Consider the following 288,358-nt stretch of genomic DNA (forward strand, 5'->3'; position numbering starts at 1 on the left):
GTGACGCAGCTAGTTATTATTATTCTTAGTTAAGTTTCATAATTTTTGAATAATTGAATTTCAAATTTCGAATAAAAAGTCGAATTCGCTTCAAACAAACTTTGTTCGAAAAAGTTCTTGATGAAGAACATTGTAAAGAAAATATCTTTTTGATTTGAATAATGTTTTGTTCCATTTTGAACGGTTTAAAAACATGCGTAGAAAAGGTGTTTTGGGGGGCTATTTTAAGGGTGAACAAAGAATTTGCAATTTTTTAACATTAAGCCAGTGGAGTCGCTATGGGGGGCGGACCGCCCCGGGTGTCACCCGTCTGGGAAGTGACATCGTAAGTGGAATTGCAAATTTTCGAAAAATATGAAGCTAGAATTCATTTTTAAAACTTCAAATTTGAAAATTTTGCGGGAGGGGGGCACCCCCGGAATTCTTCTACCAACCCCACACTATGGAGTAAATACTATACAGAGTCAAGCCCGCTTATTAGAATATCGGTTTAAAGAATATCGTGCTTAATGTTATATACAGTGGCTCCCAAAAGTGTTCGTATACCTACGACTTTCAATGAAATTGGCCCCTATGCATTGGTTAGAATTAATGTTTCGGAATAGGTATTTAAGTATAAGACTTTTGATCTATTTTTAACAAAATTACACGAGCATTTTTAATAAAACATTAAAACTTAATTTTTTAAAAATCAAAAACCAAAAAGTGCCGGAAATATTATCTCACAAAAGTCTTCGTACACTTTGAAAAAATGTCAAAAAATTAGTAAATAATCTAACTTTTTACAAAATTATTATTTAGTAGAATATCATGCAGTATCAACAACAGCTTTTAAACGTCTGGGAATAGATTTCATTGTTTTTTCTTTCTTTTTTATGCAATTTCTCAGTAAGTGTTCAGCCGCACTTCGAGTCTTACTGTTTCCAGTTCGCATTTCGTTTCAATGGTGTATTTTCGTAATCTAGCCACCAGATATCTCCAAATATGTGCCATTAAGTTTAAATCTGGAGATTGAGAAGATATTTCTCAGTTTAAGGACAATTTTTGCGGCACCAAATGCCAACGTGTACTTCTTATTGTTATTTTGATAAAAAACAAAGTTGTTTCCGATTGCCAAATTTTGGGCTACTAGTTTAAAATTGTTGTTTGAAATATTTAAATGAACAGCATGATTCATTATTTCATCAAAAACTTCCAAATTTCCAAGTCCTGGTGCTGTAATGCACCCTCACACAAGAACACCTTCACCGTCCTGATTAACTGATCCAGCTAAGTTCTTAAGATTAAATTCCTCATTTTTTCTTCTATTGACAATTATACAACAATTAAACCCAAAATATTAAATTTATTTTCATCTATAAGTAAGACGTTATTCCAAAACTTTTAGAGCTCATGTATCATTGATTTTACGACGGAAAGCGTACTGTTTTTCGCACGAACAAGAAAATTTCTGCGGGAGGAGGTCCCCTTTAATCCTGCTAATCAGAGAATTTGGCGAACAATTTTAGGTGAAAATTAAACGTAAAATGTTTCATTCAATTCTGCAGAAACTTTTTCAGCCCTCAAATGTGTATTTTTCATAATTTTTTTTAACTGTAAACCTCCGATCATGCTTTGTTAACTTTGCCAGTTGACCTTTTCTTACCTTGTTTTCGATCCGATTCCTGTCTTTAAAGCATTTTATCAAGCACTTCACTATAGAATCGTATAAATTAACTAATTTAGAGACATTTCAAACCAATTTATGGCTACAGTGAGGGAAAAAAATCAAATTTCGAATCGTGTTTGTTGTTTTCTATGCATACCTGCCATTTTAAAATAATAAGCAGAATATTAGGGGATAAAAAAACAAAAAATTAAAGGTAAATGACTTTACAGTGTCATTACAATGCAAAAATAATAAGAAAACCACATATGATAATTTTAATCATGAATTAATTCGAAAATATTTCAGTGTACGATGACTTTTGTGGCGTATTTTTTCTGTCTCATCGTTTTTTGACAAATTTCAAAAATAAAATCTGGCAATATTTTGAAAAAAACTATTGGGGTTTTTTTCGGAATAGCATAGAATTGGTGTGAAAAAAAATTATTTTTCATATTCGAATTCAGTTTTGCGTTATTGTAGTTTTACTACAAAATTTCAAGGTGTACGAACACTTTTGGGAGCCACTGTATTTTCTAAGCGCCAAACCATTGTGATTTGTTATTTTAATCCCGGATAATGGAATATACCTCTTATTAGAATATTTTTTCGTGTTAAATTGGCTATTCCATTAAGTGGCCTTGACTGCACTCAGGATTGGTCATATTGTCAATACTTAGACTTAGTAGTGACTTCCTCTTGTACCGAAAAACTGAACCCCATAATCTTTCCCTATGTTTGAGATACGCTAGAAATAGTTAAGGAGCCATCAATTTCATACACCCCTTACTTTTTTTAACCTCTTGAGGGCCTGCACATTGTCTAGGGCCAGGGCCGACTCTAGTAGTTCTGCCGCCCTAGGCTATATTGACAAGTGCCGCCCTCCTCCCATTGAATAATAATAATAATAATAATAATAATAATAATAATAATAATAATAATATAAAATAATAATATATTAATAAAATAAAAATAATTGTTAAGTGCTTAAAATTAAAGTGAGTTTTTAGTTAAATTCCAAATTAGGTTTTACATATCCAAGCACTGATACACACTACATTTATCGTTTTTAATATTAAAGTAAAGTAGTGCAACTTATGGCACTGAAACATATATTTAATATTTTTGAAAGATTTTTAAATCACGCAATTTGCCGCCTCTAAAATTAAATTGAATTTCTTGTTAAATTCCGAATTATGGTTAGCATATCCAAGCAGTGGTACACACTCTAAATTATTATTATTATTATTATCTTTTTTTTTTTTTTTTTTTTTTTTTTTTTTAAAGCATTGAAGCAGTGAATTTTATGACTGAAACAGATATTCATGCATTTAAAAAACATGTTTCAATTTCGAAATTTGCCGCCCTAGGCGACCGCCTAGTCTAGGGCAAGTTGAATCGTTTAGAGTTGTTCATTTGTCTTTTGTACCTTAGCCCACTTAAAATTTTGTTATAAAACATATAAAATTGTTCTCAGAAAATTGTATGAATTTCATGTTTACATAGAATATTAAACCTCACCCCCCCCCCCCCCCCCGCCTGCTTTTCCCTTTTTTTTTTTTTTTTTTGCGCTTGTAAGGTGTGTGATACCACAAATTACTGTCCCGGGTGTCACCCATTGTAGGGACGCCACTGCATTAAGCATAACACGTGAAATTATTTTTTTGGCACCAAAAAATTGAAAAAATGTGCAACATCTGAATACATTCTCAATTTGTGGTTCCAAGAAATACTATATATATAAAATATATATATATATATATATATATATATATATATATATATATATATATATATATATATATATATATATATATATATATATATATATATATATATATATATATATATATATATATATATATATATATATATATATATATATATATATAAAATAAAGATTGAAATACCATATTGCTTTGACTTAACATTGACGCAAGTCAGAGATAAATATGATTGAATCAAATTGAAATGCATTTTTCCCCCCATTAGGCTGCGGAATCGGAGGCAAAATGACTAACTTCCGACTCTGACAAATTTATGGCCGTTGACTCCGACTTCTCTACGCAAAATCAGTTTGACTCCGACTCCGTAGATTTGGCTGAAATGCAGACTCGAGAGAAAAGGACCGACTCCTTTATCTCAAAATTAGTCCGATTCCCACTGTGCAGCCCTGATTTTTACTAGGACAGCGGAGTCGAAGGGAAAATGACCGACTCCGACTTTGACTACGACTCCAGGAATTTCTGAACTTACGATTCCGACTCCGCAAGTACTGGCAAAGTTGCAGACTTCGAGAGAAAACGATTGACTCCAACTCCTTTATCCCTAAATTAGTCTGACTCCGACTCCGCAGCCCTGATTTTAACTCTGAATTAACGATTGTTGATGTGATTTGTTTTTCTTTTCTTCTTCTTCTTCTTCTTTTTTGTTTTTTGAGCAATCACGATTGCTTATTGCTTTCATTTCACCGTCTTGATGTTGTGGTTCCTTTTTCAGCTTGGACCAGGGACACCAGCACCATCGCTCACCGGCCTCTGCCGGCGAGGCTCCGAGCACTGGCTCCTGGAATCCGATTCTCCTGGTCGATGGCGTCCATGTCCTACACACACGCGCGATCATACACACACACACACACACACACACACATACACACACACGCTCATACACACAAGCCTTTACACACACACACGCTCATACACACAAGCCTTTACACACACACACGCTCATACACACAAGCCTTTACACACATACACACACGCCTACGTGCATACACACAGGTCTACGCACACACACAAGCCTACACATGCACGCACGCGCTCCTCCACATAAACACACACCCCTACACACACACACACACACAACTATACACACGTAACCGCCCAGGAGGAGGGGTAGGCTTGGGGGGAGCTGTTTCTAGAAATAATAGCCCCGTGATTGCGAAAAACATAATTTAAATTCAAAATTTCAAAATCCAAGTTAATTTTTTTAAATTCTATATTTTCAACGGGAAATAAAGGGAAATTCGGAGTCATTTATGTTTTAACAGAAAGAGCAGTGCAGACGATTTTTTTAAGTGGCTATTTTATTATGATTTATTTAATTTCAAAAGTGTATTTTCATTTATATTTTTTTTATTTAATTTTTGGCAGCGGGGGGAAAATAAATCCGAGACACTTTATTTATACCCGAAAGAAAGAACTAAACAAAACTTTTTTTTTTTTTGATAAAAATATTAATTTTGATCAGTTTTTTTTTTTTTAATTTTAATTATTTATTTTTCTTTTTTAAAGCGATTAAAAGTTTTTTTTTATATCAAAAAATATATTAGTTGCATTGTTTAGATCGTGCTACTACTTTACATGTTCGTTTATTTATTTTTTACGTATCTGTTTCATCAGATGAGCGGGACAGATTTAATTTCTAGAAGTCAGCTTAAAATGTTTGAATAGTATGCTTGGTGTAGATTGATGTCTATTTGCTGTCTTCTTTATCTTTACTCTTTATTATTGTTATTATTACTAATAATAAGGCTGTAAGTCTCTCTGTCTGTCAGGATCTCTGTCGGGATCTCTCTGTCAGGATCTCTGTGACGCGCATAGCGGCTAGACCGTTCGGCCGATTTTCATGGAATTTGGCACAAAGTTAGTTTTTAGTTTGTAGCTTTGGGGTGTGCACCTCGAAGCGATTTTTCGAAAATTCAATGTGGTTCTTTTTCTACTCCAATTTCAAGAACAAAATTATTATAAGATGGACGAGTAAATTACGAAATTATCATAACGTGGAACCGTAACATGAGCACAAGTCAATTGGCGAGAAAATTCACCATACATTATTTGTAAACATACAGGCGAACCAAAAGACCTTTTAATTTTTCTATTACGGGCAAAGCCGTGCGGGTACCACTAGTAGCTAATAAAAAGAATATTGATTAGTTACTAGAAGTCGGAGTTGATACACGGGAAAGTAGTCGCGTTTAGATCTGGACGGAACATTTTGTTAGACCTATGTTTGTCTGGCGAGCTACAGAATTGTAACCATGCTGCAAATATTTATAGCAGTATCCCTGTATTTCCATAAGCATGATTTAATGTCTGCCTTATTATTTACTATTGTAATATAGCTGAAATTTTGAATTCTTATTCGTTTAATTCGTAATTGTATATTTACTACTTGGTACTGACCCTGCGGATGATTTATGCTAATCCGCATTATCATGTTCAGTGGCGTATATAGAACCCCTGCAACCCCCGCGGTGCGGGGGGGGGGACACAAGCGGTATGAAGACGCACGCTCTAAAGTAATAACAATATATTACATTTAAAAAAAATCTTGTGGTGAGAGCAGTTAAAAATCTTGTGAGGGGAGGAGGGGGGAGAGCGCCCCGAAGTCTTTGTGCGCTACTGAACATGTAGTGACAGTAAATACATAGTCATAAATCTGTATCTCAGAGCCAGAGGAACTAAGTCACATTATGATAATTTTACAGTAGAGAGGGGAAAAAAATTCATGCAAAGGATGAGACGCGCGCTCTTTTAAAAAATTGAAAGGAATGGGGTCGTTTCCAAAATTTTAAAAATATTTTTTTCTGAAAGAGCATGGTTAAAAACATAGGATCTGACCATTTTTTAAATAATTTATTTAAGTTTAATATTTTTAAAAAATTACTTAAATCGGTGCGCTTTTATTGTTCACACTTCTATCGTGTGACATCACAAATGATGAAATGCCGTTCAGTGTTGCCATTCACAGAACAAAATATTTAATTCGCATCTTTGCTCACGTGTATTGGCAACGATAGGGTTGATAGCAAGCGTAGAGAGCAATTTTAATTTGTTGCTTGATTATCATAACGTGGAAACGTAGTAGAAAGATGCGGCGCAAAGTGCATCATTTGTGACGTCATCAAGACCAAGCCTTGTTTGAAAAATCGGACTTTTTGAAAAATTAATTTAAAAAAAAACTGTTGGGAAAATGAAAGTATTTTCTGGGTCCATGTTTTTTGAGCAATCACGATTGCTTATTGCTTTCATTTGACTGTTTTTGATGTGCTATCATTTTATTTTCTCACCGCCACCCTCCGCACCATCGCCGTCGACCGGCTCCTCACGATGCTGCTCCTCTAGCGAAAGCCGTCTCCAGGTTGCATCCATGTCCTATACACACGCGCATTCATACACAACTACACACACACACGCACACACACACACACAAGCACATACACACACATACACCTACACACATACACAAACACATACACACACGCCTACATGCACACACTCGTGATTGCGAAAAACATAATTTGAATTCAAGATGTCAAAATTCAAATTATATTTTTTTTTTTGCTCATTCTATCCATTTCAATGACTAAAAGTAGTACTTTTGACTGAAGGAAACCACCCCATTGCTTTTGTTTTTTTTTTTTAGAATTACGTTCACATGGCTCGATGCGGAATAGACTTCTACATACAATGCACTAATAAACTGAAAATTGCAATTTTTGGACTTAACGTCCTTCTGACTCTGGAGGTACAGAAATTAGGAGAGAACAGCATTAGAAAGCAAATAAGTTTCAAAGAACCGCTTCTCAAAATTAAAAATCTATTCTCATCAGTTTGTTTCTGCGTAGGGGGGCTTGCTTTTAGAATGTGCCATACAGTAGCACAAAGAGTTCTTGATAATTCATTTAGATATTCAATAGTTTTATAATTTTGAGATGTTCTTTTTCCCCCTTTAATCTTTAGATTTTAAACCTAATGTAGAGCATACAATATATTTGATATTGCTGTATAAACAAACATCATATAAAGTTGCATGAAATGCAAAAGCTAATATTTTTAGCTAGAATTTAATAAGGCGAAACATTTCTCCCTCTCCCCTCATTATAGGTATCCGGATGTGGCATTTCTAAATTGTGGTAACCCTAGGTAAGCAAGAGGATGGCTAAATTGGGCAGAATCGTACCAGCTGCCTAGTAAAAACGTATTCCTTCTCTTAAACTTATATTTCTATGCTGAACTTTGCCAGGGTGCAGAAGAAAAGAGTACTGTTTACGTTTCGATATCCGTTTTACGTAAATGTAGGTTAACATAGTGAAAAATCATATTATTTTTGGAGCTTCTCGGAAACAGTTTGGCATTTCCAAAAATAATGCGAAGTCTTCGTCTTTCGGAAGTTCCATTCAAAAATTTCATTCCGTAGTTCGAAGTTCAGTTTCCTAAAAGTATTCCACGATTCTCGTTACAGCTTCGATGGCTCCGCGATTACAAATTAACGTTCGAAGTGTCTACTTGTTAGGACGTTCGGAAAGTAATGTCGTTCTTCCAAAACCTAAATTTTAACATTTTTTTATTTTAATTGAGGGTGTAATTACTCTCATTATCAAGAACCTTTTGCCACCTAGTAAGCAAATTAAAAATCTTGAATAGATAAAAATCAATTGGTCTTGAATCAAAATATCTGGAGATGGAATTTTGGATATCAACCAACTTTTCAAGTTTCTTTGTCGAATTCGGATGGTGCAATGTCGGGCGAGTATTCCAGTGATTGTCATAAGAAAAAGCGTGATTCTGATACTTTACTATACAAGACTACACTACCCAAACCTAGGGGAAAAAATGAATTGTGGCGAATTGCCTTGCTTTCCAACAGGGCCACAGAGTTGTGGGAGCCTGATGGTCTTCAAAACCTGCTTCAATTTGTAAATAGCCTGAACTCCTCTGATTATGAGAAAATTCCCACAGAATTGAAAAGAAGTTGAGCTCCCGTGGGCTCTCATGCAAATTCAGCTTTTTCCACCATAGTCACCTAACATTGCACCACCTAATTTCCCTTTATTCCGATCGCTATGAGACATAGAACTGGAAAAAATGGCTGATATCTAAATGGCGACTTCCAATTCTCCAAGCAATTTGCTCCAAAACCAACTGATTTTCACCGACCCGGGAATGAAAATTTGCATATTCGACGGCAATTAGTTGTTTAATAACTATGAGTAAAAACTAAAACTTATCGATTAAAAGTTAAAACTTGTTAAAATTTTAGGCTTTATAAAGAAGACATTACGCATCGGTCCCCCCAAGAAAAACATACATGAAAGGCACTAATATTAGTTGAGTAGTCAACTAATGAAATACTGTATAGAGAAGGATGAATATGAAAGTCGACTGCTCTTAAAGTAATCAGGGTTAAAATTCAGCCATCGACAGTTTATACGAAACATTATTAAGACACCTTGATGACACCTGGATTACGAAGTAGGGGTTTTTTGAACTAATTTTATGCCAACATGCTAAATTTAAAATCTGATGTGGACACATCATACCTTGTTTATACGCCTATTCAATAATCTATATTTTTTCAATAAAAACAAATATATGCACCGTATTTTTAAACGAATTTTCGGCGTTTTATCAAAATTCAAATTTAGTCTCCATGTGTTAACGCATTTCAAGATCAAAAATGTAAAAATCTCCCGAATAATCTTGAAGAAATTCTAGCATACGACATTTTTTCTGTATTTCACCCTTAAATGCAGCGATGCGTTCAAGTATGCATATAAACTAAGGAAGTTCTTCAACCGTTCTAATTTTGTAAAAAATCAAGGCTCTGAAGAATTCTTTTTCATGGTATAAAAGCTCTGAGAATCTGGATTAGCGTCAAAACTTTCTCAGTATCCATTGGTAGATAGGATCTCTTTCAGTATGAATCGTGTAAGTAAACTTTTTACTTCCTTTTACAAAAAGGAAGTATTGTATTCACGAAAAAAATTTCACTCAAAAAGCGACCTTAATTTCCATTTTTCTCACCCCCGAATGAATGTTGAGTTTTTTTTCGACTCAACCACACGTGGATAAGTGCCTAAAAATGTATAGACAGGCGAGATATCCATTTTAACGATTCCGGAGTTAATTACAACAAGTTTTCTCGTGACGTCTGTATGTACGTAAGTGCGGATGTGCGTATGTGCGTATGTATGTCGCATAACTTAAGAACGGTATGTCCTAGAAAGTTGAAATTTGGTACGTAGACTCCTAGTGGGATTTAGTGTGCACCTCTCCTTTTGGTTGCATTCGGGTGTTTCTAAAGGGGTCTTTTGGCCCTTTTTGGGGGGAAATCATTGTTAATTTCGATGTAAACTCAAGTGGTGTTATAATTTGGCGGACACTTGGCGATATATCGTCATTATTTTGGTCGACAAGTTTTATAGCCAACTTGGCGACAAATTTGGCGATTTTTTAAAAATCTGGTTTCAATTTGGCCACTGTTGATGATTTTTAGAGAGTAAATTATTGAATCACATTAAAATTGCCAATAATGGGAAAATGACTTTAAATTGGAGTAAAACGAAGTCATGTGATACACACATCAGCTCGTTAAGTTATGCTGTGCAGTATATTGTCGTACAAAAACTTCTCTCTACTAAAGATTATTGTCAATATGCGGAGTTGAAATTGAATGGAGAAAAAAAATAACTGGTTTAAGAGCTTTTATTATAAAAAAAATTTAAAAAATTAATTTGAATTCTTAAATTTTGAATTCAAATTATGTTTTTCGCAATCACGAGTTGCGACAGAACCCTACTCATTGTTTACTACTCTACGTAATTGTTTCTAGACACGGCTCTTGTCCCTCCAAGTCTGCCCTCCTGTTGAACGGAGACGTGTGTATTAGTTGTGTATGTGTAGACCTGTGTGCATGTACGTTGGCGTGTGTGCATGTGTGTGAGTGCGTATGTGTATTGAGCGTGCGTGTGTCTAGGACATGGACGCCACCGACCAGGAGCGGCTACCGGAGGACGGAGCCGCGCCTGCAGGTGGCGGTGGTGGTTGAAAAAGGCACGGAACATCAAAGACGGTCAAATGAGAACAATGAGCAATCGTGATTGCTCAAAAAATAATAATAATTTGAATTTTTGGCATCTTGAATTCAAATTATGTTTTTCGCAATCACGAGCGTGTGTTTGTGTAGGCGCATGTGTGTGGGTGCGTAAGTGTATGTGTGCATGTGTGTGAGTGAGTGTTGTGTACGTGCGTGTGCGTGTAGGTGTTCGTGTGTGTGTGTGTAGGCGTTCGTGTGTGTGTCTGTGTAGGCGTTCGTGTGTGTGTGTAGGCGTTCGTGTGTGTGTGTGTAGGCGTTCGTGTGTGTGTGTGTAGGCGTTCGTGTGTGTGTGTGTAGGCGTTCGTGTGTGTGTGTAGGCGTTCGTGTGTGTGTGTGTAGGCGTTCGTGTGTGTGTGTGTAGGCGTTCGTGTGTGTGGGACATGGACGCCACCGCCCAGCAAAAGTGGATTTCGGGGGACAGTGGTCAGGACCAGCCGCGCCGCCGCCGGTGGACGGTGGTGCTGCAGCCCTGGTCCAAGCTGAAAAAGGCACGGACGCCAAAAACGGTCAAGTGAGAACAATAAGCAATCGTGATTGCTCAAAAAAAAAAAAAAAAAAAAAAAAAAAAAAAACGGAACAACTAGAGTATTGATATAGCTTTTAAAAATCATAATAGAAATCGAAAGTTATACTTCTTGCAATGATATTATTGTAATTTCTACAAAAAATGGTGTATTGACAGGGCCTGAACACCAGGGCTTAGGAGTTGGAGGAAAAATGAACCGACTCAGACTCCACTCCTATACCCCAAAGTTAGTCCGACTCCTACTCCAACTCCGACTCCGCAAGCACCTGCAGAGTTGCAGACTTAAAGGGAAAATGGCTGATTCCGATTCCGATTCTTAAAATTTTCTACCTTCGACTTCCGACTCCGACACCCCAAAATCAGTCCGACACCGACTTCGCAGACCGTACTGATTACTGAATAGGCTAACTAGGCAGTGGCAGTGACCTAGAACCCCCAATTTCTAGAGGCCCCCAAATGGCTGAAATTGTTTCAACCAAGGTTAAAATTGTGGGGTTTGACTAAAATGGGCCCCGAAAAAGTGTTTGGCCTGGGGTTTCCCCAATATCTTAATCGAACCCTGTGTATTGTTCTATTTTAAAATTGCGTTATAATGATCTTAAAAATGAAAAGTATATTACAATGGAAAAATTATAAATGGTTTAAGCGTTTGTAATATTCCCTAAAGCGATGACGATTTAATTGTAGCAGCGTAAAACTTTTAAATATTTGTGCAATTCTTAGAACAAAAATGCTTCCTGCAGTATTTGTTCATGCTATTCCGCTTCCATTATAATTTTCCAAAGGATTCATTGGGAACAAAGCTAATGTACAAGAAATCCCCCTACACGAAATTGTCAATTTAAATATTTCTTGAAAACCGGAAAAATAGAGAACTCCGTTATTTGTAAACGTTTGTAATGTAATTAGTTCGATCATTAACTGTATTTAAAGTGAAGAGCAGTAGAATATTAAAGCACTATGTAATCCTTCATTCATTGCTTTCGGCATAAGATTTGAAATAGCTTGTTTTTTAAATTATAAGCTTTTCATACAGTCACTTTTTACGCAAAGTGACTGCTTGATATCTCTTGTTACTTGCACTCAGGGCCCGATTTTGACTATTTGGGGGCACAGGGCAAAGAAAACATGGGGGTCTATATGACATTTTCCTCATAATATTGCTTTCTTTCCCTCATCACGACATTTTTACATTGCAAAAGAAAAAAAAAAAAAGGATGTTTTTACGCGTTATAAATAAAAATTAGTTGCTTTGCACTCAAACTGAAACCAAGTGCACAACACATTCGAGATACCAATTTGAAATCTTTTAACTCCTTCTAAAAGTTTTTTTTGCAGTACTGATGCATATACAACAGAATTCCAATAATCCGATCTCCGACTATCCGAATCGCTGATTTTCCCAATCACGTTAAGGATTTAAAAAAAATAATAATTAAGATGGAAACGTTCTGTGGTTCACAGCACGAACATTATTGGAATAACGAGCCACTGTCTCATAAGTGCAGATGTATGTAAATGCGTATTTTGGCTTTTAATGTACAGCCTTTGTAAGTAGTACGCTTAACATGTAAAAGTGTTGCTTTTTAATTTAACTAAAAGCTTTTTTTCTTTGAAAATAGTTTTTTTCCCCCCTCCAATTTTCAACATATAAACGGTAATCAATTAAAATGGACCCTTTTTTCGAAACAATCCCATTATCCGAATTTTGGATTATCCGAACGGGGCTTGGGCTTAATTGATTCGGATAATGGAAATTCTACTGTATCATTCAAACACTACTTCTAAATGCTTTACACTTTGAATTCAACTTTTCCATTCCACAAGTTACTGACCGGCATGTTCAATGCGATGTGTTATCAAAGCATTTTGTTTTTGACTTCACATACACACACATGCATGAAATTTATAAAGCTTAACTCCGCTCTAAAGCATCACATAAATGAAAGACTTCCTATTATTGTAAGAGCAGAAGACTTCTTTCTGCCGCGGGATAACCACTTATTTGGATCATCGTAATGGGGTCGTTTCCGAAATTTTAAAATTATTTTTTTATGAAAGAGCATGCTTAAAAGCATAGAGGTTGACCATTTTTAAAATAATTTGACAAAGATTAGTATATTTTAACAATTATTTTAATCGGTGCGCAGATTCAATGTCATTTTTACTCTTCTGCGCATGACATCACAAGTGATGAAATGCCATTAGCGCAGAGAGCGCTATGTTTAATTCACTTCTTTACTCGTATGTAGTGGTAACGATAATGTTGATTACAAGCGTAGAGCTCAATATTTAATTCGCTTCTGAATTATTATAACCTGGAAACGCGGTAGATGGCAAGCGTAAACATTCAGCGTGCCAGAGGAGTGCGCGCCAAAGTTCGTAACTTGTGACGTCATAAAGAGCACGCCCTTTTTGAAAAATCGGACATTTATAAAATAAAATAAAGAATAAACGTTTTGAAATTAAAAGTTTTTCCTCGCTCCATGTTATAATAATAATTATTTTTTATTTATTTATTTATTTATTTATTTATTTGCTCATTCTATCATCTTTAGTGACTAAAAGTAGTACTTTTGACTGATGGAAACAATCCCATTGTTACCATCATTTGATACTTTTTACACTGTATATACTCAGTAAGGTAACGAGAGCAAAACTTATGAAAACGTTTTTTTTCTTCTGAATTTCAGGTTATCTTCGCATTTTGCTTGGTTTTGTTTTTGAAAGGAATCATTTGCCAAGATATGCTCGACAATACATACCGAAAGTACAGATTCACATTCAACACCGGCGATGAAGGAGGCCTTTTTCGTAGAGAAGAATCCGATGCAGAAGGTCATGTCACGGGAATGTACCAATATGTCGACCCAAATGGTAATCTAAGAATCGTTCGTTACAAATCTGAGCCAGAAGTTGGTTACCAAGCGTTTGGCGATGTTGGTGTGTATCCCAAATCTCATCTGGCAAAATGTTCAGCATTAGGAAGCAAGTTTAACATGTACTACCTACGACCTTCTGCCTGGAAGTCCAAAACAAAAGAAGCAATTATGAAACAGAAGACTGATGACGTCAAAGAATTCGAAAAATTAGCTGAAGAAAAACAGAAGTACGCAGTTCTTTCGAAAGAAGAACATGGTAATCATCTCCCCGAAGAGATTTTTCCAACTCAGTCCAGCATCGTAAGTACTCTTGCTGTTGAACATGCATTGCCTACGACCGAGGATAGCTTACCAGTAGCTGTTACTAATTTGCCAGAAGAATCAACGATGACAGCAGCAGCAACTCAGATAACTACCATTCCGCCATTTGATGAAACAGGTGAATCAAGCAACAAAGTAGAAAACATTGCTCAGATTCAAGCTCAAAATTCTGTTGAAGTGCATGGAATTAAGGTGAGGGTGGACGTTGAAAATCACCAAAAAATGATTTTTATTCATTTTTTTTTTTTAATTTTATAATATTGCTAGATCCCTTCCCTACACAAAGCCAAAAGAATTTTCCAATAAAATCAACATTTTAAAAAGTTATACATAAATTAATTATCATTAGAACCAAATATGGCTGCCATTTCGTGGTTCAAAATGGCCGCCGGAGACATTTAAATGCCCTTTAAACTGTTTGTTTACATATAGAGTCCCTATATGAAAACGTAGTTTTCAGAGTTGCGACAACGCGGTATCATTTTCCTATTGGTCGAAGACCGCCTGAGGCAAGGTTTCTTCTTCTCCCGTAGGATTAACATGGAGCGTATGACAGTGCTGTGGAAAAACCCAGAATCTGAAAAATTAAAGGTGAGTCCAGGATTTTAATGCCCATATTACTGTTCTATAATGTTCAAATTATACGTGTGTAGCTTTACTTGAGTGAGTCCATTCCTATTTCTTTAACTATCGCGTAATTATATCAAGAACATGTGTTCCGGTGTGCTAAAATTCCATCCTGACACTTTATTTGGGTCTTTTATAGTTATTTTTTCTGTTAAATCGATGATTCCAATCACAACGTTATTGAAAAACAACACTTTAAGACAAGGCAAATGTTTAAATTGTGTAAATTAAATTTTTTTAACGATAGATCTCTGTATTCGGTTTGGCGCGATCAATTTCGTGCTTGGCGACGAGTGAAAGTAAACAAAACATACACTTGTGATGTGAAGAGATCTTAACTTGCGATTTGTATTATAAATGCTTTATGCTGCGGAAATTTTTATTTTAAATGAATGTGACTTGATATTAAAACCCATTTTAACTTATGTTTTAATGTTAAGGTTTTTATTTTTTCTGATCGTTTCTTAGACAAAAATTGACTAATGTATCGTTTTTCATGTTCCTTCAAGCAATCTTCACTTTATGCAACGTAAGTATTTACAGTGTCAAATTTTTGTTTTTTGAAAGGAGATGCAGAGGAAATAAAATACTTATAAATTATAGGATTTTCAGTGCTTGCTGGCAGTATCTTTTAATAACATTTTGATTTATGGAAACGTTTTGTTATGATATTCTGCTAAATGTTTATTAGTTAAAATTTGTTTAAAAAAATGTCGGTTCGATTATGAAATTAATGTGACCACATGAAATTTGCCAAAGCGTTTGAGGTGGAAATGAAGTACAACACTTGCTTGACACACAGTACAGTTTTTATCGATTTTTTAGGTTGAGCAAGCCAATTTAAAATGCATTATTTTATTAAAAATTTAATGAATTGTAGGTAGTTTTCGTTATTTTGGTAATTTACTCTTTTTTATTCAACAAGCATGCCAGTCGCTGTGTGTTCCATCATAAACAGAAAACTGAGGTGTTCTAAGTTCGGTTCAAATAGTGTGTTGGTACATTTTATTATGCTCTAATTAGGGTTTACTAATTTTTAGGTTGCCTTGTTATTTCCTTTACCTGCTATTTCTTTATCACCTGAAGAATCAAGTGCATGCTATCACTCCACTTCAGGTTCGTAAAAATTTCTATTTTTATTGAGAAAATGATTTTTAAATAATTATGCCATGATTGATACATAGTTAAGTTTTAACAAGTTTTGAATTACCTTTGAGGTAAGGACTTATCATGGGTTTTTGAGATTGTAAAAGTCCTCCCAGCCACAAAGCTCTTGTTTGTCAGAAATTAGGTACATTTAAAGTTTCGCGGGTTGAAATATCAATACTTTTATGATAAAATGCTGAATCAAAGATTTTTTAAGTGAAACTTTTTATGCAAGGGCTTTGAAGTTATATCCAACCTTTTTGTATGATGAAAAGTGGTGGGGATAAGCAATGTCAGTTAGAAGGAAAATATTGGCTTGCTTGCCTTCAGATATTGGAGGAAAGTGAGACCTTGCGCTCTTCTCGCTTTCTTTCTCATTTTGTATGGTTGCATGTACTACGTTTAGGCAGCGCGGAGATCAATATGTACATTTGTAATTACTTACTTTAGTTATCGTAAACAGATCATTTCTCTTCTTAAGAAGGAAGAAGATGATCATTATAAGTGGACACATGCATATAATTTTATGTAAGAAAATGAATAAGAAATACAATCTATTCAAAAGTGTTTGATGAACAATTAACATGTTTCACGTCTATCGTGTGTCATTATGACACAACCCGTTTCTTGGAATCAAACTTTAGAAGAATTCTACTCTTCTAGATCAGCAGAAAAATAAAGTACATAAAGCTCTCATCCCACATCAATTTCGTAAAAATTTCGATATTTGGTGGAAAAATGATTTTTAAATAATCCTATCTCGATTAATGTGGAGTTAAATTTTAACTAGTGTGGCATTTTAAAATAAAGGCTGTCATAATAGGTTTTTGAGATTTATCTGTAAAAATCAGGGTTCGAAAATATCCGATATTTTGATATATATTGGATATTTTGATATTTATCCGATGTTTTCAATCAATGCAAAATAAAGTCTTTAGTAACTGCTTCCTTAAATCAGAGTTGTTTATTTCTCTTATATTATTATTATTATTATGCATCCACTTTAAAAGTAATGTTTCTTTCATTATTTATATTCATTTATTACATGTTCGTGATTTTGCGTCACCCACTCAAAAGGTAATTCAATTGCATCTGAGTTCATTTCAACCACTCATAAAAATAAATGTATAAATAAACAAATATTCAATTTATCAGAGATTATCTTAATTTGTTAAAGGCTTTAGAAAGTCAATACTTTTGTCAGGAAATAGAACATTGAAATAAAGGGGAATTCAAATGCTCTAAGACAATGGTGCCCAACATACGGCTTTCAAAACTGATTCATATGGCCAGCTGAAATATCTGGTATAGATAAATGAATTTACTGAAAAATGTGACTTTATTTTAAAGAATCTAAATTTAAGCATCAGTTTTATTGCATTCTCTATATTTTTACTACACTTAAATTTATATGTTAAAGCCAAACAAGAACAGTTTATAAATAGTTTCTACAGTATGCACTCACATTTTTTCAATCACAAGCACAAGTAAGCTCTTTGATGAGGTAGTAGCATTCACGTAAAAGTTTAAGGCAGGAGTTTAATTTTTTTTCTCCTCAATCTTGACTAAAACCATTTAAAAAATTAATTTATAGTTTTCTGAAAAATACTCAGGACTGCTGAAATAACACTTTCTGGATAAAAATTTGTTCAATATAACTGTGCCATGTGATTTCGTGATAGGATTTGTAGGACCATAGGAGCTATTTGTTGGTCAGAAAATAAAATAAAAAATATTAATATTATTAAAATAATTGGGACTTGAACAACGTGCCCCACTGTCCAACATACCCCACCTACCCCTACAATTTTGCTGTGGATATTCCTAAGTGAAATGCAGAAAAAACAAGCAAGTTTTCTCCCGGTTCCTATAAAATTTGGAATCACGAACAATCATTACTTATTTTAGTCATCATAAACTGATGATTTCTCTTCTTAAGAGCAAAGATGATGCACACTAAAAAATATATACATATTATTATGTACATAAATGAATGAAAAACACAATCTATGCTAGTCAAAAGAGATTGATGAATTAAAATATTCCCTGTAATATGTGTTTTACTTTTTCATGTGTTTTTAGAACACCCTGTTATTTGAAATTAAACTTTACAACACACTTAATGCAAAGTAGTTGAAATACAGCTCTATTTCAATTAAAGTGTGTTTATTTATTTTCCATTTATAATTTTATGAACTACTTTAAAAAACATTCCTGCAAATTCAAAACATCAGCTGTATTGATGATTTAGCACATTTGAAGAGTTTTACTTCAGCTTTTAAATTTATTTGCCCTTAATGTTTTTTAAGTTTCTTCCAGATATTCTGCAACTTAAAGAAAGCTCAACTACTAATTGAATTGTAGCATTGATGCAGATGTTCTAGAAAACTCATGATAATATTGTACTGTTTACTTAAAAAATTGTGTAATAGAATGATCTCCAGTCAGGCCCGTGTCCAGGTTTTCATAAAGGGAGGGGTTTTAAAGCGGGGTGGGGGGAGTAAGAGTTCAATTCACTACCAACTTTGGTTTTATGTTAAATTACTAATCCCAGCATGGCATTTATAGACCTGTAAGGACTACTGTACCATCCCCCACCCCCGCCTCAGAAGAATATTTTTGGCTGCGCAAATAGCAGCAGTATTCCTTCATTTTACATCTTCTTTTCAATCAAACCTTGTTTGTTTCTTTTTAAATCAAACCTATTTATGTTTATTACGCAGTATATTGCAATTAGTATTAAAAACTGCCCACAGATTTTTTATAATGTAGCACATACATTAGGTTTCATATTCTGGAATAATGCTTAATAAACTAAACAAGAAAGAGCTTATGGTAGATGCAAATTACATTACTAAATACAATCAATGCATCTTTATAGCTGCAACATATACCGCATTCATCATAACCTTTTAAAGCAATATTAACGCTGTTAATGCTTTGTGTTGACAAATCATTCAGTGGTTTAGCCATAATAGTTTTTCCAAAATGTTATTTCATCTGGTAAAGCTCTAACATTCTTAAATTACAGAAAAACTACAGAGAGAAAGGGTTTTTTGAAGCGTTGCACACAAACTTTCACATTAAAGCTATAAAAGTCAGTTATAAATTTTCTTTTGGTTGATTTTTTTTCCCCAATGGGAGGGGTTTAACCCCTAAAACCCTCCCCTTGGACACGGCTATGTCTCCAGTATTAAGTTTACAAGGATGTCCAGAAATCATTTTCGAAGTTTTCTTAGCTTGACAGCTTTATCAAAACTAATTTTAATGAAGTTGTTTAAAAAATAATAATAAATTTCCATGTATAATATGCCATTCATGTTTGTTATGTTGAAAACTTCAGGAAATTTGCTGCCGAAATGGTCTTTGGACTTTCAACAACGACACACAAACCAACGAAAATTTTGTGTTCAAATGCTAAATAGTGTAATTAAATGAAATTTTGATCTTCTTCATACAGACAATGCTGTATTTCTGATTTGTTACGCTTATTATCAAATTTGTTATCATTCATTTGTATAATAATATTGAAATGTAAAGAGGTTAAACAAACAATACTTTTGCAACAGAAATTTTGAAATAGTAGCTGGAATTCTGTTTTGATTCTCTAAATTTAGAGTTTTGAATTTGTTTTGTAAATCAAGTGCTTTCTTTAGGTTTATGCTTGTTTGTCATGTAAAAATATTGTTTTCAATTCAGATTTATAATAAATTTTTTGGTATTTAAGGCAAGGCTAAAAAATTTAGGTATACATAAAATTATGAAAGATGTATTTAGGTTTGTTTATTGTTATACCTTATTTCAGCATTAAATGAACAGTTCATTTCTGCTTATTCTGTTCCTGTAATTATCCAGAACCACCCCCTCTCAAAAAGAGATTTTTCTCCCCACTTAAACTACAGGACAGAATTTGAATAACTGCAAATAGCTCCAATTTTGGAAGGGATTGGTAGCAACTGTTATCTTAGTCCACTTCTGACTGTCAGTGCACCTGTTCTGTTTCTGACTGAGTTCTGGAAGCATTTTTCAAGATATTAGAACATACGTCGTGTTCATCCATCCATGATATGGGGTAATGAATGGAATAACAATCTAGATGAAAAAATCTGAACAAAAAATTCAATTTATTTCAATCAAGGGATTTTTTTTTCATAAAAATTCACTTCCCGAATAGCATAAGAGAAAATAAATTACAAGCATCAGTATATTTTGCCCTGTCTAATCGAAACTCCCTGATTGAGTACATGGGAATAAAGCCTATAACAAAATTTATTTTCTTTATGTTTATAAGTGACTGAAAATATTGATTAAACTAATGTTTTGTCCATAATTATTAATTTTAGGAAATGATACTTTGGAGTAAGGAATTTTTAAAAATTTGGTAATAATCACTACAATTTGAACATCTAAATATTTTGACGTTACATTGCATTTCAGAAAACACAAAGATTAATCTTTGCCTATTTTGTTACTTAAGCAGTTATTGATAATAATAGTTTGTCCCAAAATCTATAAAAACTACAAATTCTGTTTCAGTACCCTCAATTTGAGTTTGATTGCCTAGTTGAGAAAAATGTCTTTGTTTCCTCTTTATTTCCTCATGTAAAAATGTTGGAAATTCTGTGTTTGAAATAAAGTTTACAGATGTAACAACACCAAAAAATAAATTGAACATGAGAGACTTTGGTTGTAATTTTTATGTGGTAATGACCTGAAGACTTAGTATGGAATTAATGAGTTTTCTTCATGCTAAGTTGTATTTAAAATATATGTCAAAATTAAATGTAAACATTGCTTTTCCACGAAAATTGAAAATAAGTACAAGTCCTCTACTGGTGCTGTGAATGATTTTTTCTTTGTAATATTGTTTTGATGTGAAAATATTGTTCAAAACTTAAGTAATAGATGTATGATGCAGAAAAATAAATAAATAACAATAGATACATTTGTTTCTTATTCATATGAGTTGAAAATAAGTAATGTTTAAAATTACACCCCCTTAACTCCTCAATTTATTTCTGAATATTTCTATCTACATCAAATTAAAGTAATAATTTTAAATTTTATTCAAATTAATATTTTAATTATGATAACCTACTGAACCACTAAAATATTTAGAAGTTCTTTGTATTTTTTCTTTCTTTTTTTGGGGGGGGGGGGTTACCTCGTTTTAACCGTCTACCTATTTCTAGTATTAAGCTTTCAAATTTTCCTTTGCATATTTACCTTTCAAATTTTTAATTTAATGTTTAACTTAATCACATTTAAATCAGAAAATTTGTCAGGGTAAACTTAAACATGCAATTTTTTTTAATACCAAACCATTTTTATTAGTAATATTGCTTTTTAGATGGTTACGGGAAATATTTTTAGATTTAAAACTCTTTATAACGCTTGCCTTTCCGAAACAAAAACAAGCAATTTCTAATGTGCATTATCTGTTGTTCATTTATTTATTTTTATTTTCTTACCTTTTTTTTATCACTTCATTTATTTTGAATTAATTAAATTCTAATACATGGAGGTAAGAATTCACATGCTGCGAACTCCCAAAAATAAATAAATAAAAATTATTACAAAAAAAAAAAAAAAAAAAAAACTGTCGGCAGATTTAAATGGATATATTTTTGCAGAAATTAAAAAATAATAAACTATTCCTTAGTTTTAACTGTAAAAGGCATGTGACAGCAAAGTTGCACTTTTTGAAGATTAGCCCATTAGTGACTGAAGTTTTTAATTAAACTAATGTTTTCTTTTTCGGATGAAAATGCTGGAAATTTTGTGTTTAAATAAAGTTTATAGATACAATAACACCAAAAAATAAATTGAACAACAGAGATCTATGTTGTTTACAACAACAACAAGATTACAACTATAAGATCATGCTATTGATCTGAAAACTTAGCATGAAATAAATGAGTTTAACTCATGCTAAATTGTTTTTAATTTTTAGTTTTTGTTTTCTCATAAAAATTCAAAATAAGTACAAGTCCTTTTTTGGTGCTCTGAATTGTTTTAATTTTGTTTCATTAAAAAAATGTCTACTACCTAACTACCTTTCATTCTAGTATTGTTTTGGTATATAAAAATATTGTTGAAAATTTTAAATAATAGATAGTGTACTTTCAAGAAATAAATGTAAAACAATGGAGACATCTGTTTCTTATGCATATACGAATGTGAAAAAAATATAAGTCAAAATACACGCCCCCCCCCTTAACTTCCCAATTCATTTCTGAATATTTCTATCTGCATCTAGTTTCAAATAAAAATGACCTCTGATTAATATAATTTCGTTTTCAACTAAATACAAATTAATCTATTAACTAGGTGTGCCCTCTAAACCATTGAAATATTCAGAGGTTCTTAATTTTTTTTTTGGAGTGGGGGGGGGGGAGCGAGATAGGATCCCCGCTGTGTGGGGTGTCCCAGGTCTTAAGGGGTCCAACGGCCTATGAAATTGAAGAAAAAAAATTGAAAAAAAAACCTAGCACTAAGAATTTTTTAATGTTACAAATATACACTGATGGCCTCTGGGAAGGGGCTATAGAGATTTTGTTGCAGGGAGGCCCAAAATGTATAGATCCGGGCCTGGATAGGATACCTTGTTTTAAGCTTCTGCATATTTCTAGTATTACTCTTTCAAACTTTCCTTTGCATATACATGGGTGCCACCCCCCCCCCCCCCGTAGGTGGATATCCCAGGCATATATTTCCTTTCGGAATTTTTAAGCTAATGCTAAACTTTTCCATTTAAATCAGAAAATTGTATTTTTTTTCCTTTTATAGAAAAAAAATAAATAAGTAATGCTTTTGATATAAATTCAAGAAATATTTCTATGTTCAAAAATCTTTATAAAACTTAATTAACGTAGCAAAAACAAGCAATTTTTTATGTTCGTTATTTGTTGCTTATTTATTTATTTTCATTTTCTTAATCAGTTTTTATTCCTTCATTCATTTTGAATCAATTCAAACTATAATATAATTTTCGTTGTCTCAGAATCTTTTGATTAATTTAAAATTAATCGTATTAAAGAGAATAAGGTTAAAGAAAAAAATCTGCTTTTAATTCTGCTAACACAGGGCCATTTTGTCTTTTTCTAATGTTTGAATCAAAATCGAGCGTTTCATTTATTGACAGCATGCATTTTCGAATCCGCGTGCTTACATCCTTCTGAACCCGTTTCAGCCACTCTTCCCGCTCCCGCTTGTGACTATTTTTTTTAATGAAACTCGAAAGCGAACAAGGAGCCAATCTTGCAGCTCGGCGGCAACCCTATCTTTCTCCTGTAACCGGTTGCGCTTTCCGAGCGTAGCTGTTGTCGCAACTCTGAAAACTACGTTTTCATATAGGGACTCTATTTACATATTACTACTTGTTTTTTCATCACTTTATATGATAAGCCACACTAAATAATATTATTCCAAGAAGATGCACTTCTACAGTTGCTTTAACTGTAACCGTATCTCTGACACAATCGACATTTGTTTACATTTAGCGACTGCGAGTTATAATTATTTTTCGAATCAACTTTTGTTGTTATTTCTTGTTGGTATCCGTTTTTTTTGTTGTGATTTGTTGATTTTATTGTTATTATCTGTTACGTTGTTCTATATTAGTGATTGTTTTTGCATAGTTTAAATTTTTATTCAACATTTACGGTGAAATGGACTTGATTAGTTCACGCTACCGGAAACCTAAAGGTCGCCCTTCTAAGCGGCGAGCTGCTTGTGCTGCAAATGCTGCAAAACGTAAAAATGCAAGCACAAATCAAAATAACATTTTGTCGTCACCTGTGGATCAACCTAATTCTTCTAAATGTGCTGATATAAAGTCGCCTAGCAGCAGTATGCCCGAGAACATTACTATGATGTCGAAAGAAATGTGGAGCTCACTGTTGTGTGAATTGCCCTGCACTGAATGTGGGAGTAAATCATTAGATGTTTGTGCTAGCAACAAGTTTGGGTATGCATGTAAGATGGCAATTTTTTGCAAGGACTGTAACCATTGCTACTCTTCGGCCTTCAACACTCCACGAGAAAGTACATCAAAGAAGTTTCAACTGAACAAAAAACTCGTGGAATCATTTTTGGCAATTGGCAGAGGCTATGCTGCTTTGCAAACTTTTTCGATGGTCTTGGGAATACCAAATATGGATAAAAAGACCTTTGCTGCTTACGTAGAAACCCTTTCAAGTGAATCAAGTGAGACAAAAAAGAAGATTTTAAATGCCTCGAGGGATTACATTCGTAAAATAAATCTTGAGAATGGAGCAGTTGAAAATGATGGAGTCCTCGATATTTCAGTCTCATATGACGGTACGTGGCAAAAGCGAGGCCATACGTCGTTAAACGGGATTGGCATCGTTATCGACATGTTGACCGGTTTAGTCATAGACTACGAAGTTCTCAGCAAGTACTGCCCGGAATGCGTTTCTGCAGAAAGAGATTTGGGGAAGGAAAGCTGCGAATTCTATGTGTGGTTTGAGGGTCACAAAGGGACCGGCTGCCAGAAAAATTTCTTTGGCACCTCAAACAGCATGGAAATGCATGCTGCTGAGACCTTGTTTAGAAGAGCAACGGAACTCAACTTCAGATACGTTTCTCTTCTATCTGATGGTGATGCAAAAACTTTCACCCATTTGACTGAGCAAAACATCTACGATGATTTTGTGATAACGAAAGAGGAATGCATTAATCACGTGGCCAAGAGGCTACGAACTGGCCTGGAAAATAAAGTTAAAGAGTGGCGGGTGAAAGGCGTGACACTTGGAGGCAAGAAGTCTGGGAATTTAACTCAAGCCACAATTCAACGCCTCCAAAGTTACTACCGCAAAGCCATAAAAGACAATGCGCCGAACATTAAAAATATGAAAACTGCCATTTTAGCATCGTTGTATCACTGTGTCTCGACCGACAGCAAGCCTCAACACAGTAAGTGTCCGCAAGGAAAATCATCTTGGTGCTTCTATCAGAGAGCTTTGTCAAATCGCATGAAACCTCAAAGTCATAAGCATATGAAGACAAAGCTCTCTGAGGATGTTCTTGTAAAGATCCTGCCCGTTTATCAACGGTTAATAAATGATGAACTACTGTTACGTTGTACAGCTGCTAAAACGCAAAACCGCAATGAAAGCCTCCACAGCTGTATTTGGCAAAAGTGCCCAAAAGAAATATTCGTCACCAAAAAGAGGCTTGAATTGGCAGTTTTAGCTGCAGTGAGTGAATTTAATTTAGGGTGCACGGAAACTTTAACTCTAACATCTGACTGTAATTTGGCAGATGCATCTCTGGTTATTGCTCATCAAAAGGACAAAAGGCGTGAAACACAAAAAAAACTGCGTTCAACTGCAGAAAGTAAACAGAAGCGTAATTTTAAAAAATATGCCAAAGTTTGTGCCAACAACCAGTTGAAAAAAAAAGAAGGTGTCACTTATTCAGCTGGTGCGTTTTAATTTGTGCTAAAAAATAAGAAACCAAAAAAGTTGCACCCATGCCTTAACTTACATTGGTTATGACCCTTACATGCGAAATGTAAACATCTTGTATAATAATATAGTAAAAGCTCTCAAACCTGAATTTAATTTCGCTTTGTCCATCTACTCCCTCAAATATTTTGTTCTACTCTAACGACAATTTCTGTCCCAAGTACTTACATTATTTCAAGTGTGTAAGATGAAGTGCTTCATTTAAGTTTCATTGTGAATAGCTGTATAATTGAAATCATTTACATCTGGTATAAGTTTTAATTGCCTGACATATGCTTTGTAAGCTGCAATACTTGATTTGATTATGAATAAAACTACTTTTGTGTACAACGGGCCTGTTTATACTAGAACATTTGTGTAAACTGTAAATAAATATCACATACATGCCTAACTTAAATTTGAATTCTAATACAAAAGTCATTGAAAACAAAAACTCGTACATTTTATTGTTACTTTTAAAATATAATGCATGAATATATGCAATTATAATAGTATTTTTCTACCATTTGGGTCTCCGATGAATACGCTGTGCAATGTTTTTTAGGATGAAACAACAATTTTTCTCTTTTTAATAAAAAATATATTTTTATGGAACCACATTTACTCAAGGTAAGTAATGTGTGCAAATATTTGGAATCTTTAACTTGAATTTATATTATACATGCACTGTAAAGTAATAAATTGTCGTTTTCTCACAATGTAGATTTTACACGACGCTTGATTTTCTAAATGTTCCCTGCGCAAAGTTATTTATTCAATATTCTTGCAATTTGGCTCAAATGAGATCAATAATGTTAGAAACAAATCTTGCTTATATTAAAGGTTCTATATGTATTATATTATGAGTTCTCAGAGCCATTTACAAGGGTCTCCGATGAAAAAACAACAAAAGCTTTTTTTCTTTTCGAAACCTATACTGCTAAATTTCATTGGTTGAAAATACAATTTTTTTTTTAAAAATGTAAAATGCATTTTTATGGAACCACATTTTCTCAAGGTAAGTAATGTGTCAAGATATTTGCAGTTTTGACTTGAATTTGTATTACCCATGCACCATAAAGTAATAAATTGTCGTTTTCTCACAAAATAGATTTCGCACAACGCGCAATTTTCAAAATGTTCCATGCGCAAAACTTTTTTTTCAATATTTTTGCAATTTGGCTCTAATGAGATCAAAAATGTAAGGAACAAATCTTGCTTACATTAAAGGCTCTATCTGCATTATATTATGAGTTCTCAGGGTCATTTACTACGAAAAGTCAATATTTTCCGTAAAAAATCAAGTAAAATTTGATGTAAAATTTTTTATGAACAAACTATTGTTAAAAATTTATGTTGAAGAAGCAACTTTTGTTTTATTAGATGTAAACTATGGTTTAAAAAAAGAAAAATGAAATTTAATTAAATTTTGCGACGCAGGGAGCAAATTTTAGATTTGGTTTAAAAAAGTTTAAAATTTAATAAATATTTAAAATTTTTGATATTTTTGAAAAAAAAAAGTGAGATGTCTTTATTCATTTAGAAATACATCAGGGTACAAAATTTTAAGTATGTCACTTAAAAAATAATTTTTTTCATTTTCAACATCCACCCTCCCCTTAATAGCACGCAAGTAAACAAAGCATTTTATAAATTGTTAACCGAAAAAAATTCCCTTACTGACTTTAAATTCTCTTCTGATCGTAGATTACCATTTATTTTCTCTTTGAATCTTAAATCAGGGCTCCAGTTTCTTCCTTACTTTTACGCTTATCTTAACGCCTTGACTTATAGTGGAATACCTCATTCGTACCCATTATTATTGTAATAATTATTGTTTGAAAAAATACTGTCAAAAAAAAAATAATAAATAAATGCAATCAACTGATTTACAATTTGTGCCTTCAATTATTATTGATGTTTCCGTTATTTTATTCACCTACGACTCAGAGATTCATTTTTACCAAAAAACTGCATGAGCCCTAAATTTTTCCGAACATATATTCATAAGTAAAATTAGACTGAATTCCGAAAAAAAAAAATCATTCTGATTTGGAGGAAAGAAAAAAAAAATTCTCTCACTTAATTTCAGTTTTGTCAACTAAAATCATGACACTTTTAAAATACAAGTAGGGGAACTAGAGAGACTTGACCCAAATTTTTGGTTTTCACTTCTTTTTTTTTTTTTTTTCCTTGTTCGAATAGTTTGAACGAAATAAAAAGAATATATGAATAGTTTGTTATTTTGCACATTATTATGGTTAAAAATAATAACATAAGTCTACGTAGAAATGGCTCGAAAAAAATTAATAATCCTCAATTCTACATATCAGTCAAGTGTCCTTAGATCTAGGGAGACTTGACCCAACACTTAGTGAGGCATGATACCCTTCATGAACGTAAAAAGACTCATAGATATTGGAATCAAAAACGCAGGTTTGATCAGTTTTTTTTTTGTCTGAATAAGTGATACTTGAAGTGAATTGTACAAAATTTCCACTCTTTAGGTGAAGTGTTAGGTACTTTTTTTTAAAAAATTAATCTTACGCCACATCAGCAGAAAGCAGAAGTTGAATTCAAAAATTTATCATCTCAGACCTAATATTTAAGTTATTTTATTAAGTAACAAGTCATTGTGCTTAAAGATTATTAGTATTTCAGTTATTAGTCGAATTAAAACAATTTATTAGTATAAAATGTTATACGTTTTAGTTATTCAATTAAGTAAAAAAAAGAAAAGAAAATGAGACCTTCATATTCACAATATTAGGATTGCTTTTAAAAAAATAACCATTAGGCCTAAATCTCAATATTTTAGCTATTCATAAATAAAAATTCATTGAAAAAACATCGCTGATTTGAACATCGTTGGAAAAAGTGTATAGACCTGAAAAGGAATTATGCTTGGGGGGGGGGGACCACAATTTTTCGGTTATCTTTGTTAGATTGGGGGTACTTCTGGGACCACCCTCGTACCTTTTGAAAAGGGGAGGAAGTAAAATGTAGGGGGGAAGAAATTTTAAATGTCGGCGGAACTGGGGATAAACCGACGGAGAATAACGAAGAAAGACACAGAATCTCCTCGGTTTTCTTTGGAGGTCAAAGATGGGAATTAAAAGCTGAGCAAATATTTAACCAATTAGAATGCGCATAGTTGTTTGCATAGCAGCGAATAGAAGCAGAAAGAAAAACAACTTCAGCAGCGATTTCAGAGCAAATACGTAATCATCGGGGGGGGGGGGGGATTAGCCAATGGGGGGTTAAAATTTATTACAAATAATTCTTTTATGCGTGAGGGAGCTTGGGGAGGTAATCGAAATAATAATTTAAAAAAAACACTGGATAACGACGGAAGACAGATTCTAGATTTGTGGACTGCACGTGACTAGTGTTTCCAATCCCGATCCCATATCCCGCATGATATTCAGTGGAATTAAACTCGCGGCATTGAGAGCAAAATCCCGCAAGATCTCCAATCCCGCAAAGATTTAACATGCAAACGTTTTACAACTTTTGCCGCTCATAAAACGAATCTTTTCACAAGCATCTTGAAGTTTGAATCACCTTCCTCGTATTTCTGCATGAAGAGCAAGAAAAACTTTGTGTCTCATATGATGAACGGTTGATTTACGATTCTTATTCGAGTTTTTTGTTTTCATGGGTCAGCAATTCAGAAATTGTGTAAAAATTATAAACCATCGCTAAACTTTAAACCCAGAAAATTAAAGGAAATATTGAGACAGAGGCGTAGGAACTTTGTAGAAGTAGGGGGAGCTGGGACACATTATGAGAAGTGTCTGGTATGTAAGGGGCAGAAGCAGTGGCCCCTTAAAATAATTGGTGGGGGGGGGGGGACTTTAATTTTTTTTTCTACATATGAAATTAGCTTCGAAGCTTCCATCTCTTTTTTATCTTGTATCAATTGTTTGTGGAGAGAATGAGGTGATAAAACTTCTAGTTTTGAAAGAAGGTCAGTCAGTACTCGATGATGAGCACGTAGAAATAGAGGAGTTTCGGGGATCCTCCCCCGGAAATTTTTCAGAATTCTTGTTCTAAAAACGAATTTTTAGGCGATCTTTGGTAATGTTAAGGGGAGAAAAGTTTTGAATACCTTCCCTGAAAATTTTTCGAAATTAATGTCTTAAAAAGGCGATTGTATACCATATTTGTTGACTTAAGTGAAAATATGACTCGAAGGATTGTCCTCGATCGATTTTTCGAAAAAAGACTGCACTAGGGCTCTACTGTGGAAACTTTTAAACTTACCTACTAGAGAGCGTTTTTCAATGGTGTTATCAGAAAAAGTTCAGAGGTTCCTTCTCGTTAATTTTTTCGAAATTGTAATTGCTAAAACACGCGACTGTGGATCATATTTGTTGGCGTTAGGGGCCCAGCAATTTTTTTTTAATTGAAGTCCCAAAAACGGAACATTACATAATCTCCCATGTTGTTGGATGGCAAGATATCCAGGGACTCTCTTCCGGTAATTTTGAGGGAATCGGAGCCTTGAAAACAAAATTTGAGGTGCTCTGTAATAATTTTGGAGGAAAGGGGAGGCTTCGACAGCGTAGCATTTAGAAGAATTTCTTATTTTCTGAGAACTAGAAAAAGGCGAATAGGTGAAACAGGAGGGAAGAGAAACAGAACGTTGGAAATGTGTCAAAATGAAGTTTTCGTTATATATTATATTGTTCAGATAAGTTTTTGTAAAAGTCTTTGATAGAAACTATAAAATATTAATATAATAATATTGTTGGGGTTTTTTTCTGCAATAGTAGATGAAAAGTAACAATTTTGTCATGAAAATATATCTGTAAGTGACGAAAAAAACCATAATTTAGAAAGCAAAAAAACAAGAATAATTGTAACTTCGTAAAGTATAATCTGAGGGGTCAGATAACTTAAAATGAGAAGTTTTTGGAAAGTTGAAATTATTTGAACAAGTACAAACAACCTTAGCAATCTTTTTTAGTTATGTCTGAAGGAGAACCCATGCTATTCATATTTAAATGCCAAACTGACTCATCACCCCCAGCTTGCTAGACACTTAATCTTTTGTTCCAGAATTATAAAGAAATTAGCCCAAAATTCAAAAATAGGATGTTTTTTCTAATTTGTGTGGTCTTAAAAGTGTATTCTAGATGATCTTTGTTAATGCTAGGGTGGAAAAGTGGCCTGGGAGCGTTTTCCTCGGCATTTTTCGAAATTGAAACTTGAAAAATTTTATATTTTTTCTCTAATTACGCTAAGGAGGTTGGTGTTTTAGGGTTCCTCCTGGAAATTTTTCAAAATTGTTCTTTTGAAAACGCAGTTTTAGACATTATTCGGAGATGTTAATTAGAGGAGAAATCCGGCCCCCCCCCCTCCCAGAAATTTGTCGAAAATGAACAATCTAAGAAACGCAGCTGTGTGCCATCTTTGTTATTGTTATGAAGACTGGAAATTTTTCCAAATTGGAGCTCCAGAAACAATTTTATTTGACTTTTAATGATGTTAGGGGTGAGTTTTTGGGTGCTTTACCCCAGTAATTATTTCAAAGGTAAGACCTTAAACGAAATTTAAGATTATTTTAAATTATATTGGCGGAGGTGGAGGGGCTGAAGCTCATTAATAAAATTTTCGAAGTTAATTGTCAAAACGCAGTTTTAGATGATAGTTGGCTATGTTATTGGGAGGAGAGGTTCGGGATCCGTCTTCAGCAATTTTCCGATAGTGAAATTGCTGAAACGCAATTTTAGATGACTAGTTGACCCACGCGAAGCATTCGAGTTCAAAGGAAGAATTTTCTGATTTCAATGCAACCTCGAGATGCTATAGATCAAAGCAATGCGTAGTAAAGCAGCAAAATAAATTGAAATTTATCCTTCTGCAAAGTCAAACTTCGATTTACCCTCTTAAAATCAATGTTTTGTTTCCTGATTTTAACAACAACAGATATACAGCTTAGAATTTTGCATATTAGTCTAAACTTGGATTAAAATTCTGCTGAAAAACAAAAACCCATTAAAACGATATTCTTCGGCCCAGATTTGAACTCTCACCCTTTCCCTCATTAGCACACTGCTTTATCCAACCAAGCCAATGTGTCTTCGCTCTCAGGTGCTATTCAGTTCCAAAATTATTTGAGTGGTTTGGTTTTTCCATAATGAAATTTTCAATTTCTAGCCTTATATTTTTATTTGTTTGAAATACAAGCGTTTGCGGTCCCCGTCAATAAAAAAAAAAAACATTTTGAATTTTTTGGTAGCTCAGACAGTTTTTACACTTTCTTTTGTTTTAGATGTCATGTCTCCAGAACATCGCGATAAAATTTTCGTTTAATTTCGCCTTTTGTATTTAAACACTTAGAACTAGCACACTAGCATTGACTAGCACACTGACATTTTTGAATCTCGCCTTACTCTGTTTCAACTTTTTCTCTAATTTAACTGTATTTTTGTGGCACATATATTTTTCTCTACTTAATTGTTGAGAGCTCAGAAATGAGTAGTGGACTGTATTATGAAATTTTTAAGTATTTTATTAATGCCAAGGGGGCATTGAATTGATAATGGTTCCTTACATAGGCCAAGGGGCCATTACATATATGTGCAGGGCACAGCTGAAATAGTTCTTCGCATAGGCCAAGGGGCCGTTACATATATGTGCAGGGCACAGCTGAGGATTACTTCCTCATTCGTTGAGCATCCAATTGCTTCTGCTAGCTTACTCTTACTCGCCGTAGGTGGCGCTGCTATAGGGCGTGACAGGGCACACCGAACATTCCGCCCGGCGTTGAAATGTTGATTTCAACAAATTAATATAACAAATATTAAAAAAGACAATTATATAAAATGACTAAAGAAATACAGAACATTCACATACAATTCAAAATTACACACAATATAAAATTCTACAGGTAAATCTCTATACATTCGCAATAGGCAAAACTGCAATTTTTGTAATTGGTCTTTTGTATATACCATTTTTAGTCTGAACTGTAACAACTCTTACATGGTTGTCTTTTCCGTAGAATATCTCATTAATTCTTCCCAATAACCATTTACAGGTAGGAAGGTTTTCTTCTTTTACAATTACCATATCTCCAATTTTTACATTTTGTTTAGCAAACAACCATTTATTTCTCTGGATTAATGTGCTCAAATAGTTATTTGACCAATTCTTCCAGATATTTTGAACCATTTTAGTTGTTTTTTGCCATAAATTAAGTCTGTTATTATTTAACTCAGTTAAGTTAGGTTCAGCGATAGTATTAATTGGTCTACCTATGAGAAAATGTCCAGGAGTTAGAACATCTAAATCATCAATATTTGATGTTAAAGGAGTTAGAGGGCGCGAGTTCAAAATTCCCTCTACTTGAATAACAATAGTTAAAAACTCTTCATAGGTTAATATTGTATCTCCTACAGTTCGTTTGAAGTAATACTTAAAAGACTTGACTCCTGCTTCTGCAAGACCATTAAAATTTGGTGCTCTCGGAGGTATAAATTTCCATTTTATATTTTCCTCAGTTAAAAAATTGTACAAAGAATCATTTTGTTTATTGAAAAGATCCCTCAATTTTTTAATTTCTGAATTTGCACCCTCGAAATTCTTTGCATTGTCACTAAATATTTTTTCTGGTTTACCTCGTCGGGCAAAAAACCGCTTTAAGCAAGCAATACATGCTTCGGCAGTTAAGTCAATTACGATCTCTAAGTGGATTGCTTTTGTTGCCATGCAAACAAAAATACAAACGTATATCTTGTGATAGTTACCTTTCCGTTGGCCCTTATACTTAATCAGAAATGGGCCACAATAATCAATAGCACAAGAATTAAACGTAAAATTAACATTGATCCTTTCTGAAGGTAATTCTCCCATTATTTGTTGAGAAGTGGTAGGTTTTGCCTTTGTACGAATAACACATTGGTGAACAATCTGTCTAGCAATGTTCCTGCCATTAAGTGGTCAATACAATTGCCTAACCGAATTTAACAAAGCTTGTGGGCCATTGTGAAAGTTTTTAGCATGAAAATAAAGAAAAATAAGTTTGGTTATCTTATGCTCAGACGGCAATATAATGGGATGCCTTTGATTATAGCTTAAATTTGCATTGTTTATCCTACCACTTACTCTAATCAAACCATTTTTATCAAGAAATGGATCAAAATATTTTAACTTACTCCTTGAAGAGAGTGGCAAACCTTTTTTCGAAGCCAAAATTTCTTCAAAAAAGTACTTACTTTGTACAAGTTGAAGAAGAAAAATTTTAGATTTTTCCATTTCATCCGAACTGATGGGGCCTGTTAGTTTACTACCTGGTTTTCTGCAGTTATTGTGAAACCTAAAAAGTAAACTAATCACACGAATTAATTTCAAGAAACTCTTAGTAATACTAAAGAGGTCCTCAAAAAATAAGTTGTCATCTGCAAGGAACTCAGGGCCATCCCACCAAAGCTTGTTGGTAGAGAGCGAAATGGCGTCTTGTCCCCGGGACAATGGGTCTGATGGGTTCAACTCGGAAATCACGTGTTTCCAGTCAAAATTTTTAGAAAGTTCCTGAATCAATGATACTCGATTGCTGACGAATGTCTTGAGAAGGTGTGGTGAGGTGGAGATCCAGGCGAGAGCAGTAGTCGAATCTGACCACAATGTCACCTTATCTATTTTAAGCTTGAGAGCGGTCATCACTCTGTGAACCAGTTGGTCCGTGCGACCCTGAGCTCCAGTAAAATGACAACACTTGTTGGATTAAACCGTCAACGAGGAGCGCTAAAAGTCAAGGTAGAGAAATTGTGTAAGTTCGCATCTTTATTTATCCTGGATATTGAAGATGTGACAGAAACAGAAATTCTACTAAAAAGCAAAATGAAAGCTGTTCTCGAACTGAAATCAGCACTTGAAGAGATGCTCTTGTCCTATACAAGACTCCCGGATGAAATCGATCTAAAGGACGCTCTATCCCTGACAATGGAGCTTCAAGACGAACTGGATCAAGCAGAGGTAAAAATTAATATTTTCCTCTCGAAATTAAGCAGCAATTCTGCTAACGAAGAAACTGTTAAAAATGTAAACAAATTTAAAATTCCCGACTTACCCTTACCCTCATTTTCGGGAAGGTATGAAGATTTCCAGAACTTTAAAGTTCAGTTTATGTCAATAATCGGGAATAATCCTGAACTAACCCCCACGCAACAATTATGTTATTTAAAAAGTTGCTTAAGGGGAGAAGCTAAAAGACTTGAATCGTCTCAAGATACATATGACTCTCTTTGGTCATCTTTAGAAGACAGATATGAAAATAAACGCGCAGTAATAGAACATTATGTGCTTAAAATATTAACTATGTCAAAGATTCAAGACTCTCCCAATCAGTTAATGCAATTGATAGATGATACAAAATGTCAAATCCGCGCATTAGATTTACTTGGATTGAAATCTAATGAACTGTCAGACACATTAATTCTGCACATCTTGTTTCAAAAATTAGATCCAGATGTCAGGAAGAGTTTCGAAATGACACTAAACAAAAATGTCATTCCGAAACTGAACGATTTCTTAAGCTTTTTAGAAGAGCGTTCGAGAATAATTCAAGCGTCTACTTCTCAAACGCAGAAAAAGAAGTTCCAAGTTAATATGAAACTTGGCACCCATACAAATAGTGAAAACCACTCTCTTCTTCTGAAGAATAATAATAAAACTAAGCAATGTGTGATTTTCAATTGCAATGAAACGCACCCCTTATACCGGTGTGAGAAATTTAAACAAATGAATTTAAACAATCACTATTTTCATGATGATATTTTTACAATAAAAAAGAAAAGAAAAAGAAAAAAAGAAATTTAAAAATGCCGGCAGCCCCTAGGAAGTTTATTTACGTATGCATTTTTTACTTGACTGACTCTTGTCATAGATTTGTACTAAACACTGAATACTTTCTTTTCGTTAAAAAATGTTCGAAACGTTCGTTTCAGCGCTCCTCAGAGGTAAATCATAATGCATAACCTTGCTTGGATGTTCCTAAATAATATTCAGAGATTGCATTTGCTTTCAAATTTTGCAGAGAAAACTCTTTTCGACACTTTTATTCTATTTGTTCACTTATCATTTCTATTACATGTTCTTAAAATCGTAAAGGTTTCCTTTCTGCTTTTTTTTTTTTTTCATTACTAATATGAAATTGATGACGCCATTTCTGGAAAACTGGGCGGGGGGGGGGGGTAGAAAAATCCTTCTTGGTGATGGCTCTGGTTCCCCCCCCCCCCCCTTCCCAAAAAAAATGTTTGGTTATGCTACGCCTCTGACTGGTACTGATTTTCGCAGGCCGCGGAGTAGAGTCCACTTTCCCGCATTTCGGCAATCAAGAGTGTTTAAACAGTTTTTGTTTGACACTCTTCTTTTGTTGAAGGTGAATTCAAGTGCACTGACCACTCCGTCTGCTCACTGCTTTTGTTGCTCATTGGGTAGAAATTCCGAAATTCCCAAAAAAGGCAGATCACATTTTTGAAATCAGGTTTGAATTAAACAATGTACGGCAAAAAGCAGCAGTGCAAGAATTTTCCGGGGGAGCTAAGCCGGTCTGAAATATTCCAGGGGGAGCTCAAGCTCCCTCTGCTCCCCCCGTTCCGACGCCTATGTATTGAGAAAGTGCATCATTACAGATTGCAAAATCCGGCGGAGTCGACCGGTAGTGGATTTTAGGAGGGGGGGGGGGCTCCCAAAGGGATAAATTAATTAACCTATTTCTTTTATTATTTCTTAAATTAACTTCTCTATAACATTTTTTTTTTCTTTTTCAGTTATTTAAAGAGAACATAAAACACACAAAGCATATTTGAATTAAAGCATTTTTCTTTGCTAAAGAGGTAATACTGGAGTCAGTGGTCAGAATGGCAGAATACATTTAAGTCACTGGTTTCAAATTCAAGGGAACGTAATACCGCGATTCGTCCATTAATTCTTCGTTTATGGAATCAATAATTAACATTTAAAAATAATCATTAAAAGAGTCATATCGATCCAGGAATCTATTTTTGCGAAATAATAGAATTCTTTTTCAGCTTATAAAAAATGCAAAATGAAAGAAATCACGTAGTAGTTTCTTGAAAAAACCAAAATATTAATGGAAACGGCATGTATTATCAAAATGTTATCTCAACTGTATCATGGCGTTAAAAACAAATCAGCAACTACTTTAAAATTCGAAAGAAATAGTTTTTGAGTTCTCTTCGATGAAACTTATACATTATGAAGCTATGATTTTCTTAATTACGTGTTATTTTATAGTTAAAATATAAATTAATTCATAAAAACTCAAGTATGGATTTGTTTAAAATAATCTTGTCCTGGTGTTATAACCATTATTACAATGTTCCTAATTAAAACCGATCATTTTATAGCATCTCGGTGAAATTATATAGAGCTTAGTAACTGGCTTGAAATGTTAAAAATATTTTATGTCCACATTTAAAGTATATTAGTGCAAAATAGTTATGTACTCAAAAGTAGTTTAATTGGCTTTAAGAGATCCTAAAAAACATTTAAAAATGAAATCATGAACACTTTTATGAAACATTGCATGGGGGGGGGACGCTTTTTAATTTCCTGGGCTCCCTCCAAAAATTATTTCTGTCCCTGGAGTAGTCTGAATACAATGTTGGAACGCTTCAGTAAGGGGCCGTCCATTAATCACGGGAGGCTCGAAAGGGGGGGGGAGGATCCAGAAAAATCACGAAACATCACTTCTCGGAAGGCTTTAAAGCTCAGTGGTTGGCAATTTTTGCTAACGTTTGGGAAAAAAATAGTGCCCAGGGATTCTTTCCAGCAATTTTTCGAAATAGAGTTCCAAAAGCGCATTTTAGGAGATCTTCTACGATGTTAGGAGGTTAGGGGTTCTCCTCTGGAATTTTTTCCTCAAACTAGCTCTACAAATGCAATTCTGGACGATTTTTGGTGATGTTAGGGGAAGGAGTTTCATGGACTGTCCCCTCGGAAATTTTTCGAAATTAAAACCTCCAAAGCACGATTGTAAACTTTTTGGAACTGAAATGGAAAATGATTGTGTTTATTGCCTCCCCAGCAATTTTTTGAAACACAATTTCCAAAAGTTCAATTTCCAATGATCATAGAGATGATGTAATGGGAAAAGGGTGCGTGGATTATCCTCAGAAAATATTCAAAATTAGCTCTGAAACGCAGTTCTGGATGGTTTGATGATGGGGAGATGGGAGCAGGACTGTCATTTCAAACCTTTGCTGGAGGGGGGGGGGGAGAGCAAAGAGTATGTACTCAATGAATTTTATAGGAAAAAAGCATCAAAATGTATGTACGTTGCTTAATCACCATACGTTTTTAAATTAAAGAACGGGGGTGTCAATCGATCCCTATGATGGGTTTAGAGGGGAGTTTCAAGGGCCTCTCAGTGGAAATTTTTCTAAATTGAAGTCTTTAAAACGTGTCTGTCGGCAATATTTGGTAACATTACAGAATGAGATGGTGTGTTCAGAGACTTTCCGGATTTTTTTGACATTTATGTCCTAAAACAATATTTAGGCGATCTATGATAATGCTGTTGGTGGTTGGGGGGGGGGGGGGATCAAAGGGACTTTTTAAACATATTGTTCAGAGGAAAATCGTTTTTTTTTCTTTCAGAGAAAAAAGTTTTGCGATTTTTTTCTCCTGTGCAATTTTTGCTCGGACATGCGGTTATGGGGGAGGGGGGTTGTCCCCAACTCCCCTACAGTTACGCCACGGTAGATAGATAATAAAATATAGAACAACATTTGATATCTGTACACTTAATTTTTCTTTGGATTTATTATTATTAGAATCCATGAAATCAAAAATTCAAAAAACTAAAAACAATTTCAGTTATCTAGGTGGGGATTGACATGTGTAACCAGTCATGTTCTCGGCATCAATGGGAAAGGCTCCCAAGGTTTGTCCTTGACAAATTTTTGAATATTGGGTTGTTACTGCGACAAAATGAACTCAGATCACTTTCAATATCCACAGCCTTGTACAATAATTTGACTTTATGTATGCTATTGATTTGCAGCAATAAGTGGGGTGAAAACTGAAAACCTCAAAAACAGGCGATTATGTCGAAAATATTTACACGTTATCCCAATATTGAGTTCAGTTACGTTTAGGTTTTCTCATGAAAGAGTCGTCTTTCTCTTTTTCTTTCGTCTTTATATTTTTTACTATATTTTTTATGCATTCGTGATTCGTGCCCCTTTGGAATTCTCCCACACCTCTCTAGGGTTCGTGGCTTAATGAGGGTATATTAGTATATCGCCCAGCTCTACTTCTTACTAAACGAACTATCAAAATACTACTAGATATTAAAGCAAAATTTCAACATTTACTGGCAGCTCTTTGGTGTTAAAAAACCATATCAAAGTAAAGGGTGAAAAACTTTAGTGATTTCTATAAATTGAAAAGACATCACGTATAAAAAGTTGTCGTGAATTTGGATGCAGAAAGATTTTAAATTTGAGTACATAACGAATTGATAAACAAGAAAAATTTCATTTGGTCATTACAAAGAATAAAGTTCGGGATTCTAAGTTAATTCTCTTAATAGTAAGTGCTTTTCAAATGTGCAAATGTGTATTAATAATTCAAAGGGCAATATTAACAACTATCCACTTGCGCAGCCAGAACTCCTTCAAAGGAAGGGGGTCATAAATGCTCTTTTGTATATAAAATACCGTATTAGGATTGTCTATGTGGCTTAAAATCTAGGAGCAGGGACAGATACTGAAAATTTTTGGAGGAAGCACCGATGAATAAAAAATCTCAAGAACCCATTTTCTCTCTTGTATTTACTGTCGAGTTTTGACCATGGTCGTGACAGTCGTGACTAAAGCGAGGGATGCGCAAGATCCCTCACGTAAGTCGAAATTTCTTCTTGTGGAAAAGAGTATGTATTCGAATTTCTTGTAAATCCCTAGTTATTTTAGGCATTTGTAAACACCTCTCAAACTGTTTTATTCTTAACTGCATAAAAGGGACATAAAATAAAACAGTATGTACGTATAGATGTAGTAATAATAAAACTCAGCACTATAATAGCACTGTACGATAGATTTCATAACTTGAAATATAGACGTTACAATAATTTGACATTTTTAGTAACTTATTCATTAATGGCTGGAGAAGAAATGTTTTTTTCATTTTTGCAAAGAAAAAGGTACTAAAAGCAAGGAAGTTCTAATTTCTAGGTAGGGCTTGAGTCCCCACTTACCCCCCCCCCCATATGGGCGCCTATGATTTATGCAGATTTATGATTGTAGGAATAATACTGAGAAAAGTGTTAAATGAAAATGAAATGAGAGTTTTCAGTGGTTTCTCAACAACCTTAATGTACCGAAAGAACGATTAAAAATACATAATTTCTTTCCCAATGAGTGGTTATTTTTTCCTTAACAACTTTCCTGGGATCAAAAATTCAAAAGACGTCTTTAGCTAAACTAGCTAAACTGAAAGAAGAGAATATTGTATAAATCGCAAAAAGACATATATGGAGGCCGAAGTTCCGTTCACCGCATGACCAGCAGTGACGTCATATGCCAGCAGCATCGTCACGTGAATGCAAAAAAAAAAAAAAAAACTTCGAACAAGTCATAAGAATGGTTTATTTCAATTAAAATTATCATTAAACTTTTAAATATCCTTTTCGTGTTTTTTATTACGGGTATAAGGAAATATCTAGGTTCTTTTGCCGAAGGAAACGTAAAAAAACATAAAAACGTGTTGGCGCTTCCAATGTTTTGGATTTCAGTTTACTCTAATAAAAGTATTTTGATTAAGTAATGTGTTTATCTATGAAAAGAAACTCATTAAAATTTTATTTTAAGGGTTTTGAAACCAAAAAAGGGAAACGAGATTAAAAAAAAAAACTTGTTATCCGTTTTCAATTTTGCGAAGTTTTGATCATTTAGGCAACAGATTGTATTGTTATGGCAGATAATAATGGTCGGTGATTTGTGTGGCGACACAACGGTTTCTTTGCAAAATCTTTCCATCCTGTACAGTGTCATGTTCATTATTGCAAATCAGGCTTGAAAAAATAATCAGATTAATGTTATTCAGCTAAATTTTTCTCTGGGATGTTGCGAATGACTCTCATGACAATCTGAATAAAGTTCAACAAGTTGATCCTATTTCCGGATGCCTTTATTAATGTAAGTAAGTTTGTCTTGTTTATTTATCACTTTCATGATCTGAAAAGCATATTTGAATGCTGTTGAATAGGAAATAAAATTTCCAAGCTAATACAGAGTATTAATGGAAAAGTTAATTTTATTTTACTACATTACCTATGTTTGTTTATTTACGAAGTACTAGAATTTTTAATGTTAAGTCTCGAGTTTAAAGAGCAAGCACTTATTTCTTTATGTGTGGCGGAATTCAAATAAGTATTTTCCTGTTTTTGCACTGCAAATTAGCTCTTCTTTAAAAACAAAAAACTTATGTACGTAAAATCATTTTAATAGATCTTGAATTATTTTATATTCCCCGTAAAATACATGCAAATCTGTAGAAGGAGTCGAGACACGTTGGTCCGCAGGTTCATAGACCTGGGCACCACAATTTTAGGGGCATCAAAATGATGTAAATTTCTTACCTTTTTTGAAAATTTACCTACGAAAAATGCAGATTTCCTTGTGAGACGGGCACCAAAATTTGCTAGGACCTAGGTCATCACTTTGGGTTGATCGGGTCCTGATGAGTAGTTTAATTTTCTGCTGTCAGTTTTATCAAATATTCGTCATCATCCCAGATTTTTTTAATGTTCAATTAACTCTCTGACGCTCCTGGATCATGAGTAAGATTCGTGAAATTCTTCCAAATGAAAATTTTATTTTAAGTAATTTGCCATGCAAATCAAGTGCCTAGTACCTTCTATCAATAGCCTAGCTATCATCCTGCACCTTGAACCGTTTGACAATGAGCATTTAGCATTGGAAAAATAAGTGTAAAATGCTTTTAAATCATGCTCAGTAGGGCGTGATAAGACGTTCAAAGCCATCAGAGAGTTAATGAACTTTTGTTAGGTTAGGGTTTTAACTGAACATTTTAAAGTTGGACCAGCATGCCCCATGCCTGGGGTACTTTGGTCCACGCTACACGAACAACGTCTGTTACAAGTCTAATGATAAATGTTATCCAATATTTTGTTACTATCTTATTTTCTGTTGTTTTTAGAAAGAAAAACATAAACTTTGAACATCAATATTGCATATTAAATGTAACTAAATATTAAATAGACCAATGTTTACTTCATCACTATTTGTGCAAGAATCAGCACAACTTGAGTCTTCATCCACTTACTATTATTAGATTTTTTCCTAATTCTTCTAAAACATTTCCGCTTTTGTGGTTATTTAAATGTGGCCCAAGGTATCCCAGGTTCTTGGTCTGATAAAATCATATCATAATTTTTACTTTATGACAAGAAATAAAGAAACTAAACATATAATTGGAAACTGAAAGAACTTCATTTAGCAGAGGAATTCAATTTGTTGCTCCTATCTTGATGAAAACTGTTAAGAACAATCAAGTTGCAGATTTCTGAAAATTACTCAACATGTTATAAACACTTTTTGATATATAATTTGTTCAATTGAACCATATGATTTTGTTATAAGATTTGTAAGACTAAGTGGCAATTTTTTGGTTATAAATTAAAATAAAAAGTATTAATAGTAGGGTGGTCAATTGTAACTTTTTTTAAAAGTCGAAATTATCTGTGGTGGGAAAAAAGTTGTGTCATCAAATGCTCGTGTAAAATTTTGAAATTTTGAATCTAGTTTTGTCAGCCACTTGGTGAAGATTTCACTGTTCATCCAAGCTTTTTTACTGTAAGCATATTCTAACTTCTAAACAGTACTTTCTTGAAGCAACGTGGTTTTCCCGATTTTCCTACACAATGAGAAATTTACTCGCTGCCATCCATGTCACTTGCGTTCAAGTGCAGATATTTCGACTTTCAAGAGTATTTTCACGTAAAAGTATGGGGATTTTCTTTTTTCTTTTACCTTTTTTCTTCAAGACCATATAATTTTCTTCGTCTTATGTGGGATTTCGTCTAAATCCTCTTCGTGTTAAGCGACGAATTTAACACTAATTTGTAGCTTTATCTGACAGGGAATGGCATTTATGTCGCGCTAAACGTGATTTCGCTTTGAGCGAGTTCGCATTACCAGGTTTTGACTATAGTTTGAAAAAACCCTTTTAGAATGAGAAAAAAATTTCAAAATAACATCAACATTTTTTCTTTTAATTACCTTCACCATCAGAAATGGGAAAAAAGCTTCAAAAAAATCTTCCCTTTAATAAGTTCTCTGAAAGTCTTCATTAAAATAATGACATCAGTACCTCATAATCCATATCAGCATCAATATTTCTAAAACAAAGTTAATGGTAAATCTACAAGTTCCAATTAGAACAAAGAAAAAAGTAAAAGTTTTCATTTTTAGAGCTACTGAAATCTTTGATTATTATCTTCTACCGGCAGCACAAACAATATTTATAAATCATGGAAAAATAACCAAAAGAGGATAAATTTTTTAATTTCCCAATCACAGCAAAAGCCTCAAAACAAAAGCAAGAATTTTATTTGTGGACTCTAGAAAAAATTGCCAACAGTTTTTTGTTCTTAATGATTTTATTCACGCTAATAAAAACCGAGTTTGCCGCAAGTCTGTGACTAGAAACAGCAGACAGACAATACTTTAAAAATGAAGATAAGCCTCATTTTAGAAAAGGAAATTAACTTAAAATGAAAAATTAGGTATTGTACTAATCCCTCAAACTTCGTGTAAAGTTCATTGTGCAGAATTTTATGGGCTTTAACATGCTGCAAAAACCAAACAAATATAACCTCTTTTCGACAAGGGTGCCTACCTACCTACGGGGTGTGCTGGCGCACACTGCACCATTGAAATTTTTAGGGGGGGTTGTTTGAAAAGTATTTTTCTCATGGGGGGGGGGCTGTACGCCCCTTTCTTGTAGGGAGGGGCACCCCTGTTTTCGATGAGATACTTTCAAATTTATGATTTTCTTTAAAATTGGGACAAAAATCATGCAGTATTTTTTTCCTAAACAAAAGGTATACCCTATGTTCACCCCAGACAACATGTATACAAAATTACATGATGATCAGTGGAGTAGTTAAGGCGTGAAAGAATTACAAACTATACAAGTCACTTTCGCATTTATAATACAGTGAAGCACCGTTTATACGTTTCTCTTTTATACATTTTTATCAATTACACGTTTTTTAAAATTGGTCCCTGCAGAGTCTAATACACATTAACGTAGACCTATTATACGTTTTTTTTCATTTATACGCTTTTTCATACGGTCCCTTCAAAACCGTATAAACGGTGCTTCACTGTATTAGTAGGTAAGCATTTTTAAAAATTTCTTACACATTTTTTTTTATTGTCTGTGGTTAAATGCTTGCCTAATAAGATTCTTTGATGAATGAATCATGAAAAAAAATCGCTGTTCTTTCTGCTCATTGGGGGAAAAATATATATATATTCTGATGTCTTACGTTATTTAAGCCCCCTACTCAACCGGTGAAATTTGGAATATTGTAGAGTTTTATTATTTTATCATTTCATCATTCACTTATCATTTTAGCAGAAGTTTTATTAAACACTTTGAAAAAAAAATTAAAGCCATTTTTATATTTTCTTTTCCTACTCTACGCTACATAATTCTTTCGATTTAAAACTTAAGTTTAAAAGATGAAGGCACCAGAGGACCGTTAATGCGCCACCTACGGGCCTGTTTGTTGCTGTTTTACAGGAGCTCTTCTCTTATTTTTCCCAAATTAGGAGATAATAACATGGAATTCTCCTGCTATCAAACTTCTGCATTCAAACTCCACCATAGCGCACTCCCAAATTTATGCACAGTAGTTTTCTCTTTATAATAAATAAAAGTAAGGTTTGAAAGAAATTCTGAAAGGAAGTCTGAGGCGGGCCTGTGTCCAGGAGACCCTATAGCACCTACAGCCTTGAAATTTTGTTGAAAATTACTTGGAGCCCCGGTGGTTTGCACTTGGGGTTTTGGTTTTTTGAATTCCAATTAGCTTTTTTGTAATTAATTTTTTTTAAGTTCAGATTTTGTGTAAACTGCCTATTATTACCTATTACAGGGGTGAAAAATTACATGCACATATTAATGTTGTATATGGTTGGAAAGGGTAGAATTTTCCATGTTCTATGCAATGTGTTTCAATGCTCTCGGTGGGAGTTTTTTGCGTTTTTCGCTCACACTTTTTTTAGGCTTAGCTAAAATCTAGGCACTATTTTCTTCATTAAATCTATCAGTAAAAAGCGAAGGAATTGTCCAACAGTTTTCTTTTTGACACCACTGCAAAGAGCGGATTTTTTTACTCTAGACCTAAATCGACCTATTGTTGAATAACTAAGCTTCTATCTCCAAAGAGAAAAAAAAGGTACAAGCCGTTGAAAACCAAGTTTGAATAATTTCATCGCCATTAAAATTATTCTGCCGTGCTAAGCACAAAAGTGGTATCTACACTTTTTGTCAAAATTGAGTTATTGTCATGATGTGGTTCTTTATAACATGTTTTACCCCTATGCAATGTTTTATTGTCATTTGTGAACTGGAACTATTTTTTAAAAAAATCTAAAAAAGTGAAATCTGGATCAAATACATGGAGGCGTAAAACTTTAAATAGTAGTTTTTCGGTTTGACCTCAGCTGCAGATACGACTTTTGCGCTTAGCACGGCAGTATTGATGTTTTATTTGGCATTGCCATAGTTACATCTTTCGATTCTCATTTCTTCTTTCTTTTCCACAATTTTTAAGGGTTTCGATTTTAAACGAAAATCTTAGGCTCAACTCAATCCAAGCCCTGAGCTAAAGAGCAAAATATTATTACTAGAGACCACGAGTATGAAAGCGACTTTTCAAACGTACAAAACTGCAGTTCTGCGATGCGCAGGAGCCCCTTAGACCTTACAGCTCTGCAAGTTGGTACAAAATATTTTTGAACCCAGGGAAGGGGTGCTTTTTGATCCAAAAGGGAGCTCATAATCCGTTTTTAATCTGTTTCCTGACGATTTAAATCTTTGGCGAATCAAATAAGATAGCCAAGCAATCTTCTGGGATCGGTGAGCTTTAGGGAGCAGGGGACAGAGCCCCCTAGTTTTTTTTTTTAACAATATAGAGATATTACACTTATACTGCTTTGCTTTGTTTTCAAATTTTGCCATTAATTTTCGAGAGGCCAATGATGTGTGTATGAAGCCATCGTGACTTGTTGCTTCACAAACACATGAAGATGTGTCAGCCCTTTATCTAAGTACTCTTTTGACTTCTTGTGTAAATTCCAATACTCACTTTCAACCAGGGGCGGTACAGGATTTCATGTTAGGGGGTCACAGCCAGGGGTGATAGTGGACTCAAGTAACATTTTCTGAAGACAGTCTGAAATTTTCAGAAACTCAACACCCTCCAACCCCTGTAAAAAAAACTAAAATTTGCATTAAAACATCATTGAAAGAACCAGTTTTAAAGTTTTTTTTAAAAATAATTTTTCAGTTTTGGACTGTGTTGTCAGCCTTAAATTTTTGGAAATAAAAAACCTAAGATTTTCAAAAAAATTCGAATCACAAACACCCTTTGATCATGCTTAAGAATGTAGCCTCACATACAGCAATTTTCTTGAACTTTGGTTAAAGTTAGTTAAACTACAGTAAGAATTTAAATAAATCACTTGGTTTGACCTATGGGATTCATCTTGTAGAAGCCTTGAAGGAATAGTATGATATTTCCTGTTCAAATTTACATCGCGACTTTGAATGTAATGGGCATTTCAGATACGAGTTGGTAAAACACATCTAGGGCTTGTTGATATTTGTAGTGGAATTTGTAGTGGATCTGGGCCTGAAGTGAAGGATCATTTATCATAAAGGTTGTGATTAAACATTTTGATTTAGCTAAGAAGTTATTGCATATTTATTACAATGAAATAAACTTTATTATAATAGCTTCTTATGATGGTCACTGCTCTTTTTTATATTTTATGTACTGACGTAAAGAAGGTTCATTTCATTCGTATATCTGATTTTGACGCATTCATTTTGTACCTGAGCAGCAATATACTATTAAAATTTCACTTAAAAATGCAGCGAAAATCTAATTGAAAAATAAATATTATATGAATGTAATTCAGACATTGATAAATACTCACGGACTGATACTTTTTAGTTGTAGAAAAATCGGAGGTGGACGAGGACAGTCTCAGAGTCTGATACAGGTTCTCGGGATACGTTTCCACCCAATTTGGGTTATAATTTTTTTTTAAAACTTAGCAAAAATAGAACCGTGTTTTGTCACCCAAAAGCTTCATTGTTTATGTTAATAAGTACTCCTTTTTTAACAAAACACGACTTTTTTCAGTACAGTTTCCATCTAATAGGAAGGGCTTATTTACAAGAACCCTCATATATCGAGGTTTCATGCTAACACAAAACTAAAATTTTACATTTCTTGCATGATACAAAGTTTAAAACACTGATTTATACTAATTAACTGTACATTTACAAATAAAGTCAGCACGAACAAAAACGAAACTGTCCAAAAGTCGCAACAGAAAGGAATAATGATTTACAGAGACTTTACACAAAAAATATTTGCACACTCAAATGTTTTATCAATTGAAGCGATGCCTACAGCTCTGGGGGTAGTTTTACAACAACTGTCTTTGATAAAATTTGTTGCAAAAAAACGATTGGGCGGGACACTTCTTTGTTATAAAAAAGAATTCAAAAATTATTTACTTTTTCTTATTTGTTTTATTCAGGTTTTCTTTCTTTTGTCGAGCATTCATTTTCACTACTCAAGTGAAATGAACCTTATAACGATTACAAAGTATTGTCACAGATTAAAGGGGGGAGGGCGCATCTCTCATGACCCCCTCTTTACATCCACCCTTTCCTGTAATGCCCAAAAAAAACTTACTTTTTCTTATGGTTTTGATCAAGTTTTTCATTTTTTCAAGCAAACATTCAAGTACCCCCATGCCTCCCCGCCTGTACTATAGGGTGGTTCAAAAAAGGTTTTTTCAGCTAGAGAGCTAGAGCCCAGGTCCAGAACACCTTCTAATTTTTTATAAATTTACTAATGCTGTAAAAGTTTCAGCTTCTTACTCAAATTTTAAGAGGGTGCTCAATGACCCCTCAATTTAACATTAGCCGTAGCGTAAAAACTGCCACAAATTTAAAAATACTTAATTTTCCCAGCTTTTTTTTTTATAAATAATTATTTTATTGCAATGTATATTAGGGTGGGCGGAAAAAACTTTTTTTGGAAATTTGTTTTTGGATAGTGTGGAAAAATTGCTATATGTGCTATATAGGCCTGTTATCTCCCTCAAACAATTTCGCTAAATTTGCTAAAAATTTAGCCGGCCCTATTTGGCCTTGAAAATTGAAAAAAAGTGCAAAAATGTGTACTTTAAAAAATAAAAGAAACTGCGGGTTCCAAAAAATAAATTAATTTGAAAGTAATTCCAGCAAACAGTAGAAGTATCGACCAGTGAATCAGTTGTAGCACTCAAAAGATGTTTATACATTTCCTAGAATACTTAGCTGTATCCATTTAAGACTGAAACATGGAGAAAATGAAAAAAAGAAAATTAATTTGAATTTTGACAACTTGAATTCAAATTATGTTTTTCGCAATCACGAGTGTGTGTGTGTATGTAGGAGCATGTTTATGTGTGTGTGTGGGGTTTGTGTGTAGGGGGTATGTGTAATGGTCTGTATGTATGTGTGTGTAGGTGTATGTGTTTGTGTATGTGTGTGTAGGTGTATGTATGTGTGTGTAAGTGCATGTATGTATGCGTGTAAGTGTAGGATACGGACGCAACCTAGAGACGGTTTTTGCTAGACGAGCAGCAAAGTGAGGCGGCCGGTCAACAGTGGTGCTGCAGAGGGTGCTGGTGGAAAATAAAATCATAGCACATCAAAACAGTCAAATGAAAGCAATAAGCAATTGTGATTGCTCAAAAATTAACAGCAGTAGTTTAAAAAGTAGTTTTGAAATAAGCACTAATACTAAAATGTTACATAAATGTTGCATTACTAAGAATAAACATTGAAAATTGAATCAATTTTATGTTACATTTGTTTTTTCAATTTTAAAAAATGCACATGCTCAAATATATACAAGATGCTAATTCTCTAATCTGCGGTTCCAATTTTTTCTCCTGGTTAATAAACGGCTCCCAACTGCTTTCATTATTCCTAAGATTATTTTACTACTATTTTAGATATATATCACTAACAGCTGGTGAAATGGCAAAAGAAATTTCGCAAGGTATCATAGGCTTTGCGAGAAAGTGAAAGTATGAGGTTGATCAACTTATCGGTTATTGGATGCGACGGAACCACTTTTATACAGATGGAAAGTTGAAGTAATTTGTTTACTTGAGACATAAAAGACTTTTACTGTGGAAAATGTCTGCTGCATACTTATGAGTTGCCTCTGAGGCATCTTATTCTGGAAATGGACGGTTGCACTAAGGACAACATTCATATTCTAGGACTATCGGACAGCTACTCAGAGATTGTAAAAAAAATCCAGTGGTCAAATTTGATAAAATTGATTGTAATCTTCTGGTTTGGATATGGAAGATATGCAAAATTTAAGTAAAGAACAACAGTATTTGCATCAAATCTGTCTTGCCGAAAAAGATGGTAGTTGCCCTTCTGGTGTGGCTGACAAAAGCCCATGCAAACTCAGCCATGCACGATGGCTGACAACTGCAAACCATTTGTTGTGCTTGTATATAGGCACTCCAAGTCCATCAGAAAATCTTACACTGTGTGTAAAGTGTGCAATTCTAGTTTATGCTCCAATGTGGTTTGAAATAAAAATGAAACCGATCTGCCAGTATGGTGCTCAAAATTTTTGTGAAATGATTTCTCTTGCAATCAGTTTCCAGACAAAGTTAAGCAGATAATTTTCAAAGTTTTCTCAAATAAAGCATATTTCACTGATCCCGAACAGGTACCGTTGATGATGTTTGACTCTAGAAAATACATTCTGGAACTAGCAGTTAGGTACGTTCTGAACTCTTGAAATAAGAAGACGAAGAGCTTGGATGGTGTATGATTTTTTTAAGTTTCCTAAACTCAATTTTGATGCCGTTGATTTAAATGATTGGGCAAACTGTGTTGTAAGAAAGACACCTCTTACAATGCATCTAAAAGACCAAGACTTGAAAGAAATGTGTTACGAATAGCCAATAGAGTTAACTTACGAGAAATTTCCCTGTCACATGCAGGCTAAGGAGCATTGTGTGAAACTAATAACCGAGGCTGCAATTAGAGTTTGAGGCGAAACTGCTCGAGATGGATGTATTCCAAACTTAAAGCTAGGAAAGAACTTCCATCATTTGATAGCAAGGGACAATATCATTCAAAAAGATAATATTCATTTTGCGTGAGGTGTTATAAACCAAATTTGTAGATTTGTTTTCAACATTTTATTCTTTCTGTATTTAATTCTAGAAAATTTGTGATACTATTGCGTGATAATAATTACTGTGATTCAGGGTTGAGAAAAACCCGGGTTATTTTTAAAAAAGCCCATGGACCCAGGGTTTTTTGGGTTTTTTAAATAAAAACCAAAAAAAAAAAAAAAACAATTAAATCTGGGTTTTTTAAAAGAAATGTGGGCTTTTTGTCTTTTTTTAGGGAAAATGTGGGGTATTTGTAGCATATTGCAGCCTAAGTATATGGACAAAGCACAAAAAATGTCTTGGGGTAAAAAAAAGCTGGAAAATTCGGTGTTTTCTGAAGAAAAGTATAAAAGACGATGAAACCCAAGAATGGTGAAGTTTCAGATTTTTAGTTTCCATGACTATCAGCAGTTAAGGCAAAGTTACTTCTTGAGTGATAAAATCTATTGTTCGTTTTTAATTACTACAATTTCTTTTTTGCATTTTACCTTATTGTATTTCATTTTGTTATGTAAAACTACTGTAGAACCTCAAGTAAGTTAAATCCCTTTTTACTGAATTCCAACTTAAGACATTTCTTTGAATTTTATGTTGCCTGTTTTTTCTATTTCTGTGTACAGAGTAAGAAATATTAAACTTTTTTGTATGATAATGAAAAGACTATACATCCTATTCTGTTTTCTGTCCGATGGTTTGTAAAACCTGTTAATTTCTAAAAAATATACCTTGTTTATTTGAGATTTGTGACGTGTTGGTTTGCAGAAAATATTTCACATGAAAGCCTTTTAGCTAGAGTAGTTTCCTCTGCACAATCTACAAATATTGAGAAAATCAGACGTGACAGGACTTAGTCAAGACAATTTGAGTTATTTATTGACCAGTTAAAGAAAAAAGTTAAATATATTTATTTAAAATCTTTGAAGTATTTTTTTAATGCCGTTAAGAGGTATGAAATACTATTAAAGTTCAAAATTCATTTTTTATGGCCATTGTCTGTGGTGAGGAACAAATAAAAAAAATTTTAAATTGTGAAAGTATTTAAATTAATTATTTTTTTAAAAAACTTCTCAGAAAATTTTAAAAAACCCAAAAGTGGGCTAAATAATGGGTTTTTTTTAAATGGGCTTTTTCAAAAAAAAAAAAAACCATTGGGTCCAACTGAATTGGGTCAATCTGGCCAACCCTGCTGTGATTAGTAGTGCTATTTAATTAATCACTCTGTGAATAAATTTTGAAAAATAATTTTCATATTGGTTTTTTGAAAAAATCCCATATTTTTTCATTTTTCTATAATTTTTGATGTCAGAAAGGTGTGATTAAATATTCATTAAAATTAATGAAACATTTTATGGGTTCGAACTGGCTCAATATATAACATTTTCGTTGCATTCTAGCAAAATATTTGGAATTTATTTATTATTTTTTTAAATTTGAGCAAAGTTCATTTTTCTCTTTTTTTTTTTTTTTTTGCTTTTTCAGTGTAAAATAGGGCTGGCTAGATATTTTTTAATATCCAAGAAATTTTTTTGTTAGTGGTAACTAGCTCACTACGCAACTTTTGTGCTCTATCCAAAAATGGATTTCGAAAAAAAAACAAACAAACTTTGGCCTTTTCGGCCCACCCTAATGTATATGCATATTTCTAGTGCATATTATAATCAGGGTTGGTATAAAAAACATTTTTTTTGAACCCCCCCCGAAAACCCCCAGTTTTTTAGGTTTAAACCGGGTGTATTTGGTTTTTATTACTACTTGTAAGAAAAAAAAAATATTTTAGGAAAATCATGAAGATTTTATGAGTTAATTGTTAAGGAATGTTTAATGTTTTTATCTGTACCTAATTAATTAATTAAGAGTAAAATCTCGTAATTTCATCTCCTCATACTTAGAGATTTCTATAGGGAAATATTGTTTGAAAATCTCTAACTATTAAAAAAAATACAATACCTAAATGGGTCTTGGTATTAATAATCAAAAAAATAATTTACTGTGATATTTCAGACATTATTAATTACAAATAACCAAGAATAATTTCTTGCAAATTAATTTTTTTAACCCCCCTCCCCATGCTTATGAAGTTGAGAGGAGGGGGTTGAGCATCCCCTTTCAGTTGAAATAGGAAGCTAAAATTCTTCCAATACATTACTATCCACAGGTCTAAAAATATTGAGGGGTGTCCTGTTATCCAAGAAAAACTTTTTTTTAAACATGTATTTTTTAATCCACCCTACTGTACCCGCCACTGCTTTCAATAATGCTGCTCGTTTTATCCATCCCGGGTTCGTACGCTCCTTCAAAACTCCTCAAATACTCCTTCAGTTGGGAAATTGTTTTTAAGGGTCCTCAAACTCCTTCATTTTGGTTTTAACTCCTTCTTTTTTAGATCAAAACTACATAATCTTCCTCTATGACAGTAATTTGAAATACTTTGATTGACAACTCAACTTTGTCACCAGGGTGAAGGTATAAGGGCAACTTTAATGTAGTTTGTTATATTTATTTATTTTCATGAAGATGTGATTTATAAATTGGTTATAGAAGTCATAATAGTTGAACGTGAAAATGACATGTGAGAGGAAAGGAGTGTGATGAAGGAGGAAAGGGGTCAGATATGTTGAAAAAAAAAAAAAAAAAAAGTGACAGCATTTAAGGATAGCCCAAAAGTACTCCTTCAAAACTTCTCCAAAACTCCTTCATTTTATTTCTGAAATTGAGTACGAACCCTGTCCATTTTCTCAAGTTCCGCATCGCATTAGGTATCTGTTTGGACAGTGGAGGGTCTGTAATCTAAGTACACAATTTTGCTAATTTTTCAATGCTGTGTAGTTTTTTGCTTGAAAATTGAGTAAGAGAGGTGAAATGGAAAAATCACTAACAGTTTCATTAGTAAAAGTTTGGGTATTTAGGATTGTTCTGCGACCTATTTTCTTCAGAAAATAGTGTTGTTGCACCATAAACAGGATCAACTTCTAATTTCAGATCATTGCCGAGATATCTTCAATTGTGGAACAACTTCCCAAAGATGCTGTGCTCTTTGGTGACTCAGTTAAGTGAGAAACCAAACTTTTGCATACAGTTTTACAATGTATTCTTCAATAGTCATTAGTCTAGTCTCTATTTCATGATGGCTCTTTTATACCAATATATAAATGAAGCACTCTGTTTGCTGTTGTAAGCCACCTTGAATGAGATAGCTTACCTGGTGGTTTGGTGGACAATGGTTTTAGACAATTTCCAGAACATATCGCTTGAATCCAAGACATACCGATTTCTATACATTTCATATTTGCTACGATAAATGCCAAGAACAGGCCGATGAGTGGGTGATAGAAATAATTAATTCACAGAATTAAAATAAAAAAAAAACAAATATATTTTGCGCAATCACACCATCTGTCACCAACAGTCATAACTCCATACGGGGCGGCTAAAGTTCTGTATTATAGCTTATTACAATATTTTACAAAGCAAGGCATTAATTTAAGGGAAAAAAATTAATCAAAGCAAAAAATGTAAAAAAAAAAGAGCAAAAAGAAAAATTATGTGGTAGCAAACGCAAAAATTATTTTTGTTTTAATTTGGTTTTTGTTTTGGCATGGGCGGCAGGCTAATGATTACTTCTTTGCTCATTGACTGTTGGAAATACACTTCTGCGCATGCGCCGGCAATCGCAATGAAAACGATTTTTATACTTTGATCGGCGACATTTTGTAAAGTTTAATACTTTGATACGATTGAATTTTTCAGATTTTTCATGAAGAAACGTTCTACGTCGGTAAGCACCCCTTAAAAATGCAACCCTGACCAGAACTACAAAGCAACATCAAATGGATAGTTAGGCAAACGTACTAAAAATCCAGAAAAATGCATACTTTGAAGAGGCAGCCAAATTCTGAAAAGATATAAAATGGGGAGAGAATGAAATGAAAAAAAAAAAAAAAAAAAAAACCAGCATGTTAATTTTTTTTTATTTTATTTAAATCAACGTAGTAACCCTGGATTAAAATTAAAAAGAATGGTAGCATAGAAGCATTTTTTTTTTTGCTACTTTTTTTTTTATGGAATTCAATTTTATCGCTGCATGACAAGTGATTTTCACATCTTTTTTGAAAAATCTCTAAAATACACACGTGTTTAAAATTACTCATGCTTGTGACAGCTCTGTTGTTGAATTCCAATTCTAATAGAAAAGTCTACATATCTCTTCTCTTTTTTTATTGATGGGTGTGGTACGCTTAGGAATCAATCTACTCTTAATTTGGAACCAAAGCGTTTTTTAAGGCTCTGTATATTTAGACAACCTCATGCTGTTTACCTAAGGGATCAATAGTAGTATTTTGCGAAATCATCTTTTATATGTATTGTTTGCTCTGCTCATAACTTTGTTTGATACACGCCATACTTCTAGAACAGCTGTTACTTACCCATTGTAAAAAACGCCGCCTTCTCATTTCCTGTTTTGTGGATGGAGTTATTTTTGATGTCGTCTGCCAATTTTCTTTTGTGTATGTGTGATGTTTAGAAAAGGAGTTATATCGATTCTTATATAGAGCTTGTGTCCGTCCTTTAGTGGCGCAGCGAGAAATTTTTCATGGAAGTGATTTTTATTTTCTTTTCATTCGCGTAGATCGATAGACTGATAGACACAGTTAGACATATAAAATTAAAAAGATAGAGAGATACATATCGATAGATATAGACAGATACAAATAAGTGTATAGATTTGTGTTTATAGATAGATAAATTAGTGAAAATAGATAGATGTAAATAGATACATAGATAAAAATGGAAGAATATATTTATTTATATAGATTAAAAAAAATAAAGAGATAGGTAAATAGATATGTATGATTAAAGTAAAAAAACCAAAAGCATACAAAGTAAATTTTGAAGAAAATACGGCATATAGCTATTTCAAGGCTACAATGGAGCCTCTTATCAGTGCAAAAAGCTCATCACCACAGTAAGGCCCCTATATATACGTATAAGGCCCCTATATAGCGGCTCTACACCACAGTGGAAAGTCGCGAGAGAACTGCTGTGGCATCACCACACTAGATGACTACTAGATATGACTCTAGTGCGGTGATGGCTGTGGTGGTGAACTGTGTTGGTGAGCTTTTTGCACTGATGAAGAGGCTCAATCGTAGCCTTGAAATAGCTATATGCTGTATTTTCTTCAAAATTTGCGCTTTATTTACGTTGGTTTTTCACTTTTATCATATTGTAGCACAAAGCTAAAATGATAATTTTTCATTTAAATAGATATGTAGGTAGAGCAGTAGACACATAGTGAAAGTCTGACTGGCCCTGTAATGTTATAAATTTTGTTTCTTCATGGGGGGGGGGGGATTATAACCTTCTATACATATGTATATATCTCCCCCCTCCCTTTCTTTCCCTATGCTACCCATTGGATTTGAACTAAGCATTTCTTCTCAGTTTCCATAAGACCTTCTCCTGATTAATTCACCAGAATATTTCTGCAACCTTAGAATGCAATTTTATATTATTTATTATTTTTAAAAATATCATGATATTGTTTTACTATTATAAAATTCATTGTGTCTAGTTTTAGTTTAGAAGAAAAACAAGAAAAAAGAAAAAGATTTGAACCTTAACGTATCAGGTATCACAGTGCTGAATACACTTAACAATGGTTCTCAACCTTTCTCATTCGGCGCCTCTCTTTTGAACATTTATGTCAGGTCACGCCCCCTTCCCCTCCCACACACGCATCGTATGAAGCAGTGAGAAACAAAAAGGGATGTGTAAAGTGGACTTTTAATAATTTCGAGTAAAATGCGTTTAAAGTTGCGGTCCTAGGTAGGATTTCATTGGAATTTTTTTTCTAAATCATGCTATACAGCAGTACCCAACCAACCTGAGCTAATAGTACCATCTCTTGCCCTAAAACAGTGGGGAGGCTGTCCTACTATTAGGACTGATAACTCCAAATTTTTAATTTTAGCACTTACATCCCTTTGCTTCTCACTGACTCATATGCCGTTAATACAAGAAGTACAATCAGAAAAAGGAATTTTGAAACTGAAACTGGTTATGTTTTTAAATGAAAATACGGACAAGTTATAAAAAATTTAGTTTTTCTACTTATATTTATTTTGAACATATTATTTGAGCTCGTGAGACTAGAGAGTTCAATACAAATCCTTTTGAGATAATCTAGGATCTAGGTGGTTTTAGCATACCAGTCACTTTTACAACAATGGGAGGACTTACTGCTTTTTATTGATAAGTTTTTAGGTTGTAAATTTGACAAATCGACCTCTGGCTGGTTACTTTCAATGTCTTTTTCGTTGTTTTGCCATTATGTATGACAATGCTGAACATCTAAATTCACAGAGCTGTGTAAATGAAAACTGCGCTAAAACCTGTAAAAAAAGAGAGAAAAAAGTCGATATCGTCGAATATAGTTACATATGGTCTTGGTCACGAAATTGCGGAATTTTTAGTTTTTTTTTTATTTTACTTTTTAAAAGCATTCGCACTTTCCCTGAATTTTTCCTACGCTCCTCTTAATCGAAAATCAAATTATTGAATTATGTATGTTGGGGGGGGGGGGGGGGGAGAATGAAGTTAAAAACGTCAAAACTGAAGAAACATTTTTTTTCCCTTTCGGTCTATTAGTTGCTTTCGCGTTAAGCGTTTGAATGGGGGAGGGGGGGGGGGGGGATGATGCAATCAAAATTTTAGGCAAGCATTCTGTTTTATTTAAAACAAAATGGTTGTTTCAAGAATTAAAAAAAAAATCTATTTTTGAAATTTTATAAAAAAATTTTTAGAACCGAAAACTATATATGTATACATAAAAAAAAGATGCTAGGTGCATCGTCCGAATTTAAACTACCTTCGTATCGAATATTAAGTCTGTAAGTGCTATAGACATCCGACACAAACGCAGAAAGACAGACACACAGACATTGCAATTTATACAAAGGCGACTCGTGCCTTGAAAAAGTTAGGGGGCCAGATTCATGGGTGCACTCGGATCCCCCCCCCCCGGGTTTCGAAAAATAAAAAATAATTTTAAATTTTTTTTAAATATTTGAACTTGCTTCAAATAATTATTTGTCTTAAATAGATAAAATTAAATTCATTTTAAACATAGGACAAGCTACAAAATACTTCAACTACTAAATAAATCACGAAAGGTATTAATCTCATATTTATGTCCATGATTGCCGGCAGGGTGGTGCACTCACCCCCCTCCCCACTCCCGTGACTTTCAAAAATAAAGTTTAATTAAGTAAATAGGGAAATGCTAAGAAATGCATCACGAAAATTATTAATCTCGCGTTTATATCCAGTACGCTTTCTTTGCAGGTAAGGGGCTGCAAGGGAGGGACTTTCACCGCAGCTCATTAATTTTACTTTTCTAACGGATAAACCGCGGATTGTACGCACGAAATACGGTACAATTCATTTTTTATTTCAAGCAGGTACGCACAAAGGGGGGGGGGGGGATAAATGAAAAGTTATAAATTGTCTGAAAAAGTGAGGGGGCCCGGGCTCCCTCCGGCCCCTCCCACGAACCGCCACTGGATTTATATGTTTTTTAAAATTCAGCCTTGATTGAATTGAATTTGCGTTTGTTTAAGACTTGAGGAAAAGTTTATGACCAAGCAAAAGATAGAAATAAATCAAATCCAGATAACGATAGCAGTGAGCATTTTTACTTGCCGAGGTTTGATTTTGCTTGTAAATTGTCCTATAATGAATTCATATTATTGCGAAGTATGAATTCGTTTAAAAGCAAAATCTAGATGTTCTTTCTCGGGCTATTTCAACCTGTCAATGTGTCTGCGTTTTTATTCCTCGTCTGTCGCTATTCCAGCCACATCATAATTAGTACAGTAAAAATAGGGGTCGGACCCAAACATCCAAAAAAAAAAAAGCTAAACCTGGTGCAAATTGTTTATTACCCTCCCAATAAGAACAGGTAAAAAGTCCCACCCCATTGTGCGTCGGGTTTTGGAATGGGGGGCATCTAAAAATTGCAGTTTTGAGTATTTTTTCAGAATTTTTAGAATAAATTTAAAGTGAGAATATTACGTTATACTAAATTTAAAAGCATAAAATTAAAGGTGTTTGACCCCCAAGAGGGATGACAAAACCCACAAATGCTACAGAGCCCTCCTATCCCCGTAAAGCGAAGCAGTACCCCCGAACCCCCCTCCATACATTTCATATGGAAACATTATTTTATGCTAAGAAAATTGTTAGAAATCAAGTGTGCCCATTTTCCAAGAGCGATGGTGCACCTCCTCTCAAAGCTACAACACCCACCCCTCTGCCAAATAAAATAAATCCTCACCCCCCCCCCCCCCCCCTTTTTATTTCAAGTAGAAGTATTATTTCATGCAAATCTAAAATGCATAAATCAGGACTGTCCACCCCATAAGAACAGTAGCTCACGTCCCAAAACGAAATTATGTACTAAAATATTATCCTCCCCCCCCACCCCTTCTGATGGTGCACATTTGATTAAATGGCCAGAAAAATAACGCTGAACTGCTTTTTGCTTTCAAATGATTTCTCCTAAGCTTGTAACAAAAAGTCTTCGTTATCAAGATGTTTTTTGGAATCTAAATCCTTAGCAAAATCGTTATTGTTGCAGCTATGTCTAACACAGTTTGTGCATATAATTGAGCACTTCAGTCTACTTTCAGACTTTTCAAACATTCACTATATCCAATGAACCCCTCAGAGCAAGCACAAGATTTGAGACGCAGAAAGCTGCTAGAAGCCAAGCCTTCTAGAGCAGAAGGCTTGGCTGTTGTAATAGGACTTCATTTATATTTCTGTGGTGCTTTCTTTACACCCATCAAAAATGACACTAGCTTTCCATACTTACAAGTGACCTACACGCTGCATTGCTGGCATATTTCCTTGAAACTTACATATCATTACCAAAAATATGTTCAAGCGGGTATCTTCCTTCTATTACATATGAGGCAGTGAGAAGCAAAGGGCAAAATTAAAAATTTGGTGATAACCAGTACAAATGGTTGGTGAACCTCTCCTATATCTTGGGGCAAGAAATGGTCCTAGTAGACATGGTAGTTGCTTCTATACAGCATGATTTAGAAAAAAAAAAAATCAATGAAAGTCTACCTAGGATCTTATCTTTAAACGCGTTTTATTCAAAACTTGAAAATGTCCACTTACATCCCTTTGCTTCTCACTGCCTCATATATGACACCAGCTGTTCGTTCTGTGATTTTGGATGAACCTTTTGCTTCAGATAATAGTACTTTAACGATACAGGATTTCTTTCCTTCTGAAACCAGATTCATCGAATACTGATGGAGGATCAGCGCATAACTCGTACCAGAAGTTTTTAGCAATTTGTTATTCCATCTTTACTGTTCATACCATTCGGTGTAAAAGATGGTTTGGGCTTACACAGCTTTACAGATAGTAACTACTCTCGTAACAGAAGCTAAAGACATAACTGCTTACCTCCTTTACAAAGAAATGCCACAAAATTGTTTGACTTCGATATGATTTGATGTTATTACCCGAACGTTAAAGGTCTTATTGCAACACACCTTATCATCAGCGAGCAATACCCATACCAACTTGAGAGGGAAGAAACTTCTGGGGCTTTAGAAACGGATTGAGATTTCCAAACTGGGAGACAAAAAGGTGTAAATATTTAGCATTCTATTGATGTATTGCTCATTGCTCTCATCAAGACTTGTTCTATCGTTGAATCACTACAGGTTCTAGACCACCTGAATTTGTCACTGCGTTAGATCGATGGATAGCTGATGTTTGATGTGATCAAATTTTTTTTTATCGCATAATGTACTCAAAAGTTTCAGATAGAGTTGCAAGTATATGTCCGCATATTAAGCATAATTCATATAACCAGCTGCGTAAAAGAGAGGTAGCTTGGTGTTTGCAAATGAGAACCCCACCGACTTAGAGGGGTGCAGAATTGCAGCATTGCCCGTCTCACTATTGGCAATTCCGGTTTGTCCCACCCTTACGGTGATGGCAAAAGATTGTGGAAAAGTTGAAGTAAGTTAATCAAGAAGAAGTAGGGAAACTTTGGTCAATTTGGACTTTTTTTATGCTGCACAGGAATTTTTTTTTCCAGCGCTCTAAACAGTTTAATAACTCTAGTCACAAATAATTTGGTTACTGAGCTCGCTTAGATCTTTTAGAATTATCATTCTGACATTACCATATCATTGTGAGGCATTTTGTACTTCGGAAAAGTTTAAGTCAGGGAAATTTTTTCGTGAACTTCACTGCAAATGTGCACTCACTGTGATTTTGGAATGTAAATTCAGGGGTCCCCCCCCCCCCTCAAAGCGATGGCGCACCCCTTAAGTGTGACGGAGTACCCATCAAGAATAAAAGTCCTCAATAAAGAAAGAAATACCCCTTGAAAAAAACTGCCTTAAAAATTCCAATGACGCAAAGCTGCTCCATGGACACCCCCCCCCCCATTCCCCCCCCCCCGCCTGTACACCCCGGTTAATTGGAATTTTTTTATGTGAGAGTTTATTGTTTTACTATTATAGAGTGGTTTTCTGCTAGGTTTCAGAATTTTTTTTAAGTAATAGAAATTATTTTTATTTAAATAGAGGATTATTTCGTCTCCCCCCCCTTCCCCCCAAAACCCGACGCGCAAAGTGCTGGGACTTTTTACCCCTTCTTGCTGGAAGGGTGAGAAGTAATTTGCAACAGGTTTCACTTTTTTTTTTTGGATGTTTGGGTTTGGCCATTTTTTGGCCTAATTTTACTGTACTAAATCTAGAAGCCATTCATTTCCGAAGCTCTAGCAGTTTTGATATTCCCTGCGCGACAATAAGAAAGGATATGGAATCCTCTCCCCCTCCCCTTCTGTCTTGAAGGATTTCATAATTGTGATTTAAAACATGATTACCGAGAGCTGCTAAGCCTAAATCGTATTTAACCGTGATGAAGACACAGCAGATAAAGGCTCGACACGTTCTACGATAAGTCCATCGCATGGTAAAAGATGGCTATAAACAAGATAAAGAGCCCTTGAAATACTATTTGGATTTTCGCAATGTAGTTGATGGGAAACTCGCGTGAAGGAACTGTATTTGAACACTTCAATTATATCCCCCTTCACTGTCTAATACCATTCAACGGTGTATGGGTTTCACCATGTTATTTCATGTTCGTCTCTTGTTTGATTATTAGTTTGGAAGGTAAAAGTATTTGGCTGAGAGGCATAAAATATCAGTTAATGGAAGGACTGGATGTTGAGACATCTTATTTCAGAGAACGGTAATTGAATACAGACCGTAAATGAAGAGATTAACTTTCCTCCCCTTTCTTTTTACTTATTTATGTGTTTGTTTTCTGGATGGATTGTAAAGGAATTTTCTCAATTGATCAACAAGAATTCTTGCGCATTGACACACAAGAAACAATGGATCCGACCGTTTTGCAGTTATTATGACAGTGATATATCTGTATCTGAGAGGTAAAGAGCTGCATGTCCATTTTTTTCCGTTAAAGATGGATTTTTGCTCAATATTTCTCAATTTTATACTCTATTCAGAGGTACAAAGGTACATGTGTACATGTGGCAACTATTTATTTACATTTACTACAAAAGTGATACATGTTTCAAGTTTAGTCCTTCAATATAGTCGACCAGCATTGGGTACGATCCGTTTCCAACGATGTGAAAGTAGCAGGATACTTGTAGTGTAGTACAGTGGTCGCCGGTTAAATGAATCAGTGGTTTATTGAATCAACAGCTTTAATGAATGAATCAAATCGTCAAAAACAGAACACAATCCAGCTTTATATTGAACTAGCCGCTTTATTGAATCAGCCTCTTTATGGAATCAAAATTGTTTAGAACGAGCGTGATTTATATAAGCGGCGGTCACTGTATCTCCTCTTCTGTTAATAACACTGCGGAAAAAAATGCCTTCAAAATGCTTCTGATATAATTCTTCCTGATTCTTATGTAAACTGACCCCCCTGAATCCTAATATTACCACCATTTTCCGCATACAAGTTCCACCTTTTAGGAATACCCCCCCCCCCCCATTGTTTTTCATTTTTCGACTGTTTCATAGCCATTATTTTTATTTGGATGGGGGAAGGAAGCTTTATAGTAGCCATTTACACACTTTTGAGGGACTAGAGAGGTGCAAAGTTCAAAAGCATTAACATTTGGAGCATGTTGGGAGGCTCATAGGAGTATTCCTCCTTTAAATATTAAAAAAAAATCCCAACTCTACTGTTTTTAACGGAAGACTTCCGTTTTTTTGCTTCCTACTCCCGATTTCCCGTTTTTTTACGATTTTCTCCCGTTTTTGCAGTTTTTTCAATCAATCATCAAAAAGTTTCACTTTCTTCTCAACAGATGGCGCACCTTTTTAACCATCTACCAATGTCAGGAAATAACACTTTTTCCAATTAATAACTCATTTAGTAGAAATTTATTTTTTTGGAAGCTTTCTACATTACACGTTCAACGAGTTTGAAGAAAATTACAGCAGATATTACTCTTTTTGCATCCTGAAAATATTTCAATTATTTTGAAAGTTTGAAGTTGTTTTAGCATGTGCTACCCTATACCTACTTATTTTATATTTTATTTTCATTATATATTGATTTCTTTTTTTTTTGGATTTTAGTAAATAAATTTTTATTGCTTCCTTTTTTTGGTTGTGACCGGAAATGTACGAAACTTTAAGCAAATTCTCATTATTTGGTGTTTTTTTTTGCAGTATATTTTCTTGCTGTACTACCAATTAGCTTACATCTGCAAAAAATCTTATTTCATTTTATTTTTAGCATTTATGTTATTTAAAAGCATATTTTAACAATTCTGTTGTAAAGATATATCACTGGTGAATCATGAATCTATATGCCTCTAGTGGAATCTTCTGGTTTTTTTTTTTCTTCGAAGGTGGGCAAGTATGATATAAAAACATATCTACTAAAAAGTTGCTGTTCAACCTCACATTTTATTTACAATTTCCAGGATCTATATTAGGGTGGAGTGAAAAAAATCAAAATCTGATTAAACGCTAAGTAAATAATCCGGAAAAGTTGCCTTTCGTAGATATATTTGGTCATGCAAAAGGATTTTGACAGCAAAAAATATCTTGAGGGGTCGCTCGCGCCTTGAACTTGACCATTATTGCATAAAAGCTGGAGATAATTACAATAATTTCATCAAAACTATAAATTTTATAATTTTGATGTAATATCGTTTAAAAGTTGGCTTTTTGTGTAGATTACACAACATAAGATGTTTTTAGTAATAAATTATAAAGTTCCATACCTGCTTTGAATTTGATCAATATAGTGTCAATATTGAATAACATCGCGATGCTCCGTACTTTGAGGAAAAATATTAGAAGTTATTATTTGTAAAAGTTTGCTTTCGTATTTAATTAGTTCTCACATAGATACGGAAAAATAGGTAATAAAAGCATTTCTTATCTAATAAAAAAACGTTAATTCTCCCCGCTAAGCCCATAACTCCGGCTCAAAATGGAAAATTTACCTATGATAGAGAACAAAGGTTAAGTATCATTTTTTTAAAATATAAATGTAACTTGCAGCAGTTCATATAAGTTACACCTCGAAACAAAAGAAGTTGCCAACCCCTTGTCATATACTGAGAACAACTGATGAGTATTTCTGATGATCCGAACATCATCAGAGAACTTGGTATCCGTTGGAGTACGATGGCAAGTTTGAAGAATTCAATTGGATAACGAAAATTTACAATTCCAGCTTTTAATTTCGATGCTAAGAGACTACCATGAGTTCTTTGATAGGCGAAAGTGGAAAAACTCGGATCCTCCACTTAAAAAAGGAGTTGCAGACAAAATTTTTAAAGAAATTGTGCTTGATGGCATACCAACTGAGTTACACGATTTCCAAAACCTCACGTTATACTAAAGCAGTCAGACGATGCGCCAAATTAGACAAAGAAGCGTCAACTACAGTTTTTTGTCTAACCAAGGGAGATAGATTTCTTAGAGCCAAATTATGATCCAGAAATCTTACCCCGCAATGTATCACTAAGGCCAAACATTGTCAAGAGTCAAGATAATAGTGCGACTTGCCACAGCCAAACTAAGTTTTATTGGATGAAATGTGGTTACAGTTTGAGCGCTTAAAAACCATTAAAATTTACATAGTAACTTCTTTTGTTTCGAGGTGTGACTTATGTGGGCTGTTGCAAGCTACTTATTTATTTTAAAACTTTTATACGTTACGTGCGTTCCGTATCACGCGTAAATTTTACATTTTGCACCTAAGTTTTACGCTAAGTGGGAAATTAACTTTTTCTTTTCCTATGCAAAAAATGCTTTTATTGCTTATTTTTTCGGTACCTGTGGAAGAATTTATTAATCAGGGACCAATCCAGGATTTTTTTCGCGCTACCTATTTTTGTGAGAGTATTGCATCATTCTATTTTTGTGAAAGTTTTTTTGTTTTTTTTTTATCAACATTGTTTTTGTGAAATTTTAGAGGCATCCTAATTTTTGTAAAAGAGAAGTAGAACAAGTGAAATTTTAATTCGAAAAGTGTAAATGTCATCAAGTATTATTTTTAACAAGTTTCGTTTTTGGGGGAGGTGTGGGGTGGGGGCAGCTAAAAACCTAAGAAGTACGAAAAATACCATCGTAATTTCAGCTTAATGGGCTATGTACTGTGTACAATATAGGAAATTATGAGAAAAACGGTTTCCCAAAACATATGTTGAAAGATTGCGATAATATTGCATAAATACACTTTGGCGAGAAACAGCTAAAAATTAGTTAAAATACTACAAAAAGGTTTCTATTTAAGCGATTGTTCATATAAACCTGCTTCGAATTTTATGTTATGAGTAAATTTTGTTTTAAACAGAGAAACAAATTTTATATTTTAAAATGCGAATTTTTGTGAAATTTTCGATGTTTTTTTTTGAAGCTACTGATTTTATCACTTGATTTTTGTGAAAGTACCGATTTCAAAACAAGATTTTTGTGAAGGTACCGAAAAACGGTAGCAAAATCAGCCTGTATTGGGCCCTGAATCTGAGAGCAAAATTTTACAAATAATAACTTCTGATATTTTTTATCAAAGTACGGAGTCTTACGATGTTAGATGACGCTATATTGGTCAAACGACTGGTTATTTTGCCTTAGCTACAATTTTTCTCCGAGAAAGAACAATACTTCTGTGTTAAAAAAAAAAAAAATGTTTCGGATTTCCCCTGTGGTAGCAGCTATAAAATTCGCTCAACTAATTTCCATCTCCTCAAGAAGCTTCCCTTTCCGGACAATTCATTTCTTATGTTTATAGCATGGAACAAATCATTCTTAAACAGTGTCGTTTTATTGCAGTCGTAAATATGTGGCCACACTGTTTGCCCCTGAAGGTCCCATTAAACTGAGCGATTTTATGCAAACTGTGATACCGTATCGCATTTGCTTTAAATCAACCGACTTTTACCGTTTACTTTTGTCGCTTTTAAATTCCGGCAATGTTTTCCAGTTGACATCCTGGAAAAGATTCGGAAAAATGGCGTGGAAATTGAAGTTCATTCCTGGCTGAATTTTTCTGAGTTGTAGAAAATGCACTGGTATTTTGAATAGGGAAGCTGGAACAAGAATAATTATTATACAAATAATTAAGTTTTTAATTTTGCAAAAGTTGTACCTGCTATTTATATTTTGGCATTGTTTATCTTTTTTACAACAGTTAACAAAGTGCACAAATCTTAAGTCTTAAAACTAATACTGACAAATATCGTAATCTGTTGTTCCCATAGACTAATAATAAGAGTAGACCGAGCTATGGCAACCCTTTTGCTGCTCATAAACCAAACCATGTGACTGGTGGATATCCTAGCAACAGCGGGCGTTAATCGTAGCAGACGATCAACGCCAGCGCGAAATAAAATAAATAGAATTTATGGAACACGGAAGAATGATCTTTTATGGAGTCCTATTTGTAAATTTGTTATTCTAAGTTGTAAATATTTTGTTAATATAGTGAGTTTTTCGTTTAGATAGTATTGTGCATTTTCTTTAGTCAATTTCAATAACTCTCTAAGCAATAAAAGATGCAAGCGACCAAGAAGAATCAGCAAACGGTAAGATTTTTACCTACAGTTTCAATTTAAGATACCGATTAGTACATTTTTGCGTTAACGCAAAACGTTTACGCCATTTCGTTCACGCCAACGCTGACAGCTCCAAATGAAATAAAAGTTACCGAAAACTGATCAAAAACTATTACTAATGTCAAAATAATGCATAACTAAAAGAAAAATAGTTCAATCTCTGCACCTGGAAGTTTTTTTTAATGAAAACACATTGTCATAAAATACATGTCGAGTGCCAAACTGTAGATAATGCTGCCATCTAGCAACCATGCTGCCAAAGTCTTCGCCAAGCCCTTCCACAAGTCACATGATACATCTATGAACCAATTTTCTTCATCAGCAAGAATGAGATAGCTCGGTCTACTCTTATTATTAGTCTATGGTTGTTCCATACAACTAGTTGGAACTGGATCCATGTAAATCAGGCCACTTACCAAGAAAGATTATTTTTAAAATCTCAAGATAAACAGGATAAAAATCACTTAGGTCGAAAAATAAACCATAAAGGCTTTGTAAAGCACAAAATAAAATTCCAGAATAAAAATTAAAAATTCTAAAAATTAAATTTTTTTCAAATATAGATAGATAGATAGATATATTTTAGAATATTGGAATTTCATCAATAAATATTTGATCACCGTAACTTTAGATGTAAAATTTTCTAAAATGTTGAGGCGGTGTTCATTCTTCATTTCAGCTATGAACAATTGATTGCCGTGAAAATAGAATAGCCGATTAAAATGAAACATCATGTCTGGAATTTTTCTTCACAAATTTGAAGAACTTCCTTTCAAACTTAATTATCCAGGGTGCTGGAATACGCAGAAATATGAAGCTTACTTTTTTCCATTGAATCACAATAGTATTTTAACCTGATTTTTTAAGCATGGATTTAAATCAACTTGATTTAAATCATGTTTAAAATCATGATTTAAATCAAGTGATTTTTTTTAACAAAATCATTTATTAAAATCAGTTGATTTTATTTTTATAAACTAATTTTGCATTTTTAAGAATGTATTGCTCTAATTTTAACTATACTACATTATACTATCGTAACTTCAACAGACAAAACTACATAGGTCCCTCTCTCCGTGTTTGTAACGGGTTTTTACTCTTGCAATATTGCTTTTACTCCAAAATTACAGTTCAGAACAGAACGAAAATTTGCAGTTTTGTGTTATACACCGTGACTAATATAGTTAAGAAAAGTAATTGTTCAACATATTATTTTACACTAAAAACGTACATTATGATGGAAACCTCATCTTTAAGCAAAGCATAAAACAATCACATCTTATCTAAACATTATAACGCATTCATAATTTTTTAAAAATGAATTGAATAGTTTGAGAACTTATCTTAATTTTAAAAGTAAGCTAAATGGATTCATCTGTTGTATGAAATATATTATGTTTATAAATGTAAAGTTATTAATGTCTACAAATTTTTGAAGATTAAAAAAAATCAACAAAAACCCGCTTTAAATTTAAAAAAAATCGATTTTAATAAAACAAATCCGACTTTTGCGATTTGAAAAAAGAATCAAATAAATCACGAACCCTGACTTGAACTGACATTTTACTTTTCTTCATCCAAAAATATGGCTGTAAGGGACCATTCATTAATTACGTGAGGATGATTTTGGCAATTTTTGACACCCCTCCCCCATGTAAGGGTACGTAAAATTTTTCACCCTCCCTGTCTTACGTAAGATTCCCTTTTGTTTTTCAAAATAATAAAATAACGAATTTTACATCACTGGAATAGTTATTAAATTCACTACTAAAATTTAAACCTTTTTGGGTAAAGAAATATTTACTAAAAAGTTGGAATCTAGACTGAATATTTTTTTGACATTTTTTTTTTTTTTTTTTTGTACATGATACGATACCAATTAAAAATAAAACATGCCATACTTAGTGCGATTCTTTTAGTACATTTTACACTTTTAGTCTTGGTAAAACAAGTGAAAAACAGCTCTTCCAAATACGTTTCTTACTTTCCAGACGCAAATTAAATATAATCGCTGCCAAACCACTTGATAGCGCTATTTCTAATATAAAATATCGACTCAAAAGATATTACGTAAGAATGTGTTTGACCCTCCCCCCAAAAGTAAGGTTATGTAGAGATTTGTCCAGCCCTCCCTCCCCCTCGAGACCCTTACGTAATTAATGAATGGCCCCTAAGTACAGTCAATTTTGTAACTGTTTGAAGCTTATTTTTTTTCCTCTCTCTCTTTTTCAGAGACATGACATCGACACCAACCATAGTGCCTCTCAATACGTAAACGTTCCGGAGAAAAGGACTTCATGAAGAAATCCGAATGTAAGCTCATTCTATCTTCATTTTTTTCGTGCAATTTTAAATTAATGGCAAAAGCTGAGGGAATGTTTGTAGCATTAACATGTAGAATTAATATCAGATTAGCTTGTAAAGATTTTTTACAAGATTTAAAAAAAAAAAAAAAGAAAAAAAAGAGAAAAAAATCTATATGAAAAGTACATGTAAATGTTGTTCGAATTTCTTTCCATTCTCCAATTCTGGATATCCCAGTGCTGGCTAGAGACGTTGGTTGGCGTTAGATAAATATGGGCTTGTGCTTAAAGTATTGTTACAAATTCTGTAAATAGTAAATATTGTAGCAACGTAACCTGTAAATAGTTTCTTGTAATGTATATACAGCCCCCGTACATTCGGCTGAAGTATACGATCTCCCTATTTTTTTTTTTCATTGATAAAATTTGTGAATGAAATAAGAAAGTGTAGAACGGTGTAGCATTTTCTGGAATAGTTGAGAGGTCTCTTTCGGTGTGTATAAAAAGTCGTTACGCATGATGAAGAGAGAGTTTTCGATTGAGAATTTGTACTCTGAGAGTGTATTTATTAGTTCTGTTCATTGCGAGGCATTTCGCTGTGTTGTTTTTCATATTTGGAAGTAAACACGTGTGTAACCGTTGAGTTTACGGTGTTGTGTGATATTTGCTTAATTGCTGATGATTAATTAAGCAGTTGTTGACGATCTTTCCTGTACATTGTGTAAATAAATTTCCGGTGTTTTTAATCAAGAACTGTGTCGTCCTTTCAAGAAAGTTGGAAGTCGCACCGGATCCGTTACAGTATTCATTTATTGAATTTCAAAAGAACGATGTAATCTGCCTGATTTCGAAACACATTCGTTTGCCGAGTTTGATTAAACACTTTAAAACGGCCTTTTTGCCACCAACAAACGAGTATGATATTTTTTCGGGGTTGAGCTATAGAACGTTTTTCGTCGTCAATTGTGCCTGCTGTATCTCAAGAAATAATGAACGGAATGAAAGAAAAATTTATCGGCAAGTACCCCTTAGTGGGTATAAGAGCTGATTTTATTTTGGTGTCAACAGCTAAAAAGGGGTTAGCGCAATCGCCCGTTCTTTTTTTCCATTGTGAGTGCCCTATCTCAAGAAGTAATGCTACGTTCTGGTTGAAATTTGGAATATATGTGAATCTATATGTAAACAGGCTTTGGTTCAACTTTGGCGCCAATCGCTCCAAGAGGTGCTGATTTATTTTTATTATCATTATTTTTTAGCGAATAAAAATAGTTTTATTAATGCAACAATAAGAAAGATAAATCGTAATAGATTGTCGTCTGCGTATTTCTCGTGATTTTAATTGTATGGAAATGATCAGAAATATTATCTCGATGATTTACAATTTTTAACTGTTGCCATCTTATGTTTGTTAACAAATAAAATATTTGTAATTAATTCAAGCAAGGCTTTTAAAATAACTTTCAATTTTCGCTCTTTGCTTTGCTTTTGCAATAATTCAGACATTGGGATGGTCGTCAAGTTTTTGCATGTGTAATTTCGTTTTTGTTGGGAATATTGCTTCCTCGTCAAGCATGGGGAGGGATCAGAAAAAAAAAAAAGAAAAATATAGAAGAAAGTTTCGTGATGGCCACAACATACTAGTTGGAAAATGTCTGCGTGTCTGTGTGTGTGTAACATATGTGTGACCAGTTTTTTTTTTTTTTTTTTTTTTGTGGCCGCTCTACAGCAAAAACTACCGCATGAAATCGAGCGAAATTTGGTACACATATGTGCCCCTATGTGAACTTGTGCCCATTTGTTTTTGGCGCGAATTCCTTCAAGGGGGGGGGGGGGGCAATGGGGCGTTTTTTGAGTTATGCTTGCCTGCTATTCCCCCGGAAGTAACTGGCGGAATCAAACAAAATTTGGTCCATATGTTGCCTCTAACAGTTACAGGTGCTGATTCAATTTTGGTGTTAATAGCTCAAACGAGAGTTGAGCTATAAAACGTTTTTTTGTCGTCAATTGTGACTGCTGTATCTCAAAAAATAATGAATGGAATGAAGCAAAAATTTATCGAGAAGTAGCCCTTAGAGGGTATAAGAGCTGATTCTATTTTGGCGTCAATAGCTGATCATAATTATTATAATTATACGAAAGATATAGAAGAAAGTTTCGTGATGGCTACAACAGTGAAACCTGTGTAAGTTGACCACTCGCGGTGCACTACTTTAGTGGTCAACTGAAACAGGTGGTCAACTTACAGAGGTTGATTTATATGGTAATGGCTAATTCCGTGCCTGATAAATGTGGTCAACTTAGACAGGTGGTCAACTTACAAGGATGGTCAACTTCACAGGTTTTACTTAGTTTTTTTAATGCAGAAGCTTCCAACTGCTGGACGCTATTATTAACACAACTCGAAAATGTGACTTTGGCTACTTTTTTTTTTTTGCTTTCACCTTGCAGTGCGCCGTTGTATAACAGCTGAATAGTTTCATCGAACGGAGGATAATGCAGGAAAATGCTTTTGCTTACGGAGAACAAAAACAGACTCGAATACACTGGAATGCGACACGAAGTGGCGTTATTCAATGCCTCTTTCACAGAGTTGCCGGTCATTGTCTTTGGTTTGTAGTTTCAGTTCCGCGGAACCTCCATTCGGAGCTCTGTCGGTCAATGTAACGTTGATTTTTTTTGCTCTGTTTAATTTCCTGTGATCGCTTGAAATCATAAACCTATTCTCATCACTCATCAGAACTAAAGGAACCTCGTTTTGTGGTGAAATGAAACCTGTGTAAGTTTACCACTTTCGGTGCAGTGCTTTTAGCAATGAAGAGGTTGATTTATAAGGGGCGTTCGAAAAGTAAGTTATACTCGAACAATTTAAGTTAAAAAACACTTTATTAAGAAGAGTGCTACAATACAATGTAACACAGATACATCACTCTATTTTAATACAAAATCTCCCAGTCGCTGCAGACATTCGTCGGACTGTAGCAGTAATCGTTCGATGCCCTGATAGAAATCCGCTCCCTGGTCTTTGCGCCAGCTTAGAACAGCAGTCTGAACCTGGTGACCGCTGGTAAATTCTCTTCCACCTAAATGTTCTCTCAGTTTGCCTAACACGTGGAAGTCACAGGACGCCAGATCGGGACCAGAGTAAGGAACCCGTCGTGAATACAATTTGCGATAATTCAGTTGGTGACGTACAATGGAATGAGTACTGCCAACAGATATTCCCAACTCCTATGCAATGTGTGCGATGCTCATTCTGCGATTGCTGAGTATAAAGCCTTCCACCCGCTGCACCATGTCAGATGTGCTCACCGCTGTTGGCCTTCCTTGCCTTTCCTCATCGGTTAGTCTGTGCGACCATCTTCAAACTGCTGGCACGATTTCACAATGGCTGGACGTGACATCGCACGTGGCCCATGCACTGCCGATATTTCACGATGAATCTCTGTACTTGTTAAACGTTTTGCCCTTAAAAAACGTGCTGTTCCGCGGATTTCAACGTTGGAGTACGTTTCCAGTTGCCGCGCGATTTTTTTTCTCGTCCTACGCAGCAACGATTCAAACTATCCGAATGAAATTGCTGCAGTTGGAAGCTGTGGAACTAAAGTATCGTCTGCGCACGTTTCCTTCTTGTTACAGGATACTGCCATCTATGGGGAAACAAGTGTAACTTACGTTTTGAATGCCCTTTATATCTTCGACTTAGAACAACATAAGACATTTAAGCCTCAGAATAACAGTAAGATATCCTATTGCTGTGAGGCGACGATATATGACACAGGACTTAATCAAGGGCGGATACAGGCTACCATTTTAGAGGGGGAGGTTCATGCTGAAGAATGACCCCATCCCCATTAACAAACCTTCGGTTTGGGTACGAAGGATTTCTGAAACTGCTTCCGTGTCAATAAAAAGCACCAGGGTTGTTTGGTTTAAACCACGTTGGTTTAAACCATGGTTTTAACCATGGTTTAAACCAATTGGTTTTTAAAAAAAAAACCATGCGGTTTTTTTAAAAAATGGTTTTTTTTTAAAAAGAAAGCCAGAAAAAGAATCCATTTTACAGGTTTACATTGATTTCCCCACACATATTGAAAAATGTAAAATTCCATTTATGCTAAGGTCCTAGCTAAGTTGTGTGTGTGCAGAGATAGTTCCTAGCAGTTCCTAGCTAAAATTGCAAAGTTGCTTCTTCAAAATGTATTACAAGCTTCAATCGAAAAAAAATATTAATATATTTTTTATTTCATATATGTGCCATAAAGCAGATTTCAGTCAACTTCCATCATTATGCTTAATTTGCATGATTAGTTAAGATTTACTAAGGATTGAATCTTTTATTGTAGATGCAATCCATTATATTGCTCACTTCTGTTGCAGGGGTGCGACATTTTTGCCCATTTATTTGCACTTTCCTGGAATTTTAACTTTGACTTGTAAGGTAATCAACAGTCTAACTTAATTGTTCACACCTAAAAATTAAGATTTGTTCTGCAGGTGAACACAAATATTTTTTGAATCAAATTAAAAAAAAAAATTATACTTCATATTATGATACATAATAGTTCCTTATATTATAATGTAGGAAGATTAAAAGACAAATTTTTAAATTCCCAGAACAAAATGCAAATGTATGTGTAAAAACTGATTGAGAAATATATAAATCTTCACATATAAACTACACTCTCCATTGGTGTTTTTTTTTTTTTTGGATTCTGTGTGCTCAAAAGATTTTGATTGGCTATACACCTATGCCGCTTTATGACTATTGGGTGCAGATAATTTTTAGTTTTTTTCCCCCTTTTTGTTCATTGGAATTGGGATTTTGGTATATGCTTTGCCTTAGCTAACCTGCGCAGTTTACAGAAGTTACTTACTCATATTGTTTTAAAAAGAATGTCTAATTCTGGTAGAAAAAAAGACCTAATCTGGCTTTCATTTGATGAAATCAAAAATGAAGCCAGTATTTCGAATCATAAAGGGTCTATATATACATGCATACTAATATGTTAATCAATTCAAACATTTCAATCAATATTTCCCCGCAGAAAGCTATTTTAATTATTTAATTTAGTTACAAGGTTTTGTTCTTATCTCTTTAATTAATCAAGAAATTAGGTATAATGTGACTATTGAATAACTGTTAATTACATGGAACCTTAATTACCTTCCGAAAATTAATTGTTTTTCTCGCAAATAGTATTTAAACCAAAAAAAACCCGGTTTAAACAAAAAAAAAACCTGGTTTGAACCAAAAAACCGGTTTTTTGGTTTTTTTTTTGAAAAAAAAAACGGTTTTTTTTGAAAAAAAAAAACGTTTTTTTTGAAAAAAAAAACGTTTTTTTTTTTATCAACCCTTAAAAGCACCAAATCGACCTGGAGTAAAGGCCCTTTTTTGAGCGTAAACGTTGCAAATTAATTTCGTAAGCAATGAACAGAAGTACTATATACAGTACATTTCAAATATTAAGTTTCAAAAAAAATTAATGAATTGAAAAAAAAACCCTGAAGTTATTTACATTTCATTCATAAAGTGTTTGAACACCTTGTGGACGGATTCTATTACCAAAGGTTTAAGGGAGGGGGGAGAGGAGGAGCAGGGGTCATGGCCCTCCCCTTGTGTTTCCCCCTGAACTTATTATCTGTACCTGACAATTGCACTGTACTGTATCAAGCTGTAGTGTATCATTCTGTAAAATTATGCGTTGCTAAATTTTTGCTAGGACCTACTCTGATTCGGCAGGGGAGTGCTCCATTGAATATACGCCGCCACTAACACAGGTAGAATTAATTAACCTTCTTCACATGACAGTCATTTATGTGATGGGTATTTGTATAAATTACCATTAATAGGAACAAATTCTGCCTACTCTAGTGATATGGGATATACAGCTGTAAAAGCCACTCGGGTAAGGTCGAGTTTGTTTAGTAGTTTTTCTCCTCTTAAAGATGCTTAGTGAGAGGGTTGCATTGCCCCCCCCCCCCCCCTGAATCCTTGATTTTAACACAGATTGCTAAATTTAACATATAAGAACCTATGTAACGTATAGCTCTGGATGTGCTAGTACATTATACAAAGAAGATTTTTACAAAAACTTAGAGAGGTTGAAAGGAATGGAACTAGAACTCGAGGTTTTCTCTGTTAGAATCAGATTTCGACTTGTTTTTCGACATCATATGTGTTGAGTGTTAAACCCTTTGCCCTGCCTCCTCGAAAATTTTAAAATGACGCTGTTAGTGCCACGTATTCAGCAAGAATTTACTGCATTTCATATTGATGAAAGGAATTTAATCCGTGTTATAATTCTCACGTATCTAGCGTGCCTCTTATACTCTCTGGGTTAAAATTTCCAGTTTTTGTTTCCTTGAAAAACTTGAATATTAATCTTATCGGTCTAATCTTTTTGTTTTTGTTTGAACCAGGGTTCGAAAATATCATGATACTTTCGAAAATATCCAATATTTTGATATATATCGGATATTTTGATATCTATACGATATTTTCAATCAGAATAAACTGAAATCTTCAAAATAGTAAATGATCTTCAAATCACTATTTTCTTACATTGTGATTACAATATGTTGACTTAAAATTAACGCTTCTTTCATTATTTATATCTAATATTTCATTTAAATGTTTTATCAATTTTAATGGAGTTCATTTAGTGTTAGCTGTTTTACTCATTTTTCTTCTGTTTGCCACTTTTACACAGTTATATGATTCAGAAATAAAAAATATGCTTTTATTCGGTGCACAGTCATAAAACATTTTCATTTTTTCCGACCAATGTTTAATATTTAATTAGGTACTTTTAATGTGAATTAAAATTGTTACTTTACTAATAATTTTATGAATATAAAATAAAAAAGGAATATTATATTACTTTGTAACATCAATGATGTATAAATATATCACAAAATATAGTACATAACGTTTTGATTGTTTTTAATAATAAATGAACAATATTACAATGATTAATATATTTTTTGTATCGAAAATACTGTAGTTGAAAAAATAAATATCGGATATATATCATGATATATATCGGCGAACCCTGGTTTGTACCTTCAGATCCCGGTGGCAAATCTGTCGCTTTTGCTTTATATTTCTTTTAAGATCCATCTTAAGGAAGAAAAATTGTAAATATAACAGAGGAGATTTAAAAATTGAATTACTAACGGGGGCTTAGTGTGTCTTAAAAAAGGTAATGATTTATAAGATTTATTTAGCACACACACAGTATTTAATATCAATGTCTTAGTTAATAAGGCTTATTAATTTGCCTTAGGGGCTTCTTAAGACATGAGAACCTTTCAAGATATTAATAATTTTTTTCGTTTTATCTTGCGTTGGAAATTTTAGAACCTTTTATTTAGTTAAAACCTCGCATTTTTCGACGCTTGCGAGATTTTTATTCCTTGGTATTCTGTGGTTTTTAAAGTAATTTTATTGAAAAAAAAAAAAAAAACCTAATTGCGCTCGCACATTAAATTTTCTTCAAAAAAAAAAAAAAAAGTTTACTGGTGAGATAAATTTATTATTACTTAAATGGTGAGCTGAGGCACATATATAACCTCAACATCATACTCCATGTGCAATATACAAAATTTAGCAAATTCAAGTGGGATAAAAATATTAGTTATTTTTACAGTGGAAGCCTCCCTACTCGCTACCGCTTAGCAACACCCGAAAGTAGTTCGCAATCTTATTCCGTTCTGCGGGATTTAAATTGTCTTTCGAAGAGTTTGATTAATACTCACGTGACGGTTTGAACAAAATGAAAATTCCGCTTCCCATGAAGTGAAAAGCATAATTTAATTTTTAGCTCTCATTATGTTTAGAACGATATAAAAAATCTTGCTCGAAAAAAAAAAAAAAAAAAGAGTTTTATTAAAATAGGAGTAACAAAATTAAGAATTAAATAAATGAAAATGAATAAAAGCTCTCCTTCAAACTGATTTTGCACCAAATTTCACAGCTAGGTTTGCAAAGGCATATCAAAGCTGCCGTTTTGTACACACTGAAAAGTGATTTCCCAATTCGCAACTCCAGAGCTCGAATACCCTAGAAAAAGGTAAAACATTCCGTTCCACGTGTTTTCTTTGGGGAAAGTTACAATCGTATCTTCAGACAGTTTGTGGTGTAATGGAATTTCAGAGGAATAGAAAAGAAAGTTTCCCACAAACAAGATGAAAAATTACTGTCATTCATTAAGCTTCAAAGCAATTTATAAGTTACGGCATCTGTTTATTTTACCTTTTTCATCCGCCATTACACAGTTGCTGCAGCGCCACCTATAGTTTATTGGAGTTGCGAATTCATGGTTTCCAGTGATTATCGTTCAGAAACCCTAATATCTCCTGTTGTAATTAATTAATTGAGTAAATTGGAAGAAAATTCGTGTTGCGCACAAAACAAAAGCTCTTAGTATGTTAAGGGATGTAGGAATTCTTTTACCTCCTTATTAAGCAATGTACGTGGAGTTTTAGCTAAAAAAAAATAACGAAAAAATAGAGTTTTTTAATGATTTCGCTGAAAATACTAACTTATGATTTCTTAATGTATTTTTTTAAATGTTTAATTTTTACGATTTTATTTTGGCAACGACTAAAACGTTAAAGTTTTTTCATAGAATTCGTTAGGTTAGGGTTAGAAAATTGATTGTTGCTGAGCACAAGCAAATTATACTTTTGTTTATTGCATGGGAAGTGAGTGTTATAAAACGCAGTAGATGAAGAAGCCTGCTGATGTTTGAAAATGAATTACAATGCCATAAACTGTATGTAAGAGATTCCTCTTTTATTATTTCCCACACTTTATGTCGTTTCCTGACAGACAACAGCCTTCAAAACAGGCATTTAATTTATGGGCGATGACGTTGCCACCCAATGATTGTGCAAATACCAACAAATAAAAGTGGGATGGAAATCAATCTTGAAAAAGGATCTTTAGAACAATGAAAAGCATCGAATAGTTTTCGTAAAATGTGAGGTAAACAGTTTTTTTTTCAAAGGATGAGTTTTGAGTATTTGTAAGCTTCATCAGGATTTTTTAATGTGCACCGACGTACATGTAAATATAAGGGCAATTCCAAGGTAACGTAACGGAGTATAAGTCGCCAAAAATAGACGCCATGTCTCATTTTTAGCTTTGGTTTTATGTGGCATCTTGATCTTATTAATGCACTTAATGTGGTGTAATTTTATCTCACTAGCGAACAACGATGTTGTATTGCTGTTGATTATTTTTAGCTATTTTATCCTTGCAGTAATTACTCGATCGATGCAAATCGCTTCGCATGCAGAAAATTATGAGGGCCATTCCACGGAAGAACGCACATTTTGTCCCACACGTGACAGCGCAGTTATTTAAGTAAAAAACTAGCGGTTCCCATACGGCTTTGCCCGTAGTAGAATATCAAAAGGTTATTTGGTTCGATTGTATATTTACAAATAATGGATGATGAATTTCTCGCCAATATGGCTCTGTTAATTTGCTCCTACATGTCATGGTAATTCTCTCGGTAAAATGGGCTTAAAATTGGAATGGAAAAAGAACAAAACCGAATTTTCGGAAAATCGTTTGTATGTGCTCACTCCTATGCTACAAACTAATGCTGTGCCAATTTTCATGAAAATCGGCCGAACGGTCTAGGCGCTATGCGCGTAAACGGCATTCAGATATCCAGACATGCAGACTTCCACCTTCATTATTAGTAAAGAATAAAATTCAAAAAGGAATTTTTCAAAATTTTGTTGCATATTAAGTCACAAACGAATGTGATTTCTTAGCAAAAAATTTTGTTAATTCCCTTTAAAGATCATAATTTTTAATGCTGTCACGTACGAAACAAAATGACGGCTTTTTCGTGGAATAGCCCACAAGAAACAATTCCGATAATGGGGTAGTTTCCTAAATTTTAAAAGTAGTTTTTTTTTTTTTTTTTGAAAGAGCATGCTTAAAAACATAGGATTGGATCATTTTTTAAATAATTTGGCTAAATTTTGTATTAAAAAAAATTACTTTAATCGTTGCGCTTTCATTGTTTACTACTTCTGCCGATGACGTCACAAATGATGAAATGCCATTCACTGATGTTATTCACGGATCATAATATTTAATTCGCATCTTTACTCATATGTAGTGGCAACGATATGGTTGTTAGCAAGCGTAGAACGTAATATTTAATTCACTTCTTGATTATCATGACGTGGAACCGCCAGTGGAGATGCGCAGAAGTACATCATTTGTGACGTCATAAAGATCGCGCCTTGTTTTCAAAATCGGATACTTTAAAAAATTAATTAAAAATCGAGCGTTGGGAAAATGAAAGTTGTTTCTCTCGCTCCATGTTATATTTTTTGCTTATTCTATCAATTTCAGTGACTAAAAGTAGTACTTTTTGACTGAAGGAAACAACCTCATTGTGTAAAAAATTAGCTTAAACCAAAATGATAATTCTAAACATTTGAGCTAAAGAAATTGCTTCTTTCGTGACAATGACGGTATGCAACTTCAAACTTAATTTTTGGGTCGCTACTTAATTATGAATGAAGGATATGGTCATTATATTTACGAACTGCAAATACTTGGAGCTACTTGTCGCCAACAGACCCATGGTTTGATTTAGGGACACAACTAGCAATTTAAACAAAGCCGAACGAATTTATTCAGCGAAGATAAATAGCTGCTAGCGACAGACGGTGGAGGAAGTAATTTGCAATCAATCTCGAATATCTAAATCATTTTTCATATTTGCTGCAAGGAACTGCTCGAAAAGTAATCTGGACAAGATTTTTCCAGAGAGGTTCAGTTAATGAACTTCTGGCATATATGAAGCAAGAATGAAATTGATCACCAACATCGATTCTTCATCTATCCAACCTGAGATTTTTTATGTATTAGATCAGGTATCGGATACCTTATTATTTGATGCAAAATCGGGATAGTTTTTAATGCAGTAACGCATCTTGATTACATCGTGCGTAGGTTCATTACTCCAAAAATCCTAGAAAAAATCGTATGCAAAGATGTTTAAATATGATACTTGGTGTAAGAATTTATATAATATAGGAGAATCAAATTAACACATTATCAACATATTGAAACAAGCAAATTACAGAGTCTGTACGCAAGAGATTGTCTGAAAATGAAGTGATCGAACTAAAATACAAGCAGCACAAAAGTATTTTCATTATATGTTCTCGGAATAAAATACTCTATTATAATGTTGTCGTCAAGTCAACAAAAAAGATAAGAACATTAATGTTACTTGCAGTCGTCGGAAGAAAATAGCAGGGCTACGGAGTCGGGAGGAAAATGATTCCTACTCCGACTTCTGGAACTTTAGAGCCTCCGACTTCGGAAACTCAAAATAAGTCCGACTCCGACGCTTACTCCGAAAACTGTGGGGGAAAATAATCGATTCCGACTCTTAGAATTTTAAAACCTTCGACTCCAACTCCATTACCTCAAAACCAGCTCGACTCCGTAGCATAGAAAACAAAACATACTGCAGTAAATCGTGACTTTGAATAACAGATATTAAATGAAACGTGTCCTTCTTCCGGTACGGATCAAAAATTTGCACTTTTAACTTGAATATCCTAAAATTTTACAAAAGTTCGGTATAAACCAGGATTAGAACTCGTATTCGTTTACAAAATCTGGACTTATAAGAATCAGGACAATTTTCTGATTATCAAGACAGTCCTAATAAAATCAGGATATCTGTCCAATGGGCGCCCTAGTAGTTGAGAGATCTCGGTAAGTGAAACATCGAGCTCTGTTTTTCTGTACATACGAGTACAGTGGATGCCGGTTTATTGAATCAGTGGTTAATTGAATCAACCGCTTCAATGAATCAAATCGTCAAAAACCGAACAAAATCCAGCTCTATTGAATTTGTCTCTTTATAGAATCAGCTGCTTCATAGAATCAAAACTGTTTAGAACAGCGGTTCTCTACCTTTTTAGTTGTGTGGCCCACCGATTTCGTAGAAAACACCATTGAGGCCCACTAAGTACTGTATATTACTTGCGCAGCCATAATTTACCTTCTGAGGGGGGGGGGAGGGCATCTGCTCATAACTGTCGTGAAGTGTAAATAATATACCGTATTAGTATTAAAAGTGAGTTAAAAAGAAGAGTTCTGGAGGTTAATCCTCTTCTCCCCTTATGCTGCGCCACTGATATAGATACAGTAAAACCTGTGAAGTTGACCACCTGTCTAAGTTGACCGCTTTTTTCAGGCACGGAATCAACCCTTAACATATAAATCAACCTTTGTAAGTTGACTACTAAAGTAGTGCACCGCAAGTGGTCAACTTACGCAGGTTTCACTGTATACTGTAAAGAACAATTTTTCAAAATATTTTTTAAGAAAGAAAATAACTTTTTAGCATTCACTTAGTTGGCATAGCTGTAAGAAAACTCAAAAACAAATCATCAAAGTTATAGCTCCATCGAATTTTTGACGCTGCTTTTCCTCCACGAGAGAGTTGATATCTGGTTTGAAGATGGATAGTTTTAATCTCAAACAACTCGTAACATTCAATGCATTTCTATATGATTTTCCTTTTTAGCCTACTTTCCCAGTAAAAGTCAGAAAAAGAAGAAAAAAGCATGAGAAAAGGCGTAATTCATCTTAAAAATATCGCGAAAAACAAAGAAAAAAGTCAAAAATAAATAAAATAATTAAATAAATATCGAAAAATTAAAAATTGGAAAGTAGGGTATTGAGATGAGGAAAAATGTCCGTCGGTCTGTCTGTCTGTCCCCTCCTAATAAATTTTGAATGAATAGTCCGATTCGAACAAACTTTTTTTTGTTTGAAAGATCTCGGCGAGGACACCTCATTCCCATATTTCAGTTTTTGATTTGAACTATTTTTTGTTCAATTTTGAACAGTTCAAAAAAACTTAACATTAGCGCCTACGGGGAAATTGAAGGCAATTCCGAACTGTGAGGCGAATTTGCTTCAAATAAACTTTGTGGGAAAAAGCTTTTGATAAAAAAAACTTGTATATAAAATATCCTTTTGATTTGAACAATTTTTCGTTCAATTTTGAACAGTTCAAATCTCTTAACATTAGCGCCTACGGGGAAACTGAAAGTCAATGTAGATTCCGTACTTGAAGGCGGATTTACTTCAAGTTACACCTGTTGGTCCGGGCCCAAGCCTGAAGGGGGCCCAGAATTTTTAAAAAGAGGATCAAGTTTTCGTAGGAACATAGTGGTAAACCATATGGAAGGGAGCCCGTAAAAGTTATGTGTGACGGGCCCCAAAATTTCTGTGCACGCCCGGGGATGAGGGTGGGGGAGGGAGGTTCATGCTATTGTTTCTCATTCAGTTGTGCTCTCCAAAATTGATGTCACATTTATTTTCAACAAATTTTACTCGCCCTCCCCCCTCTGTCACCAAGTGTCACACTTCAGCTTACCTTCTCCCCTCCCTTTGTCACATATCACGTTGGGTTTTATATTCTTTTCGTTTAAAAATGTCGTCTGGCTTCTTGTTAACCCATCTCCCCCCCTTGTCAGAAACTGTCATAATTTCGTGAATCCCTCGCCAGCCTCAAAGCGCGGCATCATTTGTGGACGACCCCTATGTTATGATCGTGATGAATTTTCGCTGTAGAATATTGTTGGTTGACGAGAGCCACGCCGATCACTGGCATGCGATTTTATTCCGAACTTTTTAGACGTAAAATTGCTCGCTGTTTTTCCCAGTTTGAATAAGCGCAAAAAAACGAAAGAAAAGGAACAAAGCTAAACCTTCCTAAAATGTAAACATTTTTTTCCTATCCAGGTTCCATTGAAATCGAATTTGAACAACAGCGCAGTACCAAATCGCGTGAAGGCGCGTGGTTTCCGTAAACTAATAAAACAAACATTATCTGGTTTTGGAATTAATGCACATCATGGTACTATTCCTTTTTTTTAAACCTCATTATTGTTATACTGCAATTTGTTTTCTATTTCCTTGTTTTTAAATTCTCCGTCCCGATTTTGCATTTTATATTTGGCAGTTGCAAATTGACGATTTATAATTTTTGTTAAGTGTGTGTTATCTTTGGTTGATTACGTCTGCTGTACTATAAAAGTTCGATGACTGGGTTTTGGATATTTCGGTCACGCAACTTATTTATTTATTCATTTATTTTTCTTGTGGCGAAGCATTGGATTTCTCATTCTAATAAAATATATTTACTTTTGCCTCCTTAACTTTTCTTTCTTAGTTATAAGCTCAATGACTCAATACGTGTCATAAAAAGTTGTAAATCACAAACAGGGGCGATGCAGAAAACCATTTTAGATAGGGGGGAGAGTAATACTGAAGAATGACCTCCTTCTCATGAAACCCCCTTCCCCTAAAACCGAAACCCTTTTGGTACGAAACATTTCTAAAACTTCTTGGAGGTCCATAAAAGGCACCTAATCGGTCAGGAATAGGCACCTTATTGGAATAAACGTTGCGCATTAATTTCATATCATAAGCAATGAAACGAAGTAGTAGTTCAAATATTTACTTTCAAAATTAATTAAGATAATGTAATCGTTTCATGGTATACATAAAAGTGTTTGAACACAATGTGAATGGATAATGTTGTTGACGGTTTAGGGTCAAAAAGGTCATGACCCCTGTGACCCTCCCCTTGCATCCGCCCAGGGTTGCTGAGGGGGGGGGGGGTCATGGTACATACTGCGCCATTGAAATATTTATTTGGGTTGTTTTGAGTGGCATTTTTCTCTTTTTTAAGGGGGGGGGGGTCTTCGCGATTTTAGGGGGGTGCGCCCTGTATCCGCCACTGATCACAAACACACATACATAAATGCCACCGTCTTCCAAACATTTTAGTTCGGGGAGCTCTGGGTGCTGTTACAGTTCTTTACGAGATAAGTCATTGCGTAGAATAGTCGATGTTGAAGGTCGTAGAAAAAACATTTCCAGAAGTTAAAAACTAATTTTGAGCAACAAAACTTTTATAAGCAAAACCTTTCGATAAGCGAGACACCTTCACTGATTTGAACATCTTATTTGGCGAGAAACCGTAAGTACGCACACGTTTTTCGGCAACCCTTCTCCGAATCCCCACCATCCTAGCTTTTAGCGGTACGTAATTGTGACTCAACAGCGCCGGCTGCGCTGTCGGTTTTTTCGTGAATTCAATTATAGCTATGTTTTCCCCTGGCATTCCTCTAGGTATCTGTGGATTAATTTAATTTCTCTTCCACAGTTGTTGAGAAATTTGTAGTTGGATTCTGAATTTTTTTCGCGATTTCTGTCGTGATGAAACAGAGACCATGGATGATGGTGCGGAAGAAAGCGGAGGATTCTACGGTAAAAGGTAAAAATAAAATAACTTTCTTCACGCTTGAGGGGGGGGGGGACTAATAAATATTGTATTTCTGTACCTTTGTTGTAGTTGGCTTTTGATGACACGCAATGTGACTCAATAAATTTTTATATGATGCTTGAACAATAAGTAAGATATTTAAGACTTCAAAGTTTAAAAAAGAAATATCTTTAAGAGAAAAGCGAAGTGATGAGGAAGAGCTATGTTGAAATAAAAGATATTGTCCTTTTTTCATTGTTTATATTTAACCATCGCGGATTCGAAGTTAATTATATGCACACATATAATTTCGAAACCCTCACTTTGACTCCCCACTTGCTTTACTTTCTCGTGACGGAGAGTATGGGTTGCCTTTTACAGTTTCAAAATATTTCACGCTTTTGGAAATGAGTATTTGTGAACAAGTTTTATTTGCAGAGGAAATTTTCTTTAAAATTCCGAGAATTTAGTGCGAAATATATGAAACCCACCGGATGTGTTAGGCAGTGATGTTCCCATCAATTTTTCTCTGGGTATACTTCCAGCAAACCATTAAGCACAATTTGAGTTTGTGATCATATACATAGTATGTCATAATATGAAAATTTATGAAGCTCGAGGGTATACGCTATATGTCTAAAAAATGTTTGAGAGTATACAGCTTATATGGAGCTATACCCTATGGGAATATCACAGCTGCATCACAGTCACAGTTGAGAAGGCGCTGAGGATAAAAAATTTCTTTCCTCCATATGAATGCCTTTTTGATCGACCCATTTTACCAAACTAAATTTTTTCTTTCTGTTTTTAAATATTGCATTACATCTACGTATATATTCGTGTGGTTTGCTCAAGTGAAAAGTGAATATTTCATGTTTTAGCAATTAAAGCCGATAAACTAAGTGATTGATAGATGCGAGGCTCACTAGGCTGCCACTGTGTGTAAAAATTGAATAAAAAAAAAAATAAATAAATGAGTGCAAAATTTGAAAATGCATTCATAAGTTGAAATCGCATTGCTCTTCTGTCTAAGTTTCTAACTTGCCAGTTTGTGATTGGCCATTGGTGATGATCTGTCAATCTTTTTAGTTCACCGTTGGTGGTTTCAGCAACAAAATTATCAACGCAGCTTCTACTATCTGACCACGGATTGTATGGAAAGACAAGCATCCGTTTTACAGCCGGAAATGGACGAATGTATTATTTTCTGCCTATGTCAGCTTTTGCAGAAGCAGAGTCTCATTCAAATGAGCGGAATGCGCGCATCAAATTTTTACTTTTCCCCCTTATTCACATAGATTCGTCTTACCTGGACGTTTGAAAATTCCATGCAATCCGTGGTTGGACAGTAAAATAAAATATTTTCTTTACCACTTACTTCATTGTCATCATTGTTGAAGCGACTTCACAGCCCAAATGAAGAATATCATTATTTCTGATTTGTGGTGAGTTTCAACTCAAACCTGTCGCTCAAACGTTTCGAAGTTAATTCTTTTCATACAGATACGTTAGAGAAAAAACGTGGATTTTCGTATCTTAACAGAACAACAGCTTTTAATGTTTTTTTTTCCTTGATGCATTTCTACTCATTTATATTCTTGATTATTACAGAACTCCACACTTCCCTTAACACAGGTGCACCGTTTGATAAAAGTGCAATTATGTTGAATTGGATTTTGATTAAACAGTTAATGATTAAACAGTTAAGGATGGATGTCTTAAGGTTTAGTTCAAAAAGTACGGAGTTAACGTAGCCGTGCAGTTTATGTAATCTTCTATACATATAATAAAATAAGATGTTTGTGTGTGTGTGTGTGTGTGTGTGTTTGTGGCGCGCATCCCAGGAAAACGGTAAGGCCTAGAAACATGAAATTTGGTATACAGGTGCAGTTTTTGCTGAAAAAGTGCACCTCGGGCTTCGATTTTTTATATTTTTATTAGAAAAAAAGTTATTTAATGTTTTATGCGTTTTTTTGCACTTTTTAGTACTTTTTACCTCACAGACCCCGAACCAATCGCACCACACAAATATTTTTTGTACTATAATGTAGGAAATTTAGTTTTGAATATGGTGATTGAAAAAATTTTGAAGATAGAGCAATTTTTGTATTTTTTATTGATTTTTGAAAAAACCTTTATTTTACATTTTTTTCTGGGTTTAGTTTTTTTCGAAACCCATCCTGCGACAAGTATTGAACCCTCAATTCTAAAATTTTAGTTGGTAATAGTAAAAATATTCCGCCCTCTTCAGAAGAAAAAAGTTTTGAAAAATACGCAATAGTTTTTTTTTTACAATTTTTTTAATGGCAGAACACAACGCGCGCTGTTCGCTTGCCGGCTGAGTTCCGAGTTTACCTCATCACGTGATCCAACTGAAATCGTTTGCCTTCTCTTCACCTTTCTTTTTTTTTTTTTTTTGCAAGCGCTACTTTTTGAACACTACGGGGAACAAAGAGCTTTTATTTTTGAGGGCTATTTTGATTAAATAAATAAAGTCCGCGATTTTTTGCATGATTTTCGTTTCTGTTACGAATTGGCGGTTAGGTTAGGTAGATACAGAGATAGATAGAGGTTGAGTGGACAAAAAATGTTTTTGTTTTCGAATTAATACTTATATAAATAAAAAAAGATTGTACTGTCAGGAGGTAGATATGCGCAGATCGTATAGATTGATAGATAGACAAATATAGAGTTCGATATAGCAGATGGACAGCAAGAAAGAGGCATGTCCGTCATTTAAGGAATTTCAACGGGGTGTTAGTGCCCCCCTCCCCACACACACCATGACTTTGAAAAAACAATGCTTTCACATAAAAGTGGAAGTGCTTTTTGTTATTTTTCGACAAAATTTGCATGAAGAGTACGTCGTACCCCCTCCTTTAAAAATACGACGGAACTGGAGATAGATCTAGAAAATATTTTATTCAAACCACTAATGATATACATAGATATAGATTGATTGATACCGCCACGAAATTTGTTTAAGCAGCCGCCGAAGGCGGCAACATTGGTGTAAAAAGGCGAATGATAATATTGAGAAAAAAGAGAAAAACATTGATTAATACCGTCGCTAAATTGTCTAAGCAGCCGCCGAAGGCGGCAACTCTGGCGCAAAAAGGCAAATGGCGTAAAAAGGCGGACCAGCTGGTCGCCGCAGGCGGCTAGTTCATAATAAAAGTGCTCTTTTGCTCCGAGATTCCTGGAGAAAAAAAAAATGTTTTGCATTTTTGTTTATACGTAATCTGTTTTTTTTTCATAATTTTTCTTTTTTCAAAATCAATTTATTATATATTTTTTCTCCTAGTGATCTTAATAATACTAGATTTCTCAATTTGCTTTAGATATTGAAATCCAGTTTGCTCTTTTTTCTCAGTATTTTCTTTTTTTTTTTTTCTTTCTTCATCATTTTTTTCTCTCTCCTTTTTGCGGAAATGAAGTTTCCGGAAACTTAGTTTAGCTGAAGAACGTGATTCATCAGTAAAGAATGAGTAAAAAAGAAGTGAAGTCTAGTGATACTTCACCAATGTTCTCGTCTAAATAAATAAGAAAACAATTTGTTAAAAATACCATTAAGAATATGGACAATAGTCTTTAAAAATCGCCAAATAGGATGAAATCTCCCAAAATCCCTGCTAAATCAAGTACAACAGGGCCTGAAATTCATCATTTCTTAAAGATCAACAGTTCCTCAATTAAGTCTACAGAACAATATATAGCTTCACAGTTGGGAATTTCATCAGTTTTTTTTTTTTAGTTACATTCATTTATATTTGAGATTATATGTATAGATACATTTGGAAAATCTAGTGTTTTAAAAATTCAGAGTAATTTTTGAATTGTAAAATATTTATTTCAAAAAAGAGCAAAAACGAGGACTAATTACATTTCAGGTAATGTTTACAAACTTTAGTTAGAAGTGAAAAAGTACACGAAATGGTTCTTGTCCTGCCGCCCTGCGTAGATGTAACTTCTACGCTTTTTAGTGCGGTTCTCTTCAAAAAATCCTCATCCAGTGAATTTTGTCTGACGATTCGACGCAATTTGAGACATTGTACAAAATTGCATTTTTTTTAATGCCTAACGTCACTTTTTATTAATTTCTGAACATGCTCAATTTCATCACTTCGGTAAAATTCGGGGATTTATTCCGAAAATGTAGAATTCCCCCTCCCGAAAATTTACGTTTGGAGAACCCTTGCTCATAGGTTATAGATTAATTGATCTGAAGGCGATAAGATTAATTCTTGTGTTGGAAAAAGCCTTGATACATGCACTCTTAAACAGAACGTTCGCCGTTCGCGTTTTCAGAATTCTTCAACTGTAAAAGACAAATTTCGTCTTTTACGACGACATGGGCGCCCATATGCAAAATTGTAAGGGGGGGGGGGCTCAGAAATTTTAACCATAGTTTAGCAGGATATTTTCCCCATTGGAGGCAGATTTCAGGACAGATTACAGTCATTAAAATTTTACATTTTAAATTATTTATTCATTAATGGCTGGAGAAGAAGTATTTTTATATTTTTGCAAAGAAAAAAGTACTAAAAGCAAGGAAGTTCTAATTTCCAAGGGGGGGGGGGGGCGGGGGGCTCGAACTCCCCCTAGCCCCCCTGTATGGGCGCCCTTGTACGACGATTCTTTTCTCTCTAGGTCAGAAACTCAATGCTCAAATGTCACAAAAGTTTTTGTTCTGGACGTTTAAAAAAAAAAAAAAATGCTAATGATTTATTGCTTGCAGTTTTACTTTAATTTTTCTTTCTAAAAATTTCGCGAAAATTTAACCATGAAGCGCGAAACATTCTCGAAAAGTATTTTAGCTCCGAACAGAGTTATTTTTACCACTGCGTATGAAAAAAAAAAAAAAAACTGTTCTTTAGAAAGTACCTTATCTGAAAATACATTAAGTACTTTATGTATTGATTGTTTTCATAAATAAGGATTACCTAATTGCAGCAAAAAGCATAACAAATTCTTGTAACTTTTATGAAAAATGTTTGGAATTTTACAATACGATAAGATGTCAGCCAAGGCAGTGAAAAGAAGTTCTCTAGAAGTTTCTTTACGCACTTATTATCGATTTAAATCTGATTTCTTTGCGGTAAATATATATCAAAAATCTATAAACAATACCAAATCCGAACTCTAATCCCTTAAAAACTAATGCACCAAGTCGCGTGAGTAAAGTTGACTAACTTCTGTCGTTATCTCTTCTGAGAGTTGAAGTCATTGTTTCTGTACACAAACGATTTTTTAAAAATACACATTTTCACCGCGCGGCGCGGCGAGTATTCTCCGTCCGCCCAAGATGCGAAGCTCCTCGTAATTAGGGTCATGTAGCAAATAGGCTATAGGGTCATGGCCACTCGAAACAAGCTGAGACAGCGGAAATTGTAGAAAGCGTGGGTCTTCCCCGAATATCCCCGAGGACACTTTTGTTGGCGATATTCTTTTTTTAATTCTCTCTCTCTCATTTTAAAGCGATCAAGGATCCAGCAGACTGTTTATTAGACTCGTTATATGGCTGTTCCCCATGGTTGCATTTTCAAGAAGAAGGCATTCAATTAAGAAGAGTTTTCAACATCACTTTGGCAGGGCTTGAAGGCCTTTTTAAATTGTGTAGGCTCCTTAATTTGTGGGCAAATGGCGAATGAGCCATATCAGGGGATGGGGGAGGGGGATCTCCCCCGGAGCTCTAGGTTTTAATGCATGTTGGCAATCGTTACGTTCGTTTAACTAGTTATACGGCTCTCCCCCCACCGGTCTCTTTTACTAAGGCATTTTTTGAGAACAGTTTACAAGCAATAATTTCCTGGGATTGAAGAGCCTTTTTAAATTATGTAGGTTCCTGGCAATTGGCGAATTTAATGAGGCAGGGTCCCCCCTCCCCCGGGGTTCTTGATTTTAACGCATAATGCGAATCCGAATATGGCATGTAGTTTGACCCCCCACCCCTTCCTGTTCCACAAATCAAGATTGGAGCATGTTTTTGATCGCCTCTCTAATATTGTTCTAGTCGCCGCTTTTTTTTTGGGGGGGGGGGAGGGGGAGAGCTAAACTGAACAACAAATTTCTTAAATTGCGACCACAGCAAAAGCCACCAGTTTGAATAAAGGTTAAATGAAACTATTTTTATCATAAATAGAAATTACTAATACAGTGGGGTATTGGAGACCGGGTGTCGAATGATACTAATCTTTTAAGTTGCTATTTCTTAAATTTATTCTTCAAATGGCGACCGCTTAAATTCAGCTCAACCTCCCCCCCCCCCCACCCCCGGAGATCAACTGTGGCTACGCTGGTGGGTCTGTTTCTCTCCTAATCTGTGAGAGGTTATTAGTCGTAAAAAGAGGAATTGAAAGTTTTTTTTAAGAGTATTTTTTAAAAATCGTACCAGAGTTTTTCTCTTAGTATTGCTCCCATTTTTTAAAACACATTTTCAAAAGAATGTTGGAGATGTTTTGTTTTATTTCAGTATAGTTAATTTAGTTATAAGTTTTTAATATTTCGTAAAGCGAAAAAAATGTTCAATTTTTTTTTTTTTTTTTTTTTTTTCCGAAATTCGTTTTTTGAAGATGCTTTGACAATCCGGTATTGGTGTTTCAAATTAAATGATTAACTTAATTAAATAAATAACTAATGCATAAAAATGAAAATTGACAAAATAAAGTAGAAAATAAAATATTTAAAAAAAAATACATGAATACATTAAAAATAATAACATCATAGCAGCAGACATAGCTTGAAAATAATTTGAATTGGAACATTTTAAATGGACTTACTAAAACCTGGGTTCAACAATATTTGAATCGAACTCTTCGAGGCTGACTAAGGCTCCCCTTTGAACCAGGGTTATCCGGATTGGACCCAATTGGGTTAGACCCAATGTTTTTTTTTTTTTTTGAAAAAACACTTTAGCCCACTTTTGTTTTTGTTTTTTTAAATTTTCTGAGAAGTTTTTTAAAAAATTGATTAATCTAAATACTTTCACAATTTAAACTTATTTTTTATTTGTTCTTTACCACAGATAATGGACATAAAAAATGAATTTTGAACTTTAATAGTATTTCTTAACTCTTGAAGACATTAAAAAAATACTTTAATTAAAAAATTTAAAGATTTTAAATAAATATATTTAACTTTTTTCTTTAACTGGTCAATAAATAACTCAAATTGTCTTGACTAAGTCCTGTCACATCTGATTTTCTCAATATTTGTAGATTGTACAGAGGAAACTACTCTAGCTAAAAGGCTTTCATGTGAATTATTTTCTGTAAACCAACACGTCACAAATCTCAAATAAACAAGGTATATTTTTTAGAAATTAACAGGTTTCTCAAACGGTCAGACAGAAAACAGAATAGGATGTACAGTATTTTCCTTATCTTACGAAAAAGTTTAATATTTCTTACTCTGTACACAGAAATAGAAAAACAGGCAACAAAGTTCAAAGAAATGTCTTGATTAAGCTGGAATTCAGTAAAAAGGGATTTAAACTACTTGAGGTTCTACAGTAGTTTTGCATAACAAAATGAAATACAATAAAGTAAAATAAAAAAAAAATGTAATAATTAAAAACGAACAATAGATTTTATCGCTCGAGAAGTAACTTTGCCTTAACTGTTGGTAATCATGGAAACTAAAAAATCTGAAACTTCACCATTCTTGGGTTTTGTCGTCTTTTATACTTTTCTTCAGAAAACACTGAATTTTAACTAGATTTCCAGCTTTTTTTTACCCCAAAACAATTTTTGCGCTTTGTCCATACACTTATGCTACAAGTACCCCACATTTTCCCTAAAAAAAGACAAAAAAAACCCACATCTCTTTAAAAAAACCCAGCTTGAGTTGGGATTTTTTGGGTTTTATTTAAAAAAACCCAAAAAACCCTGGGTCCATGGGCTTTTTTAAAAAATCCCGGGTTTTTGCCAACCCAGCTTTGAACCTCAAAACTCCTAAAAGCCCTAACAGGTTTATTCAGCAACAAAAAGCTGCTATTTCATTTGGTATCAATTTAAAGGAAAGAAAATAAAAAAGTTTCGTTTGTTTGTGTGTAAAAGTAAAATTGGTTTAGAGAGGATTTTAATTGCTCTTAGGGGCTGTCTATATATATATAGATGATGTCGCAATTTTTTTAAACATTTTTGACTCCCCCCCCTTTTGTCACTCGTCACGTTATTTTTGATTAACATGTACAGTTAAAAAAGTGATGTTACACTTTTTGTAATTTCCTCCCTCCCCCTTGTCACTCTCTCCACCCTCTTAAATGCGAGACATAATTTGTGGACATCCCCTTGTTCAATTGATTAAACTATAGCTTGACCACGAAAAGAAGTCGGATGACCTTAAAGCACAAACATCATTTGTATCATTTGTATTAGATTGTTTGTTATTATTTTGGAATAGATAGGATTAGCAAGACTATGCCTCTTACTATTCGGTGCTTTCTGGCAGATTCTACCTATTACAAATGATACAAATGAGGTTTCGCTTCAAGGTCATCTGCCTTCTGTTCGTGGTCAAACTTGACCAAGTGAGTTTTGGGAGCACCGTCCACCTATCTGTCCCCCGCCCCCCTCCCTCCTTTGACCCCCAACTTTTCTTGCGCACTAGCCACCTGTGATGCCATACTTCTTTTACTCAAGATTAATTTTTAATTGAAAGTATGCAATGTCACAAACCATCCGAATATTTCTGAGTTGAATAAAAAATTAATCAAATTTGGAAAACAGTTGGAGCTTTGCATCTCTCATATGGACCACAGGGACACGTGTCTCGTCCATTTTTACCCAAAATTCTACTAAACCAATTTTTACAAAAACTTGACATACATGTTACTTCCGTCGCCATTAAACAACAATTTCTACTTTGTCACAAAGCTTGGAGTCTTTACTGGGGGCGGAGGGGGGGGGGGGGGGGGTTAACCGCACCACTCTCTATTTCTCTACTCTCCAGGGGTGCCCATCCCCGCCAAGTTCAATGGCGCGAACACCCCCTCTCCACCCCCCAAAAAATTCTCAACCCTCTTCCCATTTTTTATTTTTTAACTCTCTTATTTTATAGTATTTTTTAAATATTTTTATTTATTTATTTTTAATAATAATAATAATTATTTTTTTTATTAGATAATGTCTGTGATACGCCAATGAGATAAACACACACACACACAAACTAAATAAATAAATTAAATAAAATATAAACACAATAAAATAAAATGAATAATAAATCAATGAATAAAGTTATATAAATAAATAAAAAATTAAAAAATCTCCCCCACCCCAAATTTGATGGAGCAACTTGCTGAATAATTCCCCCCTCCCCCCGTGGGTACCCCCTGCTACTCTCTTTTTACGAAAGTATGAATAGTATTTCATTGTGAAAAGGAAAACTAATATCAACGTTTTCCATCACACCTTTACCTAAAACTAATTTGGGTTAATAAGTCGGATTCTCTTGCGATAAATGACTTCATCATATAGAACGAACCGCCACAAAAGTGTCGCAATTAACGACGGGATGTTGTGGCTGGTTGGAAAAAGTGACTGGACTGACAACTAGCAACTGACGGCACCAAGGGCAGACGCCCGGTCAGCTCCATTCTTGCCAGGAGAATAGAGGTATCGCATGGAACTAGAAAGACAAAAGAATAAAAAAAATCCCAATGAAATAGAAACAATGCGCAGTGATTTATCTATTAAGGCCACACGGCATTGGACCGACCTTGAAATTCTAAAATTAAGAAGAGAATCGCAGAAATGTTGGATCTTGAAATATGTCTGTTTCTACACATGAAGTGGTAACGATTTAAAAGTTAGTGGAATCAGTCTTTTAAAATTTTTTACAAAAAAAAAAAGTGAAATGTTAATGTAACCAGGGTTGGCAAAAACCCGGGTTTTTTAAAAAAAGCTCATGAACCCAGGGTATTTTGGGTTTTTTTAAATAAAACCCCCCAAAAAAACCAACTAAAGCTGATTTTTTAAAAAAGAAATGTGTTTTTTTTTGTGTTTTTTTAGGGAAAATGTGGGGTACTTGTATCATATTGTAGCGTAAGTATATGGACAAAGCACAAAAAATGTCTTGGGGTAAAAAAAGCTGGAAAATTCAGTGTTTTCTGAAGAAAAGTATAAAAGATGACAAAACCCAAGAATGGTGAAGTTTCAGAATTTTTTAGTTTCCATGATTACCTACAGTTAAGACGAAGTTACTTCTCGAATGATGAAATCTATTGTTCGTTTTTAATTACTACTTTTTTTTTTTGCATTTTACTTTATTGTATTTCGTTTTGTTACGCAAAACTACTGTAGAACCTCAAGTAGTTTAAATCCCTTTTTACTGAATTCCACCTCAATCAAGACATGTCTTTGAATTTTATGTTGCCTGTTTTTCTATTTCTGTGTACACAAAGAAATATTAAACTTTTTCGTAAGATAATGAAAATGCTGTACATCCTATTCTGTTTTTTTGTCCGAATGTTTGTAAAACCTGTTACTGTTAATTTCTAAAAAATATACCTTGTTTATTCGAGATTTGTGCCGTGTTGGTTTGCAGAAAATAATTCACAGGAAAACCTTTTAGCTAGAGCAGTTTCCTCTGTACAAACTTAGTACGATAATTCGAGTTATTTATTGATCAGTTAGATTAAAAAGTTAAATACATTTATTTAAAAACCTTTGCAGTATTTTTTTTAACTGCCATTAAGAGTTAAGAAATACTATTTAAGTTCAAAATTCAGTTTTTATGTTCATTGTTTGTGGTGAAGAACAAATAAAAAAGAAGTTTAAATTGTGAAAGTATTTAAATTAATTTTTTTACAAACTACTCAGAAAATTTAAAAAACCCCAAAAGTGGGCTAAAAAATGAGTTTTTTTAAATGGGTTTTTGCGAAAACACCCATTGGATCCAACCCAATTGGTTCCAACTCGGCCAACCCTGAAAATGTAACACAAATCTGCAGGCGTTCTATGATTAACTTTGGTTTAATTGTGCAATTGAAATTTAACGTCAGTATTTGAATAAATGAAATTCTTAAAAAAAAAAAAAAATCGGGACAGATGACCCCAGTTGAATCCTTCCCTCCCTCCTTCCCAGACAAAGCTCCATTTTAATTTTTATGAAATATCGTGAAAACAATATAAAACACCACCCTTATTAAGTCCATTTTTCTCTCTTTAAACACGTGAATCGATCAATATTATCATGTTTTGATCGATCACTAATTTTGACCTTAAAAATTGGACGGACAAAAGCCCTGTTGCTTTTGAAAGTAAGGGGGTGGTTGCCCCCCTTCTCCCCGTTCGATCCGCTTGTATATGATATATTTTTTAAAGTATACATCTTTTTCTGCTAATAAAAAGATTCCGATGTTTTAGTAAAGTGGGGAAAAATAATTTTTTAAATTATTTGTATTTGATATTTTAACTTGGGGGGACAATTGTCCTTCAAGAATTAACGTCACATAGCATGAAGAAAAGTAGCAATTTTAATGCGTCACTTGTTTTAAATAGGTGTTTCGCATACCACGATTTTCTGCGCGTTGCTAGGTTATAGCCCTTAGTGACCAACGTTTTCTTTACAGTTCGGAGCAGTGTTTTCATATTCATACCCGTCCTCTAATCGTCGTATCGTGCAGACGACGTAATTTTGTTTCTTTTTTATTTGAATTGAAATATTCTTTTGGCGTATGGAAACAACGCGCGGGGGTACATGACCTGCCAGGTATATATTGTACGATCGCAAAAGCTGGTTGTCTCCAGCTGTCAGAAGTAAACACGATTTTCAAATAACATTCTGAGAATTATAGTTTTTGTTGGCGTCATTGGGTTCTTGCGGGCTAAAGCGTGGTGATTAAGTTTGCGTTATTAAACTTTTTAATATTCTTCTGGCTTGGTGGTTATTGATCGGTGCGTTTAAAGCTCTAGATTAGCGGTTGCCAGTAGCCAACGGGTGACCATTTCATTGAAAATGGCTATTAAAGAATCAAATCCCAGTCGTCAAAAGTGACGATCATGTGCTTCCAAGGGCGGATCCATGAATTATCTATGGGAGGGGCGAAATTGCGTTTTTTGAACTTCAATTTTGGAAAAATTACATAGTCTTCGAACCCTCTCCCCTTAATATAATCGAATATCGTTTAAAATTGCATTTCTATAACTGCAGTTTCCAAAAAGTAGCAGTGGAAAGTGCTTGAATTTCATTTCTTCCTCTAAAGATGGTTTAAAATGCGTTTTCGAAACTTCAAAAGTTTGAAAAATTCCGAAACGTTTCTGGTAGAGAGAACCACTAAATTAATCACAATTGTCTAAAAAATACTTTTAGAACTTCAATGTTAAAAATTACTGGTAGAACCCCTCAAGGGAAGGGCGATAGCCCCATCTCCCTACCCTTTTGTATTTGTTCATGTGTGCTCCTTTTAGTTAAAATAATATCGCCTATTTGAGCCCTCTCTCAAGTCTAGTAAGCGTTTTTTTTTTTTTAATCTTAATTTTGTACAAATAAATTATTTTTCACCGTTTCTGACCAAAAAAATTCAATTTAAGTGACAAAATCAATGATACTGTCCAACCACGGATTGCATGGAATTTTGAAACATCCAGATAAGACGAATCTATGTGATTAAAGGGGAAAAGTAAAAATTTGATGCGCGTATTCCGCTCATTTGAACGAGACTGCTTCTGCAAAAGTTGACATCGGTACAAAATCACAAATTCTTCCATTTCCGGCTGTAAAACGGATGCTTGTCTTTCCATACAATCCGTGGTCAGACAGTACTGACGTTTTTACACCTACTTGTATTCAAAAACGATCGGCTTATACGATCGCGTTTTTTTTTTTTTTTTTTTTTTTTTTGAAAAATAGTTCAATTTTGCATTTACGACCTTGAACAATTCCGTATTCCCTGGAAAAAATCGTGTCAGGTGACAGAAATTTTCTAATTTAATGAACCAAAACCTGTACGAATTCTCACATCTGCTTTCATTTAGTTATAATTGGCTACATTTTTATTACATTTAAAAACTTGTAAACTATTTCCTTTTGTTGTATGCTTATTGTTAAAAAAAAAATTATCCTGTGTTTTTTTTTTTTTTTGAGAGAGAGTAACATAATCTTTTAACTTGTTGTTATTATTACTAATAGAGAATAGGATTCTATTTTTTCGCTGCGTGCATACTTTAAGAAAAATGGCTACCATTTTTTGTGACTTTGTTAGCCAGTGGGTATTTCTCAGAATTCCTAAACCAGAGCTTTAGGTGCGTACAAATTTCAAACTAGCAAGATTATTTTCATCGGCTGTATTGTTCCTATTGAACTTCAAGTTAGCTTTGAAAACCGGACCTGTGCTTCTTGCTTCCTTGCACTAAAGAAAGAATTGGATTCATTCGAACACATGAATCGAGTTTTCATCGCCAATTTGAGGTGTACCGATCCCCATTTGTTTTAGTTGTTAGATACTTCTATAGTTGCGCCACGGGGAGACAGCAGATGAAACAGAGAAATAAACAACGAGACAAATAAGAAACAGAACGCTTTACTTCGTAATAGGTAGTAGGATTAGCAAGAACGCGCAAGCAGTCGAAGTTTTTAACTGCGATCGACAATCACACAGCACAGCCATTTGAGGATTTTTAATTACATTGAATTTAAAAACACCTAATCACATTCTAATTATTTTTTTTTTTTGAGCAATCACGATTGCTTATAGCTTTCATTTGACTGTTTTGATGTCCTATGATTTTATTTTCCCCCCGCCACCCTCTGCAGCATCACCGTCGACCGGCTCCTCACGATGCTGCTCCTATAGCGAAAACCGTCTCCAGGTTGCATCCATATCCTACACACACGCGCATACATACACATACCTACACACACACGTACACACAAACACATACACACACCGATACATGCAGACACCTACACATACACACAAACACATACACACAACTACCCACACATTCATGCCTGCACACAGAGACAAACACATATGCCTACATACACATACCCCGCCCCCACGCACACAAACACTCATACACACAACTACCCACACACTCATGCCTGCACACAGACACAAACACACATGCCTACACACATACACATGCCCCCTACACACAAACACACATGCCCCCATACACAAACACACACGCCTACATACACATACACACACTCGTGATTGCGAAAAACATAATTTGAATTCAAGAGGTCAAAATTCAAATTAATTTTTCTTCTTTTTTTTAATTTTTCATAACTTTTCTTGTATAACTGTGCTGGAGCTAGTTCTTGTTTGCAGCAAGTTCTTCTTCTAAAAAAAAAAAAAGATGCACGATCTTCTGAATTTTATGAGCTCAATCTTGGCTTTGCAAAAAAAAAATCCCTATGTGGGAACCTTGATTCTGGTGTTATGACAACTACCACGTTTGAAACCAAAATGGCGGATGAGACAACTCCCCTAATAGAGTGGCATTACGTAAGGTGGTTTTCAACCAATTGTGTTTTTCCTTGAAAATTTAGTTAATCTGGTTCTTTAATTTCACAGCAATGGCGATAAAGACGCCAAAATGTCTCCAACCTGTCTCATTTTTTGACCATCGTGTCCGCTTTCTTATTCCTGATAGTGAGTTTCTATCAAACGTTTAATGGATGGTGTCTACTTTAAATTATTTGTTTGTGGATATAGCAATTACCTTTGCCGAAAAACTTTAAATTGCACCAAACCTCATTTGCAGCGCTGGACACCAAAACCTAATAAGCAGTAGTTCCCGTCGAAGTCCATCTGTGTTCCGAATTTCGATCGAGTCCTTTCATTACGTTTTGTGTTAAAGCACCCAGAAAAAATGTGCACCCGCAAAGACTTTCCAATTTCCAAAAATTATCAAAATGCATTCAGCACCCTGTAAAACATCCGGGGATGCCCACAAGGGGGGGGGGGGGTATGGCGCAAGTTGCGCCGTCAAAATTTGGAGTGAATTTTTTAATTTGTCTATTGAAATTTTTTTGATTGATTTCTTTTTTATTTTATTTATTATTTTATTCTGTTTACATTTCATTTCTTTATTTTAGTTTGTGTGTGCGTGTATGTGTGTGTGTGTCACTGGCGTAGCACAGAACTTTTCTAATAAAATAATAATAATGCTTACAATAATTAAAAATAAATAAATAAACAAAAAGTAAGAGGAATTAAAAAACATAAATAAATAAAACGCATTAAAAATAAGTAAAATAAAAAAGAGACCTGTAAAATAAAAAACATACAAGGGAAGGAAAGTTGAAAAATTTTTTGGAGTTGAATTAGCGCCATTGAACTTGGGGTGATGGGCACCCCTTGAAAACGTGTAAATTCGTAAAAACTGGAATTATTTCAAGTCGATATTCTCTTCCATTTACTTCGGACGTAAAAGATAGTAAAAAATTACTTGTTTATAAAAAAAAAGTCTTTCTTCAAATAAATACATGCGAGAGGGCTCTTTCCTTACGATTTCCCGAAAGAATTTTTTTAATTTATTCTTTCTTTAAAGTAAAAAATTAAACAAGTTAAGATAAGTCTTGTAGTGTTCAATAGTTAGAATGTAATTTAACTTTTTCCCAGTTGTAAATATTTATTGTTTGTATCAATTAGAAAAAAAGGAATGAGTATTTTTTCTCTCATTTGTTACGTAAAATTTTGAGTTACTAGAATGAGAAAAGTTTGATGTTTCTAGTGATAAAATTAATCCAAATTCACAACGATTCTGTTGCATATCGTATTTATTTCTCAGACGATTCTTTCCTGAAATTTTGAAACACTGAACAATGTTTTTTTTTTAATATTCTTTTAATTTTAGAGATGAAATTTCATTTTCATATATGACCGTTGTTTCGGATTTTTCCAGGGGGGGGGGGTTGGGGTGGTGCATACTCAATGTAAATTTTAACGGAAAACAACAAAAACCACGCCCAATAATTTGGAAAAACGTGAATTTTTCAAAGGCAGGGGGGGGGGGGGTTCAAAGCTCAATAGACGGGCCTGTTGAAATACAACTATTTTTGTTTCACTTTAATGAAGAGCAATTATTTTGCACAAACAAAATTCGCAATCGAAAAAAAAAATCTTATATTTCAAAAATCTGATGTATGAATTGATATTACGTCTTTCTGCTATTGGCGACAATTGGCGAACGTTTTGTCCAGTGAAGCGAATGGCTGTCAGTTGCAACCCTGTGATTATCTTTCCCACTGGACAGCGGAGTTTTTGATTCACTCAGCGCTCGTGATCCGCGGGAAGGCTGTCACGCGACGGCGGGTTAATCTTCAATGACTTGATAAAAAGTAAATACCAACGTACCATTCGTCGTTCTAAACTTGGTGTGAATATTATCCATCATTGAAAAATATAAATTGATTGTAGAAGTGGGGTTAGCCGTTTCTCTTTTTACTCGTCGTGCTTGTATGTGACGTCACCGCTTTGAACAGAATGCACTTGCAGACCTACCTTGAGTGTAAACAGAAAATGTGCTGGTTGCGAAGGTCTGTATGGAAACAGAGTGTTGTCGGAAGTTTACACCTGCAGACTATTATTCGAAATTAAATTTTGGAAAGACGGTGGAAACTATTTGTGTTGTAAATGTGTCAGTTGTCTGGTTTGGATAACGACGGCCTCGTCGAATAACGACGAGTTGCTAATTTTGTGCCGGATTTAATACTGTGTTATCAAAAATCGTGCAGCAACATCAACATGCTTCTGGAAGAGGGTAACAGTGTCACCTTATCTTCAACTTCAGACGAAAAGCTTGCTGTAGTTCCAGCTGTTCCCGTTCGGAATTACTTCGTCACTAATCTCTTTTCTTGTCGTAAGTTAAATTTTTTTTTCTCAAGTTTTGAGTATTTGTTTAATTTTTGAGGAAATCCAATTTTAAGCGAAAAATTTAAAAATAAGTTTGAATAGCAGTAAAGTCTCAAAATGGAAAAAGTTAATAAAAATAAGTGGAGCACTGGAAAGCAAAGAGGTGTAAGGGCCGAAATTAAAAATTTGGAAATAACTGGTTCAAATTTGAAAGGAAAAACTCTCTTCTGTGCACACTTGTTGCAAGACATGGTACTAGCAACCCCAGTAGGTTCTGCTATCCAGCGTGATTAAAAAACACTCAGTGAAAGCGTACCCACGGTTTGAACTTAGCACGTGTTTCCAGGGCTCAAATTTGCACGGGAGCTGAGCTCCTGTACTTTTCAATTTCTCTTGAATTCTAATCTATTAGTGATGAAATTCATTCTTTTTTACGCACGAAAATGGGTTCTGAGGACTACAGAAGTTCCTGCACTTTTGTTAGAAACTAAACCCTGTGTGTCTCATTCAAAACTTTAAAAGTCCCTTTGCTTGTAACTGCCTCTAATTACTAAAGAATAAAGTGAAAAACATTTTAAATGCTAAAGGACTTGAACAGAAATAGTTCAATTTTTTAAAATATTTTTAATATCTTTTATTGAAAGTGCTAAAATATCGTTAGAAAGGGAACTGTTTTTAATTCAAACTTGCAGGACTGCAATTTTCTATATTTATTGCCCTTGGTTAGTGGTGTAGTTAAGGGGCACATCACATTTTTTTTAACTGGAAGCGTCACCTCTATTTTTAAATCAAAGTTTTAAATTTCAATGAGCTTTGTGTTGGAATCTGCAAGCCCCCCTCCCCCGCATTTTCCCCACGCTTTTACACTACTGTACGTTGTTGTTGATGATTTTATCTTTAAAATCATTCTATATTGAAGTGTTGTGAATTACAAAATAATGAAGTACAATCAGTGGTGAATTTACCATGTTGCAATTGGAGAAGCCCCTAATACAAAAGAGCGAAAAGGGATTAAAAAACTGCACTTAAAAAGAAAGTCTACGTTCGAGGAGGGGACCCACGAAAATGCTTTACGACGAGCCCCCAAGCGTGTTAATTCGCTACTGAGAACAAAAACATTTTGGTCGATTAAAAGAGCTGTGTTTCATATGCCAGCTAAATGTAAAAATTGCGTCTTGTCTCCTGTTTTAAAGCCTATTCAAAAACATTATGTTTATTATCTTTTCCAATTGCCATTCTTATCTTCCGCTTTTCCCGTGGAAACACCATATCTTATCAAGTGTGAGTTCATCGGGTCAGTCGAAGATGCTTAGCATTTTTTTCTTCGAGATAACTAGAATTTTCTTAATGTTTTCACAATGGAGGCATTCTTCGGACGCGCCAAAAGCCTTGATCTAGCAGGTAATAACTTTGAATTTATACAAATCCCCGTTTTGTAGTTCGAATTGAATGTCTGATAATCATATTAAATATGACCTCCTTCCCCTAATATGGGTCGAAACGAGCCATCGATTGCTGCTTACTTGTCGGAACTTCTTGCGACAAACTGAATCCTTTTGCCGATAAACCTGTCAACAGTTTCGTAAAAGGTTTAAAGTGTTTTTATTTCTTCCTAGGAGACGCGTTTCAATCCTTTTGGTGTCAATCCGGGGGTTCTCGACTTGAACCCACCGAACTTTAGTGAAGTTGGCCATCAAAAACGTCAAGAAACTTAATATAAGCTATGAAAAAACGTATTTTTGTGAGATATTGAAAAAGCAGTTTTTCGGAAAAAACTTTCTGCAAGCAAATGCGCTATATTTTCCCTAAGAAGACCGTATCTGTGTTGAATTTTAAGTGACATTGTCGAAAAAGCAGTTACTTTCATTTTTTTGCATAAATTGTCATGTGTATCGATCTGAAAAAAAAGGAGGGGGATGTAAAACCCAGTTTCGCCGACCTTTAACCCCCCCCCCCCTTTTCATGTATCAAATCTTTGTTTGAAACGGAAAAACAGGGAAGCAGGGGGGAGGGGTTTGTGTCGGCGAAACTGGGGGAGGGGGACACTTTGTAATTCAGTGGCGGCGCTCGCCCATGGGGGCAGTGTGTATTTGGAATTTGTAGGGCCCTTGTATACAGCGCCGTCGACAGCCTTGCGTTTTTAGAATGTGCTAAAGGGTCCTGTGTGGTTTCAGTTCGCTCGAATGATATTTTAAAGCAGTTTCAAATCTCCTGTCTTGATATCATTCCCCTTTAATTACGCGATACTATCTGCATTAGGAAACACTGAAATAAACTTGGAATTTCAATCTGCGCGGTAGCCATTTTGTTAAGTCAGGTAAGTTCAAAAGCTTAAAACATCAATATTCTACTGAACCAATTCGTTCGTTTCTATTCGAGATGAATACGATCCTTAAGTGATCATGATCATTTGGATAAGATTTTAGGCAATTAGAAATCCTAGTTTTTTCAAATTACATAAAAGTCGCTAATTTTACTGACGTCACGGGAAAACTTGTAATAATTAACTCGGAGATTATCAAAATGGATATTTCGGTTGTGCTTTAAGTCGTAGATGTCCGTGTGCGGGGCTGAAAAAGCAGCTCAACAGTCATTAGGAGAGAGTGAAATGGAATTATAGGCTGAAAATTTTTGTTGCTCGAATACATTCTAACTTTTTACTACGAAGTGAAAAGGGGGGGGAGACGTTGCTAATCTATTACATGATGAATATTTTCATTTCCTTTTTTAGTAGGAAAAATAAAAACCTATTGATACTCATACGTTTCTTTTCAATAAGTTGCCTTTCAAATGTTATTAAAAGCACGCGACTGTGCTATGTACAATTCCAATTTTTCCTAATAATAAGTTAAATCGGATAAAGAGTAAAGCAAAAGTTGCCGTGGGCAATAATGGGATTGTTTCCTTCAGTCAAAAGTACTACTTTTAGTCACTAAAATTGATAGAATAAGCAAAAAAAAAAAAAAAAAACCATGGACCCAGAACATTCTTTCATTTTCCCTATAGTTATTTTTTAATTTTTTAAAATGTCCGATTTTGCAAACAAGGCGTGGTCTTGATGACGTCACAATGATGCTCTTTGGCGCATCTTTCCGCTTTTCCACGTTATGATAATCAAGAAGCGAACTCGTCTACAAGGCGGGAACTACACCTCAACTTAAGTCATCTAATATATGCACTATAACATTTAACATATAGGGTAAAAATTGCACCGCAGATAACCATTTTTAATTTTTTTCAAAACGTAATGATAACTGTATACATATTTGACTCTTTAAAAACAAATAATTTACACATCAGAAAAAGAAATGGCTATTAATCGCATAAAGGTTACCGACCCTTGGTTTAGTCAACCATTTACCTACAAAAACAGTATCAGCTTTTTTTTAAAGTGAAATTATATTAATATCAGTGATTCTGTAAGAGTGGAAAAATATTGCTTTTTTATTCAACTCTGGATTTGTGACTGATTTTGATTGATTGGTTTTGCTGGGTTAAATAACGCGATTAAATTGTGCAACAGTCTCAGCGGGAAAACTTGGTTCTTGGTAATACTTTTTAGTTTGCTGTGCCTGGAATAATGCGGAATTAAGTTTTCAACAATTAGTTAATATATTTTGAATGATGACCTCGAACTAAAGAGACTAGAACGCCACTCCTTGCCTAGTCTCGTTTTTTCCTGACCCTTCCCAAATGAGTCAAGGCTTTTTGCTTTCTAAACTCGTGTGATGTCAGCTCTTGAAACAAAACCATTATTAAATCATTAAAATGGTTTGAGAAGATTTCTTTTTCTGCTGCATAATTATTTTTCTGTCAATATCTGGATACACAAATATAATGCGAGTTTTCTGTATTTTAGTTTTCAGGCTTTCAACCCTGAGTGTACACTGACGTGGGCAGGTAAAGGACAGTAACTGCGAATTTTTCATTTTATTGCATTTTTGTCATCTATTGTACGTTAGCTTTTTTGGTTTCCGCTAAAAAAAAACCTTCAATTCCAACATTTCCCCATTGTTAGTATTGAATCCACCACACATTTCTTCAAATATCTCGAAAACTCATTTCTGCAGATACTACCGTTCACCTGCACACGACAAATGTAGTTCGAACAATTAATTCTCGTGTGATCATACGTCTTACCCATTCTTTAGAAGACGCAACTTTAGGTCATTTTGCCACGTTTTTCTAAGGAGCAATCATTGGATGCATGGAAAAAAAAAAAAAAAATCGAGAAAGGGGTGCAGTGTTTATTTATGGTGTGTATTTTTTTTGCGATCAATTAATTACAAAAAATCCCTTTTGAATTACAATGACAGTGGGTGCTTTTATATTTAGTGTTTTGTTTGACATTTCTTAAAATCTATTTAATTTCCTATTTGTGTTGAAACAGCTCAGTAGTTGGGTGGAAAAATATTTAGAACTCACCTTGGGGGGAGATCAGCAATAGAAAAGTGGTTGAAAAACCAATTCACATAATATTTGCATTATTTTCCCTAGAAAACCAAATATCTTGGACTGTCTCCCCCCCCCCTCCCCGCAACTACAGTATTAGACTGAAAATATGGGCTTCAATTTTTTTTTTTTTTTTTTAAACCTTGGGCGCTGTTTTGGAGGGACATGCAAATGATTCGTAGTGGTTTTTCTTTTTACTTTCTTCTATATCTAATATATAGAAGAAAGTATTGGATTCGTGCAAATTTTCGAATTTCGAATTTTGACGGATTCGAACTTTTTGAGGTGTGCTGAGTTCATTTCGACTATTTTTGGAAAATGTCTGTCTGTCTGTGTGTGTGTGTGTGTGTGTATGTATGTATGTATGTATGTGTGTCACGTCTGTGTGTGACCAGTTTTTTGTGGCCGCTCTACAGCAAAAACTACCGCATGAAATCGAACGAAATTTGGTACACATATGTGCCCGTATGTGAACTTGTGCCCATTAGTTTTTGGCGCGAATTCCTCCAAGGGGGGTGGAGCAATGGGACGTTTTTTGAGTTACGCGTGCTTGCTATTCCTCAGGAAGTAACTGGCGGAATCAAACAAAATTTGGTCCATATGTTGCCATTAACAGGAGCAGGTGCTGATTCAATTTTGGTGTCAATAACTCAAAGGGGGGTTGAGCTATAGAACGTTTTTTGTCGTCAATTGTGACTGCTGTATCTCAAGAAATAACGAACGGAATCAAACAAAAATTTTTTGACAAGTAGCCCTTAGTGGGTATAAGAGCTGATTTTATTTTGGTGTCAACAGCTAAAAAGGGGGTAGCGCAATCGCCCGTTCTTTTTTTCCATTGTGAGTGCCCTATCTCAAGAAGTAATGCTACGTTCTGGTTGAAATTTGGAATATATGTGAATCCATATAGTACAGTAAAATTAGGCCAAAAAATGGCCAAACCCAAACATCCAAAAAAAAAAAGGTGAAACCTGTTGCAAATTACTTCTTACCCTTCCAGCAAGAAGGGGTAAAAAGTCCCAGCACTTTGCGCGTCGGGTTTTGGGGGGAAGGGGGGGGGGGACGAAATAATCCTCTATTTAAATAAAAATAATTTCCATTGCTTAAAAAAAATTCTCAAACCTCGCAGAAGCCACTCTAAAATAGTAAAATAATAAACTCTCACAGAAAAAAATTCTAATTAACAGGGGTGCACCTGCGGGGGAAGGGTGAATGGGGGGGGGGTTATGGAGCAGCTTTGCGTCATTGGAATTTTTAAGGCAGTTTTTTCAAGGGGTATTTCTTTCTTTTTTGAGGGCTTTTATTCTGGATGGATAGTCCGTCACACTTAAGGGGTGCGCCATCGCTTTTTTTTGGGGGGGGGGACCCTGAATTTACATTCTAAAATCAACTATTGCAGTGAAATTCACGAAAAAATTTCCCTGATTTAAACTTTTCCGAAGCACAAAATACCACACAATGATATGGTAATGTAAGAATGATAATTCTAAAAGATCTAAGCGAGCTCAGTAACCAAATTATTTGCGACTGGAGTTATTAAACTGTTTAGAGCGCTGGAAAACAAAATTCCTGTTCTGCATAAAAAAAGTCCAAATTGACCAAAGTTTCCCTTCTTCTTCTCGATTAACAAACTTCAACTATTCTACAATCTTTTGCCATCACCGTAAGGGGGGACAAACCGAAATTGCCAATAGTGAGACGGGCAATATTGCAATTCTGCACTCTCTAAGTCGGTGGGGGTTCTCATTTGCAAACACCGAGCTACCTCTCTTTTACGCAGCTGGTTATGTGAATTATGCTAAACATGCGGACATATAGTTGCAACACTATCTCAAACTTTTGAGTACATTATGCGATACAAAAATTTTTGATCACATCAAACATCAGCTAAAACATCAGCTATCCAACGATCTAACGCAGTGACAAATTCAGGTGGTCTAGAACCTGTAGTGATTCAACGATAGAACAAGTCTTGATGAGAGCAATGAGCAATACAACAGTAGAATGCTAAATATTTACACCTTTTTGTTTCCCAGTTAGGAAATCACAATCCGTTTCTAAAGCCCCCAGAAGTTTCTTTCCTTTTAAGTTGGTAGTGGTATTGCTAGCTGACGATAAGGTGAGTTGCGATGAGACCTTTAACGTTCGGGTAGTAACATCAAAGGATATTGAAGTCAAACAATTTTGAGGCATTTCTTTGTAAAGGAGGTAAACAGTTATGTCTTTAGCTTCTGTTACGAGAGTAGTTACTATCTGTAAAGATGTGTAAGCCCAAACCATCTTTTACACCGAATGATATGACCATTAAAGATGGAATAACAAAATGTTAAAAACTTCTGGTACGAGTTATGCGCTGATCCTCCATCAGTATTCGATGAATCTGGTTTCAGAAGGAAAGAAATCTTGTATCGTTAAAGTGCTATTATCTGAAGCAAAAGGTTCATCCACCATCACAGAACGAACAGCTGGTGTCATATATGAGGCAGTGAGAAGCAAAGGGATGTAAGTGGACATTTTCAAGTTTAGAATAAAACGCGTTTAAAGATAAGATCCTAGGTAGGCTTTCATTGATTTTCTTTTCTAAATCATGCTGTATAGAAGCAACTACCAGGTCTACTAGTACCATCTCTTGCCTCAAGATAGAGGAGAGGTTCACCAACCATTTGTACTGGTTATCTTCAAATTTTTAATTTTGCCACTTGCATCCCTTTGCTTCCAACTGCCTCATATGTAATAGATGGAAGATACCTGCTTGATGATGTTTTTGGTAATGATCTGTGAGCTTCAAGGAAATATGACAGCAATGCAGTGTATAGGTAATTTGTAAGTATGGGAAAGCTAGTGTCATTTTTGATGGGTGCAAAGAAAGCACCACAGAAATATAATCTGCGTCCTATTACAACAGCCTAGCCTTCTGCTCTAGAAGACTTTCTGCGTCTCAAATCTTGTGGTTGCTCTGAGGAGTTCATTGGATATAGTGAATGTTTGAAAAGTCTGAAAGTGCTGAAGTGCTCAATTATATGCACAAACTGTGTGAGACATAGCTGCAACAATAACGATTTTGCTGAGGATCTAGATTCCAAAAAACATCTTGATAACGAAGACTTTTTGTTACAAGCTTAGGAGAAATCATTTGAATGAAAAAAACAGTTCAGCGTAATTTTTCTGGCCATTTAATCAAATGTGCACCATTAGATGGGGTTGGGGGGGGGGGAAGGATAATATTTTAGAAAAAAAAATCGTTTTGGGAGGTGAGCTACTGTTCTTATGGGGTGGACAGTCCTGATTTAATGCATTTTTGATTTGCATGAAATACTTCTACTTGAAAGAAAAGGGGGGGGGGGGCGGGGGTGAGGATGTATTTTATTTGGTGGAGGGGGGTGCTGTAGCTTTGAGATGAGGTGCACCATCGATCTTGGAAGATGGACACATTCGATTTCTAACTTTAACTTAGCATAAAATAATGTTTCCATATGAAATGTATGGAGGGGGATTCGGGGGTACTGTTTCGTTTTACGGGGATAGGGGGGCTTTGTAGCATTGGTGGGTTATGTCATCTCTCTTGGGGGTCAAACACCTTTAATGTCATGCTTTTATAAATTCAGTAAAACATAATATTCTCACTTTAAATTTACTCTAAAAATTCTGGAAAAATACCCAAAACAGCAATTTTTAGATGCCCCCCATTCCAAAACCCGACGCACAATGGGGTGGGACTTTTTACCTGTTCTTATTGGGAGGGTAATAAACAATTTGCATCAGGTTTAGCTTTTTTTTTTTGGATGTTTGGGTCCGACCCCTATTTTTACTGTACTAATACGTAAACAGGCTTTGGTTCAATTTTGACTCCAATCGCTCCAAGAGGTGTTGATTTTTTTTTTTTTTTTTGCGAATAAAAATAGTTTTATTAATGCAACAATAAGAAAGATAAATCGTAATAGATTGTCGTCTGCGTATTTCTCGTGATTTTAATTGTATGGAAATGATCGGAAATATTATCTCAATGATTTAAAATTTTTAACTGTTGCCACTAATGTTTGTTAATAAATAAAATATTTGTAATTAATTCAAGCAAGGCTTTTAAAATAACTTTCAATTTTCGCTCTTTGCTTTGCTTTTACAATAATTCAGACAGTGGGATGGTCGTCAAGTTTTTGCATGTGTAATTTTGTTTTTGTTAGGAATATTGCTTCCTCGTCAAGCATGGGGAGGGATCAGAAAAGGAAAAATATAGAAGAAAGTTTCGTGATGGCCACAACATACTAGTTTTTTTAATGTAGCAGATAAAATTATATTTAAGAAAAACAGCTCCAGTGCTCTACAATACGCAATTTTTCTTTTATATTTAGTGTGTGCTGCTTTGTGTTGGTTTTTCTTAAAATTTGACTCTTATTTGGGCTGAAATGTAAAGTTCTAAAAACAGTGGTGGCGCTAGGAAATCCCCGACAGGGTGGCAAACTTGCCCGACAGGGGGGCATAGCCAAATTTTACTTTGCAAGATCCCCCCCCCCAGAGCCTGATCATCCTGACATTGGACATGGGGCACATTTCTATTTCAGGAAATTCATTTTGTGCCTCCCCCCCCATTCCAGCTTTTTTTTATATGTTGAAGCAATAAAATATTTCGATACTTGTGTTTTTACACAACCGTACTAAATTTGGTGGTACCTCATATCACATACAATGTAATATATACATTTAAAAAGTAGAAGAGATATAGTAGTATACGATAAATATATAAATGTGGTTAATCTTTGCAGTAAACCGTAAATACCAAAATGATCTATCATATAACTTTTAATAGTAAATACAGACTAAATTTGGAGTGGTTTTCTGATTTGCAAACAGATCACACTTTTAAGGCGAATTTTTAACAACAAATAGATTTTTTCCTTGTTTTGGCATTTGCAAAACTATCAATGATATCATTGTACTCTAGATTCTGAGTGAAATCATTATTTATTTTTAATTAACATGATAAATTAAGGGGATTTTGCCCCCCCCCTGAAATCTAAGAGGAAGGGCCTGTGCCCCACATGCCCCTGAGGTAATCAGGCTCTGCCCCCTCCAATTAAAGTGATAAAGAAACTAATCATTCTTTGCGTCTAAAAGTACGAATTCCCTATAAAAATTAAAAGCAAAAAATAAAAAAAATTAAAATAGATAAAATGAAATATGTATGGAAAAAAATCAAATTTAAAATGAAAAACATGAAACTAGGCTTTTGTGAGCAGGGTCATCGCGAGATCAATAAACTAGAACTGTCTGAGAATCAGATATTGACGAAAAGTCTGACTATGATAATTTTAAGAAATTGAAGTCCAATAAACGAACTTTTAGTCGATCTGTAATGGTATTTTATAGGGAGTGAGAGCCGAGGTGCATCCTGAAAAAGTTTTAAAATTAAAGTATCGAAAACGCAATTGTAGGTCATGTTTGGTAACGTTAGGGTGATGGGGTTAGTGACCGATTAAGGTACTGAGGGTTCCCCCCCCCCTCCTTCCGTAATCAAACCTTATAAACACACAAATTTACGGAGGGAAACTCCAGGGCTCAAGGTTATAGCAGTGCTCATCCACTAGCTCAAAATATTTATTGGGGAGCAGAGAAACCCACATCTTAAGTAAACAAAAGAAGAGCAACTAATATTAAGTTAAAAATTCAAAAGAAACTTGAGTCCGATGCCTAGCTTTATATTAAGATGAACCTCGCGAGTCAGAACACGTATAAAATTAAATTTATTTATATTTTCTTTCATTATATTATTTTTCCGGGATAACTTGGGAAAGCATGGAAAAGGGAAAACGATTACAACTATCAAGTTTTGCTAGCGCAAAAGCAGAATCAAGAGAAAAAATTGAAAATATTTTGAAGAGCCTAGTTTGCTAAAACCCATTACAAGTATTTTATTTGATAACATATAGAAACTGGAAACGGGTAAAAATTTTGCGCTAAAAAAATTAGAAAAGGTGCAAATTTTTACGATTTTTTAATTAATTTGTATGGTAATAAAAGGTCTACATCGATTAGGCCTAGCTGGTGGTGGGTGGAGCCGGCGGGCAACCGGGCTAATCAGATAAATAATCATGATAGTTTCATAGGGGCCGCAAACATATTTCATTCCTAGATTTTTACAAATATCATCGTACAAATCACAGTTATTTGGAGGAAAATGTGTGGGCCGCCGAAGCATGTTTGAAATAGAAAATAAAAGTTAAAATGTAGTGAGATTTAAATTATTGAAATGAATAGTCACACCAGCAGTTCTAAGCAAGACTGCGGAGTCGGAAGAAAAATGACCGACTCCGACCTCCGACTTGGGGAATTTTAGAGCCTTCGACTCTGACTCCACAAGAACTGGCAGGGTTGCTGATTTTAAGTGAAAATGATCGACTCCGACTGTTGAATTTTTAAACCTTCGACTCCTGACTCCGACTTCTTTACCTCAAAATCAGTCCGACTTCAACTCCTCACCGTTGGTTCTAAGTTTTTGAATGTACTAAACGAAAGTAATGTGTATGTGTGTGTGTTTTGTGTAATCCAAAAAAAAAAACGAAACTTTATAATATGATTGGCACTATGCTAAACTCGGTAACAAAAGGAAGGTGAAAAATCGCGGATCTCGTTTTTCAAATTCAATGGTTTGCCGTAGTACTCAAAAAGGGCTATTACTACTGTACACTCCCGATTATCAGCGGAATTGAGTGGCTCAGATACCGCGGATAACGAAAGTCGCTTATAATCCGAAAAAGGTTTAAAACCAGAGGTAAAGAAGACAGAAATTATCTTTTGCTTGAGAGTGATTTTATTGTAAATAAAACGTGAAACGTTTAAAAGAGATGCGGCATTAAAAAATACTTGTATTTCAAGTTCTACAGAACTAAAATAAACTAAAATTAAAATCATGAGTAGGAACTTTCCGTCAACCTAAAACATTCAAACAGCCCAGAAGTGAAAACAGTGACCACAACAAAAAAGACCCCATCAGAGAATTCCCAGAAGACCTGTAGGCGTTTTCCTAACCTTTCTCAATCGGCTAGGGGTCTTCAGTAAACACATGTGTTTTACCGAAATCAGCTGAACGCTTTCCCTTGAGGCACGTGTCAAAGAGAAGTTGATGACAATGCATACCGACTTTCGTGTTTTTTGAGAAGGAGCACTTGTCGTGGGAAAGGGAAAAAAAATCTGGGACGAATTGATTTCAGATCCGCGTTTTTGAAGAACAAAATTTTTCAACTATTTTTTTTTTCTTTTTCCGAGACTTTCACGGATAATCGAGAGTTTACTGTACTTCAAACAATAAGATTTACACTTAATGTTGTTTATAAAAATCAAAAAATTGAAAATAACTAAAGCGTCTGGTGGACAAAAATATTGTTTCGGCTCTCCTGAAAAGAGCCAATTTTCATATTCGGTAGTTCAGCATAGTGCCGACGATATTACGTCATAAACAAACTTATTAAGTATCAAAGTGATTAACATTAATTGCACCAATTTCTTTTGTGTAAGGTTTTTCCCTTTTTTTTTAAATTAACTATATACCTAACTTTTTTATTTTTCAAATTTTTTGAAGCATTCATAATTCGAAAATGCATAACCATTAGTTTCAAACTTTTTATTGAACATGCCAGTTGAAATAGGTCATAATTTCAAATTTTAAGTTTTAATTCTCTTTCCAGACTAAAGGGGGAAAATGTAAATTCAAAGTCTTACCCTAAAATTCATCTACATAGACCATTTTTGCAGATCTACTGAGTCGGAGGGAAAATGGCCGACTCCAACTGAGGGCCAGATTTAGACTTAACGGGGCCCTAAGCCATTTTAGGTATGGGGCCCCTTTTGCAGTTTTAACAACGTTTCTCTCGGTGGTGTAAGAGATGCATTTTTTAATAATTTTTTTTTCTCCTTTACTATGTCTGTCTCTTTCATCTGATACATACAGCGATGCAGCAATACTTTAATTTTGGATGATCGTGTTTTAATGTGTTTTCCCTGATGTCCTGTGTTGGATTGACCTTAAGAGGGGAAATGTTATCAAGAAAGTGACACATGACTCCCCTTTAAGTGGAGTACAAAATATTCCCAATTGGTAAGAGGCCCGGGGATTTCTTCCCCGGAGAAAATTTTGAAAAATTGATATAAAATTCTGCATTTTGAAGCCTTATAAGATGTAGTTGGAACTACAAAAATATCAGGACAGAATTAGGCAAACAAAACTTTGTTTAAGTTATAAACTCTTTCAAAAATTAAGATAATACACAGTAAAAATTGTTTTTGATTCGAAAAAACCAATGACAGCAGTCGACAGAGAGAAATAGCGCGGGAAACGAAAAGCCAACGCATTGCTTCGTGCTCACATTGGCTTTCGATACAATTAGTTTTTAATCACCCCTCTAACTCACCGACAAACAATTCAACTCCGACTCCTTTACCTTAAAACCAGTTCGACTCCAACTCTCACTCCGACCCCGCAATCACTGGCAGTGTTACAGGCATTGAGGGAAAATGACTCCGACTCTTGGAATTTTTAACCTACAAATGCCGACTCAGACTCCTTGTCTCCAAAATCTGTCCGACTCCGACTGCGCAGCACTGCTTTTTTACACTATTTTAGTACTTGAAAAAAAGCATATTAAAAAAAAAAAGAATATAGCTTGCAAAAAAAAGAAAAAAAAAAACTTAAACAAGATTGAGTTTGGTATCAGTCTGTAAGTTGGTTTGATCGATCTCGAAGGAGCAATGTTGACTTTTGAATTGGACTTGGTCCGATCAAATGATTACAGCGGTCTGGGCTAAGCGCAGCTTTTACTTTAAGTTAGAAACATGAGTTTCGACTAAATGATAACATCTGAAAAAAAAAAATAAATTTGGAAGCAAAATGTATGTTTTCAATTGCTATTAACACATGATTTATTTATTTATTTAATTTTGCCTTTTACAAAAGGTTCGCCCCTCCCCCAAACATTTTTCTCAAAAAGAACCCAAACCCGATGCATTACCAACCCGACGTTTAATAATCCAATGATTGTTTAGTTGTGCCAAGCCCGAATGTTTAGTAAATCATTCTCTATTCCCAACAAAACTATTATGCAGCCTACAAACAAGATCAATATAAGTTTTTAAGAAAAATGTATTTAAAATGTTAAACATCTATTTGCTTTTATTTTATTAGGCCAAAGAATTTTTTTCCTGCATTTAGCATTTGCCGACAAGACATCATTGCACTAAAAAATTAAAACATTAAATCTACTTTAGTACACTTCTTGTATGAGGTAAAAGGATCGTTTACTCGTCGATATGTTTTGTTGCAGAATAATCAACAATAATCAGAAAAGTTGTAAATAACTATAGAAATAACTTACTTGTAACTTCTGAGTGAAAATAAAGTACTTTAAAACGCATCAATGAGAGCGGTCTGTGTCTGCACACTTGACATGCTGATGAAGAGCTGTTTAGCGAATGTAATAGGAAAGCAAAAATCTCCGAAGCATGTGTTTTCTCCCCCGATGACCCCCCCCCATCCCCTCTCGTCTCGTCCTGACTATTGTCATTCGGTACGTATTTCTCTCGTAACCCGATGACGACGCCTTAGGTCTGACCGGTAATCACCACTGCATTCTGCAGGGACGGGGATGGTCTAAGTGGACACCCTGAGGTCAAAACCAGCTCATCGACACCCTGCATCGACAAACAGAAACTTCAAGGATCAAAACACCATTTCCCCCGAAGCAATAGCTATATTTTGTCACCATCTGGACGACGTTATACGGACTCGGGCTAACCTTGCCTCAAAGGAGATTGATTTTTTGTTTCCTTTTATATATATATATATATATATATATATATATATATATATATATATATATATATATATATATATAAGATACTTCTACTTTTTTCTACTAATTTTTTTTTTTCGAGTTCATATATGAGAAAATTTTATCATTTACGATAAACGCCAAAGCAAACAGATTCCCCGACGAAATACTAAATTTTCCCCGACGGGGGGGCAAGACGCTTCCGACGAGGGGGCAATTGCCCCCCCTGCCCCTCCCTTGGAGCCACGTCTGTCTAAAAATTATATATCCTTGTACCTTGACGCCGTAGAAAAATGTCTTAAAAGAAAGATGCAGTTGATGCGTTGCTGTATTCTACCGTGGAGCGCATAAAATAAACATCATAATTGAGTAAAGTAGCCCTCCCCCCCACCTCTTTTTAGTCTGACTTTGTTTACAACGTGCAATTCCAATTTCTGATAGACGGTGTTCATTTTTAAAAATGTTTATTCACATTAAAGGGACACGAAGCGCACGAAGTTACATTTCATACCGAACTCTTTGACAGGACGTAATTGGATCAAACTGCGCATTCCCTCTATCTAAAAGCGCTGTTATTTTGCTTTCCGTTAAAAATGACATCAGCTTATTTTTTTTCTTTTTTTCACTTTAATATTTATTACTTGAGAGGGAATCGATTGTTCCACAAACATGATTACGAAAAAGACCATTGGACTTCTCTTTTTATTTGATAAACTGCAACAAAATTGTTCAATGGAAAACAAGTAATTGCGTCTGCGAACTTCATATCGTGATTAATCAATTAAAATTTAAAATGGTTTTTGTGGATGGGGGGGGGGGGGGGGGAATAACCGCGAAGAAAATATTTTTTTGCGATTTTGAAATCAATGTTTCAAAATGTGTTGACAAAAGCAAGAGCTTATGTTTTTAGCAGTAGGGTAAATCAGTCGAATTTGTTGATGCAATAAACTCATTTAGCTTTCTCGTTTTTTCTTACGATTTATTTTATTGTAAGAAACATTACTGTCGAACTAATGAGTTAAGTAATTAGGAAATACCTTTGTGCTGAAAAGTAAAAGAAAAGATAACATTAAATCACACACATTTTCAGAACAGCTGACACTTCTTTCAGATTTTCAAAGCGTCCATTTTTCAACTCAAAATAATTGAGCTTTTGGACTTAAACTTCTGTAAAAGTCATTCTTTTTATGAATTTTCGCTTGTAAATTTTTACATTTGGAGAAATTTTTACTCGAAAGTAAATTTAAAAAGTTTTCATTTTTTTATGCCTCTACACAGTTCTAATTCGCTAATAAACTAGTTTTTCATGTGAAATCATCATCGTTGTACCTTCAAAGAAATTATAAAGAAATGAAAAGATACCCTCCCCCCCGCCCCAGAGGAAGTGTATAAGATGTTACAAAAAGTAAAATAAATCTAAATGAAATAATTCATAGAAGAGAGCTTTTTTTTTTGCTACACACAGACGAAGGTGCGATTGCGCTTGAAACCGTTCTCTATTTTAGGCGTTTTTCGTATTTTATCATTTTTAGCTTAAAGTACCAAATTTTAACAAAATAGTATATATATTTTTCTTTAATTTCAAATGAAATTTTTGAACTCATTTATTTTTGAAAGTTTTCATTCAGTCGTTATCAATTCTTTAGTTGCACCAAGCCGCTTGGACCCCGGCGAGTTTGACATTTTTGCTAAACGCGTTATATGTTCAAGACGTTGCATATGTATACCAACAATTCAGTGTTTTGAAACCACACATTAAAATATAGCTCATAAATATTTTTCCAATGACCCACGGAAAAGTCATGAAATCTGTAATCATCCCGATAGTTCCTTAGCGAAATGGCCTTTGCACTCAAGCCTGCACACTCCAACGAATAAATTTCACTGTAAAAGGCGATAAATAATTTGCTTCGATGCTCTCCGTTCTCGGATGTGACCCGTAGCGTGCGGCAGGTTAAAAACTCCCAGATTCTCTCTTTGTGTAGGTCACCCGACTCGAACCAATGTCTGCAGTTTACGGGCTTTTAGCATCGCCCGAAACGCGAACGTACCTGGTCACGAAATCCATGTGCATCCATGGAACCGTACAATTTCTTTGCTTTGTTTAAGCAGCAGTGACCAATTCTCTCTAATTGCACTTTATGTCCCCGCTGTGTGCTGGAAATTATCGAATCAAGTCTTTGTCTGTATAGTAGTTGAGCTTTAGCAATTAATTCATTAGTTCTGCAGTTTACGGGCATTTAACATTAACATCGTTCGAAACGCGAACGTACCTGGTCACGAAATCCGTATGCATCCATGAAACCGTACCATTTCTTCGCTTTGTTTAAGCAGCAGTGACCAATTCTCTCTAATTGCCCTTTATGTCCCCGCTGTGTGCTGGAAATTATCGAGTCAAGTCTTCGTCCGTCTAGTAGTTGAGCTTTAGCAATCAGGCAGGTGTATTACTCATTAATGCTCGCGAGTTGTTTTACCAGTTTGATTATTCAGAATGAATGGGAAATCCCCGAGTGGAATAGCAAAAATTCCCATCCGCGTTATGTTTTCGAAATTGAAAGAAAAGGCGCAGTACTTGAAAAACTACCGTTTGCTTGATTTTTTTTGCTTGGTAGTAACAGTAATATTCCCTTGATGAAACTTTTGATTGGCTTTTCGCCGAGCGTCAATTTTTGTTGGTGTTTTGTTGTGTAAATGTGTTATACGTATATATTTTCAAATGTGTTACATTTTTTTTTTTTGACTATTTCTTTGTTTTATTGCACGTCTTGTAAAAGCAACTGTGACCATATCTCTTTAACTGCACTTTGTGTCTGTACTGTGTTGCTGAAAATCATCGAATCAAGTCTTGTTCGTCTTGTAGTTGAGCTTTAGCAATCAGACCTCATGAATTGTTTTACTAGTTTGATTATCCAGTATGGATGTGAAAAATGAGTCCCCATCGGTTAAAGTTTACGGAATAGAAAAAAAAAAAAAGTGCAGTGCTTAAAAAATTACTATTATTCGTCTGTTTCAGCTTTTCGCTGACCGTTTAGCGTAGTTTTTCTCTTATAGTGTTTTGTGTAGCTTAAGTCTAAATTTTTTTGAAATAATATTTTTATTCCAAATACTATAAGAACATTTCAGCGTCCTGCATCTATGTACGGGGACAGTGGGATCAGACTGCCTGAAATCGTGAGTGTCCCATCCAGAACGGGGGAGGGGGAAGGGGTAGATGATGAGGCATTTACTGAGTGTCTTTCCCAGTTAATCAAATGGACTGTCTTACTGCTTTTGCCTTTATCTGTATTATGTATTAACCTCGTAGACTTGGTTATTACGATGCGTTTACGACATCAAAATTGTCTTCATTGTTCAAACTGACTTTTTAATCAGTCACGGCGAATGTGATATTCCATTTTGTATTTGTTTAGTTTTTAAAAAGCTTGAAATTTTTGCTGGAAAATACAGCCAATAATGAATGCTCTGCAGCTTTAGTAGCTTAACTTTTAAAATGGACAAATTAGCTCTGAAACAACTAAACATCGTATAAATTTGAAGAGCCGTCTAGGTTTTGGTTAAGATTCCCGGATTATCGTACACACTTCGAATTTAATCACTCCTGTTGTCTTTAGGGATCTTGGTCTTCCCCAAATAATGGCACGTGCTGCGGCGGAGGAGATGGTGAAATAGTGACAATGTGCAAGGGTATCCATATGGGAGGAGGCAAGTGGGGGCTCAAGCCCCACCCCACTTTGAAATTAGAACTTCCTTGCTTTTAATATTTTTATTTTTTTTCTTTGCAACAGGGGTGCCCACAGGGGGGCACAAGTTGCGCCATCGAAATTTTTGGGGGAGATTTTTTAAATTTATTTGTTTAAATTTATTTCTTGATTTATTTTTAATTTAAATTATTTATTTTATTTAATTTTGTTTATATTTCATTTCATTTATTTAGTTTGTGTGGGTATATGTCATTGACATAGCAGAGAACTTTTCTAATAAAATAATATTAATAATTAACAATAAATTAACAAATAAAAAATATTTAAAAAAAATAAATAAAATAATAAAAAAACTAGAAATAAAAAAAAATTAAATTAAATTTTTTTAAAGCAAATAAATTAAAGAGAGCTAAAAAATATACAAATTTAAAAAAAAGGAAAGATATGAGAAAAGTTTTGGGGATTTGCGCCATTGAACCTAGGGGGGGGAGGGCACCCCTGCTTTGCAAAACTGTAAAAACATTTCTTCTCCAGCAATTAATGAATAAGTTATTAAAACTCAAATTTTAATAACTCGAATCTGTACTGAAATCTCTTTTTATGAGGAAAATTTCTGCCCCCCCCCCCTCTTAAAATTTTGCATATGGGCGCTTTGGACAATGTGGGAGGTAGATGGAAATAAGTGAAGAATATTTTGGTTGAAACTGAAAAACACAAACATTGGTGTTCTTCCATTGGTGTGGAAAGTTCCTTTTGTGGCAAAGGGGAGGAGGTATAAAATCTGTTGGAAAAAGTATATATATATATATATATAACTGGTGGATAACTCCTTAGAGAACATTTTAAATCCTAGGGTTAGTTTTTCTTTTTCAAAATGTATGAAAGGATTGAAAAATGCTTTTGTTCAAAATGCATTACATGAACAATGCCTTTTTTTTTTTCAAATTGTATTCGAAATGTCACGTAAAATAAGTTTTCTCAAAAGTTTTTAGTTTTGCACCAGTTATTTTTATGTTTTTATATTCGAAACTTTCAAGGATAGTTTTATAATCGGAAAGTCGGATTTCGACGTAGGCAGCAAGTTGTTCATAATGGTTGAAATTTACGTGACATTTATACCCCAAATTATTTTATTTTACTACGATTTGTGTATTATTTTTAATATGGTTGCCTTCTCGTTATTTTCTAAAGTCTGAAGTTTTTTCAAAAAAAAAAAAAAAAAAAAAAAAAAACATAATAAAAGAACCTCTAAACGCATCCATGTGCAGCGATCTGGCAGTCGTATTTTGTACTTTTTTGTTTTACGTGAGTAGTTCTGCCAGTAAAGAAGCAACTGACCTGTAACATGTCTCCTGCCTCGTCTGTTACTGTCCATTGAGATGAATATTCGGTGCTACTTGAGCGTTTTTATAGATCTCTTAAACAAGTTTAATTGAATTAAAGTCTTATTCTTCTCACGCGTGATGTACTCTTTACAATTATAAATTTTTGATGAAACCACTGCTTTAAAACTTCCGGTTAATGCATTATAATAACTATGCTACACAAATCCAGTTTGCGTCGGGTTGTATCCAAATTTTTCATGGTGGTCATTTGATGCTCAGGAATTCACATAAGCGCTTTGCCCCTCCCCCCGTGGTGGAGAAAACCCCGGATACAATGTTGGCGAGAAAGATCTCACAATTTTTGTTTTTATCTTTATCTTCTTTACTAATAATAAAGCTGAAAGTCTCTCCGGAGGATGTCTGTGACGCGCATCGCGCCTAGACCGTTCGGCCGATTTTCATGAAATTTGGCACCTAGTTTGTAGCATGGGGGTGTGCATCTCGAAGCGATTTTTCGAAAATTCGATTTTGTTCTTTTTATATTCCAATTTTAAGCCCATTTTTCACAGAAATTTAATAAAATGGAAAAGAATTTGTTTTGAAAATTGTCTTTCCTTTCTTTACTTCTTTATCTTTCTTCTTTTCTTTTTAAATAACAAACCTGAAAGTCTCTCTGTACGCCTAGACCGTTCAGCCGATTTTCATGAAATTTGACACACAATTAGTTTGTAGCATGGAGTTGTGCACCTCGAAGCGATTTTTCGAAAATTTGATTTTGTTCTTTTTCTATTCCAATTTTAAGCCCATTTTTCACAGAAATTTAATAAAATGGGAAAGAATTTGTTTTGAAAATTATCTTTCTTTTTTTTTTACTACTTTATCTTTCTTCTTTTCTAATAAAACAAAGTCTCGCTGTCCGGAGGATGTCTGTAGGAGTCTGGATCTCTATGACGCGCATAGCGCCTAGACCGTGCGCCCGATTTTCATGAAATTTGGCACAAAGTTAGTTTGTAGCATGAGGGTGTGCACCTCGAAGCGATTTTTCGAAAGTTCGATGTGGTTCTTTTTTTATTCAAATTTTAAGACAAAAACTATCATAAGATGGGTGAGTAAATTACTAAATTATCATAACGTGGGACCGTAACATATGTACAAGCCAAATGGCGAGAAAATTCACCATACATTATTTGTAAATATACAGGCGAACCAAAAGACCTTTTCATTTTTCTATTACGGGCAAAGTCGTGCGGGTACCACTAGTTTATTGAATAAAGCCTGATTGTAAACATGCGTCATGATGACACAACTTTTATTTTTGTTGTAGACCGTGGAACGCAGCCTGTGTTCAATATTACTTGCATTGACTTAACATTCCCGAAATATGTTTTTGTTGTTGGAAAAAAAGTAATAAATATTTTTCTTTATCTTTACTAATAATAAAGCAGAAAGTCTCTCTGTCCGGAGGATGTCTGTAGGATGTCTCTCTGGATGTCTGTAGAGGATGTCTGTGACGCGCATAGCGCCTAAACCGTTCGGCCGATTTTCATGAAATTTGGCACAAAGTTAGTATGTAGCATGGGGGTGTGCACCTCGAAGCGATTTTTCGAAAATTCGATGTGGTTCTTTTTTTATTCCAATTTTAAGAAAAAACTCATAAATTACGAAATTATCATAACGTGGAACCGTAACATGGGCACAAGCCAATTGGCGAGATACGAAATTATCATAACGTGGAACTGTAACGTCGGTACAAGCCAATTGGCGAGAAAATTCACCATTTTGTAAATATACAGGCGAACCAAAAGACCTTTAATTTTTCTATTACGGGCGAAGTCGTGCGGGTGCCACTAGTCTTTACTAATAATAAAGCAGAAAGTCTCTCTGTCCGGAGGATGTCTGGATGTCTGTAGGATGTCCGTAGGATGTCTGTGACGCGCATAGCGCTTAAACCGTTCGGCCGATTTTCATGAAATTTGGCACAAAGTTAGTATGTAGCATGGGGGTGTGCACCTCGAAGCGATTTTTCGAAAATTCGATGTTTTTTTTAAATTCCAATTTTAAGAAAAAAAGTATCATAAATTACGAAATTATCGTAACGTGGAACTGTAACATGGGCACAAGCCAATTGGCGAGATACGAAATTATCATAACGTGGAACCGTAATGTCGGTACAAGCCAACTGGCGAGAAAATTCACAATACATTATTTGTAAATACAGGCGAACCAAAAGACCTTTTAATTTATCTATTACGGGCGAAGCCGTGCGGGTACCACTAGTAAGTAATAAAGTATTACTTGGTTTAGATATGATTCCAAAAACAAACATCTATCATCGGAAACGGGATTATAGTCGTACTTTCCACTACCGTAAATCTTTTCGTGGGCGTAATCCTTGCAGGCATGGAAACGTTTTCAAGAAAAATCTCTCGTCCATTACCAAAAGTCGTATGCTTCAAGTGAATTAGGCAAGCTTTTAAATTGAAAGTTTTTGCTTCGTATTTAAGTTTTCACCTTCTGAGACTTAATGTACTAACTAAAAAAAAAAAAAAAACCATTTTGTGGCCATCAAAACTTTCTTTAAATGCATCGTATGGGTATCTTAAATCTAAAAATAAAATGTTATCATAGAGTTGTAGATTTCATACGAGTCATTTCCTGGAAAAAATATCGGGTAAAAATGTTTTTGGTATAGTCGATTAGTTTGTTTTAAGCACTAGTTTTCTTAATTTCTTGTCAAAACCCAAAATATATTAGTTTTTTCAGTTTATTTAGCAGCTCTGCCTTAGATATGATGAATTTGGTAAAACAAGTCATTGAAATATCGTACAGTACGCAAAATTGCTTCCAAATATTTATAAAATATTTTTTTCTGCTCACAACGTGCCTCTATTGGTTTGTGTTTTTATCCGTCGAATACCATTATGCTTTTCTCAAATTTCGTTTAACCCATTGCTTACTGCCGAAAAATAGGAAATTGGTTCCTTTATCTCCCCCCCCCCCAAAGAAAAGGATACATTCTGTAAAAGTATAGTGCAGCTCTGATTAGTTAAACTGTGACCTTGACTATGTTTGCCTGTTTTAGGGGAGTTTAGTGAAAAATAGACTTGTTATAGGGGGGCTCGGATTTTAGTTGGAATATTTTTGAAGAACTACTAAGAAAGTTTTGCAACTACCCTCCTTCTCTACTACCCTCCTACCTCTATCCCTTTGCCAATTACCCTCCCTATTTTTCGAAACGGAGGTAAACATTGTCTGAGTCGGAGCTCAACTTCTGAGAGCCTTACAATAGCAATGCTTCAAAACGAATGAAAATGTAAGCAAATACTTAACATATTTGTTTTACTTTTTTTTATGCTGCTAAATAACTTGTAAATATGAGAAACTGCGCTTACCAATGTGTGCACAGGCACGTTTCTTTGTTGTATACACTTTCATAGCGATCCCAATAATTAAGCTTAAATTTGCGTTTAGGAAATAACCCGTGTAAGTTTTTTTAAAATGTTATGCGCTAACTATGTAAGTGAATATGAAGTTCACTTTTCCTTCATCCACTGAATTTTTTTTAAAGTAATATCTCGCACGCAGTATTGTAGATGAAGCCTCCAAATGTGGCATTTTAATTTTCAGATTGTCATTTTGAGCTTCTGTTCCCCCCCTTCCCCTTTCAATATTTTAAATATTCATGTGAATTTTTTAAGTTTCATATTTAATCGATTGACTATTCATTATTTTTATTATAATGCTTTTATTGTGTGGGACATCCTCAGTCTGGGCTGTGTTGGTACTAGGCGATGTTGACGTTTTTTAACATCGTGATTCATCGCCAGTCTAGCGTCGCGGTATTCTAATATATCACGATGTTCTGATTGGTAGGTTGGTTAGTTGGTGAAAAAAGTTTTTAAATCGATGTCAAAAACAGAAATAAGTTAATTGTTTACAAAGTTAACAAAATTAATTTCAAGGATGAACCTACAAAACACACAGTATGGGGTTGTTTCCTTCAGTCAAAAGTAGTACTTTTGGTAGAATAAGCAAAAAATATAACATGGACTCAGGAAATATTTTCATTTTCCCAACAGTTATTTTTTTACTTAATTATTTAAAATGTATTATTTTTGAAACAAGGCGTGATCTTGATGACGTCACAAATGATGCACTTTGCCGCATCTTTCTACCGCGATTCCACGTTATGGTAATCAAGAAGCGAATTAAAGTTGCTCTCTACGCTTGTTATCAACCATATCGTTGCCAATACACGTGAGTAGAGATGCGAATTAAATATTTTGCTCTGTGAATGGCAACACAGAATGACATTTCATCATTTGTGATGTCATCGGACAGAAGCATAAACATTGAAAGCGCGCCGATTTAAGTAATTTTTAAAAAAATATTAAACTTAAACAAATTATTTAAAAATGGTCAGATTCTATGTTTTTAAAGCATGGTCTTTCAGATAAAAAAAAAATACTTTTAAAATTTTGGAAACGACCCCACTGTGGATAATAATGGATTTTTGAAACTTTACATACTGTAAAAACATTTATCTTCGCGATTTTCGTGTTTCTCGCGAGCTCGTCGTAATTGCGAAAATTTAAAACCTCATGAAATAAATTTGACTAAATATAAATCACTTCAAAAAATAAAAAATCGCGAAATTTCTGCTATCGAAATAACCTATATCTTCATTTTCGCGAAAATAAGTACTTCTATAGAAGGGGCATTCCATGGTATTTTTGACATTTATGTAGAGTCCGTAACGTGACCTTTTTTGCCATAACTCTTTAATTTACTGTTTGATTAGCATATTTTATTTTGATCTTTTCCTATTAACACACCAGCTCAAATTAAAATAATTTGCAAATCAATCGGTAAATTAAAAAGTTATGGCAGAAAAAGGTCATGTTACGGACTCTACATAATGTCAAAAATACCGTGGAATGCCCCAGAATTGAAAATAATCCAGGTTTTCGATGCTTTCTTCGATCCATGAAATCAAATTAAAAGCTTTTTTTTCACCATATAATACTTGTTTTTAACGTTAACTAATTTTCTCATGAGTTAACACTTCGCATTCTCACTTGTACAAGCTCTTTTGCAACTTTTTGCTCATTTGTCGTGTCATCTGTTTTCGACAAGAGCATTTTTTGTTCCTTGTGAGTAGTTTAACCTTTTTTTTTTTTAATCTTCCTTTCCTGGTATTTGAATGACTGGCGAGACCAAATAATGGCAGGAAGCTGTTATAACTACCGCTAATAAACATGGAAGAAAACAGGTTGTCGTGTACACGAAGCAATGTATGGAATCGGCCACGAATAGGTACTGCGTGTCTTATGGGATTTATGGGAACAATTTTAGTAATTTGCTCTTATATGCTTATCTATTACGAAAAAAAAGAGGTTTTTTTCGAAATCGAACTTTTTTTTTAGTATACTAGTGGTTAATGCGATTTAATAGAGGATTCTAGTATTAAGTGGGGTATTGAAAGCCATATGAGTGGTTTTGTCCATGAATCACTTTTTGAATTTTTTTAAATCCCCTCCCCCCTTATTCTTTTTTATGCAAAATTGTAGCTGAATAAACTCGGCGTTTCTCAGCATTTTTCGACCCACGCGAGCTGGTGAATCGTAATAGAAAAGTTAATGTCCTGTAATGTGTTGAAAAAGTTAGTTGTTCTTTTAAAGTACGAATATTGTGCAAATAAAAATCTCAAATAGGCAAATGGGAAAGGCACCTTCAAAGGCACCTTCCCACATTCGCTCAGTGCCAACTGACTGTGGTGTAATTGCGAAATTAGCACTTTTAAATAGTGCAAAAGCTCAAAGTACCCTATTTTAACTGTCCTTTGTTTTCATTTGATTAGTAATTACTGACTGTATGCTCCAAATGAAAAACTTATTTGCTTTTAATTATTGTCAAAAGAATCTTACTCTTTTTTTTTTTTTTTTTTTTTAAAGTTATCTTATGGTAGGGGAATGTGGGGTACAGTGAAATAGCAGGGCGAAGTAAATTGAATTATTTACTCTGCTTTTAGCACCACCTGTCAAATGTTATTTTGATTGTGTAGTAATGCATGTAGTCGTGAAAAATTTCCACTTTTTTTAGAGGTACAAATTTGCTGCCAAAAACTTAAAAAATAAAATTTCAATGCAAGTTTTATTGTAAGATATATTCTTTTTTAATGTACCGTAATTTTCAGTACACATTTCCAATTTGTTCATTTTGAAAAAAGTAAGTTTTCATAACTATTTCGCTTTGCCCCACTGCATTACAAAGAAGTGTGACTGTGCTAGGAAATAATTTGCAGTATGGAGGAAACATTTCCAGATTTGATTTTTTTTTTTAACCTCATACTAGCAGAGTTTAGGAGCATCTGCTGTAGTTCTCGGCTATAAGAATTTTGCAAGGCTATGTTAAGACAAGTAGGGGAATGTGGGGCAAAGTTAAATGGTTAAGATGACTAATCTTTTTCAAAATGAACAAATCGGAAATTTCCTTTTGAAAATTACAGCACAGAAAGAACATTCTATTTTCTAATAAAACTTGCATCGAAACAGTATTTTTTATTTTTGGTAGTAGTCTCAAAGAAAAAGTGGAAAGATTTCTCTTTTTTCCATGGGGCAAAGTGAAAAATAAAATATTTTGCCAATGAAATATTTTCTATTTGATTATAAAACATATTTTTGATCAAAATAAGTAAATAAAAGGTTGAATGATAAAATAAATAAATCAATTAATATATGAAGAAACATAAATGAGCGAGTAAAGGAATGAATGAATGAATAAGAAAATGAATGAATGAATTAATAAATGAAAACGTAAGTGATTTATATTAAATGATTGAGTGAGCAAATGAAATAAACTATTTTACTTTGCCCCATTCACGTTACCTCGTATGTACTTGATTAATTGAACGATTTATTTAAAATACTAATAAGCTTAATATTAATTAAATTAATACTGCATTGGATAATAAGTCTCCATTAACATTTAAAATGTTAATAACAAGAACTTTATCATTTTTTAGTAACAAAAATAATTTGTGACTTGCTACAAAATATTTCAATATGAGTATCACATTTTAAAAATTGCCTGTATCACCAAATGCTTTAATCTTCGGCGGTATTTTTTCCCTGACTAGAATATAAAACAGACTACATGTAGTACTACATAGTTCAAATAATACCAGATAGGTGGAGCTAAAAGCAGATAAAATATTTCACCTTTTCACTTTGCCCCATACTCCCCTATACATTCGAAGTGAAGTGATGCTCACTGCTGATGCAATGCTGTATAAATTGGGATTTTGAATCAAATGTTTAGTAACACAAAATTAAGTTAACCAAAATCGAAAAATTGCTTTAGCAAATAATATACCATATCCACCTTTTTATTTTTTTATTAAAATCCCGCTAAGCAATTTATAATTACTAAATTACTTTCTGTACAAGTGTAATGAATTCCGTTTACTGGCAGCTTCTCTAACAGAACAAGAGAAATATTCGTTTCTCTCCAATTAAACAGCGTCTAATTGTGAGAAAAGCAGATATTCTTTCTGGGAAAAATTATGTATTCGCCATTTTCCAGTCACGGGAGAGATGTATTGGCTTTTTGCCAGTATGCGATCGGGGGGGGGGGGGGGGGTACCTGGGGCTGGGGTCTCATGGAAATTGTAAGGAAAATGAACTTTCTCTGAAACGCAGCGACCTTGTCCTGGTGTTGTTTTATGAATCTGGCTTTCGAAGCTCTTTTGCGATCGTGCCAGAAGGGTGAATGTCAGGAATGTCATTGAAAAATTCTTTAGTCTGGTGCGTTCTCTAGCTGTCATTTCCTATGCCATTTTGTCTATACTTTTAAATACCTTATGTAGACAAGCATTGTTTTATTGTCACATCTTTTGAACCGATTGAGAATGACAATCTTCCGAAAATTTTGTTTTCCATCGTCATGCATTGTATTTTTTACATTTATCTGTGTGGGAGGGAGGGGGAGGGGTCAAAGGAGACAAACTAGAGCAGTGGTTCTCTCCTATTTGACTCTCATAAATTTATTTGAACATAGCAAGTATTATTAGAACGTATGTAATCCGAGAAGTAAAGAAAAAAAAATACAACTTTTTTCGAGGTGATCTAGGTGAAATTGTTTGGTACCATCAATCACTTTCACAACCTTAATTGGAGGGATGACATTGTTATTTAATATTCAAATGTGACCATAAAATGAACCAATTGTTTTCAGTTACATATTATTTCATCTTTTATGCTCCCATTACCCCCTCTTCAAATTCGTATACGCCCCTCCCCCCTAAGTTGAGAACCACTGAAGAAGAGTGAATTTACGTACAAAAGAAACTTTTTTTTTAGCAATCACCATTGCTTAATGCTTTCATTTGACTGTTTTTGGCGTGCTATCATTTTATTTTCCCACCGCTACCCTCCACACCATCACCGTCGACCGGCTCCTCACGATGCTGCTCCTCTAGCGAAAGCAGTCTCCAGGTTGCATCCATGTCCTACACACACGCGCATACATACACAACTACGCACACATACACGCACAGACATACACACATACACCTACATATATACACGCATACATACAGACTCCTATACACACGCATACATACAGACACCTACACAGACACATACACACAACTACCCACACACTCATGCCTGCACACTGACACAAACACACATGCCTACACACACATACTCCCCACACACAAACACACTCCTACATACACACACTCGTGATTGCGGAAAACGTAATTTGAATTCAAGATGTCAAAATTCAAATTAATTTTTTTTTGCCACAATTTCGACTGGAAAATCTCAACTAATTAAAATAGGATGTTCTGCGCAGATTTGAAAAGTAACTGTTGACTGGAATACCGTTTTATCAATGGGTTCTTAACACGAAGTTATTTCCTATTTATGAAGTTTCCTTCTTGTAGTCGTATTCGATGACTCGTTGTCGAAAACTGCCATGTACGTGACATTAAAACATTACCGCATTGCCCACTATCTTACCGACATTGCACACTTATATTGAGATAAAATATGGCTGAGTTGTAACCTGTCTGCTCGTTTTCTGAATACTTCAAGTAATAGAGCTCAAGTGGCATGAAGTAAATCTTAATCCTTGAACAAAACTGTTCAAAATTCATCCTCAAGGTTTGTTCAATGTTTTTAAACGTTAAACATTAAAGGTATATTCAGTAAGTTACCGCCCAATATAGCCAGGGCTAAGGCAGAAATACATAAACTGAGCTGGCGGTGTATTTCATGCATTAAAGGTAATCAAGTTTTAAATTTCTTTATAATTTAAAATAACTTATTCATTATTTTTTTAGGGGGGGGGGATTTGATGAGAATGATTATCGAAGTGTGCGAATAATGTAGAATTATTTTTCTTTTTTTTTAACCAAAGGACGATCAATGTCATTCATTTGTTATGATTAATAAATCATTCGCAATTTAGATTTTTTTTTTTTCAGCATTTACTACAGAAATGAGAATTGTTTCATTTCAGTGATGTACGTTTTGCGTTATTGTAATTTAGAAACCTGGTAACCGAGCGTGCCTTTACGAACTATTCTAATTTAGCTTAGAATAATTATCTTTAAGTGTTATATGTGTGGCTTGTAATTATAATTTATAAATATGACAATCCGAGCAAATTTAATTATCTCGAAGAACGTTTTCTAAAGAAAGATAAACGTATGTTAGCTACTTAACTCGAACTTCCACTTCCTGGATCTCTTTTTATCCAGGTTCATCCCTTCGAGCTGTTCGAATCCAACGTAAAGAACAAAAGTTGGAGTGAAAACGTTAGCTTGACAAGCTAAGTGCTTCGAAAGTATGTGGAGGAAATAATGGAGAAAGCGGTCCAATAAATGAACTAACTGAAAGTGTTTTCTTGTTTCGTGAGACAATCTCTAAAAGCTGGTTTTCTAAAACTCGTCTTCCGGCTCTTTATTTTGAGGAGGAGTTCAGAAATAGATTTGTCTCCTTTGTTTTGTTGGATCCGTTAGTGCAGAGGTTCACAAAGTCCAGGCCATCACGACCCCCCCCCCCCCCGAAAATGAACTAATTCTGCGGATGCCTCCTCCCTTCGAAAAAATGAGTTAAAATTTATATCTTTATTTGTGAGGTGTGGTATTGTTTTACGTATAAGATATTCGTTCATTTTTCTTTTCGTTTTTTAGAACTACTGTCTATTTTTCACTGAACGTTATTTTGGGCTGTGATGATCAAATTTAATTCAAAAATTATTTGTGTGTTAGGAATCTTAGGGAATGTACAAATGGGTTTTATCATATGGTAGAAGCAAAGTGTTAATCCTTATATAATAGTCCTGAAATATATAATAGAACATCATAGGATTGGCAATATACATTGGAACCATGGGTTCTACCACCACCACCCCCTTTCTCAATGTGCTTACAAATTACTTTCTTTTTTGACTAAAATAAGGCTGCTCACCCTGCGATTGCAATTATATTTTATTTCTACTAATTTTTACTTGTGTTGCACTTTTTAGCTTGCTGGCGTCGCAGAGCCCTTGATATGAACTGGCGGACTCCTAAAGCGTAATTCAGACATCGTTCGCACATCATGTTCGCCACGTAAAGTGGACAGACGTACGTTTTCCGAAATTGGAGAAGCATTCATACTTTGCGAACGCGAGTCAAGCACATGTCAGTGCTCTCACTTAATAGAGAGCGCGCGCTCATCTCGTGGAGACCAATGAAATGCGACTCCCAACTCTACGGACGTCAGAGACGTCAGATATCTAGTTTCTCGTTTCTTTGACGGGTGCCGTACAATACGGCTTGCTGTCATGGCAACGCCAAAAGAAAACTATTTGTAGGTAGAAAAAAGCGGAGCTCACGTGCCGCACGGACGCAGTCTGAATGTTGTGTCGCGGACCACATTTTCAGAAACTATGCGTTAGCGCTTCAGTTTTGAACTAAGGAAGGAATTTTTTCTTTTTTTGCTTGTAAAAATTCAATGTGGATAGTTATATGTAGTGCTGGGGCAGCGAGCTTGGAATACTAAGCGAAATATTTGTTAAAAAAAATGTTTCATTTATTAGACTTTTTGTCTTTATCCCCCCCCCCCCCTTCCCCACCCCCAGTTGCTTTTTCTTGGTTTAAAATTGAGAGCCTGTTGCATTTTCTGGAAATTTTATAAGTGTTCTGTCCAATTTATTAAGTTTCTCCTCAATTCATATCCTAAGAATAGACTTACGTCATGTCAACGTTGTGTGACATCCACTTTCTCGTGGGCTGTCAGTGCAAAACGTTTCCGGAATCCCACTCTTCGTTTTGTTCCGCAACCTACCCGGCACTGCTGGTTATTTTCGGAACCCCCGCAAGATAGGTGGATCGGCTCTCTTGAAATCTTGACAGTCCAGACAGGCGACTGGTGTTTTCCTCCGCAACTTAGCGAAATGAATAAAATTCAGAGTGAATTGAAATATCTCAATGAACTCGGCCTTAATGCTTGGGATTTCTACTTAGATTATAAATAATAATAACTAGTGTTCGCCCAGTGGTCGAAATTCGACTATATTCGTAACTGAAAATTTGAGAACACCTGCTTTCAAAATAAAATCCCTTTTACGGTCCATTGAAGTGATTCTCAACTTTCTGAAACTGTGTCTGTTTTTTTTTTTTTTTTTCAAGGTCGAAACGTTTTTTGCAACACCTCTTTCGAGTTTTTTTTTTTTTTCATTTTTGTAAACATTTAATCGCCGTTTTTACTTCCTTTTACAAAAAAGGAAGTATTGTATTCGCGAAAAAAATTTCACTCAAAAATCGATCTTGATTTCCATTTTGCTCACCCCCGAATGAATGTTGAGTTTTTTTTTTTCGACTCGACAACACGTGGATAAGTGCCAAGAACATATAGAATAGACACGCGAAATAACCATTTTGACGATTCCCGAGTTAATTACAACGTGTTTTCTCGGGACGTCTGTATGTATGTGCGTATGCATGTCGCATAACTCAAGAACGGAATGCCCTAGAATGTTGAAATTTGGTACGTAGACTCCTAGTGGGGTCTAGTTGTGCACCTCCTCTTTTGGTTGCATTCAGGTGTTTCTAGAGGGGTCCTTTGCCCCGTTTTGGGAGGAAATCACTAATTTCGATGCAAAACTCAAGTGGTGTTATAATTTGGCGGACACTTGGCGGTATATCGCCAGTTTTTTGGTCGCCAGGTTTTGCCAAAATTTGGGGCTTTTATTTAAAAATTGGGTTTTAATTTAGCCATTGTCGGTGATGTTTAGAGAGTAAACTATTGAATCACATTAAAACTTCCAATATTGAGAAAAGGACATTAAATTGGAGTAAAAGGAAGTCATGTGATGCACACATCATCTTATTTACCTAAAATTTCTTAATTGCCTAGTTATCCTATGTTGTCATCGCGCTCTTTTGGTTAGTGTGGACAACATTTATTTTGTTTTCTGATTTAGTTACTGAAGCAACCTATTCAGCTTTAAAACAATTACACGTACAGATGTTGACGTCTTAAGAGAGTGGCGTAGGGTGCAATAATGTGCATAAAAGATGGGCCCGTCATTTGGAGAGGATAAAGGGGGAGGTGTCGATTGCTTTCCTCAGCTTTGAAAACTTAACGTATAAAAGTGGGCTTGTTTTTTTGTTTTCCAATAAATACAAATTTGCATTGTGTATATACCCTTTGCCCACCCCCTAGGAAAATTTGAAATCACGGGGCTGATAAAGCCCCCCCCCCCCTCCCGCCGTTATAATTGATGCAACTGAAAGAGTACAGGAGGTGTTTGAAGCTGCAGTTTCGAAAGTACACGCAGCTTTTACCAATTGAGAAACTAATTACAGGACCCTAACTAAATTTAAGAAAAGAAACAGTGCCAGTGCACACAAGAAGTGAAGTGATACTGCTAAAATACTTTGAATGTTACGACGCACTAATATGGGTGAATGATTGGGTATTTTGATCAAACATAGGATATCTAACTCAAAGAGCAGGGAATAATGCACGGTTGGAGACGCATCCAAATGCCTTACAAAGACTGCACATGTGTTAGATCGTTGTTTCATTGCACGAACTGTATGAAGAACAAAAGACTTTCCTACCAAATGATGCCATTAAATTTCCAATATTTCCAGAAGCAATATTTAAACGTTTCCTGGCTCAGTTACGAACGCAGCTTGGTGAGATACGTTCGTGACTGAGAGAAAAATATTTAAATGTTACTGTTTAAAATCTTCAAGATTCAAATGCGTTATGTGGAATGAAAAATCCATGTTCTGCATTGTCCATAAAAAGAAAACAAGGATCTAATATATTTGGAGTCTATGCATGGGTTTCGCCGTGGAGTCGCCCGGTGATAAATAATGGACTGTTGATTTTTCAGCAGCAGCTTAGTTTAGCGACGCTTTCAATGCTGCTTTCAAGACCTAAAAAGTAGGGCAATGGAGTCGAAGCGAAGATGACAGATATCGGGAATTTCAGAGCCTTCGACTCCGACTCAGTTCCCGTTACCCCTAAGTCAGTCTAACTCATAAAGAAATATACATAGAGAGGATCATCTATGGTAAAAAGATGAAATTGAAGCCGGAATTACGGGATACAGCGGTGCAATGATGAGCGGGGTTATGATAACATGATCGCGTCGCGAGAATAGTTTTTACCAATCTCGCAAAGAGACCGTATAAAGTAGCTGGCGGATTGGTTTGCATTTTAATTCATGTTTTAATGCAATTTCGAAAAAGTGCTTCATAAACTTGCAACGACATCTAAGATTAAATTAACCAATTGAGATTCAGTAATGGAATGTTTTGATTCAAGATGTATCTCAATAAGCTAAGGATCTTGGGATACAGCGGTGCAACTTCCGGCTTCAATTTTTTAGTATAGCGAGGCCTCTCTATGTAATTTCTTTACTCTACGGTTCGACTCCATAAGCTCTGACAGAGCGGCGGAGTTTGAGAGAAAATGACTCTTGGGAATTTTAGGTCTTCGACTCCCGAGTCCGACTCCTTTACTAAAAATCCGTCTGACTCCACAGCCCTTCTAAGAAGTAGAAAAATTAAAAACAGCTCCATTGCTGAATTAAATAAAAATCGAAAAATTTGTAGTTGAATAAATTCAACTACTTCGGTGTGCTAATATTATACTTGATCTGAAGGTAAACATTAACCTACGTTTCCCCTTATTTTCGCAAGTAGAAAGCAATTTCTTTTTATTCTGCATGCGTCATGTGTCCACGAATCCTTCCCTGCAGAGAACGGCTGGGGGTTGCGTGACTCGGATTGCTGTCGCGATTCCGTAAATGACCGCTTCATGAGGCAGTCACGTTTTCTTTGCACATTGGAACTACACCCAATGCATTTTTCCATTTCCTTTTCCTCACCTTTGCCCTTCGTCCTGTGATTCATGTTTTCTTTGCTGTCTCTGCGTCGAGTAACGAGCCTTGTTCTCATATATTGTATGTTCTGCATTCACAGAAACGTTCTCCCACCTCTCGGCGCAATTTGTTTTTGATTGCTTCTGTGCCATGAGGTGTTGAGCTATCTTTGTCACTGCCATGAGGCACAGAGTTTTTGTCAGCCATAATGTACGAGTTGTTTTTATGACCCAAGAGAACTATGGCCTGTCGGGGATCAAGTAGGTCTTTGGAGTCATGCCCCCCCTCCCCCTTAACCTGACCAAAAAAGCTTAAAGCAACGTTTTGGGAACTTCATCTTCGAAAAGATACCGGTGAAGTGTCCCAGCTCTCCTGTTTGTTTCTAAATATCGCTCTTACTACCCCTCTCTTTCGATTTGTGAGCTTGTGTTTCAGTAATGATCCCTTTCCAGAAGCAGAAGCTGGATCTGCCATTGGCTTGGGCATTGTTTAAATTTTCAAAATAGTTTAATTTATTTTGATGGGTCATAGGGTGGGAAATTTTAGAGTGTAAATTGAAATGGATAATGATACAAGCATGTCGTTACAAAGAAAGATAATGCTTTTTTAAAAATTTTTTAATAGTTATTTATTTAGTTTTTTAAGATTTCCAATGGCATGGGGGAACTAACATTATTACGAGATAAACAACATGAAACACAAAACTCGAAATGAAACTTGGAAAAAGTCAAAGGTTCATCTGCAAAGATTAGATTTAGCAGTCCAATGTCCATTTTGGACATATTATTGGGAAGTTTCTGCTCTCTCTCCAGAAATTGTCTCCTAGGTTCAAAATTTATTTTGAAGATTATTGAATACGCGTAATTTATAAATTGTATTTTTCCATGTCATTGAGATGTCAAAATCTTAGTATTAGTAAAATGATATTTATTGTTTACAAAATACACCGCAATTTTATTTTAAGAACATCGCACCTGTTTCCAACACATCTGCATTGCTTCTACTTTTATTCAAGATGTGATGCTTCTATAGAACCTCGATTAACCGAGCTTCGATTAACCAAGGTTTCTGTTAACCGAGCCGATGAGGAAGTCTATTAAAAAGGCAAATAATGTAAATTTTCAAAAATGATGAATTTTCAATTTGAAAGTAAAATAATTTCTAGAAATTTGTTTGTTTAAATGCAACTTTCAAAGTTCACTTGGCATTGCCAAAAAATTTAATTGGATTTTAAAACTTACGAGTAGTTTTCCTATTTTTGTTTTTTAAACTGTGAAGCATTTCTTTTTATGTGTTCATTTTCATCTTCAAAAAAATATTCTGTTGCATTTTTCAATCAATACATTCTAAAAATTTGCAATCCTGACAAGTTTTTATGCAGTTTCTTTGAACCGAAATTTCCGACATCTGTGACACTAGCGGTCCCAATTAGCTCGGATAATCGAGGCTCTACGTACTTTTATATTCAGGATTGCTTTTTAATCGAAGTTTTGTCGTGTCATTAAATATCCAAAAATTTCTGATTTAACCAAGGGCGGATCCAGAAATTTTTCAAGGAAGGGGCGATTGTTTTTTCATCTTACTGCGTATCTTATTTACACCTGCTGAGGGTGAAGGGGGGGGGGGAGGCGCTACGTCAATTTTATTTAAAACAACTAAAATATAGAGATTTAGCCAAGGAGATCCCCGAAACGATTTCTTTCCTTTTCCGTTGATAAAGGTATTCTGAAATTGAGTTTTAAAAATTCAATTTCTGAATATTTCTGGAGGAATGTTTCGAAACACCCTCCTCTTAACATTATCGAAAATCGTCTAAATTTGCGTATCTGGAACTTTAGTTTCTCAAAATTACCGGAGGAATGCCACTAAACCCATTCTTTCCCCTCACACAAACTGACATGTCTACAATCGCGCCTTTAATACTTAAATTTTGATAAATGCCCTTGGGAAGTTCTAACTTTTTTTCCTAACATCACCAAAGATCGTCTAAAATTGCCTTTTTGGGACTTCAATTCCGGAAGGTTTCCCTGTTCCTTTTCTTAACGTCACACCAAAGATGGCTTACACTTTCGCTTTAGGAACTCAATTCGGAAAAATTCCAAGGTCAAGGTCCCTTAAATTAGGGGTGATCGCTCCCGTCCCTTGTATCCTTCCTTGGATTTAACGAATAAGTTAACAAAATTTTGGCAAGTAATTCCAGTTTTACATCTCTTAAACACTTCTGTCCCATCAAATAAAACAAGAGTTACTGAACCAATATTCACAAAACTTGACATACATGTGACTTACGTTGCCAATAGTTTTATGTGTAAAATATTTCCATCCTCTACCGCTTTTTATTTTCCAAAGGTTAAACAGTGCTCAATGTTACTCAAAGAAATCATATTTGCACATCAGTAAAAAAAATGATATAATGGAGACGCAGTGGCGGCTCGTGCCTTAATTTAGTGGGTGGGCCCGCAGTTATGTTTATGGGTCATTCTTCAAAAAGTGTAACTTTTCTGTCACACGGCTTTTACAGTAAAAACTTTAGGGAACAATTAATTTAACGTTGATTTTTAATGTCATCAAAAACATATCTATTTAAACCTGACAACAAATTTTTTTATTTATTTTTTTTTAGAAAATTTTTGGTTCACAACATGTGAATTCTCACCTTCGTGGCGTGTCATACACCTTGTGTGACTTTTTGTTGCTTAATAACTTGTTTAATTAAAAGCAGTGATGTTCCCATCAATTTTCCTGAGGGTATACTCACAGTAATCTATTAAGCACAATTTGTGTAACGTGAACATATAGGTACATAGTATGTCATAATATGAAAATTTATGATTTTTATTTTTTTTTTATTTATGAGTAAAATAATTGGAACTTAGCTGGGCCATTGTTTATGGTTATTTCTAGAAGGTAACACTTTCTTGTAAGAATGAAAAAAAAAAAAAAGAAAACAAAAGGTTTCGAAATTGAAAAATATTTGCGTTCAAAAGTTACGTTTTCTGGAGAATGACCCTTATATGTTTACACAGATAAAATGATGAAAACAATGGTTAGTAAACTAATGCTGAGGAACATAAAATGATACTTAAATCAGTTAATACAAACTTCAGATAGCCCTACAAAATTATACCACTTGATTTAATACTCCCAAACCTGTTTTTGTGCGGTGGATAAGAACCTCATAAAAACAAATTTTTTCTTTTTAAAGATAACTTCGTTCATTTTAAAAAAACATTTTGTCTGTTTCATAAATAATTTCGTCAATTGAGTCCCAATCTGATTGAAATTTTCATATATCGCGGGGGGAAAAAAAAAAATCACACAAAAAATTGTACAAAAAGAAAGACCGCACAAAAACAGGTTTGTGTGTGCATAGATTATACAGGGTGTTCCGTTTTAACCAACAAGGCCTTCTTCTTTGCAACTGTTTGTCCAAGATGCATACTTCTAATTGCAAAAAAGTTCAAAATCAGGTGCAAGGTTAAGGAATTGAAAGTTTGAAGCAAAAATAAGAATGAGTCAAATGATACAAAATTCAATTTTTTTATACGGGCCCTAGGTTCTCCAACTTATATTCAGGGAAGTCATCACCATTAAAATGTAATTCCAACACAAAAAGTTTGACATTAGTACGACCAATGTTCACCCAGATATGAAACGCAGCGTTTCGTGACTTACACCACTTCACACTCACTGTCAATAACACCTTTTGAGGGAAAATATAGCAGTTTAAAAAGGCTTAAAATTTTTGTGTGCAAAACTGGTTTTTCAAATTGATTAATGTTTTGTAGTGTTTTCGCGTATCACAGAATAAAATTTGCATTTCTTTTTGAATAGCATTAAAAAACATAAATACTTTGTTTTTTAACTTTGACAACCTATCATTCTTCTGAAAGGACGATAAGTTCCTATCTCATTTCTAATCTGGTCCCTTAAAACTTTAAACTCGAATATCTCCTTGAGTTTTTGTCGCATAAATGTCAAATTGTTTCTGTTAGTAATATATTTCAATTGAGATTATTTCCCTAAATATAGGTTAAGAGACCTAGGGTCAGTATAAAAAGTTATTTTTAGTTTTTGACTCTTTTTTTTTTTCGCTTTAAACTTTTAGTATCTTAACTCTGCATGTGATTTTGAACATTTCTGCAATTGGAAGTATGCACCTTGAACAAACAATTGCGAAAATGAAGGTCTTATTGGTTAAAACGGAACACCCTGCACATTTTAAATGAAACACTCGGCTTCCCTTAAGCGATCGAATTGATAATAATATTAACAGCAGTAATAATAATAATATGTTGTAATAAAAATATTAATCTCATCAACTGTGCCATTCCCCTCCCTCCAAGAGGGGTGGCACACCGTCAAACATTAAGGAACCAGACTCTCAAAAAGAGAAAGACCCCTTACCACTAAAAACACCCCCCTGAAAAATGGTTTTGCTTGGTGAATTAAATTATTTTTAGGACAGGCATAAAAAGGTATTCAACAATATTTTTAAAAAAATATACTTTAATTACAGTACACGCATCTTGACATAACAATTCAAGCAACCTTAAAATTAAAACATGGATAACTAACAAATTGCGTCTAAAAGGTCCGTCTGAACAACAACAAAATAAGTAAATGAAATAAAAGAAATAAACATTATATTTCTATTGCTGCATTTTTTACTAATCGACTTTCAAATTTAACTTATGTGTTATCATCATTATTCAACAGTAATTTTGAGTAAGTGTGGTTGAAAAATTAATTACGGTCACACATATACCCTTAACAAAATATTTAATCGACTAGTTATAGGCACATTAGCTTGAAAGGATCTTAACTATTTTGATTAATGTCAAAACTATACCTATCCTATATGATAGAAAAAAAAAAGCTAAGGTACGTACCAATAGAACTGCGATCTGATGAAAAACAGTAATGTAATTTCTGCAGTGTCTCTCGACCTTTTTTGACATGCGGGCCTGCAAAAGCTTTTCAAAAAAATTCACGCGGACTTGTGCTGTTTTCTTGTTAACTTGTAAAAAAAAAAAATGTTCGCGAACCGTTAAAAACTAATGAAAAAAAAAATTACGAACGGCTGAAGTTTTTTCCCCCTTCCTTTTTTACAAAGTAATAATAATAATAAATGAATAAGTAAATATATAAAAAAAAACTCTATTAAATAACTGCTACACAAGTATTTAAATGTTAAGACAAGAAGTAAATATGGTCAAAAAAATGGACACAATTTTTAAAAAAGCTACTGAGAAATCATAGAAAATTATGAAAATTAATCTTAAAACTCAGTCTTTTTTTTTTTTTTTTTGCCGGTGCGTCAGACCACCGGTTTGCTCTACTATTCGGAAAGAAAGTCCTTACACAGAAATTTTGAGAATAAGCATCTCTAACTCCAAAAACAAACAAATAACTAAAAAAATTATGCATGCGTTGTAAAACAAATGTACGGAATCTCATGAAACCGGCAATCTCCATGCCTTATATATATAGTAATAGCTGTTGAAAAGGAAAAAATTAAGACAAAAAAAAAAAAAAAAAACAGAATCGGAACGGTATGATAAAAGGTTTTCCCTGACACATGGGCAGGGGCAGCCGATTCTCTGCCCTTTTACATGTTATTCTAGTGAGCGACGTTGCTAGACTCTTCTCCGCTGATCTCGACTCTTCCCTCCAAACCGCTATAGACAACTACGATTTCGTTGGGCTCGGCGAATTTTGTTTGCCCACCCTTGAGTTGCAATGAATTCCTTCGGGTGTTATCACCCGCCGTTTTTCGCTTTCTGTTTCAGTCATTGCGATTGGCTAAGGGCAGAGGGGTGACTCTTAGTTTCGGGGGCAGCTTCACGCGAGCCCGCAGCTCCCAAAACTGTGCACAGCGCTAAAATTAATGGGATTTAAAAACTTTCTGGTTTTGTTTAGAGATATGCGGAGAGGGGGGGGGGGGGGCTAGATGTTTGAAATCTGTTGTGCGCCTTACTTTTTACTTTTTTTAAACTGAAACACAAAACGATATTTTTGTTAATAATGTATTTTATCAATTACAATTTTTTGGGTGGGCCGGGCCCACCCTGCCCATAGCGACGAGCCGCCCCTGTGGAGACGATAGATTACGAAAATTGCTCTTCCCGTTATTGCTCACTTTTTCCCCTCCGCCATCATCTTTACCAACAAGAACTCATTTCCAGTTGAAATCGTCTGCAGTTCAAGAAGGAATAAACCACCCGAAGCTGAAGTGATGAATTATCTGACAAAATTAGAAAGGTCTGTCGGTGCCTAGTTGGGGAATGTGTTTAGTGAAGTGAAAATTCTCTCACACACAGCTTCATCGTCGCCTAGCACCTGTTGCTTGCAGTGCTTTAAGCAAGGTTACATGCAAGAGGATCTAATTTAGAAATTTTACGTCGCAAGATGTGTCGCCAAAAAAATTTCATAAAAGGATGGCTGCTAAATATGTTAGAAAGGATTTATGGCCGTAGAAACAGACTTAGAGAGAACACACATCGTCTGCTAGATAATATTTGACACGCTTTGATATTTTAAGGAATATGTTTGCAAATTCTAAATTGTTGTCCCAATTTTGAGCAACACTCAAGCCCACGCCTATTCTCTACTGGCCATAAGATAAAAAAATCTTAAAAAGCTTACTTTTTGCTCTTCTGTGTAGAATGAGTTTCCTGCTTCATCGTTCGGTATTTTTACAAAATTTACCAATATTTCAAGACATTTGATTGTAAAGGTTTTTTTTACAATTATTCCAATGTTTCCAAATGGTTTTTAATCAGAAACCGTGAATAAAATTAGATTTTTTAAACAGTTTTCCATGACGTAAACAAAGAATATTTTTCAAAATGTTTTTAAAAAGTCTAGGCAATTTTAGATTAATTGTTTGAAAAATAGGAAAAAGAGAAGGAAAACTGTTCTTTATTTCCTATTGCCAAGTTTTGGAGCAACATCAGTCGGTGTTAATTGGCATACAATTTATATTCAATATGAGTCTAGACAGCACGTCTGATGCTTATCCTGCTGTCGGTTTGAGTAGTTCTTTTTTTTTTTTTTTTAAATTAGTCTAGCGATTTCCGTTTTCATTAGATTTGGATGTTAAATTGGATTTGTTTGTCTTTCTCTGCTTATTTACAGCAATAGTTCTCAACCCATGTACCCCTTTTTACTTCCTTTTACAAAAAAGGAAGTATTGTATTCGCAAAAAAATTTTCACTTAAAAATCGGCCTTAATTTCCATTTTGCTCACCCCCAAATGAATGTTGAGGTTTTTTTCTCGACCCGACCACACGTACATATGTACCTAAGAACGTATAGACGCCCGAAATATCCATTTTGACCATCCCCGAGTTAATTACAGCGAGTTTTCTCGTGACGTCTGTATGTATGTATGTACGTATGTATGTATGTGTATGTATGTCGCATAAGTCAAGAACGGAATGTCCTAGAAAGTTGAAATTTGGTACGTAGACTCCTAGTGGAGTCTAGTTGTGCACCTTCCTTTTTTGGTTGCATTCCGAGTGTTTCTAAAGGGGTCTTTTGCCCCTTTTTGGGTGGAAATCATTAATTTCGATGTAAACTCAAGCGGTGTTATAACTTGGCGGGCACTTGGCGGTATATCACCAGTCTTTTGGGGGTCATCAAGTTTTGTCGCCAATTTGGCGACAAATTTGGCGATTTTTTTTTTAAATCTGGTTTCAATGTGGCCATTGTTGGTGATACTTAGAGAGCTAACTCTGATTCACATTAAAATTGCAATAATGGGGAAATAATATTAAATTGGTGTAAAAGGAAGTCATGTGTCATGCACACATCAGCTCGTTTGTGTATCATTAACTATGCATACCCTCAACGAGGATCTTTATTGAATTTAAAAGGGGAAATCGTAAGTGTTTTCCATAGACTAATAATAAGAGTAGACCGAGCTTTCTCATTCTTGCTGATGAAGAAAATTGGTTCATAGATGTATCATGTGACTAGTGGAAGGGCTTGGCGAAGACTTTGGCAGCATGGTTGCTAGATGCAGCATTATCTCTAGTTTGGCACTCGACATGTATTTTAAGACAATGTGTTTTCATTAAAAAAAACTTCCAGGTGCAGAGATTGAACTGTTTTTCTTTTAGTTATGCATTATTTTGACATTAGTAATAGTTTTTGTTCAGTTTTCGGTAACTTTTATTTCATTTGGAGCTGTCAGCGTTGGCGTGAATGAAATGGCGTAAACGTTTTGCATTAAAGCAAAAATGTACTAATCGGTATCTTAAATTGAAACTGTAGGTAAAAATCTTACCATTTGCTGATTCTTCTTGGTCGCTTGCATCTTTTATTGCTTAGAGAGTTATTGAAATTGACTAAAGAAAATGCACAATACTATCTAAACGAAAAACTCACTATATTAACAAAATATTTACAACTTAGAATAACAAATTTACAAATAGGACTCCATAAAAGATCATTCTTCCATGTTCCATCAATTCTATTTATTTTATTTCGCGCTGGCGTTGATCGTCTGCTACGATTAACGCCCGCTGTTGCTAGGATATCCACCAGTCACATGGTTTGGTTTATGAGCAGCAAAAGGGTTGCCATAGCTCGGTCTACTCTTATTAGTCTATGGTGTTTTCATCGGAAAAGTAGTTGAGTATTTTAAGTCTTGTAAAGAAGGTGTGCGCTTATGAAAGTATGTGACAAGCTTTAGAAATTTTTATGTTTTTTACTGTTTTAAAGCAAATGGGCATTATGGAAATGAAAGGAATCTGAAATATTTTTACAGAAGAAGTAAATGTGTAATTCCAGTTTGCGTAGTTGGGGATACTTTCATAACTGCAAGTAGAACATAATATAGTTTTAAAAATTGTATTTTCAGGTGGCGAGCAAAATTTTTATTTTTGAGTCTACATATCGTTTTCTCAGAGCAACAGCAAAATATCTTAGTTTTATTCCTGAGATTAAATGTCTTACTGTTGCTCTGAGCCGACGATATTGTATCTGAAGAGGGAGGAAAGTATTGTTGTGAATTTTCTTTATTCTTGCTGCTAAGAAAACTTGGAGGGAATCCAGGAATTTTCCTCACTACTTCTGTAAAACAAGTCACGTTATATAAAGAGAAGTTTAATTATCACAATTCTATCGAATCAGCGCTGGCGGGGAACGCTTTCTTCGAAATTTTAACTTTTTTTAAAATTTAATTTTTAATGAGACTTTTTTTTAATAGTGAATTTGTTAAAGTGAAGTGTTAAAAAGACTACGATTTTTTAACAGATTTTTACTATACGGCATTATGTGAAGGAGCTGTATTGATGAAAATCATTTTGTGTAGGGACTGCAAAGCTGGCCCAATTTTAAATTGGATGAATCTTTGATTTTTTTTTTTTAAATTGTCTTTATATCTACTTCTTCAAACATCAGTTTTTCTTCGGAATCAGCATGGACCTCATATATGTGCATGAAACTTGCATGTAGGCTTGTGTTCGAACTATGGATAATAAGTAGGAACACTTCATTGCTTTTAGACTGGAACAACTGCTTTTCGTCCCTTTCTCAGCTCGCTGAGCGCTAATCGAACCCAAATCTCAATAGCTTCCCACCTATCTCTAATGAAGTAAGTAGTGGAAGGAGATTGTTGTAATAACAATAAAACCGTATTATACTGTCTTATGAGCTCTAAACGTCGTCTGATAAAGAGGATAAAAAAAGAAATACACATTTCGAGCAGTTCTCCCGCGGGTTAAATAGCCACACTATCAGGCACCATTGTCTTATGCCGTGAGAGAAGTTGGCCAGTGCAGATAGCATCTGCTTCCGAGACCGCCTGAACCGGGGGAAGTTAAGGCAAGAAGAAAAAAAAAATTGATTAATTGGCGCCCTGAGGTTATTCATGAATATGCGCGTGTATTGTTTATGTGTGTTAGTGGTAATTCGAGTGTGTAAGGCTTCTTGTGTTACTTTTTATGTTTCCTTCTGGAAGTAGAGTTGATTGGCGGATGCATTTTCCATATATCTCGTCAAGTTTGGATGTATTTATCTGTATAGTTTTTTTGCTTCCATTTACAAAAAAGGAAGTATTGTAATTCGCGAAAAAATTTTCACTCAAAAAGCGACCTTAATTTCCATTTTTCTCACCCTCGAATGAATGTTGAGTTTTTTTTTTTCGACTCGACCACACGAGGATATATGCCGAGGAACCTACAGACACCAGAAATATCCATTTTGACGACCCCCCGAGCTAATTACAACGAATTTTTTCGTGACATCTGTATGTACTTATGTATGTGTGTATGTATCTCGCATAACTCAAAAACGGGATGTCCTAGAAAGTTGAAATTTTGTACGTAGACTCCTAGTGGGGCCTAGTTGTGCACCTTCCTTTTTGGTTGCATTCGGATGTTCCTAAGAGGGTCTTTTGCCCTTTTTAGGGAGGAAAACATTGTTAATTTTGATGTAAACTCAAGTGGTGTTATAATTTGTCGGACACTTGACGATATATCGCCATTCTTTTGGTCGCCAAGTTTTGTTGCCAACTTGGCAACAAATTTGGCGATTTTTTTTTAAATTCTAAATTTGGTTTCAATTTGGTTACTGTTGGTGATATTTAGAGAGTAAACAATTGAATCACATTAAAATTGCCAATAATGAGGAAATGACATGAAATTGGAGTAAAAGGAAGTCATGTGATGCACACATCAGCTCGTTTTCTTCTGTGTTGTAAATCTGTGCTTCGTTTGACGTGGCATTTTGCTGATGCGGAAGCGTTGGAAACGCGATAAATTTAAAAACTCAATTTCTTTTTCCTCAATGCCAAGTGTACTGTTACCAGGGTTCGAAAATACCATTATGTTTTCGAAAATATCCGATATTTTGACATATATCTGGTATTTTGGTATACATCCGATATTTTCAATCAGCACAAACTAAAATCTTCAAAATAGTAAATGCATCTTCAAATCACTCTTTAGTTTCTTATATTGTTATTACAATACGTAGACTTAAAATTAAACTTTCTTTCATTATTTATATCTAATATTTAATTTAAAACTCTTATCAATTTAAATGGAGTTAATTTAGCATTAGCTGGTTTACTCATCTTTCTTCTACTATTAGCTACTTTTACACAGTTGTATGATTCAGAAATTGAAATATGCATTGCACAGCCATAAGACAGTTTCTTTTTTTCTGACTTGCGTTTAATTATTAATAAGGCTCTTTTAATACGAATTAAAATTGTTACATTATTAATAATTTTATGAATATAAAATAGAGACGTGCCGAGTACTCGGTAACTACTCGGTACTCGTCCTACTCGGCCAATTTGCCGAATACTCAGTACTCGGCCAAATTTTGATCAGGTACTCTGCCAATACCGAGTAGCTGTAAAAAATTGAATATTGTTCAAAGCAGATTTTACAATTCATAAAAAAGTACAAGCATATAATATACTGCAATAATTTACAATTCAATTTTAAAAGGCTTTCAATTTTTGAGAATAATGAAGTTTGCTATGCTTCAATAGAGTAAATCTTATATTTTCATGCCCCAAAGTTAATGAAATTTATTTATTAAAAATGGGGTAAGAAAGGTTCGTACAGAAAATATGAAATTTTTACGTTATTAAATGGAGTCGAAGCATAAAAATACCTTTTCTTAAAAAATAAAACGTTAAAAGCACAAATGTGCAGGAACTCTGCAGACATGTGTTTTGACATTACAAGGAATGCTTTTTTCAATGCACAGAACGTGAGCTTGTAGATTTAATTTTTTTGTTTTGGAGCTTTTATACAACAAAAGTTGGATTTTTTTTACATTCATTAGCTCACATTTTATGCACTGAAAAGATGTTCCGTGTGATGCAGAAACACGTGTTTGCAGTGCTCCTGCATATTTGTGCTTTTAACGTTGTTCCATTTGCTTTTAAAAATTATTTACGTTTGGCGGACGAGAAGTATAGATTGATATAATTTGTTTTAATTCCAACTTAATTAATCCTACCTTTTATGTATTTGTTTATTTTTAATTGAAAAAATTTTTTTTTGTAAAATTATTGACACAAACAGAATCTTTTGAATGATGCGTAATTAAATTTCAGCTGGAATTTTGTTTTAAAAACTATTATTTGGACATGGAGGTGTGTTATACTACTGTTCCAAAGAGTTCAAAATTCGTCACGTGTGTGCCGGTAGTTCTTAAAACATAATTGGTACTCGGTAACTCGGTACTCGGCCGAGTCGTAACAGGCCGAGTACTCGGCTACTCGGTACGTCTCTAATATAAAATAAGATAGTATTGCATTACTTTAAATTAATAATGATTAATACATCATAAATATATAGTACATAACTTTTTAATAAGAAACGAATAATATTACAATGATTATTGTAATTTTTATATTGAAAATACCGTAGTTGAAAAAATAAATATCGAAAATATCAAAATATCATGATATTTTCAAAATAAACATCGGATATATATCATGTATGTCATGATACATATTGACTCATATATCGGTGAACCCTGACTGTTACGTCGTAAATTAATCAATTTGTTAAGACTATTTATCAATTTATTGAAAAAAAAATTTTCATCAAATTCTTATTGTATATAGATTCCTTGTTTCCTTTTATTACATTCAAACTGAAAACTTGGTTTTTATTTAAAAACATATCAAAAAATATTAGATGAGTACAGACTGTGACAGGCATTTCCTTCAATTCATGAACCCACAACTTTACTTCAAATTTTGTTCCTGTAAATATTTTCTAAATTATTTATTTTAAACTTATTTACTGCTATTATTATTACTAGAAAGTCGCCCGTCAAGGTATGATGGGTGACTACATTTGAACGAAGCCATTGTCTGTTTAGTGATATTTTGATAGTTGAAATTTTAAACATAACTCCAGTGGATTAACCCTAAACTCCAGTGGATAGAGTTAATTTTCAACCACTTTTTTGATTCTTCATTCCCCTAAAATGACTGTCTTTCCAGTAAAACTGTTAAGTCGTCGGATCGAGTTCAGCCTTTTCACAATAAAAACCTTTCCCTAAATGTTAAACATTACCAAAACATTTTATCAAATGAATCTGCCGTGACGCGAATTTCATTGTTGAAACTCGCGGGTTACTCGATCATTGGCTATTATTTATATGAGGATTATTTTGTGCCAAACTTTCATGTTTTTAAGATGCTTTTGCGGGAAAGAAGGTGAAAAAGCTTTCTTTGAAATAAATTGAAACATAAACCAACGAATATTTATGCTGAGTATTTTAATTCCGACTCACGAGGAGTTAACTGATGTTAAAAACAGATGTTGGAATACGAAAAACTGACTTGTTGTCTTTATAAGAAGGTTTTTTGTGTAAAGCTGAAATTATTGCCCGATATAATGTTGTAAAATCAATGTTAAAACTGAATTATTAATTTTATCTTTTGGAGGGTGGACTCCCCTCTAAGCTTTGTGTTCTCGCCGGGACAATTTTCTATGAGATGATCCAAGAAATTTTGTTAGGTATTCAGCTCCTTATTTTGGCCCCTGCTATAAATCACTCATCGTATCAGTAATTATGTCACAATGAATAATTGTTTGAATAAATAGTTGGAACATGCCAGTAAAGTTTCTGAGCAATTAGCAAAATGCGATAGCTCCCATCTTGGAAATTTTTGTTTCGTGTAGAATGGTATTTATTATTTAGTAGTGGTACCCGTACGGCTTTGCCCGTAGTAGAAAATTAAAAGGTCTTTTGGTTCACCCGGTATAATTACAAATAATGGATGGTGAATTTCTTGCCAATTGGCTTGCCCATATTACGGTTCCACGTTATGGTAATTCCGTAATTATGTGATAATTTCCTCGGGGAAATTTTCTTGAAATTGTAATATAAAAAGAACAAAATTGAATTTTCGAAAAATTGCTTCGAGGTGCGCACTCCCATGCTACAAACTAATTCTGTGCCAAATTTCATGAAAATCGGCCGAACGGTCTAGGCGCTACGAGCGTCACAGATATCCTGACAGAGAGAGATCCGGACAGAGCGAGATCCAGATAGAGACTTTCAGCTTTATTATTAGTAAAGATTTGGAGTATGAAAGTTATGGTTATTCAATTTCAAGTTTAATTTTAAGCTCATTGAAATGTTTTTACGTTTGTTTTTAAAGGTCTACATTCTTTTTCTCTGATTGCTCATTCTTGATACGGAGTTTATTAGAGTTCACACTGTTTGTAGACAGTTCACAAACTCCTACAAAGAAAAGTTTCAATTTTTAGTACTTAGTTTCGTAATTTGAAGTTGTGAATGAGTCACTTTGCCAGACTCCAAGATCCAAGCAGCGTTCGGGAGCTGAAACTCAATTGTTGCAAGTCCTTTGATTAAAATTATAAATTAAAAGTACTCTTCCTTTAACTAAGTTTTTTGTCTGCTTACAATGGTTACATTGTTTCTGTGATTAACAGTGTCTTATTTTACTTTCAAAATTTATTGTAAATTAATTTAGAAATTTTCCTTTTTTTTTTCTTGTATGTTTTGAGCTTTGTAGATACCGAATGACAACAGGACGCTCGGTTTATCACCCGTGTTTTTTAAGGTTTCTCGATTAGAGGATTGTAAATATTCTTCCAGGCGACGAGTTGGGGAAAGCCTTGGAGAAGCTCCAAGTGACGTACGTATTAGCAGGATTTAGCGTAGGTGGCCTTACTTAATGTATGTGACCTGTTGAACTGTTAGCCGGCAGGTGAAAAGAATGGAATTCCTTCGTGGTGATGCTTTAGCGTCTCAACATTTGTAAGGTGGAAAGGAAATTTCTAACAGGATGTCTTCGTGTTGTCTTAATGATTTATCCGGTGCATCTAGACTTTCTGAAATTACGCCTTAGTGCTTGTAGCTAAATGATAACCAGCAATTTCGTAACGGTGTAGTTTCTGTTTTTTTAAGCTTTAATATTTTATGGCGAATGTAACAAATAACGAATGTGTTTTTAACCCCCGACACATAAAGGAAGGGGGTTATAAGTTTGACGTATCTGTGTGTCTGTCTGTGGCACTCTAGCTCCGAAACGGATGGACCGATTTTGAAAAAAAAAAAAAATGTTCGGAAGGAGAGTTGATCGAGAGTGTTCTTAGCTAGGTTGCATCTTTAGATGACATTAATTAACGAAGATATTTATTAAAAACCTCTCAAAGGTTTTTCGCGTTTTTTGCATAGAAAACAAAGTTACAATTTCCAAAATTTAATACCAAAATAAAGAATTTTTTTCCGCATCTGATAGAATGTGTTTGGAACTTCCATGTTTCATAGAATTCGAATTATAGCGGTTTTTAAAGCGAATTTTAATAACGGTTAAGCCTTTATTCTCGCGATTGATGACCGAATTCTTTGTTGGCCGACAAGAAAAGAAAACGCAATGATTTCAAATTATTTGTTGCCAGTTTCTATTTAATAGCAAATAAAATACTTGACATTGATTTTTAATCATATAAGGCTTTTTAAAGGATTTTCAAGTTTCCCTCTTGATTCTACAGTTGCGACTCAGTCGGGGTTTTTTTAAATTTTTAATTTTATTAAATCTGTAAGAGTGAAATCTTTCACGGCTGGTGGCAATGATATTACGAGATTCCGGGCTGTTGTGTCGTAGTTTGAGTGTAGTAACTCCAAATGTTTTGACAAGATCTGCGGCGGTAATCTTCAGTGGTAGCATGGACACTGCTTCTAGGGAAGCGATTTCCCTGGTTTTTTAGAGGGTACTAGCTCTTCCCTCAAAAAAAAAAAAAAAAAAAAAACAGCGATACTTGCATCAGGTGCTAAGAAATCGCTTCCCTGGAAATTGCGTCCACGCAGCCACTGAAGATGACCGTCGCAGATGCGGTCGAAACGTTTGAAGTTACTACACTCGGACCATAGCACAACAGCCCGGAATCTTTTAATAATGTTGAATGTGTTTTTTGATTATTAAATGACGAGTAAAAAAATTGAAAATGATTTTTAAAAATTATAGGTTATAGCTTGGTGATTCGCGGCAGCTTATGAAAGATTTAATCCAGAGGTATTGGCACGTGATTTTTATCGGTTTCAGTGTCTGGACTTCTTCATGGTGTCCACTGCAAGAGTTATTATCGTTCGACTTTTTGTTATTATTAAGCGGCCTATTGCTTTTATTTTGTTCTCAACATTCCTTTTAATTTTTTTAGGCAAAGCATCCTGAATGTTGAACACTAAGTAATTCATCAGCATGATTGGAGGCATTATGTTCCTACTTATGTTATTCAGCCACATAAATAAAGGCGGGTCCAGCATCTAGTTTTGGAGGGGATCACGATCGGAAAAGGAGCCAAAGGGCAATTTTAGGGTATTGGGGTCTGGGGGCGAATATTTCGATACAAATAATCCGATGATATATCGCCGCTTCCCCACTGGATCCACCCCTGCACATAAGTTTAGTGAACTTCAAATACTGCAGTAAACTCCCGATTATCCGCGGAATAGGGTGGCACTGTAACCGCGGATAAGCGGAAACCTCGGATAATCCGAACAATGGGTAAAAAACAATACAACTGTATACAATAGCTAAAAATATGAATAAAACTCATACATTTAAGTTATAGCTAAAAACATTGCTACATTGCATCTACTAACATTGAATGTAAAAAAATATATGCATTTAAAGCTAAAAACAAACAGTAGCATAATCATAAAGTTAAAAATTTTTTAATGAACATTAAAAAATTAATAAAATCAATTGTGGAAAGACCCGCGGATAAGCCGAGCCGCGGATAATCCGACCGCCGATAATCGGGAGTTTACTACTTATAATTTGTATTTAGTTTTTTGAACCCTTTATTTACCAATAACGATCTTTTTATTGCAAAGGGTAGATACATTGGTTTTCATAAAAGAAAATTATTGCTGCTGCTATTTGTCCGTTCGAGGCATTTTATCTTCATTAGAAAGAGTATCCGTTGCCTTAGATATCGTGCCACATTTCTCTGAATTTCAAACGATATTTTGATCTCATTGAATGAGCTGTGCTAGAAATGAGATACCTGCTATATTTGCAATTTTGCTGAAAACAAAATATTGAACTGAAAATTTTAAGTTTCCATAAACATTTTAAGTTTTTACTAACCATAAACATCTATTGTAATACGAAATTGACTGCCTCCTTTTTTGAAAAGCATCAACTAACTGAAGACTAATCCGTCTCATGATTTAAGAGCTATTCAAATCATACTTATTTTTTTCTTTTTAATCTACCGCATTTTTCAGCTTTCTGAATGGGATTGAAATAGTGTCTTTTTTTTTTTTTTTTTTGTATTCTCCTGAGCCGACTTCTCACCCTAAACAATTCTCTGTTCCGGGCGTTTTGTTCTTGCTCCAGTATCCGCTACAATCTTTTCTTTGGGCAGAAATGGAAAGGAAAGCAATGGAATGAGTTAGACCTCAAAGCAGTGACCACAGTTTTTTGTTCTTAGAAATTCCTTCAAAAGTGAAACTCATTTCTCAGAACACGTAATTGATGATTTCCTTCCTGTTTCTTGATTGACGGTTTCCTTGATTGATGAAAGTCCCAGCCTATAATTGTTCGTTAAAGTAATATATTTAAGGCTTTCGAGAGGGTTATTTATTTTCTTCGCACTAATTACAAAAAGCTAATTGAGTTTTTATCACATTAGCTGTTAATGATTGTGCGTGTAGGGAATTGCTTCGGTAGAACAGCGCTTTGGAACGTGTCCAACTCCCGTAGAACCGTAATATCCATTGTAATAATGTTTTCCAAAATATTTTTTTGTACTGTCAATGCTAAAATAAAAAATGATATGAAACAGAACAGTTAATTAATCGTCTATTAGAAATTTGAGAAAAGAAAAAGTGATATTGGGATTGAGACATGACCATTGACCAGTGGTGCATTTGGGGGGAACTGGCCCTTTTTTAGGCCAGATATTATGGGTGAGGAATGTTAGTGGGGACAGAAAAGGTCATTTAAGATTACTTATGCTAGCTTTAGTTTAAAAAGCAGACATTTATTTTACGAAGAAGGGCTATGAAATTAATTTACTTTTAATTTGCATTCCCCCCCCCCAACAATAGGCTAATTATGAGGGCAGGGGCGTTAGCACTACCCATAACTAAGACTATTCCTCAAACACTTACAGAAATGCTCTTCTGAGGGTGATGAAGGGTACATTACGCTTATGAACTACTGTGTTCCGATTGGCAGTATGTGTTCAAGCTAAGAGTTCAAGTGGTTCACCACCAAAGGCCCTCCTTCCTGCCTTCCTGGTCTAGCGTGATTTAGCGTTTGGTATTAAAAAATGAGGCACTGTATTGCTAAAAGATATTGATGTTTTCAGTAAGTTACCGCCCTACAGCCAGGGCTAAGGTAGAAATACATGAAAGACACCGCCAGCTCTGTCGATTCCAGCCGAGGACTACAGTTTCGTGCTTATTAGCACTCGTCACGCGAGTTGAACCGAACCATTGCTTCGGTCACTCGTCTGGTCAGTGCTATTTCTGTATTAGCTACCAGCTTGTTTGGCTCTCTTGGCTTCCTTTAGAGGTTTTCCACCTCCAACTCCGTCACTCCTATGCCGGGCTAATGAGTGCTAATAAGCACGAAACTGCAGTCCTCGGCTGGAATTGACTGAGCTGGCGGTATATTTCAGATATTGATGTTGTCTATTGAAATGATCACTTAGTTTTTTTTTTTTTTTTGCTTTGATTAATACAGTCGAGACATTTGATCTCTTGCGGAACTCCTTTAGAAATGTTTCATGGTACCTTAGAAATCTACTGTGGCCGTGAGCGGGGGGGGGGGGGGGGGGGGAGAATCTAGTTCGATTTAATGTTGTTAAAAAAAGTATTTTAACTATTCTTTTTTCAAAAATTTCTATATTTATGTAGCTTAATTTTTTTAATTAAAGAATTCTTTTTCATTAGAATGCGCAAGAGCGTGCACAGGGAGGGGGGAGGGACACCTGTTGGCCCCCGTGCCCGAGATTTTTAAAGTGAAGGGTGAAATGTATGTTGGGACGTAGGGGGTAAACAATATGGAGGGGGCCGGTATAGTCATTTATGACGAGCCCCGAAATTCCTGTGCACGCCCCTTAGAATGTGAAAACAAATGGATCTTAGGACCGCCAGCCTCACTGTGATTGCATTGTTTTCGTATGCCTATTCTTTCTAATTAATGTGCACTGAACTATATTAGCTCTTTAAAAATAACTAAATTAGCGTCAACTGTAACTTTCGTTTAGAAATTTTTTGAAATTGATCCTTTAATCCGACTGTTTGATCCATTTAACGGGCGAATTCAACACAATGTTTTGTCTCCTCACATGCTTTATTCTAATTAACCAGTGATCCGAGTCGGCGATCGGTGATTACTCCATAACAATGCTCTTCAAGTTTATATATTCATTGAAGATTGGCATGACATCTCGACTTCTTTTACTCTGATAAAAGGGTTCGCCACTCCGCCTCAAATTAGTTGTTGAATTTTTATGTGCTGATTATTAGTGCTGATGAGTTTGATTTTGTTTGAACATTTAATTTTTACAAGTGCATGGGGGGGGGGGGGATGCTATGCTATCAACCAGTGGCGAATCCAGTGGGGGCGGCTATGAGGCTGCAGCCGACCCCAGACCAGAATTAAACTCTTTTTTTTAGTCTTTTATTAAAATGTTTATCCATCTTAATGTAAAAAAAATGATATACGTAATTTCATCCATCCTATCTTTATCATTTAATTTAATTTCCCTCTTCGGTTGATACATGATTTTGCGATAGTAACGGGGATGTAAGTTTTCTGAAATTTCTCTTTGAATTTCAGAAATTTTGCCCTACCTGTTTCAAAGGTTTCTTTATTTACTCTTTAAAAGAAGGAAGCGTGAAAAAAAGTGCAGACTCATAACTATACTTGTCTCTTCCTTTCTCTCTCTCTCTTTAAATGGCAGGTTTATTATTAAATCTTAAAATTTTTGTCTCTTTTCTCGCTGTTTTTAACTATTAGTTTACCAGTTTTCAGCTTTTTTTTTTCATCTATTTCGTTTACACCATCATCTGCAATTACTATGCGCATTTTAGTTTTTTTTTCCTTCTTTTTTTTCATCCTTAACAAGAATTGACATTTTTGCCATCAAATGGCTTATCAATGGTATCTAAAATGCAATAATTTGATTTTTGATACACACCGACATTAAAATTTTAACAGGAAATAAAATTTAAGATAAACTTTCTGAGTCACACATAAAATTAATTAGTTGTTCACACCCCTAGATATCATATAATGATAAAAAACGCCTTCGTTTACGTTTACATCAATGAACTTTGGTGATGACAAGGATACACAAAATTTTAAAAACCTCAGCTGCCCCCAGAACAAAATCCTGGATTCGCCACTGCTGTCAACAGCCATTACTTACCAAACATTGCCTCCTGACCAGTCGACCATACGATAGTGTGGTAATGATGAAAATCAGAATAAGTAGCTATTAAAAGAGCATACTAAAACATGTTTTTGCACGTATAAATTATTTGCCCTCGTGACCCCGTTAGCGAAAGGTGAGGTCTTCCAAGTCTGCCGAAATTTTAAAAAAAAGTATCGAAATTTAGCGAGTTTCAGTGAGTAATGGAAGATATCTTTCACACGCTTTGTGGATGGATGGCCAACTACATGAAGACGGTGAAATCGTCGGCAAGAAATGGTGATACATTCAATTTCTCGCTAATTCTTAAAATTTCGGTAGATTTTAAGCCCTTATGTCCTGATTACGGGAGCACAAGGACAAATAATGTTTGCTTAAAAAAAGTCTACCTATTTTAATTTTTTTCATTATTACACTATCCGTGTGAATCCCTGGTTGAGTCGGTATCAAACTAGTTAAAAAAATTCTGGGTTCACACTAGAAATGAGTTCGGGCTCATTTTTAAGAGCCCGGGCCCGCCCGAGCCCGAAAATTTGTATCCGAGCCCTCCCGAGCCCAAGTGATATTGTCTCGGACCAAAATCCGAGCCCAAAGGAAACTTTCTTGTATCAAAAACTGAGCCTTCTACAGTCTGACATGATCTCTCTGTTAATGAAAAATGTTACGTCAAATGTTCTTAATTAACAGAAGTTTCAAAATTTTCTTAAAATGCTCCACTTCAAATGCATTACTGTATGACATATTGCAATAGTAATCGCAAAAAACACTATAAATAAGCAAAAATTAGTTAATTTATTTTTTTGAGGGTGGGGGGTAAATTTGACATTGATTGAACTGATTTAAATGTTCCTTTCATTTTCTCACAGTAGGAAAATGTTTATTTGCTTTGAATTTGTATGGAGATCGGCGATTGAATTTGCTTCGTATCAATTCGAGATATTATCATGCGATTACTGGTGCAAGAGTCCTTACAAAATAAGGCGTGGCTTAAGAACGTGCACACCTCGCGGGTTTTTGAAATTAATTTGGAACTGATTTACTGAGGGAAGATGGGAATGCTTTGTCCGAAATAGTTTGTTTATTGTTAAAAACATATTTCAATTTAAGTGAAAATTGGTTTAAAACAACTTATTAATGAATCATCAGTGTCTTTTTGAATGAAAGCTGGTGTAAGCAGGGCTTAATTTCTAACAAAAGTGTGGAACCCTATTCTTCAACATTACTTCCCTCAAATAATTTGAGCTTTGTTTGAAATGTGAAAATTCTTATACATCTGAAGAGAAGTGCAGGAGCTTAACTTCCACGAGTTCCCATGCAAGTTAAGCCCTGTTTGAACCCTCATTAATGCGGACTAATATATCTAGATCGTTCGAATTAATGAAAGTACGGTTTGAACAAAATAGCCTGCACATCAAGCAAAGCTACGTACAAACTACAGTACGCAGTAAAAATTGTATTTGAATGCAAGAAAATGAAATTTTACAGGCCTTACAAAAATAAATTATTTCTCTAACTCGCCTTTTATGCATACACAGTGCAGTGAAACCCTGTGTAAGTTGACCACTCTCGGTGCACTACTTTAGTTGTCAACTGAAACAGGTGGTCAACTTACAGAGGTTGATTTATATGATAAGGGCTAATTCCGTGCCTGAAAAAAGCGGCCAACTTAGAATAGTGCCGTAGCGAGAAAAAATCCTGAAGGTTGTTTGTTAATTTCTGAAGGTTGAAGTATATATATATATATATAGTATATATATGTGTATGTGTGTATATATATTATTCTTTATCAATTAAACAACAAAGGACATTATAAACGGATCTTCAGGTTCGACTGAAAAATTATTTTTTTGGGGCTCATGGGGGGGGGGGGGCTTTTGATCCCCCTATCCCCCCATGGCTACGCCACTGACTTAGAAAGGTGGTCAACTTCACAGGTTTTACTGTATGTGTATTTAAATGACTTGCCGGATTATGCGAAGTCCAGTTTAATCTGGTCCAGATTAAGGAAGGTTAACTGTAATCGAAATTGACCTTTTTTTTTTTGCCAAACAAAAATTAGTCAACTATGACATTTTCCCTATTAAAAGGTACCTTTAATAGGGCAAATATTTTTTTCCGTTAAGCGCTGATGGTACTGTGTTGTGATTGATAGCATAGCACCCTGAAATTGCTACACTTATAAATAATATAAAATAATCAGATTATTTAGTACAAATGTACTCAGATGAAGCGACTAATTTGGGACAGAGGGAGGAGTATTTTTATTAGTAGAGCAAAATTTCGCTTCTGGTTAGTCTATTGCTCTTTATCGATTGATGACTCATGGCTGGGTTTTTCTACTCTTATGTTGGAACGCTCTCATTTAACGACAGAACCATTCTAGAGAAAAACTGTACGGGTTACTACACAAAATTGTTTTGCTCAGATCGTCCTTAAAAACCTCAAAAACATGTCTTTTATTTGTTTCATAAACTTAATGTCGATTTTCAGAGGTAAGTTAAGTGTTATTTTTCTGTTTTCACCTCGAGTGCAATATCAATTTGTCTCATGTTCTGTGTAACAATGTAGTGTATTGTCTTTCTGTGTAACAACACAACAGGACAACCTTAATTTTTTTTCATCATTTGATAAGCTTTGGTGGAAAAATTTTGAGTTTATTTCAAAGCTGCCAACTTGTACGATTTAGCCGTAGTACGTTGTAAGATTTTCGGAAGTTTTGTACGATTGTACGGTCTTATGGCAGATTTGTATGGTTTTTGGTTTTAATTTTACGATAAATTGCGAACGGTCGAAGTTTTCTTTTACTTCCAGTACTTTTGAGAGCAGAAAAACTATTCTTTTGAACAAGTTTTTGATAGATAATTTTGAAAGTTTTGAAGTCAGCAACTTTTCAAAGTTTAAGTTCAAAGAAATAACATTTTATTTATTTACTTATGTTTAAATTTTTTTTTTTCCTTATAAAAGTACAGATCAAGTAAAAGTAAGGATTTGAAAATATTATTATACTTTAAATTTTAATACTTTGCTTTATGATGGTCAAAATAGGGTAGAACTATAACCACCTCGCACATTGTAAGATTTTTTAAGCTGGCATGTTAGCAGCTATGCTTGACTCTTCATATTTATTTTGTGGGTTTTTTAATTTATCATTTACTTGTTTTGCTAAAAAGTGTATTTTAAATGTAATTTCGAAGACGAAGGGTTATTTTTACAACAAATTTAAAATTTTGATTTTTGGTTAGTTATGGTTTCTAACGTTTCTATTCGCGACAAGAAATGTCTTGAAAAACAGATTTTTGAAAAATGTGGTCATTTCGGCAAAACTGTAGAAACGTTTTCCTACTAAAAAATCGATTCTGTGTGCAGAAGCAGTTTTACAAGAAATAAATGCTCTGTATAATTGCTTCTCTATAACAGGGTTTGCCGAACCGGGCCCAGCCCGAAAAAAACCACCTGGGTTTATTTGGGTGGACACATAACCTAATATTTGATTAAAAAATTGAATTTAATGCTATTTCGTGCCACAATTACTCCATAAAGTTAAGAAACTGGTGTATAAACTGTGTAACTTTAGTGGCAAGTGTTCAAAATTTCCGAATTTTAAAGAAAAAATTACTTACTTTTTTACTATTCTGCTATTTTATGTGCAAAAATCATCCAGTAATCGCAACGAAAACTTCTCATTATAGTGTTTTAATCAATTAAAATTAATGTGTCTTAAAAATCGTAAAGGCTTGATTCTCTTTTTACTTACTTTTACAAAAAAGGAAGTACACTGTATTCGCGAAAATTTTTTAATTAAAATATCGACCTTAATTTCTATTTTTCTTACCCCCGATTGAATGTTGAGTTTTTTTTTTTTCGACTCGACCACACGTGGATAAGTGCCAAAGAACGTATAAACACGCGAAATAACCATTTTGACGATTCCCGAGTTAATTACAACGAGTTTTCTCGTGGCGTCTGTATGTGCGTACCACGCCTATGTATGTCGAATAACTCAAGAACGGAATGTCCTAGAAAGTGGAAATTTGGTACGTAGACTCCTAGTGGGGTCTAGTTGTGCACCTCCTCTTTTGATTGCATTCGGGTGTTTCTAAAGGGGTCTTTTGCCCCTTTTTTTTGGGGGGGGAGGAATCATTGTTAATTTCGATGTAAACTCAAGTGGTGTTATAATTTGGTGGACACTTGGCGATATGTCGCCAGTCTTTTGGTCGCCAAGTTTTGCGATTTTTTTTTAAAAAATTTGGTTTCAATTTGGCCACTGTTGGTGATATTTAGAGAGTAAACTATTTCATCTCATTAAAACTGCCAATAATGAGAAAATTACATTAAATTGGTTTCTTTTGAAAATTACTGGTAATTTGTTTCCCCCACCCCCACCCCTTTGAGATGCTATTAAATACACATTTCCATGAGCCCCATTAAGGAAAAAAATTACTTTTTATTTTTCTTCTTTTGAGATCGGCCACTACTGCCGCAAAACTTCTTTTATTGTCCATTGCCGTACTCTTTTCGTCGCTAAAGCGTTTAACATGATTTAAAAGCAATTCACCTCTCATAATCGGGTGTTTCTTATCACGTCAGATGAATCGGTTTTATTTGCTCTAAACGCATTTTCCGATCTGGCCTAATCCCAAAGCTTGCACATGTCATGCTTTGGTAATCATCTTGTGGAATCCCAGGGTTATTGTTCTTGCTGATTAAACTGAGCATTTCTGGCTCGCGACCAGCCCCGCGAGGTATATGTGATTCATTCATACCGGAAAACGATGGAAAAGGGGCACTTTGCCACTAAACTTGGTGTGATTTTTTTTTTTTTTTTTTTTTGCCCATGTATCTGGCATTTAAAATCTTGATCTGTGTAAAGTGTGGCGAGTGCACGTTGTATGAGAAAAAAGAACTGATTTTTACTTCCTTTTACAAACATGGTTTGTAACATTTTGCGCGCCCCCGGAATGAATATTGATTTTTTTTTTCAACCCGACCACACGTGGATACGTGCCTAAGAAGGTATAGACACCTGAAGAATCCATTTCGACGATCCCCGAGTTAATTACAACGAGTTTTCTCGTGACGTCCGTATGTACGTACTATGTGCGTATGTATCTCGCATAACTCAAGAACGGTATGTCCTAGAAAGTTGAAAATTTTCACATAGACTCCAAGTGGAGTCTAGTTGTTTGAATAAAATACTGCATTTTATTCAAACATAAAATGGATTTCAAGTAGAGCAAAGAAAGAAAACCATTATCATTGGTAACGTAAATCAGGGAAATTTGGTAAACTTAATCAGGGAAATCGGGGAAAAATCTGGGAACTTTTTTTCACAATTCCCGTCGCCACCCTGTTCTTCCTCATCATAATCATTTCGCCAGTTTTAGCTTATGCAACGATTTCAGCACACGCTTGTTCACCTGATTGTTCGCTTTTATTTGATCTTTTTTGTTAAAATTTACTTGCTTAGTAAGTGCTTGAATACGTTTAATTCTAGGGCTACATCTTGTTTATGATTCAATTATTAAAACTAATTCCTCATTGAATGATACCTCGTAAAGGTACATGCGCTTCCTCAGCCTACTGCAACATTCCAAGAACATCCTCGGAATCGGCTCAAGTAGTTGATTCCGAACTACATTTCAAAACTTCAATTTTGTTTAAAGTGTTGAATTTTAACTTGAATGGTTTCGGATCGCTTCCTGACCATTTATTTACGAGTATTCTTAAATATCATGTTTTTTGCATTGTAAGCATTAAAGAATTTACTCATGGACTATCATTAATAATAACGGCAAATTCCAGAATTGAAAAAGTTTCATGATGCATATTACTAAAATTCAGGGTTCGTGAATTTTTTTATTTAAAAAAAAAAAAAATCAAACGTCGGATTTTTTTGCTTTAAATCGGATTTCTTTGATTTTTTTAAAATGTTCAAAGATTTGTAGATATTAATTACTTTGCATTTATAAACATAATATATTTCTTACAATAGATGAATCCATTCAACTTACTTTTAAAATTAAGATAAGTTCTCTAACTATTCAATAATATTTTAAGATTTATAAATACGTTATAATGCTTAGATTTGATTTTGTTTTATGCTTTGCTTAAAGATAAGGTTTCCATTATCATGTACGTTTTTAGTGTAAAATAATATGTTGAACAATTACTTTTCTGAACTATATTAGTCATGGTGTGTAAGAAAAACTCAAAATTTTTATTTTGTTCTAAACTAATTTTGGAGCAATAAGAATTAATTCCTAAAAGCAATAGAGTGAAAATCTGTAACACACACAGAATGAGGGATCTATGTAGTTTTCTGTGGAAGTTAAGATAGTATAATGCAGTGTAGTTAAATTTAGAGCAATACATCCTAAAAATGCAGAATTAATTTATAAAAGTAAAATCAACTGATTTTAATTAATGACTTTGTTAAAAAAAATCACTTAATTCAAATCAATTGATTTAAATCGATGATTTTTTTTTTAAAAATAACTTGATTTTAAATCATGATTTTAATCACGATTTAAATCAAGCTGATTTAAATCAAACCCTGCTGAAAATCACGGATAAACGAATGTGATGGAATAATTAAATTTCTTTTGCCTTTTTTTTTAATCGTAAGTTCAGATTTTATTTTCAGTTGAGGGTATAATTCTGCGTTATTTTGAGATTCCTTGTTTGAATCTTGATGGAATCTTTGCTAGAATGACCGTTTGTCCTTACTAGTGTAGTTTGGGGGCGGGGGTTTTGTTTGGCAAAATTACAATGAGGATGGCTTACACGGAAACATGCTACGACTTCATGAATCACTGTTGACTGCATCTTATTATTTTGAACTGAGTTTTAAAAAATGACTCATAATTCTTTAGATTAATGCTATTAAAATAGACTTTCTTCTTTTTTAAGAGATAAAGAAAATTAAGATTTGCACCCGGAAATGGTGAAAGTGAGTCTAGTGAAATGAGTCCACAAGCGCTGTTATTTTCACAATAGTATGCTTCCTCGTTTACTTCAAGAAAGTTTTGTAATTGAATGCATCAACAACTTGTTTTACACGTCAAGTACTCGATTCGAAATTTGTAACAAATCGCTCAATGGCGACAACAGTGACATATTTCAAAAGTGTAAAACGTTGCAATATTTCATTTGAAATCCAAATTTAATTACTTTTCTTGGCACAAAACTCGCAAGGTAGTTAACATAACTAGTGCGTGGTGGATATAATTAGTAAGGACATATCATTAAAATTTCATAATTTAGAAGAAAATTTTCGAATTGTTGTGCATGATTAATTTAAACTAAAAAAAAAAACCCCGCCAGTAAAAATGACATGAAAATAGTTTACTCGTATTTTAATGCACTGCTCGAAAACAAACGTGTAAAACATTGATACTGTTTTGGGGGGAGGCATGCCACTATTGTCGCTGATTCAAAATTTAATTCAAACTATATTGTGATTTTTTTCATGTACGATTGAAATACACGATATTGAAAGCAAACTTGCTTGGTTTCAGGGAGGCTTTACTCCATTGTGTTTCTGTTGGCAATTAATTTCGGAAATATCCTAATCGTTTTCGTCTTACTCTAGTCAAAAGCCTTTTGCCGCTCTATTAACCTGATCGTCTGCAGAATGAAGGGCGTGTGATGTGTGGGGAGGAGTTTTGTTCCTTGGAGGAAGAGGTCAAGGATAAGAGAATTAGAAGATGGAATATTTCTTCCGACTGTCAAAATGCGATTAGCAACTTCGCTTGAGTTTCGATTCCAGTTTCTTAAGTGGCGTTATTTTTTCTCTGGCAATAGCTTGGGTTGTTTTTGACTCATTGCCAACAGCTGATAAAATTTCTATTTGTAGTTTTTTTACTTCCTGTTGTTTCACTACTTGGAACTAGTGCATAAATGAAGCAAAAAGTGGTATTTTATGAGGGAAAACAATTGGCCATAACCAACACCACACCAAGGACACTAAGACTGCTTCTGGTGTGGAGTTACCAGGGGCGTGCACAGAAATTTTGGGACCCGTCACAAATGGCTTTTACAGGCTCCCCTCCATATTGTTTACCCCAACATCCTTACACATTTCACCCTCATTTTAAAAATCTCGGGGCCCCCCTTCAGGCTTGGGCTCGGCCAACAGCTCCCCCTCCCTGTGCACTTCCCTGGGTGTTACCGTAACTTAATTGTGAACAAAATGTGCAAATAAGTAAGTTTGAACACAAAATATGTGCAGATTGATTGTGCTTTTATATGTTTTATGTAATGGAAAACTCTTGATTTCAGTAATTCGAACGAATCCCGACATCAACCTTTCGCTACGAGAGATTTAAATGTTATTCCTCCAAAAATGCAAATAAATAATAATAAAAATGCTTTGTTATGCTCAGAACCGCGCTCACCTCTTCACTGTTTGGGGGCTAAACCTGTAATCTCAAGGCGTCTTCGAGTTCATTGACATTAATTGCATTCCATGACTCGAAGTTACGTTAGAATGATTAAGCTTTCATCACATGCTGTTTAAGAATTAAAAGCACGTGGCTTTTGTTCTGCTGAATCATTATTATCACGTGGATCGATTGTATACTTCATTCCCCTGTCTACCATAGGGACTTTTTTTTTTATGTTGACTTGTATTCCTGTGCGTGTTGGCGAATATTTTTCTTCAGTTGCTATGGTTATGTTGTTATACTCGGTGCTTGTTCTAAAATTATCGGAAATGTTTCGCGCTTTGTTGTAATACTTTAATCATAATTATCTCCATTTTACCAACGATGCATGCTTTTGTTTTCTATGTATTAAATACATAAGTGTTTTTAGTGGAATTCCTAAATTACTAACAGCGTAGTTAGGAACTTCAAAAGAATTGTGTAATTTACGTCGGGGATTTTCGAACTTTTCCCGATTTGCGGCACCCATTGAAGAATTAGAACTTTCTCACGCCCCCTAGTCTATCGCTACTACATATTTAATAATGGATGCCATGGACGCTTCGTGGCCCCCTTGCCTCTCTTTGCGGTACCCACCCCCTTGGAAACCCTTGATTTATGCAGTTGTTTATTCATTGATTAATGAACATGAATTGTTTATAAGGTCGCCCCGGCTTTTAGATCAGTTTCGCGAAGTACCGAGTAGCAACCTTATATTGAGGTTCAACTGTAACTCTTTCATTTGGGGGGAAAAAAAAATCAAATTCCAACTCAGAAAAACAAGAGAGGAAGGAAAATTAGCAATGAAATGATTTTATTTATTTTTATTTATTTATTGCAGTTCGTGCTTTAAAATTAAGACGAGTGGAGAAGAGGGGACTTTTATTATTATTATTATTATTATTTTTTTTGTAGGTAAACTTGCGTATCTGGAAATGAATTAAATCTCCTCAAAGATTTCCTGCTCTGATAAAAGCATGTTTATTTTCTTGTTTAGAAGCAATGAAAAGAATGTACTGAAGCTTATTAATTTTCAAATGTTACTACGCTGATTTAGACACGTTATTTCCCCATTAAAGCAGTTTTCTAAAATCATTCTGGGAATCTTATGACTTAAAAACCAAAACTACTTTTTAAGTTATTGCCATACACCTTTTTTTTACAACATAGCTTCCAGTGTTCTGAAATAAAGATGGTAAAACCGATAATATACTCTGTTCTGTACTCATTCTTTTTTTCATTCATTCGAATTGTAAAACTTCTTAGAAATGTGTCCGCAATTACAGTCTCTAGGTATCATTTAAAATAGCGAGATCTGCACGCGTTCCGCTCAATTTTTACGCCTTTCTATAATTACTATCTTCGAAAACCGTAGAAGAAGAATGGAACTAGGTCACGTGGTCGTCTTCAGTCATGAATATTGGGAAACATCACGAACTTGCACCGTTTTTTCCGGCGACTCTTAAAGCCTCCGCTAGAATAGGAAAGGCTAAATGAAATTTAAAGAATGTGGTTGAACTGGCGTTATTTTCCCGTCATTGAATTGAATCTTTCAAATTACGTTAGTAAGCAGAAGAATAATCTGCACAGCCAGTGTAAATGCGTGGGACGTGTGTTGTAAATTTTCTTTGAGGTGATTAATGTTGTGGTTAGCTGTCTGCAAATGATGTCACTTTTTTTTCCCACTTTTTCGACCGCCTTCCCGTCTGTCACAAGAATTCACTTAACCTTAGCACCTTCCCTTGTCACACAATATCGCAAAAACGTTTTTTTGTCAATTGAAATGTGTAATGTCACAGTTCTTAGCAACCCTTCCCTTTGCCTCAAAGACACATTTTCAAGAATCCTTCCACTCCCTCAAAGCGTGACATCATTTGTAGACAACCCCTTAAATCTGACGTTACTGGAACATTCAAAATCCTTACTGGCAGGAGTGCCGTCCTGGGGGGAGGGGGTCATGCACAGATTGCGCCATTGAAGTTTTTAGGGTATCTTTCACTTTTTTTTTGGAAGGGCTCTTTTTTTTGGGAGGGGGGGGGGGGGGGTTCGCGATGGTCGGGGGAGGGGGGCTGCGCCTTTTCTCTTAGAGGTGTGGGCGCCCCTGTTACTGGATCACTCAAAATCCGTTAGAATCATAGACTGAAAGCTACAAACCTAGGTCAATTTACTAAATACTAAACTGGCATTGAACTATAGCATGTTAAGCAGACTTGAAGCTTTAAATTCTTAATTGCAGTAGTAGTGCAACTGTAATTACTTTGCCCCAACTAAATTTCTTTTAAAATAGTAGTTCTGACGCTCCGTCTCTTAAACTTCTGTTTGTTAAATTATACCTTACTGAACCTTTTTTCCTTTCTAGCCGTATATACACATGACAAATAGCCGTATATACACATGAGAAGTTTGTTCAAAAATCTCAGATGGCCCTTCCAGAAGCTATCACCTAAATCCACCACTGCTCTCACTGACTTTATTGCCGTCAGTAATTCAGTAGTAATTATGGCAGATTTTGAGTGGAACCAAAAATTGTGGTGAAATCACCTTTAAACTTCATTTGTGGGAATCCTTTTGCATTTTGAAGGATGCATGCCCTATTAAATTAAATTGTTTAATTTGATATTTCCTGTTATTTTTATAGTAGTTATAAGAGCTGTCATAATGAAATATGTTTGTAATTTTTTCTTCAAATTTGTTCATTTCTCTTCGTTAGTATTATTGGAGCTAACACTTTTGTGAGACCGGTCATTTGAATGGGGCAATCCCCCCCCCACTCCCTATTCCGGTTTTGAGGTATTAAATGTTTTTATATTTCAGTGGATGTGTTTTTTTCTGTTTTCTGATAAAATTTGCATTGAGTACACACTTTTTGCCCCCCCTCCCTGGAAAAATTGGAAATGACTTGCTTCACTGTTAAATTTTATTTCTTCTAATGGCTTGCAATTTCCTTCTCACTTACTTTTTTTTTATACATATGTACCACAATACTGAAACCAGATTTTTTCCTACATACATTAATAAAGAATGGTTCAGTCACTATTTTTTACAGTTTTTTTTTTTTTTTTTTTTTTGTGATCAGGACCTTTTTTTCTTCAGAGTAAACAAATGAATCAGCTTTTCCAAATGCTATTTTTCGTGTTGCGTATATAATTTTATTAAGTATGTAGTGTTCTTGATATGAAAATTCACAAAATTAAAAAAATAAATTTGTTTCTTGCAGGTAAGAAAGCAAATGGGGTCATGAAAACCGGCCCTGTGGGTTCAAACTCCAGGTCGCCCACCCCTTCCCCCATGGAGGGCAAACACAGTCGGTTTGCCATGCTCGGCAGACTCTTCAAGCCCTGGAAATGGAAGCGGAAGAAAAAGAGCGACAAATTTGAACAGACGTCCAGAAGTAAGTAGAGACTGGTACTGTTTCCTCAAAATAAACATGGTTGGTTAACTGAAAATGACTTTGACAGAAATCTATTGACACAAATATTTTGAAAAGACAACTATTTTCGGACCATAAACATATGAAGAAGGAAGAGCATTTTAAAACTATTTTCGATTTTAAAGCTGTTGGCTCCGCTTAATCGAATATCGTCGGTTCCAAGAAATATTCGATTAAGCAGGGTATTTGATTAGGCGGGAAGTTTTTTTAGCTATCTAAATTGACAACATTTGTCTTATAACATAATATGTGTAAATCAATAGCTATATAAAAAAATAATTAATGTAATTGGTAAAAAGTTTTTAAAATAAACTAAATAAACAACAAAATGATTATATATATAATGTGTGTGTAGGATATTACAAGTATGTATGAAAATTATTAGAGACGTACCGAGTAGCACTTTGGCCGAGTACCGAGTACTCGGCCTTTCACTACTCGGCCGAGTACCGAGTTACCGAGTACTCGGCCTTTCACTACTCTGCCGAGTTACCAAGTACCAATTACGTTTTAAGAAGAACCACCGACACACATGTGATGAATTTTGAACTTATTGGGAATAGTAGTATAGACCTCCTTGTCCATATAATAGTTTTTAAAACTAAATTCCTGCTGAAATTTAATTATGCATTACATGAACAATTTTGTTTGTGTCAAAAATTTTACAAAAAAATTATTTTTAAAATTAAAAATAAATAAAAGGTATGATTAATCCAGTTGAAATTAAAACAAATTACAGTAAAATCCCTCTAATTCGGACACTGACAGGACAATTTTTTTTGTCCGCAATAGAGAGGTGTCCGCAGGACAGGGATTTAATAATGTTATTTGCATTGGAACTGGGGAATTAAAAATTGTCTGCATAAGAGAGGTGTCCGTTAGGAGGGGTTTCACTGTATACCAATCAATTATAGTTCTAGTTCGCCAAACATAAATAATTTTTAAAAGCAGATAAAACAAATATGCAGGAACACTGCAGACACGTGTTTCTGCCCCCTCCCCCTTCCCGTTACAAGGAACATCTTTTTTAGTGTACTATAACATGTGAGCTAAAGAATGTAAAATTCGACAAAAAAATCTGACTTTTGTCGGATGCCTTTAAATCCACGAGCTCCCATTTTGTGCATTGAAAAAGGAATTCCTTGTAATGCCAAGTGTTCCTGCACTGTGCTTTTAACGTTGTTTTATTTCCTTTTATTTTTTAAGCAAAGGTATTTTTATATTTTTTATAACTAATTTTTGTTTGTAGCAAAAATCCATTTTTAATATAAAAATTCCATATTTTCTATACTTACCTTTTTTGCATAATTTTTAATAAATAAGTTTTATTTACTTTAGGGACATTAAAATAAAGATTTATTCCATTGAAGTGTTACAAACTTCATTATTCTCAAAATTTAAATTCGACTTATAAATTTTAATTGTAAATGATTGCAGAATATAATGCTTGCTTTTTTTTTTTATAAATTTTAGTATCTGTCTCGGACAATATTCAATTTTTTGCAACTACTCGGTATTGGCCGAGTATCTGATCAGAATTTGGCCGAGTACCGAGTACTCGGCAAATTGGCCGAGTAGGCCGAGTACCGAATAGTTACCGAGTACTCGGTACGTCTCTAAAAATTATAAAGTAATTTCCGGCTTGAGTCATGAAATCTTTGTTTTGGCCACTTTTTTCAGAACATTATTTTTTGAAAAATTCCATAACAGTGGATTGCTTGCTTGTAGCCTTTTAGGAACACTTTTCTGACTCCCTTTTTTTCCTCCTCATCTACTGTGTTTTACATTTAATATTTATAAATTTATTATGGTTTGGTATAAAATGTATCTTTCTTTGTGCTATTTAATTTAATTATCGACCGTGCTATGTATTTTTTTTTTTGATGCAATGGCAAAGACAGAAACGATTTGATATGATAATGGAAATGTTTTGAAGGAATATGAATGTTGTCCCCCCCCCCCCCATTGTCGGCGAAATATATTACCTTATATTTTTACATCAATAATAGTTCTTACTTTAATTTATTTTTAATTTGTTCAAAATTTTTCTCTGCAAATATATTTGCGAAATATGATCACTATTATTCGATTATCCGGGGAAATTATTCGATTAAGCTAGGATCTTTAACATTGAGTCTATGGGGAAATAAGAGGAGGTTTAAACTTGCGGCAAGTTTTAGTCATCACTATTTTTCTTAAATTTTTTTTTCAAACTTGCCAAGTTTTAAATCCAATATCAAAGAAAGTAAAAAAATGTTTTCTAAATGAATTGAAGAACATGGGGAAATCCAACTTCTATGAGGAACTGCTATGGAACCTGGTAACTGTTTAGATCTGAACTTTTTTTGTCAGTGACCGTCTTTCCCGCATCTCGTCTTTCCCGCATCTCATTTCAACCAAACTTGGCTTCTTTTTCACATTTATGTTTTGTTGGGATATCATTACTTTTTGAAAAGCTAAATCAAAGGTTATGTTCTAATTTAGGCAGTTATAAGTGCAAAAGCGTATATTACAAATATGTGATTTCCCTTTTTTTCCCCCCTGCTGTTATGGTGCACTGGTTTGCGGTTTCTTTTTACTAGAAGTTATGAAGATATTTTGATAACTGGGGACTTGGTGCGATCGCCAATTGTGGGCAATAATCATCTGTTTTCCCATTTATCAGCAAGGCCAACATACATTATCTCTTGGTCTTTGGCTGCCTCAAATTTGTCGACAATTAGGAAAATTGCTAAGACTCTTCTCAAAATCTGTCTGGAGTTTCTTTATTGTTTGGGGGTATTATCATAATGTAGATTTTCAAATATGCAGAATTTGCGAAAATATTTCTCAATTGTTTAAATTATTGCTGCCGATTTTGCTCCTCCTGTAAAATTTTGCATTTGATTAAGATCTAAAGTTTTTATAAAATTTTAAAGCCGGGTATTTTTTGATTTTAAAGGCTTAGCTCTAGATTTGAAATTTGTATTATTTGATGGATCATTTTTCATTTTAGTGGAACTTAAAGTATTGTTTCAAGCCCCATTTCTTTAGAAATTAAATTGTTAATTTAAAACTTCAACAACCTTGTTTTGGCAACGTTTGACAAGCCAATTTGTTTTGATTTATTTGGCGAAATATATTGCAATCGCCTCACAGCACGGTGAAGTGATTATATGAGCATAGTTTTTTGCCATTTTAATGTAGTTTTTTGACTTTTTAGATTTTTCCCTTTACATATGCATGAAAATCTAGTATGTGAGACTCTTGGAAGTTCGTAAACATTTTGATGAGTCCATCAGTGTAAAAGATGACACTTTTCAGATTTTAATAATTCCATAACTATAAGAGGTTCATTCATGAAATTTAGGATTATAGGTCTGCTAGGCAGCTCTATTAGACACACAAAATTTCAAGCACGTAGATTTAATAGTTTTTGAGAAATGAGGGAGTCGAAAGCAGCTTGAAATTGTTCGTGTAAGCTATACACTGGCAGATGTGTTGCCTGATTTCCGAACTTGGCTGACACACTGCCGTGTGTCTAAATAAAGGAAATTTGAATTTAATTTTCACCTGGAGATGAAGCACACTTAGGCCTTAAGAAAGATATGAAAACGTGTAACATTTCGGCATTTTGCTAAAACTTTTTCCTCAGTTTTAAATTTTATGCTAAAAAACTTTTGAACGCAGCTTAAATCCTGTGTCAGACCTTCAGTTTAATTTTGAACCACAATTTCTTTATTTTTAACTGCCCTACTCAATTTAATATATTTATTGCATTAGTTTTTAAAAAATAGATTAAAAGCTTTTTGTAGTCAGAGCCGGGGTTAAGCCAATTAGAGTGAGGCCCAATTGGGGCCCCGTGCCAGCAAGGACCCTGCTCTAAAGAATCTCTCCCCCCCCCCCCCAAAAAAATAAGAAAATAAAAATAAATAAAAAGCTCAAATAAACTTTACTGATATTTATTATAATACGCTTAATTGATATTTAATCTGGTGGTATGGAGCTATTTTCAGTTTGATTGATGGAGCTACAGAGAGTTTCCTGTCTATATCCAAGGCCGTACCCGCTGTACCCTATAACTTTCAGTCAAGAAAAAGGAACTAGTTAGTGGGGAATCAAATTTTTAATGATTATTGGCAATTAATACATTGAGCAATAACGTAAATAACATAGGGTCAAGGGACCCTATCTAGGACTGTGCTATCATGTGGGCAATGTGGGAATTTGCCCCAAGCCCCGAAATCGTAGGAATTCCCAAAGCTAACTTTTAAATAAATTTTTTAACTTTAACCCATGTTAGAATTGGGATGTAAAATAAATTATTTTAATGAAAGTAGTGTAACTTTAAAGCAGAGAGAAATTTCTTAATTTTTTAAAAACTCTTTCATATTTTGCAACATCACAAGATTTCTATTATTTATTATAATATTGCATCTAATAAAAGGAAGGGCAATTTCAACAACTACAAAAATGTAAATTGACATTAATTTTAGAGTTTTTGGAAGATGCAATGAGCTGTCTATACAATATTGCAATTTTTTCTTTTTTCTTTTTTTAATTCTAAATTAGAGTTGAAAACTTTTTTCAAAACCTTGCTAGCTGAGTGCAACGCTGGGCCTTCTTGTTTTTTTTTTTCAAAGCCAAGTTTTCTGAAAAATTTGAAGTGGTGCAAAGTACAAAGCATGGCTCAGATTTACCCTAAATATTATATCTACTGGAGCTGTTTTTTTTTTCTTTATGCATGATTTTAAAATTAAGTGCCTTAATATATATGTACTAAGCATTTATAGTTTACTGGTAAATTAAAATATTTTATAAAAGGTTTATTGTTTTGTTTATTTTTACTAATCTTGCTCTTTGGTTGCAGCTCTTGAAAGAAAAATATCAATGCGTTCTACCAAAGATGAGCTTATTAAAAAGGGCGTTCTTTTGCCAGATGGTTCTGATAAAGATCAAGATGGCAAACTGAATGGTAATTGACATTTTGCTCATATGAGAGATACTTAGAAACTTTTGTGTTTTTCAACTTCATTTTAATTTGTGCTGATGTAAAATTTTGCGCCTTTTTAAATACATTTTTGAGACAACCTAAATGTTTATTTAAAAATAATTCTGTATGTTTAGACCGGCTGATAGCTTGTTTAACTACTGTCATATATTTCAAAATTAGAAATTTCTTTTATTTTCAAAGCTTGAAAAATACACACAGTGACAGGCAAGAAAATATTCACATTTTAAAGAATTTCTAGAGAAAAAGAGAACAATTGTTCTATAAGTTTTGTAATTTTTATCACAAAACCTATGCTCTAGCTTACATGTTTCAATAAAAATTAAATCACTCATGCATTTAGAGGACTAGCAACAGACTGATGAAACAAAAAGCATTTTTTGATAATCCTTCATTGTAACTAGTTGGGTATAAGCTGTATATTTCAGGAATTAGTTTACTTACTATGTAATATAATTTTAGACATTTTCGTGGAAGTGTCACGTACATTCACGAAGATAGTATAAGCATTTCTTTCAAAAATATCAATTTTGGTCTCCATGTTTTTGACTTATTACATGCAAATTTTTCCGTCCCGGCGTACCAAACTTTTAGAAAACTTAACAGCAACCAAGAGAATCATTATACTGAAATTTAAAATAAAAATTTTGAAAAATTGATGAAATGATTATTTAAAGCAATTAATTTCTCACTGCATACGTGAAAGATAGTGTTATATAATTAAAAGTTATTTATCTGTTTCAAATCAGAGTATAAACCTTTCTATAAAAATCTTTTATTTAACATGAACACCACTTGCTTCTTGCAAGATAAAAGGCAACTGAATACATGGTGAAAATCAAAACATGTTGCTGAAAAGCAACAGTTGGAGATGCAGTTACATGTTTAGTTACATGTGTGCCAACACCTGATTGACCCATTGATATTTAAATTAGCTTTTGGCTGTTGACCAATCACATGTTGGCTACAGCTACAGTTAAGATACTGAAATTAATTTAAGAAATACTTAATCTAATTTTATATTAATTTTAATAGGTAATTAAATATATATTTTATTTTTTAACATGAAAGAATACTCTACAGATAGCAGTTCATAACTTTCAAAATTTCTTGAGCAATAGATTTGGCAACTCATAAAAACAATTGCTGTTGAATATAATAAAAACTAAGATATCTGTGACCTAATGAGCCGAATTTCATTAGTTCTCAGGTAGGCGATGAATTATAAGAGATTGTTCACAATAACCTATTTTTATCACGAATCACACTGAGTGCATGCAAGTGTTACAAATTTATGAATTAGACTTCATTTGGTTGCCAATGTCTTAAGTTTTTATTATATTCGACTAGATTTTTTTTTAATAAGTTGCTAAACCTATTGCTCAAGAAATTTTGAAGGTTATAAATTGCTATCTTTCCAACATGCTCAGTGAGAAATTAGTTACTTTTTGTTCTTATTTCATCAAACTTCCAAAACTTTTATTTCAGATTTTAGTGCATTGGTTCTCCTATATTCTGACAAATTTTCTGAAAGTTTGATACCCCAGGATAAAAAACTGCCAGTTATAAGCCAAAAACATGCAAATAAAATTGATATTTTTGAAAGAAATTCTCATATTGTCCTGAATTTGAGTTAAAACTTAACTAAAATGTATAAAATTGTTGATCATAAAAAGTATACTAATTGCTGAAATTTGCAGCCTTATGCCCCGCTATTTATGGTGAAGGATGCTCAAAAGGTTTTTGGTTTCATCAATATGTATAGGTCCCCTAATTATGTAGATGATTTAATTTTATTGAAACATGTCAGCTGAAGCTTGCCTTTTAATGTGACAAAAGTTATAGGAGAATTGAGACAGTGAGAAGCAAAGGAATGTAAGTGGCAAAATTAAAAATTTCGAGATAGCCAGTACACATGGTAGGTGAACCTCTCTTCTGTCTTGGGGCAAGAGATGGTACTAGTAGCCCTGGTAGTTGCTGCTATACAGCAAGATTTAAAAAAAAAATTAATGAAAGCCTACCTAGAATGTTATCTTTAAACCTGTTTTACTCAAAACTTGAAAATATCCACTTACATCCCTTTGCTTCTCATTGCCTCAATTGTTCTCTTATTAACTGAGAAAAGTCTTTAAAATGCAAATTTTTTTCATGTGATGCAGTTTTTCTTTTGATCACTGCTGTATGTGGGAAGTACATAAATGAGAGGAAAATACAGAAATTGGGTTTGAATATTACTATTCAAAATCAAACCACAATTAGTTTTGTCTTTATCTGATTTTATAATTGAAGGTCTAGGGGCAAGAATGTGATATGCCACAGGATATGAATTTTCAAATAGGCCAATTTTTGAAACATTCTACAAATATTTTTATAGTTATTATGCATTCTATATAATATTCTGCAATACTGAAACTAGATGTGTTTCAAGATATGTTCCTAGATATTCTCCAAGTGACATTATCCATTGTCATGTTTGTTTCAATTATCAAAGCAGCATTTAGAACATAAAGCTCATTTTTTTCAGAAGTGTGGCTTGTCACATTCTTGCCCTGAGACCTTAAATTCTGTGTATGTTAACATTTAATTAAACAAAGTTTACATTTTGAGGAATTTAAATTTGTTTTAATTTTACATTTTGTTTTGTTAAGTAGAAAAAGACAAATTAGCTCAACTAATAGGGTTATCTATTTTGACATGCCGCGGAAAAAAACTAAGTATATCCTCTACTTAAAACAGTAAACAGAGGGTTAGAGAGAAAAAAAGAGCACTCAATTTATTAAGAAATGAAACTATACTCTTGCTCTGAAAATAAAAATTATTAGAACAAGTTTAATAAAGCTCTAAATGTTAGTTAGTTACATGTGATTAACATTTTTATTTATTCATTTGATGCATCGGGTTTGTTCAAAAAATTTCTCAGTGGAATTTTTATTATCCTTTTTCAAAAGAAGAAAAAATCTTGTCAAGTGGCATAAATTTGATTCAAATAATCTAAAAACATTAATTTTCTGTAGATAAACTGTTTTGTTTAAAATCCTTACTATTTTTTTTTTTTTAATTTTAGATTCCGCACATCTGAATCACATTCCTCAGATCAACGGATATATTTCTGATAGTGGTATTTCCGAGAGTGAGAAGCAGCGTGGTGTACAGAATTCGTTCTGTTCTCCTTCATCATGTCTGGACTCTTATAACACCATTGTTGTTACTAGCTCTAGTGGATCTACTATCCTCACTTCAGCATCTCACAATAATGGTTGGTAACAGCTATTTTTGTACAACAATAGGAGCTATTGGTTAGAATATTGATTTTGTGTATCTATGTTTTTGAGGGAATGGCGTATTTGTTGATTTCTAATGTCCCTGCTGAATGGCATAGAGCTTGTTGCTTAATTATGATAGTTATTTTTTAAATATGGTAACATGTTTCAAATACAGTGTGTCCTGAAAAAGACTGACTGTTTTCAAAAATTTGTAACAGGAGAATGGTTAATGATAAAAAAATAATTTTTGCAGAAAATTCATGTGTTCCGTAAGTTTTGTCCCCCAATATTCCAAATTTTAGTTCAAAATTTTTTCAATAGATGGCGCTGCAGATTGTAAGACCAAATATCAAAGAAATACAGACAATTACATCATAGTTTTTCGAAAAATGTTTTTAATAAGCAAAATTATATAACATTTTCAAAATGCCCGCTGCCACCAGCAGCAACCACATGTTGCAATCAGAGGAAAAATCGGTGAATTCCAATAATTTTTTGACTTGGAGGCTTACTATCTGCAGCGCCATCTATGGAAAAAACTTTGAACTAAAATTTGGAACTCTGGGGGACGAAGCCTACGGCCCACCACATGAATGTTCTGAAAATTTTTTTATCATTAACCATTCCCTTGTTGTAAATTTTTGGAAACAGTCGGCCTTTTTCAGGACACCCTGTATGTACACATAATGAAGAGGAACATTCAAGTTTTTAAAAATTGCAGTATTGCTGTATATTAAGCAATAAATTACCGCCATTAACCTGGACTAAGGCAGAACTATTTGCAATATACTGACAGTCTGGTTGTGCCATGCAGACAGAGACTGCAGTTTTGTAAATTTTATGAACTCTTCAGTCTGGAATAGACAATAATAGAGCTGGAGGCAGATGTCATCTGATTGAAACTGAGTGCCAACAAACTAGTTCTGCATTAGCCCTGGCATAAGGGCGGTAACTTTCTGCTTAATACATACCTGCCAACTCTAGAGGTTCTTTCTTTTTGAGCATTTCTCTCGATTATGTATGTAATGTAAGGAACCTGCATTTAATTTTACTTCAATGGATAGTAAAAAATAACAAAAAATATGATATTGCCGCGTGTCTGAATCGTACTGGATTTTTCCCCAGTAGATGTTGGCAGGTATGTTAACACCAAGGCCGTACCCTCAATTGAGGAGTGGAACTGTACCATTGCTGCAGACCCTTGCTGGTGTGCTAAATTTAATTCAGCTACCAGTTTCTTGGCACTCTCAGCTTCAATGAAATGACATCTGGCTCCAGCTTGGTTATTGTCTGCTCCAGACTGACAAGTCCTAATAAGGATGGAACTGCAGACTCTGTATGGCATAACCAGACTGTTGGTATACTGCATTGCAGTATACAGTTAAACTCGCTTGTAACAAGCACAAAGGGAGCGTGAAATTTGCTATAACAGAGTGCTCGTAAAAACAGGTTTGTCTTAAAAATCATAAGATTTCAAAACACATTTGCTTTATGTGATTTTTATTTATGTGCAGTTCCAAAGAAGTTAATATGCTTTAAACTGATCTAGCTGTCTCTTTCTTGTTTTACTGTTTTTGGAAAAATGCTTATAGCTTGAAAACCATCGTCATTTGTACCCCAGCTTTTCTGCATATCAAAAGTCATTGACTGTGTTAAACAAGATTTGCCTTAAAATTCTTCACATTTGTCGTTATTGTTGTTGCTTTCATGATTGTTTTCATCTGCTTTAGTTTGAATTAGAGCAAGAGTAACCTCGGGGGAAAAATCTTGGAAGTGATAATGTTGGCAGCAAGTACTCAACAAATATCTTTCAAATGAATTTCTACTCCATAAATTAAAGTGCAGTAATCATGTGTTCTCGATATTTCTGACTCATCGCTAACTTTCAAAAGTTGAAGGAATTTTTCAAAGAAAGGATTAACTGTACTGGAAGTCAATAGAAATTTTATAAATCGCAAACTATTGTTCGCTTTAAGAGGGGTTAACTCGTTAAAAACGAGTTATGCTCCTATAGACTTTAGCATTGTACTAACCAAGTAATTCTGATTTCCTCGTTAAATCAGGGCTCGTTATAAGTGAGTTCGACTGTATCTCTGAATTTGCTGAATAAGGAAATTTCTTGGGAGGTCACAGCGAGCCCCCCTCCCCAAAAAAACACCTCTGGGGGTTCTGGACCAGGGATTCTCAGCTCTTGGTCTGGATCAAATAATCAGAGCTGTCTTCAGGGTCCTATTCAACTGTTTATACTACAAATAGTGGTGGGTATGGAAGACCCTGAAGTGAAAAGTGACCCCCCCCCCCCCTTGGAGGTGCTCCTGAATGGAACCATGGTGAACAAATGACTATATTTTTTATTGAATTAACTTTAGTTTTCAACAATGGGACCAATATACTTCACAAATTAATTTTTTCTTGGACTTATACAGCAGGTACAAAATATTCATAGATTTAATTTAAAATTAAAAGAAGACCTGTTAGATTTTCTTATGATCCAGAGAAAGAGATCCTACCATACTTTTTTCAAGATAGTGGCTTGGTTTAATATTGCAATGTCCCTGGATTGATGAATTTCATTTTCAATTGACCTAAACGAATGGAGGCTCCTCATTGAGTTTTGAAAGAAAAGTTTCAAAATAGTACTTCTGCATAGTGGCAGCAAGTTAGTTCCAGTGCAATTACTGCATTTTGTGTATCTGAAAGAATCTTACGAGAATTAAACCTTAGTTCTCATCATTATGCAATTTTAAGAACATTAATATCTACTAATCTGAAAGTGTTTTCCCTGCTCCCTTGCTTGGGAACAAGTCCTTTGTGAACAAGCAAGATCCACAAATTACCCTTGTTTCTTGTGTGAATGGCACAATCACAAAACAAAGAATCATTGAAAAAAGTGTCCTCATAGGAAAACAAAAAAATACAGAGAAGGAAAGTTTGGTTGATCCCGATCAAGTTCTGTTGTTTCCACATAAATTCCAGTTTAGCTTCTTAAAACAATTAGTCAAAGTTTTATAAAGATAAAAAATGTTTTAAATACCTAGGCAAGTTTCCAGGAATGATAGAATAAAAAAATGTGTTTTTCTAGGTCTAGATGCTTGGAAACATTTCAAAGACAGTGTTAGAAAGTAAAATACTTTTAAGTGAACAAGGAGCCTGAGTAGGAAAAGAAAAAAAAAAAAAAACATAGCTTATATAACTTGTTTAAAATTTTTATGTGTAATTTATCATATGTTGGCTCCTATTTACTGCACGTTACCCAGAAATATAAATAAAATTAAAAATTATAGAATTGGTATTCCTAGTGTAGACTTGTTACATTTATGTGTTTATTGCTAAAACTTGTAAAATATTTGACTTACAGTGTATTCATATGTTGAGAGGAATTCTGTTATGCTAGTATTATAATTGAGAATCTTTCTGATGATATATTCATGCAACCGACTGCGTAGTTTTAGTATTTTACTGTATAGTTTTCCCTTTCTCTGCAGTTAACTTTTTTTTTTCTTTTTCAGCCATGCCTGTGATACATAATGTTTCCTTGTTGAACCTTCCAGATGTTGAAGAGGTGCCTTCGCATGATGGGGAAACGATACTTTCAGTTCTTCCAGAACCTCCAATCTCTGTAAACGACATTGGACTGATCCCACCTCCTCCAATGTTCTCAAATCCTTCACCTCCCATCATTTCTAAATTTCATTCTCAGTCAGGTAAGGCATAGTTGTTTTGTGATAATAAAATTCTGGAATAGCAAACTTCTTGTCAAAATAGGTTGTCATATTTTCAAGTAAATTGAAATTGAGCAAGATTAAAATTGGGAACAGGAAAATCTTTTGATCATTTTCCGTTCAGATTTTTGTGTTGATATTAAGCAAACTTGTAATGTATTAATATATCCCCTTCAAAAATAAATAAATAAATAAAAAAGGTGACATTAAATTCAGCCTTTAAAAAGTAAAATAATTCACCGGCTAATTGAAGCAACATTAAAAGTTCCATTAAATAACCCACCCACTGAATAAATTCAATGTTTCAGCTGGGGTGCCCACCTAAAGGGGATCATGGTGCAGACTGCGCGATTGAAATTCTTAGGGGTGTGTGTGTTTTGAAGGGTATTTTTCTCATTTGGGGGGGGGTGGCTCTTGCTTTTTTTTGGGGAGGGGGTGGCCAAGATATTGCGGTGGGTAACCCCTTGCCCTTGGGGGGGGGGGGTAACCCCTGGTTCCGACGTCCAACATTAAAAATTTGTCATTTCGGTCCTATGTTAGACAGTGTCAGACAAGTATTTAAACTGCTATATAAATTTCACACTTTGAAAGGGGTTGTCTAAATATGATCCTAGAAAAATGAATGACTTTATAAAATGTAACTGGAGAGTATCATAATCTTTTTGTATTTTCCAAGAGTGATTTTTTTTATCACTGAGGATTAATAAACAGAAGTTTCACTGTAGTAAATTGATGAAAAGGCAGTTACGGTATGAACTTCAACCTTATTTCTTTGTTCTCGCCAATTCATAAAGTAAATAAGGCATCAAACACCATTATAAAGTTAGTGTAGGAACACGTTTCGTTTTGATGCAGTCCAAAAGAAAAATACTGGCCATTTCATCCTGAAATGTTGCTTATTACAGCCCTTTCTCACTCTGAGTTCTTCAATCTTTCTTAATAAAACTTAAGTAAAATGCATAAGTTTTCATTGAAATTTCTCTATTATTTTACCTCAACCAAAAGTCAGTTTAATTGTAAAACATTTGACACTTATTTGTATGCTATGTACTAACAGCCTGGTTATGACATCCAGAGACTGCAGACTCATCAGTCTTGAATAGTCAATAACTGAGCTGGAGGCACATGTCCTCTTATTGTAGTTGAGATTACTCTCAAACTGGTGGCTAAAACAGAGTTCACAAGCGATACCTGATAACTACAGCTCTGTTATTGACTATTCTAGAGTGATGAACCCATGCCAAGTATGAAACTGCAATCTCAGGATGTCATGACTGATCTCCGTGAATTGTACAAAGTTCTACCTCAGCCCTGGCTTAAGGACGGTAACTTACTGCTTTTTCATGTGTATATTTTTAAATTTCAGATCCATCTGAAGATCAAAGTGATCTTGAAGATGTGGATTCTTCAGATGTCGATTCTCAAAGCCCATGTATAGTTTATGTCGGTCAACACGATCCTCCCACTGCTTCTAATGTGGAGGAGATCCCTGCCAAAGAACCTCATCCAATGAATGCAATGCCTAAAAAGAGTGCTTTGAAAAAGAAAGGTCCTTTTACTTGTGCTGATTTTCAAAGGCTCTCTATTGTCCATAGGTAAGTGCAGCAGTTTGGGCTATCCGCAAGGTTATGAATGGAACTTAAGTACAGTGAAATACGTTTAACACAAAAATGCTTAACACTAAAAATCGGTTTACCCCAAACTGGTACAGTGATCCGGACTGTATACTGCACACTTAAATATAAATCTTTTAACACAAAGTTTGTTTAACATGAAAAAAAAAATTTCCGGTTCTTTCAGCTTTGTGTTAAACTGTTTCCACTGTATCTTAAGAAAAGATTCAGAGACCCTTACTCTGGGGAGTGTTGCAGTGCTCCTGCACCCCCTTAAATATTTGAAGTATCCCACTGCCTGTTGGCAGAATATAAGAGAGAAAGAAATGCATGTGTATCTCTACATAGTATAAAATGAAGTCCCCAAAAAGCGTCTGTGTGTTTGAACTTGCAAAACTCGAGAACTACCCGGCCGATTGCGTTGAAATTTTCCCATTTTATTCCTTTAAGTCCTGAAAAGGTTTGCAGACCAGTTCGAATAAAATTCGATGAGTAGTTCTTTTTTTATTCCAATTTACGTCCAATTTTCACCTAAATTCTGAAATAGGGGGGTGAAAAATTACTTACACATATTAATATTACATATCGTTAGAAAGGGTAGAATTTTCCGCGTTCTGCGCAATTAGTTTCAATGCTCTAACTTTATTACGGCGGGAGTTATTTGCGTTTTTAGCTTGAACTTTTTTAGGCTTAGCTGAAATTGAGGCACTACTTTCTTCATTAAATAAATCAATAAAAAATGAAGGAATTGTCCCACAGCTTTCTTTCTGCCGCCATTGGGAAAAAGCGACCTTTTTAACTCCAGATCTAACTCGACCTATGGTCGAAAAAAATAAGCTTTTATCTCGAAAGGAAAAAAAGTTACAAGCCATTTTAAATCAATTTTAAGAAATCTCGATTCCATTCAAATTGTGAACCATTTTCTTTGGCATTTTAATTCCTTAAACTTTATTTTGTGTTTCCACGGTTATGCATTTTAAATCTATCTTTCTGGATTTAATTTCTTCAAAGTATTTTAATATCTGTCGTCATTGTTTGGAAGCGAAATCATGATTTTTTTTTTATTTATTTTTTATGCCTGATTTTGAGTATACGTCACTTGACACAATTTTTATTTTCAAGGTGGACCGGGCAAAGCCGGGCAACGCAGCTAGTATACATGTATTTATTTGTAGTTGTTACATCAAATGACTACTTAAAGGCTCTAACTGTAGGACTTATCTTGAGTAGAAAGCTAATTAGAGTGATAGTGAATTAAGTTACAAATGCTAGTCAGATGAAACAATCATAATCTAAAATGTTCAATGTGGTAAACAAGCAAAATGTGGAATCATCCAATCGGTAAATAAAAATTAGCTAGCATGACTCACTGAGTGATGCTACAAGAATTGTTCAAATTCAAAAATCTAAAGGAAATCATGGCGAATATGTGGGAAAAAAGTGTGTGGACTGCATTCATTGCCAAGTTGAAAGACTTCTGGAGACGAGAAAGACTCCCTAAGAAGGAGTTAGTAAAACATTTCAGGAAAATTTGAAAAAAATGAAATTGTAAAGGGGTGTTGGATTTTCAGTTGCCTTGAGCAATACATTTTTAATACGTTGTTATGTAAGTTTTATCTGTTAATTTTTTAATAATGAATAAAAGTTAATGAAAATAAGTGAAATAAGCATGAAACACAGCTGAAAATTTTATTTGATTTCAATATCTGCATTTTATTCAGTGTTTGTCCTCTGTAATTTCAGTTAAGTGAAACAAAACCAATTGTAACATATTCATGAAATAAAACATTTGTCACTCTTGCAGCTCAATTTTTCACTATAGTTCAAATATTAGTTTCTTATAGAAATTTTTAAACATATTTATTATTTTGTTTTAAAATAAATTCACTTATTTGTATATTTCATTCAACAACAAAAAAATTATTTTGTTATACAATTTTATTTTTTTTTTATGTATCTGTAGATTGAAAAAGGGAAATTCATCTGGTGATGGAAAAGAAAACCGTCCAGTTCCATCAATATCCGTTAGCACGTCGGATGACTCGGATTCAGAATCTGATAGTCCAATATTATGGAAAGATTATTATGGAGATGATGAAGAATGTAAGTTTTGCAAGTTAATTTGGATTTCTTTTTCCAAATCTTTTTCCTTTCTTTGATTAATTTTTGTGCAAATGATATTTTGCTATTTTCATAAATGGGTGTAATTTCTGTATTGTACAATATATTAATCATTTTAGAGCATTTATCTCTTTATTTTATTTTTACAGCTTATTTTTGTTTTGGATATTAGTTATGATAAATTAGACTATCTGATCACTGAAGTCAATATGCCCCCCTACCCCCTTTAAAAGAAAAAACTCTGTATAGAAAATCTTTTATAATTAAAAACTGAGCGTATGTATCTATGTCCAAGTTTCTTCTCTTGAACGACAGCGCACTGATCATCGAACCAGGTATCGATGGATTCGTAATCTTCTCGTCTTCATGTTTGGCTATTTAGCATAATCCTCCAATAATAATTAGCGAAGATACCAACTAAAAACTATTAATTATGACTCTTAGATTTCAACATGAAATCCTTATTTTTCGAAGGCTTTCTTCCATTCAAATAGTTATTCAGTGCTTCATCTCAACTTTCCGTAACAATGCTTTTATTAAAATTTATAGTGGTGAAGAAAATCATAGAGACGAAAAATCTGTTGCCATTTTTGTTTCTCGAATTTGAACAAGTAAAATTCTGTATTTTCTTTTGAGGCTTTTTTTGTAATCGGGGATTTAAAATGTTTCCTTTTTGGTTATTTTTCTGCAATCAGCCGCAAAATTTTACTGTTTTTATTTTTGTTCAAGCCTGGTTGTTGAACATGTGTCACTTGACAAAACTTTTATTTTCGAGGTAGACCATGCAAAGTCAGGCGATGCAGCTAGTATGTACTTAAGACCTTGTAAATTGTTACATGTTTTGTTTTTATTTTACATTAAAAAATACTGGTATTTCATTGATTAGTTTTAGTCTCAGTGGCATAAGCTGTGTAGCAGAATACTGCGGCATCATTGCCTGGGTTTGAATCCCAGTCGAGGCACGGATGTTCAGGGTGTGGTCACTCACTCGGGAATACTGAAAATTTTCTAATGGCACTGAAAAACCGGGAAAACTACATAAAATTTACGACATACTCTAGAAAATAAGACTGGCAACATGTTGGCTTCAACCTCGAACATGGTTGCGTGATGTTCCATCAAGGGAAAATTCCATTGAATGCAACACTGGGAAAGTTGTTTTATATTTAAATATCAGATGTACTCGAGAAAAAACCGGAAAAAAAGAAAACAAATCATCAAAGTCTCCTCCATACTTTGAGCAGACTAGTGTTTGCAGTTACCTTATTTGATACTTTATCTTTTCATTATTTACTACTGTTATTCAGTATTAAGGTCAGTAAAATTTTGATTTAAATTTTTTTAGCTTTATTAAAGTCACAATTTTTAAAATGTTTGCAAATTTCCGTATGATTAGTTACATGAATGTTTATTGTGAGATTTGGCATTTCCCTCACTTTTCCGCACTGTTAGTTCTTTAGTTAACGTTAATGGAGCATAAAATTAAATCAGATTGAATCAGTATTTATTTGTTTAACTTTTATTTACAAGTTCGACTATAACTAAAAAAATATCTTTTTTTTTGGAGTTTTGGATTTTTTTTTTGAAACTTAGCATTGCCAATAATGCTATTGAATTTTAAATAATTTATGAAATTGTTGACATGGAAAAATTTGCCTGTATGGGTAAAAAAAACCTTTTTTTTTTTTTTCGAGATTTCAATCCTTTTACATCTTGTGAAGATTTTAATTACTTTGAAGTGCAAAAGCTATTTCAACCTATGCAACCAAGCATTTGACTTATTTTAATAATATATTAATGTTGTAAATGTATGTCAGTTTTTGTTTTCCTTTTTGGTGACCAAATAAAAGTAAATGAATAAATATTTTAAAATGTAGTATTTGTTTATAAAGTTGAATTTCTTTTCGTATTTTTTGCTGTCTATTGACTATTGAGATTTCCTTGAGCAAGTTTCATTTATTATCTACTTTTATTGATATCAAATACTTGAATTAATTTTCTCTACTCATTTATTAAACTCATTAATTTTTTTTATAAATGCCTGCAGTTGAAATACACTTAAGTTGAAGCAAATTAATAGTTACGCTACTTTTCAATTGGAAAATTATGCATAACAATAGAAATTAAGAGTTTTAAGTGCAAAATTTTTCCTGCCCCTGTTTCAGTCCCTCTATGGTCCTACTATTTATTTGACTTATTATTAATTTATTAATTTTATATTATACCTATATATTTATACCTATCCTTATTAGTTTAATGTTGAGGTTGGCAGCTATGAATTCATGAATTAAGTGTATATGTAAGGAAATGTAATATGTATAAGGAAATTAATTTGTCAAAATGGCAGTAATTCTATTTGAATAAAAAAAAAAGAACAATGGAGATTCTTTGATATTTTAATATCTTAAATTTTACCAGTATATATGGGAAAAGGACCCATGCCAACAATTGTGATTGAAAATAAAAAGCATAAAATATGCTTGTAGGAGCATCAAACATCTCTGTATGTATGTATAGATATATAGTGATTTAATTCAGTTTTAAAAATCAATCAAATTAGAATATCAGAACTCTTTTTTGTGGTGTTTTATTTGTGTGGAGAGCGGTAACCTTTATGTTGTTAATTTGTATAGAAGTGCACAAGATGGTTAATCCAACTTTCACAGAATACTCATCGACCGAAAAGTGATTCATTTCATTAATTTTAGCTTAAATATTAATTTTTTTGGGAAAAAAAAAGGAACTTTTTGAAACTGCTGTAAAATAAGAAACCAAAAGTATATTTTGCTTGTAGGAAAGTTTAAATTGGTGGAAAATTCATTTAAAATGCCGTACTGTTCTAAAATCTATGAATATTTGTGATCCTTGTATAAATCTGTGGGAAAATATAATTTTTCGCTGAAGAAAGTACTCAAAAACTATTTCATTTGAAATTCTACATTGATTTTATTCTTATTTTATTAACTTCGTTTCATTACATCTTAACTGAACAAAATGTTGACATTCTCTTTATTGAAAACAGAAATTAGTATTGTGTCTGTCACGAGTTTCCTATCTCATTTTAAAAATAATATACTAACTGAAAACTTTTCTTTTTAAAGTCAGGAGAGTGGCTAAAGTAGCTCGTAAAGATTCCTTAGCTTTGAAACTTGCTCAACGCCCAGACATCCAAGAGCTAATAGATAAAAATATTTACATTGCTCATTCCGAGCAAGAAAGTCATGAAACGAAGGAGGATGTAAAGAAAAAGTTGACAAGGTAATTAAACTAAATTTTTTGACTTAGTGAAGCCTTGAAGTTGAAACTTGTATGTTATCTCATGTTATTAATGAATTTCTTGAATGAGAAGCTTAACTTATTGTTAATTTTTATTTGAAAATGTAATTTATTATGCCAAATAAACAAATTGCCTATTGTTTATTAGTGTGGCACACACAAGGAAGCCCCCCCCCCAACCACTCTATTGCTTGCTCTCTAATTATAATAATCCTATGTATTTTTATAAAATTATTCCAGACAAACATAACACTTTCAGTTCTTACAATTAAAAAATAAAATTTATCTTTTTTTCTTCTTCTTCAAAACCGTACTGCGTGTGAACGTGAAAACCCTTTTATTCCCAAAACGGAGTTACTCATTTGTTTCCTATTGTAACTTATTCCCCCATTCTTGAGGGGTTACTTTTTCTTCGTATTTTGTTAAAGACAAACCCTAAAAGGAAAGCATGCTTTTATGTCGAGCTAAAACTGGCAAAGCCTCAACCCTCCTCATTTGAATACAGTAGATTATGCGTCCTTCAATGGAATGTTTCTAAAACTATAGTGGAGCATCCGGATCAGCGAGAAGTAGTCTTTAAGTAGAGGAAGTCGTTAAATAGTGACGTTAAACAGAACCAACTAAATTAATTTTCCTGCAATGACGAATTTCTTCATGTTAAAGGACTTTGTAAAGATTGTGTTCTCATCTGAAAATATGAGAGATCTTTCTTGACTTAGAGAAGGCTAAAAACATGCTCAAGAATTACTATGTATAATGAACATTTGATTTGTCTTGCCGTGCTGAAATCAAGCAAAGTCACCATCACGCTTGAGGAAATTATAAATGAACTCGCAAGTAAAAACAAAGAAATCTAGATTTTTTTTTCCTATTTAAGCCTATACTGTCGTGTGCAGGTAAACGGCAATATTTGTAGAAATGTGTTTTCGAGATATTTGAAGAAATGTGTGGTGGATTCAATATTAACAATCCGGAAATGTTGAAATTTGACCTTGTTTTCGAGCCTTTTTTTCAAAGGAAACTAAATAAGCAAGCTTGTACACTAAAGATAACATACAATAGATGACAAAAATGCAAAAAAAAAAGGAAATATTTGCAGTTACTGCCCTTTACCTGCACACGGCAGTATAGAAGCAAACTGGTGACTAAATAAAATCATTGCATTTTTAGTTCTGTAATTACTAATTAAAATGAGATTTCTCTCACTTGGGGCTCCTCATAATTCAGAATTTGTGCTGCTGTTCCCATTTTTGAACTAAGAGAAGCATAAATACATAAATTCTTCTTTCTGTTAATTTAATCAATTATTTTTTAAATTAATAATTCATTTCATTAATGCAAATCGTTTTTCCAGTTAATTTTTTTACTGTTTTTCATTCCCTTCAATCGATCAGCTTCTAACTCCACTATTTCTAGCTGAAATCACTTGGAAAAATTACTATGTGCACTTCAAGACATGAGTAAAATGTCCTCTATATTTGAACAAATTCTGATACTTCTAATCTCATAAAAGAATTCACAAAAAACACTAAATTTCGGCTTCCTAAACTAGTTTCCGCCGTTAAGGGTTAGGAGAGAAACTCAGCATGGGGCAAACTTAAATGCTTCAAATATTGTCTAATAACATCTGCAGAAGTTCAAAGGATATTTTCATTTGAAGAACTGATAATAAAGGACAAAAGGTGATGTCCAAATGGAGAAGTCCTTGGAAGACATACTTTAATTATTGCCATTAAAGCAATTAATGTGCACACCATTTTCTGTGGAATAATTGTTTTGATACAGATATCTTTAGTAAAGCAGTATTCAAAATACTATTAGTGCGTCCTTTTTTATTCAGACATCACAACTTTTCTGTTAATAAAAAAAATATTCGTGCATTTTTTGGAGATGTTTAGTGTCTTCCTTAAATTTTGTTGTGTGTATAAAACAAGCTCTAATTTTATTAATGTTAGAGTAACTTATGAACTATTGCAATATTCTACATTTGAGTATGTTGAGTGAGTTACTTAGCTTAGTATTATGTTTTTGTTGGAATGGCTACAGCATTTTACTAATTGATATATTTATTCTCATAAATTTTTTAGGAGGCTGAGTTTAAGGCCGACTCCTGAGGAGCTTGAACAGAGGAACATTTTAAAATGTAAGATTCTTATCGCAAACTTCCTGCATTAGATAGCTTAATTATAAATTGTTCTTACTGTAAAAAATACTGAAATTACATGTATTTACCTTTCTAGATCAATCAGATGAAGAATTGCAAAAAGAAAAAGAACAAAAAAAGAAAACTTTAATAAGAAAGGTAAATTATATAGACTAACTTTGGAACCTTTTTCAAAAGTATTGCAATAGTTTTATTTGTTAGTGTTTTCAATTTAATTACCTTTTTAAGTGAAGTACTGAAAATAGCTATTTTCCATCAAAAATGCTATCATAAAACTGTGATAAGAATGCTTTAATTGATAGTACTTGAGGGGGGAAAAAAGAATAGGGGAAAAATTCATATGGATTTTCGAGGTCAAGTAAAATATCCTTTACTGAAATGTCGGCCGTCACTTTCAATTAATACACCTAAATTTCTTAATTTTTTTCATAAACTAAATATTTATCACCAAATGCTTGCTGAGTTTTTGAACATACAGATGTTCTTTGGAGAGAAATTGCGAATGTAAGTTAATTTGTTAGAATAATCATATTAGAATTTGCGGAGATCACAAAGTATTCATCTATTTGGAAATTTGTTGCTTTTGCCTATTTGCCTCTTAGTGCAATTAACTTGTCACCAGTAATAACAAGTTATCGTAAGTACAATAATGATTAAATGTTAAATCAATAAAAATACTCTCCTGGCAATCATAATTGTAACTGTTACTTGCATTTTCACATTTTTAAGCATTGTTTTCACTAAGATAATTTTTTTTTTTAAATTTGTACTGTTTTAAATAACAATGCAGATGTGAATGAAGACATTAGTAATGATTCCAATTAAATCGTATGTTTGATTTCAAAAAGTTGTTTCAGATGGACAAGTATGTCCACATTAAGTTTACTTTATATAGGGTTTTTAATATTAAATGTTCAATAATATCTACTGTTATGCCCAAAAAAGTTCCTTGGGATAAGAGTCTAAAGTAATTAGTGTAATCCTGTGCATTAACTTTACTAATTGAACTTCTTTAACACAATTATTTTTTGATTGATTGGTTTTTTGATATAAACAATTTATATAACTGAAGTGTAATTTATAAACATTGAAGTATGGTTGAACATTGTAAAGGAAGGTATTACGAAAACTCATTGGAATTGTGCATTCAAAATATAGATTCAATTTAAGCTTCCCTTTTCTTTCTTTTTTAAAATTCCTTTTTATTTTTAGGATTCAATATTTCTGTTATAAAAACTTTGTGCAAATATTTATTTTCTTCTAGTAATTCATGTAGTAAAAATCTATTAGCCAAAGATATGGAAATCCAAAAAAAAAAAAAGAATCAATTTTCATTATTTAATATTTTTTTATTGTTTGTAGCTGAGCTTTCGTCCCACAATTGAAGAATTGAAAGAGAGAAAAATTATACGTTTCAATGATTATGTTGAAGTGACTCAAGCCCAAGATTATGATAGAAGAGCTGATAAGCCATGGACAAGACTTACACAAAGAGATAAAGTGAGTTGTTTTTAAAATGCTTTACAGCTTCTATTTATTTTGATTTAGTAGATAAACACGAGCTTTTTATAAATGGGGAATATATGTCTCTCTTTTTAAAAAACTAAATAAATAAAACGTCAACTTAAAAAAAAAAAGTTAGTAGATCTACTTGTATTCTGGGAGATGAAGTCCTTTAATACTATGTTGTAAAAGCATGGTAACAATGTGTTCAATTTATTAAACAATTGATATTGAACAATGCAATTTTTTGAAGTTTACACATTTATTGAAGTTTAAAATATTTAGTTTTAGTGTGTTAAGAAATTATGTCATTGCTAAGAATTTAAATAAAATCAATAAGTAAAATGTTTTGCACTTGAATTATTAGCTATTTATTTCATCTCTAATGTATCTTATTTACCAACTGAGAAAAAAACTAATTTTTTTAGACTTCTTAAAATGCTTAATAAATTATGATTTGAATTGATGTTTTTGAACTTGATGTTCTTCTAAAAGAACTTTCTAATGAATGTTTAAAAAAAATTGTCGTAACACTGGAACAACAGAGCAAGAATATGTGGCTTCTTCTCATTTTCTGTTCTTTAATAATTTAAATAGTAAAAAAAAAGTATAATGCAGCTTTCCCATTTTTTATAACCCTATTTTAGTGCCTTATTTAATCGTCGGGAGTCGATAGTTTTAAGAGGGCCATTGATCTTCACTGGGGATTTTAAATTGACTACTAGGACCAGTCTAGCTGGGCCCAGAGCCTGTTGCTGGTCGTCACTTTTGTATTTGTATTTGCATTTGTAATACCTGAAAAGATAAGGGCAAAGGGACCCCTAATGAATTTTACAATCAATGCATAAAAATTCTTCACTTCTACTAACCATTGTAGTAGGAACAAAATGCCATTCATTCCAGTTTGGTCTTTGTCTTTTTAACACGCTTTTATTAGTTTCACTTGTAATTTTGTGAGTATAGCTTGATCGCAAAGAGAAGGCAGATGACCTTGAAGCAAAACCTCATTTTGTATCATTTGTGATGGGTAGAATCAACCAGAAAGCACCTAAAAGTGGAAGTCGTTCTCAATGATCCTATCTGTCATAAAATAATAACAATCAACCTATTACAAACGATACAAATGATGTGTTTGCTTCAAGGTCAGCCGCCTTCTCTTCGCGGTCAGGCTTTAACTCTCCTTTGGACTAAGAGCTAGTGGCTTATTACTCTTAGTACATTCCGCCACTTTATGAGCGTTCGTGGCCGAGCGGTCTAAGGCGCGGGTCTTCGCTGATGTTCACCTCTGGGAATCATTGGGTGTACGTTCTAATCCCGTCTACACCAAAATTAAATTTATAATCTTGCAACTCAATTTTCGCCCACTTTTTGGGATCGGATTCTTTTAAAATTTGGAATGCAACCTCAGACCCGATGACAACGCAATATTCTTTAATCAAATTAATTTATTAACGATAAGTTATTAGTTTATTCTAATTAACACGCTTTTATTAGCTTAACTTGTATGTTTGTGGGTCCAACTTTCCTTTAGACAGATAGCCAGTGGCCTATTAGAATTACGTACAAATGAGTGCTGCGGAATGTAGCAATGTTTGCACATGAATTCACCAGAAAGCATACAAAATGTCTGATGCAAATAACACAATAGAATACTAAGATACATTCCATCATAAAAATCGAACATGTGCAAAGATTTCATTTAAGAGTTACAAGTGTTCGAAATATTTAGTATCTAAATCTTTTTTGAAATAAAATAATAGTTTAAAAAACTAAAAGAAACATGCTTTAGTAGCAAAATGAACTAGAAAGTTAAAAATAATCTTTGGATGACAAGTATATAAAGTAATTGACCAAAAATACTTAATTTTACTGCAATAGAAAAAAAAAGCATGGGGTCTTCTTATCAGTTGTTTTAAATTTCTTCCACTTGTTATCCATGCAAAAATGTAAATATGCAGCCCCCATACTTTTTTTTATTACAGTAAAATTAAGTGTTTGGCCAATTACTTTATATACTTGTCATCCAAAGATTATGTTTAACTTTTTAGTTCATTTTGCTAGTAAATCGTGTTTTTTAAACTATTATTTCTTACATCTGGCTTGAATTCCAAACGTCAAACATAGCTGCCTGCCGAACAATAGCCATTGCTTTTTCAGAAACAAAAATAAATAAAATTGTATATTAGCTTGTGGAGAACACTGCTATTCACTTAGTTTTCATTTGGTCATTAGAGTAGATTTGTGAGACATTTACTTACTCCAGAGGAAATTTGAAGGGAACTACTCAAGTCTTTTTGTATACAGTCACTTCAATTTTTCTCGTAGTGAAAGTAACTTATTAGCTAGGCTTGATAGATTCCTGAAATGTTCAACCAGGACTCCTAGAAGAGAGCCCCCCCCCCCCCCCCGTGTCGTTAGCAGGGGCAGACTGGCTGACTTTGGCTCAGTTGGCAAAAGAGTATTTTGGCCCACTTCTGTAAATTTAAAAAGTTAAACCATTGCAGGATCTCGATTCTTCAGAGTCGACGAAAGACATTAAACTATCTCTAGTTCCTATTTTCCTTTAAGTTTCTAAATCAAGTTTTAAAGTTCTAAAAAAAAGAAAATTGTGAAACTTAAAATAAAGTTAACAATTATACATTTTTATGTGCCTTCAAAGAAGGATACTATTGGTTAGTAATCTGAAAAGGTACATCTTTAGGCTTCTATACTGACAACATAGGAAGGAATAAGGAGAGAAATCAGATAAATTCGGAATTTTTTCGAAATTGTGGTTGATTTACATAGGCTTAAGGAGAAAAGAATTGGAAGAAGGGTTGTAGATCCCTTCTAAGTAATATTTTCGAAGTTGATGTCAAAAAACGCAATTTTTTAAATTTTCGGTATTGTTGAGGAGAGGAAAAGAATGGATTCCTCCACAATTTTTTCTTGCCTTTTTTTCTTCAAAATTGAAGTTTATTTTCGTCTATCATTGTTTACAATAGAATGCCGAGCGCTCTTCCCGGAAATTCTCCGAAATGGGAAGTTTTAGTAATGCAATTTACCCTTGGTAAAATTAATAGAACAGGGAAGCATATCGGGAGCTCTCTACGAAAACGGTTCGACTTTGAACAATTAAAAAGCACGCAACTGTCATTGGTCAAGTTTGAAATAGAAGGCTCAGGGATCTTATTTGAAGCATTTAAAAACTGAAGTATACTCTGCCCAATTTTAAACTACATTTAGTCACTATAGGGAATCCGGCGACTCTCCTTCGGAATTTTTCGACTTTGAAATTTTAAAAATGTAATCTTATAATATGTTTGGAAACATTAAAAGGAAAGGGAACAGGTTTCCCGAGTGTTTCCCCCAAGATTTTTTAGGAGGGCGCTGAGCCCTTCCACTTTTAAGCTAACCTTTGAACATTAAATACAAATCTCTCTCGTAACAATAATTTATCGACAAGAATCTGATTAGAATATATCTAAATCTTTTTTGAATCGCCTTCAAAACTAAACATCAAAAAGCTTTTCAATATTTTAAAAAATAAATACTATCGAAAACGCTTGAACTTTGTATGTACCTAGAAATCCAAAAAGTAAAATAAGCACTTTTCGTGTTTTACAAAACTTCTCTTAAAAAGTACCCTTTTATCTGCGCTGCTCCTTTTTTGGTCTGGAGGAAACACTAGTTCCCTCTGGGCATTTTTTCTGAAACTGAAATCAATTTTAGGTTACAGAAGGAAAAAGGGTTACAAAGCTCTCTCATGAAATTTTCAAAAAATGAAATTTTAAGCTTCTTTAGTGACTTTAAGGGAATGGTGAAGGTTCGAAGATTTTGTCTAGCAATTTTTCTATATTTAAATCTAAAGAACACAATTGAGGGCCTTGATGCAAGAACCAGGTAAGTCCAGACTCACTCATTTTTAATCAGACCAACAAATAATATCAGTGTCCGGTAGAAAGGCTTAATTTATTTCCCACATAATTTACTAGAAAGCAGAGGTCTGACCTTATATTTGTGTCCTGTTGTCGCACCAATCCAAACTTCTATTCTCTACATGCAAAAATGATTTTTTTTGAGAAAAAGTTTGGACTAAACTGATTCTTGCATCAAAGTTCTCAATTGTAGACTTAAGACTGTCATTGGTGACTTTAGAAATGTAAAGAGACCTCATACCTGAAATACCTTAGGTACTCCGTTACCTTGCCCGCCACCCCCCTCTAAGAAACTCAGTCCTAAATCCGCCTATATTCAGGAGCTCTCTCTTCTGTAAGTCGAAATTTTGTCCCGTTTCAGATTATCGTAGACCAGACTTGCTTTCCCGTATGCGATTCTGAGATGAAAATACTCGTATAGTGATATGGATCAATTAAATACCTTGCCTACTGACAGCAGGTAGTTGAATCTGTCACAACCAGTGAATACCAGGGTCGTGCACAGAAATGTTGGGACCCGTCCCATCGAGCCCCTTCTACCTTTTTTATTCCTGTGTCCCTACATATATTTCACCCTTCATTTAAAAACTCTCGAACCTCCTTCAGGCTCTTAACCACGCCAACCGGTGCCTTCCCCCCCTTGTGCATGTTTCTGCTCATCTATCAACAGCCCAAATATGGCTCAGGCATTTATAGCAGGGCCGGGGTGCTTTGTCTAATGGTAGAAGCCCCCTTCAATTTTTGTTTATAGACATACAAATAAAATACGTTTTTAACGCTCTTTTTTCGTCCCAGGCCTTTTTTCAGGCCACACCAGACCCCAATTTCTCTGACCCATTCCCGTTTCCTTAGTGGTGGAAGCCCCGGGCCCCATAGCTCTACAAACTAGAGAAAAAGTTAATAACAGAGGAAAGAGCATTTGCACGTGTGAACTTCGGCTGTTTACTTTGGTCCCTGCTTAGGATGGGGAAAAAAAACCTGTTTCCCAGCACTTTTTCCACATAGAGTAAATGAATTACATGTTTTTTTTTTATTATGACAATTTGAAAAATGTTTGGTGCGAATTTAACTGTATTAAGTTCAATAAAAAAATTGCTTGAAGTGGCCCACTGGGCGTTTAGCCCAGTCAGGGATCCCCGACTAGCCGACCTGGCCAGTCCGCTCCTGGTTGCTAGTATTCAACACACCCTTGGCTGGTTTTTAGAGTGTTTTAGAGGGTAGTTCATTCTCATGGTGTTAATGGTAACTAAATTATGAATCTTTGAATAAAGAGAATTAATTGAACAAACAATATTTACAAGTTACTCTTCCCTGGTTAGAACTCTTTTGGTTTTAATATTGTTGTAAAAATCTTCACAAGCTAATTCAGTGTTTTACATATTAATGTTACAAATGACAAAGTAATCATCCAAAATAATCCTTCAGAGTTAATTATTTTTGTATGTTTTTGGTCATCCATAATCAGATTTATCATTTTCTGGGATGTGAAGTAATCTAACCGGGATTCCGGAATTTTTTCTGAAAACCGGAACTGTTCCGGTCAAACCAGGATGTCTGGCAAGCCTATTATTAGCTTATCAACATTGTATATTAGTTGTTTAAGAAATTTTATCTTAACACTAGAACAATGGAGCAGGAATATGTGAATTCTTATTTTGTGTTGTTTAATAATTTAAATAGTAAAAACTGAGTTTGATGCAGCTTCCCACTTTCTATAACCCTACTTTAGTGCTTAATTTAATCATTTATTGATTAGCCTCAAAGTAGTGTGCAATTATGTATATGTTTAGATATATCCCAATTGAAATGTTATTTTGTTTAAAAATTTATATTCTTTAAATTGTCCTCAATAAATTGGTGGCTGCTTTTTCTTTTACATAAATTTTAACTTGTTATTTTAGGCAGCTATCAGGAAGGAATTGAATGAGTTCAAAAGCATGGAGATGGAAGTTCATGAAGATAGTAGGCATCTTACTCGGTATGGGCTTATTTTAAAAATCATTTCTGTGGTTGTTTGCCAAAAGTTGATGTGTCAAATTTGATAAGGCAAAACATGATTGCAGAGTTTTCAACTTTAGCTGAAGTATTATATGAAAGTTTTTATTACATCATGTTTGGAAGTTCATATTTTTCCTGCTTGACTTTATCTTTAGGCATATCAAATTCTGTCATAAAGAAATATACCACTCTAAACACAAATCATGATCGGTAAAGTGGAAAATGGTTAAATTTGACTTACCAATGTTTGGCAAATAAAAACAGATTTATAGTTATTACTTGTATAGTTGAACCTGCTTCACTTGGACTTGCTTCAATTAGTAGCATGAATTCATTGTTTTTTCCCATGTTTTTCTTGAAAGAAATTTCTCCCAAACCCCTGTATATCGAATTCTCATTACTAGGTTTCACAACAGGGAAAATAATAAGGTGGGATCTCCTTCTACCAAGATTTAAAGTGGGAATTTTTAAATTGAAATGGGAGTATTTTATTATTTTTTATTATTATTGATTGAAAACTTAAGATAAATATTTATTTGAACAAAGTATTTGCACATCATGTAGCACAAAAATTATTTAACAAGCATAATATTGAAAGAAAATGTTCCATTTGTTTACTAAAATACATGTGTGACTTAGTTTTTTAGAGATATTGACTAATTTTTTTAAAAGAAAAGGTAATATTAAAGTCTCTTAATTTTCTGCTACGTAGACCAAATTATTTTTTAAAATAAATCATTTATTTAATGGTGTCCTAGTGCACCTCAGTACTTTCTATTAAGTACTTCCAGTTGTTATTAAAGATGTATCAATGACTCTGAAAGAAAAAATAGGGGGCTGCAAATTTCAATTTTGCAGACAAAAGCAATTCTGGTGCAGCATCGATATAAAATGGGTTAAAAATATGTTCTGTTTGCTGCAACTAGGAGCAGAAGATATACTTGGAAGTTTCTAAAGAGCTTTTAGTAAACCCAAACATTGAAGTTATTCTCAATCTTTTATTCCCATTTCTTTGTGGCTAAATTTCCAGATTCTTCTGTGCATTGATAAGATGGCAGTTTAAATTTTTTTTTAGCCATTCCATTTATATTGGCTATCTTAAAAGAAATATGGAAAAATCAGCTGAGAAATTTCATGATCTTTCTAACATGATGTCTGCTAATGTTGATCAAGGGGAAATGCGGACAAAAGGATTTCTATTGAGTGGGATTTTAGACAAAGTTGAGGGAATTCTGCAATCCTGCGCCCTAGTGGGAACCCTGCTGATTACATTCATTTTCGAGTTTTAAGTTCCAACAATCTTATCAGCTGCAGAAGTTTCAGATTAAAAACATTCTTTTTTACATCAACGATGGTTTTTGTCTTTAGAACTTTGGGATTCAAAGGGAGTCTAGGGACAGCTAATGTATGGAGGAGAAGTTTTCTATTAATTATACTCACTAAGAAAATAGAGGGGAAAGGGGTGTTTAAGAACTGGTGAACTTTTTAAGTTTTACTTTCAGACCAAGAAGAATAGTTATCTTGTTTTTGTTTTCTGATTTTCTGTTCTGATGTTTTAATTATTTAATTTGAGGATCAAATACACACTTTGACAATTTGGAACAATTGTCTTTGAAAGATAAGTTTTTCATCTTAAGATATACAGGGTTACTATAAAAGATTCATTTATTCAACCCTTTAATCGACTGCGGCATAAAATTCCTTCACTAAGTGATACATCCAAGAGAGAAATTTTATGTCCCGGCCTCTTAAAACGTTGAGAAAGACTAATCATTCAAAAGTTGGCGAAGACTGGGCATGTTGGACTGGTTGCAATTATTTTAATATTATTGATAATTTTTGTTTTAATTTATGATTAAAAATACCTATGGTCTTAATCTGGTAATGAAACCATATGGTACAGTTGTATTGAACGAATTTTATTTCAGAAAGTGTTATTTCAATAGTGTTGAGTAATTTTCAGAAATCTGCAACTTTATTTTTTTTAACAGTTTTTATCAAGATTGCCGTAAATAAATTGAATTGGACCAACCTACCCCAAGTAAAAACTTTTTTTTTTCTTTTAAAGCTCAATAATTATAACATTATTTTAATTGTTTGCATATTATACATTCATTTCATCTTAGTCATGTTTGGATATAATAATAAAATTTAGGACAAAGAGGAAAATGTATATTTCATAATTGTTTTAAAAAATTATACAAAATTAATTTTACCAAAAGATTTATTTCTTATCTGCACTTTTTAACTATTTATATTTTCAAAAATTGTTCTAAAATTCTGCAGACAATTGTTTTTAAAATATAAAATATGTAATACATGCTATAACCAAGTTGGATTGAACATTTTTGTTAAGCAAACTTTCTGCAGAGAAACAAAATACAACAAGTAGTAAATGGAAAGAAGAATAAGTTGTAATTTTTCTTAACATAATCTAATTTCCATTTTCTTAATTTAATTTTAGAACACAATAATATACCAGTCGAAAATGTCAATGTTATTGTACTTTTTCTTTGAAATATGTGGTATTAATTTAACAGGATTCTTTTATTTTTGCAATTATTTCTTGGGATGCAATGTAAAATAACAGAATTTTGTAAAAAAAATTCTAAGCACTTCTCATAATGCACACAAAATAACTATTCTGGGTCAGAAAGAACAATTTAAGAATGCCTAGAGTATTCGAAAATTCCAAGAAAATGATGCCACAAATGAGGAAAAGTGCGATTCAAGTCATGAAGAGAATTTCCTATTATCTAGCTTTCAATCATAACTTTGAGGGTTGAAACATGCATACTTTTCTTATTGAAAAAGTTTGTTTTGAAATGACTAGAACTGCACTTTTCTTCGTTTGTGGTGTCATTTTCTTGGAATTTTCGTGAACTACTACTCTTAAATTGTCCTTTTTGACCCAGAAAAGTTATTTTGTCCTTTTGAGTGCATTATGAAAAGTGCTTAATATTTTTTAAAAAATTCTGTTATTTTATCATTTTTAGTGTAAATATATTTCAGAAATAGAATAATTTACCCTCACATAACTTCCCCCTTTTTTTCATGTAAATGCTCGGTACTAGAAGGGAAAAAACCTATATATGTATCTAAAACTTAAAGCAGTTGGCACTAAAATTTAATCCTTGTTCCTCTCTAGGATTTATGCTTGCTAATTTCATGCTTAATTGAAGATGGTTTTTCAATTAAAATCAGTTATACTGTATTGATCTTTAAACTTTGTTTTTCATTCTGCATGCAAAAGAAAATTAGTTACAATATTAGATAAAATTCATCACTAAAGCTTTGTCCAACATGCCTCGTGAGACTCATGAAGCATTGCAATAGCAGATTACCATTGTTTTAATTGTAGCACACACAAACTTATTTCTCACATTGTTGCGAATGGAAAAAATACTGCCCTCTTAATGTGGTTTGGTTGACAAAATTTCAAAAATTTTAGAGTTTGAAGTTATTTTCATACATATCTCATTGTTGTACCTGTAAGGCTTTTGAATGTCTTAAGAAAACTAATAAATCATTTGTAATAACCCTGTATATAAACTTAATATCTATGTAGTTATTGAACTTAGTAAAATGCATACAGTAAAACCCCTCTAATGCGGACACTAACGGGACACATTTTTTTTGTCCGCAATAGAGGGGTGTCCGCAGGATGGGTTTAATGTTTTTTGCCTTGGAATCGGGGAATTACAAATTGTCTGCATTTGAGAGGTGTCCATTAGGAGGGGTTTTACTGTATTTACTTTAAATCATTTAGTAAAATGGTGAATAATATTTACACAGAAGGATTTTAATATAAAGAAAGTGTTAATTCTAAGACTTATTTTCATTTTCACATTTAATAACTTTTTCAAAACCTTTGTATTTTGAAGGCTCCTTATCGCGATTTGATACACAGGTCTGTTTTCAAACATGCTTTGTATAACATTTTCTGCTCATAATAGAAATTCTCAAGTGCAGTGAAGGGCAGATAACTAAATGGATGGTTAATTAAATCAGCTGCTTTAACAAGTCAAATTCTCAAACAGAAAACACAATCCAGCATTAACATACGAAACTGCCCTATATTTGAACCAAACATGCCACTTAAATGAATCAGACGACATAGTTAACATTTCTCACAAACACAAAGGTGCATCACTGAAAACTCCTTTCTTTTCCTCTTTTCATAAAATGAGACTATTTTTTTTTTAAAATTATTATGAGGGAACTGAAGGGGAAGCAGGTGTCCTACACTTGTAGAATGAATTTTTATGGGAAAGGTCTAACATTGAGTGAGACAGATAGAGACATGATGTTTAATAGAGCCCCTGTGCTCCAGACTTAAGGGGCCATTCATTCATTACATAAGGATAGTTTTGGCAATTTTTGACCTCTCCCTCCCGCCATGTAAGGGTACATAAGATTTTTCAAACCCCTGCCCCCTATTCTTACGTAAGATACCATTTTGTTTTTTTAAAATAATAAAACAATGAATGTTACATCACTGAAATCGTTGTTAAGTTCAATGTTATTAAATTAAACCTTTTTGTGTAAAGAAATATTTACTAAAAGTAAAGAGATAAAAAAAAAAGCTCATCCTAATAAGTTTTTTACCTTCCAGACGCAAATCAAATTTAATCCCTGCCACACCACTTGACTGCGCGATTTCTAATATAAAATATCGACTTGGAAAATTTTACATAGGAATGGGTTTGAGTCCCCCCCCCCCTCTCCAAAGTAAGGGCATGTAGAGATTTTTCTAACACCTCCTCCCCCTCGAGACCCTTACGTAATTAATGAATGGCCCCTAATCACCTGTTGCATTAACTATGATACAAGTTTTGAATTCTGAGAACTATAGATTGATTTTTCTAATGAGATTGAAAAAAGCTTTAAGTTAATTGTAGCCCTTTCTAAGTAATAAAAAATAGATAATTTTTTCAAAGCAAAGTGCTTTTAACAGTATTTTACTGTTTTTCAATAATGGAAGAACAAATATTTTGAACTAACAAATATACTTCTAAAGATATTTCATCTTGATTTTTCTTAAATTGTATGTATGTAGAGTTCCACATTTTAATATATACAAGGTAAACTATCTAAAAGATAAATTTATGATTTTAAAAAGCATAATGTAATTAATAATTTTTTTGATTTATTGAGGGGGCTCGGGCCCCCTCAGGCCCCATGGAGTCGGCGCCACTGTCATCCGTAATGTTTCCAAAATAAGTAGTAAAATTTGGCGATGGTTTGAATTTGTGCACAAAGTCACATTAATGGAAGTTTTTGTGCTGTTTATGGTTTTGCCTAATTTAGTTGCTGGATTATTTTACAGTAAAAAAAGTTTTTAAAGATTCTTTGATTGGCGATATTTTGTTTACATTCTGAAAGCTGACAAACATTATTACATAGTCTTTGGCTTCAAAAACCGTGACAGTTGAAAAAAATGCCAAATGCATCCGCTACTGAAATCAACCTGCATAAATTTTGGCGAGTTTCTGCTGTTAGATTGGATAATGATTAAAAAATCCAATCAGCACAAATAATAAAAAAAACCCATTAATTACACTAAAGTTCCGTTTAAATGGAAAATAATCAACCAAATCTATAGTTATTATTTGCCAATCTTGGGGGGAAAAACGTTACTTTAAGATTTGATTTGAAAAAAGCCTCAAACAGACGAAACACAAAAATATTCAACAATTCTAGCTTTGAACTGGGAGTTGAGATGATACACTAAAAAATGAATTGTATTGAGGAAAGCCTTCGAACATGGAACAAAAAAAGCCCATAACTCGTTTTTCATACAACTTAGAACTTTCTAACAGATGCCATCTTCAGCAGAAAAATAAGCGCTTTCGATGGACACATAATTTTAATATGTGTGCACGTATTTTTTAACCGTCATATTGGGGCATTAATGCGAAAATTTGGACAAATTAGAATAAAAAAGGAACTATCAATCGGATTTTTTTCGAACTGGTCTACAAACCTCCCCAGTACCAAAAAGAACAAACGGCGAAAGTTTCAGCCAAATCTGCCGGGTAGTTTCTGAGATCTTAGGGAACAAATTTACCAAAGTCCATTTTTATATATATAGATTAACTAATTTTTGCTTTATTGAATAAGAACTGTATAACTTGCATAACTAACAGTATAACTTGATTCATATAAGCAGTGATCACTGCATGAGAAGAGTGAAATTTAGTTTATTTTGTTTGTAAAATGGTGTTCTTATATATCTGTTTCATTTTTAGATTTCATCGGCCATGAAATAAATTCTGGTGTGACATGGTAAAATTGAGTTTAGAGTGCATTGAAGACTCAACACCAAATAGTTCCTCCTCTTGCTGTTATGTCTGTGTCTTGTGTAACCGCTGGTTGAGCCTTGTAGATTTTTGAAAATCATTCTCCAGTCAAATTTTGTACATCAGAACTATGGTAGAATTGTGCTTGTAAAGTGTGTCAAGTTCTGTTTGTAAAATATTTTCTGAAAAGGCTTTTATTGTACTTCATCAATCTGACTAAAATCTTTTTGTGGGCTTTAAGTGAAAGCATATGCCTGCTGTTTAGATTAATTTGAAGTTTTATTGAGCTTTCATAGTCTAGACAACTGTTTTTAGACAGATTTAAAAAGTTTATAATATTTTTGATGAAATTTTAAAATGTTTTTAATGTAAAATCTACATATAGTTTGTTCTTGATCATATTTGTATGAGCACTTAAGGTTTCATTTTAAAATTTCGCCTTGTGCTGTTACTCTGTCTGTTGTACAGTATTTGTGAAACAAATGATCTGGGATCTAGTTTTGCTGACTTTTTGTAAATACAAGCATTCCTCAGTCAACCTTAATACATAAGTACAGTGTGTTTGGTGCTTTTTATATATATTTTCAATTGCATTTCAAGCACCATTGTTATGTATATCATTGTGTACATAGATCATTTAAATGTTAGTTTTTTAAATGCACCATGCCTGTTAGCTGTAAAAATAAATTGAAATCTTTTTAGCACCTGTTATTATCAGTGCTCATTACTTCATTATTGTTATCATTTTAAATAGACGAACAGGTCCAGGGCTATTCCACGGAAAAGCAGCATTTTGTAACTCACTTGCCAGCTAATAAATTTAATTGAAAAATGATTTTCAAAATTGATGAACAAAATATTTTGCTCAAGAACTCGCACATTTATGGTTTCTTAAGCACCAAAATTTTGTTCCTTACCTTTTAAAATTATTTTTTATAGAAAAATATTAGCTGTGTCGCATGCAGGAAAAAAAGGTCTGCCGCTTTTTCATGTAATGGCCCTGTTTTGTCTGTGCAAGTAATAGACTTTATGTAGTAGTTCAGTATTAAAAGTTATAAATACGTGACTGTGATACGCTAATTTTTCAGATTAAGCCATCTCAAATTCTTTCTTCACATTGTACATATTGAACTACATACGTAATATATCTTTCATACTTTAGTTCCTGTTGAATACAGTTGTGCAGAGAACAATTATGAAACTGCGGCGTTTAAAACTATGTGAATACTTTATATATGTATAAATAAATGATTTACATATTTGTATGTTTGTAAAACAAATTCATTAAAAATATAATTTTAAATAAGATGCATTTGACTCATGCTGCTTAGAGTTTAGTCACTCTCATGTACATCAATGTATAAATCATTCATAAGCAATAAAAAGGAAAATTCATTCAAATTTGTTTTTATTTTATGAAGCATTTTACGATGCAAGTTTTTACTGGCCTGAAGAAAAAAAATTACTAGAGTCCCAGTCTTTCTCTACGAATCACTTCTGACATTTGTAAAATCTGTGCATCCTTGATCTTCATTTGGCACACAAGGGCATCTAAAATACAAAAAGAGAATTTCAATCGTAAGATCCTTCCATGTTGGTTAGGGTGCATCATACGCCCCATCAATTTTTTTTTCGTTTACAAATGCTTTGTCCCTAAGCTACTTTTATTCTACATACAAAATTAATAATTTGTAAACTTTTTCCCACTTAGAACAATATCTGTGTGCCACCTGACAATTGAAAGTTATGAAAACTCAGAAAAATAACACACTAAGCAATTTTTTCCATTTATTTAATTATTGAAAGATTTATTTGATTTATTGAAGCAAATTTATTGTATATTTTATAATATTACTTTGTTAAATATTAAAGTTTGGCTTAAACGTTAGTTTTTAATCAATTTTCCTCCTTTTGCGAAGATTTGGCAGTTTTCGATCATGCTCAACTACTTGTATTATATTCTGGTAAGGATCTTCAGTTTTGGCTGATATTAAACAGTCATTGGTCAGCTTTATTCCTCGCTCAGCACAATCGTTTACTACATTTATTCCTTTCAAATTAGTTTTTGAAATCTATGAAATACAATTTGGCCACTGTTTAGCATCTTCCACCATGAATTCTGAACCTAACTTCAAAATTAAAAATAAAAACCAGGAATCAATGCCAACAAAATCAGACAGTGTTGAAGAAAAATGAATTTCTGTTGGAAACTGGTTTTCCAAATCCCATACCAAATCTGTGTTTTGGATTAGAAAGATTAGCTGGTCTAATGGCTAATATACTGTCAGCAAGAGCACGTCGGTCTGCTTCAGGCACTTTAATCACTCCACAGTGCTAGAGGTACAGTTTCTTCTGTCAGATACCAAGGGTGATTTTTAAAAGCATTAATTGCACTTCCAGAAATTTCTGAATTAATACAATATTTTATAAGTAAATAAAAGAATTGCAAGTCATTCCATGGTGCATCGATGACAGAAGTGCACATCATCCACCATGAACTATATACCAAAGTTACAAAATTAACAAAATTTCTAAATTTTAAAACTTGTTGATGTGTAGTTATTGTACCAGTTGGTATTTCTTGGATTTGATGTTGAAAAAGGCAAATTTTGATTGAATAAATTAATTTTGCCATGTGTTTCATATAAAGCTCCTAGACATTTAAAGACTGCTGCAGTTATCTCATTTGGATTGTTTACTGAGAATAAAAGACAAAGTTGAACAAATTCTAAGTAGTCACCTCTGCAAAACACAACATTTGATTTAGCTAATTTGATAACATTGTTTTTGCACTCGTCAATTAATCGTCTTGCGGACTCGCTGAATGAACTGCCATCAAATTATTATACATTTATAGGTATATCAGTGTCACTCTCTTCCACAAACTGCAGTAATGTATAATGTTTGCGAAATCTTTTAAACGAATATGCCTGGTGACTTCGATGCTTCAATTTTAAAATCGTCAAACACATGTGACAATATAATTTCTCAAATGTGGTGACAGCAAGCTGACCACAGGAGAGCTTTACCCAAACACTCTTGCTGCAGTTATATGTCCTGTATTAGAAGCAGTTGTGACAAACAACATATTAACTATTGAGTCGGAACAGTTCTATGAATTTAGCAAATTAGTTGTTAAATTAGCAATGATATCTCCGGTTTTTTTTTTTTGTCTGTTCCTATTGGATATGCTGGTACACAAAGAAGCTTAACTTCATATGAATTTCCCACTATAACTGCAAGCCTTTCTTCTTCAATACTTTGATTTGTTAAAGTTGGTAAGAGTTAAGAATCCCAGTGCAAAGTTGCAAAATCATAACCATTCCATTGATCTTTACAAGCTTTGACAATGTCTCTGACACTTGATCATCTTTCAATTTCACCAATAATAGCCCAATTAAAACTTGTATTGAAGTTCCTTGTTTCCTTGGCTATTTTTTCCCAAAATTCTGCTTTTTATATTTCACGCATTTCCTGACACTTAATGTTTCGGTGTAATATTTTATCGTGCGAGTCAAAGGTTGCTAGATGATCACTTTTCATAGAATGAAGAAAAGCTAAATCTTCTGAATTTTTTATAATGGCTAAAACATTTTCATTATGGCCTAAAAATGTAGAATGGCATTCTACATTTTTAGGCCATAATGAAAATGTTTTAGCTAATTCTTCCATTTTCTTTACTTTATTAATGGAATTTTTCGTATTTCTTCTTTCAAGAGGAATTGCTTTTAATTTTGTGTTGTTTTCATGAAGTTTTAGTATTTTCTCACAGGATTTACTTTCAGTAATCGTTGGAATGTTTGCTTTTGCATAGAAATCAGATATTTTTGATCGGCACCTTTCTCATTAAGCAGCGAAGCACTTGCAAGCTAGTGGGTAAACGTGAGCCCTTAAATTCCGAGTCCTCTTGAGTTATTCCAAGTCCAAATACCATTGAAGATTGTCTGGTTTTGACTTTTACCTTTTGTACAGATGAACAAGGCTTTGTTTGGGGAGAAAATGTCACTGATTCAACAGCAGCTGACTTACTCATGTTTATTGAAAAATTTCAAAATATGTTACTTTTGAAAATTTATGGACCTTATGAATTAAAATAGTATAGATCAACTTATTTAAGTGGTTTACAACACATATGCATAGAATAACAAGAAGAAAACTTAAAGAACTAGCATTAGCAGTTGTATGATAGAAGAAAATGGCAGAAAGTTGAAAACAAATAGTGAACCTAAATTTAGAGTTACATAAAATGTTATGGAACGTTACTGAAAAATGGTAACAGAGTTGAAGTTAACACTGGTACAATGTAAATTAAATAATTTAAAAATTATTTCCCAGTATTGTACTTTGAGTCACTTTTGATGTTATAATTGTTCATTTACCTTAAAAAAGAAACTTCTTGCTTGAGGTGGGATACCTAAATCAATTTTGATTTTCATAAAAATTCACAGGAATGCTATCTAGTAGTATGAGAACATTTTTAAATTAGGGACAAAACAATTTTAGACTAGTCGGGCAAATGATGCACCCTAATGTTGGTCATAAGTTGATTGAAGATTTTCATACAGAGATATGTGTATAGTCCGTTCATAATACAAGATGGGAAATCCTAAACAGGACACGAATAATAGTTTAAGTTTAAATAGGTAGGATTCAAAAGAGCATATTGAGTCTTATTTAGATGTAAAAATTATTTGCACTTGTGTCCCTGTTATAAGATCTGGAAATCTGCCAAAATTTTAAAAGCACCAAATTTGAAGACAACGAGAAATTGAAGGTACAGTCATATGGTGTTCAGTGTACTAGCTTTTTAAATTGTATGCACAATATCTTTAATGAGGATAAATATAGACGGGAGGCACATACGGTCACTAACTGGCAATTAATTCTTCATCGTACAAGTTAATCTATTTTCATAGATTAATAGTGTGTAAGAAATGCATTGTGTATGTCGTTTTATTTCCCAATAACTATGTGATATTTATTACATCTAATGTATCTCATTTTCTCATATTTTGTGTAATATATAAGTAATGCAAATGTAATGGTGGCTAAGGGTGCTGCTTCATGTCTAGAGGGCTCAAACTATGTTAAAAACCTATTGAAATTGTCCTAAGTAAGTTTATGCGCTCTAGCTAGGAAAATATTTGGTTTATAAATATAGAATTCTACTTCGCGGAAATTAAGTTATCGCGTTAAAGCCTGGAACAAATTAACTGCGATAAACGAGGGTTGACTGTGCTAGATTTCACCATCTGTAGAGTGTGAAAGATATCTGCTATTACTCACTGAAAGTGGCTAATTTTGGCGACTCTTAACATTTCGGCAGACTTTTAGACCTCATATTTTGATAACGGGGAGACTAGGGCAAATAAGTTAATTCATCCTGAAATATGTTTTACTGTGCTCTTTTGCTTGCTACTTTCGGTTTTTTTCATTATTGCGCCATTGTATGGTTTCCTGGTAATTGTTAATCACTGAAATAGATCACACTTTTAATCATAAAATTCAAGTTCATTAATTGACAATTGTTTTTAGGAATTTTGAACAAGCTGTTCAAGATAACTGAGTTGCCATTCAATTGATTCAAGACAATGAAAACAAATTCCCTCTTTGCTTCAACTGTGTTTAGCAAGAGAGAATAAGAAACTGCTTTTGGAATTCAATTTGAAAAAGTTACATTACTTGTGGATAAAATGGTCAAATACTCAAACTGAGTAGTTTGGAAAATATTTTTTTATTCTCTGCATACTCCAACAAAATGCCTTTAAATAATGCTTGCTTTTGCGAAATACACGTATGAAAAGCTTTCATTTGAAAGAATTGGCAGAGTCACAGACTTTGAGGGAAAATTAGACTCAGAATCATGGAATTTTAAACTCAGACTTCTTTTCCTCAAAATTAGTCTGACTTCATAGCCCTGCCGAAAACAAATTTCGAATGAACCTCGATCAGGGAAATTTTCAACTTCATAAACAAGACTTAAAAAAACTCAAACATATAAGGGTTCTTGTGAGAGGAGACCATTGTTCAACAATAAGGATGATGTGCGACCAGTTAAACTTTTTAGCACTTTCACAAAGCCTCAAATTCGGACCGCCGATTTGCTCATGACCATTTCCATTACATTTTTTGCAGTCTCAAAAGGTATTCCTGTTCCCCTGATCTGAGTCCTTGTAACTTTAGTCTTTTAATTTCTTAAAATGACATCAAGAAAAGATTCAAGGAAAATGACTCTCATATTAAGGGCCAGTTGAAGTATTGCGCCAAAACGGAGAACTATGACTCCACTGGTGTATTGACACTGAATTGAACTACTTTGAAGGGGATAATATTGTTTGAAAAGAAAAGTCTATCACTTTTTTAACGTACCTCGTAGGTAAAAAGCCATCTGACAAAAGTATATTTCCCTTTTATTTGAGGAAGCATTTATCTTTGGGTACAGTTTGTTGATTATGAATTAATATTTCCAACTTTTTTATCAAAAGGGTTTGACAAATTAACTCTAGGTATGCTGGGCAATCGCTAAGTGACTATTTTCGAAGTGATTGCTCTCATAGCTGTAAATTACTAGCTTACAAATGTTTACACATGTCTTGAACTTTATCAAACTTTTTTTTTTTTTTGTCCTGTTATACGTGTAAGAATATATAAAACTCTTACCGATATACTCATCCCTTTCTTTAATTTCTTTCAACAGAGCATAATTTTCTAATTTTATTTCGGCCACTATTGCATTAGCCTCTCGGATCTATGGATGAGATAAAAACATGTTATGACTTCTCAAGTTTTCTGGCTGAAAATTTTTTGTATGCATTCAGTTGCTTTAAAATATGAACTTTTGTTGGTTGTTGAACCGTGTTGGTGAAGAGAGGAAAAGTATTAGTTGAATTTATTCAGTGATAGTGAAATTAAAATGCAGAAGCTCATTTTAAATCGTCATTGCATTAAATTTAAGTTCCAGACCTCTGTTTCATATTTAGCTTTTGTCAGTGCAACAGAACTAATGTATTTAAAATATCCAGTTTTAATGGTGGTACCCCTGCAGAAGTTAATAGCATCCTTTAACAGCTTTAGCGGACAAGAATGTTAAAAGTTAATAATTTTTGGATTCCAGTGCTTAGTTTATTTAAGGCTGAATGAAACTGCCTCACGCCTAGACGAGCTTAGCCAAAACAGCGAGGTATGCACCTATCAGATTTCTTTTCAGTCCTCCCCTCGACGTTTTCAGTACCAAAGAGGAAAAGGGCGTGAGATACTCTTTTAAGATCAGAGAAATTCAGGCTGTCAGACGCAGTACTTTGAAATCTGACATTGGTACCCTGTCCAGTGAGGATTAAGATCATGATCAATTTAGAACTTTATACATAGACTTTTCTCCTCTTGAATTCAATTATGCTTTTAGGAAGTCTGAGACATGTTAGGTGAGAAACTCCAGAGGGTTTATCCAGAAACACTGGATAAACCCCCAGAAAAGGTTTTATTGTTACTGGAAGAAAGGGCTGTTTTTTTTTAAATTAAAATTACGATTTTTTTTCATTCAAAAAAAAAAGGAAAAAATAAATTTGAATTTTGACATCTTGAATTCAAATTATGTTTTTCGCAATCACGAGTGTGTGTATGTAGGCGTGTGTGTTTGTGTGTAGGGGAATGTGTTTGTATCTGTGTGCTGGGATAAGTGTGTGGGTAGTTGTGTGTATGTGTGTGTATCTTTTTGTGTGTGTTTGTAGGTGTCGGTATGTATGCATGAATGTGTGAGTAGTGTGTATGTGTAGGTGTCTGTATGTATGCGTGTGTGTATGTGTTTGTGTGTGTGTGCGTGCGTGCGCGTGTGTGTAGGACATGGATGCAACCTGGAGACTGCTTTCGCCATAGGAGTAGCATCGTGAGGACCCGGTCGACGGTGATGGTGCGGAGGGTGGCGGTGCTGGGAAAAATCAAAAGACGCCAAAATAGAAGATACAACAATAAGCAATCGTGATTGCTCAAAAAAAAAAAAAAAAGAATCGAACCTTAGGGGGCACCTCAAATGACGTATATGTCTTTTCCTTAGAGCAGGAATTAAAATGGAGAGAACAAGTCCAATCATTGGCTTAGCAAAAGCTGACTCAGAGACCTCAAGTCACGTGACTCAACAACGACGAATGGTTGGCACGTTTTGCGTGAAATTAGGGATCCTGATTTCTTCCAATGCTTTGCTTAAAAATCTATCACGTGACTTGGGGTCTTGATTTCATGACTGAAAGTCTTCATTTCCTCCATTTTATCTCCTCAATGGTTTTGAGTAGATTCGACTAGAGAGAAAGAAGTTTGATTTTACCTCATTTATTTTTTTGCCTCTTCTTAAATGCAATTTTTTCGAATCATCAACAGTCGAATTTCTGAAAAGAATTCGACAAATAAGAAAAAAGCAAATATTGAATGAAACTGCTTATTCAGCTGCAAATTTTTTAATAGATTTTCAAATACATTTTTTTTAACAATTCAATAACGTTTTATGTTGAAGAGAGAGAGAGAAGGTGTAATGCGTACTGTATATGCTTAAATTTTTTAATATTATAAAAATTAATTTAAAAAAAAATAAATTGTCCATTCTTATAGTTTTTTAAATTTCCTGCGATCCTTATTCCTGCTACAGCTTAAAGTAGGAAATAACACAAAATGTCTTGTAAACCGTGTTGAATAGCTAATCCGCCTTCCATTTTGCTGCTGGCTAACAGAAGAAACAACTTACTAGTAAAGTTTAAAAGCAAGTAATTTTTTGAATGAAAAATAACGGAATAAACGCAAGATTACAACAAAGTTACACAGGAAAACATTAACACAAAACTTTCACTTACAAAATTTGTAAAGATATTTTGTTACATTGAAATAGAATGAGAGGAACTACAGAGTTTCCCAAAAGATCATTTACAAACTTAACATGCTGGTCAGTCATATCATGATGAACAAGATTTACATAGGAACATGTGTTCGCAAACGCAATGCTGGCGCATTACATGCACACAAAGTCAGGCAATACGCCTTGGTTTCCTAAGAGCGAGCACGCCGCGGCGAAAACTTGATTCTTCTGCGCATGCGCGCCCGAGCTAAATCGACATCGTTAATGGCCACACCGAAATCCACTTGACTTTAATTTCAGCGTTACGGCGAGGAGCGACGTCGAAAATTCGGCGATTCGCTCCTAGGAAACCAAGGCTTAGCTCATGCACAACATGTCTCATATCTATTACATAAAGACGGTTTTACCTAACATTTTATTTTTTAAAGAAAGCTTAAAGCAGAGAGAGTTGCTAAAATTAGCGTCCCGCCAGCTCTCATAATCACGTTGCAACGACAACGCAGCGACGTCGAAGATTCGGCGATTCGCTCTTAGGAAACCAAGGCTTAGCTCATGCACAACATGTCTCATATCTATTACATAAAGACGGTTTTACCTAACATTTTAGTTTTTAAGGAAAGCTTAAAGCAGAGAGAGTTGCTAAAATTAGTGTCCCGCCAGCTCTCGTAATCACGTTGCAACGACAACGCAGCTATTGGTGAAATCTTAATGGATCGTTATTACGACAGTCGGTACTTTGTCGTTGCGACGCGTGTATGACAGCTAATGGCAGCAAATTTCAACAACAGCTATAAGCCTTGCATGAACTACACCGCCAATTCAGTCATTTCCAGCCGAGGACGGCAGTTTCGTGCTTATTAGCACTCATCAGCCCGGCATAGGAAAGTGACTGAGCTGGAGATGAAAAAACCTCTTATGGAAGCTAGGAGGGCCAAACTCGACTGGAAATGACTGAGCTGGCGGTGTAGTTCATATATTTTTGCTTTATCCCTGGCTAATGGGCGGTAATTTACTGAATATACCATGCCATGCCATCAATTTTCGAGTTGAACCGAACCATTGCTTCGGTCACTCGTCTGGTCTGTGCTAATTTTACATTAGCTACCAGTTTGTTTGGCCCTCTTGGCTTCCATAAGAGGTTTTCCATCTCCAGCTCAGTAACTTTCCTATGCCGGGCTGATGAGTGCTAATAAGCACGAAACTGCAGTCCTCGGCTGGAAATGGCTGAGCTGGCGGTGTAGTTCATGTATTTCTGCTTTATCCCTGGCTAATGGGCGGTAATTTACTGAATATAGCTATAAGCCTTCCTTGAAAACTAAGAGATTGTATAAAATCGTCTTTGTGTAATAAATATGCGACATGTAGTGCGCCAGCACTGTGTTTGCGAACGTATGTTACTATATGTAAATCTTGTTCATCATGATATGACAGACCAGCATGTTAAGTTTGTAAACTACCTTTTGGGACACACTGTATATACTAAATTTAATTATTAATTTAAAATGCTACTTAAAACTTAACAGTAATTGAAAGGCAATAGTTTACTTCGTCTTGGCTGAGACATTTTGGTCTGCTATTGGAATATCTTCAATCGTTGTGAGCCAAGGAGATTCTGTGACTTCCGTACGAATTGAAAAATCACTCTGTTGCTCAGATCTTTTTGCTTTCTGTGACTTATTCTAAAAAAATAAGAGGTTCAGGTACTGGTAATACAAAAAAGTCATTCAGCAGTGGTGTCCCTAGCATGGGTGGCACCCGGGGCGGTAATATGTGGTGTGACCCCACCCCCTACAGACTTTAAAGAAAAAAAAATGTAAACATGAAATTCATACAATTTTCAGAAACAACTATATTTGTGTTATAAATAAATTTTAAGTGGGCTAATGTTTAAAAAACAAATAAAAGTTGGGGGTCCGGGAGTTTATCCCAGGGCTGTGGAGTCGGACTGATTTTGGGGCAAAGGAGTTGGAATCGTACGAAAATATGCCGACTCCGACTCCGGGTTTCTTTTTTTTCTTCAATTTTCACTGACTCTCCTTGCATTTTTTTTAAAAAAAACTGACTACCAATTAATTTGATTACATGTATAAAGGCTTACTAATAAGAAAATAACTCATTGTGGCAACCAGCTGGCTTGATTGTTTATCGAACTTTCTGTAAGAGCTACCTACGCCGCCTCCTAGATTGCTTATTTTCGAACTTTATTTAACCGATAGCAACTGTCAGCAAACAGTTTTGTTAACAAACATTTTCTAAGTAATCACTTTCTAATAAAAATAATAAAATCTTTTTTACCTCGATCTCAGTTATAAAGTAGTAAAAGGAATGTATGTATCGCTTGAGCAAGTCATGAAACTTCTGAGGATGCTTGGTCAATTCAAAAAAGTATTGGCACGAAAACACAAATTCAAAAGATCTGATAAATTATAAATGTTTTTTTTTAATCTAAAGACTGTATCTAAGAAAGCTTGGTTATCACTGAAAAGTACAAAATAAAATTAGTACATGATTTATTGGTTACAACATTCAACTATTGTAGTTAATCCTAAAATCTTCATATTAAGGTTAATTCTGAAGCTGCCAATAAAATTAAAATTAAAAATTGAGCTCAGAAATGTTGGTATAGTAAAAGGTATTTGTACAAAGCTGTATACCTCCGCATTTTGTGTAAAATTTGCTCCAGACGTACATGTACCCGACCTCTCTCCACAATATAGTGCAATATTTTTGTTGAAATTTTTAAAATGAAATTTAAGATTTATTATTGAAGAAATTTTTCAGAATGAAATTATCTCATTTTTTAAAAACTCTGAAATTAAGTTGAGGTGTCACCCGGGACCGCCCCCTCTCAGGAAAAGTTTTTTGACTTAGCAAACAATTTTTTTGTCTCCTAAAACTATTTCTCTCACTCTTCTCTGTGCTTTCAAAAATTGAAAGCACAGGATTTGATCAAAAACTATTTATTAAACATTAAAGGGGAGCAAATTAATCCTTTTCATTTTTTATTAAATAGGATTTGTAAGTAATCTTACTATAGAAATCGCAACTATTGGATAATTTGATTTTCAAATTGAATTTCTAACGTTCTATTCATCATAGGTTTACAATAAAATACAACGCGAAAATTTCATAGAAAGGAACCAATATTTCAATCTCTGTTAATGATTTTCTCCCCTTCCCATAGGGGGGAGGGGTAATTTGGAAAAAAAAATAATAACCCGGAGTTGGACGTTTCAAAATCCTAGAGTCGGAGTCGGCCATTTTTCTTCCGAATCCGCAGCCCTGAGTTTATCCCCCGGAAAATTTTCAAATTTGTAGTCTTAAAAATGCATTTTAGCTTCATATTTTTCTAAAAATTTCAATTCCACTTAGGGTGTCACAACCCAGACGGGTTACACCCCCATTCAGTATCATAAAAATGTGGTAAATTTTGCCAGTTATAACCTTAAATATGCCTTGACTTGAAATGTTTGAATTTAATGATAAAGCTAAAGCAAGTTTTGGTTGAATCATTTTATTCATGTGATCGGTGAACAGATGAGAATTAATGTTTAAAGTAAAACTATAACAGAAACTAAATGTATTCAATAGCAAAATCAAGTGTAATTTTCGACAATATAAGTTTAGTCTGTGTACACGGAATATTGTGGGACGAATACTATACTGTGCACACGGAAAGGATAGACTGAAAGTTAAAAAACAGTTTTCCAGAAAGTTTACCACTGTGGGGCCATTTTTGGAAATTTTCTGTGGAATAAAAAAATAAACCAACAACCAACAGTATTCGCCTTTCCCTTCTGATTGATACCAATTTGTTCTTCTCGAAGCCAAACTAGTGACTGACGTCGCCAAATGACGTATTCCTCTGTTTATATTTAGTCTATCTTTCTTAAGAACGCAGTGCAGTATGATGGTCAAGTTTAATATAATCAATTTGCTAATCCCAATGTGTATAGATTGAGAAGTCTTGGTACAGAGTGAGAACAACCACTGTCAAAATAATCGGTACTGGGAAAAGTGGGCTTAAAGTTCTTGAAGAAGTTCTTGTTTCATGCTACGTGAAAGATGCGCATATGATTTTAAATTCATTTAATCATACTTGAATTACAATCAAAATTGGTTGTGTTTTCTCTATAAAAATATTGATTGGTGAAATATAAAGATTATTGGACTTAAGTAAATGTGATTTCTATTACTCAATAGGGCGCTGCTTCACATTAAGCCAAGGTTTCCTAGAAGTGAATCGCTGATCTTCGACGTCGCTCCTCGCCGTGACGCTGAAATCAAAGTCAAGTGGGTTCCGGCGTGGCCATTCAAGACGTCGATTTAGCTCGGGTGCGCATGCGCAGAAGAATCAAGCTTTCGCCTCGGCGAAGAGCGACGCCGACGCTCGGCGTATTCGCTCCTAGGAAATCAAGGCTTTAGTCGTTGTTGCACTGAACAGTTTACTGCTTCGTGGACAGATAGATTTCTATCACAAACTAAACTTGGTCCATATCTTGCATTGATTGTTCGTGCTTCAAGGTACATATACAGTAAAACGACAAGAATCCTAACGTTAAAAATCCGAAACGCCAAGAATCCGAACGTCAAAAATCCGAAACGCCAAAAATCTGAAAGGTCAAAAATCTGAAAATCCAAGAATCAGAACATCAAAAATCCGAAACACCAAGAATCCGAACGTCAAATATCCGAAACGCCAAGAATCAGATCGTCAAAAATCCGACTCACTCTCGTAAAGTTGAATCAATAGCAAAATAACTGAGTGCATCAAAAGTAAATAACAACGTTAAATCGCACAAATTGCAGAAAACTACAAACACCTGTTTTGGGGTCACAATGAACCCTTTTTTCAATGAAAAATTAGTGAGCTTATGGATAAAAGAAGAGTTATTTACTGTATTATAAAATTATATACATACATATCGTATTACCACCAGTGGTGCCCAACCTACGACCCGCTGGCAACATCCGGCCCCCGAAGTTGCTCCGTTGTTTTGTTTATTGACTACAAATTGAAAAGTATAAGTGATGACAATGTTATAAATTTTTGAAGCCAAATTTTCTGAAATTGGTTTCTGAAAAGCAGATAAATTTTATAAAAGAAGCATCTTATACATATAAAATCTGAGTATCTATCTATCTATCTATGTCCAAGCTTCTTCTCCCGAACGACAGTGAACTGACCATCGAACCAGGTATCGATGGATTCGTCATCTTCCCGTCTTCATGTTTGGCTATTTAACATAATCCTCCGATAATAATTAGCGGAGATATCAATTAAAAATTATTAATTATGACTCTTAGATTTCAAAATAAAATCCATATTTTTCGAAGGCTTTCCTCCATTCAAATTATTATTCAGTGCTTCAACTCAACTTTCCGGATGAACGCTTTTATTAAAATTTAGAGCGTGAAGAAAATCATCGAAAAGAAACATCTGTTGCAATTTTTTTTCTCGAATATAAAGAAATAAAATTAGGCTTTTGTTTTAAGGCTTTTCCTGTAATCAGGGTGTTTAAGTTGTTTACTTTTCGATTATTTTGCCGTAATCTGCAGCAAAATTTTGCTGTTTTTTTTCTTTTTTGTTCAAGCCTGATTGTTAAATACGCGTCACATGACATAACTTTCATTTTCGAGGAGGACCGTGCACGTCGTAAAGTAAATGAGTGATTTACAAGTTATTTGAGTTCTTTGAGGGTTTGTACCTGGAAAACGGATTGATGTAATTCTTGTACGACCATGTGGATAGAATCCATCCAAATATTTATCTGAGTGGTATGTTGCATTAATAAACACCCGGGCAACGCCGGGTAGTAAACTATTTTATGTAAAAAGCGGATTGTTATTGTGCATAAATATTTCCGATATAGTCTATCAGATGTAATTCAGTTTAACGTGAGTAAAGATTATAGTTGATAATGCATATATTTTCCCCTTTTGTGCTGACTGAAAATGTACTCATAACTTGTATCATTGATAACGATTATTAACGTTGATGAGGTGTTTTGGCAAAAATATGTTTTACTGGTGTTTTGCAAACCTTGCTTTACGCGCATTTATTTATTCCTTAACGCGTTAGAAACTAGTGTCAGTGTACTACAAAAGCATCAACTGGACTGCTCTTACATTTTTTAGGTAGCCCGTGCAACGCCGGGCACGCAGCTAGTCTTATACATATAAAATCTGAGTATCTATCTATCTATCTATCTATCTATCTATGTCCAAGCTTCTTCTCCCGAACGACAGTGAACTGACCATCGAACCAGGTATCGATGGATTCGTCATCTTCCCGTCTTCATGTTTGGCTATTTAACATAATCCTCCGATAATAATTAGCGGAGATATCAATTAAAAATTATTAATTATGACTTAGATTTCAAAATAAAATCCATATTTTTCGAAGGCTTTCCTCCATTCAAATTATTATTCAGTGCTTCAACTCAACTTTCCGGATGAACGCTTTTATTAAAATTTACAGCGTGAAGAAAATCATTGAGATGAAAGATCTGTTGCCATTTCTTTTTCTCGAATATGAACAGGTAAAATTCTTGTATACATATAAAATCTGAGTATCTATCTATCTATGTCCAAGCTTCTTCTCCCGAACGACAGTGAACTGACCATCGAACCAGATATCGATGGATTCGTCATCTTCCCGTCTTCATGTTTGGCTATTTAACATAATCCTCCGATAATAATTAGCGGAGATATCAATTAAAAATTATTAATTATGACTCTTAGATTTCAAAATAAAATCCATATTTTTCGAAGGCTTTCCTCCATTCAAATTATTATTCAGTGCTTCAACTCAACTTTCCGGATGAACGCTTTTATTAAAATTTACAGCGTGAAGAAAATCATTGAGATGAAAGATCTGTTGCCATTTCTTTTTCTCGAATATGAACAGGTAAAATTCTTGTTTTTGTTTTGAGGCTTTTCCTGTAATCAGGGGATTTAAATTGTTTACTTTTTTGGGGGGTTTTCCGCAATCTGCGGCAAAACTACACTGACTTTTTTTTTTTTTTTTGGTTCAAGCCTGAGTGTTGAACTCGCGTCACTTGACATAACTTTTATTTTTGAGGTGGACCGTGCAAAGCCGAGCGACGCAGCTAGTAGTAATTTAATAACAGAAATTATTGGCTTTTAATTTTTCTTCCCTTTTCCATATTTTCCTATGTTATTTAGAAATTTTTTAAAATATTTTTTGATATTTTATATGTGTTCTGACCCGCGAGAATCATTTAAATATGAGATGCGGCCTTCGGATAGAAAAAGGTTGGGTAACACTACTTCAAGTAGTTAAATGGCATACTGTTTCCTTTTACAGTATTTTCTTGATTATTTTCGAAAACAGGAGTGCCCACTGGGGGGGGGGGGGGATTATGGCGCAAGTTGCGCCATCAAAATTTCTGGGGGGATTTTTAAATTTTTTTATTTATTTAAGTTTTTTTATTGATTCATTTTTGATTCAAGTTATTTATTTTATTTTATTTTATTTTACTCTTTTATATTTCATTTCATTTATTTATTTAGTTTGTGTGTGTGTGTCATTTGTGTAGCACAGAACTTTTCTAATAAAACAATAACAATGATAATAATAATTAAAATAAATAATTTAAAAATATTTAAAAATAAATAATTAAACATGTTTAAAATAATAAAAAAGAGCTAGAAAATAAAAAATAAAAAAGGTAAAGAGGGTTGAGAAAATTTGGGGGGGGGGGAGAGAATTTGCGCCAATGCACTTGGGGGGGGGGGGGGGTTAGGTACCCCTGTTCGAAAATGGTTCCAACTAGCTTCGATTTTCTATACAGTAAACTCCCGATTATCTGCGGAATAGGATGGCACGGTCATCGCGGATAAGCGAATTCACGGATAATCGACAAAATAGGTAAAAACGATGTTAGTATATGCTATGGCTTAAAAATAACATTCGCATATTATAGCTAATACGATACAGTGTATGTAAAAAATGCATGTATAAGCTGAAAAAGAATCCTTCATTATTGCAAACGGATTACACATATACGCGAGCAAAGCGTGCAAACCGATTAACTGCAACAGGTCGAACATAGGCGGATTTAGGACTAAGTTCCTGGGGGGGGGCAGGATCTTTTCTGAGCAACATTTTAAATTCCCTCCCCCCATGTTTTGGTCTGTTTTCCTGTGATGAATAAGGCCATGCTTTACCTTTTTTTTGTGTGTGTCGTTTTTATTAATGTGTTTTCATGCTGTCCTTTTTGAATTGACCGTAAGAGGGGTGACTGGTGTCAAGAGTGACGCAGGGCTCCCTTTTAAGTAGGATATAGAATATCTCCAATTTTAGGGGGTCCGGGAGTTTCTCCCCCGGAGGATATTTTGTAAAATGTATATAAAAATCTGCATTTTGAAGCCTTATAAGGGTTAATTGGATAGACGAAAATCTCAGGAAAATATAGACAATTTTTTTTAAAAAAAGTTTTATGATTTAAATGTGCTTTGTGATGCAAGTTAATACTTTAAAAGAAATGGTGTACAGATTTAGAAAATAAGTAACATGAGAGTAACATACTACTTATTTGAACAATTCATAATTTATACACTTGATAAGAAATAAAATTGAAGCACACTTTGCTTAGGAGTTTCAAAGACTTGTCTAACTATTTTCAAGGTTTGGTTGTTTAGATTGGGTGTTTTGGCACAAGAGCCCTAGTAGGTTATACTGCGCCAATTCTTTTCAAGGATTTTAGAACATTTAATAATTTAAAGCAACTCATTTGCACTTTCCAGTCTCTGAAATTGAGTACTAGGTTATACAGTTGTACAGTATTGTTCAAACTTCGTGAAAAAAACAGTTATTTTAAGTTTAAAAAGAAATAAACTATAGAACTCTCATTACAATAACCTTTTTTTAAATTATAAGCAGCGCAAAAAACGAAAAGGATTGGAGGTAGTGTATCGTTTTTTTCCTGGGCTAAACAGATTAACAATATGCAGTAGAAGCAAGATAAAAGCAATCAATACAAAATTTTTTTCCAAAATACTGCATTCGGGATTAAATAAATAGCAAGATATGAAACATGTGTGTCAGAAAAATTTATTTCAAGCAATATGTTACAAGCATAAGAACCATGATTTTTACTTTTTTGATGTAGGATGTAGCAAGGAGTTGAATTTGACATATTTTTGCATTCCTCCCCCTATCATTTGTTAGAAATTTTAAAATTTAAGGTTTGTAGCCACACGTTTCCAAATATTCAAGGCTTTCAAGCTCTTGAAAATGAAATTAGTTTTTTCAAGTACTTTCCATTTTTTGAGGAGCGAATGATGCATTTTTTTTTTGTGAGTTACGGGCCCACTTCAAAGTAGTGGCCCTAAGCTATAGCTTGTTTATCTTATAGGCAAATCCTTCCCTGAATGTAATTCACTCTTACCTGCAGATTTGTAATTTTTACGAAAATTCGTCAGTTTTTACAGTTAAAGGATTTTTACAATTTTACCAATCTGAACATGTGAATTCAGAAGGTTCTTCAAAATCTTTCGTCTGTAACAACACAAAATATCTAGTTTTTGAAATCATGCAAATTGAAAATAAACATCCTGAAAAGAAAGAAAACAAATTATAACGAGTAGATCGTTCTGTTAGTGAAAGTGGGGGAGGAGGGTTTCCTTTGTTTTAGGTTCTAATTTGTAAAAATAATCGTCAATTATTATAAGTGTTGCAGCTGAATGCATAGCTCGTTTAGCCTATATTTCCATTTATATACTTGCCCAAATGGTTTTCAGTCAAATAGTGAATTTAGACATATTTTCAGCACCCCAGTGACAGCTGTACTATTTGTATTTAATGTTTTTTTTTTTTCTCCCTTCAGAAAAGGACATCTCTTCATTTTCAACTATTCAAAAAAAAATTTTTTTTTGGTCTTAAGATTTTGGAAGATGTAATGTTACTACATGAAGTCCTCCCAAAACTGGAGGGCATTGCTCTCTATGCCCCCCCCCTCCTATAAATTCACCCATGCCCTGCTGAACTATTCAACAAAAAAAAAATAATAATTTTTTAAAAATTTTTTGTAAGATGTGTTGTTACTACATAAAGTCCTCCCAACACTGGGGGGGGCATTGCCCCCCTCTGCCCCCCCATAAATCCGCCCATGACTAGGTTACATCAAAAATATGTTTTACAAGATTGGTCCGGTCACTCGTTCGTAAGTAGAGTCGATTTAAAATTCAGTAAATAGGGTAAATCTAAAAAGGAGTAAATTGTGAAAATCTGAAGCAGTAACAGATCTAAAAATCAGGTTTCAATGTCTGAGATTTCAGTAACATTGGAAAATTTGGTGTCATTGGAAGGGAAGAAATAAGAATGTTAAAACAGAATTCGCACTTGTTAATTTAAAACGTGTGTTTGTATCTACATTGAGTTAATCGTCGCCAAATCTTTTTTTTTTTTTTAATTTTTTCTTTAGTGTGAAACGCCACGGATAATCCACCTCGCGGACAATCGAAAGTTAACTGTTACTATAAATACATATTTTTTTTTTAAAAATACTTACTGACAACTTTTGTGTCGAAGTCAAAGTTGTTAGTCCAAGTAATTCATCGATATTTTGAGCTTGCTTCTTTTCAATTGGCACATTAATAGAAGAATTTTTACGAACGTAAATCCGACTTTGTTCCTGAAAATCGAATCGAATTTTTATTAACAACATTAAAAAAAAATGAATTAATTGAACACTTATTCAGGGCAAGATAGAATATGCATTATAAAAAAATTTTTGTAGGATTTTACTTCCACCAGTCCAAAATTTAAAATACTATATTCAGGGCCGATCAATAGTTTTAGAGAAAACTGCCAGGTGCATCACATGACTTCCTTTTGCTCCAATTTAATGATAATAACGCCTTGGAGTAAGCAAGGAAACACTAAATATTTTCACCCGTAGTTTTTTGCGAACCGAAAAAAAAACGCATTACACAGATTTATTTCTCTATTACTCGTAATTTTAATGTGATTCAACAGTTTACTCTCTAAATATCACCAACAGTGGCCAAATTGAAACAGATTAAAAAAAAAAAACGCCAAGTTGGCGACAAAACTTGGTGACCAAAAGACTGACGATATATCGCCAAGTGACAGCCAAATTATAGCACCACTTGTGTTTACATCGAAATTAACAATGATTCCCCCCCCCAAAAGGAGCAAAAGACCCCTTTAGAAACACCCGAATGCAACCAAAAGGGGAGGTGCACAACTAGAACCCACTAGGAGTCTACGTACCAAATTTCAACTTTCTAGGACTTCACGTTCTTAAGTTATGCGACATACATACGCACATGCATGCATACATACGTACATACAGACGTCACGAGAAAATTCGTTGTAATTAACTCGGGAATCGTCAAAATGGATATTTCGCGTGTTTACACGTTCTTAGGCACTTATCCACGTGTGGTCGAGTCGAAAAAAAACTCAGTATTCATTCGGGGGTGAGCAAAATGAAAATTAAGGTCGATTTTTGAGTGCAAATCTTTTCGCGAATACAATACTTCCTTTTTTGTAAAAGGAAGTAAAAATGACGCCGTATCCAGTATGCGAGAAAAAAGGCCTTTCATGGAACCATGAACATTGGTATAGTAGTCTCCGTTTTATATGTAGCGTGGGTTAGGTTATCATTCGCTTATTGTTATCAAAATTACATCTGTTACAGTTTTCTCTATTTATCTATGCGCTAAAATTTTCGCTTTATGTGATCATCGTTTAATGTTCTCAAATTCCGAATCAGGATTAGGTTTCTGCTGAAACGATGCTGCTATGCCCAGGGTTGCCCCCTAGGTGCGAGGATGTTTCTTCCCAAACACCACGGGAGTCCCCAAATCGAAAGTCCCCTAAAAAAGAGAAGCCCCCTAAAACAGCTTCCCCCTCCCCCCCCAAAAAAAAAAGCAATGACGCAATCTGCGGCATGATCCCGCATCCGTAGGTGAGCACCCCTACTTTCTCCTACTCAAGGTCTTTCAAAAAGAAAAAAAAAAGTTGACCAAGGGGGGGGGGGGGAATGATAAAAAGTCCTTTATATATGACATCTCAATGGGATCATGGATGGGAATTAATTAATCAAATATTCCTATATATTCTACATTAACGTGCTCAGAAGTTTGCCAGATGTTCAACGGAAAATACTTGGATTAGGGAATTAATGAGTTTGATGAAGAATGTTTTGGTGTTGAACCACCTCCTACAAATGCGGAAATGAGGAATGTATTGAAAGTGTTGAAAATTGTTTGGATGGAACAAGCATGACTTAAAAAATAATAATGCAGAAAAAATGCATAAAAAGCAATGAAAATCCAGCACACAACAGCTCCTGGGATTAATAAGAATTTTGACATCATGAATTGAAATCATGTTTTTTGCAATCACGAATTGCGATAAGACCCGGACTCATTTGGTTTCTTGTTTCTACAAAAGACTCCTATCGCAATCCTAATGGCGGAAAACATGGTTTGAATTCAAGATGTCAAAATTCAAATGAATGCCAAGGGTTGGATACCAGATGTCTAAAGAGGACTGTGTAAAGTCGAGAGGGTCAGGTATAAATAAAATTGATTACGAAGGACATGGACGCCCCCGCCCAGAAGGAAGGATATGCTTGTGGAGTCCTGTGGACCAGAGGAGTTTGCAATACTATAAGCATATAAAAATAAAATCAAAGGAACATCAACTACTATCACGTGAGAGCAATAAGCGGTTCTTGAATGCAAATATTTGGGGATTTTTATGTGGTCCTTTTTTCAATGTCAATGCAACACGCTGTATAAAGTATGGGCATGATCAGGATATACTCTAATCTATATTGAAACAAATTATAAGTTCAGAAATTTTAATGGCAACATTCGTATTAATTGTTTCTACATCTTTTTCTCGTATACTTCGCTAATTAAGGCCTTCCAGAAGCTTTGTTTCACCTGCTGGAGGTCGTGGGTTCGACTCCCACCATTGCCCTAGGTGTTTTTTTCTACTATTGATGTTGTAAATCTCTCTTGTGTTTTCCCGGAGGTAAAGACGCATAACGCGTGGTCCTCTGTGTATGTGAAGCTGATGAATATCTTCTTTATCTTTACTAATAATAAAGCTCAAAGTCTCTCTGTCTGGAGGATGTCTGTAGGATGTCTGGATCTCTGTGACGCGCATAGCGCCTAGACTGTTTGGCCGATTTCCATGAAATTTGGCACAAAGTTAGTTTGTAGCATGGGGTGTGCACCTCGAAGCGATTTTTCAAAAATTTGATTTTGTTCTTTTTCTATTTCAATTTTAAGAACATTTTCCGGAGCAAAATCATCATAAGATGAACGAGTAAATTACGAAATTATCATGACGTGGAATGAGAGAGCGAGTGAACACATCGAATTGGCAAGAAATTCGTCATCCATTATTTGTAAATATACAGGCGAACCAAAAGACCTTTTAATTTTCAACTACGGGCAAAGCCGTGCGGGTACCACTAGTTATAAATAAAAACAAATAATACCTTGCTACTTGTTTTCTCTTCATCACCGGCCACAGAAAAAGGAGCTGTTTTCTCCAATGAGCGTTCTTGGGAGTAAGTCTCGGCCTCTAACTTATGTTTCAAAATCATGTGTCTGTTTAATGCGATGGTCAAGTCGGCAATGTCGCCCAAAGCCCAAACATATCTGCTTTTTAAGTCGTCGTAATTGTCGGCAATCGATTGAATCTGGTCGAGCATAACCTGTGCTCTGTCCTGTAAATTCAAAAGAAAGTATCAAGAATTAATATTTTATTATCACTGAAAATTTTACGTTTTACCGTCAGTAGAGTTTTTAAGGCTCTATGGCAGGCAGGGGTCTGCACAGGGGCGGGGGGAGGGGACAACTGTTGTCTTGGGCCCGATATTTTTTAAATGAGGGTGAAATGTATGTAAGGACGTAGGGGTAAACAATATGGAGGGGGCCCGAAAAAGTCATTTGTGACGGTCCCCAAAATTTCTGTGCACGCCCCTGACGGCAGGGCTTCCCAAACTGCGGTCGCCGACTCCTTGGGGTTTCGCCGATCTTTATCAGGGGTCCGCGGCAAACTTCGAAGAAAACGAGCTGATGTGTGCATCACATGACTTCCTTTTACTCCAATTTCATGTCATTTTCTCATTATTGGCAGTTTTAATGTGATTTGATAGTTTACTCTCTAAATATCACCAACAGTAGCCAAATTAAAACCAGATTAAAAAAAAAAACTTTAAAAAAAATCGGCAAATTTGTCGCCAAGTTGACGACAGAACTTGACGACCAAAAGACTGGCGATATATCACCAAGTATCCGCCAAATTATAACACCACTTGAGCTTACATCGAAACTAACAATGATTTCCCCCCAAAAAGGGGCAAAAGACCCCCTTCGAAGCATATGAATGCAACCAAAAAAAGAAGACGCACACCTAGACCCCACTAGAAGTCTATGTACCAAATTTCAACTTTCTAGGAATTGTAAGAACGGAATGACCGTTCCGTTCTTATATACACACATACGCACATACATACGTACATACAGACGTCGGGAGAAAATTCGTTGTAATTAACTCGGGGATCGTCAAAATGGATATTTCGAGTGTCTGTACGTTCCTGGGCACATATCCACGTGTGGTCAGGTTGAAAAAAAACTCAACATTCATTTGGGGGTGAGCAAGATGGAAGTTAAGGCCGATTTTTGGGTAAATTTTTTTCGCGAATACAATACTTCCTTTTTTGCAAAAAAAAGTAAAAATATTTGGAAAACGCTAAATGTGACATTTAAATAATGGCTTTTGCATTTGAGGCAGTGAGAAGCAAAGGGATGCAAGTGGCGAAATTAAAAATTTGGAGATAACCAGTACCAATGGTTGGTGAACCTCTCCTCTGTCCAGGGGCAAGAGATGGTACTAGTAGCCATGGTAGGTGCTGCTATACAGCATGATTTAGAAAAAAAAAAAAATCAATGAAGCCTATCAAGGATGTTATCTTTAAACGCGTTTTACTCAAAACTTGAAAATGTTCACTTATACATTCCTTTGTTTCTCACTGCCTCATTTGAAAACAGAATTTTCACCTTCGAAGTATGTCCGTTGAGTGAGCACTTCTGCCCGATATCTCGAGATGCAATGCTGTAAGATCATGCGTAAGTGATTGAATCGTTTTCTGCTTCGACAATTCGCGCAGTCTATCTTCATATGAATATGAATGTGTTATATATGTTACCGTTAAAGTGTGAAATCCGTTATTTTATAGAATACCTAGTTACTTCATGGAATAACTGATCTTGTCCGTTCAAGTGTAAAACTCTTGTATTTCATGGCTTAACTCGTTATTTCATAGAATAACGATCTGAAGCCCGTTAAAGTGTAAAATAATCCATATCATATATTTTGCATGAAAAATACATTTACTTTCCACCCCCTACTGCATTTATAAAATATTCCAGGCCATAGGGAGAGAACTTGTTCAGCGTGTTGGCACAATGTTTTTGTTTTAGAAATAATGTTCTTTGTAATTCCAAGTGTCATTTTAGTAATTCTTGTTGTAACAAATGGTTTTATGGTACGTTTCCATAAATAACATTTGCTGCATAAATTAGATAAATTGCTTCTTTTTCATTTTGATTGTCTATCATTAGTTTATTTATAAAATACCTAGTTATTTCATTTTAGATAAACTGTTTATTTTACACTTTAACTGTCTCTCATTAATTAATTTATAGAATACCTAGTTATTTCGTAGAATAACTAGCTAAAGTGTCAAATTAATAACATATTACACACTTTAACGGGCACGATCAATTATTTCATGGAATAACTAGGTATTCTATAAAATAACTGCATTATATACTTTAACGGTAACATATACACTTCAGACTGCGTCTTAAAACCTACATTTCAGGGCAGTTACCCTAACTTTTGGCTTTGCCTCGGAAACAAAAAATAAGAACCGCTCGTTGTGAAAGTATACTGTTTTCCTTTAAAAATGTCAGTCTGTAGTTACACGTGGAATTGTCGAATTATAATTTATTTAACTTAAAAAATGATCATAGATTTTCCAAATCCCCATTTCGTTTAGTCTACTACGCGACCACTAAATAGGTAACAAAATGTATTTTGAAGCATAGCAAAACCACACTGTAAAAAATTTGTGTAAACTTACTCCCAGCATTCTGCACTTGGTGTAACTTTATTCCGGCGGCTAGCTTCCCCCGTAGCAATGGAGTAACTTAACTGATAAAACAGGTATAACGTTATGAGCGATGCATAACGTTACACCAGTTTCATCAGTCAAGTTACTCCATTCCTATGGAGGCAGCTAGCTGCCACCGCTTTTACAGAGTAAAGCAGGGGTAGGAGTTGTCCTAAAAATCCTAAAACTCCTAAAATTTAAAATTTTGATTTTTGTCCTAAAATTCCTAAAATATTCACTATTTTATTCCCTCTCCTATATTTATCCTACTGGTATGTGGTATATATTTTTACTTCATAATGTGTTACTGTGTTGAAGAATAAATGATTGAATGCATTATGTTGTAGTTTTCAAGGTTGAATTTGAAACGTTTTATCATCCACTACGAAAATAGAGCTTATAAATTACATTGCATTAAAAAAAAAAATTGATATTTGTTGTCCTAAAAATGTCCTAAAATTTTATCAAAATTGTGTCCCAAAATCTTTGAAATCCCCACTCTGACCCCTGGCAGTAAGGTTGCACATTTTTTTTTTTAGCGCAAAGATATTTTAGGTTGCAATCTTGGATGTTCGCATAAAAACTTCACGTATTTTTACAAATTTTGACTTCATAGTACAAAACGAATATCGATTTAAACAAACCTTTAAATTACCTCACTATGTTTACTACCGTTTAAACGTTGAAAGGGAGGAAATATGAACAATTCAATATTAAATGCTAACTCCAACATCGCCAGTTCGTTTAGCTACGTTCGTTAGCGTACGGTAACTAAATAGGTAACAAAATGTATTTTGAATAATTACTGCAAAACTCCAATATTTCGATTTGCAATCTTGGATGTTCGCATAAAAACGAATTTTTTTTTATCATATGTTTATTTTTTAGAAATTTTCATTTCATAGTTCAAAACAAATATTAAATTAAACAAAACTTTAAAATTACCTCATAGCGTTTACTACTGTCATTCGTCAAAAGAGCGGAAACAGAGTTTGCTCTCGACTTGTGGCGCAATGCCTTCCTGTTCTTCTTATCAACTGAAAGCAAGAAAAAGAAAAAATCTTGTACGAGCACTAGCACACATTCTATGCTTCCATAATCCAGTGGCGTCGCTACGGGGGGAGGGGCTGTCCGCCCCGGAATCACCCGCCTGGGTGGTGATACTTGAAGTGCGGAATTACAAGTTTTTGAAAAATATGACGCAAAAACGCATTTTTAAGACTACAAATTTGAAAATTTTCCGGGGGAGATTCCCCCACACTTTCATTTGTTTTTCTTTTTTGTACAATTGCCCACTTGAAATTTCGATTTGCACAAATGTAGTTGTTTCTGAAAATTGCATAAATTTCATGTTTACAAAATAATAATAATAATAATAATAATAATAATAATAATAATTTTTTGTGTTTTTAGGAGCGGGGGGGGGGGGGTGACACCCCAAATTTCCGCTCAGGGTGTCACCTATGCTAGGTACGCCACTGCATAATGGCCACTGTAAATTTTAGTCATTTTTCGAATGTCTAAAAAATACCAATATATCCTCAAACTTCAGATAGTTAAATAACTGCTAAGGTCTGTGGTTTAATTAAGGATTTGTCTCGAAGAATGACCGAGATGAGCAACAATTTGAAAAAAAAAACTTTTAGAAAACCTCCCTGTGAAAAGTAACACATTAAGTGAGTTTAACGGTGGCATATCACCTGATTATAATATTAAATCACTTTTAAATAAAAATGAAAAAAAAAAAAAAAAAAAAAGACCGCCTTCAAAAACACCTAGGAACTAAAGAGCAAAAAATAACTAATTACACTTACATACTATTTCCTACCCAAACCTAGAAATGAAATTTATTTTATGATTCCAGTACAAAAATCAACTGAACTAAACGCCCAATTATAATATAAACACTAAATTTAATTACTATGCGATGAATTATTTTAAATACCTAATTAGATACGATCTCTTGATTTTTAATAACCTTTTGAAGTCGGGGCTCGGGCTTCCTATAATTACTACCTAACGTAACTGACAACCCACTGAATCCTGAATTAAACACTAATTTATCTAAGCACGAAATTAGACTTTAAAACTAAATTTATACAGTTACGATTTTCTTTTGATTACGTTTTTAACATTTTCGGGGTCCTTTTGTCAAACGTAAATTTTTTTTTCAGGCGCAATTTAGACCCTTATCGATTTATGTGGTGGAGACCCCTCCCAACTGCGACAGTTGCGACATGGTAAATCCGCCACTGCAGAAATGAATAAAACATTTAAGAGCAGTTGATAACTAAGAACTATACCCGACTGTCCCAGTAGAGCATGTATTTCAGTGTCTAAATGTTGGCAGTAGACATTAAGAGTTGTAAACTCGTGCATCAAGTTGGCGAGCAAGTTCTTCACAGGATCCTTTTCAGACATGGGTGAAAAATTACAACATCTATATCAAGGTGCGCTTTACACGACTGAAATTCACACGTATATATACACTTTTAAATACTACAACAATACTGATCCATGTAAAGAGTGACTTGATAATATCAAAAATCTAACAATGAATAGGTTTCTAGATGTAATTGAGTTTCTTTTGAGTGTAACAATGAAGTGTAATTGTTCCGACATAATACACTAAAATTTGGATTGCAAATAAAAAACAACAAAGAAAAATTTAATTTTGGCCCATAATGGGGTTGTTTTCTTTAGTCAAAAGTACTACTTTTAGTCACTGAAATCGATAGAATGAGAAAAAAAAAATAACATGGACCCAGAAAATACTTTCATTTTCCGAACAGTTATTTTTTAGTTAATTTTTTAAAATGTCCGAATTTTCAAACAAGGCGTGGTCTAGATGACGTCACAAATGATGCACTTTGGTGCATCTTTCTACCAGGTTTCCACGTTATGATAATCAAGAAGCGAATTAAAATTGTGCTCTCTGCTTGCTATCAACCCTATCGTTGCCAATACAGAAGAGTAAAGATGCGAATTAAATATTTTTCTCCGTGTATGGCAACACTAAATGGCATTTCATCATTTGTGATGTCACACGACAGAAACGTAAACAATGAAAGCGCACCGATTTAAGTAAGTTTTTAAAAATATTAAACTTGAATAAATTATTTAAAAAATGGTGCGATCCTATATTTTTAAGCATGCTCTTTCAGAAAAAAAAATACTTTTAAAATTTTGGAAACGACCCCATTATCGTCTACTAGAACACATTACTTCAACTAAGGTCATTTTGTCTGGGAACAAAATCACAAAAAGTATTATGGTTCAGGTTGGATTGGATTTATTTATACGCCTCGTCTAGAGTGCAGAATAATTGAAAATTAAAATAATAATTGTTAATAAAAAACGTAAATAAATAAACAAATAAGTTATGAAATGAATTGTTTGATTCTTTTAATTCGTGTCATTGAGGAAAAAAAAGAACTAAAGGTTTGCTTTTACTCAAGATCACACTGAAGACTGCTGAATATCTTTTGTCAGCTCTTAAACTCAGTGCAATTGAAAATAATTTTTAGAATTTAAGCGCAGTAAAAAAAAAAAAAAGTGAGAATGGGATCGTTTCCAAAATTTTAGAAGTACTTTTTTCTGAAAGAGCATGCTTAAAAACATAGGATCTGACCATTTTTTAAATAATTTGCTTAAGTTTCATATTAAAAAAAAAAAAAAAAAAAACTTAAATCGGCGTGCTTTCAATGTTTATGCTTCTGTCCGATGACATCACGAGTGATGAAATGCCATTCTGTGTTGCCATTCTCAGTGCAAAATATTTAATTCGCATCTTTACTCACATGTATTGGCAACGATAGGGTTGATAGCAAGCGTAGAGCGCAATTTTAATTCACTTCTTGATTATCATAATGTGAAATCACGGTAGAAAGATGCGCCAAAGTGCATCATTTGTGATGTCATCAAGACCACGCCTTGTTTCAAAAATCGGACATTTTAAAAAATTAAAAAATAACTGTTGGGAAAATGAAAGTATTTTCTGGGTGCATGTAATTTTTTTTGCTCATTCTATCCATTTCAATTACTAAAAGTAGTTCTTTTGACTGAAGGAAACCACCCGATTCGGCAAGATCAAAATACTGTAACGGATTCGGGCGCGACTTCCACTTTCTTGAAATGAAGACACAGTTCTTGATAAAAACACAGGAAATTTATTTACACTATGTACAGGAAGGATCGTCAACAACTGCTAAATTATTCATCAGCAATTAAGCAATTATCACACAACACCGTAAACTCAACGTTTACACACGTATTTACTTCCAAATACGAAAACAACACAGCGAAATGCCTCGCTATAAACAGAGCAAATACGCTCTCAGTTCGAAATCTTAATCGAAACTAACTGTTTATCCATCGCTAACGGCTTATATACACACCGAAAAGAAATCTCTCAAATATTCCAGAAAATGCTACAACGTTCTACAACTACACTTTCATTGATAAAATCAGTGAATGAAATAAGAAAAAAAGAATAGGGGGTTGTATACTTTAGCCATATGTTAAGGGGTTGTATATTCATTACGGGAAACTATTTACAGGTTACGTTACTACAATCATTACTATTTACAGAATTTGTAACATTGCCCCCTTCCCAAGGACTGCACGTCCCGGGCAGTACAATCCCCAGAAAGGGTGCAAACTTCTATCACAAGTTCACAAATACACACATTAAATAATAACCAATAATGCATAGGAAACACAATAATAACAAGAAATATTACTAAACATTAAAAGCAAAAAAAAAAAATCTACAACTTTTATGTTATCAACCATGGTTGTTTACGTAATACTCATGAACTATGGCCATAGTATGGGGCTAACCGATCATAATGTACAACCCTAGGTTTTGCATTAGGTGATTTTTGGATCCTCACTACGACGTCATTCAGTCGGTTAAGGACTTTGTAGGGTCCATCCCAATGCGACTGCAATTTGGGTGAAAGACCTTTCCGTCGGATGGGATTCCATAACCAAACCTTGTCGCCTTCGTTGAATTCATGTCCAGTAGACCTTGTGTCGTATCGGGTCTTCATCTTCTCCGCCGCGATGTTGATTCGCTCTCGTGCGAAGTTATGAACGTCTTCCAACCGGGCCTGGAGATCCTGGATGTATTCCTCAGGCGATGCAGGCGCATCCGGAGGACGACCGAAGACGAGATCACAAGGTAGCCGAAGCTCTCGCCCGAAGAGCATCTGAGATGGGGCAAATCCGGTAGTCTCGTGGACAGCACTGCGGTAGGCCAGCAGGAACAAAGGTAGCTTCTTGTCCCAATCCTGTTGATTTCTGGATACCATAAGCGAGAGATTATTCAGGATTGTGCGGTTAAATCTCTCCACCATGCCGTCCGATTGTGGGTGTAGTGGTGTTGTCCTAGTTTTCTCAATTCCGAAAATTTGACATAGGCCCTTAAACACAGCAGAGATGAAATTCCTCCCTTGATCGGAATGAATCTGCAAAGGTGTTCCATGTCTCGAGATCCAATGTTGGACTCGAGTCTCCGCTACGGTGGTAGCTTCTTGATCTGGAACGGGATACGCTTCGGGCCATTTGGTGAAATAGTCGATGGAAACAAGAATGTATTTGTTCCCATCAGCAGTTCTTGGTAGAGGACTCAGGATGTCGATCCCAATTCGTTCGAAAGGAGCTCCAACGTTGTACAGATGTAGCTTCCCTCTGCTTCTTTTCTTCGGTCCTTTACGAGCAGCACAGGCGTCACAAGAATGGCACCACTTCTCCACGTCATCCTTCGCCTTGCTCCAGAAGAAGCGCTCCCGAACTTTATTGAGGGTTTTCAACACACCAAAATGTCCTCCAGTCGCACTACTATGTATTTCTTTCAGAACATCTTAAATCCTTGATCGGGGAAGTAGTAACTGCCACCTAGACGTTTTGCCGTCATCAGATCCCCATTTTCGGTACAGTACGCCGTTCCGTAAATGGAGTGAATTCCATAAAGCCCAGTATCTTTTTGTTGCAGGACTAAAGATGGAAACGTCCTGCCAGCTAGGTCGCCGACTGTCACTCTCCATGAACTCCAAAATTGGTTTTATGTCGGGGTCTTCAAATTGATCTTTTCGAACTTGGTCGTCACTCCATGGATCAGGTTCTGATGATGTTGGGGTCACTGTCACCTGATAGGCAGTAGGGCTAGTCGTTCCATACTGTTTCTCGATTCGGGAACAATAATTGCAGTTCTCAGGACAGGGTCTCCTTGATAAAGCGTCTGCATTACCGTGAGACAACCCTTTTCGGTGCTTGATCTCCATGTCATATTCCTGGAGCCGCTGTATCCACCTGGCTATCTGGCCTTCTGGATTCTTGAAGTTCAAAAGCCAAGTTAACGAGGCATGATCTGTCCGAAGCAGAAATTTTCGGCCGTAGAGGTAATGATGGAAATGTTCTACAGCTTTCACTATGGCCAGTAACTCCTTTCTGGTGACGCAGTAATTTCGCTCCGACTTTGATAAGCATTTGCTCCAGTAAGCGATGACATGTTCATTTCCGTCAATTTCTTGGGATAAAACAGCTCCGATGCCCTCGTTGCTCGCATCCAGTGTCCAGGATGAAGGATTTTTCAGGCTGAGGATAGGCGAGGATAGGCGTTGATGTTAAAGCCTCCTTCAGTCGTAGAAATGCATCTTCGCATTCCTTGGACCATTCAAACTTTTGCTTGCTCTCCGTCAGCTTATGCAAAGGTCGTGCCATGTTGGAAAAACCCTTTACAAACTTCCTGTAGTACGTGCAGAGCCCCGGGAAACTTCGCAGCTGAGGGATATTTTCGGGACGACTCCAACTCTTGACCGCAGATACCTTTTCTGGATCGGTTTGTACACTTTTAGAAGAGATGATGTGACCAAGATAGTTCACTTCCCGGCGGAACAAATTACATTTGGACGGGCTTAACTTCAGATTGGCTTCCTTAAGCTTTTGCAGCACCTTCCTAAGATTTGCCAGATGTTCTTCGAAACTGCGTCCCACGATGATGATATCGTCTAAGTAGACCAGACAGGATTCGTAGGAAAATCCTTTTAACACTGTCTCCATAAGACGCTCGAACGTAGCTGGTGCATTGCAGAGGCCGAATGGCATCACTTTGAACTGCCATAAGCCTTGTCCAGTTGTAAACGCTGTCTTCTCTCGGTCCTCAGGGTGTATCTCAACCTGCCAGTAGCCGCTCTTCAAGTCCAGGGTCGAAAACCACTTGTGTCCGGAAAGAGTGTCCAAGGTGTCGTCTATCCGTGGAAGAGGGTAACTGTCTTTCTTGGTGATTTCATTCAGCCGTCGGTAATCGACACAAAATCTGGTGGAGCCATCTTGCTTTCGGACTAAGACGATGGGAGAGGCCCAAGGACTGCATGACTGTTCGATTACATCATTCTCCTTCATCTCTTTCAGGAGGATCTCAACTTCTTCCTTCTTGGCGAACGGTAGTCGTCTTGGATGCTGTTTAATAGGGAGTTGTTCTCCAGTGTAGATCCTATGCTGCGTTTAATTCGTCCTGCCCACATCCTCCGATGTAGATGAAAACAGATGCTTGAAGTCCTCCACCAATTGTTCCGCAGCAGTTCTTTGATCTTTCGATAATGGCGCACTCCCAATTAACTTCGATGTCAAGGACTCAGAAGACACAGTCTCAGGGGAATTGATTCTTCTAATGATGCAGTTTACGGGAGTACAAGTTGCTAACACTTCGCCTTTCCGGATATTCCTTGGCCTTTCACTCACGTTGGCAACTCTCACAGGAATTACATCCTTAGAAAGGTCCACAAGCGTAGATGCTACCAGCACTCCTTTTAGGTTATTGTTTAGGTTAGGGTACTCGATGAGGCCGAATCTAAAGCTGTTGTTTTCTTCAATGGAGCCAGGTATCAATGATTCTGACCTTGAGGGAATCGATAAATCTGTTTGGGCTATTATTTGATGAGCTGATTTTACATCATTTTCTGCGTTGAAGATGGCTATGTCTTCTCTCATCGAGTGCAGTTTATTAGTCTTGAAATCCAGGGTGAAGTCGTATTTCTTTAAAAAGTCCAACCCGAGAATGAAGGGGTCCGTGGTATCCGCGACGAATGCCGTATGATGGTAGGTGGCATTCCCAAAAACTATTTCCAAGACCACTTTGCTTTCAATCTCGATTTTGTCACCTGTCACAGTCTGGAGACTTGCGCGTGGCGATGTCCACAACAGTTTCAATCCAAATTCACGAGCCACATCTGTCCTAACGAGTGTCACATTGGCTCCAGTGTCGACAATCAGTTTGCAAGGATTCCCATTTACATGTGCGTAAATGAAAAGTCCATCACTGCCACTACTAGAAGAGGAAATCTGCAGAGCTCTGGTGGTGTTGATTTCCTTCCCTCGCGTAGCTTGGCGAACCGGACAACTCCTTCGCAGGTGTCCTTCACTACCGCATTTCCAGCACTTCTGCTCTTGTTTCTTTTGGGCTGTTATGCTGCTCAAATGTCTTGCCTAGTCACCGAGTTGTCTCTCAAGTTCAGCGAGGTGGGACGACCTGGAATCAGACTCATCAGCTTGAGTCCGGATTAAATGGCGATCCACACGGGTTGCTTCTTGGGCGGCCTCGTATCTCATCGCATATACCAAAGCGGATTTCAGGTCGTTTACATTCGCCATCCGGAGGGCCTTCTGGATTTCCGGATCTCGAACCCCGTCGATGTAATAGTTTTGTGCCAGGTTGTCTCGAACATCCGCAGGACAGTCGCAAAAAGCAAGATGCGACAGTCTCTCGACGTCCGCCGCTAGCTCTTGCAGGGTTTCCCCGGTTTTCTGGAAACGGGACTTCAACTGGAGTCGGCTGAAATATTTCTGGCACTTCTCACCGAAGCGAAGCTCCAACGCAGCTGTGAGGGCGGCGAAATCCAGGCGCTGGCTGTCCGGAAGGGTCTGAAGAATGTCCGCTGCGTCGCCTCTCAGGGATGCTGCAAGATGGCAGGCCTTGGTAGCAGAGTCCCATCCGTTCGCTTCCGCCACTATCATGAATTGAGTTTTGTAAACCTGCCACGAAGTTTTCCCATCATATGTGGCAAGTTTAATGGACGGTCGAGCAACCGATGTGGGAGCGCCAAACTGTACAGAGCTGCTTTCCGCGGTCGCCAATCTCCTTTCCATGTATTTAATTATTTCTTCCTTAAATGAAGTAAATTTCTTGTCTTCTTCTTCCAACTTATTTTCCACATTGGCGATACGCTCTTCCACAGTATCAAATTTTTCTTCCAGAGCATCAACTTTATCACCCATGGCGGTTAGTTGATTCTCCATCATGGTTTTCATCGACGTTAGGTCACTTTTTATTTTATCTTGACTTGTAGTAATTTTAGCAGTTAAATCACTATTTAACTGTTCTTGGTTAATCGCCAAACCTTCGGTCAAGTCACTTTTCACAGCATTAATTGCTGCCAGAAGTTGTTTTAATTGGTCATCCATTGCGCGAGTAATCACCATAAAAACGAAGTCTATAAATTCAAACAGTCTTTATGAAAAAAAATGTCCAAAGTCACACTTACTCCAAGAAAGTCCAGAAGAAGCCCCACGTTGGGCGCCAATTGTAACGGATTCGGGCGCGACTTCCACTTTCTTGAAATGAAGACACAGTTCTTGATAAAAACACAGGAAATTTATTTACACTATGTACAGGAAGGATCGTCAACAACTGCTAAATTATTCATCAGCAATTAAGCAATTATCACACAACACCGTAAACTCAACGTTTACACACGTATTTACTTCCAAATACGAAAACAACACAGCGAAATGCCTCGCAATAAACAGAGCAAATACGCTCTCAGTTCGAAATCTTAATCGAAACTAACTGTTTATCCATCGCTAACGGCTTATATACACACCGAAAAGAAATCTCTCAAATATTCCAGAAAATGCTACAACGTTCTACAACTACACTTTCATTGATAAAATCAGTGAATGAAATAAGAAAAAAAGAATAGGGGTTGTATACTTTAGCCATATGTTAAGGGGTTGTATATTCATTACGGGAAACTATTTACAGGTTACGTTACTACAATCATTACTATTTACAGAATTTGCAACAATACATTTAATAAACAGAGACTCAAAAGTTTCGTTCTATTCATTTTTATTTTCGCCGAGTCCTTCAAGAAATACAAACTGTAAGGAAATTAATTTGTTACTTCAAAATATTTGAATCTTCGGGATGGAGTTAATTTTTGAAATTAAGTTGAGGTTTAATGGTGCAAGAGCTTTCATAAGATGTTCTGCACCACTTGAAATTAAGAAAGAAGTCGTTCTTTTAAAAAAGAAAAAAACATTAAGGTTTGTGCCATTTTGCTGCTTGGTTTTAATGAATTTTTGTGATTAAAGGAGAAATAAATTAAGGCCCAGTTAGAAAAGCATTTTAAAATATTTACGTCTGTAAACTATTAAATTAAAACCGCAACTTGTAGTGATTAAGTTATTTCTAAACTTTAATATTGTTGAAGGTTTTTGAAAGCATTTAAATTTTTACCTAACTTCATTAATGGATGTATAGAAAAAAAATGGCTAACGCCGAAAAATTGCGTTAAGTGAAAATTATTTTTTCATCTCATGAAAGTAATTAATAACATTCGAAAATTTTGAGAATTTTGGTTCCTTTTTTGTTCATAACATATTGAGTACTTAATCAAAAGTAAATGAGAAATAAACTAAGCAAATTAAAAATTTTCTTTTTTATAGTTAAAAATGTGGGGAAAAGCAGGAAACGAGAAATGACTATTTTCAAGTTCTAAATTAAAACCTTGTTTAATATTTACTTTTTTTTTACCACGAAAAAATAATGAAAAGAACTAATGTAGTTTAGAGAGATTTTCGCTAAAAATTGTAGTCACTTTCTTAAATAACTAAGGGGATTGTTTCCTTCAGTCAAAAGTACAGTAGAGAACCAATTATCCGGGAAGTTCGGGACCATCGCTATCCCGGATATCTGAATTTCCCGGTTTTCTGGATTGCTAAAAAGCGCTATTGGCCGATTGTTTGTAAAATTTAAATTACTATATAATAAATAATTAAGCATATTAAAATAAGAAGAAAACAGTTCAGAAATGCTTATGAATATCGAAATATAAAAAACTATTATTGTGAGAATAATTTAAACACTAAAAAACTTAAGTTATTCATAATACATGAGACCCTCACATTCTGTTTGGAAAAGAAAAAAAAAAATCCACCACTTTTCGATGTTTTAAAACGAAAGAAAATGAAGGGAAGGGCAAAAAATAAGTTTTTGAACCTAAATCTGCAAATTTCTACTATGTGTATAAAAAAAATTCGCTTTCTATGCGACAATACTCATTTCCTTAGCTATCAATTAGAATAAAACACGAAAATTTCAAACTTACGAATGTACTTTTTAGTTCAAGAAAATATTTCGGAAATTTTGACCCGCATAAAGGATAACCATTTTAAGTTAGTGTTTGCAAACATTTTCTCGAGTTATGCGTGAGTAATATGTTGTTTATTAAGAAATCGTTCATATTCTTTTTGGTATTTCAAAAAAAGAAAAAAAAAGCTTAATTTTTCAAAAATTGCCAAAATTGCTTATTTTAAAAAAATAACGGGAAAGTAGGGAAAAAGTTGCCAGTTTTCTGGTTTCCCGGTTTATTGGTTCCCGGATAAAAGGTTCTGCACTGTACTACTTTCAGTCACTGAAATTGATTGAATAAGCTAAAAAATAAGAAAATAAAAAATAACATGGAGCGAAAAAAATTTTCATTTTCCCAACGCTTAATTTTTAATTAATTTTTTTAAATGTCCGATTTTAAAAACAAGGCGTGATCTTTATGAAGTCACAAATGACGTACTTTGGTGCATCTGTTTACCGCGTTTCCACGCTATGATAATCAAGAAGCGCATTAAATATTGCGCTCTACGTTTGCTACCAACCACATTGTTACCAACACATGTGAGTAAAGAAGCGAATTAAATACTGTGCTCTTTGAATGGCAACACTGAATGGCATTTCATCATTTGTGATGTCATCGGCAGAAGCGTAAACAATGAAAGCGCACCGATTAAAGTAATTTTTTTAAAAATATTAAACTTTGTCAAATTTTTTAAAAAAATCGTCAGATCTTATGTTTTTAAGCATGCTTTTTCAGAAAAAAATACTTTTTAAATTTTGGAAACGATCCCAATGTTTTATTACGTAATAACGAATTCCATTCACCGGGAGAGTCAGCTCACTCAATTATAAGAGTACTGTGCGCCTTACATCTGTTCCACTTAAGAACAACGACAATTTTTACTAATTTTTGAACTTATTGAATTACAAAAAATATTTACAGCACAAAGAAAGGAAATCACACCCAGGACACAGGTGAGAATTGAACCCACGCACAGTGGGGCGAAAACGTCAAAAAGCGCTTATAAATGGGGTTTTTCCCCTTATATTAAATCAATTGAGGATTAATAAATTTGCACAGGCCTACCTCTTATGCAATCAGCACTTGAATTTTAGAGCCCTACGTCCACTACAAAGCTGAAGGGAGCCTTTAGAAAGTTGAAGAACCATGAGTGCGGAAATGTACAAAAATTGCTTTCAAGCAGTCTTTAATTTTTTTTCTCATTAAAGGCGGGTATATTTAATTTCTCTCGTGTCCAACGATTGTAATAGGACGAAAAAAATGAGTAATCGAATTCTCAAACCGAAAATCGGTTTTGATCAGTACCGAAAACTTGCGAATTCAAGGTTATTTTTTTTTCAAAACACTCTACAAAAATGTCCTCTTATGTCCTCTTAGAAATTAATATTAATTAGTCAAAAATGGTCTGTAGAAAGACCCTGAAAAGGAATTAGCTGCGTAAACCTGCGATCTTTGAACCCTGAACCCAAACAAATCGAAAAAACTCCATAATAACATGGCTGTATTGTGTAAACAAACAAGCGAGAGAGGTTTAAAAACATTTTAAAGCGCTTTTTGGCGTTTTCGCCCCACTGTGCGACGGCATCCACGTACAGGGCAAGTACGATCATTTGGCCACGGAGGCCCCTATAATACCGAACGAATAAATACCGTTCATAAATGTACCGATTTGTTGACAATTTCACAAAAAAACTTTTTACGACACAATCGGAAATATTCTACTAAATTTTCTAAACAGTTCGTGAAGTATGATTAAAGTGAAAACCCAACGTAAATAAAACACAAGTTTTGAAGAAAATACAGCATATAGCTATTTCAAGGCTACAATGGAAACTCTTCATCAGTGCAAAACGCTCACCAACACAACCGAAAGCCGCGAGATAAATTTTCATTTATTTTTTTCGTATATGATAATTTTTTATTTAGTTAATGAAGTCTTAGTAATTAAAAATTTTGATTCCTAATATTATTTGAACTTGCAACAAAATTATGAATTTAAGTAGCATTAAAGGTATTAAAAGACTTTTTTTCTCCGTAAATATACTTTTTCAATAAATAACTCATTGAAAAATTACAAATATCATCGCTTAGTGGCAAATGAATTCAACATAAACAATTTGACAGATGGAAGGTGGTTTCCCCAATTTTTATGAACAGAAGTTTCGCTTATAATCTTATCAGAAAGAATCTAAGGTAAATCCAAATTTCCCTTTTTCTATTTCTAATCTCAAGATTGAAAAGAAAATAGAGGCGTTGTATGAAAGATTCGTCGGAAAAGTGTCTACCATCGCATTCAAATATCATATTTTGCGTTGAGCATAAAAATAAACTCACAAGGAATTTTATAGCAGAAAGTCTTCTATCTGAAAAGTAGAGGCCCTTTAGTCTTCTGAAGGTTAACCAAAAAAAAAAAAAAAATCTGGTTCACCTTGGAAGCGAGATTTTTTTCTGGTGAACGCGTTTAGAAAATGTATATTTGTTTTTGTATACGATAAAGGTCGATGTTTAAAAGTAAGAAAACTATATAAATAAGTCTTCACTTCGTAGATCTATCTACAAGTATCTATTTATCTATTTATTCTGGCTAGTACTTGTTTTAAGCTTTGAATGGAGTGAAGACTATGGCATTGGTGGAGAACCTGCGACTGGCTTGATTTTTTTTTCATCTCACTCATAAATTACACTCATAAATTAACAGTCACTCATAAATTACATTAAAAAATCCTTGCACTGCTTTAAAATCAATGTATTCAATAACTACATGCAGTTAGTAAAATTAGTCCTATGATGCCTTAGCGATATTATGAGCAGTAACAGATTAATAGATTTTGCGGCTGTCGTGGAATTTTTGGAGTTCCCTTTGACTGTGACAAAACTATGCAAAGCATCTATCATGTGGCCCCTTCGGGGCCCCTATGGTCGTGGGGGTCCCTGTAGTTACAACAGTTGGGATGCGATAAATCCGCCAATGATTATGAGAATTCATATGATTTAAAGTATTAAGTATAGTTGTTGCTTTAGTACATTAGTTTCTTTATGAGTTTTGTATGAATTAAAGTATAAGTATAGTTGTTGCTATGGCCCGTTAGTGTTTTTATGAGTTTCGTATGATTTAAAGTATAAGTATAGTTGTTGCTATGGCACGTTAGTGCTATTAGGATATTTGTATGATTTCAAGAATAAGTATAGTTGTTGCTATAACGCATTAGTGTTGTTCCGAGTTTTCTATAATATAAGTAATTGTTTACACATATTTTTTCATTAATGCGAATTTAAAAATTGCATAACAAATTTACAATCGCACACCAAGATTCTGTTCGTGAGGCCTTTTGTCCAACTGCTAAATTTATTAGTATTTCAAACCGTTCTCCACCCGTGGTGTTCAGCCACGTTTGATTCAGGAGAAGAATTGGGTTGTTTCCTTCAGTCAAATGTAGTACTTTTAGTCACTGAAATTGATAGAATAAGATTATTTTTTTATAACATGGACCCAGAAAATTCTTTCATTTTCCCAACAATTATTTTTTAATTAATTTTTTAAAATGTTCGATTTTTCAAACAAGGCGTGGCCTTGATGACGGCACAAACAATGCTCTTTGGCGCATCTTTCTATAGCGTTCCTACGTTATGATAACCAAGAAGCGAATTAAAATTGCGCTCTACGCTTGCTATCAACCCTATCGTTGCCAATACACGTGAGTAAAGATGCGAATTAAATATTTTACTCTGTGAATGGCAACACAGATGGCATTTCATCATTTGTGGTGTCATCGGCAGAAGCCGTAAACAATGAAAGCACTCCGACTTAAGTTTTTTTTTTAAATATTAAACTTAAACAAATTATTTAAAAAATGATCAGATTCAATCTTTTTAAGCATGTTTTTCAGAAAAAAATACTTCTAAAATTTTGGAAACGACCCCATTGGTAAACGCCTCATCGAGTTTTATTTGAAAGTCAATTAAAACATTTCGACGATTAAATAACTCGCTTTACCACGTAAGGGCGTATTGCATGTTATCACACAATCGTTAACTCATTGCCGATATAAGCCAATTAACTCTGCAACGAAGGCTCGATTTCAATGAATCGTAATCACAGATAAATAGAACCGATTCGAATCTCTCCGATGACCTCTCCTCTAGAAGTCGTCTCGTTTTTTGGAGGAAACATTTCGAGGCTAACTTTCGCTCACCTTGAAAAATCTGCCATAAACTTAAGATTAATACTCGAGGGGGAAACGGTAACAAAAGAGAAGAAACATGTTATGCGCTGTAACTTTTAAAACTTGTTTTCATCTCGTTTTTTATGTTTACATTTTTTTCCTATTTTGTTCTTATTGTTCTAGATATGCGCTGGGGAATTTTTCATGCGTGTTTTATAACATCATTAAATGAGTAGAATTTTATGTTTTAGCTTGAATGCATAGTAATAGTCATCTTTACTAATAACTAGTGGTACCCGCACGGCTTTGCCCGTAGTAGTAAATTGAAAGGTCATTTGGTTCGCCTCTATATTTACAAATATTGGATGATGATTTTTTCACCAATTTGCTATTTTCATTTGCTCGCCCATGTTACGGTTCCACATTATGATAATTTGTTTGGTAACGTTTTCTTAAAATTGGAATAGAAAAAGAACAAAATCGAATTTTCGAAAATCGCTTCGAGGTGCACACCCCATGCTACAAACTAACTTTGTGCCGAATTTCATAAAAATCGGCCGAACGGTCTAGGCACTATGCGCGTCACAGAGATCCAGATATCCAGACAGAGAGATTTTCAGCTTTATCATTAGTAAAGATAAAGTTGAAAGTCTGGATCTCTGTCTGTTACGCTAATAGCGCCTAGACCGTTCTGCGGATTTTCATGAAATTTGGCACAAAATTAGTTCGTAGCATAGCGGTGAACACCTCGAAACGATTTTTCGAAAATTCGATTTTGTTCTTTTTCTATTCCAATTTCAAGAACATTTTACCGAGCAAATGGCATCACAACGTGGACGAGTAAATTACCAAATTATCATAACGTGGAACCGTGGCATGGGAGAGCAAATGAACATAGCAAATTGGCGAGAAATTCATCATCCATTATTTGTAAATATACAGGCGAACCAAATTATCTTTTAATTTTCTACTACGGGCAAAGCCGTGACGGTACCGCAAGTGAGAAATAAAATTAAATTACAGTACAACCGCGTTTATCCGGACTAACTGAGACTAAAGGTAATCGAGATAATCGAAAACCCGGATAATAGGCAACACAAATCTTTAAACAAGCAGACCAACTGTCCATTACGATAAAGAGTGTTTTTTAACACAATTAGGGACCATTCATTAATTACGTAATAGTCCCAAGGAGGAGGGGGTCGGAAAAATCTCTACATACTATTACTTGGGGGGGGGGGTCAAACCCATTCTTACGTAATATTTTCCAAGTCGATACTTCATATTGGAAATCGCTCGGTCAGGTAGTTTGCCAAGGATCCCATTTCATTTGCGCCTGGAAGCGTAAAAAATTATTAGGATGAGATGTTTTTTACTTGTTTTACAAAGAATGAATAGTGTGAAATATAATAAAAGAATCGCACCGTGTTAGGCATGTTTTATTTTTAATTAGTATAGCATCATACACAAAAAAATTTCGAAAAAAACATTCAGTCTAGATAATCTGAATTGATCTAAAACAGAGTTAAGGCAGAGCTACTTGCAATATACCGACAATCCGATTGAAATTGCAGTCTTTGGATGAGATAATAGGGCTGTCGGTACATTGCATATATTGGTCCACTGTCGTCTGGTTTAAAAGCGTGTGTCATTTGGATAAAACGCGGTTAATTTAACGGCATCCGCCTCTGCATATGCGGCCCGTCCGTAGGTTGGGCAATGAAAATGCACCATCTGTTTCTGTTGTCATTTTAATTCAGTCGGATACTGGCGTCATAAGAAAACAGTATAAAGATAATCCATTACGGTTCAGTTAAAATGCTTTTAGAAAATACACTCAGTGAGTTGTGTAATGGTGATGCAGGCTTGACAGCACCGTTTCATACCTCCCAACTGGCTGATGATCGCACTTTGTGGGAACTGTAAATATTCTCGTAAATAAATAAATAAATAATAAATAAATAAATAATAAATAAATAAATAATAAATAAATAAATAAATAAATAATCGAACTGACAAGTCAATGAAGTTTTCGGTGAAGATTTCTTAGAGCAAAAAGACGTGTCCCAAGCATGTCCTACGTTTGGTTTGAGTTAGGAGAATATGATGACCACTCCATCCCAAGTTTCTCGTTCCACGTATAAATTGACGACACTTCTTTGTACTTTCACTCCTCGTCCATAAACATAGCATCAGAGACAGCAGCAACAAGATATGGATAAACATATGGGTGGATATTTGCACATCGGTTAAGATCTGTTGGCACTGAACTGGAACTAAAGATGTGGAGATCAGTTCAGCCGCCTATTGATATCCCTACCCAAACCATGCAGTCAACCTTACTTTAGAAAGTATCTTTCAATGATGTTGTGAGCCTGAGATCCTGATATTTTTCAGATCCATATCCGTCGAGAGTCGTTGTTTATACAGATTTGGGATTCATCAATGAACAATACAGTGATCCAATGCTGCGGTATCTGATAGATGAGACCACCGAAACTGAGCTCTTCTGTGAAATGTCGCCAATATCACTCAAAATGCTAGTCACCTGATAGAATACAGATGATTTTTATGCAGTGGTCTGTAAGCAGTTTGTCTGGATATCACAGTGTGTGGTGATGTAGCAACACTGGAAGGAAGTAGACTAGTTGAACTCGTCCGAGAATGCAAACACAAATAACGGTCCGCCTGGTCAATCGAAGACATCCAATACCATCAGGTCTTCAGTCTTCGCGACACTGTATGATCACTTTGATATAGTGATTCCACAAATGGCTGATGATTAAGTGGTTGATATTTGTGGCCTAGGCATCATTCGGAAGGTATTTCCTCGAAATTGCCAGATTTTGTGTCATTGTATGCTTTTATTGAAATGCCATTGACGACTCGTTTAAATGTGTAACAAAGAAATGAAGAAATAAACACCAAACAAACGTAGCATTCAATACAGCGAAAGAAATAGCAACCGCTGAAATGAACCTGTTTTAATATCTACTGCCATTTCACATCCATAAGTGTAATACAAATATTTCACTGTGGAACTGCTTTTGCATTTCACTGAAAGTTACGTAAGGCATTTTGTTGCTGTAATCTTTCTTCTTCTCGAGTTATGCTAATTTTACTGTTTGTTCCGTACTTTTTGAGATATAGTGCATATCGTCACTTCAGAGCAACAGCAAAATATCAAATCCCAGGTATAACTGTAAGACATCCTACTGTTGCTTTGAAATGACGATATATTCCCGTGAAAGACCGAAGTCGGAGAATATCGACTCTCACCGGTGATTCACCGGAAGTATTAGGTTTCTCGCTTGTGTCTTTGTTATGTGGATGTTGATATTCAGCGGCAAATATTGACATTTATCAGATTTCGAATTTCCACAGTAACATATGTACGCATGCGTTGCAAACACAATGTATATTTTTTGTGACGTATCCCACAGCGTTGCGTCATCGGTGGACGTCAATGTTTACCTGACTAACAACAAAGCGGAATGACGTCCGCCGGAGCCCCAACCTTGAGTCTTGAGCGAGGACCCACCCATGCTGTCTCCGCTCGATCGAGCCGCATTCCATCGCGATATCCGCCGTTTCCGCCGCCTCCCCGCCGGTGCTGGAGGTTAATCACTTTCACGGCACTCGCAGGCTTGGACACTTATATTTATGCTGTGCGAGCGGATTGACTTCTTTCACACCGCGACTGAAAGCTCTTTGCTGAGGAGAGGAATCTCACACTAAACGTCGAACATGCTCCTTAAATATGTGGTAAGATGTTTTATACATTGTTCAGATTTATTATAGTTGATTTTGTTATTAATGCGTACTTTAACTTTTAATATTAATGTTTTAATTTGTGATCTATCCTCTGTTTAGAACAGGAGGTTTCAAAGTGGTCGATATCAAATCCTTGGGGCAGGCCCAGATCTATAAATTTTGGACCCCTCTGCAAAAAAAAAAAAAAAAAAAATCTGTAAGCTCCTCCCCAGAGGCCAACAGTATTGATTTTCAGCGTTAATGTGTCTAAGTGCTTTTTTTTTTTTCAATTTTTATTTTCAATATCTCGGGCAGTTGGGCCCCTTAAGGACGTGCCCCCCCCCCTGCACTGCAGTGTCTGCGGGTACGCAGATCCGGGACTGCTTTGGAGGTCGATGTTATATAATTAAGGGTAGATCCTGCCTGTGGGGTTGATTAGGGGTCGAACAATACCAGTGCTATTCAATCACTAATTTGTTAAGAGCAATGCTATAAATATAATTTTTTCGCTGGAATGCGTTTTGAGTGTAAGAAAATTTAAAATTATTAAAAAATGATTCTACTTTGAATGAAAATAAATATTGCGCTAAAATAACCAAGACTTTGCGACACGATATTTCTTTTTTTAAAAAAATTCAAACCCCAATCTCGTGTAGAGTTAAGTTTGTTTTCAGTCATGTTAACTCGTTTTTAACAAAGAAGAGATTTTTTAAAAAAATGTACATAGAACTCTGAGGGGAATTAAGATTGAAACTAAAATTTCCAACCCAAATATTTCTTATCTTCGCAAGCGTTAGGAAGGACCTTCTCTTGGTAATTGATGTATTACATTTTTTTCGAAATAACACATATTACGGGGGTGCCCTAAGAGCAAGGGCACACCCTCTCCCTAAATATCGTGAAGATCCCCCAAAAGTAAAAATTACCCCTCAAAACACTCCCCTAAAAATTCCAATGGTGCAATCTGCGCCATGACCCCCCCCCCCCCCTAGATGGGCACCCTTGCATGTTACTCAAGTAACTCGTATTGGAGTTTTCTCCTCTCTTCATTAACTTTTTTTAAAGAGAAGGGGGTTGATAAGAGGGTTAACAAAGTTTTAGGAGTAGATGATGATGAAAAGTCGGTAGCGCCTGGTTTAGAATAAGCATTTCGGCAGATTAGATAATAATCATAATTACTTAACAGGTGCGCTCCACAGATCTCTATGGTGTGTGCCCATGGGTACCATGGTACCCCGATAGTTCTCAAAACTGAATGTTAATACGAAATTTCCTAAACGTTTTGTTCTTCAGTCTTTCATACATTTTTTTTTTTTTTAAGAGAAAGAAACCACTGTTTTGAGGACTTAGTAATAAAAAGTGTTTCAACAGAGAATCCATTCTAACTCTGTGGTGCCTCTTTCAGAAATTATTTCTGGATTCGCCTCTAGCTTTAACTATCATCGAACCTTTAGGCATAATCATAACTTCTAGGTATCTGGTACAGTGGTATGTCTATTCTAAAGGTCTGCGTACATCTATGATTATGGAATATTGAAGATAGAAGCCTTCAAACTTTTTAAAAGACCATGGGACTTACCTCCTAAGTTCAAAATTTATTTTGAGAATGATCGAATGCAGTAAATTTTTAAACAGAGCTCAGACTATTTCCAAATGCATATGTGCATATGCAATTGCATAAGTTATTATCTTTTGACGTTAATGCATGTAAATGAATGAAAACGGCCTTTTCATTCATTTTTATTTCTGGATTAGCCTTTAAGATTTTTTTTTCCAAACATATTTTTAATTTTTTTTTAACTTTAAAGAGATTCTGTAAAAGTTGAAAAAATATAATAATTTTTTGAAACGCAACTAAATGAAAATAGAACTGCGACTTATTACAGCAAAAGCATATAATTGGCATACTACTTTCAACGCAAAACTATTACGTTAATATGTATGTTTTGCCTAAATGAAAAAAAAAAAAAAAGAAAAAATAGAGCTGCAATTTTTTTTAAATTCAGATATGAAAACGTTCTTGTTATAAGTAAAAAATAATAATGAAAATTCAATTTTTTTTTGTGCCTATTGTTTGAGTTTTAGTGCATATTTTAGGTATTTTTAGTGCTTATATAATGAATATTTTCATAATTTTTTTAGTGTATATAATCTCCTTTTAAATTTTTTTTTTATAAATCTCAGACTCTACTTATAAATAATATTTTTTTCACATCTTTTTGAGACATCAGAATCGTAATATTATCGAAAAAACAGTTATTGTGAAAAAAAAAAAAAACCTTATTTTTTTTAGAAAACAATGCAAATGTCTATACTCTACTACAAAGCTGAAGTATTGTTGATGATGATTGTCTTTTGCATGTTAACGAATCTTCAAACTTGACATCATCATGTGTTCGTAGTGCACTGAGATTTAGCTTATGACAGCAAATAAATACATAAATAAATAAGTAAAATATAAAAAAAATAAATTACAAAAATATAGGAAAAAAAGTAATAAAAAAAAATTAATTTGAATTTTGACATCTTGAATTCAAATTATGTTTTTCGCAACCACGAGTGTGTGTGTGTGTATGTAGGCGTGTGTGTTTGTGTGTATGGGGTATGTGTGTGTAGGCATGTGTGTTTATGTCTGTGTGCAGGCATGAGTGTGTGGGTAGTTGTGTGTATGAGTGTTTGTGTGCGTGGGGGCGGGGTATGTGTATGTGTGTGTAGGCATATGTGTTTGTGTCTGTGTGCAGGCATGAACATGTGGGTGGTTGTGTGTATGTGTTTGTGTGTGTGTAGTTGGGTATGTAATGCGTGTAAGTGTAGGATATTGACGCAACCTGGAGACTGTTTTCGCTATAGGAGCAGCATCGTGAGGAGCCGGTCGACGGTGGTGCTGCAGAGGGTGCTGGCGGGAAAATAAAATCATAAGACATCAAAACAGTCAAATAAAAGCAATAAGCAATCGTGATTGCTCAAAAAAAGAAATTAATTATCATGCCAAGAATTATGATTTTGGGTTGAGCTGTAATGGATAGTGATATTAAGCTCTTGTGTATTGTTGTAATTTACATAACATATATTTTTCTAATTAGTCGCAAAATAATTGGTGCTAGTAAAAATAAAATATCGTCTTGACATAAATGTAGTGAAAAAGAATCTTGGTCATGAACATTTGAAACGTCATTGTAAATGCAAAAAGAGAAGCTTTGATTTCTTAAGGAATTTTTTAAAGAATTTTCTTATAAAATAACTAAAATCTCCGAAAATTGCCGGAGAACAAAATTTATTTGCTCTTAAATATATTCATAACTTAGATATATACTCATAAAAACTAGTTGCAACAAAGTTTTCACTTGCATCTTGTATTTGGTTTTAACTCGTGCATGAAACTAGATTTAAAATCATAGTTGTGATGTTATGTAAATTCCAATTTTTATTTTTTGTATCATAAAAGAAAAAAAACAAATTAGAATCTATTGTTCAAAAACAAGTTAAGAGGATTTTTCTGAAAATATTTTCTGCATTGTACAAATGATATGGCTGTATATAACAAAAATAATACATACAAGTAGTTATTGCTCCAAAACTTTAGAAAGTCCACTGGTTTAGAGCGCAATCAATTTCCATTTTTCGACAATGAAAATAAATAGGAATAAGTGTGACTTGATCTTTTTGGCTATGCTATGTTGCTGGGCACACAAAAACTATGATAACTGACGTTAACTGAATCGTATAGCTGCATAAGTGGGTACCTCCAAAAAATTGTTTTAGGAGAAATTCACATATCTGTCGCTGCAAAAGGATATGAGTTACAACAACTTTTCCATGTTTTGTTTAAACTATTTATGGGATCATTTTGAAACTCTCTGAAAGTCTTAGGTTGTTTACTTACCCAAGTATTGCAATGAAAAAAACTGAAAAAAGAAACGCATTTGCTCAAAAATTGGAATGGAGCTGTTTCCTTGAGTCAAAAGTTCTACTTTTAGCCATTGAAATTATTAGAATAAGTGAAAAAAAGCAAAGATGGGAAAGGCTTTTGTTTTCCCAACAGTTATTTTTATTTGATTTTTTTAAGTGTCCGATTTTGAAAATAAGGCGTAGTCTTTATGACGTCACAAGTGATGTACTTTGGTGCGCTACGCTATTGCCGAGCTAAATGTTTACGCTTTACTGCCAACCGCATTATCATTTCCGTTAATGACATCAGTGAATGGCATTTCATCGCTTGTGATGTCATGTGAAGAAGCGTAAAAAATAAATTTCAATCTGCACACCGATTAAAATAGTTGTTAAAAAATATTAAACTTTTTCAAATTATTTAAAAAATGGTTAAATCCTATGTTTTTGAGCTTGCTCTTTCAGAAAAAAAAATACTTTTAAAATTTTGGAAACAACGCCATTGCAGAGAGTATCTACTTCTGCAGCTACTTGCTTCAATTCGCGTCTGAGTCTCATGTCTTAAATGTCAGTAAAATATTAAACAGTTTTTAAAAAGGCTGGGCAAGTTCTGCTAAAACAGATTGAAAACTTAAAATATTTATTATTAAGTAAAATTGTTTGTTATTTGTGTAGGACTTATAAAACTGAGAGTAATTTTTCGGAAAAGATGGTTTAGTTTTCTTCTTACTTGGGCTCATGTGAAATCATTTTTTATTTGAGTTAAGAATCTGTTCGCGTTTTTCACACGTGTTTAGATGACTTCTACGCATTATTTAAAAGAATCTCTAGTTCATAACAAGTAAAACATGTTTCGTCAGTAGATAAACCTGAAGGAACGAAAAATATACCGGATCTTTAGCATTAACGTGTTTTATTTGCGCCTATATTTGAATATATATATGCCTCTAAAATGATCACAATATTTTCTCAAATCAGTTTCAAACGCATAGCGTGTCATTTTGATAAGAATATTAGGACTAAGTGTCATTGAGATGAAGACATTTTAAAAAATCCAATACGCTTTTCAGTTAGTGATGTAAACTGAATAAAAATTTTCTTAAAGTGAGCATTAATGCAGGGAGAATAATAAAACTAACATTTTTTCAACCCCCTTTTAATTCGACAGTCCCAGAATCAGTGGCGGATCCAGCCGATTGTTTTGGGAGGGGCTATTTGAAATTTTTGAACAAACTCCGAACGCCCCAGAAATTTTATTAAAATGAAGTTTTAAAAACTCAATTTTCGGGGTATCGATACATTAGGTAAGGGGGTGGATTTAGGAATCTCCCTCGAAAATGTTTCAAAATTTAAATTTCCGAGTAATTTTTGAAAATTAGGAAACTAAAAACGCATTTTGTCTATTTTTGATGATGTACGGAGAAAGATCAGGTTTCGGGCGCTGGCCCCAAAATACATTTTGAAAATAAAGCTTAGAAACCAAAATATTCTAAATATATACATTGAGAAGTTAGAAGAGGAAGGGTGCTCTTCTAGCTCTTCAGCTGTCCAGCCTAAAAATGCACCTTTAGGTAATGTTTGCTTGTGCAAAGAAAGTGTGAAGGTGTTTAGAATCCTTCCTTGGAAATATTTTGCCGTTGAGGCTCTAAAAATTCGATTTTTAACTATATTTATACATATTTTAGAAATGGATAGAGGATTCGTGAGCTCCTCCAAAAACCTCTTTTTAAAGCTATCATCACGATATAAACTAGGGAAGGAGGGGGTCCTATCAAAAATCGTTTGTAATTGAAGTCCCAAAAAATTTCATTTAAGTTGCTTTTAAACAATTTAAGTGAAAAGGGCTCGATAAGCTAGCTTCCGTTGACATTTTTTTCAAATAAAAAACTTAAAATGCAATTTTTTTGCTACATATCAAGGTATTTGTGAAAGGACATGGGAAAAGGGTGTTCTTCCCCTAGTTTCGAAATGAAAGCCATAAAAACAAAAAGTTATGCTCTCTTTGGTCTTGTGAACAATAGGTATACTCTGAGAACAGCAGCATTTAGAGATCGTCCAAGTGTCTGTAGTTAGAATCAAGAAATGGTGTAAAAGATGGAGAAAATTTTTGGAAATAAAAGTTTTGTTTTGAGGATAGGGATATAATTTATCTCCCAATTAAGGACTATACTTCTGTTTCAGTAAAACACATGCGTTAAATTTTGTTATCTTCTCATAAAAATTTTTTTCTTTCTTTTTTCTTAAAAAAATTTCAACAATCACAAGGCTTTGGCAGGAGCCATGGTCCCAATGGCCCCCATCTAGATCCGCCCCTGCCCAGAATTACATGTTAAATGGACGAGATATCTGGTCATAAACTGCAAGGTGGTTTAAAATACAAAACGGGAAAAAATGCTTGACTAAATTTCTAAGACTCATTTCCGGTTTTTAATGCGTGAAATATCTCGTAGGGGCGTTAAAACTATCTTCAGCTGAAATCCAACGACATATCTCAAAGTATCTTCAAATGTTTAAAACGTTAGTAGTTCAGGAAATGTAAAAATCGATTCAGAGACATTTTCAGCTGTTAGTGCTATGAATTGCATTTCCGCTGTGCATTCCGCGGCACATTGTGCATATTCATAATTCGATATGCAATAAAATTCTACTCGAGAGGAAAAGGGAATCTTCTCTTTGCTTGCATTTCCTGCTTGAAAATGCGGTGCTTTGAACCCGTTTGTTTCCTTTCGGAATAGGATGTAATTTCAAGATTTCTAGAAAAATATTTCCGTTTCTCTTCTCGGAAAAGATGAGATAAGGTGGTTAAAAAGTACCCAGGTGTGGTTTTGGGGTGTGCTAAAAAGCTAATTTCGGAAAATGAATAACATCGTTTTAATTGATCTGAAATGTATTTGCTGGAAATGAACATTTCCTCGACTAAAAGAGATATTTCTTTATTTTTTTTCACCATAAGGTAAAGTAAATTGTAGCTACATTAAGAACCTCATTTTTTTTATTGAATTTAAAATTCTCATTTCGGAGCAAGCTCTCAATTACAGCTCTTGTACTCTTTACTAATAATAAAGCTGAAAGTCTCTCTGTCTGGATGTCCGGAGGATGTCAGGATCTCTGTGACGCGCATAACGCATCAGCCGATTTTCATGAAATTTGGCACAAAGTTAGTTTGTAGCTTGGGGGTGTGCACCTCAAAGCGATTTTTCGAAAATTCGACGTAGTTCTTTTTCTATTCCAATTTTAAGAGCAAAACTAGCATAAGATGGACGAGTAAATTACGAAATTATCATAACGTGGAACCGTAACATGGGCACAAGCCAATTGGCGAGGATATTCACCATACATAATTTGTAAATATACAGGCGAACCAAAACACCTTTTAATTTTACTATTACGGGCAAAGCCGTGCGGGTACCACTAGTAAGAAATACAGTTACTCGAGGAAAATTGTTTAAAAATGTATTTCATTTTGAATATAATGGTTGAGAGTCTTTCTTCTTTGCAGCAAGTTTTGAAAAAAATGTTTTTACAATTAATCAATCTTTTTACTTTGATGAAGCGTAGTTTTATATTTATTTTTGCCCGAGTTGCCATCCGTAAATCTCAAATGTTGATTTTTCAAAGCAATATGATTAAGTTTCAAATCCATTACGTTGTCTTTTCATCGCGTTCTTTTATATCCATCAAGTCATGTATTTCACACAGGGTGATAGGGTACATTGTTATTTGGGAATTATTCATAGATGAGGCAGTGAGAAGCAAAGGGATGTAAGTGGACTTTAAAAAACTTAAATCGTGTTTAAAGTTCAGATCCTAGGTAGGTTTTCATTAATTTTTTACTATTTCTTGCCCCAAAGCAGAGGAGAGGTTCTCCTACCATTTGTGTTGGTCATCTCCAAATTTTTAATTTTGGCTTTTGCATCTCTTTGCTTCTCACTGCCTCATGTGTTGCGTCGCTTACGCATCTTCAATATAGACTACTAACTGACTGACAACCACAGTGGCTCTATCGGCAGAGCGCAGAGATTCAAACTTCGGACTCCTGATCGAGTCCCGGCTAAGAATTTTCAGGCATATTCACAACAAAATTGTATTTTTCATTAAAGAAAATAGATTATAAATAACGAGAACACTAAACAATACTCGCACGTGTTTCAACGGCTACTTTGTTGATAACCAACAGTTTTACTCGACGCTACTCGCAACCGTGGAGAAGGAGAAAGAATGAAAGCCAGGAGAGTGTATGCGCGACTTTTCATCACACAAAAAACACTAGGGGAGACTATTGTACCTTGGACCACTTCTAAAACTTTTTGGTTTTCAAAAAAAGAATGTGTGATTTTTTTTTTTTTTTTTTGGTTTTTAGTTATTCAAACTTAACTTCAAGCCTTTTTGCATAAATAAAAAAATATTTCGGATTACAAAAAAACATTTTTCTATTTTTGTATATTTTTCAAATTTTATGTAATTTGGTCCATGGTACATGATGCTCGTGTACCTTGAGACAGACCTCTTGCACTTGCTTAAATGCATAACTTACGCTGTATTCAAGTTTATTGGACCCACTTTCATTCAACTTTCTTAAATGCCAAGTAATGGTTGACCTGCTCACTTTGAATACTTTTACGGCCTCACTAAAAGTCATTCTTTATTTTTTTGTCAGGATCATTACTTCTTACTGCTTCAATAGCATTTTGCAATGTCTCAACATCTACTGGATCCCTCTTGATTCCAGTTTTACTTCGAGGCATGATGAAATCCTACCTTAAAAAAAAAAAAAAAAAAAAAAAAAAAAAAAAAAAAAAAAAAAAAAAAAAAAACCTATTGTACCTTGATCCAATGGTTCAAGGTACAAGATGAAGCTTGGTTTCAAGGTACACGAGGGTGCATGTTTATACAAAAGTGGCTACCCTAACCTAACAGCTACGTAAAAAGTTAAGTCTAAATGTTGAATACACTTACCGAGAGATAGGCAGGGGCGGATACAGTCTGCCATTTTAGGGGGGGGGGTCACGCTAAAGAATGATCACCCCCCGCACCCCCCAAAACGAATTTACGGTTTTGGGCACGAAAAAACTTCTTCAAATGCTTGGGTGTTGATAAAGAGCACTAAACCGGTCAGGAATAGGGTTCCTAATAGGCAGAAACGTTGCAAATTAATTTCATAAGCAATGAAAGAAAAAAAATTCAAATGTTTACTTTCAAAAATAATTAATGAATTGAAAAGACAACTGAAATTGTTTACATTTTATTCATACAGTGTTTTGAACACAATGTGGGCGGATGCTATTGTCGACAGTTTAGGGGGAAGGGGGTCGTGATCCCCATGACCCTCCCCTTGTATCCGCCACTAGAGATAGGCACTAGATATAACGGTCAATCAGTTGGGTAACGCTAGTCTTTATAACTCCAAATTGATTTGAGTAATACTGGAATTATTTAGTTTTGTTTGCACAAATCACAAAACAATCACTGTCCACATGGAAGCTGGAGTTTCAACCTACAACTCACTCTCGCAGGTAGAGATAGACTGTCACGGCTGACATAGTACCGTGATTCCCCACTAGGTAAAAGCGCTAGCTGATTAGAGTGCATGGCGTAAGGTACACCATGGTCAATGTACAACGTCTCCCCTACATCACTTCCGTCGCATAAAAAAGTGCCCATTAGAATTTCAAATCCCTCAAATAAAAAGTTTCACTCCAAAATGGAGATTGGTTAGAAGTTATTAAATCCATTTCTTATACTTACAGGTGGTATTTGTTTTCTTGCTGATGACAGCAATGGCAGATGATGGCGGAAGCATCGATGGCGGATTCAACTACGACTACGGGAAGCACCGAAGTCCAGCAGATAGAGATGGAGTTTATCGAGTTCCAGATTATACCAAATATTACGTTAAGAAATACAGAAGGAGGAAGCCTATTATGGTCGATGGATTGCCACTTTACAGAGACTAATTCGTTGCATCTCTCTATTTTAGAACTCTAACCATTTTTATTTATTGCCAAATTTCCTTCTGTCTATTGCCGAAATATTGTGATTTCAGGATTTTTTTCGAAGAATTTGCAGATTCTTAGTTAAAAAATACATATTGACCACCGATTTTTTTTGCACGTTCACCACCGAGAAGATGAATAAACACAACGAGTGATTGAAACTGCAATGTGGGCCGAAGAGAAATGATATTACCGGGTGGCTGGTTAAAGTTAGTATTATGCCTATACTTGGTGCCTCACGAGACTTCAATAGAGGTTTGTTGTTGCTTTCGAACAATTTGGTGTGTGAAATGTACCTCCACAGAATGAAATGTTGAATTTTTCAATTTCGGTGCCAATACTACACATTATGGGAAAAAAGGATAAGTTGGCAGCCTCGAGCCAACCATTTGTCATAACCCTTAGGGACGAAACTTCTCAGGTCTCTTACATTAAGAAAATTGCGTTATCGTAAAGATCGTATCGTTCTGACTCCAAAGTTCTTAATTATTTTCTGTGTTATTAATGACCTAAAACTTTTAATAAAAATATTGTGTTATATAGGGTGTCGTGCATGGAACGCGTCAGCATTGCGTTTGTGACTATATGTTCCTGAGTGAGTCTTGCTTGTTATCGTGCACTCTACCTCCCCTCCACGTCTGTAAATCATATTTGGGGACACCCTGTAGAGTGACTGGTTACCGCCGACACCTAATATTTAAAAAGTGAACACACTAAACTTTCTACAGGGTGTCCTGAAAAAGACTGACTGTTTTCAAAAAATTATAACAGGATAACGATTAATGATAAAAAACAAATTCTTGCAGAAAATCCATGTGGTGGGAACTAAATTTTTTCCCTCAGAATTCCAAATTTTAGTTCAAAAATGTTTTAATGGATGGCGCTGCACATAGTTCGCCGGCAAGTCAAAAAAGAAGAATTGAAATTCTCCGATTTTTCCTCTAACTGCGACATGGGATTACAGCCGACGATTGTTTGAAAATATTGTTTTGTTTATTTGTTCATTATTTTCGAAAAAATATGATGCAGTTTTTATGTATATATATTTTAATTTACGGGCTTACTATCTGCAGCGCCATCTGTTGGAAAAAATTTAAACTGAAATTTGGAACTCTGGGGGAAAAAATTTACGACCCACCGCATGAATTTTCTGCAAGAATGATTTTTTTATCATTTACCGTTTTCCTGTTAATAATTTTTAAAAACAGTAAGTCTTTTTCAGAACACCCTGTATAATAAACTAAGATATTTAGTAAGATAAAAGAAATTACAGTTGTACCGCTAAATAAGAGATTATTAAAACAAGATGATAATAACATCTTTACGTTACCAACTACTATAAGACCCTATGTAACTGCCATTTTATCATCAATTAATGCTTACTTGTTCTGTATCCTTAAATGAAGTATATAATGTTCTCAGTTATTCATTCATACAAAGGTGTTTAAAGAAACTGTTTTTCTGGTCATGAAAATAAACCTTTTTCTTTAAAAAATATATGTTGTTTCATTTATAATTTCCTGGCCATGTTTATTCCAGTAACTAAAATGCATTAATATAGAAGTTAATAGTTCCACAACGGTTTTTCTAACAGTTTATTTAGTAACGATAGATCTGTACCCAGGTGATGCACGAGTTTTTCATCCAAATATACCGAAAGAAGAGAACAGCTACTAAAGAAAAATACGAAAATCTAAACGTACTAAAATATCGATTATAGATTATTTCACAAAGAAGAAACACCATGGATAGATAAATTAAAATTATTTTGAGTGAAAAGTAAGTGATCTCTTATAAGACAGTAAAATATCTTCTCCTAGCCATACATCAATAAAAATAAATTGAAAAAGTTATGAGGGGCCATTCATTAATTACGCAAGGATGATTTTGGCAAATTTTGACCCCCCTCCCCCATGTAAGGGTACATAAGATTTTTCAACCCCTCCCCCCATTCTATTCTTACGTTAGATTCCATTTCGCTTTCCAAAATAATAAATAAAGAATCCACAAATCTTGTATCACTGGTATCGTTATTAAATTCATTATTATTAAATTAAACCTTATTGTATCAAGAAATATTTGCTAAAAAAGGGGGATTCTAGACTAAATGCTTTTCCGACATTTTTTTTGTATATGAAGCGATACTAATTAAAAATAAAACAAGTCACACATAGTGCGATTTTTTTAATTTTATTTCACACCATTCATTCTTTGTAAAACAAATAAAAAACAGCTCATCCAAATAAGTTTTTTATCTTCCAGACGCAAATGAAATATTATCCCTGCGAAAAACTTGACCACGCGATTTCTAATGTAAAATATCGACTTGAAAAATATTACGTAGGAATGGGTTTAACCCCCCCCGCTCAGTAAGGGTGTGTAGAGATTTTTCCAACCCCCCTCCCGCTCGGGACCCTTACGTAATTAATGAATGCCCCCTAAGTTAAATACTTTTCAAATAAATATTTAAAATTTACCCAATCTCTTCAAGGAATTTTAGTCAACAATATTCCACTTTTGCAAAATTATATTACTTGCGCAAATCATTGTCATATGATAAAGAAATAGAAAATTTTGTGAAAGGGACATAAAAAGGGATAATATATGACTAAAGTTTCAAAATTTGAGACCACTCTACACCATTCATAAAAAAAAAATAGATAAAAAATCAATAAATAAATAAATTTAAAAAAAAAAAACGCTTCTATTCACGAAGTGTCTTGTTTTTTTTTTTTTTTTTTTTGAATTTCATTTTTTTAATATGCATTAATCAGAGAACTTGCATTTTCTTTGCTGTTAATACACTCAGAAAAAATTTCACTGCCATTTTTCTTTTATAAAAGGGGAGCCTCGGCAAAAAAAAAAAAAAAAAAGCCCAGGGCCTCCGCAAGAAGTAGGGGCCAACCGTCACTGGTTATGAGCATGAATTCGTAAAACTACTACGAAAATAATCTAGCTCAACTCAGCTCCAACTACCCTTCCCTGTTGTCACCAAAATAAGTAAACAGTGTCAGTCCCATTTCAACTCTTATCAGAGTCCCATCATGCGGTTTTTCACATTATTTTGATGTCACATACTTCTCTGTAATTGTTAGGGTTGTAGTCCATCAAAGAGTGAGTTAATTTTCTGTTTGAACACTCTGTACTGTATTAATATTTTTTAACCGACTTCAAAAAGGAGGCGGTTATCAGTTCATACCGTATGTATGTTTTTTTTTTGTTTGTCCACTCACAGCGTCTCACCTAGTAAACCGATTTTGATGATTCTTTTTTTAATGGATAGGAGATGGCTCAACTTAGGTCCCATTACTTTGTTTGACCATATTTGTTCTTTAGAAAAAAAGTTATGGGCAAAAAACTAGGACTCGACCGATGCATCGGCCTGGCCGATGCATCGGCGCCGATGGTTCAACAATTTTGCCATCGGCATCGGCATCGGTGGCCGATGCTAACTTGCAGGAAACATCGGCCCATCGGCCTAAAAAACATCGAAAAGCCGATGGAATTGGCCGATGTTTTTGAAAAAAAAGGACCTTTGTTGTTTTACATTTTAATACAAAGTAAAGGGAGTTATTGTTTTCAAGCAAAATTGTTTACATAAATTTCAGTATGAATTTTTATTTTAGTCACCCCTCAAAGAGTTTTTAATACTGCATTCAGGTACCAAACAAGTTAATTATTGCTTTGTTTCTTGCGGCTGGATATACGTATGTATCTCTCATAAGTCATAACTCAAAAATGGTAAGCTGTAGAAGGCTAAATTTTCGCATGTGGGATGTGCGCACGTTCCAGTTGTGCACTTCCCTTTTTGTTTTCGATCGGGCCTATCAACTGATTTTTTGTGGCTATTAATTACTTATTTCAATGCAAAACTAATATAGCGTCTCAGACTGACGATCATTTGGTGATAGATTGCTGAATTGGAGACCGTGGAAACAAATATAAGATGGCGAAACTGGTTTTTTGAGCAATCACATTGCCTGTTGTTCTCATTTGACTATTTTGAATTCCTATGATTTTATTTTCCTCCCACCTCCCTTTGCAGCACCACCGTCGACCGGCCTCACGATGCTGCTCCTCTAACGAAAACCGTCTCCAGGTTGCGTCCATATCCTACACACACACGCATACACAAACACACCTACCCACATACACACACACACCTACACACACACACACACACACCTATACACTCATACACACACATAAACACACGCCTACATACACACACACACACTCCTAATTGCGAAAAACATAATTTGAATTCCAAATGTCAAAATTCAAATTAATTTCATTTTGTTAACCGACTTCAAAAAGAAGGCGGTTATCAGTTCATACCGTATGTATGTTTTTTTTTGTTTGTCCACTCATAGCGTCTCACCTAGTGAACCGATTTTGATGATTCTTTTTTTAATGGATAGGGGATGGCTCAACTTAGGTCCTATTACTTTGTTTGACCATATTTGTTCTTTAGAAAAAAGTTAAGCGCAAAAAAACACTAAATTTTATGCAATTTCCCTATTAAAGATTAAAATGATATTGTAGCGAAGTTCGCACTTTTCATCCGTGGATAACGGTGGCTCAGTGGTAGAATTCTCGCCTCCCACACGAGCGATCCGGGTTCAATTCCCGACTAGGACAAAGTGAATTTTACTAAAATTTCGTTTCTACTGTTTCCCGTATTTTCTCGAATATTCTATTAATTTCTGTATCTTTCCAAGTCTGAAAAGTTCCAGCACTTTCTCAAGTTGTATATAAGGAGATGTAACGTACATTCGTGGTTCTGAATAAAGATCTCGAGTTGAGACTAACGAGTATTCCCTTCATTTGGCTTTCACATTGTCTTCGCTATCTTCATCTACGCGACAATATGAAACTCATTGTTATAAAAGTTTGTTGCCATATAACATTAAGAGTAATTGTAATGATAATTTTGAATAAAGGCTTTTCTAAAGCAATACAGTGATATAGAGCCGAACTTCTTACTAGGTAACTTCTTACTTTTACTGAAATATCTACATTTACACTAAAAAGAATGAAATAAAAAAATTTTGAAAAAAAAAAAAAAAGAACCGACTTCAAAAGTGCTCTAAAAATTGAAAAATAATTTTATTCTTTAAACACCATCGATAATACTTTTAAAAATAATTTTTGAAGTTGGCGCAAAAACGATAGATAAAACCATTCACAGCCATAACTCAACTACAACTATAAAAAATTAACCAGGCCCAGTTTCTTCACTATCACTTTCATTACGCATTGATGACAGCATAATTTGAGTAACGATGTAAATTTCGTTCCAAATTTTTGATTTTCTGAAAAAAATATGAACGAAGCATGTTACACTGGATTTTACTTTTTGTTTTTGCGCCAACTTCAAAAATTATGTTTAAAAGTATTATCGATGGTGTTTAAAGAATAAAATTATTTTTCACTTTTTAGAGCACTTTTGAAGTCGGTTCTATTTTTTTTTTTCAAAATATTTTTATTAGATTCCCGTTGAACCGACGGTTATTTTTAATTTTTCGATATTTTTAATATGAACCACAGTGATGCAGTCCTTTCTTTATCGCTTCGGCGGAGCTACAAGTTTGAGGCCCGTCGAAATACATTTTGGGGCAGTATTTCTTTATCACAGAAGTTGTAAAACATTTATCACAAGCATTTTTGTAACTCCTATGGTGCCCCTATGGTTATGGGGCCTCTCTCGCAATTGCAACATTTGCTATTAAATCCGCCACTGCACGTCAAAACAAACTCGGGTGCAATTTTTAAAAGATTTTTGCTGCTCAATGTTTATGATTATTTGAAATTCTATTCTTTACGACTATTTTTTGTATTTTCGAGAACACTTGCGTGCCCAGCCTCCCACTCCCTCAATTTCTGAAATTAAACTCTATATGTACTTCTGAGTTGTTTAAAACTAACACCATTCATAAAAATATACATATATATATATATATATATTTTTTTTCAAGATTTATCTATTGTTTAGGAAGAATTTAGAGCATTAATGTAAGAAAATGATTAAAGACGTTTTGAATGGTGACATAATTCGGAAAACAAAGGGATTTTTGAATTTTTTCTTCGGAAGTGATGAAGTAGATTCAGAAACTCTTCCGAGGCGTTGGTGGAAGCGGTTCCGTACTAAAAAAAAAAAAAAAAAACGAAGTTTAACGTTGTGAGTTACTCCAAAATCAGAGGGTGACTCCCCTAATAGTACAGTAAAATTAGGCCAAAAAATGGCCAAACCCAAACATCCAAAAAAAAAAAAGTGAAACCTGTTGCAAATTACTTCTTACCCTTCCAGCAAGAAGGGGTAAAAAGTCCCAGCACTTTGCGCGTCGGGTTTTGGGGGGAAGGGGGGGGGGAGACGAAATAATCCTCTATTTAAATAAAAATAATTTCTATTACTTAAAAAAAATTCTGAAACCTCGCAGAAACCACTCTATAATAGTAAAACAATAAACTCTCACATAAAAAAAATTCTAATTAACCGGGGTGTACAGGCGGGGGGGGGGGATGGGGGGGGGTGTCCATGGAGCAGCTTTGCGTCATTGGAATTTTTAAGGCAGTTTTTTCAAGGGGTATTTCTTTCTTTATTGAGGACTTTTATTCTTGATGGGTACTCCGTCACACTTAAGGGGTGCGCCATCGCTTTGAGGGGGGGGGGGACCCTGAATTTACATTCCAAAATCACAGTGAGTGCACATTTGCAGTGAAGTTCACGAAAAAATTTCCCTGACTTAAACTTTTCCGAAGTACAAAATGCCTCACAATGATATGGTAATGTCAGAATGATAATTCTAAAAGATCTAAGCGAGCTCAGTAACCAAATTATTTGTGACTGGAGTTATTAAACTGTTTAGAGCGCTGGAAAAAAATTCCTGTGCAGCATAAAAAAAAGTCCAAATTGACCAAAGTTTCCCTACTTCTTCTTGATTAACTTACTTCAACTTCTCTACAATCTTTTGCCATCACCGTAAGGGTGGGACAAACCGGAATTGCCAATAGTGAGACGGGCAATGCTGCAATTCTGCACCCTCTCAGTCGGTGGGGGTTCTCCTTTGCAAACACCAAGCTACCTCTCTTTTACGCAGCTGGTTATGTGAATTATGCTAAATATGCGGACATATACTTGCAACTCTATCTGAAACTTTTGAGTACATTATGCGATAAAAAAAAATTTGATCACATCAAACATCAGCAATCCATCGATCTAACGCAGTGACAAATTCAGGTGGTCTAGAACCTGTAGTGATTCAACGATAGAACAAGTCTTGATGAGAGCAATGAGCAATACATCAATAGAATGCTAAATATTTACACCTTTTTGTCTCTCAGTTTGGAAATCTCAATCCGTTTCTAAAGCCCCAGAAGTTTCTTCCCTCTCAAGTTGGTATGGGTATTGCTCGCTGATGATAAGGTGAGTTGCGATAAGACCTTTAACGTTCGGGTAGTAACATCAAATCATATTGAAGTCAAACAATTTTGTGGCATTTCTTTGTAAATTAGGTAAGCACAGTTATGTCTTTAGCTTCTGTTACGAGAGTAGTTACTATCTGTAAAGATGTGTAAGCCCAAACCATCTTTTACATCGAATGGTATGAACAGTAAAGATGGAATAACAAATTGCTAAAAACTTCTGGTACGAGTTATGCGCTGATCCTCCATCAGTATTCGATGAATCTGGTTTCAGAAGGAAAGAAATCCTGTATCGTTAAAGTGCTTTTATCTGAAGCAAAAGGTTCATCCACCATCACAGAACGAACAGCTGGTGTCAAATATGAGGCAATGAGAAGCAAAAGGGATGTAAGTGGACATTTTCAAGTTTTGAATAAAATGCGTTTAAAGATAAGATCCTAGGTAGACTTTCATTGATTTTTTTTTCTAAATCATGCTGTATAGAAGCAACTACCAGGTCTACTAGGACCATTTCTTGCCCCAAGATATAGGAGAGGTTCACCAACCATTTGTACTGGTTATCTCCAAATTTTTAATTTTGCCCTTTGCTTCTCACTGCCTCATATGTAATAGAAGGAAGATACCCGCTTGAACATATTTTTGGTAATGATATGTAAGTTTCAAGGGAATATGCCAGCAATGCAGCGTGTAGGTCACTTGTAAGTATGGGAAAGCTAGTGTCATTTTTGATGAGTGTAAAGAAAGCACCACAGAAATATAAATGAAGTCCTATTACAACAGCCAAGCCTTCTGCTCTAGAAGACTTTCTGCGTCTCAAATCTTGTGCTTGCTCTGAGGGGTTCATTGGATATAGTGAATGTTTGAAAAGTCTGAAAGTAGACTGAAGTGCTCAATTATATGCACAAACTGTGTTAGACATAGCTGCAACAATAACGATTTTGCTGAGGATCTAGATTCCAAAAAACATCTTGATAACGAAGACTTTTTGTTACAAGCTTAGGAGAAATCATTTGAAAGCAAAAAACAGTTCAGCGTTATTTTTCTGGCCATTTAATCAAATGTGCACCATCAGAGGGGGTGGGGGGGAGGATAATATTTTAGTACATTATTTCGTTTTGGGACGTGAGCTACTGTTCTTATGGGGTGGACAGTCCTGATTTATGCATTTTAGATTTGCATGAAATAATACTTCTACTTGAAATAAAAGGGGGGGGGGGAGGATTTATTTTATTTGGCAGAGGGGGGGGGGGTGTTGTAGCTTTGAGAGGAGGTGCACCATCGCTCTTGGAAAATGGACACACTTGATTTCTAACAATTTTCTTAGCATAAAATAATGTTTCCATATGAAATGTATGGAGGGGGGTTCGGGGGGTACTGCTTCGCTTTACGGGGATAGGGGGGCTCTGTAGCATTTGTGGGTTTTGTCATCCCTCTTGGGGGTCAAACACCTTTAATTTTATGCTTTTAAATTTAGTATAACATAATATTCTCACTTTAAATTTATTCTAAAAATTCTGAAAAAATACTCAAAACTGCAATTTTTAGATGCCCCCCATTCCAAAACCCGACGCACAATGGGGTGGGACTTTTTACCTGTTCTTATTGGGAGGGTAATAAACAATTTGCACCAGGTTTAGCTTTTTTTTTTTTGGATGTTTGGGTCCGACCCCTATTTTTACTGTACTATAACCCACGCTCGTCGTTTCAAGCATTTCTTAAATATTTAGCGATAATTTATTTTGGTCAAGAAATGTCATTTTGCGTATTTCTTATACTCGTTTCACGTATATTTTGTAATGCGCCATCTTTTTTGCATCATTAACAGCGATCGATTTTTTTTCTGTTGTAAGTATCTATTTTTATGTATTTATATAAAATCAATGAATAAGTTATTTTCGTTTTCATCATATGTTTAATAATATGTTATAGAAAAGTTTCAAGGATTTTCTAATACGCAATTTTTTAAATTTCAGAAAATTATTGTTAAATTGAAAAAATTAATTTGAACCTGGTTGTAGTGCTTCATAAAAAATTAAACAATCAAATTGTTCAATATTACGTGTGCAAACGTCAGATCAAGTAGTGTATGTATTCAGTTATTAACTTGGTGTAAATATTGAGTTTGTTTATTGTAGTTGCATTTTAAGAACATCGCTCTTTTCATGGCTATTTCTTTTTTCCGCAAAATTTATGTCATTGTTATACATTTTATGAAAAATGCAAACTTTTCTATTCATAAATTTAAATAAGTATAAAAATATTAATATTATGCTTTAATATTGTAATTTATCTCTTTTATCTCTTACCTTTTTTGTTTAATTTGATGACTAAAAAATGTTTAAGTGCAATCTTTCCGCTTTAATTGCGTAAATTGCTGACGATTTCATAGTTTAATTCTTAATTTGTTTTTGAATGATTAAACAACATAATTGAATGTTTTTTAACTAAGTTTAGTTTACCTAAATCCATACATTATTACAATATTACTGAAATCTTAGTTATATGTTCAATTTAAAAAAAAAATATCAATCGGTTATTAAACAGTCTCTTTGTTTTTCTTCCTTTTTTTTTCTTTTTTCTTTCTTTCTTTCTTTTTTTTCTGTTGTTCTTTGTCTTCCGTCATACAGCAGTCAAAAAAGGAGAAGCATACACCCTATACAGATTGTACGTAGTACGATCCAAAAGTTTGGGGGACAAGCTGTATAAAACATTACCCAGAATAGTTCACATTACCGAAGCACATCCACCTTCAAAAGGTCATCATGAGAGAACATGTACTTCTGCCAGTGTTCATATAACTTTTGGAAACACTCCTGGAAGCCATTTTTCGCTACCTTCTGTGATGCAGCTTTATCTTCTCCTGACGGTAGAAAGCGGCGTCCATGCAAATGTTTTTTTTTTTTTGCTGGGAACAGGTAAAAGTCACACGGAGCGACGAAACGTTATGCTATTTGTTTGCCATATCAGAGTATTGTCTAATCGAACCGTCCATCCTCAACATGAAAGTCGCCTTCTTCCCCACGTTGAAGTTAAAGCAGCAGCGCAACAGCCCTTACAGGAGGTTGCGATAAATATCTTCCAGGAGTCCTTCTAAAAGCTATACGAACGTTGGCAGAAGTGCATAGTCGTTCAAGGTGACTATTTTGTAGATAGATGTACTTCTGAAATGTGAATTATTTACGGTAAATTTTTATACAACTTGTCCTCGAACTTTTAGATCATACTTCGTACGTATGAGTTTTCAACTTACTATTTCATAACGTTTTTGAGTGACGTAAGTTTACGAGCATGAAGATATCACAAGAGAATTTGCGATAATTAACAAAGGAGGCGTTCAAAATGGATATTTCGATCATCTATATGTTCTTAGGTACATATGCATGTACATATGCGCCGAAAAAACTTGTGAAGTTTAAATTGGATGATCGTAAAATAAAAATTTAAGTCGAAATCTGACGTTTTTTTTTGAGATTACAATTCCTTATTCGTAGAAAGGAAGTAAAGTGAAATGAATCAATGATCCTTTAAATCCTGACAATCTTATCAATTTATTTTTGTTAGAATTTTTTTTTTTTGCCATCGGCCAACAGCATCGGCCATCGGCCATCGGCCATTTGTAGGAAAACAATCGGCCATCGGCCATCGGCCATCTTTGAACAATCGGCCAACAATCGGCATCGGCCCATCGGCCAAAAAATACCATCGGTCGAGCCCTACAAAAAACTAAATTTAATGCAATTTCCCTATTAAATGATATGAAACCCATTTTTATAAAAGTTTGGTACCATATAACAGTAACATTATAAGTAATTGTAATGATAATTTTGAATAAAGGCTTTTCTGAAGCAAGCATCAAGTTTCTTCAGTGTCATTGCTCCATAGTGGTGGTAAAGCTAACCTGGAAACGAGGTGATGCAGTGATCAGGATCTGCTTAGCCTTCACAATATTACAGGGTTATTTTTGCTTCAACTATACAGGATTGCATCACAAGCTACTGGTATGCTGTGAAATACAAATTAGTTAGGGATATTTAAATGGTTATAGTTAAATTAACTACTACGAATTCCAGAGAGGAACGAAGATAAATTTTTAGTGCCAATCGCTTATAGTTTTTTCTTTAGTATGGAGCATTTTATGAAAAAAATAAGGTAAAGTTTCGTGATGGTTACTTCTTACTTTTACTGAAATATCTACATTTACACTAAAAAGAATGAAATAAAAACATTTTGAAAACAAATAGAACCGACTTCAAAATTGCTCTAAAAAGTGAAAAATAATTTTATTCTTTAAACACAATCGATAATACTTTTAAACATAATTTTTGAAGTTGGCGCAAAAACGATTGATAAAATCATTCACAGCCATAACTCAACTACAACTATAAATTTAACCAGGCCTAGTTTCTTCACTACCACATACATTATGCATTGATAACAGCATATTTGAGTAACGATATAAATGATTCGTTCCTAACTTTGGATGATTTTCTGAAAAAAATATGAACAAAGCATCGTTTCACTGGATTTTACTTTTTGTTTTTTCGCCAACTTCAAAAATTATGTTAAAAAGTATTATCGATGGTGTTTAGAGAATAAAATTATTTTTCAATTTTTAGAGCAATTTTGAAGTCGGTTCTATTTTTTTTTTTTTAGAGTCAGAGCGTAATTTACCACGGGAAAGAAAGATAGGAAAAAAAGAAAATGCATTTTTTCCTGAAAGTTTGAAACGTCGTAAGGAGAAAATGGCGGACCAGATAGATTTTAAGTGATGAATGAGTTTCATAACTGGAAACTGAACTATTATTTCAGGTGTATTGCATTTTTAGTTTTCATGAGGTCTAAATAGAAATAAAAAGTTTATCTTTTTTCAATGTGTTTAAGACTCAAAAAAAAAAAAAAAAAAGTAAAATCTGTGACCTACTTCCCCCAATTAACTCTAATTTGAATTCCGAAACTTTGAATTCAAATTATGTTTTTCGCAATCACGAGTTGCGACAAGACCCTACTGATTAGAGTTATTGTTTCTAGAAACGGCTCCCCCCCCCCCAAGCATGTCCCTCCTCCTGGGTGGTTACGTGTGTATAGTTGTGTGTGTAGGCTTACGTGTGTGCACGTAGGCGTGTGTATGTGTGTAAAGGCGTGCGCACGTAGGGGAGTGTGTATGAGCATGCGTGTGTAGGACATGGACGCCACCGCCCAGCAAAAGTGGATTCCGGGGGACAGTGCTCAGGACCAGCCGCGCCGCCGCCGGTGGACGGTGGTGCTGCAGCCGTGGGCAAAGCTGAAAAAGGAACCACAACGTCAAGGACTGTCATATGAAAGCAATAAGCAATCGTGATTGCTCAAAAAAAAAAAAAGCGATGTGTCCGTGCAAATAACGAGCTTACTTTCATGCACGGTTTTTTTCATCGGGTGAATATGCTTTTTATTAGCTACGATTCCAAATTCTACAACACATACATTTTTAACATTAATACTGATTTCTAAAAACAAATCAGGCCTCTCTCTCATTATAAAAAGAAAATATTTGAGAACACGGAATTCATTTCAAAGTCAGCTTCCAAATTGTTAGGCTTTACTTTTTGATAAATTTCAACCGTTAATGACTTTTTGTTTGAAAATTACCCGAATTTGCATGCCGCTTAAAGAAATAAAGAAAAATCATTATTTCAGAATGCATTCGATTTAAAGATTTAAAATTATCTAGTGGTGACATCTGTTGGAACAAGAAATAACAAATATCTCGGTTTAAAATATTACCGATAAAAGTAGGAAGAGTGCCTCCTTCTAGGCACTGTCATAGGCGGATTTAGGACTGAGTTCCTGGGGGGGGGGGGGGGGGGCAGGATTTTTTTATTTTTTTTAGCTACAATTTTTTTTGCCCCCCACTCCTATGTTTTTGTCTGTTTCCTGTGATGCATAAGTCCATGCTTTACTTTTTTGTGTGTCGTTTTCATTAATGCGTGTCCCTTTTTGAATAAATGTCCTTTTTGAATTGACCTTAAGAGAGGGAGCTAGTATCAAGAGTGACGCAGGGTTCCCTTTTAAGTGGGAAATAGAATATCTCCAATTTTAGGGGGCCGGGGGTTTCTCCCCCGGAGGACATTTTGTAAAATAGATATAAAATTCTGCATTTTGAAGCCTTATAAAGGTTAATTGGATAGACATAGAAAATGATAACTAGATTATACAGTTGTACAATATTGTTCAAAACTTTGTAAGAAACAGCCATTTTAAGTTTGAAAGAAAAAATAAACTAGATTTCTCATTACAACAACCTTTTTTTAATTATAAGTAGTGCAGAAAACGAAAAGGAATAGAGGTAGTGTATCATTTTTTTTCCTGGCTAAACAGATTAACAATATGCAGTAGAAGTAATTGGAGCCTACTCTGCTTCGAATTTTCAAAGATTTATCTAATTGTTTTCAAGGACTCTGGAATAAATAAAATTATTTAACGCCCTTCATTTGTACTTTCTGGTCTCTGGTATTTTAGTAACTTGATTGTAAATTTTTGCAGTCCTGTTCTTACTTTGGGAGAAATAACTATTTTAACTTTAAAAGAAAAAAGAAACCATAGATTTCTCATGACAACAACTTTTCTTCAGTTGCAAGTGGGGCAGAAAACGAAAAGAAATAGAAGTAGTGTGTGTGTGTGTGTGTGTGTGTGTGTGTGTTTTCCGTGCTAAACAGATAGACAATATGCAGAAGAAGTAAGATAAAAGCAATCAATACAAAAGAATTTCCAAAATACTGCATTCAGGATTGAGTAAATAGCAAGATATGAAACATGTGAGTCACAGAACTTTACTTCAAATAATATATTACAAACATGAGAACCATGATTTTTACATTTTTAATACAGGATGTGGCAAGGAGCTGAATTTGACATATGTTGGCATTCCTCCCCCTCTACCAGTTGTTAGAAATTTTAAAATTTAAGGTTTGTAGCCACACGTTTCCAAATATTCAAGGTTTTCAAGCACTTAAAAAATAAATTAGTTTTTTCAAGCAATTTCCATTTTTAAGGAACGAATCATGAATTTTTTTTTGTGAGTTAGGGACCCACTTCAAAGCAGGGGCCATAAGCAACAGCTTGTTTATCTTATAGGCAAATTCTACCTTGTTTGTAATTCACTCTTATCTGTAAATTTTTGCTTGATTTTTTGTAATTTTTACGAAAATTCGTCAGTTTTTATGGTTAAAGGATTTTTACAATTTTACCAATCTTTGTTAGGTTTTATACACTTTTATAAAATTTCAGCAAATTTTTCCAAAACTTTTGATGACTCAATTATTTAGATTTCAATAATGACAAGGACTGACTCACTTAGACTTAGATGATTATGACTTACCTTACTTTTTAAACAGTATTTATAAAGTAAGTAAAATTGTACTCTCCCTCTAAGTTAAAAGATTCATTTAATCAGAATACTCAGATAACTAAAATTTATTCAGTTTGCGATGGTATTTATTCTCTCTCTCTCTCTCTATCTATCTATCTCTCTCTCTTAAAAGAGAGAGAGAGAGAGAGAGAGAGAGAGAAGGGGAAAAAAAACTTATGTTTTTTAGAATTTCTCAAAAGGACAATTAATATACTAAGAACATAAATATTATGCACAAATAAATACTTAAAATGTGGACACAAATCATAACGAGTAGAACGTTTTGTTAGCGCGAATGGGGAAGGGGGAGTTTTTCCCCTTTGTTTTAGGCTCTAATTTTTTAAAATAATCGTCAATTATTATAAGTGTTGCAGCTTAATGTATAGCTCGTTTAGCCTATATTTTCATTCATATACTTGCCCAAATGGTTTTCAGTACAAAATAGTGAATTTAGACACATTTTCAGCACCCCAGTGACAGCTGTACTATTTGTATTTAATGTTCGTTTTTTGAGTAATCACGATTGCTTATTGTTCTCATTTGACCGTTTTTGGTGTCCGTGCCTTTTTCAACTTGAACCAGAAGCCTATGCAGCAGCACCGCCCACCGTCCTCCGCTGGCGGCGCGGCGCGGCTGCTCCGGTTTTGAGCTATCCGCTTCTCCTGGTCGGAGGCGTCCATGTCCTACACACATGCACGTTCACACACATACACACACACGACTAGACACACATACACTCACACACGCCTACGTGCATACACACAGGTCTACACACACACACAACTATGCACAAGTAACCGCCCAGGAGGAGAGGCGGACTTGGGGGGGGGGCAGGAGTCGTTTCTAGAAACAATAACTCCAATGAGTAGGGTCCTGTCTCAGTTCGTGATTGCGGAAAACATAATTTGAATTCAAAATTTCAGAATTCAAATTAATTTTCTTTTTTTACATTTTTTTTTCCTTTTCTTTTCTCCCATCAGAAAAGGACATTTGCTTTTCTCTTCATTTTCATTGAACAATTCAAAAAAAGAAAAAGTCATGATTTTTTTGTTTTAACATTTTGGAAGTTGTGTTGTTACTACATAAAGTCCTCCCAAAACTGGGGGCATTGCCCCTATGCCCCCCCTATAAATCCACCCATGCCCTTCTGAACTATTCAAAAAAGAAATTTTTTTTTTTTTTAATTTTTGGAAGATGTGTTACTACATCAAGTCCTCCCAAAACTGGGGGGGGGGGGGGCATTGCCCCCTCTGCCCCCCATAAATCCGCCCATGGGCACTGTATTTAAAAGTAATGTGAATAAAGCGCAGAATTGGCAAATCTCTGCAGAATGCAGGTATACTAAAATTCGGGAACAGAAGGAACCCCATTTTAATGCAAAAGAATTGAGTTGATTTATCCAAAAACGTTCGAAAACGGGATTATTTTTGTTATTTATTCCTATTGAAATACTTTATTGATTACCCAACAAGCATCGCGGTTTATTTGGAAAACTATTTATTTCAATTTTTAAGAGGAATGACCACTGAAAACAGTTAACAGTGTTAAAGTTTTGACTTTCAATTTAGATTCTCAAACTAGCAAATGATTATGGGAAAATTCATAACATTCATTCACATTTTATGGCATTAAAAAATATCCCAGACAAATTCCAGCACTTTTTAAACTCTTTATGACGGTTCAAATGGGGTTGTTTCCTTCAGTCAAAAGTTGTACTTTTAGTCACTAAAATTGATAGAATAAGCAAAAAAAAAAAAAAAAAAAAAAAAAAAAACATGGACCCAGAAATTAATTTTTTAAAGTGTCCGCTTTTTCAAACAAAGCGTGGTCTTGATGACGTCACAAATGATGCTCTTTGGCGCATTTTTCTACCGCGGTTCCACGTTATGATAATCAAGAAGCGAATTAAAATTGCGCTCTACGCTTGCTATCAACCGTATCGTTGCCAATATACGTGAATAAAAATGGGAATAAAATATTTTGCTCTATGAGTGACAACACTGTACGGCATTTCATCATTTGTGATGTCGTCGGCAGAAGCGTTAAACAATAAATGCGCACCTATTTAAATATTTTTAAAAAAACTATACTTTATACTTAAACAAATTATTTAAAAATTAGTCAGATCCTATGTTTTTAAGCAAGCTCTTTCAGAAAAAAAAATACTTTAAACATTTTGGAAACGACCCTATTACTGTGATGGAAATAGTCCGAAAATTATTCTGGTTGGTTATATCAGGGTTGTGGAGTCGGAGGGAAAATGACCTACTCCGACTTCAGGAATTTTGTCTTCGACTCTGACTCCGACTCAGCGAGCACTGGCAGAGTTAGACTTTGAGGGAAAATGACCGACTACAACTCGTGGAATTTTTAACCGTTTGCTCCCGGCTTCGACTCCAAAGCCCTTAGGTTGTATTCGAATGTACATACATCCCCCCCATGCTTTTTTTCCTTCTTTTTAAAAATTTTCGTGTAAATAAGCGTGAAGAAAAGAGGAAAGGAGGGGGAGGGGATCTTTTTTGGTGTTTTCAAGTCTCTGAATGGGGAAGATCTTTAACGCTGTTACAAGAAAATGATTGAATGCAGTGAAGCTTCTGCTAAACATTTTCCATGATTGTTACTGAATAGGAATTATTCATCACAAATAATAATTAAAAAAAAATCCTTTTTTCTAAAAAGAAGTAAAAAACATAGAGGAAGTATTGTATTTGCGAAAAAATTTCACTCAAAAATCGACCTTATTTTCCATTTTGCTCACCCCCGAATGAATGTTGAGTTTTTTTTTCGACCCGACCACACGTGCATAAACGTATAGACGCCCGAAATATCCATTTTGACGACTAACGAGTTAATTACGAGTTTTCTCGTGACGTCTGTATGTACGTATGTATGTCCGTCGCATAACTCAAGAACGGTATGTCCTAGAAAATTGAAATTTGGTACGTAGACTCCAAGTAGGGTCTCGTTGTGCACCTCCCCTTTTGGTTGTATTCGGGTATTTCTAAAGGGGTCTTTTGCTCCTTTTTTGGGGTAAATCATTGTTAATTTCGATGCAAACTGAAATGGTGTTACAATTTAGCGGACACTTGGCGATATATCGCCAGTCTTTTGGTCGCCAAGTTTTGTCGCCAACTTAGCGACAAATTTGGCGGATTTTTTTTTTAATTTGGCCACTGTTGGTGATATTTTGTATTAGATTAAAATTGCCAATAATGGAGAAATAACATTAAATTGGTGTAAAAGGAAGTCACGTGATACACACATCAACTCGTTTTATTCTGTTCGCAAATATAAAGCATCAACAATATGGATGCCTCAATTCGCAACTCCAACGAACTATAGGGGGCACTGAAGTCACTGTCTAATGGCGGAATTGAAAACTAAAACAAACGCACATGGTAACGAAGAAAATGCTAAAAGTGTTGTGATTTTTGTTCGTACGTATGATTTTTTCGCTTTATTCTTTTTAAATTAATTTTCAAAGTCTTGTGGATATTCTGGCCCACGTAGAAAGAAATGAGAATTCAAGAAGCATTACTAAACGTCAACGATTAATACAAACTACGTAGTTCGTAGTTCTAAGCAACCATTTCCACGATGTTGAATTCGATATTTATCAATTCTTGATAAAACTAAATAATAATTGTGGCCTGACAAGAATAACAATTAATGCTAGAAAATTTAATATGACATTACAAATTATTACCAAAAGAAGACCATACTTCTTTGCTTTGCTTTGGCTAGCACTTGTTTTCCATTTGTAGCTGAGTTATTTCTCTTGAATTCCCGAATCGGTTAATTTAAAAATTTTCTGTTTCGATTTTTCTAATTTCTGAGTTACGATTTAATTGTGTCATGTTATGCAAATCATCAACAAAATTCTCACGGATATATGGTGGTAGTTTTCTTTTCAGTTGATTGACCATTATTTCCTTTCACTTATCGAATTCTGTAATCTTACTACCATTTTATTCCACTCATGATAAAAATTAAAAATGATTTAACTAAAAACGCGAAATCTCGCCAAGGCTACTTTGCTCGCACAATACTAAAACTATAACCCTAAACAAATTTGGCGATACCTTTCAGCTGAGAATAAAAGGAATAAAGTAAATTCTTTCTCGGTTATTCATTTTGTTCTACGATAATATATTCAAGAAAATATTTTGCATACTGTCCATTCCAACTAAATGCTGCTGTAAAATATGGTAAGTTTAATTAATTTAAGATTAAAAAAAAAACCCATATTCTTACGAATTCATACAAAACAATAAAATTTTTTACCTTGTATAACGTTATCCAAGTTTGTTAATCCAGTATTTTCGCTTTTACCAATTATTAAGGAAATAATGAAAACTAACATTATTTTGAGAAGCTCGAGAATACTACTAAGTGACGAATTAATTTCTGTAGCTGAAAGCAAACTAAGACACATCGATTGCGTTAATAAATACTCAGAACAAACTGCCTGTGTTTACGTCAACAGACACACGTGGAACGCTTCATTTGCAGTTTTGTAAATCACCGCAAGGTAGCGTATTCGAGCGCTGGAGTTCCGAATTGCCATGTCGGCTAACTCCATAAAACAAAAAGTAGAGAAGTTATGAAGAAGATGGTGTTATTTATAGGAGTAATGTTAAACCCTCACCAGGGTTTGTACGATGATGATTGGGGGGGGGGGGAGGGGAAATAAATCCATAGGTGTAAATAGGCCCTCCTGTTTCATTTTCTGCCGTCTCATGGTCAGAAGTGTAATCAACCAAAACTTTAATATAAATTCACATGCTAAGGATTGATAAAGCACTATTAAAGGAGAAATGAGGATTTTTTAAAAAGTGGAGTTAATCGATTTGGCAACTTGCTGACTTAAAAATTTTTATTCTGCCCGAGGGCCGTACTTCATATTTAAATGTTTCTCGTATACCAGAACGCATATAACATTTTAAAATATTTAAAAAGTTTCTAAATAACATGAAGAAGTACGGAAAGAATATAAGAAAATTAAAAACGAATAATTTTTGTTATCAATACTTTGCTTCTTTTATTAAATGCATTTGGTTTTCCGAAACCAATTTCTCTATATTAGATCCTATTTCGTAACATTGTCATTAATCATGATTTTCGATTTATGACATTAAACAACACGGATCAGCTTCAATATTGGTGTTTAAAGATGTTTTCTAGCTAGTTTAATGGTTTTAAATCTTAAATCGGATTATAAATTTGAATTCACAATGCAATACCGACCAAAATGCAAAAAATCATTAATTCTCTATCACTAAAATTAAATGTTTTGTAGTCTAAACTGTAGATGTATGTACGGTTGCTGGATGTGCGATCCTTGTTAAACGACAAATTTTGAAAAAAAGCTTTAAAGTGCTGCCATTCAGAAAACAATTGATATAATAAGATAAAAAATTTCAATTGTTTTTATATCCATGCATAGGACAACCTCACTAAGTTTTATCCAGATCTGAGAACCTTGGAGGTCAACCCTTTGACGATTTGTGAGCCTAAAATTATTCTACAAAATCTTTCGCCGAAGCAAGTGTCAACAGTTTTTCAAATTTGTGCATTCTTTTGCAAATGTGTGCGTTGTTTTTACTTTCCCTTACAAAAAAGGACGGATTGTATTCGTGAAAACATTTTCACTCAAAAATCGACCTTAATTTCCATTTTGCTCACCCCCGAATAAATGTTGAGTTTTTTTTTTTCCGACTCAAACGCACGTGGATAAGTGCCTTAAAACGCATAGACACGCGAAATAACCATTTTGACGATTCCCCAGAAAAAAAAACAAAGAGTTTTCTCTTGACGTCTGTATGTACGTATGTATGTGTGTACGTGAGAATGTGCGTACGTGCATATGTATGTCGCATAACTCAAGAACGGAATGTCCTAGAAAATTGAAATTTGGTACGCAGACTCCTAGTAGGGTCTAGTTGTGCACCTCACTTTTTGGTTGCATTCGAATGCTCCAAACGGGGGTCTTTTGCCCCTTTTTTTGGTAAAATCATTGTTAATTTCGATGTAAACTCAAGTGGCTATAATTTGGCGAACACTTGGCGATATATCGCCAATCTTTTAATCGCCAAGTTTTGTCGCCAACTCGGCGACAAATTTGGCGATTTTTTAAATTTTCTTTTAAAATCTGGTTTTAATTTGGCCATTGTTGGTGATATTCAGAGAGTAAACTACTGAATCACATTAAAACTGCCAATAATGAGAAAATGACATTAAATTGGAGTTAAAGAAAGTCATGTGATGCACACATCAGCTCGTTCTTACTGAAGTGGTATCGATCTTTATTTTATAATTTTAACCTGAGCAGCATAATGTTTGAATTAAAAAGAAAACTAATTAATCGATTTCATTACTACCGTCTTCCATTATAACTCATTATGCAGCATTTTGGTTATCAAAATAAACTATTTGAAAATCATCACTCTTTTTAAAGTTCGCGAAAACTGCCCGCATGTAATATCCTTCAAAATTAATGATTCAATTAAAATATGCACCACTGAAATATTACACACTCGGTTAATAAGCAAAGTTTAAGTTTTCGATTTTATATTGTTCAAAACTTTCCTTTCGTAATGAAACTTCCGTTTTTCTTATTGTTTAAGAAATAACTAAATCCCATTTAATGCTTTTTGTTCGAATAATTAAACTTTATAATTATATCTGTCCCTAACTTAATAAACATTTGGAGGGAAAGTATTTCCAACTCAATAATTAGGTTCTGTAATCACGTTTGCGTGTCATGCAAAAATTATTATCTTCTCCAAAAAAATGTTCCTGCATTTGGAATTATATTTGTTCATTATTACTTTATTACATTTTTTACTAAAACGAAATGGTATCTATGAACCATCTAGAAGCAAAGGGGCCTAAGTGCCAAAATAAAAAATTTACAAATAGCCAAACAAATGATGGAGTAATTATTCTCTGTTTTTGGGGCAAGAGATGGCTCTAGCAGCTTCTCTGGATTCATCTAAATATTTTCGAAACATGTTTTATAAGAGTCAAAATATCAATTTTTTTTGTTAGTTCGCTTCTTCTTCATAAGTTCTGCATTTTGTGAAGATAAAATCACTTCCATTTTTCTATGCATTAAAAAATAACGCGAAAACATACTTTTATTATCTCATGCACACAAAGCCAACATTTATAACCGCTTGATATACAGTTTAGACTTTGAATGATGATAGTCAAGGAATTAATGATAAAAACTTTTATCAATGTTTTTATGATTCTTGTAAAAGACTCACATAAAGGGGTGTCCGAAAAAATCATGCAAAGCAAATTAACAGTTTTTTTAATAATAAGCACTGATATTTATTTCTTGCCGGATGTATTTCAAGCCTAGTTTTATATTTCATTTATTATTAACAGTATTCATTTAGCAAAAAACAGTTTACAATAATAAAGGATAAGTGTGTGGCAAACCATTATACGTAAAAGAATTAGGATAAACGTAGAAATAAGGCAAGAATTTGGGATCTGAGTTAAACCTAAGAGGTAAAACAAGTGGCGATCGGTGATCAGAAGAAAGTTTCAAGTCTGTAAGTGAATTATTTTCAAGAAATGATTTGTTAAGTGCTTCGCGTACCTGCGGACTATCGGTTCCTGGCAATGGAACAGCTTTTTGGGATTGCATCTGAAGAACATTCTCTACTTTGTTGCTCGATTCACTAGTTTCAGCAAATGGCGGAATACTAGTTGTCTCAGTTGCTGCTGGTGTCGACGTTGATTCTTCTGGCAAATTAGTCACGGCTACTGGTAAGCGATCTTCGGTTGTTGGCAATGCATGTTCCACAGCAAGAGTACTTACGAAGCTAGATTGAGTTGGTGAAATGTCTTCGGCTAGATGGTTATCACGTTCAACTTTCGGCAGAGTTGTATACTTCTGTGCTTCTTGAAATGCTTTTGAAAATTCTTGGACATCTTCAGTCCTTCGTTCAGCAATTGTATCTTTTGCCTGGGAGACAGAAGGTCGTAGGTAGTACATGTTAAACTTGCTTCCTGGTGTTGAAGATTTTGCCAGATGAGGTTTGGGATACACACCAACATCGCCAAACGCTTGGTAACCAACTTCTGGTTCAGATTTGTAACGAACGATTCTTAGATTACCATTTGGGTCGACATATTGGTACATTCCCGTCACATGACCCTCTGCATCGGATTCTTCCTTGCGGTAATGTCCTCCTTCATCGCCGGTGTTGAATGTGAATCTGTACTTTGGATAGGCGCTTTTGGATTCATCTTGGCCAACGACTCCTTTTAAAAACAGGACCAAGGAAAACACAAAGACAATCTGAAATAATTATGCAAAATTAATAATAATAGTAATAATAACTAACCTCAGAAAAAACTTCAATGATATAAGTGTTGCTTCATTAAAAAAAAAAGAAAATAATAAGTGCTCTTAGTGCAGTTGTTGAAAGAGCCCAAATTGCCGATCGGCTCAGCGCATAGCTAGACCTTGAGGATCTAATTTTGAAACATTGATTTTTTTTAATTAGTACTACCCTTTAGATAAATATACAGATACACTTAAGAGCACGTATCTCAGGCTCACATTTAAATATATTTGAAGCATTCCCATTTTGTGGTGTCAGCTCTATGCAATTGTATGTTATGTTCCAGTTCCAACAATCAGATGACAACTAAGCTGTATTTTATGTATTTAATTAATTACAATTTCTGTTGCATTTAATTCACATCAATATTTGTAATTTCAATTAATTATTGATTTCAGTACAACCCTATGAGAATTCATAACAGGGCGGTGCAAATTGAAACTACCTCTTTAATGATAGTTTTTTCTTTTTTTCTTTTCTTGTAAAGACAGTGATGTTTTACTGAATAATGCAGCATATCGTTTAGTTTTAGCTTTTCACTGCGTTATTTATTTCTGTTCTCTGTTTTAAACTGAATTTAAACATAGTAATTAAAGAGAATTAGTTAATTACTTATTTACAAAATTTTCAGTGAAATATTGGAATAAGTCAAAAAAAAAAAAAAAAAAAAAAAAAAACACTTCTTACAAAAATAGCTTAAAATTATCTGTACACATTTTGATTTCAAATTTACTTCAAAAATATGCACTCAAATTTTATTTGAAAATATTTTCTATTAAATCTCTATCACACTTTTAGCTTTGTAAGTCGAAATCATTGAAAATAGTTTTTCTTAGGATTTTGATGAAATATGCACACAATAGCTTTCCCCGAAGAAACACTTAGACATGAATTAGACTTATTTACGCCCAAAGTATTTTGAGGTGTCACAAACGCTTGGTAATAATTTCCCTACACAAGTGTGGCTTGTTTAAGTAAAACAATTGATTTACTAATATCTAAACAATGAATACATAAGCTAAAAGTTTCGGCTTGTGCTGAATAATGTTTCGTAAACAGATATACAAAGAAAAACACATAACCATGTTCTGCGATTTTTAACTTTTCTGCTTTGTTCATAACTTATAATTTTGTTTCTTAAATTGGAAAATAAAATAAAATAATTAAACTTAAACAAATTATTTAAAAAATTGTCAGATACTATATTTTTAAGCATGCTCTTTCAGAAAAAAATACATTTAAAGTTTTGGAAACGACCCCATTCATTTAACTCTTAAGGAAAACGCGAGTTAAGTTGTTAGATTTACATCAATTTCCACTTATCTGCCCTCAAAACCAGCCATAACAAAATTTTGTATCTTTTTTTTTCATTTTTTGCTGACTTCCCCCCTTTTCCCCCCCACCCTCCCCTACTTATGAGCTTCAATCGCCACCTCTGTTTATAAGTAATGGCTTGGTACTTTTCTGATTTACCAGATATTGAAGGAAATATCGCTTAACAGAGTTGCAAGCAAATAATAAAGAACAGCAATATTTCCTAGACTGCATTTCGCTCTTGTTCGTGGCTCAGCCAATCTGGAAGGATCGCAACTAAGCTGAAAGTGAAACCCCTAATAAAGAAGCTGAATATATTTTCAAACCTGTAGCTGAAAATGTTTATCACAATATTGCGAAATTTGCTTGAACTCGCAGCGATTCAGGACACTTTTTCGCAAAGATACTTGATTTTCATTGAAATAGTGTAAACTCGAAGTTTCAAAAAGTTGCCGAGAAATAATCTGAGACTTTTCGGAATTTTCTTACAGTGTTGTAAATAGAAAACTTTCTAAGTTTAAAATTTAATTGGTGACAAATGGTTATTTATTCCTTTCTAAATTAAGTATCAAAGTACTAACTTGTTTAGCTTTTTATAGTTTACACATACGTCGGATGTTAATAATATGTTAGTCAAAAGAAAATTAGAAATGTTGACGACTAAAACATCTAAATCTTTACAACTGCAATTATTACTTCGCTTGAAGATATCCTTTCATTTAGAATTTTGAAGATGAAAGAAATAATGAAAATACGCAAGATTAAAAAATACATTCGCAATAGATATTTATTCTCTTGTTCTGAAATAAATAGTCGCCAAGGAATTATTTTAGTGGCCGGGACAAAAACATCTATATTTTTCACAAATATTATTATTACTTCTGCTTGTAAAATGTCACTTTATCATTCAGGACTTTCATTCTCTTGTTCAGAAAGAATCTGTTGCCAAGGTATGTTTTTAGTCACCCGGACTAAAACATCTAATTTTTTTACAAGTGTTATTATTAGTGTGCTTGTAAAGTGTCACTTTATTATTGTTAAGGAATTTTCTTCTCTTGTTCAGAAGGAACCTGTTGCCAACGTACAGGGGTGCCCATCCCCCGCAAGGTCAATGGCGCAAAATCCCCCCCAAAAATTTTCTCACTTTCGAATCGGGTCAAACAAGTTTTTGGAGTGTATAATTTCCAGTCAAATTCAAGGGGGGGGGGATTAGCGCTAAAAAATACCATTTAAACTGAAATATTATTGAATTGGTGACCTGCCTTGCCTCCCCAAATTTTACAATGTGGACCTTGAGTAAACAAGTTTTGGGTGCTCCTGAATTTTGCTTCACCTTATTTTTTTTTTTTTCAAACGTATGAATAATTACAGGAAGAGTGGATTCAACTTTCTGGCTTGGGATGGAGTCATTATTAAATGTATATAATACGAATCTATACAATATGAATCCTATTTTATTGTCACTTAGATAGCCCGGGGGTTTCTCCCCTGGAAAATTTTCGAACTTGCAGTTTTAAAACCAGTTTTAGACGATCTCTGGTGATGTTAGGGGGACAGAAGGGTTGGTTACCCCTTCCCGGTAATTTTTCAATATTGAAACTTTAAAAGTGCAATTGTAGATAGTTTAACGTTGTGTTAAGGAGGGCTCTCCTTTCTTTTCAAAATTGTGATTCTAAAAACGAGTTTTAGACTATTTGTGGCAATGTTAGATAAAGAAGAGATCCCAGGGCTCGCCCCAGGAAAATATTTAAAATTAAAGTCTTAAAAACGTTATCTATGGTTGAGGGAAAAGCAGTTTTCTGAAATTGAAGCTCTAAAATTGCAATTGTAGTCGACCTTTGTGACGTTAAGCAAAAGAGTTTTCGGAAGCTCTCCCGTAATTTTCTCGAAATTGAAGCCCTAAAAACCAAATATAAGACGATTTTTTAAATAATGTTGACGAGATTGGGGGGGGGGGAGGAAGAGGGGCTCTCCACTTAAATTTTCGAACTTGTAGCTTTAAAAACGCAGTTTTGATAGATCTTGATAATATTAGTGGAAGGTGAATTTTAGTGCCAATTTTTTAAAATTGATATTCCAGAAACGCAATTCTAGGCTTTTCTTTGATCGTGCTAAGGAAAAAGGTGGGAGTCGGAGGCTCTCTCCTATGAATTTTTCAAAACTGCAGTACTAGAAACGGAGTTTTAGATGATTCTTGATGATAGAGTCTTATTCTGGCGTTACAGTGGGGGAGCTCTTATGGAAGTTTTCCAAAATTGAAGTCGCATAGCCAAAAAAGATGGATCACGCACATTATGACAGATCTTTGTCGGAAATCCTCAAAAATGGATTCAGCTATTCAGCACACATCGAAAATCAGAACTCGGAAATTTTAACAAATCAAATATCCTTCTATACATATCAGATATAGAAGAAAGTAAATATGATTTACGAAAAATAATTTAAACACCTTGAGAACAGACTGTTCTACTTCCATAAGCGAAAACCAACATCACTGGAAGTTTTAATGAAAATGATCTAATGATAAATTGAAACAATCAGTTTAAAAATGGTAGAGAAGATGGGAGTAAAGTGAAATGAGAAAAATTCTTCATAAACTTAAGCTAGTTAATGAATAAAATACATTAATTATCGATTGGAGTGATAAAAAATACGTTATTCGCAAACTTCAAAACTGGTTCTTAACGATTGTCAAGGTGCAAATGAATCAATGGTAAACTAGAGCATATGGTCAGAATCATTACAAACACTAAAATATTTTTGACCTCTCTCCCTCTCATCACTGTCACACGTATTCATCATGCAAAATTGTGCTACTTCCAGAAAATTTATAAAAAATTGAAAAGATATCAAATCGTCTGTTCCAGCTTTGAAACGGACACCAACTTATAGCCGTCTGTGATATTCCCTTCATTGTAAAGGAGACACGGTTATTAAATTTTGGAAAGAGTACAGGAGCCGTCGCTAGGTCAAAAAAACGGGGGGGGGACGCTTTTGGCGGCCCCTTAATTGTTTCGAACGCATGTTTCAATGCTCAGAGAGAGAGAGAGAGAAGATTTGGCTTCTGATTTAGCAGGGTTTAGTCATATTAATAGACCTCATTACTAGCAATATAAATTTAATCGTAAGGATAATATTCAATCAGAATTAGGGGGTGTCGGAGGGTTACCTTCTTGCATTATTTCGAAATTGAAGATATAAAAATGCAGTTTTAAAGTATATTTTAAGTTTGTGAGGAAGGGAGGTCCAGGATAGCATCTCTCGATAATTTTTCCAAATTTAAGTTCCCAACAAAATCGTACGTTATATTTAACTATGTCCCGAAGAAGGGGTCCGGGGGCTCTCCCCCGGGAATTTTCAAGATTGTTATTTAAAAAATACAGTTTTAGACGATCTATGGTGATGTTGAGAGAGGAAGAGACTCGGGGTCATCGTTCTATAATTTTTCAAAATGTAAACTTCAAGCACGCATTCCCAATTGGGAATTATTTCTGATTACGTAAAGGGGGGTCCGGGGACTCCCCCCGGGAAAATTTTCAAAATTGTTGTTCGAAAAATTCAGTTTTAGACGATCTATAGTTATATTAAGGAGAAGAGGGATGTGCCTCCCCCCCCCCGAAATTTTGAAGCCTTAAAAACACAATTGGAGACATTTTTTGTTAAAAATTTAGTTCACCACCAGTTTCTTGAAACTATAGCTCCGAAGACGTATTTAAGCCTACCTTCGATGAAAGGGGGCGAGGGGAGTTTTGAAGGGGAAGGCATTCTCTTGAAAAAAATTCGATCTGTTGAAACCGCAATTTTAGAAGATTTTTGTTGATGTTAATGGGTGGAGATATTCGGAGTAATCCCCTGGCAAATTTTTACAAATTGAAATTTAATTAACGCAATCGTAGACGATTTTAAATACTGTTAGAAGGGTAGAAGGTTTTGGAGTTCTCCCTCGAAAAATTTTCTGAATTTAAGTCTTAACAATGAAATGTTTGAGGATCTTCGGTAATATTTGGAGGACGACAGTTTTGGGAAACCTTAGGGAGTTTTTTTTAAATTAAAGTCCAAAAACGAAATTTATTCGACCTTGAATGATGTGAATGATTAATTGAGAGGGCGTTTTTCAGAGGTTACGTTGGGAGCACTCTCATGGTTTTCCGAAATTGCAGTCCTAAATACTCAGGTGTAGGCCATCTTAAATGACGTTAGGGTAAGAATTGGGGTTGGAGAACGTTTTCTCGGGATTTTTTCAAAACCTAAGTTTTAAAAACTCACTTCCAGGCCAGCTTAGGGGACGTAAAAAGAAGGATTTGGAGTTCTCCACTCTTCCTTTCAGTATGGTCCCTCCTATCTTCATTGTAAATTTTAATTATTGATAAACACATTGTGATTTTTTTTTTCTAATTTTCCTTTGCCAAACACGATTATTTGCTTGGATTTTCCATAATAAAGTTTTCAATTTCTCGCCGAATATATTTTTGTTTTCTTGCAATACAAGCGTTTGCGGCTTTAGAGAAAGGACTTTTAACAATTTGAACGGATGTGGTAATTTTTTGCGATACCTTAGGTCTCTATTCCACTTCATTTTATTTTTAATATGCAACCTGCATCTCTTGATCAAGCTTTGATTTACTTACGATTTTTACATTCAAACATTTAGAACTTTTGGTGTGAGTATTCATTACAATACTTTTAATCTCTCTTTACATTTAACTGTTTTTCTTTCCTCTCTCTCTCTCTATTTGAAATTTATTTCGGCGACCCATACATTTTTCTCCACTTAGCAATGATTTTCATTACAACATTTTTCATCAAAAAAAAAAAACATATGGGAATGTTTCGGCGACCCCTATCCTGTGGACTGTCCTAATGAAGCTGTCCTATTTATGTATGTGTTTCATTTTTATTTTTTTTTAACTGAAGAACCATGAAGCATGATTTTGTATAACCAGAACCTCCGAGAGACAAGGCGTGTCGCTGGTCATCCCTCCCATTAAGCTAATTTTACTCTATGCGCAATACTTTAATCTGATCCGAGCCCATAGTTTCCGACTAGGCAGACATACCCACTCTGCTGCCTAGTGAAGAGTGTACTGTACTGAATACTTTTTTTGCGTTAATAAAAATGTTTGAAGCGTACATTTTTGCGGCCTTTACTTAGATACTCCTAATAAAAGAGAATCATGGATGCTCCTAAATTGTATTTTAAGATTACATTTGCTATTCAAATTTTACAGAAAAAATACTTTTTTTCACTATTATTTCAATTGTTCATTTATAATTACTATTTTAATTTTGTAAAACAACGAAGAGTTTCCCTTTTTCTTCGTTAGTTGCATCGCTAAAATGAAATTGGCAGCCCCACTTCTGAAAAACTAGGGGGGGGGGGGGGGAGGGGGGTGCTAGCTACTGCGACGGCCCGTAAGAGAGTACGTGAAAAAAGCATTATTAATGCATCTATTTATTATTGAATGAGTTTTAATATTTTTCATTCCAAATTTCGAAAATTTCATGTTCTAAAGAAAAAAAACCTTCTGGAAAAAAATCCCCCCCAAAAATTTTGATGGCGCAACTTGCGCCATAATCCCCCCTTGTGGGCACCCCTGCCAACGTATTTTTTTAGTCACCCGGACTAAAACATCTAAGTTTTATAAGTGTAATTATTACCTTACTTGTAAAATATAACTGTTTAGAATTTTGAAGATAAAAGAAAAAAAAAAGAAATCAAGGGGGCCCCTCCCCCTAAGAGCAAAGGCGCACCCTTATACATAACAAAGACCTCTCCAAAGCAAGAGCCCCCCCCCCCCAAAAAAAAGAAAAATACCCCTCAAAAGACCCCTTTAAAAATTTTAATGGCGCAGTCTGTGCCATGACTCCTCCCTAGGTGAATACCCCTGAAGAAATAAAAATAAGCAAGATTAAAAATGTTATGGATTGTTATTCTCTTGTTCTGGAAGAAATAGTCGATAGGTATTTTTTTAGTCATCCGGACAACCTGGCACCTGGGTCTTGTCTGGTCCTGGCCACAAGCTTGAATTTGTTTGCCTGAAATTTGCTTTTCTCTTAGAAAAATTGCTCCCTTCAACAAACTGGAATGCTTAAATAAGAAAAATATACATTTAAATTTTTTTAAGCTCTTCCTTTCTAACCGTTCAACAATATACTCGTAAACAAAGAATACATATTCAAAGTGCAACAATATAGGCAGTAAAAAAGCTTAATGCACCAAGAGTTTACTTACACGGGTCATGATGGAAGTGCTCCAGTCTCCCAGTGGATACGCAGAAATTCTGATGCAAATTCGCAGTTTTCCATAGCTTTTATACCATAAAAATGAATTCTTCACTGCCTTGGTTTTAACAAAATTACAACGGTTGAAGAACTTTTCTTTTATCGTATGCATAGTTGAGTGCGCTCGCGCATTAAAAAGTGAAATACAGAAAAAATGTAGAATGTTAGAATTTTGAAAAGAGTATATGTGTGACATTTTTTAGCCATGAAATGCTTCGTAAGGTTGTGAATATTGTTCTATGTCTATTGTTGTATGTCAAGAAAGAAAGAAAAAAACTTTTATAAACTGTACATATTTTATTATATGTATTTTTACTATATTTATTATTATTATTATTTCGTTCATCTATTTATTTTAATTATTATTTTAATAGTTGGATATTTATTTTATCATTTTTTTTTATCATCACAGATGTCATCGTGCATTTTAACGGTCAAAAAGTAGGAAAAGTAGGATACTTTTGCAAAAAAGTAGGAAAAAGGACACTTTTACAAAAAAGGAGGAAAATATAGGACCCGTATTTCAATACAAAAATAGGAAAGTTTCGAAACAATTAAAAAAGTAACTGAACAACATTTTTCATGAAAAACGTATTTTTAACATCCCAGTACGTATCCGACACGCAAAATATATAAATAAATGGACAAACAAACAAAATAAGAACACCATTATATTTAACTGGAGTACTATATACACTTTTTTTAAGGTCGACTCAATTTCTTAAGAGAGTTATTAGAAATTACATTTCTTTGAAGATTTTTTCCCCCCAAAATTCAGAGAAAATGCCACTCACAAACATAAATCAAAAGATACGTACAATATTGACGTAGAAGCAATATTAGATTGTCGACGCCAGAAACATCAAATTATAAGTAAAACTTACGACTTTTTAGAGCTGTTGGTGCATAAAGCTTTATTATTTTAATTTTATTATTTTTAAAAGCTACTTTATTATGTTATTCAGATGTATGATTTATTAAGATGTAAGATTAAGTATGTTATGTTACTAGATTATGTTATATGCCTTATCTTAGAGCTCAGTTTCATTTCCTCTAAAGTGATTCTTTTAAGTGAAATTTTTATTAATTTTAAATTGTAAATTTCTTCTTTTAAATACTAATATATTTTTTTTCTAAATACTTTTCAAATGCTAGCCAAAAGCATGCAAGTAATTAAAAAGAAATCAGTTTTTTCAGAAAAAAAAAGAAACGAGCTGACGTGTACATAACATGACTTACTTTTACTCCAACTCAATGTCATTTCCCCATTACTGGCAATTTTAATGTGATTCAATAGTTAACTCTCTAAATATCACCAACACTGGCCAAATTGAAACAGATTTAAAAAAATAATAATAAATAAAAAATAAAACAAAATCGCCAAATTTGTCACCTAGTTGGCGACAAAACTTGGCGACCAAAAGACTGGTGATATATCGCCAAGTGTCCGCCAAATTATAACACCGATTGAGTTTACATCGAAATTAACAATGATTCCCCCCCCCCAAAAAGGGTCAAAAGATCCCTTTAAAAACACCCGAATGCAACCAAAAGGGGAGGTGCACAACTAGACCCCACTAGGAGTCTACGTACCACATTTCAACTTTCTTGGACTTACCGTTCTTGAGTTATGCGACATACATACGCACATACATACATACATACGTGCGAACAGACGTCACGAGAAAATTCATTGTAATTAACTCAGGAATCGTCATTATGGATATTTTGCGTGTCTAAACGTTCTTAGGCACTTAGGTCGAATCGAAAAAAAACTCAATATTCATTCGGAGGCGAGTAAAATGGAAATTAAAGTCGACTTATGAGTAAAAACTTTTTCGCGAATACAACCTTTTTTAGAAGAGGAGAAAAGAAAGTAAAAAGAAATAAAATAAATTTTGAAGTAAA

The 288,358-nt window shown here is 34.4% G+C and overlaps 2 protein-coding genes across 9 annotated transcripts; one reads left to right on the forward strand and one right to left on the reverse strand.

Moving 5' to 3' along the window:
• The first annotated feature begins 40,447 nt into the window (after positions 1 to 40,447).
• Positions 40,448 to 202,837, forward strand: LOC129234218 (phosphatase and actin regulator 4B-like). 8 transcript variants are annotated; one of them, XM_054868148.1, is made up of 15 exons: positions 40,454 to 40,674; positions 68,395 to 68,475; positions 166,352 to 166,525; positions 171,414 to 171,518; positions 174,619 to 174,810; positions 178,327 to 178,521; positions 179,906 to 180,134; positions 182,116 to 182,255; positions 185,375 to 185,531; positions 187,637 to 187,692; positions 187,790 to 187,851; positions 189,076 to 189,213; positions 195,035 to 195,111; positions 197,123 to 197,172; positions 201,383 to 202,837. In XM_054868148.1, exons 2-14 carry the CDS (start codon positions 68,460 to 68,462, stop codon positions 197,145 to 197,147), a joined length of 1,566 nt encoding a protein of 521 aa, XP_054724123.1. In that variant the 5' UTR covers positions 40,454 to 40,674; positions 68,395 to 68,459; the 3' UTR covers positions 197,148 to 197,172; positions 201,383 to 202,837. The 8 variants fall into 8 exon arrangements, with proteins under 8 accessions (XP_054724124.1, XP_054724123.1, XP_054724122.1 ...); XM_054868147.1 differs by having other exon boundaries at positions 40,454 to 40,670; XM_054868149.1 differs by lacking the exon at positions 197,123 to 197,172 and having other exon boundaries at positions 40,448 to 40,670; positions 201,383 to 202,836.
• An 8,976-nt stretch (positions 202,838 to 211,813) lies between these two features.
• On the reverse strand, positions 211,814 to 227,486 carry LOC129219704 (uncharacterized). The gene is made up of 4 exons (XM_054853991.1): positions 227,414 to 227,486; positions 223,784 to 224,014; positions 220,811 to 220,933; positions 211,814 to 211,951 (listed from the first exon to the last, which is right to left on the reverse strand). The coding sequence occupies exons 2-4, from the start codon at positions 223,997 to 223,999 to the stop codon at positions 211,814 to 211,816; spliced, it is 477 nt and encodes a 158-aa protein (XP_054709966.1). The 5' UTR covers positions 224,000 to 224,014; positions 227,414 to 227,486.
• Positions 227,487 to 288,358: the final 60,872 nt, after the last annotated feature.

The sequence above is a fragment of the Uloborus diversus genome, chromosome 1 (assembly GCF_026930045.1).
Source record: "Uloborus diversus isolate 005 chromosome 1, Udiv.v.3.1, whole genome shotgun sequence".
In the NCBI taxonomy this organism is placed as follows: Eukaryota; Metazoa; Arthropoda; class Arachnida; order Araneae; family Uloboridae; genus Uloborus; species Uloborus diversus.

Excerpts from the sequence above, each read along its gene's own strand:
- LOC129234218 (XM_054868142.1), top strand. The coding sequence starts at position 100,500 with ATGCTTCTGGAAGAGGGTAACAGTGTCACCTTATCTTCAACTTCAGAC. Across the intron at positions 178,522-179,905 it reads TAAATTTCATTCTCAGTCAG|ATCCATCTGAAGATCAAAGT; the intron begins GTAAGGCATAGT and ends TTTAAATTTCAG. Across the intron at positions 185,532-187,636 it reads GTAAAGAAAAAGTTGACAAG|GAGGCTGAGTTTAAGGCCGA; the intron begins GTAATTAAACTA and ends TAAATTTTTTAG.
- LOC129219704 (XM_054853991.1), bottom strand. The coding sequence starts at position 223,999 with ATGCTCGACCAGATTCAATCGATTGCCGACAATTACGACGACTTAAAA. Across the intron at positions 220,934-223,783 it reads AAGAGAAAACAAGTAGCAAG|GAACAAAGTCGGATTTACGT; the intron begins GTATTATTTGTT and ends TTCGATTTTCAG. Across the intron at positions 211,952-220,810 it reads CTTCGACACAAAAGTTGTCA|AATAAGTCACAGAAAGCAAA; the intron begins GTAAGTATTTTT and ends TTATTTTTTTAG.